The sequence below is a fragment of the Lithobates pipiens genome, unplaced genomic scaffold (genome assembly GCF_037356315.1).
Source record: "Lithobates pipiens isolate NorthernLeopardFrog02 unplaced genomic scaffold, aLitPip1_a1.2 Scaffold_30, whole genome shotgun sequence".
In the NCBI taxonomy this organism is placed as follows: domain Eukaryota; kingdom Metazoa; phylum Chordata; class Amphibia; order Anura; family Ranidae; genus Lithobates; species Lithobates pipiens.
The window spans coordinates 38,118,651-38,376,129 of NW_027507791.1; the positions used below are offsets into that span (position 1 = coordinate 38,118,651).

General features: G+C 46.5%; 5 protein-coding genes across 5 annotated transcripts; all 5 read left to right on the forward strand.

Annotated features, from left to right (window-relative positions):
- The first annotated feature begins 4,349 nt into the window (after positions 1-4,349).
- Positions 4,350-21,133, forward strand: LOC143942161 (high affinity immunoglobulin gamma Fc receptor I-like). Its single transcript, XM_077463420.1, has 7 exons — positions 4,350-4,485; positions 8,193-8,324; positions 11,445-11,465; positions 13,382-13,660; positions 13,737-14,006; positions 17,881-18,162; positions 19,732-21,133. The coding sequence occupies exons 1-7, from the start codon at positions 4,350-4,352 to the stop codon at positions 19,821-19,823; spliced, it is 1,212 nt and encodes a 403-aa protein (XP_077319546.1). The 3' UTR covers positions 19,824-21,133.
- Positions 19,967-198,779, forward strand: LOC143942162 (Fc receptor-like protein 3). Its single transcript, XM_077463421.1, has 15 exons — positions 19,967-20,166; positions 20,317-20,464; positions 20,582-20,645; positions 26,688-26,822; positions 34,128-34,148; positions 38,799-39,062; positions 41,251-41,520; positions 49,996-50,277; positions 91,162-91,425; positions 93,372-93,641; positions 104,631-104,912; positions 178,395-178,538; positions 193,144-193,212; positions 196,123-196,139; positions 198,140-198,779. The coding sequence occupies exons 1-15, from the start codon at positions 19,967-19,969 to the stop codon at positions 198,185-198,187; spliced, it is 2,478 nt and encodes an 825-aa protein (XP_077319547.1). The 3' UTR covers positions 198,188-198,779.
- Positions 114,418-129,215, forward strand: LOC143943388 (high affinity immunoglobulin gamma Fc receptor I-like). Its single transcript, XM_077465122.1, has 8 exons — positions 114,418-114,617; positions 114,774-114,880; positions 119,941-120,066; positions 121,138-121,158; positions 122,860-123,123; positions 124,690-124,959; positions 127,232-127,513; positions 128,649-129,215. The coding sequence occupies exons 1-8, from the start codon at positions 114,418-114,420 to the stop codon at positions 128,738-128,740; spliced, it is 1,362 nt and encodes a 453-aa protein (XP_077321248.1). The 3' UTR covers positions 128,741-129,215.
- On the forward strand, positions 135,197-151,201 carry LOC143943390 (high affinity immunoglobulin gamma Fc receptor I-like). The gene is made up of 6 exons (XM_077465123.1): positions 135,197-135,227; positions 136,341-136,361; positions 138,651-138,914; positions 140,273-140,542; positions 148,385-148,666; positions 149,781-151,201. The coding sequence occupies exons 1-6, from the start codon at positions 135,197-135,199 to the stop codon at positions 149,870-149,872; spliced, it is 960 nt and encodes a 319-aa protein (XP_077321249.1). The 3' UTR covers positions 149,873-151,201.
- A 4,271-nt stretch (positions 198,780-203,050) lies between the features above and the next one.
- LOC143942163 (low affinity immunoglobulin gamma Fc region receptor III-B-like) lies at positions 203,051-233,424 on the forward strand. Its single transcript, XM_077463422.1, has 7 exons — positions 203,051-203,081; positions 206,022-206,042; positions 207,770-208,033; positions 208,117-208,386; positions 212,648-212,712; positions 212,839-212,929; positions 233,333-233,424. The coding sequence occupies exons 1-7, from the start codon at positions 203,051-203,053 to the stop codon at positions 233,422-233,424; spliced, it is 834 nt and encodes a 277-aa protein (XP_077319548.1).
- Positions 233,425-257,479: the final 24,055 nt, after the last annotated feature.

Here is a 257,479-nt window from a genome sequence, read left to right on the forward strand (position 1 = left end):
ACTGAACCCCGACACTCTGTGCCACTTACTACTGAACTCCTACACTCGGTGCCACTTACTACTAAACCCCGGCACTCTGTGTCCCTTACTACTGAACCCCGGCACTCTGTGTCCCTTACTACTGAACCCCGACACTCTGTGCCACTTACTACTGAACTCCTACACTCGGTGCCACTTACTACTAAACCCCGACACTCTGTGTCCCTTACTACTGAACCCCGGCACTCTGTGTCACTTACTACTGAACCCCGACACTCTGTGTTCCTTACTACTAAACCCAGACACTCTGTGTCCCTTACTACTGAACCCCCGGCACTCTGTGTCCCTTACTACTGAACCCTGGCACTCTGTGTCCCTTACTACTGAACCCTGGCACTCTGCGTCACTTACTACTGAACCCCAGATCTCATTGTCCCTTACTACTGAACCCTGACACTCTGTGTCCCTTACTACTGAACCCTGGCACTCTGTGTCCCTTACTACTGAACCCTGGAATTCAGTGTCCCTTACTACTGAACCCCTGGCACTCTGCGTCCCTTACTACTGAACCCTGACACTCTGTGTCACTTACTACTGAACCCCAGCACTCTGTGTCACTTACTACTGAACCCCAGCACTCTGCGCCCCTTACTACTGAACCCCCGACACTCCGTGTCCCTTACTACTGAACCCCAACACTCTGTGTCCCTTACTACTGAACCCCGACACTCTGTGTCACATACTACTGAACCCCAGCACTCTGTGCCCCTTACTACTGAACCCCTGTACTCTGTGTCCCTTACTACTGAACCCCAACACTCTGTGGCGGCACAGTGGTGTAGTGGTTAGCACTCTCACCTAGCAGTAAGAAGGGTAACTGGTTCGAATCCCAACCACTACACTACCTGCCTGGAGTTTGCATGTTCTCCCTGTGCCTGCGTGGGTTTCCTCCGGGTACTCCGGTTTCCTCCCACAAACCAAAGACATGCAGGTAGGTTAATTGGCTTCTGTTCAAAAAATTGGCCCTAGTATATGAATGGGGATCTTGGATTGTGGGCCCCTTGAGGGTAGGGACCAATGTGAGTGTGCAATGTACAGGGATAGGGACAATTGTAGACACTTACTCAGGTTGAACTGGATGGACTGGTGTCTTTATTCAACCTTACTAACTATGAAACGGTGTCCCTTACTACTGAACCCCGACACTCTGCGTCACATACTAATGAATCCCGGTACTCTGTGTCACTTACTACTGAACCCCGGTACTCTGTGTCACTTACTATTGAGAGGAATGATTAAAGTGGAGGGATCTGGAGGTGTAATCAGAGTGGAGGGATCTAGGGTGTGTGATAACAGTGGAGGGACCTGGAGGTGTGATCAGAGTGGAGGGATCTGGAGGTGTGATCAGAGGAGGGATCTGGAGGTGATCAGAGTGGGGGGATCTGGAGGTGTGGAGGGATCTGGAGGTGTGATCAAAGTGAAGGGATGTGGAGGTGTGATCAGAGGAGAGATCTGGAGGTGTGATCAGAGTGGAGGGACCTGGAGGTGTGATCAGAGTGGAGGGACCTGGAGGTGTGATCAGAGGAGGGATCTGGAGGTGATCAGAGTGGGGGGATCTGGAGGTGTTTAGAGTGGAGGGATCTGGAGGTGTGATCAAAGTGAAGGGATGTGGAGGTGTGATCAGAGTGGAGGGACCTGGAGGTGTGATCAGAGTGGGGGGATCTGGAGGTGTGATCAGAGTGGAGGGATCTGGAGGTGGGATCAGAGTGGAGGGATCTGGTGGTGTTTAAAGTGGAGGGACCTGGAGGTGTCATCAGAGTGAAAGGATCTGGAGGTGTAATCAGTGGAGGGATCTGGGAGGGATCTGGGGGGTATCTGGGGGGGTGTGATCAGAGTGGAGGGATGGGGGGTGTGATCAGAGTGGAGGGATCGGGGGGGTATCTGGGGGGGTGTGATCAGAGTGGAGGGATCGGGGGGTATCTGGGGGGGGGGTGTGATCAGAGTGGAGGGATCGGGGGGTATCTGGGGGGGTGTGATCAGAGTGGAGGGATCGGGGGTATCTGGGGGGTGTGATCAGAGTGGAGGGATCGGGGGTATCTGGGGGGTGTGATCAGAGTGGAGGGATGGGGGGTGTGATCAGAGTGGAGGCATCGGGGGGTATCTGGGGGTTGTGATCAGAGTGGAGGGATCGGGGGGTATCTGGGGGGGTGTGATCAGAGTGGAGGGATGGGGGGGTATCTGGGGGGTGTGATCAGAGTGGAGGGATCGGGGGTATCTGGGGGTGGGATCAGAGTGGAGGGATGGGGGTTGTGATCAGAGTGGAGGGATGGGGTGGTATCTGGGGGGTGTGATCAGAGTGGAGGGATCGGGGGGTATATGGGGGGTGTGATCAGAGTGGAGGGATCAGGGGGTATATGGGGGGGTGTGATCAGAGTGGAGGGATGGGGGGGTATCTGAGGGGTGTGATCAGAGTGGAGGGATCGGGGGGTATCTGGGGGGTGTGATCAGAGTGGAGGGATCGGGGGGTATCTGGGGGTGTGATCAGAGTGGAGGGATGGGGGGGTATCTGGGGGGTGTGATCAGAGTGGAGGGATGGGGGGGTATCTGAGGGGTGTGATCAGAGTGGAGGGATCGGGGGGTATCTGAGGGGTGTGATCAGAGTGGAGGGATCGGGGGGTATCTGGGGGGTGTGATCAGAGTGGAGGGATGGGGGGGTATCTGGGGGGTGTGATCAGAGTGGAGGGATGGGGGGGTATCTGGGGGGTGTGATCAGAGTGGAGGGATCGGGGGGTATCTGAGGGGTGCGATCAGAGTGGAGGGATCGGGGGGTATCTGGGGGGTGCGATCAGAGTGGAGGGATCGGGGGTATATGGGGGGTGCGATCAGAGTGGAGGGATCGGGGGTATATGGGGGGTATATGGGGGGTGTGATCAGAGTGGAGGGATCGGGGGTATATGGGGGGTGTGATCAGAGTGGAGGGATCGGGGGGTATCTGGGGGGGTGATCAGAGTGGAGGGATCGGGGGGTATCTGGGGGGTGTGATCAGAGTGGAGGGATCGGGGGTATATGGGGGGGTGATCAGAGTGGAGGGATCGGGGGTATATGGGGGGGTGATCAGAGTGGAGGGATCGGGGGGTATCTGGGGGGTGTGATCAGAGTGGAGGGATCGGGGGGTATCTGAGGGGTGTGATCAGAGTGGAGGGATCGGGGGTATCTGGGGGGTGTGATCAGAGTGGGGGTATCTTGCGAAGTCCCTTTAATGAAAGCTGCAAAAAAAGATTGAAATAAACCTTGGAAATGATATGAGGATGGTAAAGCTTGTATGATTGAGGCTACATCCACTCGTGTGCCGCCACATTAAAGCCTTCACCGCGATGAGTGTGTCGGAATCCCACAATACACATTCGGCTTGTTCGATGACATAATACAAAGTGAGCCGTAACCTCGGATATCACCTCAGAACGGGTCTGTCTGTGGAGAGAATGTGTCTGATTGTTTCCGGAGATTACCATCTCAGTCATTCATTGGTTTCGGCGTTGTGCAATGTTCTGCTAATAGACCTCAATAAGTCACCACTTCCCTCTCACTATCGGAAACCATCGATTTCCTGCCTGAAACCACAACAATCATATTATCTTCACATCACCATGTAGGACAAAATATCTCAGCTCTATATTATTCAATGAGTTGAGAGTCTTTTATGGGGTAAAGTTATGCAGATAACATGACATATGACTTAAAGTGGCACTTCACATGACTTCTCGCCCCAACCCCCCCACCCTCCTCTCTCAAAACCAAACATTTTAATTAAATGATGTCACAGCAGCCTCCTGGTATACCCTCCGCCAGTGCTGGGACAAGGTCACCCAGCGCCCGGGGCAAAGATGCCAAACTGCGCCCCTCTTTCCCTTAGGGTTACGGTCAGAGTGCCCCCTACCCCTCCAATAAACCATTGCGCCAGGGGCAGCCGTCCCTCCTGCCCACCCCTTCTCCCTGGCCTCGGCAGTATTTCCCAACCGTTTTTTGGTCAAGGCACGCTTTACAAATGATGGACCATCTCAAGGCACCCCATTCTAAAATATAAAAAAAAACAATTCTCATAGGTTCACATAATGCAGCAACATCCATAAATCCACGTAGGACACCCAACGTTGGAAGTGAATTATCCTTCCAAAGCAAATATACTTTTGAAAAACTGGTACCGACTAGTATTCCAATGTTTCTCTTCTCCCTCAGTTTTCTCCAACACTCAACTAATGTGACCCCCCCCCCCCCCCAAAAGTGATAGAGAGGGGCAGGGGAGGGACAAACAAGGATGCTAGAAGGTTGTAATGGTGGACATTGAAAACCTGTGACTTAGTGTGACTAAAATGGTAGGCTTCATTCACACGCCGGCTTGTACACAATTTTTCAGCAATTTTAATGGCATTTTGCCAAGGCGCCCCCTGGAAGAACCTCAAGGCACCCCATATGAGCCATGGTGGGTTCATCGGTTGTCTTTCCCTGGTGCCTGCAGCTGGCTCCCTGATGGCCGTGGCTACACAGCTGGGCGCGCACACCGTGTACACGCGAGCCGCTCTGCACGTTGCGATTGGCCGGGCAATCTTCCGGGACCTGTGACGTGTCCGGGCAATCTTCCGGGACCTGTGACGCGTCCGGGCAATCTTCCGGGACCTGTGACGTGTTCGGGCAATCTTCCGGGACCTGTGACGTGTCCGGGCAATCTTCCGGGACCTGTGACACATCCGGGCAATCTTCCGGGACCTGTGACGCGTCCGGGCAATCTTCCGGGACCTGTGACGTGTCCGGGCAATCTTCCGGGACCTGTGACGTGTCCGGGCAATCTTCCGGGACCTGTGACGTGTCCGGGCAATCTTCCGGGACCTGTGACGTGTCCGGGCAATCTTCCGGGACCTGTGACGCGTCCGGGCAATCTTCCGGGACCTGTGACGTGGGCAATCTTCCGGGACCTGTGACGTGTCTCAGAAGATTGCAGGGGGGGGGGGGTTGGAGAGGTGAACTTCCTTCCAGCGTTGCAGGGCCCCCGGGAAGAAGTGGGAGCTGGGTGCCTCTAAAAAGAGGGTATCCGCTCCCCCCCAAAAAAAAGTGACATGCCAAATGTGGCATGTCAGGGGGTCACCGTCACTTAAAGCAGAAGTTCCATTGTTGAGTGAATAATCTCAGTTACATGCTATCTTAGTGTCCTCCAGCAGGGTGTGCTAGAGATAACATTCTGTGTTAAAGATGCTTATTTTGATTATAAAACTTTGTTTTTCTTTTTTTTTTTAACTAACAAACATATTATATTTACCTCCTCTGGGCAAGGGTTTTGCACAGATCGGCCCCCGATCCTGGGGTCTCTCCATGGCGCTCCTGGCTCCTCCTCTTCATCGGGGTGCCCCCACAGAGAGTTGCTATCCCTGGGGAACTTAAATGGGGACTCTGATTTAACTTTTTTTGGGGGGGAGGTCAGGGGTCTTTAAAATATGGTTTGTGTGCCAAATAAGGTCTGCTAAAAAGTTTTACCTGTCCCTCTAATGGAAGAGAGAACCCTGATGCATTGGGGTGACCCTGATATAAGGGGAGGGCTCTGATTGGGACCCTGATATAAGGGGAGGGCTCTGATGGGGACCCTGATATAAGGGGAGAGTGCTGATGGGGATCCTGATGTAGGAGGGGCTCTGATGGGGACCCTGATGTAAGGGGGGAGCTCTGATGGGGACCCTGATGTAAGGGGGGCTCTGATGGGACACTCATGTAAGGAGGGCTCTGATGGGGACCCTGATGTAAGGGGGGCTCTGATGGGGACGTTGATATAAGGGGAGGGCTCTGATGGGGACCCTGATGTAAGGAGGGCTCTGATGGGGACCCTGATGTAAGGAGGGCTCTGATGCGGACCCTGATGTAAAGGGAGGCTCTGATGGGGACCCTGATGAAGGGGAAGGCTCTGATTGGGACCCTGATGTAAGGAGGGCTCTGATGGGAATCTGATGTGGACCCTGATGTAAGGGGGACTCTGATGGGGTCCCTGATGTAAGGGGGCTCTGATGGGGACCCTGATATAAAGGGAGGGCTCTGATAGGGACCCTGATGTAAGGGGGCTCTGTTGGGGACCCTGATAAAGGGGAAAGGCTCTGATTGGGACCCTGATGTAAGGGGAGCTCTGATGGGGACCCTGATATATGGGGAGGGTTCTGATGGGGACCCTGATGTAAGGGGGGGCTCTGATGGGACACTCATGTAAGGAGGGCTCTGATGGGGACCCTGAAGTAAAGGGGGCTCTGATGGGGACCCTGATGAAGGGGAAGGCTCTGATTGGGACCCTGATGTAAGGAGGGCTCTGATGGGAATCTGATGTGGACCCTGATGTAAGGGGGACTCTGATGGGGTCCCTGATGTAAGGGGGGCTCTGATGGGGTCCCTGATATAAGGGGAGGGCTCTGATGGGGACCCTGATTTAAGGGGGGCTCTGATGGGGACCCTGATAAAGGGGAAGGCTCTGATTGGGACCCTGATGTAAGGGGAGCTCTGATGGAGACCCTGATATAAGGGGAGAGTGCTGATGGGGATCCTGATGTAAGAGGGGCTCTGATGGGGATCCTGATGTAAGGGGGGGTCTGGTGGGGGCCCTGATGTAAGGGGGGCTCTGATGGGGACCCTGATATAAGGGGAGGGCTCTGATGGGGACCTTAATGTAAGGGAGTACTCTGATGGGGACCCTGATGTAAAGGGAGGCTTTGATGGGGACCCTGATGTAAGGGGAGCTCTGATGGGGACCCTTATATATGCGGAGGGTTCTGATGGGGACCCTGATGTAAGGGAGGCTCTGATGGGACACTCATGTAAGGAGGGCTCTGATGGGGACCCTGATGTAAAGGGGGCTCTGATGGGGACCCTAATATAAGGGAAGCACTCTGATGGGGACCCTGATATAAGGGGGGCTCTGATGGGGACCTTGATATAAAGGGAGGGCTCTGATGGGGACCCTGATGTAAGGGGGGCTCTGATGGGGACCCTAATGTAAAGGGAGGGCTCTGATGGGGACCCTGATGAAGGGGAAGGCTCCGATTGGGACCCTGATGTAAGGAGGGCTCTGATGGGGATCTGATGGGGACCCTGATGTAAGGGGGGCTCGGATGGGGTCCCTGATGTAAGGGGGGCTCTGATGGGGACCCTGATATAAGGGGAGGGCTCTGATTGGGACCCTGATGTAAGGGGAGCTCTGATGGGGACCCTGATATATGGGGAGGGTTCTGATGGGGACCCTGATGTAAGGGGGGCTCTGATGTGACACTCATGTAAGGAGGGCTCTGATGGGGACCCTGATGTAAAGGGGGCTCTGATGGGGACCCTGATATAAGGGAAGGACTCTGATGGGGACCCTGATGTAAGGGGGCTCTGATGGGGACCCTGATATAAGGGGGGCTCTGATGGGGACCTTGATATAAGGGGAGGGCTCTGATAGGGACCCTGATGTAAGTGGGGCTCTGATGGGGACCCTGATGTAAATGGAGGCTCTGATGGGGACCCTGATGTAAGGGAGGCTATGAATGGGACCCTGATGTAAGGGGGCTCTGATGGGGACCCTGATGGAGGGGAAGGCTCTGATTGGGACCCTGATGTTCACTAACACACAGCCCAGCCCCCCACAGTTAGTAACACGCCCCTAGGACACACTTAACCCCTACACTGCCGCCCCTGGTTAACCCCTTCACTGCCAGTGTAATTTACACAGGAATCAGTGCATTTGTATAGCACTGATTGCTGTATAAATGACAATGGTCCCAAAAATGTGTCAAAAATGTCCGATGTGTCCGCCATAATGTCGCAGTCACAATAAAAATTGCTGATCGCTGGCCATTACTAGTAAAAAAAAAAAAGATATTAATAAAAGTGCCATAAAAATATCCCCTATTTGGTAAACGCTATAAATTTTGCACAACCCAATCAATAATCGCTAATTGTGATTTTTTTTTTACCAAAACTATGTAGAATAATACGTATAGGCCTAAATTGAGGGGAAAATTTTTTTATTTTTTTTCTAAATTCTATTTTTGTTTATAGCGCAATAAATAAAAACCGCAGGGGTGATCAAATACCACCAAAAGAAAGCTCTATTTGTGGGGAAAAAAAAGGAAATGTATAATTTCTACTGATGTGATAGTCAGTTCTGATTGGTTTCTCTTGAATACCGTCTTCTTCTTTATTTTTAGCACTTGTGACATTTCCTACGTATAAAAAAACTCAGGAAATTACAAAACTCATAACTTCTGCTTTGCAAACAGATGCTCGCATCTCGCTGGACGCCGCCACCATGTCTACTGCCATCATCATCATATTCCTGGGTAAGTACAAAGACATTTCTTCTATATTTTATCCGCTTTTCATCTGACAGCTTTTTGTGTCTCCGACAAAGAGACAGAGGAATTATAACACACATAAAACACATAAGACACGTAATACACATACATACAACATAAAACATACACAGAATCAACACAAATTGCAAAACACCCAACATAACACACAGCAAACTGAACATATAACACAGGACATAACACACAGAACACACCCAACCAACACACCCAACCAACACACTCAACCAACACAAAACCTATAGCAATCAGTAAGTAAAAACATAAATAAATTAGAATAATTTCAATTCGTTAGATTGTTGCTTCACCTCACTTTTCTGTTTTCCAACTCTGCTTATTTATAAAACTAACACTGCTGATATATGACAGAAGGGAGGGGGACTACTGAGATAAGAGGGGACTGCTGAGATATAAGAGGGGCTCTAGACAGGTAGGAGGGGGCTGCTGAGATATAGGAGGGGCTCTAGACAGATAGGAGGGGACTGCTGAGATTTGAGGGGACTGCTGAGATATAGGAGGGGCTTTAGGTAGGTAGGAGGGGACTGCTGCAATATAAGAGGGGCTCTAGGCAGGCAGGATGGGACTGCTGAGATATAGGAGGGGCTCTAGACAGGCAGGATAGGACTGCTGAGATAAAGGAGGAGCTCTAGACAGATAGGAGGGGACTGCTGAGATATAGGAGGGGCTTTTGGTAGGTAGGAGGAGACTGCTGAGATATAGGAGGGGCTCTAGACAGGCAGGAGGGGACTGCTGAGATATAGGAGGGGCTTTAGGTAAGTAGGAGGAGACTGCTGAGATATAGGAGGGGCTCTACACAGGTAGGAAGGGACTGCTGAGATAAAGGAGGGGATCTAGACAGGTAGGAGGGGACTGCTGAGATATAGGAGGGGCTCTAGACAGATAGGAGGGGACTGCTGAGATTTGAGGGGACTGCTGAGATATAGGAGGGGCTTTAGGTGGGTAGGAGGGGACTGCTGAGATATAGGAGGGGATCTAGACAGGCAGAAGGGGACTGCTGAGATATAGGAGGGGCTCTAGACAGATAGGAGGTGACTGCTGAGATATAAGAGGGGCTATAGACAGGTAGGAGGGGGCTGCTGAGATATAGGAGGGGCTCTAGACAGATAGGAGGGGACTGCTGAGATTTGAGGGGACTGCTGAGATATAGGAGGGGCTTTAGGTGGGTAGGAGGGGACTGCTGAGATATAGGAGGGGATCTAGACAGGCAGAAGGGGACTGCTGAGATATAGGAGGGGCTCTAGACAGATAGGAGGTGACTGCTGAGGTAGGAGGGGACTGCTAAGATATAGGAGGGGATTTAGGTAGGTAGGAAGGGAGGGGGACTACTGAGATAAGAGGGGACTGCTGAGATATAAGAGGGGCTCTAGACAGGTAGGAGGGGGCTGCTGAGATATAGGAGGGGCTCTAGACAGATAGGAGGGGACTGCTGAGATTTGAGGGGACTGCTGAGATATAGGAGGGGCTTTAGGTGGGTAGGAGGGGACTGCTGAGATATAGGAGGGGATCTAGACAGGCAGAAGGGGACTGCTGAGATATAGGAGGGGCTCTAGACAGATAGGAGGTGACTGCTGAGGTAGGAGGGGACTGCTAAGATATAGGAGGGGATTTAGGTAGGTAGGAGGGGACTGCTGAGATATAGGAGGGGCTCTAGACAGGCAGGAGGGGACTACTGAGATATAGGAGGGGCTCTAGACAGACAGGAGGGGACTGCTGAGGTAGGAGGGGACTGCTGAGATATAGGAGGGGCTCTAGACAGGTAGGAGGGGAATGCTGAGATATAGGAGGGGCTCTAGACAGGTAGGAGGGGACTGCTGTGATATAGGAGGGGCTCTAGACAGGCAGAAGGGGACTGCTGAGATATAGGAGGGGCTCTAGACATACCGGAGATGACCAATGAGATATAGGAGGGGCTCTAGACATACCGGAGGTGACCAATGAAATATAGGAAGGGCTCAAGACGGGCAGGAGGGGACTGCTGAGATATAGGAGGGGCTCCAGACAGGTAGGAGGGGACTGCTGAGATATAGGAGGGGCTCTAGACATAATGGAGGTAACCGATGAGATATAGGAGTGGCTCTATACAGGAAGCAGGATACTGCTGACATATAGGAGGGGCTCTAGACATATTGGAGGTGACCGATGAGATATAGGAGTGGCTCTATACAGGAAGCAGGATACTGCTGACATATAGGAGGGGCTCTAGACAGGCAGTCCCCTATCTCAGCAGTCTCCTCCCTTCTGTCATATGTCAGCAGTGTTAGTTTTATAAATAAGCAAAGTTGGAAAACAGAAAAGTGAGGTGAAGCAACAATCTAACAAATTGAAATTATTTTAATTTATTTATGTTTTTACTTACTGATTGCTCTAGGTTTTGTGTTGGTTGGGTGTGTTCTGTGTGTTATGTCCTGTGTTATATGTTCAGTTTGCTGTGTGTTATGTTGGGTGTTTTGGAATTTGTATTGTGTATGTTTTATATTGTATGTATGTGTATTAAGTGTTTTATGTGTGTTATGTGTTTTATGTGTGTTGGACGGGAGGGAAGGAGGGGCCAGCGGGCCAACAGCATGCTGTGAGAGGTCCTATTGTAGCCGCTTCCAGTGGTAGTGTTGCATAGCCTGTCATGGGGCCCCACAGTGCCGATAGGCCAGTCCACCCCTGCAGCACAGCAGGGCTCAAAGTAATGGCTGCGTGGGCCATGTAGCCATTACTTTGACAGGCTGTCATTCAAACCGGCCCACTGAGCCATCGGTCCACCGGGAAACTCCCGGCAGTCCCAATGGCCAGTATGTGCCTGGAGGACGTGAACCCGGAAGGAAGACTGGGTGAGGATGAAAGCCCTGTCAGTGGCGACAGCGTGCCGCTGGATCGCTTCCTTCTAAGGTAAGCAATTCATAATGTGCTAGTATGCGATGCATACTAGCACATTATGCCTTTACCTTGCAGGTTAAAAATAATAACAGGCTGTGGTTTACTCACCGCCTGAAAAGTTGGCTCACAAAAAGTTGTTAAGAATTTTATTTTCTTAACTGTATAGATTTTTTTCTCATGTTTTGTGTTTTCTTTTCACAGCGCTGACTATGGGAACATCAGGTAGGTGCAAATCCGGATTGGACATACACCGTAAAAATGCATAACAGCTGAGGGTGGAGAAGCAGCAGGACACTGATCATCCCAGTGAATGGCTGTGCAGCGAAGGGGCGGATCCAGAGTCTAGTCTTGGGAGGGGCACTGCCAGAAAATACGTTTATGGGAAATGGCTGGTGTTGGCGCTTCAATCATCCCGGCACCATGGTTGTTATGGTGTCAGGATGATTGAAGCGCATTATTTCTATTATTACACTGTAATATAAAATGAAATAATTCAACTCACCATAATGCAGAATCAGTGGGAGCCCTGAGCGTGTCACTAGCCACGTCACCTGCCACACATTTTGCGCATTGTCACGTCACATGCCACAAGTTGCGGATTGTCACTTGCCACATCACCTGCCACACCTTGCGCATTGTCACTTGTCACGTCACCTGCCACAAGATGTGGATTGTCACTTGTCATGTCTCCTGCCACACCTTGCGCATTGTCACTTGCCACGTCACCTGTCACAAGTTGCGGATTGTCACTTGGCAGGTCACCTGCCACACGTTGCGCATTGTCACTTGCCACGTCACCTGCCACCAGATGCAGATTGTCACTTGCCACGTCACCTGCCACACGTTGTGCATTGTCACTTGCCATGTCACCTGCCACATGTTGCGCATTGTCACTTGCCAAGTCACCTGCCACATGTTGTGGATTGTCGCTTGCCACGTCACCTGCCACACGTTGCGCATTGTCACTTGCCATGTCACCTGCCACACGTTGCGCATTGTCACTTGCCATGTCACCTGCCACACGTTGTGCATTGTCACTTGCCGGGTCACCTGCCACACGTTGCGCATTGTCACTTGCCACGTCACCTGTCACAGATGCAGATTGTCACTTGCCACGTCACCTGTCACCAGATGCAGATTGTCACTTGCCACGTCACCTGTCACAAGTTGCGGATGGTCACTTGCCACGTCACCTGTCACAAGTTGCAGATTGTCACTTGCCACACATTGTGGACTGTCACTTGCCTGCTACAATTGTCCCTTGCTGTGGCCCTTTTACTGCTAAAGTGGGGATTGTCTCTTGCTGTGTCCCAGAGTCCGTGGCTGCCTGCACAGTGAGGGCGGCACTGCAGGGATTAGCCAGCCATCCTCTTACCTACCGAGCCGCCCAACTGCCCGCCCACTCTCTCACCCACCCGCCGAGCTGCCTGCCCGCTCACCCACCCAGCTGCCCGGCAGCTCGGCCCACCTGCTCTCTCACCCGCCCATGGAACTACCCGCTCTATTACCCATGCGTGGAGCCGCCCAATCTCTCACCCGCCCAATCTCTCACCCGTCCACTCACTCGCAACAAATTTCTTAGGGGGGGCGATTGCCCACCTGGGTCCACCCTTGGTGCAGTGTGGGGGGGGGCATGTCAGGGCAAGTCTGATCATTGGAGGAGAGCACACTGAGTTCCCAGCACAGCTAGAGAACTGACCACGGTGTGTTCTCCTGGTTAGTGTGGTCAGTTTCTAATAGGAAAGCAGAGGGACTGGTAGGATCACCAAGGATTTCACATAAAGGAAACAATATAAAGAGAACAGGAGACTTCCTCATACAAGTATATGGTCCAGCAGACACATATCAGGAATAGGAAATGTTGGGATAACAAATACTTTAGTGTATTTTTTGCTAAATTTGGCATTTCATAAACCTTTACGGTAACGCCGTGCGACATATAAAATTGTAACTATCACTATTTTATTATCTTCTTTCAGAAAATATATAATGTTTTGGGGGATTTACGTAATCTTCAAGTCTAAAATGTTTTTTTTAAAATCATGTATGCAAAGAAAACCCCCCAACAAAAACAGCTCTGACAGTAAAAGATTTAATTGTTGAACGTTGTGCTATATATGTGAGGTCTTCTTCTGTAGGAGGTGCCATCAGACCGGTGGTGACCCTCATACCCAACTGGGGCAATGTACTGCATGGTGATGAAGTGACTCTAAGATGTGATATGCCGTCTACTGTACCAGAAGAGTCCCGTGCCTCCCGGACCTATCATTGGTACAAAGATAAGAGTCCAATATTCCGAGATCAACATCAGCAGACCCTTCGCAGAGCACCTTCAACACTCTTGGACAGTGGACAGTACCAGTGCCGGGTCGGTGCCAGTGATATCAGCGATGCGGTCACTCTAAATGTCACAATCAGTGAGTTATCTCCTCATCTCCATTATTCCATTATATGATGTCTGTAAAGATAATATTATTATTTTTTTTCTCTCAGGTTCCGTCATCCTGCAGAGACCTCCATCTGCCATCTATGAAGGAGACCCCCTGACTCTGAAATGTCATCATTTAAAAGAGTATTCTAGCGTTCCACCAAGATTCTTCAAGAATAATCAAGAGATAAAATCACAGTTCCCGGACTCTGAGTTCCGTATTCAGAAGGTGGATCTAAACACATCTGGACTTTATAAATGTTCTAAACAAATAGAATTTCCTGGTAGATCTGGTTACCGAGAGTTCTCAGATGAATTCTTGCTCTCCGTGAAAGGTGAGTCCCTATAACACGGCACATCCTGGAGATAGTACGGGAATCTGAGGATGGAGTTCTGTAGTGGGGTAGAGGTCGGTATGGGGATCTATGTGATTATTGGATGGATGTTTAACCTCTTAACAACTAATGCTCTGTACACACGGTCGGACATTCTGGCCAAAATTTGGCCAAAATTCAGACGGATTTTGGCCAAAACTTGTGTTGCATACACATGGTCGGACAAAGTTGTGACGTATGTAAGGTGACGTACATTGCGTATGATGGGACTACGTAGAGGCCAGTAGCCAATAGCTTTGGTCTTGTAATTTAATCAGAACACGCGTGGCACTTTGTCCGTCGGAATTCTCTACAAACGATCCGAAAAAGTCCGATTGGATTTTGTTGTCGGAGAATTTTAGATCCAGCTCTCAAACTTTTTCCGACGGAATTTCAGGCAGAAAAAGTCCGATAGAGCCCACACACGATCAGATTTTCTGGCAACATAATCCGATCGGACCTTTTCCGTTGGAATTTCCGACCGTGTGTACAGGGCATAAGGGTAAAAATTAAATATTAATGCCTAAGCACAATTTTGCAACTTTGGCATGTGTTGGTAAAAATGGACATATCATCACAACTACTTTGTGGATCCAGGTGGGTTATACCGTGTCAGGACAAATTGGGCTTTCTTTTGGTGGTTAATAGTAATAGATATCTCCTGATTTTTATTTTTATCAAAGGAAAACTCGCTAAAAGTAATAAAAATAAAAAATAAAGTAGCTGTATATTTCTTGCTATTACCATAATTTACACCCAAAGATCAACCCAAAATAAATTTTCCTGCTCCTGACAAGTGATACCACATATGTATTTTTTTATTTTATTGTTTTTATTCTAACTAAAACACACTGACAATGGAAATGTGCAGATGTGAATAGACACATGCAATTTGTTTCCTTTCAAATTAGTTATTTAACAAATTTCGACAAAATTCAGAAATATCTGAATCAACGAAAACCTGTTCAACAAAATTTGTCTGAATATTCGTAAATTTGAATGTTCGAAAATTTGTAAATTGCTAAATTCGAAAATTCTAAAAGAATGAAATCCTATATTTTTGGGTCATTGGCATACATTCACATCTAGACATGTGCACATTGTTTTTGTTTCATTTTTTTTTTGTAGTTGTTCGGGTAATTCGTTATGATTGCAATTCATAAATTCGAAAATTCGTAATTTCATAAATTTGAAAATTGGTAAATTCATAAATTGGAAAATCTAAAATAAGAAATAAAATCCAAAAATTCTATAGAACAAAATCCTATATTTTTGGGTCATTTGTTATGATCGCAATTCATAAATTTGAAAATTGGTAAATTCATAAAATTTGAAGATTCATAAATTCCTAAAATTCATACATTCGAAAATTTGTAAATGTGAGAATTCGTAAATTCAAACTTTCATAACCATAAATTCGAAATTGTAAAATCGAAAAAATTTGAAAATCAGAAATAATAACTATTACATTTGGCTGCTAGTGAACGTAATGAATATTAGACTTGTGCACAACAGAAAATTTTGTTTAGTTTCGGGTTCGTTGTCATTCGTAAAATACATCATTTCGTTCTGTTATATTCGTTATGTTACGTTAATACGTTTTCGGATAATTCGTTATTATTCGTAGAGTGTAGAATTAATTCGTTCGTATTCGTAGAAATTCGCTATTTATGTATTTATAGACATTCGTGATAATGATTCGTAGTTTGGAAAGTCGTTTGTTTATTGAATCTTTTAACACACACAATGACAACGTCTCTTCTCCTCGGCTCAAATACAATATAACACCCTTCTAACTCAGTTCTCAGGAATGCACTTTGCCAGTAATCCAACCTCCGGCACAAAATGAATTAGCTGATTGGACTATAAGATTTACTTTGAGCTGACCTTTTGTTTCATTAGATCTTTAAAGAATTACCAAATTCATTCGAATTCATTTGAATTCATTTGAATTCATTCGTTATATTTCTTTCGTATTCGTTGTTATTCGTTATTTTTTTATTCGGACATTCAGATGCATCCGAATGTCCGAAAGATGCAAAATTCGGCCGAAACGAATTGCACAAGCCTAATGAATATGAATTTATCCGAAGTTACCAATTATCAGAAATAATTAAATGCCATATCTAAATGAATGGAACATAACGCATTAATAATAATAAATAACAATAATAATAATTAAACATTTTTTTATTATTATTATTTATTATTAATTCATTACGTTCCATTTGTTTAGATACGGCATTCATTATTTTGGATAATTCGTAACTTCGGATAAAATTTGTATTCATTACGTTTACTAGCAGCCAAATTTGAAAGGAAATTCCAATACCTATAATTTAATACCATAGTTAGTTATTATTAGTTAGTTACTTATTATTTAGAATTTTCAGACTTCGTTTTTTCGAATTTTCCGATTTTGTTTTTTATTTTTGGATTTTTGGATTTTCAAATTTATAAATTTATGAATTTATGAATTTTAAAATTTACAAATTTAGGAATTTTAAAATTTACAAATTGCGATCCTAACGAATGACCCAAAAATATAGGATTTTGTTCTTTTGAATTTTCGGATTTTATTTCTTATTTTCAGATTTTCGAATTTATGAATTTACCAATTTCCAAATATACGAAATTACGAATTTTCAAATTTATGAATTGCGATCATAACGAATTACCCAAAAAAAGAAAAAAAAACACTAACAAATTAAATGAAAACCATGTGCACATGTCTAGATGTGAATGAATGGCAATGGCCCAAAATATAGGATTTCTTTCTTTTTTGAATTTTTGGATTTTCTTTCTTTTTTTCAGATTTTAAAATTTACAATTTTACAAATTTAAGAATTTACGAATTTTTGAATTTACGAATTAAAACATTTACGAATTTATGAATTTACGAATTTACCAATTGTGATCATAACAAATGACCCAAAAATATAGGCTTTCGTTCTTTTGAATTTTCGGATTTTATTTCTTATTTTCAGATTTTCGAATTTATGAATTTACCAATTTCCAAATATAAGAAATTACGAATTTTCGCATTTATGAATTGCGATCATAACGAATTACCCGAAAAAAGAAAAAAAAAACACTAACAAATGAAATGAAAACAATGTGTACATGTCTAGATGTGAATGAACGGCAATGGGCCAAAAGATAGGATTTCTTTCTTTTTTGAACTTTTGGATTTTCTTTCTTATTTTCAGATTTTCAAATTTACGATTTTACAAACTTAAGAATTTACGAATTTTTGAATTTATGAATTAAAACATTTACGAATTTATGAATTTACGAATTTATGAATTTGCGAATTTACCAATTGTGATCATAACAAATGACCCAAAAATATAGACTTTCGTTCTTTAGAATTTTTGGATTTTCTTCCTTATTTTCCAATTTATGAAGTTACCAATTTTAAAATTTACCAAGTTTCGAATTTACGAATTTATGAATTGCGAACATAACGAATGACCAGAAAAACAAAAAAAAACCTCCAAAACAAATCAAACAAAAATGATGTGCACAGGTCTAGATGTAAAGGAATGGCAAAAATATAGGATTTCTTTCTTTTGAATTTTAGGATTTTCTTTCTTGTTTTCGGATTTTCTAATTCACGAACTTCCGAATTTTTTTAATTTTTATGAATTAAATGAATTTACCAATTTTCAAATTTACAAATTGCGATCATAGCAAATGTCCCGAAAAACAAGAAAAAAAATCCAAAAAAGCTAATGAAGCAAAAACAAACACATTTTTCAGCAGTGCACATGTCTAGATGTCAAGATGCAATCCGAATCTATCATATTGTCATTGTCATCCTTTCCTCTTCCAGAGCTCTTCTCTCCTCCAGAAATAAAAGTGACCCCGTCCAGGATAATAGCAGGAGATAACATGACGGTGAGATGTGACACCAGACGGGATCCGCTCAGAGGCGGCACAGAGCTGCACTTTGCGTTCTACAGAGATGGACGGACTGTGCGGGGATACAATGTCTCCGATACATACAGAGTGCCGTCATCTCAGCTGGAGGATTTTGGGATTTATACCTGTGATGTGAGGACGGCGTCTGGTGCAGTGAGGAAGATGAGTGATGGGTTCCATAACCAGATGTATGGTGAGCACATAACATTGGACAATCACACATTGCCTCTATACTGTCATATACGCTATATTACCAAAAGTAGTGAACTTTAATGGCATCCCAGTCTTAGTCCGTAGGGTTCAATATTGAGGTGGCCCACCCTTTGCGGCTATAACAGCTTTAACTCCTCTGGGAAGAATGTCCACAAGGTTTAGGAGTGTGTCTATGGGAATGTTTGACCATTCTTCCAGAAGCACATTCGAGGTCAGGCTCTGATGTCAGACGAGAAGGCCTGGCTCGCAGTTTCCACTCTAATTCATCCCAAAGGTGTTCTATCGGGTTGAGGTCAGGCCATTCAAGTTCCTCCACCCCAAACTCGCTCATCTGTGTCTTTATGGACCTTGCTTTGTGCACTGGTGGGCAGTCATGTTGGAACAGGAAGGGGCCATTACCAAACTGTTCTCACAAAGTTGGGAGCATGAACTGGTCCAAAATGTCTTGGTATGCCGACGCCTTAAGGCTCCATGCACACTGACTTAAAAAATGCTGCTTCTAAGGGAGTTTTGTTTTCTGCCTGTAGAAGCTACTCCATGTTCTCCTATGTGTCCATACATATTGGGATGATTACAGACATATTTTGAGCTCAACGGAAGAGACAGGAAAAAAAATCCTCCTGGTTTCTGATTGGAGCTTACTGGCAGAAATACGAACCAGGAGGGTAATACTCTTCTAAACTCGCGTTGTTTATTCCCACTGACATGGCTGACCTCTTCTGCCACCAATGTCCACAGTCCAGCCCCCCCCCCCTTAAGCATGAAGGATAGTAAACTGGCCCTTTGTTTAGAAAGTTAGAAGACCCTTAATAATGTAATGTTTCCAGCTCCTAGGGCAGGAGCTCAAGAGCAGGCCCAGGATAGTTTAAAGGAGCCATTTCACCAAAAACTGGATAAAAAAATCTTCTATTGTCTTCCCTATTGAGGAGGAAAGTCTATCATTGGGTGTCCATCTCACTGACTGGGTGATATAGAAACTTCCTTTTGGGTTGTCTCAGGAACCAGAAAAATTCAGTGGTGGGATGGTGGGGGTAACCATTCGGAGGGGGGCTCAGACTGCAGCTCTGGATCCACTGATTGTCACTCCAGGAATTAGCGTTGGTGAAGGCCATGTGAATGGCAGAGTTGGTGAGTATGGAAAAATCTTCGTAAGGCATTATTAAAAAAAAAAAATAAGAGCTGAAAGAGGGTGGCTTATGATGGATGTCTTTCTTGAAGATGGTAGGTAAGCACATCTTCATCATATTAGCTAATCTAAACAAATGGCCGATTAGGGAGGTCTTTCTTGAAGATGGTAGGTAAGCACACCTTCACCTTATTAGCTAATCTAAGCAAATGGCCGATTAGGGATGTCTTTCTTGAAGATGGTAGGTAAGCACACCTTCACCTTATTAGCTAATCGAAGCGAATATTACTTTTCAAAGTGAAGATCGACTCTACCAGGTCATCAGCCTCTTCTCCATTAGTAAATCAACGTCACAAAATGGAGGTCATTTCTATACAGGAATCACTTTTTTTTTGACTATGTGTCATCTAATTATCTCCTCAGATTACACGGTGCAGAATATAATACGACTGGTGATCTCAGGATTTGTATTGGCTGCCTCTCTGTGCCTCATCTACTTCCACAACAAGTGGTAGAGAAGAGGAAGAACTTCAGAGAAGCTGCCGACATCGGTTAAATTAAATATGAAGATGAAAAAATTGTCTTGGATGAATGAAAGAAGAATTTTTATATTTTCTGTTTTTCATGATATGCTACAGATATTCTCTCACAATATAATATGGTAAAAAGGCAGAGAGATCTCTATGGAGCTCACACAGCTCAACATTTTCTGAGTTATGGAGAATACAGAAGTGGTCACTCCGATCTCTCACCATCAGGAGAGTTTATGAAGAAGGAAATTCGGAGATGTAAAAATGAAGATGGAATCACACAGATATTTTCACACTTTGTCACTTATGACCTTGTATTAGAGACTTTGTATGTTTTTTTTAAATATCTATATTGGTAATGTCCTCATGTATGCATGGACAGTATAATATAATGGAGTTATGCATGCTACATATAAGTCTGTTCTTAGATTGCCCATGGATAATAAAGAAGTTGGGCTGAGTGTTTTTTCCTCAGCAGGTTCTCCATGGTTAATGTTCATGTAACCGTCTGTATAGATCAGCCATTGGGGGTCCTCTATGAAAACTTGGCCAATGCTATTTATACAATGGAGCATGATGGGAAAGGGAGGAGCTTCAGACGGACATTTTGCTCTTTTAAAGACCCGGTAAGCCCTAACAAATACCAGCCCATCAGCTAGAAATACTCTCAGTTCTTTCTTTCCTGTTGTGGGCTGACATCACAGTGCATTTTTATGACCAGAAATTGTGTCAACCCTGCCTAGTTGACTTTTGCTGAACTGTCTTTCTTTCTTCATGTCCTCAACATAGGGCAGAATTTGTGTACAAGTACAAGATAACAATTGAATTCTTGAATGCACGCATTACAATGTAAGGCTCTAATGCAGTGATTCTCAACCAGGGTTCCGTGGGACCCTAGGGTTCCTCCAGAGGTTGCTAGGGGTTCCTTCAGCATTGGGCCATTTCTGCCTCTCTGATAAGTTCTTACCGACACCATTGATCTTTTTAGCTATCTGTAAGGAGGTAATTCTTCCCAATGACCACAAGTGTAAGGACCATTCTTCCCACTGACCATCACACTAATGTATCATGAGTTGTAGAGTTATAATTTTTAGCATGGGGTTCCTCGAGATCGGAGAACTATTTCAAGGGTTCCTCTGTGTTGAAAAGGTTGAGAAAGGCTGATCTAACAGGATCAACGTCATTTTTTGACCTGATCCAACAGATATAACAAATCAGTTTCATTGATATATTAAACAGAACAAAAAGGAGTACATAAAAGAAGCTCATTGATTTGGGTTTACATACTCTTTAAACAGCTCTTGGCTTTTTTTGCACTCTTTTACTTTTGTTTTGTTTTTTTACGTAAGAAAAAATAGGTACAAAAAAATTAACATGAACGCTGCCTGGGCATGTATCCAAGACTTGTGGAAGTCTACGTTTACACCTTCTTTGAAACCTTCTTTGAAACATTGGTTTCTCTAGGATGGATGAAATTAGGACAATGGAATCTATGGCAGCGTCTCTCTACGGTAGAGAGGAGGAGTGTAGGGACACCTGGCGGCCATGGACGTCCTTTTCGTGTATATCCCAGTATGATGATTGTATCTCCGTCTAGGTTAGGAATGAGGATTTATAATGGCAGGTCGGTTTTTGAGGGGGTGGAAATTCGGGAAGGGGGTGTGGTAGGGTGTTGGAAGCTCTGAAGGTTTTGAGCTTGAGCTAGTTGGTTGGGGTCTTTTTTTTTCTCTCTCTTTTTTTTTTTTTGGTAGATTTTATCTCCGGACCCCCATTGTTGGGGTCAACAGAAAGGTTTCTTCTATCCTAAAGTAGATAAGTCAAGGTATATGTATTATAGGTTAACATTTGATGTAATTTTCACATATCAGATATACTTTGGAGGTTACTATTTGATTTGATAATGAATTCTCAGTAGGGTGGTGTATTATTATTATTGTATTATTATTATTATTATTATAATACAGGATTTATATAGTGCCAACAGTTTGCGCAGTGCTTTACAACATGGGGGCAGACAGTACAGTTACAATACTAATCAATACAGGAGGAATCAGAGGGCCCTACTCGTTAGAGCTTACAATCTAGAAGGGAGGGTATTAATTCATAATCCTTTTTTTAGCTAAATGTAGGAGGAGGGATCGGGATTTTTAAGGTGCAAATTGATTGGAAGATAGTAACAACTATGATATATAAGAAAAAAAATTATTTTATGAATTTAATATGTGCTATTGCTGGTTTATTTGTTATATTTGCTTAGTGATGTTGGTATTGACTTTTTTTTACTCTAAAATAGGCTTATTTCCTTTTGTGTTATTATGTATATGCTTGGTTATAATTGGAAAAAAAAAATATTTTGAATAAAGAATTATACTAACAAAAAAAAAAATAACATGAAATATAGTTACATAGTTAGTCAGGTTGAAAAAAGCCAGTCCTCTTCTTTGAATCCTTTTCATGGCTGTTTGGAGTGGACCTGTCAGTGGAGAGGATTTGGTTTGCCAGAGAGTTAACCACTTCCCGACCAGCACACGCCGATGTACGTCGGCAGAATGGCACGGGCAGGCAAATGGGCGTACATGTACGTCCCTTTAAATTTGCCGCCCTGCCATCGGGAGCGCGCCGCCGGCGGCGCGCTCCCACGCTGGTCAGGACCCCGTGAGTGCGCTCGCGGGACCCGCGGACTCGATCGCTGCGGGCATACCCGCGATCGTCTCACAGAGCGGCCGAATGAACAAATGCCGTTGTAAACAGCATTTCTCCATTCTGCCTAGCAACTAGTGACGCTGATCTCTGCTCCATGTGATTGGAGCAGAGATCAGTGTTCACTAAATGAAAGCCCAACCCCCCCACAGTTAGTAACACACCCCTAGGAACACTTAACCCCTACACTGCCACCCACCGGTTAACCCTTTCACTGCCAGTGTCATTTACACAGGAATCACTGCATTTATATAGCACTGATTACTGTATAAATGACAATGGTCCCAAAAATGTGTCAAAAATGTCCGATGTGTGCCGCCACAATGTCGCAGTCACAATAAAAATCGCTGATCGCCGCCATTACTAGTAAAAAAAAAATAATAAAAAATTATTAATAAAAATGCCATAAAACTATCACTATTTTGTAAACGCTATAACTTTTGCGCAAAGCAATCAATAATCGCTTATTGTGATTTGTTTTACCAAAAATATGTAGAAGAATACGTATCGACCTAAACTGAGGGGAAAATTTTTTTTTTATATATTTTTGGGGGATATTTATTATAACAAAAAGTAAAAAATAATGTGTTTTTTTCAAAATTGTCGCTCTATTTTTGTTTATAGCGCAAAAAATAAAAACCGCAGAGGTGATCAAATACCACCAAAAGAAAGCTCTATTTGTGGGAAAAAAAGGACGTCAATTTTGTTTGGGAGCCACGTCGCACGACCGCGCAATTGTCAGTTAAAGCGACGCAGTGCCGAATCGCAAAAAGTGGTCTGGTCTTCGACCAGCAAAATGGTCCGGTCTGTAAGTGGTTAAAGTAGTATATTCACAGTCAGGCACACAGTCTCAGACACTTTTCTGGCTCGATAAATAGTCTAGGGGTATCCTTTATTATAACTTGAACTTGGATGGGGTGCTGGGTAACCGTGGGATACTCCAGTAACGTTAAGTAGTAACAGACGAAAAACAAGCCCTGGACTGCCACACTCTTCAGAAGACCACTTTCTTTTATTGGAAAATCACATCACAGCTCAACAAACACAGCGAACAAGGAAAAATTGCTAATGTTTCGCACTAGCTGTAGTGCTTATTCATACACTACAGCTAGTGCGAAACGTCAGCAATTTTTCCTTGTTCGCTGTGTTTGTTGAGCTGTGATGTGATTTTCCAATAAAAGAAAGTGGTCTTCTGAAGAGTGCGGCAGTCCAGAGCTTGTTTTTCGTCTGTTGCTAGTGGTAATAGCCAGCACCTGTGGCTTCCCATTAGAAGAGACAGTTTACAGCCTGCCTGTGTGCTCCTGGAGCGGTGAGATCCCTTCTCCTTCATATAACATAAGTAGTAACTTGAGGACCCTTGTCACATACTCAAAGCTTCCTAGCTCAATCCTTGCAGCAGCAAATAATGGACTGAGCCTCACAGGGACACCATAGGAAATGTCCACTGTTCAGCACAGGCTGACACTGATCCCAGAGGCATAGTAGCAGCACACAGTCACTGGGATCTCACATACTGGTCTCTACTGACTAATGCCCTTGGACATGAGCGTAGCATAAGGAACTGCAGAGGGTCACAATCGCAACCCCACCCCTAGCTCCAGGGGGCCCCTGCAGCCTCCCTGTCATGTTATCATATCCTCCACAAAATCCAGCTCCGATCTGCCCTAGGGCCCCACAGCCACGTTCCAGCACTGGGCTTCTACTTTTCCTTCCACAGTCCACACCCCTCTGTTCTCATTGGCTGGGGAGAAGCTGTGAGCCATTTCCTGAATGGAGAGGAGCACGAGGTGAGAACAGCCCAGGATGGGGAAGTGTCTGTGCTGGCAACATGGAATGGTAACCGAGCTCAGCGAGGCAAGAGAAGGAGAGTAGCCACGATGGGACCGATGTCACTGGTGAGGTATGACACTGCTCAGTGTCTCCTAGTCACTAGCTGAGATTCACTGTACCCCCCCCACCCGGGGATGTCTACTTACCCCACTTCCCTGACAACTGGGGGAGGTGTCCTTCCCAACACTGACAGAGAAACCTTCAGAAATTGAAAATCCCATAAAACCTCCTCAGGGGGCCCCTGAAGTGCTGCAGGCTCCAGATTGTGTCACATGGCTTTGCCCTCCCAGATCTAAGTTGCCCCCCCAAAGCCCCCTGACCACCCCCTCCACCCTGCATGCTATGCTGGCTGCTGAGCTCCTTTCCCATTACAGCACTCTATACTGTTCCTCCTCCGCAGGGCTGAAATCACATTCCTTTACAACACAGCCAGTTAACCATGATCTGCACAGGGTATATCTGCCTACTGCAACTACACCGCCGTTCTGACCAGAGAATTTCACGGGTCAGAAGGGCAACATAAAAGCCAGATACACCCTGTGAAGACTGAGAGACTGTGTGTAAAGGAATGTGTTCTTAGCCCTGTGTAGTGTGTGTGTATGTGGGGGGGGGGGGAGGGGGGAGCTGTATACAGTGCTGAGATGGGAAAGGAGCTCTGCCAAGTGACCTGCCAGGGGTCCCTGTCCTCTGCTTCTCCAGCTGTAATCCCGGTCTTCTGCTTCTCCAGCAGTCCTCTGATGTAAAGAGGAACTCTGGGAACTCAAAACTCTTAAGCTACTTTGAGTATTTTGGCGTTTGGTGGATGTATATGCACGCACGTTGGATGTAGTGGGGGGGGGGCAGGTCAACTTTTGCATCGAGGCCCACGAGCTTCAAGCTATGCCTCTGCCCCTGGACATTTGGGTGCCTCCTTCCAGCATCAGCCAGACATGTCTTCTGTGGGCTCAGGGGCAGGGATTAGGGGGGTGGCGCCCACAATACACAAGCCGCCCCGGTAAAAATAGGCATGCTACATATAGATAGAGGATTTTTTCTTCAATGGGTTCTCCATAGTCAATGTTCATACAACCATCTGTATGGATCAGTCATTGGGATCCTCCATGAAAACCCAGCCAATGTTATGTATACAGTGGAGCATGATGGGAAAGGGAGGAGCTTCAGACAGAGAGTGAGTTATATAGACCCCAGCCAATGGTGAAATTCTGAATACTGCGAAAAGATAGAAGGGTTTAGTTCTGTCTTAAGGTGTTTTTAACCACTTCAGGTCCGGAGACTTTCACCCCCTTCCAGTCCAGACCAATTTTCAGCTTTCAGCGCTGTCACATTTTGAATGACAATTTTAAAACTACTATCAGCTGTAATGAATTGTTGGGTCCCGGCAATACAGAGAAAAGTCATTGCAGAAAATGGCATAGGATCCCCCCCCCAGCTCATTACCAGGCCCTCACACAGAGCAATGCACTCCGAGCCCACCCTTTTTTGAAGCCTCTGGCTCTAATCATTGGAATCCATGGTCCGGGGTCCCTGTATGTAGATCAGGGGGCTGGACGCATGGATAGGGAGGGCTGCGCCCATTTGCCCTCTATGGGCGGGCCGCCACTGACTCGGAATCTGGTGCCGCTGTGCATGGTAGCCAATCAGCTTCCAACTTCAGCTTGTTCAGTAAAGCTTTGACAACAAAAACCTGGAAGCTGATTGGTTTCTATGCAGAGCTTGCCCCGTATTTTGCACCCTTCAGTTTTAGTAAATCTCCCTCAATATATTGCAGTGCACCAGTCTTGTCAGACAATGAATGTGGACACCGCATTAAAAGACTTGTGAACTGATATCTATCACATGTGTTTTCCTTGGTTTATTACATTTTAAAATGGGCTTTAAATTGTATCCCTAGGCAAAATAAAAAAATACAAAAATGGTAATTTCTGCAACGCCTATATAATTATCTGGGGAGACGACACCCAAATGTATTTCTCTACATCTCAGCTCACTCCTTCCATCTCCTCTCGTATCTCTCTAATTTACTATCAGATATATCAGTCTGGACGTCACACCACTTCCTCAAACTCAATCTCTCCGAAACTGAGCTCACGATATTTCCTCCCCCAAATGCCCCTTCCGACTTCTCTGTCAAAATCCATGGCACAACTAGAAGTCCACCCCGTATGCCAGGGTGCTAGATGTGATCCTGAACTCTAAACTGTCCTTTAAGCCCCACATCCAAAGCTCACCACCGCAACCTCCACAACATCTCCAAAATACACCACCCAAACCCCCCCACCCCTCCCCTGGGTTACTCTTGAATTTTGTTCTCTGCCTTAGTGTTACAAGTTGTGACATTTCCTATCTATAAACCTCAGGAAGTTAGAAGAGTCATAACTTCTGCTTTACTGACAGAAGCTCAGAGCTTGCTGGACGCCGCCACCATGTCTGTCTTCATCATCATCGTATTCCTTTGTAAGTACAAAGACATTTCTTCTATATCTTATCTGTGTTTTAGAACATAAAACACAATACAAAACACACAGCAAACAGAACATAAAACACAATACATAACACAGAGCAAACAGAACATAAAACACAATACAAAACACACAGCAAACAGAACATAAAACACAATACAAAACACACAACAAACAGAACATACAACATAATACATAACAAAGAGCAAACAGAACATACAACACAATACATAACAAAGAGCAAACAGAATATATAAGACAATACATAACACACAGCAAACAGAACATACAGCACAATACACAAAACAGAGCAAACAGAACATACAACACAATACATATTCCAGAGCAAGCAGAATACATAACCTAATAGATAACACACAGCAAACAGAACATAAAACACAATACATAACACAGAGCAAACAGAACATAAAATACAATATATAACACACAGCAAACAGAATATATAACACAATACATAACACACAGCAAGCAGAACATAAAACACAATACATAAAATAGAGCAAACAGAACATCCATCAAAATACATAACATGCTGCAAACAGAACACACAACACAATACATAAGACAGAGCAAACAGAATATATAACACAATTGATAACACACAACAAACAGAACATAAAACACAATACATAACACAGAGCAAACAGAACATAAAATACAATATATAACATACAGCAAACAGAACATACAACACAATACATAACACAGAGCAAACAGAACATAAAATACAATACATAACACAGAGCAAACAGAACATACATCACAATACATAACACACAGCAAACAGAACATACAACACAATACATAAGACAGAGCAAACAGAATGTATAACACAATAGATAACACAGCAAACAGAACATAAAACACAATACATAACACAGAGCAAACAAAACATAAAATACAATATATAACACACAGCAAACAGAACATACAACACAATACATAACACACAGCAAACAGAATATATAACACAATACATAACACAGAGCAAACAGAATATAAAATAAAATATATGACACACAGCAAACAGAACATACAACACAATACATAACACACAGAATACTCTCACAGCAAACACAACCTTGTATCAATCAGTAGTGATGGCCGAACGGTTCGCCCGGCGGTCGTTTCGCGGCGAATTTCCGACTTTCGCCGTCCGCGGGTTCGAACGCCTTTTTCCGTCGTTCGCCCCGGCGGACTTACGTGTTTAATGTATACAAGAACTTTAACCTTTCGTGACACGTTTATCATGTGTTACAGGACAACCAATTGAGACATGACAGCTCATGGACACTTGGACATTCCCCCTAACCTATAAATACACCCGATCCGGTGGCCATTTTACATTCTTTCTTCTGTCACTGTAGGGAAAGGATCCTGTGTGGAGTAGGGACAGAGAAAACGCTAGCTATTTGGTACACAAAAGTTCTTTTCAGGACTGGTATAGGTGTTAGGTCAGCAGCCTGAGTTTCTTTTGTCAGTTTAGATAAAGGGACAGAGCGCTGTATGCTGCTATTTTAGGGACAGCTCAGCCAGATTAGTCTTTCTTCATCATCATCATCATCATCATCATTAGCTGTTACTATCAGGTCCACAAAAGAGCTGTTCCAGCTAATCGTTCCAGCCTACTCTTTTTTGCCAATTTGTATAGGGACAGGCAGGAAGCAGTGTGTCAGGCAGTGAGGATAATTTTAAAGACTTGCTGTTACTATTAGTTCCACAAAGGTTCTTTTCAGGACTGGTATCAGTGGTACGGTAATAGGCTTGTACACGTATAATATTCTTTCTTCCAAATATAGAAAGAATATTATACTTGACTGCTGCCCTTCTGCTGCAGTCTGCTAATCATTCACAACTCACTTGTTCCACAAAGCTCTTTATCAGGACTGGTAACTTGGTCTGTCTAGGGTGCTACGGTACATAGGCTTGGGTGCGGTACAGTCTGCTGTTCTGTAAGGACCGCTATCGGTCCACAATAGATAGGGTTGCCGTGCACTACTGCTGACCGCTGCCCTATACTGCAGCAGTCCTTCAGCGGTATAGGGACTGACGCACAGTCTGCTAAACACTAATACACAACCTGCTTGGTCCACAAAAGTTCTTATAAGGACTGGTAACTTGGTATAGGGTGCTACGGTACATAGGCCTGAGTGCGTTACAGTCTGCTGTTCTGTAAGGACCGCTATCGGTCCACAATACATAGGGTTGACGTGCACTACTGCTGACCGCTGCCCTATACTGCAGCAGTCCTTCAGCGGTATAGGGACTGACGCACAGTCTGCTAAACACTAACACACAACCTGCTTGGTCCACAAAAGTTCTTATAAGGACTGGTAACTTGGTATAGGGTGCTACGGTACATAGGCCTGAGTGCAGTACAGTCTGCTGTTCTGTAAGGACTGCTATCGGTCCACAATACATAGGGTTGCCGTGCACTACTGCTGACCGCTGCCCTATACTGCAGCAGTCCTTCAGCGGTATAGGGACTGACGCACAGTCTGCTAAACACTAATACACAACCTGCTTGGTCCACAAAAGTTCTTATAAGGACTGGTAACTTGGTATAGGGTGCTACGGTACATAGGCCTGAGTGCGTTACAGTCTGCTGTTCTGTAAGGACCGCTATCGGTCCACAATACATAGGGTTGCCGTGCACTACTGCTGACCGCTGCCCTATACTGCAGCAGTCCTTCATTGGTATAGGGACTGACGTACAGTCTGCTAATCACTAACACACAACCTGCTTGGTCCACAAAAGTTCTTATAAGGACTGGTAACTTGGTATAGGGTGCTACGGTACATAGGCCTGAGTGCGTTACAGTCTGCTGTTCTGTAAGGACCGCTATCGGTCCACAATACATAGGGTTGCCGTGCACTACTGCTGACCGCTGCCCTATACTGCAGCAGTCCTTCATTGGTATAGGGACTGACGTACAGTCTGCTAATCACTAACACACAACCTGCTTGGTCCACAAAAGTTCTTATAAGGACTGGTAACTTGGTATAGGGTGCTACGGTACATAGGCCTGAGTGCGTTACAGTCTGCTGTTCTGTAAGGACCGCTATCGGTCCACAATACATAGGGTTGCCGTGCACTACTGCTGACCGCTGCCCTATACTGCAGCAGTCCTTCAGCGGTATAGGGACTGACGCACAGTCTGCTAAACACTAACACACAACCTGCTTGGTCCACAAAAGTTCTTATAAGGACTGGTAACTTGGTATAGGGTGCTACGGTACATAGGCCTGAGTGCAGTACAGTCTGCTGTTCTGTAAGGACCGCTATCGGTCCACAATACATAGGGTTGCCGTGCACTACTGCTGACCGCTGCCCTATACTGCAGCAGTCCTTCATTGGTATAGGGACTGACGTACAGTCTGCTAATCACTAACACACAACCTGCTTGGTCCACAAAAGTTCTTATAAGGACTGGTAACTTGGTATAGGGTGCTACGGTACATAGGCCTGAGTGCAGTACAGTCTGCTGTTCTGTAAGGACCGCTATCGGTCCACAATACATAGGGTTGCCGTGCACTACTGCTGACCGCTGCCCTATACTGCAGCAGTCCTTCATTGGTATAGGGACTGACGTACAGTCTGCTAATCACTAACACACAACCTGCTTGGTCCACAAAAGTTCTTATAAGGACTGGTAACTTGGTATAGGGTGCTACGGTACATAGGCCTGAGTGCGTTACAGTCTGCTGTTCTGTAAGGACCGCTATCGGTCCACAATACATAGGGTTGCCGTGCACTACTGCTGACCGCTGCCCTATACTGCAGCAGTCCTTCAGCGGTATAGGGACTGACGCACAGTCTGCTAAACACTAATACACAACCTGCTTGGTCCACAAAAGTTCTTATAAGGACTGGTAACTTGGTATAGGGTGCTACGGTACATAGGCCTGAGTGCGTTACAGTCTGCTGTTCTGTAAGGACCGCTATCGGTCCACAATACATAGGGTTGACGTGCACTACTGCTGACCGCTGCCCTATACTGCAGCAGTCCTTCAGCGGTATAGGGACTGACGCACAGTCTGCTAAACACTAACACACAACCTGCTTGGTCCACAAAAGTTCTTATAAGGACTGGTAACTTGGTATAGGGTGCTACGGTACATAGGCCTGAGTGCAGTACAGTCTGCTGTTCTGTAAGGACCGCTATCGGTCCACAATACATAGGGTTGCCGTGCACTACTGCTGACCGCTGCCCTATACTGCAGCAGTCCTTCATTGGTATAGGGACTGACGTACAGTCTGCTAATCACTAACACACAACCTGCTTGGTCCACAAAAGTTCTTATAAGGACTGGTAACTTGGTATAGGGTGCTACGGTACATAGGCCTGAGTGCAGTACAGTCTGCTGTTCTGTAAGGACCGCTATCGGTCCACAATACATAGGGTTGACGTGCACTACTGCTGACCGCTGCCCTATACTGCAGCAGTCCTTCAGCGGTATAGGGACTAAGAGTTTTGTCACAGGGTGATTTAAAAAATGACAGGCAGAGGAAGAGGCAGGCCCTTCCGCAGGGGTGGTAGGGGTAGGGCAGGAGCAACAGCCTTGAGCCAAAGTGGGAAGTTGCAGAAGGTGCGTTCAATTACTTTAAAGGACGCACCAGACTTGGTTGAGTGGCTCACTCAGCCTTATTCTTCTGCACCCTCCTCATCCTCTCGATCTGCACCCTCTTCTTCACTCTCTGCTATGTGCACCCCCAAAGACACTACCACCAACAACACCACCACCACCACATACCTTCCGCTTGAGTGCAAATGGGGGCCTTCATGCTCCAGTGTTTTAATAGGGACCCCCGTATAAAAAGCATGAGGGTCAAGGACCAGTACTGGGTGGCAACGTACTTAGATCCCCGGTACAAACACAAAATGGCGGAAATGTTACCGCCGTCGCAGAGGGCTGTCAGAATGCAGCACTTCCAGGCCTTGCTTCGAGAAATGCTGCATTCTGCTTTTGCGTGCGCTGGCAGAGGAGCAATTCCCACTCCCAGAGAAGGATTTGCGGGTACCAATCCAACAGCGCCTGCAAGAAGAGGCCGGTTTGAAGATGTGTTGGTGACTTCGGATATGAGGTCATTCTTTCAGCCGACCCATCGACAGGTGTCATCCGGATCCAGCATCAGGGAACGCCTAGACCGTCAGGTGTCCGACTACATTGGGTTAACGGCCGATGTGGACGCTCTGAGGAGTGATGAACCCCTAGACTACTGGGTGGGCAGGCTTGACCTCTGGCCAGAGCTTGCCCAATTTGCAATCGAACTGTTGGCTTGCCCCTCATCCAGTGTCCTGTCCGAAAGGACGTTCAGCGCAGCAGGGGGGATTGTGACCGATAAGCGTACTCGCCTAGCTCACGACAGTGTTAACTACCTCACATTTCTAAAAATGAATGAGGCATGGATCTCGGAGGAATTCAACACATGTGATCAGTAGACCATGTATATGTCTATAAACAATTTTTGGAATCAAGCACACAGACCTTCTTAATTCATTTGGCTCACTTCCCTGACCCAAAAAAGCACACCGTACTATATGCCCCTACCCTCCTCTTTGAAGAGGTTGAGCGGTGTCATATTTCTACTGGGGCTGCTTATTATGAGGGGTTCCCACCATCCCTGTGCTGTGCTGACTTCCTCCTGGGTGTTCTTATTATGAGGGGCTCCCACCATCCCTGTGCTGTGCTGACTTCCTCCTGGGGGTTCTTATTATGAGGGGCTCCCACCATCCCTGTGCTGTGCTGACTTCCTCCTGGGGGTTCTTATTATGAGGGGATCACACCATCCCTGTGCTGTGCTGACTTCCTCCTGGGGCTGCTTACGGTGCTGCTGTCAGCGCTGTATGTCACGGAGCTGCTGTCAGCGCTGTATGTCACGGAGCTGCTGTCAGCGCTGTATGTCACGGAGCTGCTGTCAGCGCTGTATGTCACGGAGCTGCTGTCAGCGCTGTATGTCACGGAGCTGCTGTCAGCGCTGTATGTCACGGAGCTGCTGTCAGCGCTGTATGTCACGGAGCTGCTGTCAGCGCTGTATGTCACGGAGCTGCTGTCAGCGCTGTATGTCACGGTGCTGCTGTCAGCGCTGTATGTCACGGAGCTGCTGTCAGCGCTGTATGTCACGGAGCTGCTGTCAGTGCTGTATGTCACGGAGCTGCTGTCAGCGCTGTATGTCACGGAGCTGCTGTCAGCGCTGTATGTCACGGAGCTGCTGTCAGCGCTGTATGTCACGGTGCTGCTGTCAGCGCTGTATGTCACGGAGCTGCTGTCAGCGCTGTATGTCACGGAGCTGCTGTCAGTGCTGTATGTCACGGAGCTGCTGTCAGCGCTGTATGTCACGGAGCTGCTGTCAAGCTGCTGTCAGCGCTGTATGTCACGGAGCTGCTGTCAGCGCTGTATGTCACGGTGCTGCTGTCAGCGCTGTATGTCACGGAGCTGCTGTCAGCGCTGTATGTCACGGAGCTGCTGTCAGCGCTGTATGTCACGGAGCTGCTGTCAGCGCTGTATGTCACGGAGCTGCTGTCAGCGCTGTATGTCACGGAGCTGCTGTCAGCGCTGTATGTCACGGTGCTGATGTCAGTGCTCTGTATTACGGTGCTGCTGTCAGTGCTCTGTATCTCCTGCACCCTCTTGTTTGCCTACCCTGGTCCCTGACCTTCCCTCTCCTCCATTGCCTTCATTAGCTCCATAGTCCTGAATTGTCAGAACAATTTCCCAAATAAAAAAAAAATGCTTGTAGTTATCGATCCCAAATTCACCTCATACATGTATTATGCTATTGTCCAGGTGGTGGGACTACGTGCTACCCCCTAATAATTACCCCGTGGCCGCAAATTCGACCTAAAGGTTTGCGAAATTCGCCTCCCATTGAAGTCAATGGAGCCCGCGGCGAACGGTCGTTTTCGCGAACGTTTGTGCCCGTTCGCGTTTCGCGTTCGCGAAACGTCCCGTCGGAAGTTCGTCCATCACTATCAATCAGTAATAAAATATTAATATTTGGTGCAATTTATAAGAGTTTAAATCAGATTGTTACTTCACCTCACTATTTTCCAGTTCAGTTTATTTAGAAAATATATATACAGCTGACATATGACAGAGGATTCCAGACAGGAGGGAGGGGGATACTAAAACATTGCAGGGGCTCTAGGCAGACAAGATGGGTTTGGTCTCAGCACTCTACATAGGTAAGAGGGGACCACTGAGATATACTGTAGGTGATATTATAGAAGATCGATTAGATATAGGAAATTTTACATTTTGTATTTTCTCTTTTCAGCCCTCATGATGGGAAAATCTGGTAAGTGCAAAACTGGGATTGGGAATACAGAATAAAAAATTGTTGGTAATATTATTATTAATATGTGTAATTGATGTGTAGATAAATTGTTTAATTTGGTTACTTAAATTTGTTTTAACTTTGCAATTAATTAACAAAGTTCCAAAAAACAAATTAAAATTAAATAAAGTTCTCTGCACAGGAAGAGGTGTAATACTTGAAGTACATTTTGACTTTTACACCCAAAGTGAGATAATAACGCCCACTATATCTCTACTCAGAAAGCAAAGATATCACAAAACCTACTTTGCTTCTGTCCGTGGGAAACGCCTGGGGCAGCATCTCAAAGTATATCTTAGCCTGGTTGAGAAACCCTCTGCATTGGACTGAATCGCCCCCAAATCGCTGGGGAAGCGGATCGGAACTAGACACACCTCTTATAGAGGTAATACTCGAGGCGGGTGCCTGCACAGAACATCAGCAGGGACGGCCTGCAACACAGGTTGTACCGGGGTGGCCCCAGTGGGAGATTCCAGGTTGAGCCGTGCTGCTCGGGAGCGTTTGTAAAGCCATGGCAAACTGATCCATACGGTGATCCAGTTTATCCAATCTGGAAAAAATATTACAACAAGTGGATTGACTGTATCTTCTGAATTCATGGCCTTTGCCTACTGTCAGAAACCATGAAATCAGACCGAGACAGAAGTACAGTTAAATCACACATATTTAATAATAAAAGTAAAAAGAACAAACATAGTCAAAACATAGCCAAAGTTCAGGAACTGGAACGGACAGTCAGCCAAGCCAGGAGTCAGGGATCAATGTAGTGGCTTTACGCATTAGACCTTAATTATAACATGCATATTTCGAATGTATTTCATGTCTCCTTATTAAAACCGTCTGCAACCGCTTTACCACCTTGGTGCCACGTCCTCACCCTGTACAGGTTGAGAACCATGAAGAGTATGAAGTACAGTCCATTGTTGACTCCAGTAGGTTCCGTGGGCGCATACAGTACCTTGTGCATTAAAAAGGGTACGGTCCAGAGGAACGCTCTTGGGTCTAATCATTGGACGTACATGCCCCTGTCCTCCTCTGTGATTTTCATAGATGTTTTCCCCTCAAGCCTGGTGATCCTCTGAGGGGGGGAGGGGGGATTGTTGAGCAGTGGGTACTGTCAGGGCTGGATTCAGCCCTTCCTTCTCAGAGCTGGCCCTCAGTTGTCGGCTAATTGCCAGCTCCTATCTCTCCACAGTTACTCAGCTGTTGATGGTATCCTGCTCGTCAGTCCTGCCTACTTAAGCCTTCCTGCCCAGAGGATCTTTGCCTTCACCTTGGTCAACATCACAGAGACTATCTCCTGCATTGCTGTTTAAAGACTTGCTTTGCTGACATCCCTTCTGAGGCCGCGTACACACGCGGGGACTGTTCGCTCAACTTTGTCCGCTGAACAGTGTTTCAGCGGACAGTCCGCTCGTGTGTGGGCTTTCAGCGGACAGTTTCAGCGGACAGTTTGACGAACAAAGTTTTTCGGAAATCCCGAAAAACTGTCCGCTGAAACTTGGTTTGAGCGGACAGTCCGCCCGTGTGTGGGCCAGTCCGCTGTACTTTCGAAATGAGCAGACTGTTCCCGCCCGGAGAAAAGTCTGCTCATTTCGAGCGCGTCTCCAGGTAGGCGGGGCCCGCGACGGAGACGTCGCGGGCTCCGCCGCCTGGAATGAACTTAAAGGGGAACCCAACGCCGAAAAAAATCGGCGTGGGGGTCCCCCCAAAGTCCACAACAGACCCTTGTCCGAGCACGCTACCCGGCTGGCCAGGAAAGGGGGGCGAGCGAGCGCGCCCCCCCTCCTGAGCCGTACCAGGCCGCGTACCCTCAACATGGGGGGTGCCTTGGGGAAGGGGGGGGCCGCGCGGCCCCCCCACCCCAAAGCACCTTGTCCCCATGTTGATGAGGACAAGGGCCTCTTCCCGACAACCCTGGCCGTTGGTTGTCGGGGTCTGCGGGCGGGGGGCTTATCGGAATCCAGGAGCCCCCTTTAATAAGGGGGCCCCCGGATACCGGCCCCCCACCCTATGTGAATGAGTATGGGGTACAATGTACCCCTACCCATTCACCTGTAAAATAAAAGTACCCAAAAAAAAACACAACACACGAGATAAAATATTTTATTGCACAGCTCCGGGGGTCTTCCGTCTTCGGGGGTCTTCTCGCCGGACTCCTCCGCTATCTTCTTGTAGCTCTTTTGCTAGCGGAGGAGTCCGGCTTTCTTCCTCCCCGCCGCCGGCCTCTTCTCCCGACTTCGGGGGTCTTGTACCCCTCTTCGGTTCTTCTGCCGGGCCACCGCGCCTTCTTATAGCTCTTTTGCAGGCGGTGGCCCGGTCTTCTGTCGCCGCTGTCGCCGCCTTCCGTTCTTCTTCTTCTTCTTCTCCAGGAGATGTTGACACGTCGCTCTCTCCGGCCGGAATGCCAGAGCCGCGCTGCGCGGCCACTTATATAGTGACAATGGGGCGGTGTCACATGGTATATGTCACATGGGTTGGTCACATGGTGACCCCGCCCCCTTACGATGTCATAGTCCCCATGTGACATCAACCCATGTGACCAACCCATGTGACATATACCATGTGACACCGCCCCATTGTCACTATATAAGTGGCCGCGCAGCGTGGCTCTGGCATTCCGGCCGGAGAGAGCGACGTGTCAACATCTCCTGGAGAAGAAGAAGAAGAAGAAGAAGAACGGAAGGCGGCGGCGACAGCGGCGACAGAAGACCGGGCCACCGCCTGCAAAAGAGCTATAAGAAGGCGTGGTGGCCCGGCAGAAGAACCGAAGAGGGGGACAAGACCCCCGAAGTCGGGAGAAGAGGCCGGCGGCGGGGAGGAAGAAAGCCGGACTCCTCCGCTAGCAAAAGAGCTACAAGAAGATAGCGGAGGAGTCCGGCGAGAAGACCCCCGAAGACGGAAGACCCCCGGAGCTGTGCAATAAAATATTTTATCTCGTGTGTTGTGTTTTTTTTTGGGTACTTTTATTTTACAGGTGAATGGGTAGGGGTACATTGTACCCCATACTCATTCACATAGGGTGGGGGGCCGGTATCCGGGGGCCCCCTTATTAAAGGGCTCCTGGATTCCTATAAGCCCCCCGCCCGCAGACCCCGACAACCAACGGCCAGGGTTGTCAGGAAGAGGCCCTTGTCCTCATCAACATGGGGACAAGGTGCTTTGGGGTGGGGGGGCCGCGCGGCCCCCCCTTCCCCAAGGCACCCCCCATGTTGAGGGCACGCGGCCTGGTACGGCTCAGGAGGGGGGGCGCGCTCGCTCGCCCCCCTTTCCTGGCCGGCCGGGTAGCGTGCTCGGACAAGGGTCTGTTGTGGACTTTGGGGGAACCCCCACGCCGATTTTTTTCGGCGTTGGGGTTCCCCTTTAAGTCCATTCCAGGCGGCGGAGCCCGCGACGTCTCCGTCGCGGGCCCCACCTACCTTGACACGCGCTTGAAATGAGCAGACTGTTGCCTCGTGTGTGGGCGAGTCCGTTCATTTCAAAAGTTGCGCGGACTTAGTACGACGAACTTAGTTTGCCGTATTTGTCCGCTCAAAAAGTGCCGTGTGTGGGCGTGTTCGTTCATTCAAAAGTTTGAGCGGACTGTTTGACGAACTTAGTTTCGGCAGACAGTCCCCGCGTGTGTACGCGGCCTGACTCCAGATCCTGCTTGCTGTTCCACTACATTGATCCCTGACTTCTGGCTTGGCTGACTATCCGTTCTGGTTCCTGAACTCTGGCTATGTTTTGACTACGTTTGTTCTATTTATTTTTGTGACTTAACTGCACTTCTATCTCGGTCTGATTTCATGGTTTCTGACAAATACATTGATCAGCTGGCAGCATTGATGGAGTAGGGAAAGTCCAACAGCCTAGTTGTACAGAAGCTGATCAGTGGATCAATTTCCATCCTCCAGGCCCTACGTCACTACTGAATTCTTGTTATTTTTTTAAGAACGTTAATTACTTTCTTTGTCTTTTTGGATTGTAAAGTGAAAAGCTTAGATCTTGTTAACTTAAATTCTCTGTAGGATGCATTGTTAAATATTGTGCTATGCAGGGACTTTTTTCAGCGGGAACATGGGGGAAAGCACTTCCAGCACCTCCAGAGCTGAATATACAGTATGAAATGGCAGGGGGTTCTGGAAGGTATTGATGCTGGCTGTTGAGGGATCTATTATGGATGGGGGGTCCATTGTTGCTGACTGTTGAGAATCTATTATTGCTGGGTTGGATCTATTGTTGCTTGGTGGGGGGTCTATTGTTGCTGACCTTTGGGAGGTCTATTGTTGCTGACCTTTGGGAGGTCTATTGTTGCTGTAGTGGATATATTGTTGCTGGAGGCTCTATTGTGACTAAGGGAAAGCTATTTTAACTGCTTTTCCTGTTTTTATTAACAAATTCCATATAAATGAGTTAGCACCACAAAATGATATGTGGTTCTGTATTCTCTAAAAGGGGTGGTACTGGGAGGAGGATTGGGGGCGGAACCAAGCGATGTTGATTGGAGGTGGGTAGGGGGTGGGGACAGGAGGTAACTTGGAAGGGGGGGGTTTCCAGCACCTATATTCTGAGAAATAAAGCCCTGGTACAATCGATGTGGTTATGTGTGATCTCCTCTCTCTTCTATAGGAGGGGCCATCAGACCGGAGGTGACCTTCACACCCAACTGGAGGAATATACTAGAAGGTGACAATGTGACTCTAACATGTGATGTGACGTCTACTGTACCAGAGGAGCCCCGGACCTATCACTGGTACAAAGATGGGAGGACAATACACAGAGATGAAACGACCCTTCAGATCGAATCTTCAGCAGAGCGGGACAGTGGAGATTATCAGTGCCGGATCAATACCGGTGATATCAGTGATCCCGTCACTCTAAATGTTACAAACCGTGAGTGATCTCCTCATCTCCATAATTCCATTATATGATGTCTGTATGATCTTGGAGGAATTCCTCAATCGTTCTTGATTGTGTGGATGGAGGAATCTATTAAGCTGGGTATTGACTGTGAGGGACATTGTAGGGACATTATAGGGACATTGTAGGGACATTATAGGGACATTGTAGGGACATTGTAGGGACATTGTAGGGACATTATAGGGACATTGTAGGGACATTATAGGGACATTGTAGGGACATTGTAGGGACATTATAGGGACATTGTAGGGACATTGTAGGGACATTGTAGGGACATTATAGGGACATTGTATTCTTACAGCTTTTGTTGAACAAGAAGGGCCACATGCAGATTGAAACTTGGATGGTTCCTGTTGAAACAGCTGAATTTTGATCGCTCTATGCCCAGCTTTGTTTTATTTAGTGCAGCCTGCTGGTCGAATAAAAAATAAATAAAAGAACTAGTATATAGCCAGCAGTAGAACTAAACTTCATCTGAGCACCACAAACCACAAACACTATTTAATTCATTTTTACTATTCAAAGTAATCTTCCCCCCATCCACCCATGTCTCTGTGCTTTATTTTGTTGATAAATCACTTCTACCCCCTGGAAAATCCCCCCTATCCTTTCTGGCCGTGGCCATCTTGAATAAGGACAGATGATTCATTTACTTCCTGGAATCCATCGGCCCTTAGCTCAGGCATGCAGGCAGGAGGGTGTTCTTAGTTGAGGAAGCTCCTCCCCTGCTGAAGACTCCTGGGATCATTTGCCCCGGCCAGAAAACCAGGAAGACGCCGAAGAAATGTAAAACCAAAATGTTTAAAACAGGCAGGTATGATATACTGAACCTTCCTATCTGTTTACTAATGCAGGCAGCATAAGGAATAAATAAGAAAAGTCAATGTTGATAATAGGGAGAGTGAAGTTCCACTTTAAAGTGGTACCAAAGCCTTATCCACCGCTCCCGACTTTCCGACATGGGAATGAGGGACACCTATGAGCAAACATATGTATGCATAGGACACACCCCCTGCCACACCTCCTTAAAGGAGAAGTATATAGTCAGACTGACACACCGATCCACCGAGCGCCGCGATGCACACCCCCATGAGCGCGTGGTGATGGTTATCTTGAAGGACGTCATATGACGCCCAGTCAGGATAACTGAACCACAGCCCTGCCGTCATTTTGCTATAAGACCCCTTTCACACTGGGGCGTTTTTCGGGCGTTTTTCAGGCACTTTAGCATTAACAAAAGCGCCTGTAAAGCGCTTGGAAGAAGCTGCAACTGCAATCCCAATGTAAAAGCCCAAGTACGTTCACACTGAGATCCCGTTCACACTGGGGAGTTTTTCAGGCGATTTAGCTTTAAAAAAAGCGCCTGAAAGAAGCCGCAACTGCAATCCCCATGTAAAAGCCCGAGTGCTTTCACACTGAGGCGCTGCGCTGGCAGGGAGTCAAAGAAGTCCTGCAAGCGGCTTCTTTGCAACGCTTTTGGAACGGTGCCTAATGCGCCCCTTCCCATTGAAATCAATGGGAAGCGATTGTAAAACGCCTGAAAAGCGCTATTGGCAGCAGCACTTTGTGGGCGCTTTTAACCCTTTATTTGGCCACTAGCAGGGTTTAAAAGCACCCCAATAAAGCTCGAAAAACGCTGGTAAAGCGCTGCTAGTTTAAGCGGCTCTTTACGAGTGTTTTTCGGGCGCTGACATTGTGAAAAGGGCTCTTAAAGCACTCGGGCTTTCACATTGGGACTGCAGGTGAGGCTTCTTTCAAGCGCTTTACAGGCGCTTTTTTTAACGCTAAAGCGCCTGAAAAACACCTGAAAAACGCCCCAGTGTGAAAGGGGTCTAAATGTACATAATATATCTGGGTAATGACCCTGGGAATCTCCCTTCTCTGGCTGTCACTGAAGGACGGAGTGCAGACGCAGTGAAAGTGCCGCGGCTGTGCAGGTAGGTAAGTCCAGGACACTCTCATGTTAGGGCCAGTCCTGGACTCGGGGCTATGGGCCCCAGATTCTGGGCTCTGACCTGATTAGCCACCCCCTAGTGACGCCACTGCCTATAGTGTATACTAAAAAAAAAATACTGTGCGCCGCTAAAGTGTTCGGGTTTAGGGTTTATATATTGCACTGCGTACTTTACTTTTGTTTTTTGTTTTTTTACATTTTTTCCAGGTTTTGTCCTCCTGCAGAGACCTCCATCTGCCATCTATGAAGGAGACCCCCTGACTTTGAGATGTCATCTTATAGTAGGTTTTATTAGCTACCTTACAAAATTCTTCAAGAATAATGAAGAGATAAAATCACAATTCCCGGACTCTGAGCTCCATATTGAGGAAGTGGATCTAAACACAGCCGGACATTATAAATGTACTAAACGAATAGTACCTCCTGGTAGATCTGGTTTCCATGAGTTCTCAGATGAATTCTCGCTCTCGGTGAGAGGTGAGTCCCTATAACACGGCACATCCTGGGGACAGTACAGGGATCTGGGGATGGGTGAAGGGCTCAGTACGGGGATCTGGGGATGAAGGACTCAGTACGGGGATCTGGGGATGGATGAAGGGCTCAGTATGGGGATCTGGGGATGGGTGAAGGGCTCAGTACGGGGATCTGGGGATGGGTGAAGGGCTCAGTACAGGGATCTGGGGATGGATGAAGGGCTCAGTATGGGGATCTGGGGATGGGTGAAGGGCTCAGTACAGGGATCTGGGGATGGATGAAGGGCTCAGTATGGGAATCTCGGGATGGGTGAAGGGCTCAGTATGGGGATCTGGGGATGGGTGAAGGGCTCAGTATGGGGATCTGGGGATTGGTGAAGGGCTCAGTACGGGGATCTGGGGATGGGTGAAGGGCTCAGTACGGGGATCTGGGGATGGGTGAAGGGCTCAGTATGGGGATCTGGGGATGAAGGGCTCAGTATGGGGATCTGGGGATTGGTGAAGGGCTCAGTACGGGGATCTGGGGATGAAGGGCTCAGTACGGGGATCTGGGGATGGGTGAAGGGCTCAGTATGGGGATCTGGGGATGGATGAAGGGCTCAGTATGGGGATCTGGGGATGAAGGGCTCAGTACGGGGATCTGGGGATGGGTGAAGGGCTCAGTACGGGGATCTGGGGATGGGTGAAGGGCTCAGTATGGGGATTTGGGGATTGGTGAAGGGCTCAGTACGGGGATCTGGGGATGGATGAAGGGCTCAGTACGGGGATCTGGGGATGGATGAAGGGCTCAGTACGGGGATCTGGGGATGGATGAAGGGCTCAGTACGGGGATCTGGGGAAGGGTGAAGGGCTCAGTACGGGGATCTGGGGATGGGTGAAGGGCTCAGTATGGGGATCTGGGGATGAAGGGCTCAGTACGGGGATCTGGGGATGGGTGAAGGGCTCAGTACGGGGATCTGGGGATGGGTGAAGGGCTCAGTATGGGGATCGATGTTATTATTGGATGGATGGGGGGGAGGACACAACATTTTCTGCTGTCAGCAAGAAACAAACATCTGTTTGGCTGCATTTCATCTACAGATAAAGACACAGAGGTAAGTAGCTGAGGATGGCGACTTGGTGAGAAATTTATATATAAATACATTTTGTGGGTTTCGTTTAAAGGGCTTTTAATGTATAACGAGCACTTCCACTCGGATTTAATGCTTCGCTTTAGACCAGAGTATAACTTTAAGCCACAAACTCTTTTTTTAACTGGATGTAAACCCTTCCATATCCCCAGTGAAGTGACTGGCCTCCTGTGATACACAGAGATTGTACTGGTTTATCTGCCGTCTTCTCTTCTCTACATCTGTTCAAAGTGCAGATTTTTTTAAAGCTTGTCTAAGCGTTCAAAAAAACGTGTGTGGAGAGCGGATTTTACACTCTGCAGAGCTCAGTGAGGGGAGCTCTGAGAGCTGATTGGAGAGAAGGGACATCCCCCCCCCCCCCTCCACACAGCACACAGGAACAGAGCTGAGGCTGTCAGTCCCCTGACATCTTTTTCTCTTGGTGTCAGGAAAACTTGTCAGAAGTGACTTATGCTGATAGTAGAGGAAGAAGACAGCAGACAGGAATGACACTTGGCGCTCTGGACTAATGCCGCGTACACACGATCGGAAATTCAGCCAGCAAAAGACAGATGAGAGATTTTGGTCGGAAAACGTGATTGCGTGTAGGCTCCGTCTGACTTTTGCTGGCGGAATTTTGGCCAGCAAAAGACTGAGAGCAGGTTCTCAATTTTTCAGTCGGAAATTCCAATCGTCTGTACAAATTCTGACGTGCAAAATTCCTACGCATGCTTGGAAACAATTTGACGCATGCTCAGAAGCATTGAACTTAATTTTCTCGGCTTGTTGTAGTGTTGTATGTCACTGCGTTCTTGACGGTCGAAAGCCCAGAGACCTTTTGTGTGACCCGTGTGTAGGCAAGCCAAGCATGAGCGGAATCCCGTCGGAATTCCATCGGAAAAACCATCAGAGCTTTTTCCGACCAAAAATTCAGATCGTGTGTACACGGCATTAGACAAGTACACACTATAGAGGGATATGCTTTGTTCACATTTCATGTCTGAGGTTTAGCAACAATGCCCATCACAAAATATATGTTTATTATGTTATAAATGACATAGGTGTATGGCATATAACCAGCATAACCAAGTAAGGGAATTCTGGTTGCTCAGACCCTGATCTGATTGTATAATTCAAGATATGCCGTATATTCTATATAGATCTTGCAGTACAATATCAAGGTGGAGCCAGGTGGGCTGACAAACCCGTGATAGGCTTATCATTGGTATATATGTTTCATTATGTTTTTTTTTGTTTTTTTGCTTTGCATGTATTCATGTTGTGTTGTTAGTTCTTATTGTCTCGGTGGGTTTTCCCTGACACGGTTTTGGCTACTTTACTGTCTGAGCTTCATATCACACTCATCCCTAATATCCCTTATATCTGCATATTAGTCCTTTGTTTGGCAAGGGGGAGCACTGGTGTTTGTTTTTTGGTTTGCCTGGTGGGCTGAGCCTAGTTTCTTGGATGCTCCAACAGTGAGATATTTTCTGCCATACTTTCCAGGTCTGTTTCTGCCCACCTGGGAGTTCTGGGTGTTCCATTAGTGTGTTCCTACTTCACCAGTTATATTCTCCATGGTTTTATGTAACTCTATTGTTAACACTGTTAGCTATTTTCTTCTAACTAGAGACTGAGCCTCTTCTAAGAGGCGGCTATAATGGGACTTCACTGTACAAATCGGTAGAACCTCAACCCTGTTGGGCCTTGATGGTTACATTTCGGGGAATGGGTTCAGGTGGAATACTCGAAAAGTAAGCACATAATTCTCTGGGTGATAGTCCACGGATGAATGCTCAGGCTTCCTCTCGCTGGTTCACCCTCATATCATACTAAAGTATCTTTGACAAAGCAGAGGTTCTGGTGTTGTCTCTGTATCAAATAGACAACTGAATGAATCAGACCAGTGGACGGCCTAGCGTGGCTTCAATGCCATCCCCAGCTCTGTCTTTCTCATTAGAAACAGCATGGGTTAGGTCCTCAACAAAATTGAGTTCTTACTCTCAGTCCTAGAGGCGTGAGCCATCGTGGCCTGGACTCACACTCAGGATCTTCAACTAAGACCACAACCTGCACTCAAAACACCCTTCCAGAACTTGCTCTGTATATTTGTTAATTTTGGCTCCATTCTCTAGAAGATCATCTCTCCAGGGATTGACCAACCAACAAATATGCAGAGGTAAACAATGTTCCAAATCTAACACAGCACGAAAAGTGGAACACCCTTTCCAAGGTAGTTGTATCAGATAGGAGCATTAATAAATTAAAAAACAAAAATGTCCTCAGTGAGTACAATAGAAAAACGTGTATTTTCCTAGGCTCGAAAAGGGGAACCGACATATACACAAATACTGTAGGTTAGAATAAATGAACAAATGCCTTTATCCAGGCTAATCTACTATGTAGCTATTTGTAGCACTACATCATAAGGGGCGCTTGAAGAAGTTTGTCCCCAGTGATTGCTCAGACCTTGAAAGTCTCCCGACCCCTCTGACACCCTGGGTTCAGACATTGGTTGGTGCCACAACCTAGGATAAGCACAACTGTTTAGCAATGTTTCGTCAGAATATTTGTAAACTATAATACACTGGTCTCTAAAAGAAAGAGTTCCTTGAAGGTATGGCCAATGTAGTACCCAATAGCAGGTGGTGGGTTGGGGGGGGGGGCTTGTGAAGGAAGAGAAGCCATTTTGTTGCAGGTATTATGTAACTCAGCACTAGGGATGAGCTTTGAGTTCAAATCGAACTCATATTTGACTTGAACATTGCTTGTTCGCTGAACAGTGAACAATTTGGGGTGTTTGCGGCAAATTCAAAAAGACGCGGAACACCCTGTACAAGTCTATGGGAGAAATCTAAAGTGCTAATTTTAAAGGCTTATATGCAAGTTATTGTCATAAAAAGTGTTTGGGGACCCGGGTCTTTAAAAAGTTTTAAAAACTGCAGTTTTTTCGGGAGCAGTGATTTTAATAATGCTTAAAGTGAAACAATAAAAGTGTAATATTCCTTTAAATGTCGTACCTGGGGGGTGTCTATAGTATGCCTGTGAAGGGGCGCAAGTTTCCCATGTTTAGAACAGTCCCTACACAAATTGTCATTTCTGCAGGAAAAAAAGTCATTTAAAAGCACTCGTGGCTATAATGAATTGTCGGCTCCCCGTAATACAGAGAACAGTCATTGAAAATCATTGATTAAAAAATAAATAAATGCATGGGGTCTCCCCAAATTCAATTATGCAGCTTTCCGTTACATCATGGGGGTGAGGTCACCCACACATCACTGGGGAAGCCCAGGATTCCCCTTGCGTCAAAGGGGACGGGGTCACGTGACAGGTGGCCCTGTCCTCAGCTAAGAGACCTGTAAGGCCGCGTACACACGGGCAGATTGTCTGGCCAACTAAGTTCGTCAGACAATCCGACAGACAGTCCGTTCAACTTTTGAATGAACGGACTTGCCCACACACGGCACTTTTTGAGCGGACTAATAGGGCGGACTAAGTCCGCCATACTATCCGCTCTACTTTTGAAATGAACGGACTCGCCCACACACGCGGAGGAAAGTCCGCTGACCCCGTCGCCTGGTATGGACTTAAAGGGGAACCCCAACGCCGAAAAAAATTGGCGTAGGGCCCCCCCCATGTCCACAACAGACCCTTGTCCGAGCACGTCACATGGGTTGGTGTCACATGGTGACCCCGCCCCCTTACAATGTCATAGTCCCCATGTGACATCAACCCATGTGACCAACCCATGTGACATATACCATGTGACACCGCCCCATTGTCACTACATAAGTGGCCGTGCAGCGCGGCTCTGGCATTCTGGCCGGAGAGATCGTCGAGGCAACATCTCCTGGAGAAGAAGAAGAAGAATGGAAGGCGGCGGCGACAGCGACAGCGGCGACAGAAGTCCGGGCCACCGCCTCTAAAAGAGCTATAAGAAGGCGCGGTGGCCCGGCAGAAGAACCGAAGAGGGGGACAAGACCCCCGAAGTCGGGAGAAGAGGCCGGCGGCGGGGAGGAAGAAAGCCGGACTCCTCCGCTAGCAAAAGAGCTACAAGAAGATAGCGGAGGAGTCCGGCGAGAAGACCCCCGAAGACGGAAGACCCCTGGAGCTGTGCAATAAAATATTTTATCTCGTGTGTTGTGGTTTTTTTGGTGCTTTTATTTTACAGGTGAATGGGTAGGGGTACATTGTACCCCATACTCATTCACATAGGGTGGGGGGGCCGGTATCCGGGGTCCCCCTTATTAAAGGGGGCTCCCGGATTCCGATAAGCCCCCCGCCCGCAGACCCCGACAACCAACGGCCAGGGTTGTCGGGAAGAGACCCTTGTCCTCATCAACATGGGGACAAGGTGCTTTGGGGTGGGGGGGCCGCGCGGCCCCCCCTTCCCCAAGGCACCCCCCCATGTTGAGGGCACACGGCCTGGTACGGCTCAGGAGGGGGGGCGCTCGCCCCCTTTCCTGGCCGGCCGGGTAGCGTGCTCGGACAAGGGTCTGTTGTGGACTTGGGGGGAACCCCCACGCCGATTTTTTCGGCGTTGGGGTTCCCCTTTAAGTCCATACCAGGCGGCGGGGCACGCAACGTCTCCGTCGCGGGCCCCGCCTACCTGGATACCCGCTCGAAATGAGCGGACTTTTCTCCGGGCGGGAAAAGTCCGCTCATTTCAAAAGTTGGGCGGACTGGCACACACACGGGCGGATTGTCCGCGGATTGTCCGCCCAAATGCGAGTTCAGCGGACAGTCTTTCCAACATTCCAAAAAGACTCAGGCCGCGTACATACGGGCGGACTGTTCGCCCAACCTTGTTCGTCAAACAGTTTGGCCGCGTACACACGGGCGGACTGTTCGCCCAACTTTGTCCGCTGAACAGTGTTTCAGCGGACAGTCCGCTCGTGTGTGGGCTTCAGCGGACAGTTTCAGCAGACAGTCTGACGAACAAAGTTTTTCGGAATTTCCGTAAGACTGTCCGCTGAAACTTGGTTTGAGCGGACAGTCCGCTCATGTGTAGGCTTGTTCGTCAAACTAAGTTCCGCGCATGCTCAGAAAGGATTTACACGCCGAAGGTTGCATTGCAGTGTATAGGACTTCGAATCTCTCGTCCCGTCGTACGTGCCGTTCACGTCATCGCGCAAGTTTTCAGCGGACTGTTCGTTCGTCGTGTGTGGCCAAGTCCGCTCATGCTAATTTTGAGCGGACTGTTTGTCAAACTGTTTGACGAACAAAGTTGGGCGAACAGTCCGCCCGTGTGTACGCGGCCTTTGACAAACAGTCCGCTCAAAATTAGCATGAACGGACTTGACTACACACGATGAATGAACAGTCCGCTGAAACCGTGCACGATGACGTAAACGGCACGTACGTCGGGACTAGAAAAACGACGTCCTATACACTGCAATGCAACCTTCGGCGTGTAAATTCTTTCTGAGCATGCGCGAGACTTAGTTTGACGAACAAGCCTACACACGAGCGGACTGTCCGCTCAAACCAAGTTTCAGCGGACAGTTTTACGGGATTTCCGAAAAACTTTGTTTGTCAGACTGTCCGCTGAAACTGTCCGCTGAAGCCCACACACGAGCGGACTGTCCGCTGAAACACTGTTCAGCGGACAAAGTTGGGCGAACAGTCCGCCCGTGTGTTCGCGGCCTTAGTTGGCCAGACTGTCCGCTGAAAAAGTCCGCTGAAGCCCACACACGAGCGGACTGTCCGCTCAAATGTGTTTCAGCGGACTAAGTTGGACAGACAATCCGCCCGTGTGTACGCGGCCTTAGGCTGCCGGTGTTCTGGCAGATAGTGTCCTGCCATCATATAGTGTCCATCCCGTAGTGCGCATGCGCAGTACGGGGCAGAAGAAGCTTCAGAAAATCTCCGAAGATGAACGGGGCTTGCGCCTTGAGTGGAGGTTGTAGCTTCGCTCGGCACGTTTCGGGCTCGGCCTCGCTGCGCTCGGCTCTTTTATATACCTGCTCTATGTCCACTTGGATGGTGGGGATAGAACCTGGACTCACGGCGCAGGCGCTGTTCATTCTCTGCTATTTTCGGGAATCTGTGTGTGCTGTGTACTGCGCATGCGCAGTACACAGCGGACACTATCCGATGGGGGACCATATATGATAGGACACCGGGATTTCCGCTGTGTCTCTGGTGGAGACAGGATGCGCTGCGCTGGACATCATCATTGGACCCTGGACCTTGAGAGGAGAGATCATCCATCGCTGGACCCCGGAGAGATGATCACCCATCGCAGGATACCACCGCTGGAATCTTTTTTTTAATTTTTTTATTTTTAATAAAGGACTTATCCCAACAGTGTCTGTGTGTTTTTTAACAATTTTTTACACTTTCTTTGTGAAATGGTAGAGGTACAATGTACCCGTTACCATTTCAAACAGGGAGGGGGCTACCCCAAAGCACCCTCCCAATGTTAAGGGCATGTGGCCTGCTACGGTTCGGGGGCGGGGGGGCGCTGTCTCATCCCTCCTCTTTTCCTGCGGCCTGCCAGGTTGCGTGCTCGGATAAAGGGTCTGGTATGGATTTTTGGGGGGAACTCCATGCCATTTTTTTTAAATTTGGCGTTGAGTTCCCCTTAAAATCCATACCAGATCCTTGGGGGGGGAACCCCACGTAATTTTTTTTTTATTTGACGCAATGTTCCCCTTAATATCCATACCAGACCTGAAGGGCCTGGTAATTGAATTTGGGGGGACCCCCACACATTTTTTTTTTTATCAATGACTTTCAATGACTGTTCTCTGTATTACGGGGAGCCGACAATTCATTATAGCCACGAGTGATTTTAAATGACTTTTTTTCCTTCAGAAATGACATTTTGTGCATTTAACGGTGTTCGGATGTTCAAACGAATTTATTGCCTGTTCGCATATTCTGATGCGAACCGAACTGGGGGGTGTTTGGCTCATCCCTACTCAGCACAGAGATGGTGGGACCCGCTCATGAAGTTGGTTAGTGGGCAGATATCCCTTCATGCTCTGGATTTGCATTCTATCTTGGTGAAGCTTAGCTTCTTCAGACACACCCTTGTTCGACACCATGAGTAAATGGGTGACATTTCTGGTTTGCAGCACTGGAGTTCCAAACCGAATTCCCACCAGAAACACCTCCTCCATTGAACTTGCCTATCTTTTACTTGTTTATGTGGGTTCTCCAGTTTCCTTCCATGATCCATACAAGTAGCTGGGTTCTGGCCAACTCTGTGGACATGGTGGCTATACAGAATCTCCTTTTGGGGACTAATGTCACAGATTATATTGACTTCTATTTAATTGATAATGTAAGTGCAGGATGTGAATCAAACCGTTTATAAAAACTTTTCATCAAGGGAAAATTGTCACAAATTTTTTTTCTTCCAGAGCTCTTCTCACTTCCGAAAATAAAAATAGCTTCAGAATGGGTAATAGAAGGAGATGAGATGACGGTGAGATGTGACACCAGACTGGATCCGCACAGAGGCGGCACAGAGCTGTACTTTACCTTCTACAGAGATGAAGAGAATGTTCTGGACTTTGATGTATCTGGTACATACAGAGTGCCATCATCTCAGCCGGAGGATTCTGGGAAATATACCTGTGAAGTGAGGACGACGTCCAACACTGTGAGGAAGAGGAGTGATGAAATCAATATTAGAGTATACAGTAAGTACTGAATACTGGTCCTGTCTTCATAGTGCTTTAAAAAAAAAAAAAAACAGTACTCCCCTCAAAAAAACATCACATTTTAATTTTGGCACATCTGAGGTCACAGACAAGTCTACTTGCAATGGCCGTTTATAAGTGGTCTCGTTCTTTTGTTTTATATAATGGACAACAGAGGAAGACCTGTGACCAACCAAGGAAGCATTGGCTGATCGTAGGAAGGTCTCTCATAAAAATGTACAAACTTTTGTGCAGATTGATCCTTTAAATCAAAACTTTAGCCCTTCATTAAAACTTTTCTAGGACCGGAGACCAACGAAGACCAACAAAGACCCCCAACCCAAGTCTGTATGATAACACCAAAAACAGTGCTGGTGTCAGTGCTCTCTATCATGGTGCTGGTGGGGTGTCAGTGCTCTCTATCTCGGTGCAGGTGTGGTGTCACTGCTCTCTATCTCGGTGCTGGTGTCAGTGCTCTCTATCTCGGTGCTGATGTCAGTGCTCTCTATCTCGGTGCTGGTGTCAGTGCTCTCTATCACGTGCTGGTGTCAGTGCTCTCTATCACAGTGCTGGTGTCAGTGCTCTCTATCTCGGTGCTGGTGTGGTGTCAGTGCTCTCTATCATGGTGCTGGTGTCAGTGCTCTCTATCTCGGTGCTGGTGTCAGTGCTCTCTATCTCAGTGCTGGTGTCAGTGCTTTCTATCTCGGTGCTGGCCTCAGTGCTCTCTATCTCATTGCTGGTGTCAGTGGTTTCTATCACGGGGCTGGTATCAGTGCTCTCTATCTCGGTGCTGGTGTCAGTGCATTCTATCACGGTGCTGGTGTCAGTGCTCTCTATCATGGTGCTGGTGTCAGTGCTCTCTATCTCGGTGCTGATGTCAGTGCTCTATATCACGGTTCTGGTGTCAGTGCTCTCTATCACGGTGCTGGTGTCAGTGCTCAGTCTCTATCGCGGTGCTGGTGTCAGTGTTCTATCTCAGTGCTGGTGTCAGTGAGGGAGATAGCAGCGGAGAATCCAATCAGCAGGCAGTGCCAGCAACATGGCTGAGGATCAGCACTGGACTGGCACCTCCAGAACACCACAGTGGAACCCTGCATAGGTGGGGGTAAGGGCCGGGGCAGAGGGAGGGGCTCAAGCACAGATTGGCACACTGGCACAGGACTGCGCTGCCCTGACTGTGGCACTGATCATCTCTTGCACCCCCCTCATAGCCTGGCCTGACCTTTCCTCTCCTCCATGGCCTTCATGCGCTCCTTGTTGTGTCCATGTTGTGGGACTATGTGTGCCTTGCGGATCGTGAACATTTGGGCACCTTGGGTTCGCGAAACGTCCCGTCGGAAGTTCGTCCATCACTATTGATTGGAGGTGGGTAGGGGGTGGGGACAGGAGGTAACTTGGAAGGGGGGGGGGGTTGTTCCAGCACCTATATACTGAAAAATGAAGCCCTGGTACAATCAATGTGGTTATGTGTGATCTCCTCTCTCTTCTATAAGCGGGGCCATCAGACCGGAGATGACCTTCACACCCAACTGGAGGAATGTACTACAAGGTGATGAAGTGACTCTAACATGTAATGTGCCGTCTACTGTACCAGAGGAGCCCCGGACCTATCACTGGTACAAAGATGGGAGAACAATACACAGAGATGAACAGACCCTTCAGATCAAATCTTCAGCAGAGCAGGACAGTGGAGATTATCAGTGCCAGGCCAATACCAGTGATATCAGTGATCCCGTCACTCTAAATGTTACGATCCGTGAGTGATCTCCTCATCTCCATAATTCCATTATATGATGTCTGTATGATCTTGGAGGAATTCCTCAATCGTTCTTGATTGTGTGGATGGAGGAATCTATTAATCTGGGCATTGACTGTAAGTCAAACAACAGATTCCTCCACCCCCTGTAGGGATATTGTAAGGACATTATAGGGACATTGTATTCTTACAGCTTTTGTTGAACGAGAAGGGCCACACGTAGATTGAAACTTGGCTGGTTCCTGTTGAAACAGCTGAATTTCGATCGCTCTATGCCCAGCTTTGTTTTATTTAGTGCAGCCTGCTGGCCGAATAATAAAAAAAAAAAACAAAAAAAAAACTAGTATATAGACAGCAGTAGAACTACACTTCATCTGAGCACCACAAACCACAAACACTATTTAATTCGTTTTTACTATTTAAAGCAATCTCCCCCCATCCACCCATGTCTCTGTGCTTTATTTTGTTGATAAATCTCTTCTACCCCCTGGAAAATCCCCCCTATCCTTTCTGGCCTTGGCCATCTTGAATAAGGACAGATGATTCATTTACACCAGTCCATCCAGTTCAACCTGACTGAGTGTCTACAATTGTCCCTATCCCTGTATATTGTACACTCACATCAGTCCCTACCCTCAAGCAGCCCACAATCCAAGGTCCCCATTCATATACTAGGGCCAATTTTGGACAGAAGCCAATTAACCTACCTGCATGTCTTTGGATTGTGGGAGGAAACCGGAGTACCCGGAGGAAACCCACACAGGCACAGGGAGAACATGCAAACTCCAGGCAGGTAGTGTCATGGTTGGGATTTGAACCAGTGACCCTTCTTACTGCTAGGTGAGAGTGCTAACCACTACACCACTGTGCTGCCCATTTACTTCCTGGAATCCATCGGCCCTTAGCTCAGGCATGCAGGCAGGAGGGTGTTCTTAGTTGAGAAAGCTCCTCCCCTTCTGAAGGCTCCTGGGATGTATGACATCTTTTGCCCCGGCCAGAAACCCAGGAAGACACCAAAGAAAAGTAAAACCAAAAAGTTTAAAACAGGCAAATATGATATACTGTACCTTCCTATCTATTTACTAATGCAGGCAGCATAAGCCCTTGTACACACAGTCGGAGATTCTGACGGAATGTGTCCGATTTTGTTGGATATTCCGACTGTGTGTTTGGCTCCACCGGACTGTTTCCGTCGGAGTATCCGACGGACCAAGTTTTCCAACTTGTTGGAAAAATTTTCCGACAAAATGCTCCGATCGGACATACTCCGATCATGTGTAGATCATGTGTAGATCATGTGTAGAGAATTTCCGATTGGACAAAGTGCCACGCATGCTCAAATTAAATTCCTACACCAAAGCTATTGGCTACTAGCGTGAACGTAGTCCCGTCGTAATGAAATAACGTCATCACGACGGATTTTCCGACAACTTTGTCCGACCGTGTGTATACAACAGTTTCGGACAAAATCCGTCGGACAAAATCGGATTTGGTTGTCGGAATCTCCAACCGTGTGTACAAGGGCTTAGGGTTAGAAAAGTCAATGTTGATAATAGGGAGAGTGAAGTTCCACTTTAAAGTGGTTCCAAAGCCTTATCCACCGCTCCCGACTTTCTGAGATGGGAATGAGGGACACCTATGAGCAAACATATGTATGCATAGGACACACCCCCTGCCACACCTCCTTAAAGGAGAAGTATATAGTCAGACTGACACAACGATCCACCGATCGCCGTGATGCACACCCCCACGGGCGCGCGGCGGTTGTTATCCTGAAGGAGGTCATATGACGCCCAGTCAGGATAACTGAACCACAGCCCTGCCATCATTTTGCTATAAGTCGGGCGGGAAGTGGTTAAAAAAGGCCTGGATTCTTTCCTAAATGTACATAATATATCTGGGTAATGACCCTGGGAATCTCCCTTCTCTGGCTGTCACTGTAGGACGGAGTGCAGACTCAGTGGGAGTGCCGCGGCTGTGCAGGAAGGTAAGTCCAGGACACTCTCCTGTTAGGGCCAGCCCTGGACTCGGGGCTATGGGCCCCAGATTCTGGGCTCTGACCTCAATAGCCACCCCCTAGTGATGCCACTGCCTATAGTGTATACTAAAAAAAATGACTGTGCGCCGCTAAAGTGTTCGGGTTTAGCTTGTAGTAAAAGTGGCAACCCTAAATTCAATCCCCGGCCTCCCACTTATATATGGCAGGGAAAACAATATTACAACTGGTGAAAAGAAAAGGTCAAAGGTTCCCAACTTCCCACAGCATAATGAAGTAGAAGTCTCATGCATTAATCATGTTGTATATAGACAGAAGTGACTACTTATATACCAACATAAAACTATTACTAACTTTCTTGTAAATCAATAACTAAAATGAATTCTGAATATAGACCCGTACTACAATATGTAGGAATCCTATCTTTCCTTTTCATACTTAATGTGATTGTAGCCGTATTAGTGCAATTGTGACAGAGAAAATTGAGTACTGTCCGTGATACTTTTTTTATTTGCACTAACATACAATTTTTCAGGACAAGCTTTCGGGGTATCCCGAAAAGCTTGTCCTGAAAAATTGTATGTTAGTGCAAATAAAAAAAGTATCACAGACAGTACTCAATTTCCTTTTCATAGAATGCTGAGAATACTCGCACGTCCTGTTTGCCCCATTGTGAGAAGGACTAGTAGTGCCAGTGTGACTACCAGGACCATTAACCCTTTTCTTAGTCTATAGGAGGAAGCTCCAGCTGGTATATTTTTTGTATTTTTTATCATAATTGGGATAGCGGGAGGATTTATCTATATCGGTCAGGATGCGATTTTCCTTATATATTGCACTGCGCACTTTACTTTCATTTTTTTTTCCAGATTTTGTCATCCTGCAGAGACCTCCATCTGCCATCTATGAAGGAGACCCCCTGACTCTGAGATGTCATCATATAGAAGGTTTTATTGGCTCCCAAACAAGATTCTTCAAGAATAATGAAGAGATAAAATCACAATTCCCGGGCTCTGAGTTCCATATTGAGAAAGTGGATCTAAACACATCCGGACTTTATAAATGTACTAAACGAATAGTATCTCCTGGTAGATCTGGTTACCTTGAGCACTCAGATGAATTCTCGCTCTCGGTGAGAGGTGAGTCCCTATAACACGGCACATCCTGGGGACAGTACGGGGATCTGGGGATGAAGGGCTCAGTACGGGGATCTGGGGATGGGTGAAGGGCTCAGTATGGGGATCTGGGGATGGGTGAAGGGCTCAGAATGGGGATCTGGGGATGAAGGGCTCAGTACGGGGATCTGGGGATGAAGGGCTCAGTACAGGGATCTGGGGATGAAGGGCTCAGTATGGGGATCTGGGGATGAAGGGCTCAGTATGGGGATCTGGGGATGAAGGGCTCAGTACGGGGATCTGGGGATGAAGGGCTCAGTATGGGGATCTGGGGATGAAGGGCTCAGTATGGGGATCTGGGGATGAAGGGCTCAGTACGGGGATCTGGGGATGAAGGGCTCAGTACAGGGATCTGGGGATGAAGGGCTCAGTATGGGGATCTGGGGATGAAGGGCTCAGTATGGGGATCTGGGGATGGGTGAAGGGCTCAGTATGGGGATCTGGGGATGAAGGGCTCAGTACAGGGATCTGGGGATAAAGGGCTCAGTATGGGGATCTGGGGATGAAGGGCTCAGTATGGGGATCTGGGGATGTGTGAAGGGCTCAGTACGGGGATCTGGGGATGGGTGAAGGGCTCAGTATGGGGATATGGGGATGAAGGGCTCAGTATGGGGATCTGGGGATGTGTGAAGGGCTCAGTACGGGGATCTGGGGATGGGTGAAGGGCTAGTATGGGGATGGGTGAAGGGCTCAGTACGGGGATCTGGGGATGAAGGGCTCAGTATGGGGATCTGGGGATGAAGGGCTCAGTATGGGGATCTGGGGATGGGTGAAGGGCTCACTACGGGGATCTGGGGATGGGTGAAGGGCTTAGTATGGGGATCTGGGGATGGGTGAAGGGCTCAGTACGGGGATCTGGGGATGAAGGGCTCAGTATTGGGATCTGGGGATGAAGGGCTCAGTATGGGGATCTGGGGATGAAGGGCTCAGTATGGGGATCTGGGGATGAAGGGCTCAGTATGGGGATCTGGGGATGAAGGGCTCAGTATGGGGATCTGGGGATGAAGGGCTCAGTATAGGGGTTCTGGGGATGAAGGGCTCAGTACAGGGATCTGGGGATGAAGGGCTCAGTACGGGGATCTGGGGATGGGTGAAGGGCTCAGTACGGGGATCTGGGGATGGGTGAAGGGCTCAGTACGGGGATCTGGGGATGGGTGAAGGGCTCAGTACGGGGATCTGGGGATGGGTGAAGGGCTCAGTACAGGGATCTGGGGATGGGTGAAGGGCTCAGTATGGGGATCTGGGGATGAAGGGCTCAGTACGGGGATCTGGGGATGAAGGGCTCAGTACAGGGATCTGGGGATGAAGGGCTCAGTATGGGGATCTGGGGATGGGTGAAGGGCTCAGTATGGGGATCTGGGGATGGGTGAAGGGCTCAGTACGGGGATCTGGGGATGGGTGAAGGGCTCAGTACGGGGATCTGGGGATGGGTGAAGGGCTCAGTATGGGGATCTGGGGATGGGTGAAGGGCTCAGTATGGGGATCTGGGGATGGGTGAAGGGCTCAGTACGGGGATCTGGGGATGGGTGAAGGGCTCAGTATGGGGATCTGGGGATGAAGGGCTCAGTATGGGGATCTGGGGATGGGTGAAGGGCTTAGTATGGGGATCTGCGGATGGGTGAAGGGCTCAGTACGGGGATATGGGGATGAAGGGCTCTGTATGGGGATCTGGGGATGAAGGGCTCAGTATTGGGATCTGGGGATGAAGGGCTCAGTATGGGGATCTGGGGATGAAGGGCTCAGTATGGGGATCTGGGGATGAAGGGCTCAGTACAGGGATCTGGGGATGAAGGGCTCAGTACGGGGATCTGGGGATGGGTGAAGGGCTCAGTATGGGGATCTGGGGATGGGTGAAGGGCTCAGTACGGGGATCTGGGGATGAAGGGCTCAGTACGGGGATCTGGGGATGAAGGGCTCAGTATGGGGATCTGGGGATGAAGGGCTCAGTACAGAAATCTGGGGATGAAGGGCTCAGTACGGGGATCTGGGGATGGGTGAAGGGCTCAGTATGGGGATCTGGGGATGGGTGAAGGGCTCAGTACGGGGATCTGGGGATGAAGGGCTCAGTACGGGGATCTGGGGATGGGTGAAGGGCTCAGTATGGAGATCTGGGGATGGGTGAAGGGCTCAGTACGGGGATCTGGGGATGAAGGGCTCAGTACGGGGATCTGGGGATGGGTGAAGGGCTCAGTACGGGGATCTGGGGATGGGTGAAGGGCTCAGTACGGGGATCTGGGGATGGGTGAAGGGCTCAGTATGGGGATCTGGGGATGGGTGAAGGGCTCAGTACGGGGATCTGGGGATGGGTGAAGGGCTCAGTATGGGGATCTGGGGATGGGTGAAGGGCTCAGTATGGGGATCTGGGGATGGGTGAAGGGCTCAGTACGGGGATCTGGGGATGGGTGAAGGGCTCAGTACGGGGATCTGGGGATGGGTGAAGGGCTCAGTACGGGGATCTGGGGATGGGTGAAGGGCTCAGTACGGGGATCTGGGGATGGGTGAAGGGCTCAGTACGGGGATCTGGGGATGAAGGGCTCAGTACGGGGATCTGGGGATGAAGGGCTCAGTACAGGGATCTGGGGATGAAGGGCTCAGTATGGGGATCTGGGTGAAGGGCTCAGTATGGGGATCTGGGGATGGGTGAAGGGCTCAGTACGGGGATCTGGGGATGGGTGAAGGGCTCAGTACGGGGATCTGGGGATGAAGGGCTCAGTATGGGGATCTGGGGATGGGTGAAGGGCTCAGTACGGGGATCTGGGGATGGGTGAAGGGCTCAGTATGGGGATCTGGGGATGGGTGAAGGGCTCAGTACAGGGATCTGGGGATGGGTGAAGGGCTCATTATGGGGATCTGGGGATGGGTGAAGGGCTCAGTATGGGGATCTGGGGATGGGTGAAGGGCTCAGTACGGGGATCTGGGGATGGGTGAAGGGCTCAGTATGGGGATCAGGGGATGAAGGGCTCAGTATGGGGATCTGGGGATGGGTGAAGGGCTTAGTATGGGGATCTGCGGATGGATGAAGGGCTCTGTATGGGGATCTGGGGATGAAGGGCTCAGTATTGGGATCTGGGGATGAAGGGCTCAGTATGGGGATCTGGGGATGAAGGGCTCAGTATGGGGATCTGGGGATGAAGGGCTCAGTACGGGGATCTGGGGATGAAGGGCTTAGTATGGGGATCTGGGGATGAAGGGCTCAGTACAGGGATCTGGGGATGAAGGGCTCAGTACGGGGATCTGGGGATGGGTGAAGGGCTCAGTATGGGGATCTGGGGATGGGTGAAGGGCTCAGTACGGGGATCTGGGGATGAAGAGCTCAGTACGGGGATCTAGGGATGAAGGGCTCAGTATGGGGATCTGGGGATGAAGGGCTCAGTACAGGGATCTGGGGATGAAGGGCTCAGTACGGGGATCTGGGGATGGGTGAAGGGCTCAGTATGGGGATCTGGGGATGGGTGAAGGGCTCAGTACGGGGATCTGGGGATGGGTGAAGGGCTCAGTACGGGGATCTTGGGATGGGTGAAGGGCTCAGTATGGGGATCTGGGGATGGGTGAAGGGCTCAGTACGGGGATCTGGGAATGGGTGAAGGGCTCAGTACGGGGATCTGGGGATGGGTGAAGGGCTCAGTACGGGGATCTGGGGATTGGTGAAGGGCTCAGTATGGGGATCTGGGGATGGGTGAAGGGCTCAGTACGGGGATCTGGGGATGGGTGAAGGGCTCAGTACGGGGATCTGGGGATGGGTGAAGGGCTCAGTACGGGGATCTGGGGATGGGTGAAGGGCTCAGTATGGGGATCTGGGGATGGGTGAAGGGCTCAGTACGGGGATCTGGGGATGGGTGAAGGGCTCAGTACGGGGATCTGGGAATGGGTGAAGGGCTCAGTACGGGGATCTGGGGATTGGTGAAGGGCTCAGTATGGGGATCTGGGGATGGGTGAAGGGCTCAGTACGGGGATCTGGGGATGGGTGAAGGGCTCAGTATGGGGATCTGCGGATGGGTGAAGGGCTCAGTACGGGGATCTGGGGATGGGTGAAGGGCTCAGTACGGGGATCTGGGGATGGGTGAAGGGCTCAGTACGGGGATCTGGGGATTGGTGAAGGGCTCAGAATGGGGATCTGGGGATGGGTGAAGGGCTCAGTACGGGGATCTGGGGATGGGTGAAGGGCTCAGTACGGGGATCTGGGGATTGGTGAAGGGCTCAGTATGGGGATCTGGGGATGGGTGAAGGGCTCAGAACGGGGATCTGGGGATGAAGGGCTCAGTACGGGGATCTGGGGATGGGTGAAGGGCTCAGTATGGGGATCTGGGGATGGGTGAAGGGCTCAGTACGGGGAACTGGGGATGAAGGGCTCAGTACGTGGATCTGGGGATGGGTGAAGGGCTCAGTATGGGGATCTGGGGATGGGTGAAGGGCTCAGTACGGGGATCTGGGGATGGGTGAAGGGCTCAGTATGGGGATCTGGGGATGGGTGAAGGGCTCAGTATGGGGATCTGGGGATGGGTGAAGGGCTCAGTACGGGGATCTGGGGATGGGTGAAGGGCTCAGTACGGGGATCTGGGGATGGGTGAAGGGCTCAGTACGGGGATCTGGGGATTGGTGAAGGGCTCAGTATGGGGATCTGGGGATGGGTGAAGGGCTCAGTACGGGGATCTGGGGATTGGTGAAGGGCTCAGTATGGGGATCTGGGGATGGGTGAAGGGCTCAGTACGGGGATCTGGGGATGGGTGAAGGGCTCAGTATGGGGATCTGGGGATGGGTGAAGGGCTCAGTACGGGGATCTGGGGATTGGTGAAGGGCTCAGTATGGGGATCTGGGGATGGGTGAAGGGCTCAGTACGGGGATCTGGGGATTGGTGAAGGGCTCAGTACGGGGATCTGGGGATGAAGGGCTCAGTACGGGGATCTGGGGATGTGTGAAGGGCTCAGTACGGGGATCTGGGGATGAAGGGCTCAGTACGGGGATCTGGGGATGGATGAAGGGCTCAGTACGGGGATCTGGGGATGGGTGAAGGGCTCAGTACGGGGACCTGGGGATGGGTGAAGGGCTCAGTATGGGGATCTGGGGATGGGTGAAGGGCTCAGTACGGGGATCTGGGGATGGGTGAAGGGCTCAGTATGGGGATCTGGGGATGGGTGAAGGGCTCAGTACGGGGATCTGGGGATGGGTGAAGGGCTCAGTACGGGGATCTGGGGATGGGTGAAGGGCTCAGTACGGGGATCTGGGGATGGGTGAAGGGCTCAGTACGGGGATCTGGGGATGGGTGAAGGGCTCAGTACGGGGATCTGGGGATGAAGGGCTCAGTACAGGGATCTGGGGATGAAGGGCTCAGTATGGGGATCTGGGGATGAAGGGCTCAGTACAGGGATCTGGGGATGAAGGGCTCAGTATGGGGATCTGGGTGAAGGGCTCAGTATGGGGATCTGGGGATGGGTGAAGGGCTCAGTATGGGGATCTGGGGATGGGTGAAGGGCTCAGTATGGGGATCTGGGGATGGGTGAAGGGCTCAGTACGGGGATCTGGGGATGGGTGAAGGGCTCAGTACGGGGATCTGGGGATGAAGGGCTCAGTATGGGGATCTGGGGATGGGTGAAGGGCTCAGTACGGGGATCTGGGGATGGGTGAAGGGCTCAGTATGGGGATCTGGGGATGGGTGAAGGGCTCAGTACAGGGATCTGGGGATGGGTGAAGGGCTCAGTATGGGGATCTGGGGATGGGTGAAGGGCTCAGTATGGGGATCTGGGGATGGGTGAAGGGCTCAGTACGGGGATCTGGGGATGGGTGAAGGGCTCAGTATGGGGATCTGGGGATGAAGGGCTCAGTATGGGGATCTGGGGATGGGTGAAGGGCTTAGTATGGGGATCTGCGGATGGATGAAGGGCTCTGTATGGGGATCTGGGGATGAAGGGCTCAGTATTGGGATCTGGGGATGAAGGGCTCAGTATGGGGATCTGGGGATGAAGGGCTCAGTATGGGGATCTGGGGATGAAGGGCTCAGTACGGGGATCTGGGGATGAAGGGCTTAGTATGGGGATCTGGGGATGAAGGGCTCAGTACAGGGATCTGGGGATGAAGGGCTCAGTACGGGGATCTGGGGATGGGTGAAGGGCTCAGTATGGGGATCTGGGGATGGGTGAAGGGCTCAGTACGGGGATCTGGGGATGAAGGGCTCAGTACGGGGATCTGGGGATGAAGGGCTCAGTATGGGGATCTGGGGATGAAGGGCTCAGTACAGGGATCTGGGGATGAAGGGCTCAGTACGGGGATCTGGGGATGGGTGAAGGGCTCAGTATGGGGATCTGGGGATGGGTGAAGGGCTCAGTACGGGGATCTGGGGATGGGTGAAGGGCTCAGTACGAGGATCTTGGGATGGGTGAAGGGCTCAGTATGGGGATCTGGGGATGGGTGAAGGGCTCAGTACAGGGATCTGGGGATGGGTGAAGGGCTCAGTACGGGGATCTGGGGATGGGTGAAGGGCTCAGTACGGGGATCTGGGGATTGGTGAAGGGCTCAGTATGGGGATCTGGGGATGGGTGAAGGGCTCAGTACGGGGATCTGGGGATGGGTGAAGGGCTCAGTACGGGGATCTGGGGATGGGTGAAGGGCTCAGTACGGGGATCTGGGGATGGGTGAAGGGCTCAGTATGGGGATCTGGGGATGGGTGAAGGGCTCAGTACGGGGATCTGGGGATGGGTGAAGGGCTCAGTACGGGGATCTGGGGATGGGTGAAGGGCTCAGTACGGGGATCTGGGGATTGGTGAAGGGCTCAGTATGGGGATCTGGGGATGGGTGAAGGGCTCAGTACGGGGATCTGGGGATGGGTGAAGGGCTCAGTACGGGGATCTGGGGATTGGTGAAGGGCTCAGTATGGGGATCTGGGGATGGGTGAAGGGCTCAGTACGGGGATCTGGGGATGGGTGAAGGGCTCAGTATGGGGATCTGGGGATGGGTGAAGGGCTCAGTACGGGGATCTGGGGATGGGTGAAGGGCTCAGTACGGGGATCTGGGGATGGGTGAAGGGCTCAGTACGGGGATCTGGGGATGGGTGAAGGGCTCAGTATGGGGATCTGGGGATGGGTGAAGGGCTCAGTACGGGGATCTGGGGATGGGTGAAGGGCTCAGTACGGGGATCTGGGGATTGGTGAAGGGCTCAGTATGGGGATCTGGGGATGGGTGAAGGGCTCAGAACGGGGATCTGGGGATGAAGGGCTCAGTACGGGGATCTGGGGATGGGTGAAGGGCTCAGTATGGGGATCTGGGGATGGGTGAAGGGTTCAATACGGGGATCTGGGGATGAAGGGCTCAGTACGGGGATCTGGGGATGGGTGAAGGGCTCAGTATGGGGATCTGGGGATGGGTGAAGGGCTCAGTACGGGGATCTGGGGATGGGTGAAGGGCTCAGTATGGGGATCTGGGGATGGGTGAAGGGCTCAGTACGGGGATCTGGGGATGGGTGAAGGGCTCAGTACGGGGATCTGGGGATTGGTGAAGGGCTCAGTATGGGGATCTGGGGATGGGTGAAGGGCTCAGTACGGGGATCTGGGGATGGGTGAAGGGCTCAGTATGGGGATCTGGGGATGGGTGAAGGGCTCAGTACGGGGATCTGGGGATGGGTGAAGGGCTCAGTACGGGGATCTGGGGATGGGTGAAGGGCTCAGTATGGGGATCTGGGGATTGGTGAAGGGCTCAGTATGGGGATCTGGGGATGGGTGAAGGGCTCAGTACGGGGATCTGGGGATGGGTGATGGGCTCAGTACGGGGATCTGGGGATTGGTGAAGGGCTCAGTATGGGGATCTGGGGATGGGTGAAGGGCTCAGAACGGGGATCTGGGGATGAAGGGCTCAGTACGGGGATCTGGGGATGGGTGGAGGGCTCAGTATGGGGATCTGGGGATGGGTGAAGGGTTCAGTACGGGGATCTGGGGATGAAGGGCTCAGTACGGGGATCTGGGGATGGGTGAAGGGCTCAGTATGGGGATCTGGGGATGGGTGAAGGGCTCAGTACGGGGATCTGGGGATGGGTGAAGTGCTCAGTATGGGGATCTGGGGATGGGTGAAGGGCTCAGTACGGGGATCTGGGGACGGGTGATGGGCTCAGTATGGGGATCTGGGGATGGGTGAAGGGCTCAGTACGGGGATCTGGGGATGGGTGAAGGGCTCAGTACGGGGATCTGGGGATGGGTGAAGGGCTCAGTACGGGGATCTGGGGATTGGTGAAGGGCTCAGTATGGGGATCTGGGGATGGGTGAAGGGCTCAGTACGGGGATCTGGGGATTGGTGAAGGGCTCAGTATGGGGATCTGGGGATGGGTGAAGGGCTCAGTACGGGGATCTGGGGATGGGTGAAGGGCTCAGTATGGGGATCTGGGGATGGGTGAAGGGCTCAGTACGGGGATCTGGGGATTGGTGAAGGGCTCAGTATGGGGATCTGGGGATGGGTGAAGGGCTCAGTACGGGGATCTGGGGATTGGTGAAGGGCTCAGTAAGGGGATCTGGGGATGAAGGGCTCAGTACGGGGATCTGGGGATGGATGAAGGGCTCAGTATGGGGATCTGGGGATGGGTGAAGGGCTCAGTACGGGGATCTGGGGATGGGTGAAGGGCTCAGTACGGGGATCTGGGGATGAAGGGCTCAGTACGGGGATCTGGGGATGGATGAAGGGCTCAGTACGTGGATCTGGGGATGGATGAAGGGCTCAGTATGGGGATCTGGGGATGGATGAAGGGCTCAGTATGGGGATCTGGGGATGGGTGAAGGGCTCAGTACGGGGATCTGGGGATGAAGGGCTCAGTACGGGGATCTGGGGATGGATGAAGGGCTCAGTACGGGGATCTGGGGATGGATGAAGGGCTCAGTATGGGGATCTGGGGATGGGTGAAGGGCTCAGTACGGGGATCTGGGGATGGGTGAAGGGCTCAGTATGGGGATCTGGGGATGGGTGAAGGGCTCAGTACGGGGATCTGGGGATGGGTGAAGGGCTCAGTACGGGGATCTGGGGATGAAGGGCTCAGAACGGGGATCTGGGGATGGATGAAGGGCTCAGTATGGGGATCTGGGGATGGGTGAAGGGCTCAGTACGGGGATCTGGGGATGGGTGAAAGGCTCAGTACGGGGATCTGGGGATTGGTGAAGGGCTCAGTATGGGGATCTGGGGATGAGTGAAGGGCTCAGTACGGGGATCTGGGGATTGGTGAAGGGCTCAGTACGGGGATCTGGGGATGAAGGGCTCAGTACGGGGATCTGGGGATGGATGAAGGGCTCAGTATGGGGATCTGGGGATGGGTGAAGGGCTCAGTACGGGGATCTGGGGATGGGTGAAGGGCTCAGTACGGGGATCTGGGGATGAAGGGCTCAGTACGGGGATCTGGGGATGGATGAAGGGCTCAGTACGTGGATCTGGGGATGGATGAAGGGCTCAGTATGGGGATCTGGGGATGGATGAAGGGCTCAGTATGGGGATCTGGGGATGGGTGAAGGGCTCAGTACGGGGATCTGGGGATGGGTGAAGGGCTCAGTACGGGGATCTGGGGATGAAGGGCTCAGTACGGGGATCTGGGGATGGATGAAGGGCTCAGTACGGGGATCTGGGGATGGATGAAGGGCTCAGTATGGGGATCTGGGGATGGGTGAAGGGCTCAGTACGGGGATCTGGGGATGGGTGAAGGGCTCAGTATGGGGATCTGGGGATGGGTGAAGGGCTCAGTACGGGGATCTGGGGATGGGTGAAGGGCTCAGTACGGGGATCTGGGGATGAAGGGCTCAGTACGGGGATCTGGGGATGGATGAAGGGCTCAGTATGGGGATCTGGGGATGGGTGAAGGGCTCAGTACGGGGATCTGGGGATGGGTGAAGGGCTCAGTATGGGGATCTGGGGATGGGTGAAGGGCTCAGTATGGGGATCTGGGGATGGGTGAAGGGCTCAGTACGGGGATCTGGGGATGGATGAAGGGCTCAGTACGGGGATCTGGGGATGGATGAAGGGCTCAGTATGGGGATCTGGGGATGGGTGAAGGGCTCAGTACGGGGATCTGGGGATGGGTGAAGGGCTCAGTATGGGGATCTGGGGATGGGTGAAGGGCTCAGTACGGGGATCTGGGGATGGGTGAAGGGCTCAGTACGGGGATCTGGGGATGAAGGGCTCAGTACGGGGATCTGGGGATGGATGAAGGGCTCAGTATGGGGATCTGGGGATGGGTGAAGGGCTCAGTACGGGGATCTGGGGATGGGTGAAGGGCTCAGTATGGGGATCTGGGGATGGGTGAAGGGCTCAGTATGGGGATCTGGGGATGGGTGAAGGGCTCAGTACGGGGATCTGGGGATGGATGAAGGGCTCAGTATGGGGATCTGGGGATGGATGAAGGGCTCAGTATGGGGATCTGGGGATGGGTGAAGGGCTCAGTACGGGGATCTGGGGATGGATGAAGGGCTCAGTATGGGGATCTGGGGATGGATGAAGGGCTCAGTACGGGGATCTGGGGATGGGTGAAGGGCTCAGTACGGGGATCTGGGGATGGGTGAAGGGTTTAGTATGGGGATCGATGTTATTATTGGATGGATGGGGGGAGGAGACAACATTTTCTGCTGCCAGCAAGAAACAAACATCTGTTTGGCTGCATTTCATCTACAGATAAAGACACGGAGGTAAGTAGCTGAGGATGGCGACTTGGCGAGACATTTATATATAAATACATTTTGTGGGTTTCGTTTAAAGGGCTTTTAATGTATAACGAGCACTTCCACTCGGATTTAATGCTTCGCCCTAGAACAGAGTATAGATTTAAGCGACAAACTCTTTTTTTAAATGGACGTAAACCCTTCATATCCCCAGTGAAGGGACTGGTCTCCTGTGATACACAGAGATTGTACCGGTTTATCTGCCGTCTTCTCTTTTGTACTTCTGTTCAAAGTGCAGAATTTTTTAAAGCTTGTCTAAGCGTTCAGAAAAACGGGTGTGGAGAGCTGATGTTACACTCTGCAGAGCTCAGTGAGGGGAGCTCTGAGAGCTGATTGGAAGGAAGGCCCCCCCCCCCACACAGCACACAGGAACAGAGCTGAGGCTGTCAATCAGCTGGAGCTCCTCCCCTGTCACCTTTTTCTCTTGGTGTCAGGAAAACTTGTTAGAAGTGACTTATGCTGATGGCAGAGGAGACAGCAGACAGGAATGACACTTATGCCGCGTACACACGGGCGGACTGTATGGTGTACTTAGTCCGTCGAAACACATTTCAGTGGACAGTCCGCTCGTGTGTGGGCTTCAGCAGACTTTTTCAGCGTGCAGTCCGGCGTACTAAGAATTTCGGTTTTTTCGAAATTCTGTCCGTCGTACTTTGGTTTCAGCGGACAATACGGTCGTCAGTATGCTAGTTCGACGGACTAAGAATGGCGCATGCTCAGAAAGGATTTACACGGCGAAAGGGTGCTTTGCTGTGTATTGGACTTCCTATTTCTAGTCTCGTCGTACGTGCTGTACACGTCATCGCGCAAGTTTTCGACGGACTGTTTGTGCATCCGTGTGTGGTCAAGTCCGTTCAGTGGAAAGTACAACGGATTGTCCGTCGGATTGTATGACGAACTAAGTACGCCATACAGTCCGCTCGTGTGTACGCGGCATTAGTGCTCTGGACTGAGACAAGTACACACTATAGAGGGATATGCTTTGTTCACATTTCATGTCTGAGGTTTAGCAACACTGCCCCTCACAGAATATATGTTTATTATGTTATAAATTACATAAATGTAGGAGATATAACCCAGCATAACCAAGTAAGGGAATTCTGGTTGCTCAGACTCTGATCTGATTGTATAATTCAATATATGCCGTATACTGTATGTAGATCTTGCAGTAGAATATCAAGGTGGAGCCAGGTGGGCTGACAAACCCGTGATAGGCTTATCATTGGTATATATGTTTCATTATGTTTTGTTTTTTTGTTTTGCTTTGCATGTATTCATTTTGTGTTGTTAGTTCTTATTGTCTCGGTGGGTTTTCCCTGACACAGTTTTGGCTACTTTACTGTCTGAGCTTCATAGCACACTCATCCCTAATATCCCTTATATCTGCATATTAGTCCTTTGTTTGGCAAGGTGGAGCACTGGTGTTTGTCTTTTGGTTTGTCTGGTGGCCGCTCAGATGTCGGCTAATTGCCAGCTCCTACCTCTCCACAGTGACTCACCTATTGATGATATCCCGCTCGTCAGTCCTGCCTACTTAAGTCGTCCAGTCCAGGTGATCTCTGCCTTCAGCTTGGTCACATCTCTAGAGACGCTCTCCGGCGTCTCCTTGGCTGACATTCCTTCTGGCTCCAGATCCTGCTTGCTGTTCTACTACGCTCCTCTCCGGATCCCTGACGTTTTGGCTTGTCTGACTATCCGCTTCCCGGTTCCTGAACTCTGGTTATGTTTTGACCACGTTTACTCTGTTTACCTTTTTTTAATTATTATTAAACAAGTGTGATATAACTGTACTTCTGTCTCAGTCTGATTCATGGTTTCTAGCAGTTTCACTGCCGGGTTCCTTTAAGAGAAATGGCGGCGGCTGCACCCGACAGCCGATCCGACGATCGGCTGGGATGCCAAAATTGCATGCTCCATGGACAGGTTAGGGTATTTATATTAAGGGCACTTTCACACTGTGGCGGTGAGGGCATCGGCGGAAAAGTGCAGGTATTTTTAGGGCCGATTTACCGTCAATTTAGCAGTCGCTAGCGGGGCATTTTTAACCCTTGCTAGCGGTCGAAGAAGGTGTTAATAGCACCCTCAAAGCACCGCTGCCGAATGGAGCTTTACAGGCGATTCCACAGCACTGCCCATGCATTCCAATAGGCAGGGGTGGAGGAGGATAGGTTTATACACCGTTGCTTCTCCACCCCAAAGATGCAGCTTGCAGGACTTTTTATAACGTCCTGACAGCGCACCGCCCCAGTGTGGAAGCTCTTGGGCTTTCACACTGGAGTGACAGGAGAGGCGCTTTGCTGGTGGGGGGGGGGGGGGGTTCGCTGTCAGCGCGATAAGAATGTGTAACTCTCATCTCACAATGGGTGGTGGCAGCAGGGAGGATGGATATTTTTAAAAGACTCTTGGATGAGCATCTTGATGAACACAACTAAACAGGGATATGGGAAATAATTCTAGACACTGACCCATGTAAACCTACACAGGTGGAACTGGATGGACTATTGTCTTTATTCAACCTCACCTACTATAAAACTATGTAACGATGAATGCAGCCTAATTGTTAATGATCCCCCAAATGCGGTTAGCGCACCATTATGGCGACCAAAGTGCAATGCACCTTTGCAGAGCGTTCTCAAAACACGCAGCAAAGCATGCTTTGTTGGTTGGTTGTTGGAGTTGGTTACTTCATGTTCGGAAACGAGAAGATGTGAATGAATGGCAACACAAGTGAGATGTGCAGTTGCGGTGCAATGACCGCGGAATTGTCAGTTTAAGTAGTGCAGTGTGGAATATCAAAAAATGGTCTCGTCATGAAGGGGGTAAAATCTTCCGGAGTGCAAGTGGTTAAAGATCAGTCTACCTGAAAGTGATATTTGAGTCATAGATGGAATATGGTGGGGCGAGCCAACTCCTGGATACTCCAACAATGAGAAATGAAATCCATCAATTTATCATTGTCATCCTTTCCTCTTCCAGAGCTCTTCTCTCGACCGGAAATAAAAGTGACCCCATCCAGGGTAATAGGAGGAGATGAGATGACGGTGAGATGTGACACCAGACTGGATCCGCTCAGAGGCGGCACAGAGCTGCACTTTACCTTCTACAGAGATGGACGGACTGTGCGGGGATACAATGTATCTGATACATACAGAGTGCCGTCATTTCAGCTGGAGGATTCTGGGAATTATACCTGCGAAGTGAGGACGAGATCCGACACTGTGAGGAAGATGAGTGATGGGCTCTATATCCAGATATATGGTAAGCAAATAATATTGAACAATCACACATTACCTCTATACAGTCATATACACTATATAATTAAATTTTCTTGTCCATTGTTGGGGTTAGAGTTCTTCAGTTTCTCAGATTCTAATCCAGTGGTCTTCAAACTGTGGCTTGGGGGCCAGATGTGACCTTTATCCAGCCTTTAGAGCACTATTTTCACCCACTGATACCAACAATGAATGGGGCATAATTCCCCCCAGTTTCACCAATGAAGGGACAGAATTCCTCCCAAAGACATTAACTATGGGGCAAAATTCATCTCAATGACACCAAAAATGGGGCACAATTCCTCCCAATGACCCCAACAATGGGGCCCAATGGCACCAAGGATAGGGCACAATTACTTCCAATGACACCAATGATGGGGCACAATTCCTCCCTTTGACACCAAAGATGGGGCATTGTTTAGTCGCACTAACATCGGGACCTCTACTACTACTCATGGCCACAGTCTGGCCCCCCTTATATCTGAAGAACAGTAAACTGGCCATTTGCTTAAAAAATGTGGAGAACCCTGATCTAATGTAATGTTTCCAGTTCCTAGAGGGGGAAATTATTTAGCCACAAGGACAGGTCCAGAATAGTTGAAAGGAGCCATTTCACCAAAAAGTGGATAAAAAGTAAATCTGTAGAGGAAGAAGGTCCATTTCAGGTGTCCATGTCACTGACTGGGTGACATAGACACTTCCTATTGGGTTCTCTGAGGATCCAGAAGACTTCAGTGGTGGGGTGATGAGGTGACCATTTGGCGTGGGCTCAGACTGCAGATCTGGATCCGCCAGGAAGTGGCCTTGGTGAAGACCATGTGAATGGCAGAGTTGGTGAGTATGAAAAACCTTCGGAAGACATTAAGAGTTGAATGGTTGATAATGGGTAGAAGGAAGAGGTGGGGGTCTTTCTTAAAGATTATAAGTAAGCACACCTTCACCTTATTCCCTAAACTAAACAAACATTAACTTTCAAATTGAACATTGACTCTGCAAGGTCAACAACCTCTTCTAATTTATCAACGTCAAAAATTGAAGATAATTTCTCTACAGCATTTATGTTTTATTTTGACTATGTGTCATCTAATTATCTCCTCAGATTACACGGTGCAGAATATAATACGACTGGTGATCTCAGGATTTGTATTGGCTGCCTCTCTGTGCTTCATCTACTTCCACAACAAGTGGTAGAGAAGAGGAAGAACTTCCGAGAAGCTGCTGACATCGGGGAAATTGAATATGAAGATGAAAAAATGGTCTTGGTCGAATGAAAGAACGATTTTTATATTTTCTGTTTTTCATAATATGCTACAGATATTCTCTCACAATATAATATGGTAAAAAGGCAGAGAGATCTCTATGGAGATCACACAGCTCAACATTTTCTGAGTTATGGGGAATACAGAAGTGGTCACTCCGATCTCTCACCATCAGGAGAGTTTATGAAGAAGGAAATTCGGAGATGTAAAAATGAAGATGGAATCACACAGATATTTTCACACTTTGTCACTTATGACCTTGTATTAGAGACTTTGTATGTCTTTTTTTTTTAAATAGCTATACTGGTAATGTCCTCATGTATGCATGGACAGTATAATATAATGGAGTTATGCACGCTACATATAAGTCTGCTCTTAGATTGCCCATGGATAATAAAGAAGTTGGGCTGAGTGCTTTTTCCTCAGCAGGTTCTCCATGGTCAATGTTCATGTAACCATCTGTATAGATCAGCCATTGGGGGTCCTCTATGAAAACTTGGCCAATGCTATTTATACAATGGAGCATGATGGGAAAGGGAGGAGCTTCAGAAGGACATTTTGCTCTTTTAAAGACCCCGTAAGCCCTAACAAATACCAGCCCATCAGCTAGAAATACTCTCAGTTCTTTCTTTCCTGTTGTGGGCTGACACCGCAGTGCAGTTTTATGACCAGAATTTGTGTCAACCCTGCCTAGTTGACTTTTGCTGAACTGTCTTTCTTTCTTCATGTCCTCAACATAGGGCAGAATTGGTGTACAAGAACAAGATAACAATTGAATTCTTGAATGCACGCATTACAATGTAAGGCTCTAATGCAGTGATTCTCAACCAGGGTTCCTCTAGAGGTTGCTAGGGGTTCCTTCAGCATTGGGCCATTTCTGCCTCTCTGATAAGTTCTTACCGACACCATTGATCTTTTTAGCTATCTGTAAGGAGGTAATTCTTCCCAATGACCACAAGTGTAAGGACCGTTCTTCCCACTGACCATCACACTAATGTATCCTGAGTTGTAGAGTTATAATTTTTAGCAGGGGTTCCTTGAGATCGGAGAACTATTTCAAGGGTTCCTCTGTGTTGAAAAGGTTGAGAAAGGCTGATCTAACAGGATCAACGTCATTTTTTGACCTGATCCAACAGACATAACAAATCACTTTCAATGATATATTAAACAGAACAAAAAGGAGTACATAAAAGAAGCTCATTGATTTGGGTTTACATACTCTTTAAATAGCTCTTGGCTTTTTTTGCACTCTTTTACTTTTCTCGTGTTGTTTGTTTACGGTAGTATTGGGCGCGAATCGAGACCGGCCGGCTCAGATTTGCTTAACGATCGTTTTAACCTTAATTTCTGTAAGTGCGCATTTGTCTCTTACGTTCGATTAAAAAATTCTATTTGGGTTTTACACTATTGTGAGTCTTATTACTTTTTATGTAAACCTGTGAGCGGGAGTGTATTGAGAGGCGAACGGGTTCCTGAGTTCCTTCGCATCCATTCGTGGAAACCCCGGACTGGGGGAATAAGTCATCTGCTTTGCTTGGTTCTCTGTAATAAGGAACCATGCCTTTTTGGTAAGCGGCAGTAATATCTTTGGTGGAGGTTGTGCACGAGTCACGTTCGTTTTGGATATCTATGCTGTCACTATTTCACCGTGGAATACTTTGCAAATAGAGACTTTATATGGACTTTATGAACACTCCAATATTCTATGTTATGATTATAATTATTTGCCTTATCTAACGCTGTTCCGTTAACGGTTTAAGGCAACTGGTTATTGGTGGTTATACTGTTTTTTTACAGGTTCACATCACATTATTATAATTCATATTATTTAAGGTGTTTTCATTGATAATATTGGTATTATTTGCTATTGATACCTAATATAATTCCATCTTTAGGTATAGTTGGTATCAACTTAATTGTAGTATGGCCCACTTCTTTCTTCTTTTTTCTTTATTATTCACATTTATTTGAGCATTCACTACCATTCATAGTGTTTTTGTGAACAATATCAAGGTATATTTGCTGTCTTCACTTATTTAGTACTTTCTATCTTTATATGATAGTTTAAATTTCTTTGCACTTCAAACTTTTCCGCATAGGATAGACAAATTATTTAGTCGAAATTTTTGGAGCTTTTTTCACGCAGGTGTAGTTTTTTTTTTTGTTTAGTATAATTTTTTTAGCGCAACCCACCCTTTTTTCCTTCCTACTCTTTTACTTTTGTTTTGTTTTCTTACGTAAGAAAAAATAGGTACAAAAAAATGAACATGAACGCTGCCCGGGCATGTATCCAAGACTTGTGGAAGTCTACGATTACACCTTCTTTGAAACCTTCTTTGAAACATTGGTTCTCTAGGATGTATGAAATTAGGACAATGGAATCTATGACAGCGTCTCTCTACGGTAGAGAGGAGGAGTGTAGGGACACCTGGCGACCATGGACATCCTTTTCGTGTACATCCCAGTATGATGATTGTATCTCCGTTTAGGTTAGGAATGAGGATTTATAATGGCAGGTCGGTTTTTGAGGGGTGGAAATTCGGGAAGGGGGGCTTGGTAGGGTGTTGGAAGCTCTGAAGGTTTTGAGCTTGAGCTAGTTGGTTGGGGTCTTTTTTTTCTCTCTCTCTCTTTTTTTTTTTGGTAGATTTTGTCTCCGGACCCCCATTGTTGGGGTCAGCAGAAAGGTTTCTTCTATCCTAAAGTAGATAAGTCAAGGTATATGTATTATAGGTTAACAATTGATGTCATTTCCACATATCAGATATACTTTGTAGGTTACTATTTGATTTGATAATGAATTCTCAGTAGGGTGGTGTATTATTATTATTATTATTATACAGGATTTATATAGTGCCAACAGTTTGCGCAGTGCTTTACAACATGGGGGCAGACAGTACAGTTACAATACAAATCAATACAGGAGGAATCAGAGGGCCCTACTCGTTAGAGCTTACAATCTAGAAGGGAGGATATTAATTCGTAATCCTTTTTTTAGCTAAATATAGAAGGAGGGATTGGGATTTTTAAGGTGCAAATTGATTGGAAAATAGTAACAACTATGATATATAAGAATTTTTTTATTTTATGAGTTTAATATGTGCTATTGCTGGTTTATTTGTTATATTTGCTTAGTGATGTTGGTATTGACTTTTTTTTACTCTAAAATAGGCTTATTTTCTTTTTTTTTTTTTTTTTTTTTTTTTTCCATAAAGTATTTATTGAATTTCAAAGAAACAAAAAGTGTAACAGGCAATACTTAATGTACCACACAAATGAAGTACAAGTCCATATTACAGACAATAACAAAGTAAGTATTCGTATAGGTGAACAGGTGTAAAGCGCTTAGTTGCAACGTGGAACTCAGAGATGAGACCCTCCCCACATCCCCTGTTCAGATTTCACACAGTGCTACAACCCCTACATCTCAATTCCTTTTCATTTCCTCTTTAAGGGTGCAATCCCAATGAGCTTCAGGGGGTAGCTAAACATGGGCAAATTAATCGGTTCGAGGATGTTCAGTCGTCCTGTGCAATAGGGCTATCGGGCCATTTCCCGGAGTATGAAAGAGGGGAATGGTGGGTGGGTGAGAAAGCATTGGCCAAAAGAGAGGCGTAGGGGACTGGGAAGGGGTTCACTCCGCCAATCAGAGGTTGGTAACCGTCCGTGCGTGTGGAAGTCTGTGTCATTGTCAAAGGCCGAACCCCTATGCGAGGGGTGGAGAACTCAAAAAGAAAGAAGGAAGAACAAGGGTAGGGGAACAACAAAAGAGTGGAGGAAGGGTAGAAGGTGGGTGTATGGGTTAGGAAGGGGGGGGGTTTTCTCTCCGGGCTCCCCCAATTGTCCATGTGCAGAATGGAGGTTGGGATCCATAAAGCAACCTAGCAGCCTACCTGAGATAGGAACCTGAGGCCGAGCGGGCAGTGTGAGTTGGGGCTGGGGGTTCTTCTAAATCCTACAGGTGACTACCCAGTACGTACAGGACAAGACATGTTGGCCCCAAAGTTCAAGGGGTTACTGCTTAGAAAGGTCGTCCATCTATCCCAAATCTGTGCGAATTTATGAGGGGCATCCTTAGCAATATAAATGAGTTCCTCCATCTCAGCTATCTTTGCTACCTTTTGTAACCATTCAGTGGTGGAAGGGACAGTGGAAGATCCCCAATGGATAGGGACGCAAAGTTTGGCGGCGTTGAGTAGATGCAAGCCTAGTGAGTGCGTATATGAGCGGTTTGGGATTGAAGTATGGTGTAGGAGCATGCGGGCCGCTGTGAATTCGATAGGGAGATCAGTAATAGAGCTAGCTATGTCATGCACCCGGGTCCAGAATTCCTGGATCCGGGGACACGACCACCATATGTGTAGTAGGGATCCATCAGCACCAAGGCACCTCCAACATTTGTTAGGGATTTCTGGGTTAAATTTGGTTATCAGAGCCGGCGTTCGATACCACCGTGAAATAAGTTTAAAATTATTCTCTTGGGTATGCACGTTCAGGGAGCCTTTATGTGTGATGACAAAGATCTTTTCCCATTCCTCTTCCGAGATCTCCATTTGCAGATCTCTTTCCCACGCTATACATGCTTTCCAATTTTTCGGTGATTTGGACTGGGAGAGGAATGAGTGAGTCACCGAAATAAGGTGGCGTTGAGGAGAGGCCTGGGAGCAGAGGGTTTCAAAAGGTGTCAGCCGCCTAGATAACTCAGCTTCTCTATGTACCTGTTTAAGAAAATGGCGTATTTGAAAGTAGGACCATTTAGGTATGGGGGGGAGATCCCCTTCTGTCGGGAGTGCAGAGTAGTCCAAGATTTCCCCATTGTTATAGAACTGGTGTGCAAACATTTCTTTATGTGGCCAGCTATTTTGGAGAAAGGTCGCGGACATGCCTGGAGGGAACGCGGGATTCAGCCGAATAGGCATGAGGGGCCCAGGGTTGGAAGAGACATTGAACTTTTTGCACGCTTCTCTAAAGTTTGTCAGGGTGGCGTATATTAGGGGGTGTTCTTTTAGGGCCTTAGGAACAGAGGGAGGGGGAATCCAGGGTGTGTGGTTGACGGGTAGGTTTGAGAAAGCGTTTTCTATAGTGACCCAATCTTTATCTGACCCATGGGCTGACCAGTCAAAAATTCTGACCATTTGGCAAGCAAGTGAATATAGTTTGAGATCTGTAAGACCTATGCCCCCTACGGTTTTAGGGCTCGTGAGTTGGCTATAGCTGATTCTAGGACGCTTATGTTTCCATAAAAACTTCGTGAACGCACGCTTAAGGTGCACAAAAAAGGATGCAGGGATTTGGATGGGAATTGTCTGAAGAAGATACAGGACTCTAGGGAGCACATTCATCTTGAGAATAGCTGCCCTGCCAAACCAAGAGAAGTGGGGTTTGTCCCATCTCCGTAGGTCTTCGGTGATAGAGCGTGACAGCGGGAGGAAGTTTTTGGAGTATAAAGTGGATAAATGCTTGGGGAGTTGGATTCCTAAGTATGTTATAGCCTCTTGTTTCCAGGAGAAGGGGAATGCGGTTTGACATTGAGAAACTAATTCGTTAGGTAAAGTAATGTTTAGCGCATCAGACTTTGAAAAATTGATTTTCAGGTTGGAGAGCTTGCCAAAGGTTTCAAAGTCCTTAAGCACATTCGGGATAGATATTAACGGCTCACTGAGAAACAGAAGGATGTCGTCCGCGAAAGCCGCTAACTTATGAGTGTGCCCCGCCACCTGGATTCCCCTAATGTCGTCGTTGGATTGTAAGCGTCGGAGGAGGGGCTCAAGCGTCAAGATAAACAGAATAGGGGACAGAGGGCATCCCTGTCTCGTTCCATTGCGGATGGGGAAGGCATTTGACAGGTGGCCATTAACTCTGATACTCGCAGTGGGGGTAGTATAAAGGGACATAATAAAGGTCATCAATCTATTGGGTAGGCCCAAGTGTTGGAGTACAGCAGCTAGGTAGTCCCAGGCCAACCTGTCAAATGCCTTCTCCGCATCCAGGGACAGAAAAAATCCCTTTTCATTGCGGGATGTGAGCCAATGATGTAGGTTAATGGCCTTGGTAGTGTTGTCCCTGGCTTCCCTGCCAGGGACAAAGCCCACCTGATATTTGCCTATAAGAGAGGGGAGGAGTGGTAGCAAGCGGTTGGCCAGTATTTTGGCAAAGAGCTTGATGTCTGAATTAAGAAGGGAAATGGGTCTATAACTGGAGACTGAGGAAGCGTCCTTCCCAGGTTTGGGGATGACCGTGATGTGGGCTTCTAAAAGCCGGTGGAATGGAGTTTCTGAATTGCTAAGGGAGTTAAAGGCCCGCAAAAAGGGCGTAGTGAGGATCTCTGTAAAAGCCTTGTAGTACGGGGCAGAAAGACCGTCCGGTCCTGGGCTTTTGCCTGGCTTTAGTTGCTTAATGGCCTGCCTGAGCTCCAAATCTGAAATCGGATTATCCAGTTCAGAGGCCAAGTCATCAGAAATTTTTCCGGGACTATATTTTTCCAAGAAATCAGTAAGGAGCGTATCTCTATGTCTTTGGGTCGAATGAGTAGAAGATGGGTTGTGTAAGTTGTATAGGTTTTTGTAATATGTTTCGAATTGAGACGCTATATCTGCCGAGGATGTGTGTGCAGTGCCCCCTGGGTCCTTTATGGTGTGGACAGTAGTGGAGATGCGCTTGGTGCGGATGGCCTGGGCCAGAAGTCTACCATTTTTATTTCCCTGTTCATAGAACAGTTTCTGATTAAGAATAAATTTACGGTGGGTTTTACGATTCAGCGTTTCCTGTAAGAGCTTTCTCGTCTCAGTCAGGTCTTGAAGTGTGGCCTGCGCTAAGGAGCGTTTGTGGGCTCGTTCCAGTTGTTGAATTTTATGGACTAAATCGGAGATACGGGCTTGGTTCGCTTTTTTACGCAATGCGGCTAATTCTAGAAACTTCCCTCTAATGGTACATTTGTGTGCTTCCCAGACCGTAATAGGGGAGATCCCGGGGACCGTATTTTCCTGGAAATAGTGATTTAGGCTGGATGAAATAGCATTGATGTCTGTCTCGGAGGAAAGGAGGGATGCGTCTAGGCGCCAAATTTTTGTGGTATTATGTTGGATCGGGAGGGTAAGGAGCATTGAGATCGGGTGGTGGTCTGCCACAAGAAGTGGTTCTATCTTAGCCGATTGGAGCAGAGGCAAATCTCTTTGGGAGAGGAACAGATAATCTAACCTAGAATATCTGTTGTGTGGTGTGGAAAAAAAAGTGTAATCTTTCGTGGAGGGATATAGGGTGCGCCAAGCGTCGTGTAATGCGAGAGCTTGCAATAAGGTTCTGACCTGCCGCAAAGAGCTGTAAGGAAGAGAGGACGTCCCCGACGAGGAGTCCAGGAGGGGTTGCAGCACAACATTAAAGTCCCCGCCCAATACTGTCAAACCCGCCTGAAAGTTCGTGAGAAGGTCCGCGATCTTTCGGAAAAAGCTTACCTGAGCCGTGTTAGGGCTGTATATGGATGCTAGAGTAACTGGTTTGTTATAGATGGTACCCTTCAAGAAGACATATCTTCCATCTGGGTCAATAATAGATTCTTCTAGCTGCCATGGGATGTGTCTAGCAATGAGAATTGAGACCCCCTTGGTTTTTGCAAGAGGGTTTGTAGAATGGTAAGCTGTAGGATATTTTCGGCTTATAAAATTAGGGATCTGTCCCGTGCGGAAGTGTGTTTCCTGTAGGAATGCCACATCCACTTTCTGTTTGGAGATAAGGTTTAAGACTTGGCTACGTTTTTCGGGGATGTTCAAGCCTTTCACATTCTGCGACCAGATTTTGAGAGTGGAGGGGCCCGGGGTAGGGGTTGAGTTGGGCATAATTGTGTGGGGAGAAGCAGGCAAGATTGCGTGCAGTAGTGCGTTCAGGCCTTGCGCTTGGCAATGTGGGCTCCCCAAATCGAAATCGAGTGGGGGGCTGTGCAAGCAAGGAAGTGTGGGTCTAGCGCCAGGAAGGAGATCCTCCCCTCGTAGGAGGATGTGCGGTTTAGGGGAGGCCGGAGAGAAACACCCGGGTACAAGGGGGCAAAGGGTGGGTAAGAGAGGAAATGGGGAGGAGGGACAAGGGAAGAAATAGAGAAAGGGAATGTATACTAGAAAAGGGAGGAAAAGGGAACAAGGAAGAGAAAAGAAAAAGCCGGAGGGTGGCGTAGCACAGCTACCTTACCCTAACCTAATGCGGTGAGTCCGGAATGGGTCAACAGTCGGAGAGTCCATCCGTTGTGGGAGTGCGTGGAAGGGTGTCCGGGTCTTAGTCCTTACGGGGTCAGTCCAGCGGGAGTCCTTGGGAGATGATTGCAAGTATAGTAGGAGCCTGCTATCGTGAAAAAACGGGGGAAAGATGGTGAATTATAACAGCACAACTGTATATCTTGAGATAAACATATTAGTAAAACGGCAGCATAAAGAAAACCGAACAAAGGAAGTTCAATACTAGTACCAAGCCATGGAACAGTGCTACATATGAAAAAATGGAACCAAGAGAAATATGTAACACGTATGAAGCCAACATATGCCCAACCATCCCCCTTGTTTCCAATAACAGAATGGTCCGTCTCATGCACATCCTGACATAAACCTATCGATCCCCCCCGCCTCCCCTCCCCCCAACCCCCCCATTACCCCCCCCCCCCCACAGAATCAGCTAAGCATTTCAAAGAGATCCCATTGCCTATAGCAGTCACAAAACAGTGTCATATGATAACAAATCACAGGCCGAACCATGGGAGAGGGCCTCTTTGAGGCGGCCGGACGTAGCAACCTGATCTGTGGAAGGATCCTGCTATGAGAGTGAGAGAGAGAGGGATCCCATAACACAAAAAAAAAAAAAAATTAATTAAAAAATAAATAAATAAATAAATGAATAAATAAAAGGGGGGGGGGAGATGAGGAGGAGAGAGGGGGGCTGCATCAGAGTGGGGGGCCGCTCCCTCCCCCCAGCAGTATCAAAGATAGAACCAACCAATCAGCCTGAGAACTTTTCTCTATAACCGCCATCTGATCATGGCTGCCGATCAGGTCTGGAGATCACAAAAAAGGTAGCTGACGGCAAGAGGGACCCGTGAGTCCTAAGGAGGGGGGGAGAGAGGGGCACCCCGCTAATCAAGGCAAAAATAGGGACAAAAAAAAAAAAAAAAAAAAAATGAAGGAAAAAACAAAACAGGAACAAGAAAACAAAAAAAAAACGGGGGTGTACGGTATAGTGTACAATATAGTCAATCAGTTCCAGTGTACCCCCAGTCTTCCAGATTGGGAGGGAGGGAGGGGGGATCCGTCAAGAAGCATCAGGACCTAGTCAAAAACCTGAGTAAAGTAGACAAAGGTGCAGGAACTTGCAAACTGGAGAGGTGAAAAGTAGCGGTGAGTTACTGGACATCAGGTCGAGCTCGCCTGTGGGCTGGTGAGGCAGTGGGGCTATCGTAGGCCCTGTCGCCGCGTGCTCTTTGCTGATGCGGGCTTGGCGAAGATGATCTGCGCCGTCTGATATGAAAATCATCTCTTTCAGGGATGGTGTCCATTGAATCAGATCTGCGAAGATGGTCGGTACGGAAGGCTTTGTACCAGTCAGGTAAAGCAACCGGAGGTAACTGAAGCGCATCGCAGAATCTCCCCAGTTCTTCAGGTACTCTCAAGATGGCGGTGCGCCCCGCAACAGTCGCTGAGAGACCAAAAGGGAATCTCCACTTGTAGGGAATGCCTTTACGGCGCAGGACCTCCAGGAGGGGACGAAGGTCTCTCCTGTTTTGTAGAGTTACTGGCGATAGATCTTGGAAAATCTTTACTTCTGTGCCCTGGAACAGCAGCTGCCGTCTGTCTCTGGCTTTCCTCAGAATGTCCTCTTTAGTTTTAAAGTTCACTAGGCAGCAGACAACATCCCGAGGGGGGTCTGTATCCCTGCCCCTGGGTTTCAAGGCTCTATGCAAACGTTCAAATTCCAGGGGGGTGTCTGGGGGTCTGCCTAGGACATCATTAAAGACCTGTGTAGTGGCCTGGGTTAAGTGAGCGGGGTCAATATTCTCGGGGATGCCTCTTACCCTCAAGTTATGACGGCGTCCCCTGTTGTCGAGGTCTTCCATATATCTGTTGACATCCCTCAGCTGCGCGTTGTATGATGAAGAGGTGTGCTGCAGCTGCCTGATGGCCGAGTCATGGCGGGCCATTCCCTCCTCCACCTCAGTGACCCTGGTATGCATGGCCTGTATGTCCCTGCGGAGCTCTCCTATAGCCGCAGAGAGGGAGTTCTTGATATCTGCGGCTACATCTCGGAGGTCTGCGACAGTGAGGGTTTGTCTGCCGTGTGGGCTCAGCGTGCCATCCGATCGTGGGGGGGTGTCCACCGGCGGTGTGCTCCTGGGTGAGGATGCGGCCTCCGGGTAGGCCGGAGGTGAAGCCTCGGCCTCGCGTGATCGGGGACGGAACAACTCCGGGATACCTCGGCCCGTCGGGGCTTCGGAGCTCCTCGGGGAGCGCGAACGAGACTGCGAGCGCTGTCCCCGTGATTTCCCCATCGGAATGCTGTGGTGGCTCCGCGAAACAAGGCGCAAGAGGACTCCCGTGGACGGAGCTATGCTAGCATGCGGCCATCTCGTCCCGGCTCCAAGCCACGCCCCCCGGCTTATTTTCTTTTGTGTTATTATGTATATGCTTGGTTATAATTGAAAAAAAATATTTTGAATAACGAATTATACTAACAAAAATAAAAATAAAATAAAAATAACATGAAATATAGTTACATAGTTAGTCAGGTTGAAAAAAGACACAAGTCCTCTTCTTTGAATCCTTTTCATGGCTGTTTGGAGTGGACCTGTCAGTGGAGAGGATTTGGTTTGCCAGAGAGTTAAAGTAGTATATTCACAGTCAGGCACACAGTCTCAGACACTTTTCTGGCTCGGTAAATAGTCTAGGGGTATCCTTTATTATAACTTGAACTTGGATGGGGTGCTGGGTAACCGTGGGATACTCCAGTAACGTTAAGTAGTAACAGACGAAAAACAAGCCCTGGACTGCCGCACTCTTCAGAAGACCACTTTCTTTTATTGGAAAATCACATCACAGCTCAACAAACACAGCGAACAAGGAAAAAATTGCTGACGTTTCACACTAACTGTAGTGCTTATTCATACACCACAGCTAGTGCGAAACATCAGCAATTTTTCCTTGTTCGCTGTGTTTGTTGAGCTGTGATGTGATTTTCCAATAAAAGAAAGTGGTCTTCTGAAGAGTGCGGCAGTCCAGGGCTTGTTTTTTTCTGTTGCTAGTAGTAATAACCAGCACCTGTGGCTTCCCAGCTGAAGAGACAGTTTACAGCCTGCATGTGTGCTCCTGGAGCGGTGAGATCCCTTCTCCTTCATATAACGTTAAGTAGTAACTTGAGGACACTTGTCACATACTCAAAGCTTCCTAGCGCAATCCTTGCAGCAGCAAATAATGGACTGAGCCTCACAGGGACACCATAGGAGATGTCCACTGTTCAGCACAGGCTGACACTGATCCCAGAGGCATAGTAGCAGCACACAGTCACTGGGATCTCACATACTGGTCTCTACTAACTAATGCCCTTGGATATGGATGTAGCATAAGAAACTGCAGAGGGTCACAATCGCAACCCCACCCTAAGCTCCAGGGGGCCCCTGCAACCTCCCTGTTATATTATCATATCCTCCACAAAATCCAGCTCCGATCTGCCCTAGGGCCCCACAGCCACGTTCCAGTACTGGGCTTCTACTTTTCCTTCCACAGTCCACACCCCTCTGTTCTCATTGGCTGGGGAGAAGCTGTGAGCCATTTCCTGAATGGAGAGGAGCACGAGGTGAGAATAGCCCAGGATGGGGAAGTGTCTGTGCTGGCAACACGGAATGGTAACCGAGCTCAGCGAGGCAAGAAAAGGAGAGTGCCGTCCTGTAGCCACGATGGGACCGATGTCACTGGTGAGGTATGACACTGCTCAGTGTCTCCTAGTCACTAGCTGAGATTCACTGCACCCCCTCCCCACACCCAGGGATGTCTACTTACCCCACTTCCCTGACTTAGGGGAGGTGTTCTTCTCAACACTGACAGAAACCTTCAGAAATTGCTAAAACAAATCCTAAAATAAAACCTCCTCAGGGGGCCCCTGAAGTGCTGCAGGCTCCGGATTGTGTCACATGGCTTTGTCCTCCCAGATCTAAGTTGCCCCCCCAAAGCCCCCTGACCACCCCCTCCACCCTGCATGCTATGCCCGGCTGCTGAGCTCCTTTCCCATTACAGCACTCTATACTGTTCCTCCTCCGCAGGGCTGAAATCATATTCCTTTACAACACAGCCAGTTAACCATGATCTGCACAGGGTATATCTGCCTACTGCAACTACACCGCCGTTCTAAACAGAGAATTTCACGGGTTAGAAGGGCAACATAAAAGCCAGATACACCCTGTGAAGACTGAGAGACTGTGTGTAAAGGAATGTGTTCTCAGCCCTGTGTAGTGTGTGTGTATGTAGGGGGAAGGGGGAGCTGTATACAGTGCTGGGATGGGAAAGGAGCTCTGCCAAGTGACCTGCCAGGGGTCCCTGTCCTCTGCTTGTCCAGCTGTAATCCCAGTCTTCTGCTTCTCCAGCAGTCCTCTGATGTAAAGAGGAACTCTGGGAACTCAAAACTCTTAAGCCACTTTGAGTATCTTGGCGTTTGGTGGATGTATATGCACGCACGTTGGATGTAGTGGGGGGGGGGGGCCAGGTCAACTTTTGCATCAAGGCCCACGAGCTTCAAGCTACGCCTCTGCCCCTGGACATTTAGGTGCCTCCTTCCAGCATCAGCCAGACATGTCTCCTGTGGGCTCAGGGGCAGGGATTAGGAGGGCGGTGCCTGTGCGCCCACAATACACAGGCCGCCCCGATAAAAATAGGCATGCTACATATACAGTGGTGTGAAAAAGGGTTTGCCCCCTTCCTCATTTCCTGTTCCTTTGCATGTTTGTCAGACTTAAGTGTTTCGGAACATCAAACCAATTTAAACAATAGTCAAGGACAACACAAGTAAACACAAAATGCAATTTGTAAATGAAGGTGTTTATTATTAAAGGTGAAAAAAAATCCAAACCATTATGGCCCTGTGCGAAAAAGTGATTGCCCCCCTTGTTAAAACATACTATAACTGTGGTTGTCCACACCTGAGTTCAATTTCTCTAGCCACACCCAGGCCTGATTATTGCCACACCTGTTCACAATCAAGGCATCACTTAAAGAGGAGCTGCTTGACACAGTAAGGTCCACCAGAAGATCCTTAAAAGCTACACATCATGCCGAGACCCAAAGAAATTCAGGAACAATTGAGAAAGAAAGTAATTGAGATCTATCAGTCTGGAAAGGGTTATAAAGCCATTTCCAAAGCTTTGGGAATCCAGTGAACCACAGTGAGAGCCATTATCCACAAATGGCGAAGACATGGAACAGTGGTGAACCATCCCAGGAGCCGCCCAAAATTACCCCAAGAGCGCAGCGACGACTCATCCAAGAGGTCACAAAAGACCCCACAACAACGTCCAAGGAACTGCAGGCCTCACTTGCCTCAGTTAAGGTCAGCGTTCATGCCTCCACCATCAGGAAAAGACTGGGCAAAAATGGCCTGCATGGCAGAGTTCCAAGGAGAAAACCACTGCTGAGCAAAAAGAACATCAAAGCTCGTCTCAATTTCTCCACAACACATCTTGATGATCCCCAAGACTTTTGGGACAACATTCTGTGGACCGATGAGACAAAAGTGGAACTCTTTGGAAGGTGTGTGTCCAAGTATATCTGGCGTAGAAGGAACACTGCATTTCATAAAAAGAACATTATACCAACAGTAAAATATGGTGGTGGTAGTGTGATGGTCTGGGGCTGTTTTGCTGCTTCAGGACCTGGAAGACTTGCCGTGATAAAAGGAACTATGAATTCTGCTGTCTACCAAGAGATCCTGAAGGAGAATGTCCGACCATCTGTTCGTGTACTCAAGCTGAAACGAACTTGGATTCTGCAGCAGGACAATGATCCTAAACACACCAGCAAGTCCACCACCGAATGGCTGAAGAAAAACAAAATGAAGACTTTGGAGTGGCCTAGCCAAAGTCCTGACCTGAATCCTATTGAGATGTTGTGGTATGACCTTAAAAAGGCCGTTCATGCTCGAAAACCCTCTAATGTAACTGAATTAGGACAATACTGCAAAGATGAGTGGGCCAAAATTCCTCCAGGACGCTGTAAAAGCCTCATTGCACGTTATCGCAAATGCTTGGTTGCAGTTGTTGCTGTAATAATAAACACCTTCATTTACAAATTGCATTTTGTGTTTACTTGTGTTGTCCTTGACTATTGTTTAAATTGGTTTGATGTTCCGAAACACTTAAGTGTGACAAACATGCAAAGGAACAGGAAATGAGGAAGGGGGCAAACACTTTTTCACACCACTGTAGATAGAGGATATTTTCTTCAATTGGTTCTCCATAGTCAATGTTCATACAACCATCTGTATGGATCAGTCATTGGAATCCTCCATGAAAACCCAGCCAATGTTATGTATACAGTGGAGCATGATGGGAAAGGGAGGAGCTTCAGACGGACAGTGAGTTATATAGACCCCAGCCAATGGTGAAATTCTGAATACTGCAAAAGGATAGAAGGGTTTAGTTCTGTCTTAAGGTGTTTTTAACCACTTCAGGTCCGGAGACTTTCACCCCCTTCATGTCCAGACCAATTTTCAGCTTTCAGCGCTGTCACATTTTGAATGACAATTTTAAAACTACTATCGGCTATAATGAATTGTCGGGTCCCGGCAATACAAAGAAAAGTCATTGCAGAAAGCGGCATGGGACCCCCCCCAGCTCATTACCAGGCCCTCACACAGAGCAATGCACTCCGAGCCCACCCTTTTTTTGAAGCCCCTGGCTCTAATCATTGGAATCCATGGTCCGGGGTCCCTGTATGTAGATCAGGGGGCCAGACGCATGGATAGGGAGGGGACGGTGCCCATGCACCCTCTATGGACGGGCCACCACTGACCCAGAATCTGGTGCCACTGTGGATGGTAGTCAATCAGCTTCCAACTTCAGCTTGTTCAGTAAAGCTTTGACAACAAAAGCCTGGAAGCTGATTGGTTTCTATGCAGAGCTGCACCAGATTTTGCACCCTTCAGCTTTAGTAAATCTCCCCCAATATATTGCAGTGTACCAGTCTTGTCAGACAATTAATGTGGACACCGCATTAAAAGACTTGTGAACTGATATCTATCACATGTGTGTTCCTTGGTTTATTACATTTTAAAATGGGCTTTAAATCGTATCCCTAGGCAAAATAAAAAAATAAAAAATGGTAATCTCTGCAACGCCTATATAATTCTCTGGGGGAGACGACACCGACGTCACCCAAATGTATTTCTCTACATCTCAGCTCACTCCTTCCATCTCCTCTCGTATCTCTAATTCACTATCAGATATATCAGTCTGGACGTCACACCACTTCCTCAAACTCAATCTCTCCGAAACTGAGCTCACGATATTTCCTCCCCCAAATGCCCCTTCCGACTTCTCTGTCAAAATCCATGGCACAACTAGAAGCCCACCCCGTATGTCAGGGTGCTAGATGTGATCCTGAACTCTAAACTCTCCTTTAAGCCCCACGACCAATCACTGTCCAAAGCTCGCCACCGCAAACTCCGCAACATCTCCAAAATACGCCACCCAACCCCCCCCCGGGTTACTCTTGAATTTTGTTCTCTGCCTCAGTGTTACAAGTTGTGACATTTCCTATCTATAAACCTCAAGAAGTTAGAAGAGTCATAACTTCTGCTTTACTGACAGAAACTCAGAGCTTGCTGGACGCCGTCACCATGTCTGTCTTCATCATCATCGTATTCCTGTGTAAGTACAAAGACATTTCTTCTATATCTTATCTGTGTTTTAGAACATAAAACACAATACAAAACACACAGCAAACATAACATACAACACAATACATAACACAGAGCAAACAGAACATACAACACAATACATAACAAAGAGCAAACAGAATATATAAGACAATACATAGCACACAGCAAACAGAACATACAACACAATACACAACACAGAGCAAACAGAACATACAACACAATACATATTCCAGAGCAAGCAGAATACATAACACAATAGATAACACACAGCAAACAGAACATAAAACACAATACATAACACAGAGCAAACAGAACATAAAATACAATATATAACACACAGCAAACAGAATATATAACACAATACATAACACACAGCAAGCAGAACATAAAACACAATACATAAAATAGAGCAAACAGAACATCCATCAAAATACATAACATGCTGCAAACAGAACACACAACACAATACATAAGACAGAGCAAACAGAATATATAAGACAATTGATAACACACAACAAAGAGAACATAAAACACAATACATAACACAGAGCAAACAGAACATAAAATACAATATATAACATACAGCAAACAGAACATACAACACAATACATAACACACAGCAAACAGAACATAAAATACAATACATAACACAGAGCAAACAGAACATACATCACAATACATAAGACAGAGCAAACAGAATGTATAACACAATAGATAACACAGCAAACAGAACATAAAACACAATACATAACACAGAGCAAACAAAACATAAAATACAATATATAACACACAGCAAACAGAACATACAACACAATATATAACATACAGCAAACAGAACATACAACACAATACATAACACACAGCAAACAGAATATATAACACAATACATAACACAGAGCAAACAGAATATATAAGACAATATATGACACACAGCAAACAGAACATACAACACAATACATAACAGCAAACACAACCTTGTATCAATCAGTAATAAAATACAAATATTTGGTCCAATTTATAAGAGTTTAAATCAGATTGTTACTTCACCTCACTATTTTCCAGTTCAGTTTATTTAGAAAATATATATACAGCTGACATATGACAGAGGATTCCAGACAGGGGGGAGGGGGACACTAAAACATTGCAGGGGCTCTAGGCAGGCAAGAGGGGTTTGGTCTCAGCACTCTACATAGGTAAGAGGGGATCACTGAGATATACTGTAGGTGATATTATAGAAGATCGATTAGATATAGGAAATTTTACATTTTGTATTTTCTCTTTTCAGCCCTCATGATGGGAAAATCTGGTAAGTGCAAAACTGGGATTGGGAATACACAATGAAAAAATTGTTGGTAATATTATTATTAATATGTGTAATTGATGTGTAGATAAATTGTTTAATTTGGTTACTTAAATTTGTTTTAACTTTGCAATTAATTAACAAAGTTCCAAAAAACAAATTAAAATTAAATAAATCTCCCTGCACAGGAAGAGGTGTAATACTTGAAGTACATTTTCACTTTTGTAGCCAAAGTGAGATAATAACGCCCACTATATCTCTACTCAGACAGCAAAAATATCACAAAACCTACTTTGCTTCTGTCCATGGGAAACGCCTGGGGCAGCATCTCAAAGTATATCTCAGCCTGGTTGATAAACCCCCCGCATTGGACTGGATTGCCCCCAAATGGCTGGGGAAGCGGATCGGAACTAGACACACCTCTTATAGAGGTAATACTCGAGGCGGGTGCCTGCACAGAACATCAGCAGGGACGGCCTGCAACACAGGTTGTACCGGGGTGGCCCCAGTGGGAGATTCCAGGAGAGTCATTTGACTCAGGGGCGTTTGTAAAGCCAATTCAAACTGATCCATACGGTGATCCAGTTTATCCAATCTGGAAAAAATATTACAAGTGGATTGACTGTATCTTCTGAATTCATGGCCTTCGCCTACTGTCAGAAACCATAAAATCAGACCGAGACAGAAGTACAGCTAAATCACACATATTTAATAATAAAAGTAAAAAGAACAAACATAGTCAAAACATAGCCAAAGTTCAGGAACTGGAACGGACAGTCAGCCAAGCCAGGAGTCAGGGATTAATGTAGTGGCTTTACGCATTAGACCTTCCTTCTAACATGCGTATTTCGAATGTATTTCATGTCTCATTATTAAAACCTTTGGTCTGCAACCGCTTTACCACCTCGGTTCCACGTCCTCACCCTGTACAGGTTGAGAACCATGAGGAGTATGAAGTACAGTCCATTGTTTACTCCCATAGGTTCCGTGGGCGCATACAGTACCTTTTGCATTAGAAAGGGTACGGTCCGGAGGAATGCTCTTGGGTCTCATCCTTGGACGTACATGCCCCTGTCCTCCTCCGTGATTTCCATAGACGTTTTCCCCTCAAGCCTGGTGGTCCTCTGAGGGGGAGGGATTGTTGAGCAGGGGGTACTATCAGGGCTGGACTCAGCCCTTCCTTTTCAGAGCTGGCCCTCAGTTGTTGGCTAATTGCCAGCTCTTATCTTTCCACAGTTACTCAGCTGTTGATGATATCAAGTCCTGCCTACTTAAGCCTTCCTGCCCAGAGGATCTTTGCCTTCACCTTGGTCAACATCACAGAGACTATCTCCTGCAATGCTGTTTAAAGACTGGCTTTGCTGACATCCCTTCTAACTCCAGATCCTGCTTGCTGTTCCACTACATTGATCCCTGACTTCTGGCTTGACTGATTGACTGTTTTGACTACGTTTGTTCTATTTACTTTTGTGATTTAACTGTACTTCTATCTCGGTCTGATTTCATGGTTTCTGACAAATACATTGATCAGCTGGCAGCATTGGTGGAGCAGGAAAACTCCAACAGCCTAGTTGTACAGAAGCTGATCAGTGGATCAATTTCTGTACAGAGTGTCTGCCCATACAGGGGTATAAATTTGGCCAGTCTCTGCTGAACCTGCCAAATTTTGATCCATGCACGGCCGGCTTTAGTCAATGAGATGAAACAATGTAAAAATTCACTTTGCAACTAATACCCAATCATGTGCAAGAAGAATGTAAAAAGCATGCTCACGTATGATTAGATGTCAGCACAACGTCCCTTCATTTACTAAACTAAGTGAAAATTCATTTTGAAAGTGAACATGTTCTGATAATTTAGTAAATCAATCTCGCTGCCGGGTGTGTTGGATACCGGGTCCTCCAATGTGTGTGGTGGTTCCATCCTCCAGGCCCTGCGTCACTACTGTGTTCTTGTTATATTTTTTAGAATGTTAATTACTTTCTTTGTCTTTTTGGATTGTAAAGTGAAAGTCTTAGATTTTTTAACATAAATTCTCTGTAGGATGCATTGTTAAACATTTTTCTATGCAGGGACTTTTTTCCGCGGGTATGTGGGGGAAAGCACTTCCAGCACCTTCGGTACTGAATATACAGTATGAAATGGCAGGGGGTTCTGGAGGGTAATGATGCTGGCTGTTGAGGGATCTATTATGGCTGGGGGGGGTCCATTGTTGCTTGGTGGGGGTCTATTCTTGCTGGCTGTTTAGAATCTATTATTGCCGGGTTGGATCTATTGTTGCTGGGGGGTCTATTGTTGCTTGGTGGGGGGGTCTATTGTTGCTTGGTGGAGGGGTCTATTGTTCCTTGGTGGGGGGGGGTTCTATTGTTGCTTGGTGGTGGGGTCTGTTGTTGCTGACCATTGGGAGTCTATTGTTGCTGGGTTTGATCTATTGTTCCTTGGTGGAGGGGTCTATTGTTCCTTGGTGGAGGGGTCTATTGTTCCTTGGTGGGGGGGTCTGTTGTTGCTGACCATTGGGAGTCTATTGTTGCTGGGTTTGATCTATTGTTGCTGGGGGGGGATCTATTGTTGCTTGGTGAGGGTGGTTTATAGTTGCTTGATGGTGGGGGGTCTATTATTGCTTGGTGAGGGTGGTTTATAGTTGCTTGGTGGTGGGGGGGTCTATTGTTGCTCAACGTTGGGAGGTCTTTTGTTGCTGGGGTGAATCTATTGTTGATGGAGGGTCTATTGTTGCTTGGTGGGGGGTCTATTGTTGCTTGGTGGGGGGGTCTATTGTTGCTTGGTGGTGGGGTCTGTTGTTGCTGACCATTGGGAGTCTATTGTTGCTGGGTTTGATCTATTGTTGCTTGGTGGAGGGGTCTATTGTTCCTTGGTGGAGGGGTCTATTGTTCCTTGTTGGGGGGGGTCTGTTGTTGCTGACCATTGGGAGTCTATTGTTGCTTGGTGAGGGTGGTATATAGTTGCTTGATGGTGGGGGGTCTATTGTTGCTTGGTGGAGGGGTCTATTGTTCCTTGGTGGGGGGGGGGTCTGTTGTTGCTGACCATTGGGAGTCTATTGTTGCTTGGTGAGGGTGGTTTATAGTTGCTTGATGGTGGGGGGTCTATTGTTGCTTGGTGGGGGGGTCTATTGTTGCTCACCATTGGGAGGTCTTTTGTTGCTGGGGTGAATCTATTGTTGCTGGAGGGTCTATTGTTGCTTGGCGGGGGGGTCTATTGTTGCTTGGTGGTGGGGGGGTCTATTGTTGCTCACCGTTGGGAGGTCTATTGTTGCTGGGGTGGATCTATTGTTGCTGGAGGCTCTATTGTGACGGAAATCTATTTTACTGATTTTCCTGTTTTTATGAACAAATTCCATATAAATGAGTTAGCACCACAAAATGATATGTATTTCTGTATTCTCTAAAAGGGGTGGTACTGGGAGGTGGATTGGGGGCGGAACCAAGGGATGTTGATTGGAGGTGGGTAGAGGGTGGGACAGGAGGTAACTTGGAAGGGGGGGGTATATTCTGAGAAATAAAGCCCTAGTACAATCGATGTGGTTATGTGTGATCTCCTCTCTCTTCTATAGGAGGGGCCATCAGACCGGAGGTGACCTTCACACCCAACTGGGGGAATATACTAGAAGGTGATGAAGTGACTCTAACATGTGATGTGCCGTCTACTATACCAGAGGAGCCCCGGACCTATCACTGGTACAAAGATGGGAGGACAATACACAGAGATGAAAAGACCCTTCAGATCAAATCTTCAGCAGAGCGGGACAGTGGAGATTATCAGTGCCGGATCAATACCGGTGATATCAGTGATCCCGTCACTCTAAATGTTACAAACCGTGAGTGATCTCCTCATCTTCATAATTCCATTATATGATGTCTGTATGATCTTGGAGGAATTCCTCAATCGTTCTTGATTGTGTGGATGGAGGAATCTGTTAATTTGGGTATTGACTGTAAGGGACATTGTAGGGACATTATAGGGACATTGTAGGGACATTATAGGGACATTGTAGGGACATTATAGGGACATTGTAGGGACATTATAGGGACATTGTATTCTTACAGCCTTTGTTGAACGAGAAGGGCCACATGTAGATTGAAACTTGGCTGGTTCCTGTTGAAATTTCGATCGCTCTATGCCCAGCTTTGTTTTATTAAGTGCAGCCTGCTGGCTGAATAAAAAAAAAAAAAATAACTAGTATATAGCCAGCAGTAGAACTACAATTCATCTGAGCACCACAAACCACAAACGCTATTTAATTTGTTTTTACTATTCAAAGCAAACTCCCCCCCATCCACCCATGTCTCTGTGCTTTATTTTGTTGATAAATCTCTTCTACCCCCTGGAAAATCCCCCCCTATCCTTTCTGGCCGTGGCCATCTTGAATAAGGACAGATGATTCATTTACTTCCTGGAATCCATCGACCCTTAGCTCAGGCATGCAGGCAGGAGGTTGTTCTTAGTTGAGAAAGCTCCCCCCCTCTTGAAGACTCCTGGGATGTATGAAATCATTTTCCCCGGCCAGAAAACCAGGAAGACACTGAAGAAAATTAAAACCAAAATGTTTAAAACAGGCAAATATGATATACTGAACCTTCCTATCTATTTACTAATGCCGGCAGCATAAGGGTTAGAAAAGTCAATGTTGATAATAGGGAGAGTGAAGTTCCACTTTAAAGTGGTTCCAAAGCCTTATCCACCGCTCCCGACTTTCCGAGATGGGAATGAGGGACAACTATGAGCAAACATATGAACGCATAGGACACACCCCCTGCCACACCTCCTTAAAGGAGAAGTATATAGTCAGACTGACACACCGATCCACCGATCGCCATGATGCACACCCCCACGGGCGCGCGGCGGTTGTTATCCTGAAGGATGTCATATGACGCCCAGTCAGGATAACTGAACCACAGCCCTGCCGTCATTTTGCTATAAGTCGGGAGGGAAGTGGTTAAAAAAGGCCTGGATTCTTTCCTAAATGTACATAATATATCTGGGTAATGACCCTGGGAATCTCCCTTCTCTGGCTGTCACTGAAGGACGGATGGCAGACTCAGTGAGAGTGCCGCGGCTGTGCAGGAAGGTAAGTCCAGGACACTCTCATGTTAGGGCCAGCCCTGGACTCGGGGCTATGGGCCCCAGATTCTGGGCTCTGACCTCAATAGCCACCCCCTAGTGATGCCACTGCCTATAGTGTATACTAAAAAAAATTACTGTGCGCCGCTAAACTATTCGGGTTTAGTTTGTAGAAAAAGTGGCAACCCTAAATTCAATCCCCGGCCTCCCACTTATATATGGCAGGGAAAACAATTCTACAACTGGTGAAAAGAAAAGGTCAAAGGTTCCCAACTTCCCCCAGCATAATGAAGCAGAAGTCTCATGCATTAAGCATGTTGTATATAGACAGAAGTGACTACTTATATACCAACATAAAACTATTACTAACTTTCTTGTGAATCAATAACTAAAACGAATTCTGAATATAGACCCGTACTACAATATGTAGGAATCCTATCTTTCCTTTTCATAGAATGCTGAGAATACTCGCGCGGTCCTGTTTGCCCCATTGTGAGAAGGACTAGTAGTGCCAGCGTGACAACCAGGACCATTACCCCTTTTCTTAGGAGGAAGCTCCAGCTGGTCAATTATTCGTATTTTTGTCATAATTGGGATAGCGGGAGGATTTATCTATATCGGTCAGGCTGCGATTTTCCTTATATTTTGCATATATATTTTTACTATATTTTTAATTTCCTCGCGTTTTCTTTTTTTTCCCAGGTCATGTCCTCCTCCAGAGACCTCCATCTGCCATCTATGAAGGAGACCCCCTGACTCTGAGATGTCATCATATAGAAGGTTTTATTGGCTCCCAAAGAAGATTCTTCAAGAATAATGAAGAGATAGAATTACAATTCTCAGACTTTGAGTTCCGTATTGAGGAAGTGGATCTAAACACAGCCGGACTTTATAAATGTTCGAAACAAATAGTATCTCCTGGTAGTTCTAATTACTTTGAGTACTCAGATGAATTCTCGCTCTCTGTGAGAGGTGAGTCCCTATAACACGGCACATCCTGGGGACAGTACGGGGATCTGGGGATGGGTGAAGGGCTCAGTACGGGGATCTGGGGATGGGTGAAGGGCTCAGTACGGGGATCTGGGGATGAAGGGCTCAGTATGGGGATCTGGGGATGGGTGAAGGGCTCAGTACGGGGATCTGGGGGTGAAGGGCTCAGTACGGGGATCTGGGGATGAAGGGCTCAGTATGGGGATCTGGGGATGAAGGGCTCAGTACGGGGATCTGGGGATGGGTGAAGGGCTCAGTACGGGGGTCTGGGGATGGGTGAAGGGCTCAGTACGAGGATCTGGGGATGGGTGAAGGGCTCAGTACGGGGATCTGGGGATGGGTGAAGGGCTCAGTACGGGGATCTGGGGATGGGTGAAGGGCTCAGTATGGGGATCTGGGGATGGGTGAAGGGCTCAGTACGGGGATCTGGGGATGAAGGGCTCAGTATGGGGATGTGGGGATGGGTGAAGGGCTCAGTACGGGGATCTGGGGATGAAGGGCTCAGTACGGGGATCTGGGGATGGGTGAAGGGCTCAGTACGGGGATCTGGGGATGAAGGGCTCAGTATGGGGATCTGGGGATGGGTGAAGGGCTCAGTACGGGGATCTGGGGATGGGTGAAGGGCTCAGTATGGGGATCTGGGGATGGGTGAAGGGCTCAGTACGGGGATCTGGGGATGGGTGAAGGGCTCAGTACGGGGATCTGGGGATGGGTGAAGGGCTCAGTACAGGGATCTGGGGATGGGTGAAGGGCTCAGTATGGGGATCGATGTTATTATTGGATGGATGGGGGGAGGAGACAACATTTTCTGCTTTCAGCAAGAAACAAACATCTGTTGGCTGCATTTCAGCTACAGATAAAGACACAGAGGTAAGTAGCTGAGGATGGCGACTTGGCGAGACATTTATATAAGAAGGCCAGTATGGTGGCCTGAATTTATGAGAGGAGCCTGGAGGGGTATTTAATCAGCCCGTTCAGCTGTGTTCCTTGTCGGTTCCTGTGCGCGATATCTGTTACGTTAGAGATCTAGGGCCGACTATTCGAGATTATACGTTGTGAGTTCAGTGTTCGTGAGTTCCCGTGTTCTTTAATCCCGTCTCCGTGAGTCTGTGTTACGAGTCTGTCTTCGTGTCCGTGAGTTGAGTGTTCGCGTGTTGCCGTTATCCGAGTTTTGCAATACTCGAATCGCCGTTGTCATACAACGCATCTGGTCCGGCTGTCGCAGATAGGGCTTCGGCTCCCATTTCTCATTTCATGCATTTTTACTATGTCACTAAACTGCGATATCCTGAACTCACGAACCACTCACAAACATTTCTCAAGAAACATGTTCCGATTTGTTACCAAAACATCGGTTGCTCCTTAGCTTCACGAATGATTCGTTGTCACTCGTTCGTGACGCATCGGTCAATGCCACATCAGGCATTCATTTCGCAAAACATATCATTATTCGAACAATCCCTAGTCATTTCTAAACATTTCGTATTGTTCAAATCATTTCTAAAGTCACACGTCGTTGCTTATCATGTCAGAACGTTCTAATCAGTCCGGATCATTTCAGATAAATTCCGAAAGCTCGCAAATCATTTCTAATCATTTCATTCATTTCTGTCACTTACCGCGCTCCGATTCGAATCCAGTTGCATCTCCGATGCACCGATTCGCTCCGGTGTGCCCCAGTTTTCGGCCTCATTTCAGTACATGCTCCAGAGACAGAGTCACTCGCAGGTTCAGGTTCAATCTCTGATTCTTGTCTTTGCCATGGCATATTATTCCTTGTCACGTATTACGCTCCGATACGAATCCAGTCGCATTGCAGGAATGCACCGTTTCGCTCCGGTGTGCCCAGTTGTTTGGCCTCATTTCTGTACATGCTCCAGAGACAGGATTCATTTGTCAATCATGAGCTTATTCTCTGATTCTTGTCTTTGTCATGGCTATCATTTCGTTGCCACCTATCATGCTCCGATATGAATATAGTCACACCTATGCACTAAATTCGTCCCAGCGTGCCCCAGGACAAGCCACATTGTAATACATGCTCCAGAGTCCGTTTCATGCTCAGTCGCAAGTTACGGCATGGCGATTCAGGCCTCTGTCATGGCAGAATCATTCATTTCACTGTCACCTACTGCTCCCCGGTTTGAATCCAGTTGTTTTTCAATGTTCCGATTCATTCCGGGGGCTTTGCTCATTGGCCTCATTTCACTAATTGCCTCATTTCAGTACATGCTCCAGAGTCCGGGTCGTTGTCAACTGCGTCTGCAACACGACCGAGTCGCGTCTCTGTCATGGCAGATGTTTCATTTAAGGCAACATTTCATTCTTTGTTTGTCTCATTTCATTTTCATTTAATTTCATTTCAAACTCACCACCCCCATTAAAGTCACCATTTAGCCAGTTGTCTGTGACAGGTATGGAACTCTCAACAAATTTTGCCTTCATATTCGTAGGTCAGTCGAGTTTTAGTAGGTCCACCCTGCACCTGTTTGGATGGTGCCTCCTTAGGTAAGAAAAAAAAGAAAAGAAAAAGGCACGTAGGCAGGAGTGCCCACTACCTTAGGTATGTATACCATTAGGGATCACTAGTGAGTCTTGTAATCCATGTCACCCTGATTAGGTTCTGCTCAGCGAAACTCCAAACCCGAGGACAAGTTGGCACACCCAGGCTTAGACTACGCTACCATGTCTCAAGCTTGCAGTGAGGGTCTCACGGCCCCATTGTCCCCCTCTCCAGTCTCAGAGAGTGGCAGCGTGCAGTCCCTTAGAGGATGGACCATTCCAAAGTTGACCTCGAAGTTGAGGCGTAGAGGTGTGGTCTTTCCTGCGACAGCCAGGAAAGCCGAGCTCTTCAAGCTCCTCTTCCCTCCTCCAGCCATGGCAGGATCCAGCACCCAGCAGGCTTCCCTGGACTCTATTTCCTCGGCTATCACGCAGCTCCATACCCTGGTGTCACCTCTGGCCACCTCAGTTTCCAAGGTCCAGAGTAGGGTGGCCCTCTTGGAGACCCGCCCACCCGTTTCTCCTCCCGACCCCGTGGTAGCCCAGGCAGTGGCTACTCCTCCCGCAGGTACCACTGGGTGGAGTACCATGGTGTACCCTTCCCATTTGGTCCCAGCTAATGTCAGGAAGGATATCCTAGAGGGCAAGGACGTCAACCTCGCCTCCCTGCTCATCTCCGTCCACGACCTGGCGGAGAACAAGGCTTACACGTGGGGGGACGTGTCGGTGGTCCTCAAGGCCAAAGATCCCAGGTTGGACAGGAAACTAACGGTGACAGAATTCACCTTGGCCTTCGGCATGTTGAGGGATGTCATCTGCTCAGCCTCCCCCAGCAGGAGAGAGGAGCTGGATCAGTATCTCCATACTGTCATAGAATTGGGCTACAAATACGGGGGTTTTGGCTTCTACGACTATCACCGCTCCTTGCCCGCTAAAGCGGCCGCCAGGCTCCTGCAATTCCAGATGCCTACTGACTGGAGTGTCATGGATACTGAGCTGTTTTGTCGCCACTTTGCCGGCCTACGTTCACCCCTCTGCGCAATTTGCCAGTCGGCCACCCACACAGCCACTTGGTGCGCCAACTTGACAGCAGCTCGCCCCTCAGAAAACCCTTCTACCTCTGGTGCAGTTCAGGACCAGCAGGCCCCTGCACGCCTGCCTCAGTTAGACAAGTTTGGGCGCCCGGTCAGGACCGTAGGAGGAGCAGCAATCTGCAACAATTACAATTACGGCTCCTGCAACTTCAGCCAATTCCGGCTCCTGCATATCTGCACCCTGTGCCAAAGGGCTCACCCCAGGCTCCTGTGTGAGGTCAAGCAGCTGAAGAAAGCGTGACTAAGCCGGGTCAACATCACATGGCGCGGCTTCTACCTTTCCTCACACCCCACTCCCTTGCTGGCCACCTACCTCGTTCAAGGGTTCACGGAAGGCTTCCACACGGGTCTCATCTCTCTGCCTCATGTGACATATGAATGCCGGAACCTACGGTCGGCGGCCACCGACAAACAGGCCATAGACCAGCTCCTGCAAGTGGAGTTAGATCGGGACTTCATGATAGGCCCGTTCACCCAACCCCCCTTCAACACCTGGAGAGTCAGCCCTATTGGGCTTGTCAAGGGCAAGTTCTCCAATAAATTGCGATTGGTGTACGATTTGTCAGCGCCTCATTCATCTACCATCCCCAATCTGAATTCTCTTATCCCCTCCGAAGAGTTTTCTCTCAAATATGCCTCTGTAGACAAGGCCATCCAGGCCATACTCAAGACAGGCACGGGCACCTGGCTCTCCAAGGCCGATATCTCGGATGCCTTTAAGCTCCTTCCCATCCACCCATCTCTTTGGTGCTGGCATGGCATCAAATAGAGGGAGCTATACTACTTCACCACCAAGTTGACCTTTGGGTCTAAAAGCAGCCCCTGGCTTTTCGACACGTTCGCGCTGTCGCTTACGTGGATCCTCCTACACGAAGCCCAGTGTCGAGAGGTCATCCATTACCTGGATGACTTCCTGTTGATTGAACCACCCCCCCGGGGACCTGGATAAGTTAAGGGTCGTGTTCAGGAATCTCAATGTCCCTATTGCAGAACACAAGGTCGATGGTCCAACGCAGTCCATCACCTTCCTCAGGGTTAACCTGGACACCTGTGCCATGTAGGCCAGCCTCCCCCCAGATAAACTGGCCCGCATCAGGGCGGTCCTGTGGGACTTCACCCACTCCAGAGGGTGCACCAAGAAGCAATTGCAGTCCCATCCCCCAGGGTCGCTCCTTAGTTTCCCGCCTACTGGTGTTCCTGTCCCACACGCAGGATCCCGAGCAGGTCCTCAGCCTCGACTCCGCAGCAATAGCGGACCTCTCTATGTGGGAGGAATTCCTGTCATCCTGGAACGGCATATCCCTGTTCATTTCCTCTGTGTCTTCCCTTTCACCCCAGGTAGTGACTGACGCAGCTGCCTCCACAGGCTTCACAGCAATTTTTGGCAACCTCTGGTTTGCAGCTCCCTGTCAACCTCAGATATTGGCAATACCCGGCTTCTCTGACACGTCCTCCCTGTTTGAATTATACCCTATCGTAGCAGCAGCACACCTCTGGGGCCGCAGCTGGTCGGGCCAAGCCGTGGCCTTTACTACAGACAACCATGCCACTGCAGAGATTATTAACAAAGGCAGGTCCAGGTCCCTTGCAGTGATGTGCTTCCTGCGTAGGCTGGTCCAGCTCTCATTACAATTCCAGTTTAATGTCTACTGTTCCTTTATCCCTGGCAAGTGCAATCTTGCAGCAGATGCCCTCTCCCGCTTTAATTTCGTCTCGTTTTTTGAACAGATGCCCGGAGCCGAACCAATGTCAGCAGCTATCCCGGCCTGGTCTCAGTTGACCCTGGACTAGCCTCACACCTTCAAGCAGCAACTCAACTCATCAACTCTTCCCTCTCATGCAACACCCTCAAGGCCTATCAGATGGCCTGGAGGGCCTTCAACAAATTTCTGGCACATCACGGTAGAGAGACATCCCGTATCAAACAAGTGCTGGCCTTTGTCTACTACTGCCACTTGGAGCTTGTGCTGTCCCACAATACCATCCGGCTGTATGTAGCCGGCGTCCAACATTTCTCGTCCCTTCAGAACCCTACGGAACCCTCATTGTTTTCATTCCATGCCGTACGGGCCATCTTACGTGACGTCCAGAAGCGCCAGCCAGTGGTCAGCACCAAACGCCTGCCGGTCACAGGAGATATCTTCAGGGGCATGTCAGATATCCTGGCCACGTCACCCTTTGGTCTTCTCCCTAGCGTGGTCTTACAAGTAGCCATGCATCTGGCCTTCTACGGGTTCTTACGGCCAGGAGAGTTCACCTGTAACAACCCCGCAGAACGCATGTTTCGCAAAGGCCACCTGGTCCATTACGAAGGCCATTTCATCTTACATTTAGCAGTCTCCAAAACACAACAGGTTGGCTCCGGTACGGATATCCATTATTATAAGACCGACAACAGCTGGTGTCTAGTCACCACTCTCACTTGGCTGTTGTCACTACTGGCCGATCAACCAGATCTAGTCCACTCCTACCGTTCCATACCAAGCCCAATGAACGCCGCTCGGTTCATGGAACACATCAGGATACTTCTACGTATCCTTCAGCTCAACCCTACTCAGTACTCCGGACACTCGTTCCGTATCGGGGCAGCCTCAACAGCCTCCCGCCAAGGGGTCCCGGAATGTAATCAAGAAGCTAGGCAGATGGAAGTCCGCCTGCTTTGCCCGCTATATTCCCAATCTACGAGTGGAGATGGCCCAGGCCTTTGTCAAACTCACACAGTGACTACGTTTAAGTCAATAAAAAAACAATCCCTACCTGAATGTTTTTGCCCCCTTATTTTGGTATACCGTACGTTAGACCAAGGCACACTTTCAGGTCCATTTCAAGTGGTAAGTTTATGTTAACCCTGTATGTCATCCTTATCCGTATCGGCCATAGGGCTCTAAACCATAAATATAAATACATTTTGAGGGTTTCGTTTAAAGGGCTTTTAATGTATAACAAGCACTTCAACTCACATTTAATGCTTCGCCTTAGACCAGGGTATAGCTTTAAGCCACAAACTTTTTTTTTTAACTGGATGTAAACCCTTCCATATCCCCAGTGAAGTGACTGGCCTCCGGTGATACAAAGAGATTGTAGCAGTTTATCTGCCGTCTTCTCTTCTCTATATCTGAGACAGGTGTGGAGAGCGGATTTTACACTCTGCAGAGCTCAGTGAGGGGAGCTCTGAGAGCTGATTGGAGAGAAGGGACACCCCCCCCCCCCCACCTCCACACAGCACACAGGAACAGAGCTGAGGCTGTCAGTCCCCTGTCACCTTTTTCTCTTGGTGTCAGGAAAACTTGTCAGAGGTGACTTATGCTGATAGTAGAGGAAGAAGACAGCAGACAGGAATGGCACTTAGCGCTCTGGACTAATGCTGTGTACACACGATCGGAAATTCGGCCAGCAAAAGACAGATGAGAGATTTTTCTGGCTTTTGCTGGTGGAATTTCGGCCAGCAAAAGACTGAGAGCAGGTTCTCAATTTTTCTGTCGGAAATTCCAATCGTCTGTACAAATTCTGATGCGCAAAATTCCTACGAATGCTCGGAAACAATTCGAAGCATGCTCAGAAGCATTGAACTTAATTTTCTCGGCTCTTCGTAGTGTTGTACGTCACCGCGTTCTTGACGGTCGAAAGTTCAGAGAGCTTTTGTGTGACCCGTGTGTATGCAAGCGAAGCTTGAGCGGAATCCCATCGGAATTTTGTCAGAAAAACCATCAGAGCTTTTCCGACCAAAAATTCAGATCGTGTGTACACGGCATTAGACAAGTACACACTATAGAGGGATATGCTTTGTTCACATTTCATGTCTGAGATTTAGCAACAATGCCCGTCAAAAAATATATGTTTATTATGTTATAAATGACATAGGTGTATGGCATATAACCCAGCATAACCAAATAAGGGAATTCTGGTTGCTCAGACCCTGATCTGATTGTACAATTCAAGATATGCCATATACTGTATGTAGATCTTGCAGTAGAATATCAAGGGGGAGCCAAGTGGGCTGACAAACCCGTGATAGGCTTATCATTGGCATATATGTTTCATTATGTTTTGTTTTTTTGTTTTGCTTTGCATGTATTCATTTTGGCGGCTATAACGGGACTTCACGGTACAAACCGGGAGAACCTCGCCCAACAGGGTTGAGGTTCTCCCGGTTTGTACAGTGAAGTCCCGTTATATGTTAATTTTGGGTCCTTTCTCTAGAAGATCATCTCTCCAGGGATTGACCAACCAACAAATATGCAGAGGTAAACAATGTTCCAACTCTACCACAGGACGAAAAAGTGGAACTCCCTTTCCCAGGTAGTTGCATCAGATGGGAGCATTAATAAATAAAAAAAATAAAAAACCCAACTGGATGTCCTCAGTGAGTACAATAGAAAAACATGTTTATTTTCCTAGGCTCGAAAACGTGAACCGACATACGCACAAATACTGTAGGTTGGAATAGATGAACATATGCCTTTATCCAGGCGAATCTACTATGTAGCTATTTGTAGCACTACATCATAAGGGCCGCTTGAAGAAGTTTGTCCCCAGTGGTTGCTCTGACCTTGAAAGTCTCCCGACCCCTCTGACACTCTGGGTTCAGACATTGGTTGGTGCCACAACCTAGGATAAACACAACTGTTTAGTAATGTTTCGCAGAATATTTGTAAACTATAATACACTGGTCTCTAAAAGAAAGAGTTCTTTGAAGGTATGGCCAATGTAGTACCCAATAGCAGGTGGGGGGTTGGGGGGGTTGTGAAGCAAGAGAAGCCATTTTGTTGCAGGTATTATGTAACTCAGCACTAAGGATGAGCTTTGAGTTCAAGTCAAACTCATGTTTGACTTGAACATTGCTTATTCGCTCGTTCACTGAACAGTGAACAATTTGGGGTGTTCGTGGCAAGATCGAAAAGCCACGGAACACCCTGTACAAGTCTATGGGAGAAATCTAAAGTGCTCATTTTAAAGGCTAATATGCAAGTTATTGTCATAAAAAGTGTTTGGGGACCCGGGTCCTGCCCCAGGGGACATGAATCAATGCAAAAAAAAGTTTTAAAAATAGAAATTTTTTCAGGAGCAGTGATTTTAATAATGATTAAAGTGAAACAATAAAAGTCTAATATTCCTTTAAATTTCATACCTGGGGGGTGTGTATAGTATGCCTGTTGCATGTTTCCCGTGCTTAGAACTGTCCCTGCACAAAGTGTAATTTCTGCAGGAAAAAAAGTAATTTAAAAGCGCTCGCGGCTATAAGGAATTGTCGGCTCCCCGTAATACAGAGAACAGTCATTGAAAGTCATTGATAAAAAAGAAAGAAAAATGTGTGGGGGTCCCCCCAAATTCAATTATGCAGCTTTCCGTTACATCAGGGGGGTGAGGTCACCCACCCATCACTGGGGAAGCCAAGTTTCCCCCTGCGTCAGAGGGGGGCGGGGCCACGTGACAGGTGGTCCCGTCCTCCTCAGCTAAGAGACCTGTCAGGCTGTCGGGATTTCCGCGGTATCTCCGGTGGAGACAGGATGCGCTGCGCTGGACATCATCATTGGACCCTGGACCTTGAGAGGAGAGATCATCCATCGCTGGACCCCAGAGAGATGATCATCCATCGCAGGATACCAAGAGTGGAATACCACCGCTGGAATCTCTTTTTTATTTTTTTTATTTTTAATAAAAGACTTATCCCAACGGTGTCTGTGTGTGTTTTTTTATTTTTTACACTTTTTTTGTGAAATGGTAGGAGTACAATGTACCCGTTACCATTTCAAACATTGTGGGGGCTACCCCAAAGCACCCTCCCAATGTTGAGGGCATGTGGCCTGGTACAGTTCAGGAGGGGCGCTCTCTTGTTCCCCCTCTTTTCCTGCGGCCTGCCAGGTTGCGTGCTCGGATAAAGGGTCTGGTATGGATTTTTGGGGGGAACTCCACGCCATTTTTTTAAAATTTGGCGTGGAGTTCCCCTTAAAATCCATACCAGACCCTTGGGGGGAACCCCAAGTCATTTTTTTTTTATTTGACACAATGTTCCCCTTAATATCCATACCAGACCTGAAGGGCCTGGTAATTGAATTTGGGGGGACCCCCACGCATTTTTAAAAATTTTTTTATCAATGACTTTCAATGGCTGTTCTCTGTATTACGGGAGCCGACAATTCATTATAGCCACGAGTGATTTTAAATTACTTTTTTTCCTGCAGAAATGACACTTTGTGCAGGGACAGTTCTAAGCACAGGAAACATGCGCCCCTTTACAGGCATACTATAGACACCCCCCAGGTACGAAATTTAAAGGAATATTACACTTTAAGCAGTATTAAAATCACTGCTCCGAAAAAACAGCTGTTTTTAAAACGTTGTTTTTCATTGATACATCCCCTGCGACAGGACCCGGGTCCCCAAACACTTTTTATGACAATAACTTGCATATAAGCCTTTAAAATTAGCACTTTATTTTTCATGTTCGAGTCCCATAGACTTTAACGGTGTTCGGATGTTCAAACGAATTTATTGCCTGTTCACATGTTCTGATGCAAACCGAACTGGGGGGTGTTCGGGTCATCCCTACTCAGCACAGAGATGGTGGGATCAGGGGTGGACTGACAACTCATGTGGCCCCCGGGCAATAGGAGATTATGGGGCCCCCAGGCAATCAGATATTATGGGGCCACATAGTATACACAAACACACACACACATAGTATACAATCACACAGTACACACAGACATGTTTCTATTGGCTGAGAAGGTACTGGAGAGGTGGGGCAGCTATAATCTCAGGATTTTTAGACCAAAAGGATGTCGGTAAGGGACATTTCAGAGACAGATGTAAAAAAAACACACATTTTTTACATACTGTCCCTGGTTTTACTGAGGCTGGCAACCCTGATGGGGCCCCCTAGTGGCATGGGGCCCTCGGGCAGTGCCCGAGTAGCCCAATGGTCAGTCCGCCTCTGGGTGGGATCCGCTCATAAAGTTGGTTAGTGGGCAGATATCCCTTCATGCTCTGGATTTGCATTCTATCTTGGTGAAGCTTAGCTTCTTCAGACACACCCTTGTTCGACACCATGAGTAAATGGGTGACATTCTTGGTTTGCAGCATTGGAGTTCCAAACCGAATTCCCTCCAGAAACACCTCCTCCATTGAACTTGCCTATCTTTTACTTGTTTATAAGGGTTCTCCAGGTTCCTTCCATGATCCATACAAGTAGCTGGGTTCTGGCCAACTCTATGGACCTGGTGGCTATACAGAATCTCCTTTTGGGGACTAATGTCACAGATTCTATTTGCTTCTATTTATTTGATAATGTAAGTGCAGGATGTGAATAAAACTGTTTATAAAAACTTTTCATCAAGGGAAAAGAGAAAATTGTCACAATTTTTTTTTCTTCTAGAGCTCTTCTCTCCTCCGAAAATAAAAATAGCTTCTGACTTGGTAATAGAAGGAGATGAGATGACGGTGAGATGTGACACCAGACGGGATCCGCACAGAGGCGGCACAGAGCTGTACTTTATCTTCTACAGAGATGAAGATAATGTTCAGGACTTCGATGTATCTGGTACATACAGAGTGCCGTCATCTCAGCTGGAGGATTCTGGGAATTATACCTGTGAAGTGAGGACGACGTCCAACACTGTGAGGAAGATGAGTGATGAGATCAATATTAGAGTATACAGTAAGTACTGAATACTGGTCCTGTCTTCATAGTGCTTTAAAAAAACAAAAAAAAAACAGTACCCACCTCAAAAAAAAAATCACATTTTAATTTTGGCACATCTGAGGTCACAGACAAGTCTACTTGCAATGGCCGTTCATAAGTGGTCTCGTTCTTTTGTTTTATATAATGGAAAACAGAGGAAGACCTGAGACCAACCAAGGAAGCATTGGCTGATCGTAGGAAGGTCTCTCATAAAAATGTACAAACTTTTGTGCGGATTGATCCTTTAAATCAGAACTTTAGCCCTTCACTAAAACTTTTCTAGGACCGGAGACCAACGAAGACCAACGAAGACCAACGAAGACCAATGAAGACCCCCAACCCAAGTCTGTATGATAACTAGTGATGGCCGACCGGTTCGCCCAGCGGTCGTTTCACGGCGAATTTCGGCCGTTCGCGGTCCGCTCGTTCGCTCGCCTATTGCCGTCGTTCGCCCCGGCGGACTTACGTGTTTAATGTGTAAAAGAACTTTGACCTATGATGACACGTCCATCATGGGGTACAGGACAGCCAATTGAGACATGACAGCACATGGACACTTGGACATTCCCCCTAACTTATAAATACACCCGATCCGGCGGCCATTTTACATTCTTTCTTCTGTCACTATAGGGAGAGGTTGCTGTGTGGAGTAGGGAGAGATAAATCGCTAGCTATTTGGTACACAAAAGTTCTTTTCAGGACTGGTATAGGTGTTAGGTGTATATAGGTTTGCTGTGCTACTGATTGTTGCAGCAGCCTGAGTGTCTTTTGTCAGTTTAGAGAAAGGGAAAGGACGGTGTGTGCTACAGGGACAGCCAGATTAGTCTTTCATCATCATCATCATCATCATCATTAGCTGTTACTATCAGGTCCACAAAAGAGCTATTCCAGTAACCAGTAATTGTTCCAGTCTCCTCTTTTTTGCCACTTTGTATAGGGACAGGAAGGAAGCAGTGTGTCAGGCAGTGAGGGTCAGTTTAAAGAGTTGCTGTTACTATTAGTTCCACAAAGGTTCTTTTCAGGACTGGTATCAGTGGTATGGTAATAGGCTTGTACACGTATAATATTCTTTCTTCCAAATATAGAAAGAATATTATACTTGACTGCTGCCCTTCTGCTGCAGTCTGCTAATCATTCACAGCTCACTTGTTCCACAAAGCTCTTTATCAGGACTGGTAACTTGGTCTGTGTAGGGTGCTACAGTACATAGGGTTGAGTGCGGTACAGTCTGCTGTTCTGTAAGGACCGCTATCGGTCCACAATAGATAGGGTTGAGGTGCACTACTGCTGACCGCTGCCCTATACTGCAGCAGTCCTTCATTGGTATAGGGACTGACGTACAGTCTGCTAATCACTAAGGCCGCGTACACACGCGCGGACTGTTCGCCCAACCTTGTTCGGCAAACAGTTTCGGCAAACAGTCCGCTCAAAATTTGCATGAGCGGACTTGCCCACACACGAGCGGACTGTCCGCCCAAACACTGTTCAGCGGACAAGGTTGGGCGAACAGTCCGCCCGTGTGTACGCGGCCTAACACACAACCTGCTTGGTCCACAAAAGTTCTTATAAGGACTGGTAACTTGGTCTAGGGTGCTACTCCTGGGGCTGCTTACGGTGCTGCTGTCAGTGCTGTATATCACGGTGCTGGTGTGAGTGCTTAATGTCACGCTGCTGCTGTCAGTGCTGTATATCATGGTGCTGATGTCAGTGCTTAATGTCACGCTTCTGATGTCAGTACTCTCTATCACGGTGCTGCTGTCAGTGCTGTATATCACGGTGCTGATGTCAGTGCTGTATGTCACGCTGATGATGTCAGTGCTCTCTATCACGGTGCTGCTGTCAGTGCTGTATATCACGGTGCTGATGTCAGTGCTGTATGTCATGCTTCTGATGTCAGTGCCCTCTATCACGGTGCTGTCAGTGCTGTATATCACGGTGCTGATGTCAGTGCTTAATGTCACGCTTCTGATGTCAGTACTCTCTATCACGGTGCTGCTGTCAGTGCTGTATATCACTGTGCTGGTGTCAGTGCTGTATATCACGGTGCTGATGTCAGTGCTGTATGTCATGCTTCTGATGTCAGTGCCCTCTATCACGGTGCTGTCAGTGCTGTATATCACGGTGCTGATGTCAGTGCTTAATGTCACGCTTCTGATGTCAGTACTCTCTATCACGGTGCTGCTGTCAGTGCTGTATATCACTGTGCTGCTGTCAGTGCTGTATATCACGGTGCTGATGTCAGTGCTCTCTATCACGGAGCTGTTGTCAGATGACTCTATCACGGTGCAGGTGTCATTGCTGTATGTCACGCTGCTGGTGATCATCTCCTGCACCCTCTTCTTTGCCTACCCTGGTCCCTGACCTTCCCTCTCCTCCATTGCCTTCATGTGCTCCACAGTCCTGAATTGTCAGAACAATTTCCCATATAAAAAAAGAATGCTTGTAGTTATCGATCCCAAATTCCCCTCATACATGTGTTATGTCATTGGCCATGTGGTGGGACTATGTTTGCCCAGCTAATAATTATCTTGTGGCTGCAAATTTGAGCTAAAGGTTGGCGAAGTTCGCCTCCCATTGAAGTCAATGGGGCCCGCGGCAAACGTTCGGTTTCGTGAACGGTCGGCCTCGTTCACGGTCCGCGTTCGCGAAACGTCCCGTCGGAAGTTCGTCCATCACTAATGATAACACCAAGAACAGTGGGAAGAGTAGAGTTTAGTAACCACCAGCTCTCATGGCTTTGAAATGCCTTGATGGTCAAGTGGTAAATGTGTTTGAGATTGAAGTTCCTTTATGCCGAGCCAGGGATGAAGTTATGCTTTATGGGGACCCATACTGCATAGTTAACAAAATCATTAATGGCCCCCATCTCTCTAATCTGCATCTCAAATGCAGTTCCTCTAGTAATACAAACACAACATGCATTCAGAGCAAAATACATTCCCATACCACAAATAACATTAGTTTCACCCAAACTTGTTTGTCCAATGCAACCACTACCTGCATAAATTAGATATGCTTCTGGACCCCCTGTGGCCTGTGTCTAATAGTCTGCTCTGGCTTAAAGCGGGATTCCGCTCTTTTTTTTCTTACCTGTGTTACAGGTGGGCGACTGCTACCTTCGCTTAGCATCCACGTCCGGCATTTTTTTGACCCCCGGCGTGACGATTCTTTTCCTCGGGATGACTTTTAAAAAAGTGCTCTGGCATTTTCCATTTTAAATGTGGGCGTCTGAAGCCCACAGGCATTTACTTCCTGTGTATCGATGACGCTCGGCTCCCAGCATGCTCCGCTCCATCTCGCGCATGCTCAGTGTGCAATAGTGGTAATGGCAGATACAGCTGCCTGCCCAGTTTAAAAATGGCAAATTCGGACACGCCCTCATCACGTGACCGGCGTCCTAACGAAATCTCGCGAGATTTCGCAATTTCATTGTCCCCCCATGGATTCCTGGGAAATAGCTTAGAAATTTCCCAGGGACCATTGCGAGGACGATAACCACGCCTACTCCCACGGGAGGACAACCCGGAAGTCAGCAGAAACATCTGAAATAAAAGGTAAGTAAAGAATAATTTTTTTTTTCAGGGTTCATTTAGGTAAGTATTCAATCTGGTGATTTTAAGTCCCATACATACTATCAGATTTTTTTCGCTGTCAGCGCGATAAGAATGTGTAACTCAATGGGTGGTGGCAGCGGGGAGGATGGATATTTTTAAAAAGGCTCTTGGATGTGCATCTTGATGAACACAACATACAGGGATGTGGGGAATAATTCTAGACACTGACCCATGTAAACCTACACAGGTGGAACTGGATGGACTATTGTCTTTATTCAACTTTACTTACCTACTATGAAACTATGTAACGATGAATGCAGCCTAATTGTTAATGATCCCCCAAATGCGGTTAGCACACCATTATGGCCACCAAAGTGCGATGGACGTTTGCAGAGCGTTCCCAAAACACGCAGCAAAGCATGCTTTTTCTGTGCAGGTTACTACATGTTCGGAAACTAGTAGATGTGAATGAATGGCAACGCAAGTGAGAGGTGCAATATCAGTTCAATGACCGCGGAATTGTCAGTTTAAGTAGCGCAGTGTGGAATATCAAAAAATGGTCTGGTCATGAAGGGGGTAAAATCTTCCCGAGCGCAAGTGGTTAAAGATAAGTCTACCTGAAAGTGATATTTGAGTCATAGATGGAATATGGTGGGGCGAGCCAACTCCTGGATACTCCAACAATGAGAAATGAAATCCATCAATTTATCATTCTCATCCTTTCCTCTTCCAGAGCTCTTCTCTCCTCCGGAAATAAAAGTGACCCCGTCCAGGGTAATAGAAGGAGATGAGATGACGGTGAGATGTGACACCAGGCTGGATCCGCTCAGAGACGGCACAGAGCTGCACTTTGCCTTCTACAGAGATGGACGGACTGTGCAGGAATTTAATGTATCTGATACATACAGAGTGCCGTCATTTCAGCTGGAGGATTCTGGGAATTATACCTGTGAAGTGAGGACGGCGTCTAACATTGTGAGGAAGATGAGTGATGGGCTCTATATCCAGATATATGGTGAGCAAATAACATTGGACAATCACACATTACCTCCATACAGTCATATACACTATATAACCAAAAGTATTTGGACACCTTACGGGCGGCACAGTGGTGAAGTGGGTAGCACTCTTACCTAGCAGTAAAAGGGTCTCTGGTTTTAATACCAACCATGACACCACCTGCCTGGAGTTTGCATGTTCTCCCTGTGTAGGTTTCCTCTGGGTACCCTGGTTTCCTCCCACGCTCCAAAGGCATGCTGGTAGGTTAATTGGCTTCTGTCCAAAATTGGCCCAGGTATATGGGTGTGAGTTGGGGCCCTTGGATTGTGGGCTCCTTGAGTGTAGGGACCGATGTGAATGTGCGATGTATGTGTGGAGCGCTATGTAAATTGACGGCGCTATATGGGTACCTTAAAATAAATAATAATAATGGATGAGCATCTTAATGAGACACAATGTACAGGGATAGGGATAATTGTAGACATGCACCCAACACTCACTCAGGATGGACTGGTGTCTTCATTCAACCTTAGCAACTATATAACTATATACTAGGTAACCTGCCTTTACACACACATAAACGTTAATGGCATCCCAGTCTTAGTCCGTAGGGTTCAATATTGAGTTGGCCCACCCTTTGCAGCTACAACAGCTTCAACTCTTCTGGGAAGGCCGTCCACAAGGTTTAGGAGTGTGTCTATGGGAATGTGTGACCATTCTTCCAGAAGAGCATTTGTGAGGCCAGGCACTGATGTTGAACGAGAAGGCCTGGCTCACAATTCATCACAAAGGTGTTCTATCAGGTTGAGGTCAGAACTCCGTGCAGGCCAGTCAAGTTCCTCCACCCCAAACTCGCTCATCCATGTCTTTATGGACCTTGCTTTGTGGTCTGGTGGGCAGTCATGTTGGAACAGAAAGGGGCCATCCCAAAACTATTCCCACAAAGTTGGGAGCATGAAATTGTCCAAAATGTCTTGGTATGCTGACGCCTTAAGAGTTCCCTTCACTGGAGCTAAGGGGCCAAGCCCAACCCCTGAAATACAACCCTACACCATAATCCCCCCTCCTCCAATAATAATAATAATTGTGCACTGGTCCAATAATTTGGACCAGTGCACAAAGCACAACGTATTGATTAGCGAGTCCTTTTAACTGTTTGTATAAGTTGCTAATTGTGTTTCACTCCAATAAATATGTTTTATATTACACTTAGATCGCGCCCTCTCCTCTCGCTATCAGGGCTTCAAACCAGACAGTGTAAGCCCTTGTACACACGGTCGGACATTCTGACGGAAAATGTCCGATCGGACCGTGTTGTCAGATAATCCGACCGTGTGTGGGCTCCATCAGACTGTTTCCCGTCGGAATATCCGACCAACAAAGTTTTAGAGCTGGGCTATAAAATTTCCCGACAACATGATCCGATCTGACTTTGTCCGATCGTTTGTAGAGAATTCCGATCGGACAAAGTGCCACGCATGCTCAGATCAAATTCCTAGACCAAAGCTATTGGCTACTAACCTGAACGTAGTCCCGTCATAACGAAATAAGGTCACCACGTTAAGAACTATCAGATTTTCCGACAACTTTGTCCGACCGTGTGTATGCAACAGTTTTGGACAAAATCCAACGGATTTGGTTGTCAGAATGTCCGACCGTGTGTACAAGGGCTAAGGCTTTTAAATAGGAATAGGAATAGGAAATCCTGGACACTTTGCAAGCAAGGGCAGAACTCTCACCTGTCATAGTGAATAAGGTGAATTTGTGTTTGCTTTGATATCCAATCATGTGCTGGAATTGGTGATTTAGCTGAGATTGCTTTTTCCATCAAGTGTCTGAAATGTAATCGTTATCAGCCATGAGTTGAAATTAACCAACATTTTGTCAAAAAATGCTTTTAAACAAAGCCATGTCACGTACAGCTGTTTCTTTTTAGTTGCATTAGATGTCCTCTTAGAAAGAAATACCTTTCTTAGAGCAGACAGCACCCAAATAATGCAATATAATAATAATAATAATAATACAGTGCATCCGGAAAGTATTCACAACTCTTCACTTTTCCCACATTCTGTTATGTCACAGCCTTATTCCAAAATGGATTAAATTCATTATTTTTCTCAAAATTCTACAAACAATACCCCATAATGACAACGTGAAAGAAGTTTGTTTGAAATCTTGGCAAATTTAAAAAAAAATAAAAAAAATAAAAATCCCATGTACTGTAAGTATTCACAGCCTTTGCTCAATACTTTGGTGAAGCTCCTTTGGCACCAATTAATCCTCAAGTCTTTTTGAGTATGATGCTACAAGCTTGGCACACCTATTTTTGGGCAGTTTCTCCCATTCTCCTTGCAGGACCTCTCAAGCTCCATCAGGTTGGATGGGGAGCGTCGGTGAACAGCCATTTATAGATCTCTCCAGAGATGTTCAATCGGGTTCAAGATTGGGGTCTGGCTGGGCCACTCAAGGACATTCACACAGTTGTCCCATAGCCACTCCTTTATTATCTTGGCTGCGTGCTTAGGGTCATTGTCCTGTTGGAAGATGAACCTTCGCCCCAGTCTGAGGCCCTGAAGCACTCTGGAGAAGGCTTATATCAAGGATGTCCCTGTACAATGCTGAATTCATCTTTCCCTCTGTCCCGACTGTCTCCCAGTTTCTGCCACTGAAATACATCCACACAGCATGATGCTGCCACCACCATGCTTCACTGTAGGGATGGTATTGGCCAGGTGATGAGCGGTGTCTGGTTTCCTCCACACATGACGCTTGCCATTCAGGCCAAAGAGTTCAATCTTTGTTTCATCAGACCAGAGAATTTTCCTTCAGGTGCCTTTTGGAAAACTCCAGGTGGGATGTCTGCAGAGATGGTTGTTCTTCTGGAAGGTTCTCCTCTCTCCACAGAGAAAAGCTGGAGCTCTGTCAGCGTGACCATTGGGTTCTTGGTCACTTCCCTGACTAAGACCCTTCTCTCCCGATTGCTCAGTTTGGCTGGGCGGACTGCTCTAGGAAGAGCCCTGGTGGTTCCAAACTTCTTCCATTTAGGGATGATGTAGGCCACTGTTCTCATTGGGACCTTCAATGCTGCTGAAACGTTTCTGTACCCTTCCCCAGATCTGTGCCTCCATACAATCCTGTCTCTGAGGTCTATAGACAATTCCTTGGACTTCATAGCTTGGTTTGTGCCCTACAAGCATTAACTGTGGGACCTTATATAGACGGATGTGTGCCTTTCCAAATATCGTCCAATCTACAGAATTTACCACAGGTGGTACCTCAGAAGGTTGTAGAAACAGCTCAAGGATGATCAAGGATCAAGGATGATCAGTGGAAACAGGATAAGTTGAGCGTCATGGCAAAGGTTTTGAATACTTATGTACATGGGAGTTTGTTGTTTTTTTATTTTTTTATAAATTTGCAAAGATTTCAAACAAACTTCTTTTACATTTTCATCATGAGGTATTGTTTGTAGAATTTTGAGGAAAATAATTAATTTAATCTATTTTAGAATAAAGCTGTAACAAAATGTGGAAAAAGTGAAGCGTTATGAATAATTTCTGGATACACTGTACATCTTAAAAATATTCCAAAAAATCAAACTAATTGCAATTTTGTGTATCATTCTCTTGTCCATTTGTATGAAAGGTTGGGGTTAGAGTTCCTCAGTTTCTCAGACTCTAATTCAATGGTCTTCAAACTGTAGCCTGGGGGCCAGATGCGACCCTTTGCTTGGTTTTATCTAGCCCTTGGCAGCCTATTTTCACCCACCGGTACCAACAATGGGGCATAATTCCTCCCAGTGACACCAATGAAGGGGCAGAATTCCTCACAAAGACATTAACTATGGGGCAGAATTCATCCCAATGACACCAAAAATGGGGCACAATTCCTCCTAATGACACTAACAATGGGGCCTAATGGCACCAATGATAGGGCACAATACTTCCAATGACACCTACGATGGGGCACAATTCCTCCCATTAACACCAAAGATGGGGCATTGTTTATTTATACTGACCTGTACTACTACTGATGGCTACAGTCCAGCCTCCCTTAAATTTGAAGGACAGTAAACTGGCCATTTGTTTAAAAAATTTGCAGACCCCTGATCTAATGTAATATTTCCAGCTCCTAGATGGGGAAATTATTTAGCCACGAGGACAGGTCCAGAATAACTGAAAGGAGCCATTTCACCAAAAACTGGATAAAAAGTAAATCTGTAGAGGAAGAAGGTCCATCTTCAGGTGTCCATGTCACTGACTGGGTGACATAGACACTTCCTATTGGGTTCTCTGAGGATCCAGAAGACTTCGGTGGTGGGATGATGAGGTGATCATTTGGCGCGGGCTCAGACTGCAGATCTGGATCCACCAGGAAGTGGCCTTGGTGAAGACCATGTGAATAGCAGAGTTGGGGAGTATGAAAAACCTTCATAAGGCCTTCATTTCTTTTTAAATAAGAGCTGAATGGTTGATAATGGGTAGAAGGAAGAGGTGGGGTTCTTTCTTAAAGATTATAAGTAAGCACACCTTCACCTTATTCCCTAAACTAAACAAACATTAACTTTCAAATTGAACATTGACTCTGCAAGGTCAACAGCCTCTTCTCCTTTATCAACGTCAAAAAATGAAGATAATTTCTCTACAGCAATTATGTTTTATTTTGACTATGTGTCATCTAATTATCTCCTCAGATTACACGGTGCAGAATATAATACGACTGGTGATCTCAGGATTTGTATTGGCTGCCTCTCTGTGCTTCATCTACTTCCACAACAAGTGGTAGAGAAGAGGAAGAACTTCCGAGAAGCTGCCGACATCGGGGAAATTGAATATGAAGATGAAAAAATGGTCTTGGTCGAATGAAAGAACGATTTTTATATTTTCAGTTTTTTATAATATGCTAAAGATATTCTCTCACAATATAATATGGTAAAAAGGCAGAGAGATCTCTATGGAGATCACACAGCTCAACATTTTCTGAGTTATGGGGGATACAGAAGTGGTCACTCCAATCTCTCACCATCAGGAGAGTTTATGAAGAAGGAAATTCGGAGATGTAAAAATGAAGATGGAATCACACAGATATTTTCACACTTTGTCACTTATGACCTTGTATTAGAGACTTTGTATGATATATTTTTTAAATATATATATACTGGTAACGTCCTCATTGTATGCATGGACAGTATAATATAATGGAGTTATGCATGCTACATATAAGTCTGTTCTTAGATTTCCCATGGATAATAAAGAAGTTGGGCTGAGTGTTTTTTCCTCAGCAGGTTCTCCATGGTCAATGTTCATGTAACCGTCTGTATAGATCAGCCATTGGGGGTCCTCTATGAAAACTTGGCCAATGCTATTTATACAATGGAGTATGATGGGAAAGGTAGGAGCTTCGGACGGACATTTTGCTCTTTTAAAGACCATGCAAGCCCTAAAAAATACCAGCCGATCAGCTAGAAATACTCTCAGTTCTTTCTTTACTGTTATGGGCTGACACCACAGTGCATTTTTATGACCAGAAATTGTGTCAACCCTGCCTAGTTGACTTTTGCTGAACTGTAGAACACCTCCCTCTTTCTTCATGTCCTCAACATAGGGCAGAATTGGTGTACAAGTACAAAATAACACTTGAATTCTTGAATGCATGCATTACAATGTAAGGCTCTAACACAGTGATTCTCAACCAGGGTTCCGTGGGACCCTAGGGTTCCTCCAGAGGTTGCTAGAGGTTCCTTCAGCATTGGGCCATTTCTGCCTCTCTGATAAGTTCTCACCGACACCATTGATCTTTTTAGCTATCTGTAAGGAGGTAATTCTTCCCAATGACCACAAGTGTAAGGACCGTTCTTCCCACTGACCATCACACTAATGTATCATGAGTTGTAGAGTTATAATTTTTAGCAGGGGTTCCCCGAGATTGGAGAACTATTTCAAGGGTTCCTCTGTGTTGAAAAGGTTGAGAAAGGCTGATCTAACAGGATCAACGTCATTTTTTGACCTGATCCAACAGATATAACAAATCAGTTTCATTGATATATTAAACAGAACAAAAAGGAGTACATAAAAGAAGCTCATTGATTTGGGTTTACATACTCTTTAAACAGCTCTTGGCTTTTTTTGCACTCTTTTACTTTTGTTTTGTTTTTTTACGTAAGAAAAAATAGGTACAAAAAAATTAACATGAACGCTGCCTGGGCATGTATCCAAGACTTATGGAAGTCTATGATTACACCTTCTTTGAAACCTTCTTTGAAACATTGGTTCTCTAGGATGGATGAAATTAGGACAATGGAATCTATGACAGCGTCTCTCTACGGTAGAGAGGAGGAGTGTAGGGACACCTGGCAGCCATGGACGTCCTTTTCGTGTACATCCCAGTATGATGATTGCATCTCCGTCTAGGTTAGGAATGAGGATTTATAATGGCAGGTCGGTTTTTGAGGGGTGGAAATTCGGGAAGGGGGCGTGGTAGGGTGTTGGAAGCTCTGAAGGTTTTGAGCTTGAACTAGTTGGTTGGGGTCTTTTTTTTTTTCTCTCTCTCTGTTTTTTTTTGGTAGATTTTGTCTCCGGACCCGCATTGTTGGGGTCAGCAGAAAGGTTTCTTCTATCCTAAAGTAGATAAGTCAAGGTATATGTATTATAGGTTAACAATTGATGTCATTTTCACATTTCAGATATACGTTGGAGGTTACTATATGATTTGATAATGAATTCTCAGTAGGGTGGTGTATTATTATTATTATTATTATTATACAGGATTTGTATAGTGCCAACAGTTTGCGCAGTGTTTTACAACATGGGGGCAGACAGTACAGTTACAATACAAATCAATACAGGAGGAATCAGAGGGCCCTACTCGTTAGAGTTTACAATCTAGAAGGGAGGGTATTAATCCATAATCCTTTTTTTTAGCTAAATGTAGAAGGAGGGATTGGGACTTTTAAGGTACAAATTGATTGGAAAATAGTAACAAATATGATATATAAGAATTTTTTTTATTTTATGAATTTACTATGTGCTATTGCTGGTTTATTTGGTATATTTGCTTAGTGATGTTGGTATTGACTTTTTTTACTCTAAAATAGGCTTATTTCCTTTTGTGTTATTATGTATATGCTTGGTTATAATTGAAAATAATATATATTTTTAATAAAGAATTAATTATACTAACAAAAATAAAAATAAAATAAAAATAACATGAAATATAGTTACATAGTTAGTCAGGTTGAAAAAAAGACACAAGTCCTCTTCTTTGAATCCTTTTCATGGCTGTTTGGAGTGGACCTGTCAGTGGAGAGGATTTGGTCTGCCAGAGAGTTAAAGTAGTATATTCACAGTCAGGCACACAGTCTCAGACACTTTTCTGGCTCGGTAAATAGTCTAGGGGTATCCTTTATTATAACTTAAACTTGGATGGGGGGCTGGGTAACCGTGGGATACTCCAGTAACGTTAAGTAGTAACAGACGAAAAACAAGCTCTGGACTGCCGCACTCTTCAGAAGACCACTTTCTTTTATTGGAAAATCACATCACAGCTCAACAAACACAGCGAACAAGGAAAAATTGCTGACGTTTCTCACTAGCTGTAGTACTTATTCATACACTACAGCTAGTGCGAAACGTCAGCAATTTTTCCTTGTTCGCTGTGTTTGTGGAGCTGTGATGTGATTTTCCAATAAAAGAAAGTGGTCTTCTGAAGAGTGCGGCAGTCCAGGGCTTGTTTTTCGTCTGTTGCTAGTGGTAATAACCAGCACCTGTGGCTTCCCATCGGAAGAGACAGTTTACAGCCTGCCTGTGTGCTCCTGGAGCGGTGAGATCCCTTCTCCTTCATATAACGTTAAGTAGTAACTTGAGGACAATTGTCACATACTCAAAGCTTCCTGGCGCAATCCTTGCAGCAGCAAATAATGGACTGAGCCTCACAGGGACACCATAGGAAATGTCCACTGTTCAGCACAGGCTGACAATGATCCCAGAGGCATAGTAGCAGCACACAGTCACTGGGATCTCACATACTGGTCTCTACTGACTAATGCCCTTGGACATGGGTGTAGCATAAGGAACTGCAAAGGGTCACAATCGCAACCCCACCCCTTGCTCCAGGGGGCCCCTGCAGCCTCCCTGTCATGTTATCATATCCTCCACAAAATCCAGCACCGATCTGCCCCAGGGCCCCACAGCCACGCTCCAGTACTGGGCTTGTACTTTTCCTTCCACAGTCCACACCCCTCTGTTCTCATTGGCTGGGGAGAAGCTGTAAACCATTTCCTGAATGGAGAGGAGCACGAGGTGAGAACAGCCCAGGATGGGGAAGTGTCTGTGCTGGCAACACGGAATGGTAACCGAGCTCAGCGAGGCAAGAGAAGGAGAGTGCCGTCCTGTAGCCACGATGGGACCGATGTCACTGGTGAGGTATGACACTGCTCAGTGTCTCCTAATCACTAGCTGAGATTCACTGTACCCCCCCACCCGGGGATGTCTACTTACCCCACTTCCCTGACAACTAGGGGAAGTGTTCTTCCCAACACTGACAGAGAAACCTTCAGAAATTGAAAATCCCATAAAACCTCCTCAGGGGGCCCCTGAAGTGCTGCAGGCTCCAGATTGTGTCACATGGCTTTGCCCTCCCAGATCTAAGTTCCCCCCCAAGCCCCCTGACCCCCCCTCCACCCTGCATGCTATGCCCGGCTGCTGAGCTCCTTTACCATTACAGCACTCTATACCGTTCCTCCTCCGCAGGGCTGAAATCACATTCCTTTACAACACAGCCAGTTAACCATGATCTGCACAGGGTATATCTGCCTACTGCAACTACACCGCCGTTCTGACCAGAGAATTTCACGGGTCAGAAGGGCAACATAAAAGCCAGATACAAAGGAGCTCTGCCTAGTGACCTGCCAGGGGTCCCTGTCTTCTGCTTGTTCAGCTGTAATCCTGGTCTTCTGCTTCTCCAGCAGTCCTCTGATGTAAAGAGGAACTCTGGGAACTCAAAACTCTTAAGCCACTTTGAGTATTTTGGCGTTTGGTGGATGTATATGCACGCACGTTGGATGTAGTGTGGGGGGGGCCCAGGTCAACTTTTGCATCGGGGCCCACGAGCTTCAAGCTACGCCTCTGCCCCTGGACATTTGGGTGCCTCCTTCCAGCATCAGCCAGACATGTCTCCTGTGGGCTCAGGGGCAGGGAGTAGGAGGGAGGCGCCTGTGCGCCCACAATACACAAGCCGCCCCGGTAAAAATAGGCATGCTACATATAGATAGAGGATTTTTTCTTCAATGGGTTTTCCATAGTCAATGTTCATACAACCATCTGTATGGATCAGTCATTGGGATCCTCCATGAAAACCCAGCCAATGTTATGTATACAGTGGAGCATGATGGGAAAGGGAGGAGCTTCAGACGGACAGTGAGTTATATAGACCCCAGCCAATGGTGAAATTCTGAATACTGCAAAAGGATAGAAAGGTTTAGTTCTGTCTTAAGGTGTTTTTAACCACTTCAGGTCCGGACACTTTCATCCCCTTCCAGTCCAGACCAATTTTCAGCTTTCAGCGCTGTCACATTTTGAATGACAATTTTAAAACTACTATCGGCTATAATGAATTGTCGGGTCCCGGCAATACAGAGAAAAGTCATTGCAGAAAATGGCATTGGACCCCCCCCCCCCCCAGCTCATTACCAGGCCCTCACACAGAGCAATGCACTCCGAGCCCATCCTTTTTTGAAGCCTCTGGCTCTAATCATTGGAATCCATGGTCCGGGTCCGCTTTGACAACAAAAGCCTGGAAGCTGATTGGTTTCTATGCAGAGCTGCAGCAGATTTTGCACCCTTCAGTTTTAGTAAATCTCCCCCAATATATTGCAGTGTACCAGTCTTGTCAGACAATGAATGTGGACACCGCATTAAAAGACTTGTGAACTGATATCTATCACATGTGTGTTCCTTGGTTTATTACATTTTAAAATGGGCTTTAAATTGTATCCCTAGGCAAAATAAAAAAATAAAAAAATGGTAATCTCTGCAACGCCTGCGCAATTCTCTGGGGGAGACGACGCCGACGTCACCCAAATGTATTTCTCTACATCTCAGCTCACTCCCTCCATCTCCTCTCGTATCTCTCTAATTTACTATCAGATATATCAGTCTGGACGTCACACCACTTCCTCAAACTCAATCTCTCCGAAACTGAGCTCACGATATTTCCTCCCCCAAATGCCCCTTCCGACTTCTCTGTCAAAATCCATGGCACAACTAGAAGCCCACCCCCGTAAGCCAGGGTGCTAAACGTGATCCTGAACTATAAACTCTCCTTTAGCCCCACGTCCAATCACTGTCCAAAGCTCGCCACCGCAACCTCCGCAACATCTCCAAAATACAACACCCAATCCCCCCCCCCCCCCCCGGGTTACTCTTGAATTTTGTTCTCTGCCTCAGTGTAACAAGTTGTGACATTTCCTATCTATAATCCTCAAGAAGTTAGAAGAGTCATAACTTCTGCTTTACTGACAGAAACTCAGAGCTTGCTGGACGTCGCCACCATGTCTGTCTTCATCATCATCGTATTCCTGTGTAAGTACAAAGACATTTCTTCTATATCTTATCTGTGTTTTAGAACATAAAACACAATACAAAACACACAGCAAACATAACATACAACACAATACATAACACAGAGCAAACAGAACATACAACACAATACATAACAAAGAGCAAACAGAATATATAAGACAATACATAACAAACAGCAAACATAACATACAACACAACACATAACACAGAGCAAACAGAACATAGAACACAATACATAACACGCAGCAAACAGAACATACAACACAATACATAACAAAGAGCAAACAGAACATACAACACAATACATAACACAGAGCAAACAGAATATATAAGACAATACACAACACAGAGCAAACAGAACATAGAACACAATACATAACACACAGCAAACAGAACATACAACACAATACACGACACAGAGCAAACCGAACATACAACACAATACATAACAAAGAGCAAACAGAACATACAACACAATACATAAGACAGAGCAAGCAAAATATATAACACAATAGATAACACAGAGCAAACAGAACATAAAACACAATACATAACACAGAGCAAACAGAACATAAAATACAATATATAACACACAGCAAACAGAACATAAAACACAATACATAAGACAGAGCAAACAGAATATATAACACAATACATAACACACAGCAAACAGAACATACAACACAATACATAACACACAGCAAACAGAACATAAAACACAATACATAACACACAGAATACTCTCACAGCAAACACAACTTTGTATCAATCAGTAATAAAATATAAATATTTGGTCCAATTTATAAGAGTTTAAATCAGATTGGTACTTCACCTCACTTTTTTCCAGGTTCGGTTTATTTAGAAAATAGATATACAGCTGACATATGACAGAGGATTCCAGACAGGAGGGAGGGGGACACTAAAACATTGCAGGGGCTCTAGGCAGACAAGATGGGTTTGGTCTCAGCACTCTACATAGGTAAGAGGGGACCACTGAGATATACTGTAGGTGATATTATAGAAGATCGATTAGATATAGGAAATTTAACATTTTGTATTTTCTCTTTTTAGCTCTCATGAAGGGAAAATCTGGTAAGTGCAAAACTGGGATTGGGAACACACAATAAAAAATTGTTGGTAATATTATTATTAATATGTGTAATTGATGTGTAGATAAATTGTTTCATTTGATTACTTGAATTTGTTTTAACTTTGCAATTAATTAACAATGTTCCAAAAAAGGAATGAAATAAATCTCCCTGCACAGGAAGAGGTGTAATACTTGAAATATATTTTCACTTTTACAGCCAAAGTGAGATAATAACGCCCACTATATCTCTACTCAGACAGCAAAGATATCACAAAACCTACTTTGCTTCTGTCCATGGGAATGTCTCCTTATTAAAACCTTTGGTCAGCAACCGCTTTACTACCTTGATGCCACGTCCTCACCCTGTACAGGCTGAGAACCATGAGGAGTATGAAGTACAGTCCATTAGGTTCTGTGGGCACATACAGTACCTTGTGCATTAGAAAGGGTACGGTCCAGAGGAACGCTCTTGGGTCTCATCCTTGGACGTACATGCCCCTGTCCTCCTCCGAGATTTCCATAAACTTTTTCCCCTCAAGCCTGGTGGTCCTCTGAGGGGGAGGGATTGTTGAGGAGGGGGTACTGTCAGGGCTGGACTCAGTCCTTCCTTCTCTGAGCTGGCCCTCAGTTGTCGGCTAATTGCCAGCTCCTATCTCTCCAAAGTTACTCAGCTGTTGATGATATCCTGCTCGTCAGTCCTGCCTATTTAAGCCTTCCTGCCCAGAGGATCTTTGCCTTCACCTTGGTAAACATCACAGAGACTATCTCCTGCATTGCTGTTTAAAGACTGGCTTTGCTGACATCCCTTCGGACTCCAGATCCTGCTTGCTGTTCCACTACATTGATCCCTGACTTCTGGCATGGCTGACTATCCATTCCGGTTCCCGAACTCTGGCTATGTTTTGAGTATGTTTGTTCTATATACATTTGTGATTTATCTGTACTTCTATCTCGTTCTGATCTCATGGTTTCTGACAAATACATTGATCAGTTGGCAGCGTTGATGGAGTAGGGAAAGTCCAACAGCCTAGTTGTACAGAAGCTGATCAGTGGATCAATTTCCATCCTCCAGGCCCTATGTCACTACTGAGTTCTTGTTATTTTTTTAAGAACGTTAATTACTTTCTTCGTCTTTTTGGATTGTAAAGTGAATGTCTTAGATTTTGTTAACTTAAATTCTCTGTAGGATGCATTGTTAAATATTGTGTTATGCAGGGACTTTTTTCAGCGGGAACATGGGGAACATGGGGGAAAGCACTTCCAGCACCTCCAGAGCTTAATATACAGTATGAAATGGCAGGGGGTTCTGGAAGGTATTGATGCTGGGGTCTATTGTTGCTTGGTGGGGGGGGGGGTCTATTGTTGCTGACCTTTGGGAGGTCTATTGTTGCTGGGGTGGATATATTGTTGCTGGAGGCTCTATTGTGACTAAGGGAAAGCTATTTTCACTGCTTTTCCTGTTTTCATTAACAAATTCCATATAAATGAGTTAGCACCACAAAATGATATGTGGTTCTGTATTCTCTAAAAGGGGTGGTACTGGGAGGTGGATTGGGGGCGTAACCAAGGGATGTTGATTGGAGGTGGGTAGGGGGTGCGGACAGGAGGTAACTTGGAAGGGGGGGGTTTCAAGCACCTATATTCTGACAAATAAAGCCCTGGTACAATCGATGTGGTTATGTGTGATCTCTTTTCTTCTATAGGAGGGGCCATCAAACCTGTGGTGACCTTCACACCCAACTGGGGGAATATACTAGAAGGTGACAATGTGACTCTAACATGTAATGTGACGTCTACTGCACCAGAGGAGCCCCGGACCTATCACTGGTACAAAGATGGGAGCACAATACACAGAGATGAAAAGACCCTTCAGATCAAATTTTCAGCAGAGCAGGAAAGTGGAGATTATCAGTGCCGGATCAATACCGGTGATATCAGTGATCCCGTCACTCTAAATGTTACGATCCGTGAGTGATCTCCTCATCTCCATAATTCCATTATATGATGTCTGTATGATCTTGTAGGAATTCCTCAATCGTTCTTGATTGTGTGGATGGGGGAATCTATTAATCTGGGTATTGACTGTAAGTCAAACAACAGATTCCTCCATCCCCTGTAGGGACATTGTAGGGACATTATAGGGACATTGTAGGGACATTATAGGGACATTGTATTCTTATAGCTTTTGTTGAACGAGAAGGGCCACACGCAGATTAACTCTTGGCTGGTTCCTGCTGAAACAGCTGAATTTTGATTGCTCTATGCCCAGCTTTGTTTTATTTAGTGCAGCCTGCTGGCCGAATAAAAAAATCTGAGCACCACAAACCACAAACGCTATTTAATTCGTTTTACTATTCAAGGGTTAGAAAAGTCAATGTTGATCATAGGGAGAGTGAAGTTCCCCTTTAAAGTGGTTCCAAAGCCTTATCCACCGCTCCCGACTTTCCGAGATGGGAATGAGGGACACCTATGAGCAAACATATGTATGCATAGGACACACCCCCTGTCACACCTCCTTAAAGGAGAAGTATATAGTCAGACTGACACACAACGATCCACCGATCGGCGTGATGCACACCCCCACGGGCGCGTGGCGGTTGTTATCCTGAAGGACATCATATGACGCCCAGTCAGGATAACTGAACCACAGCCCTGCCGTCATTTTGCTATAAGTCGGGAGGGAAGTGGTTAAAAAAGTCCTGGATTCTTTCCTAAATGTACATAATATATCTGGGTAATGACCCTGGGAATCTCCCTTCTCTGGCTGTCACTGAAGGACGGAGTGCCGACTCAGTGAGAGTGCCGCAGCTATGCAGGAAGGTAAGTCCAGGACACTCTCATGTTAGGGCCAGCCCTGGACTCGGGGCTATGGGCCCCAGATTCTGGGCTCTGACCTCAATAGCCACCCCCTAGTGATGCCACTGCCTATAGTGTATACTAAAAAAAAAATTACTGTGCGCTGCTAAAGTGTTTGGGTTGGGTGTAGTAAAAGTGGCAACCCTAAATTCAATCCCCGGCCTCCCCCTTACTGTATATATGGCAGGGAAAACAAAACTACAACTGGTGAAAAGAAAAGGTCAAAGGTTCCCTACTTCCCAAAGCATAATGAAGCAGAAGTCTCATGCATTAATCATGTTGTATATAGACAGAAGTGACTACTTATATACCAACATAAAACTATTACTAACTTTCTTGTAAATCAATAACTAAAATGAATTCTGAATATAGACCCGCACTACAATATGTTACAAAGGAATCCTATTTTTCCTTTTCATAGAATGCTGAGAATACTCATGCGGCCCTGTTTGCCCCATTGTGAGAAGGACTATTAGTGCCAGTGTGACTACCAGGACCATTAACCCTTTTCTTAGTCTATAGGAGGAAGCTCCAGCTGGTCAATTATTTGTATTTTTTTTATCATAATTGGGATAGCGGGAGGATTTATCTATATCGGTCAGGATGCGATTTTCCTTATATATTGCACTGCGTGCTTTACTTTCATTTTTATTTTTTTATTTTTACATTTTTTCCAGGTCATGTCCTCCTCCAGAGACCGCCATCTGCCATCTATGAAGGAGACCCCCTGACTCTGAGATGTCATCATATAGAAGGTTTTATTGGCTCCCAAACAAGATTCTTCAAGAATAATGAAGAGATAAAATCACAATTCCCGGGCTCTGAGTTCCGTATTCAGAAAGCGGATCTAAACACAGCCGGACTTTATAAATGTACTAAACAAATAGCATCTAGTGGTAGATCTAGTTTGTTTGAGCTATCAGATGAATTCTCGCTCTCGGTGAGAGGTGAGTCCCTATAACACAACACATCCTGGGGACAGTACGGGGATCTGGGGATGGGTGAAGGGCTCAGTATGGGGATCTGGGGATGGGTGAAGGGCTCAGTACGGGGATCTGGGGATGGGTGAAGGGCTCAGTACGGGGATCTGGGGATGGGTGAAGGGCTCAGTACGGGGATCTGGGGATGGGTGAAGGGCTCAGTACGGGGATCTGGGGATGGGTGAAGGGCTCAGTACGGGGATCTGGGGATGGGTGAAGGGCTCAGTATGGGGATCTGGGGATGAAGGGCTCAGTACGGGGATCTGGGGATGGGTGAAGGGCTCAGTACAGGGATCCAGGGATGGGTGAAGGGCTCAGGATGGGGATCGATGTTATTATTGGATGGATGGGGGGAGGAGACAACATTTTCTGCTGCCAGCAAGAAACAAACATCTGTTGGCTGCATTTCATCTACAGATAAAGACACGGAGGTAAGTAGCTGAGAATGGCGAATTGGTGAGACATTTATATACAAATACATTTTGTGGGTTTCGTTTAAAGGGCTTTTAATGTATAATGAGCACTTCAACTCGGATTTAATGCTTCGCCTTAGACCAGGGTATAGATTAAAGCCAAAAACTCTTTTTTTAAATGGATGTAAACCCTTCCATATCCCCAGTGAAGTGACTGGCCTCCGGTGCATATTAGTCTTTTGTTTGGCAAGGTGGAGCACTGGTGTTTGTCTTTTGGTTTGTCTGGTGGCCGCTCAGATGTCGGCTAATTGCCAGCTCCTACCTCTCCACAGTGACTCACCTGTTGATGATATCCCGCCCGTCAGTCCTGCCTACTTAAGTCGTCCAGTCCAGGGGATCTCTGCTTTCAGCTTGGTCACATCTCTAGAGACGCTCTCCTGCGTCTCCTTGGCTGACATTCCTTCTGGCTCCAGATCCTGCTTGCTGTTCTACTACGCTCCTCTCCGGATCCCTGACGTTTTGGCTTGTCTGACTATCCGCTTCCCGGCTCCGGAACTCTGGTTATGTTTTGGCCACATTTACTCTGTTTACCTTTTTTTTATTATTATTAAACAAGTGTGATTTAACTGTACTTCTGTCTCAGTCTGATTCATGGTTTCTGTCAGTTTCACTGCCGGGTTCCTTTAAGAGAAATGGTGGCGACTGCACCCGACAGCCGATCCGACGATCGGCTGGGATGCCAAAATTGCATGCTCCCTGGACAGGTAGGTGTATTTATATTAAGGCCACTTTCACACTGAGGCGGTGAGGGCATCGGGGGTAAAGTGCAGGTATTTTTAGGGCCGATTTACCATAAATTTAGCAGCACTAATCAGCCGCTAGCGGGGCATTTTTAATCCTTGCTAGCGGTAGAAGAAGGTGTTAATAGCACCCTCAAAGCACCGCTGCCGAAGAGCTTTACAGGCGATTCCACAGCGCTGCCCATGCATTCCAATAGGCAGGGGTGGTGGAGGAGAGGTGTATACACCGCTGCTTCTCCACCCCAAAGATGCAGCTTGCAGGACTTTTTATAACGTCCTGACAGCGCACCGCCCCAGTGTGGAAGCACTTGGGCTTTCACACTGGAGTGACAGGAGAGGCGCTTTGCTGGGGGGGGGGGGGGTTTCGCTGTCAGCGCGATAAGAATGTGTAACTCTCATCTCACAATGGGTGGTGGCAGCGGGGAGGACGGATATTTTTAAAAGACTCTTGGATGAGCATCTTGATGAACACAACTAAACAGGGATATGGGAAATAATTCTAGACACTGACCCATGTAAACCTACACCGGTGGAACTGGATGGACTATTGTCTTTATTCAACCTTACTTACTTACTATGAAACTATGTAACGATGAATGCAGCCTAATTGTTAATGATCCCCCAAATGCGGTTAGCGCACCATTATGGCGACCAAAGTGCAATGCACCTTTGCAGAGCGTTCCCAAAACACGCAGCAAAGCATGCTTTGTTGGTTGGTTGTTGGAGTTGGTTACTACATGATCGGAAACGAGAATATGTGAATGAATGGCAACACAAGTGAGAGGTGCAGTTGCGGTGCAATGACCGCGGAATTGTCAGTTTAAGTAGTGCAGTGGGGAATATCAAAAAATGGTCTGGTCATGAAGGGGGTAAAATCTTCCGGAGCGCAAGTGGTTAAAGATCAGTCTACCTGAAAGTGATATTTGAGTCATAGATGGAATATGGTGGAGCGAGCCAACTCCTGGATACTCCAACAATGAGAAATGAAATCCATCAATTTATCATTGTCATCCTTTCCTCTTCCAGAGCTCTTCTCTCGACCGGAAATAAAAGTGACCCCATCCAGGGTAATAGAAGGAGGTGAGATGACGGTGAGATGTGACACCAGACTGGATCCGCTCAGAGGCGGCACAGAGCTGAACTTTGCCTTCTACAGAGATGGTCGGACTGTGCGGGGATACGATGTATCTGATACATACAGAGTGCCGTCATCTCAGCTGGAGGATTCTGGGAAATATACCTGTGAAGTGAAGATGACAAATGACACTGTGAGGAAGATGAGTGATGGGCTCTATATCCAGATGTATGGTGAGCAAATAACATTGAACAATCACACATTACCTCTATACAGTCATATACACTATATAGTTAAATCTTCTTGTCAATTTGTATGAAAGGTTGGGGTTATGGTTCCTCAGTTTCTCAGATTCTAATCCAGTGGTCTTCAAACTGTGGCTTGGGGGCCAGATGTGACCTTTATCCAGCCTTTAGAGCACTATTTTCACCCACTGATACCAACAATGGGGCATAATTCCCCCCAGTTTCACCAATGAAGGGGCAGAATTCCTCCCAAAGACATTAACTATGGGGCAAAATTCATCTCAATGACACCAAAAATGGGGCACAATTCCTCCCAATGACCCCAACAATGGGGCCCAATGGCACCAAGGATAGGGCACAATTACTTCCAATGACACCAATGATGGGGCACAATTCCTCCTTTTGACACCAAAGATGGGGCATTGTTTATTCGCACTGACATCGGGACCTCTACTACTACTCATGGCCACAGTCTGGCCCCCCTTATATCTGAAGAACAGTAAACTGGCCATTTGCTTAAAAAATTTGGCGAACCCTGATCTAATGTAATATTTCCAGTTCCTAGAGGGGAAAATTATTTAGCCACAAGGACAGGTCCAGAATAGTTGAAGGGAGCCATTTCACCAAAAAGTGGATAAAAAGTAAATCTGTAGAGGAAGAAGGTCCATCTTCAGGTGTCCATGTCACTGACTGGGTGACATAGGCACTTCCTATTGGGGTCTCTGAGGATCCAGAAGACTTCAGTGGTGGGATGATGAGGTGACCATTTGGCGTGGGCTCAGACTGCAGATCTGGATCCACCAGGAAGTGGCCTTGGTGAAGACCATGTGAATAGCAGAGTTGGTGAGTATGAAAAACCTTCGGAAGACATTCATTTTTTTTAAATAAGAGCTGAATGGTTTATAATGGGTAGAAGGAAGAGGTGGGGGTCTTTCTTAAAGATTATAAGTAAGCACACCTTCACCTTATTCCCTAAACTAAACAAACATTAACTTTAAAAATTGAACATTGACTCTGCAAGGTCAACAGCCTCTTCTAATTTATCATCGTCAAAAATTGAAGATAATTTCTCTACAGCATTTATGTTTTATTTTGACTATGTGTCATCTAATTATCTCCTCAGATTACACGGTGCAGAATATAATACGACTGGTGATCTCAGGATTTGTATTGGCTGCCGCTCTGTGCTTCATCTACTTCCACAACAAGTGGTAGAGAAGAGGAAGAACTTCCGAGAAGCTGCCGACATCGGGGGAAATTGAATATGAAGATGAAACAATTGTCTTGGTCGAATGAAGGAACGATTTTTATATTTTCAGTTTTTTAAATCTCTCACCATCAGGAGAGTTTATGAAGAAGGAAATTCGGAGATGTAAAAATGAAGATGGAATCACACAGATATTTTCACACTTTGTTACTTATGACCTTGTATTAGAGACTTTGTATGTTTCTTTTTAAAAATATATCTATACTGGTAATGTCCTCATGTATGCATGGACAGTGGAATATAATGGAGTTATGCATGCTACATATAAGTCTGTTCTTAGATTGCCCATGGATAATAAAGAAGTTGGGCTGAGTGTTTTTTCCTCAGCAGGTTCTCCATGGTCAATGTTCATGTAACCGTCTGTATAGATCAACCATTGGGGGTCCTCTATGAAAACTTGGCCAATGCTATTTATACAATGGAGCATGATGGGAAAGGGAGGAGCTTCAGACGGACATTTTGCTCTTTTAAAGACCCCGTAAGCCCTAACAAATACCAGCCGATCAGCTAGAAATACTCTCAGTTCTTTCTTTCCTGTTGTAGGCTGACACCACAGTGCATTTTTATGACTAGAAATTGTGTCAACCCTGCCTAGTTGACTTTTGCTGAACTATCTTTCTTTCTTTATGTCCTCAACATAGGGCAGAATTGGTGTACAAGTACAAGATAACAATTGAATTCTTGAATGCACGCATTACAATGTAAGGCTCTAACGCAGTGATTCTCAACCAGGGTTCCGTGGGACTGCTAGGGGTTCCTTCAGCATTGGGCCATTTCTGCCTCTCTGATAAGTTCCCACCAACACCATTGATCTTTTTAGCTATCTGTAAGGAGGTAATTCTTCCCAATGACCACAAGTGTAAGGACCATTCTTCCCACCGACCATCACACTAATGTATCATGAGTTGTAGAGTTATAATTTTTAGCATGGGGTTCCTTGAGATCGGAGAACTATTTCAAGGGTTCCTCTGTGTTGAAAAGGTTGAGAAAGGCTGATCTAACAGGATCAACGTCATTTTTTGACCTGATCCAACAGATATAACAAATCAGTTTCATTGATATATTAAACAGAACAAAAAGGAGTACATAAAAGAAGCTCATTGATTTGGGTTTACATACTCTTTAACCCTTTCCCGCCGAGCGTACGCACATCTGCGTACTCGGCTTCCGAGGGTTATACCGGGATGATGCCCGCACCTGCAGGCATCATCCCGGTACCGTTTTTTACAGCAGGCGATTGGCTATCCAGGCATAACAACCGATGCGGGTAAAAGCCGCTCGGCTGTTATGCCGGAGGAGCGGGAGGGGACGTCCCCCCCTCCCGCCGCCTCTCGCCGCTGTTACCGGTGCTCCCGCTCGATCGGGAGCACCAATTTGCGATCCGTCGGCTCTGGCTGCTGGGGAGGAACTGGAACGAAGCCGTAATCGGCTTCGTTCCAGTCTCCTCATCGTAAACACGGAAGCGACGTCATGACGTCACTTCCCGTTTACTCGGCTGCCAATGGCGCCGGTTTTAAAAAAATATCCGGTATTCAGAATCGCCGTTTTCGGCGATCTGAATACATTGAAGTGTAAAGGAGGGGTGGGGGGTCTTTTAGACCCCCGATCCCTCCACAAAGAGTACCTGTCACCACCTATTACTGTCACAAGGGATGTTTACATTCCTTGTGACAGCAATAAAAGTGATCAAAATTTTTTTATTTTTTTTTTAAACAATTTAGTCATTTAAAAATAAATTAAAAAAAAAAAAAAAAAAAAAAAAAAATTTCAAAGCGCCCGCCGTCCCCGCGAGCTCGCGAAGCAAAGAAAACGCATACGGAAGTCGCGCCCGCGTATGTAAACGGTGTTCAAATCACACATGTGAGGTATCGCCGCGATCGTCAGAGCGAGAGCAATAATTCTAGCAGTAGACCTCCTCTGTAACGCTAACCTGGTAACCGTAAAAAATTTTTAAAGCGTCGCCTATTGAGATTTTTAGGTACCGTACTTTGTCGTCAATCTACAAGTGCGCGCAATTATAAAGTGTGACATGTTTGGTATCTATTTACTCGGCGTAACATTATCTTTCACATTTCGCAAAAAAATTGGGCTAATTTTACTGTTTTGTTTTTTTTTTATTCATGAAAGTGTCCCTTTTCCCAAAAAGTTGCGTTTAAAACACCACTGCGCAAATACCATGTGACATAAAATATTGCAACAATCGCCGTTTTATTCTCTAGAGCCTCTGCTAAAAAAATATATATAATGTTTGGGGGTTCCAAGTAATTTTCTAGCAAAAAATATGGATTTTAACTTGTAAACACCAAATTCCAAAAATAGGCTTAGTCATGAAAGGGTTAAATAGCTCTTGGCTTTTTTTGTACTCTTTTACTTTTGTTTTGTTTTTTTTACGTAAGAAAAAATAGGTAGAAAAAATTAACATGAACGCTGCCCGGGCATGTATCCAAGACTTGTGGAAGTCTATGATTAGACCTTCTTTGAAACCTTCTTTGAAACATTGGTTCTCTAGGATGGATGAAATTAGGACAATGGAATCTATGACAGCGTCTCTCTCTACGGTAGAGAGGAGGAGTGTAGGGACACCTGGCGGCCATGGACGTCCTTATCGTGTACATCCCAGTATGATGATTGTATCTCCGTCTAGGTTAGGAATGAGGATTTATAATGGCAGGTCGGTTTTTGAGGGGTGGAAATTCGGGAGGGGGGTGTGGTAGGGTGTTGGAAGCTCTGAAGGTTTTGAGCTTGAGCTAGTTGGTTAGGGTCTTTTTTTTTCTCTCTCTTTTTTTTTTTGGTAGATTTTGTCTCCGGACCCCCATTGTTGGGGTCAGTAGAAAGGTTTCTTCTATCCTAAAGTAGGTAAGTCAAGATATATGTATTATAGGTTAACAATCAGAAGGGCAACATAAAAGCCAGATACACCCTGTGAAGACTGAGAGACTGTGTGTTAAGGAATGTGTTCTTAGCCCTGTGTAGTGTGTGGGTATGTGGGGGGGGGGAGCTGTATACAGCGCTGGGATGGGAAAGGAGCTCTGCCAAGTGACCTGCCAGGGGTCCCTGTCCTCTGCTTCTCCAGCTGTAATCCCGGTCTTCTTCTTCTCCAGCAGTTCTCTGATGTAAAGAGGAACTCTGGGAACTCAAAACTCTTAAGCCACTTTGAGTATCTTGGCATTTGGTGGATGTATATGCACGCACGTTGGATGTAGTGGGGGGGGGGGGGCCCAGGTCAACTTTTGCATCGAGGCCCATGAGCTTCAAGCTACGCCTCTGCCCCTGGACATTTGGGTGCCTCCTTCCAGCATCAGCCAAACATGTCTCCTGTGGGCTCAGGGGCAGGGATTAGGAGGGCGGCGCCTGTGCGCCCACAATACACAGGCCGCCCCGGTAAAAATAGGCACGCTACATATAGATAGAGGATTCTCCATAGTCAATGTTCATACAACCATCTGTATGGATCAGTCATTGGGATCCTCCATGAAAACCCAGCCAATGTTATGTATACAGTGGAGCATGATGGGAAAGGGAGGAGCTTCAGACGGACAGGAGTGATATAGACCCCAGCCAATGGTGAAATTCTGAATACTGCAAAAGGATAGAAGGGTTTAGTTCTGTCTTAAGGTGTTTTTAACCACTTCAGGTCTGGACACTTTCACCCCCTGTCCCCACCCCCTATCCACCTCCAATCGGGGTCCCGGCAATACAGAGAAAAGTCATTGCAAAAAACGGCATGGGATCCCCCCAGTCCATTACCAGGGCCTCACACAGAGCAATGTGCTCCGAGCCCACTCTTTTTTGAAGCCTCTGGCTCGAATCATGTGCTTAAAAAAAATAACACCTCCCCATTGGAATCCATGGTCCGGTGTCCCTGTATGTAGATCAGGGGGCTGGACGCATGGATAGGGAGGGGACTGTGCCCATGCAACCTCTATGGAAGGGCCGCCACTGACCCAGAATCTGGTGCCGCTGTGGATGGTAGCCAATCAGCTTCCAACTTCAGCTTGTTCAGTAAAGCTTTGACAACAAAAACCTGGAAGCTGATTGGTTTCTATGCAGAGCTTGCCCCGTATTTTGCACCCTTGAGTTTTAGTAAATCTCCTCCAATATATTGCAGTGAACCAGTCTTGTCAGACAATGAATGTGGACTTAAAAGACTTGTGAACTGATATCTATCATATGTGTGTTCCTTGCTTTATTACATTTTAAAATGGGCTTTAAATTGTGTGCCTAGGCAAAATTAAAAAAACAAAACAAAAAAAAGGTAATCTCTGCAACGCCTGCGCAATTCTCTTGGGGAGACGACGCCGACATCACCCAAATCCATTTCTATACTTCTCAGCTCACTCCCTCCATCTCCTCTCGTATCTCTCTAATTTACTATCAGATACAGTGCCTTGCGAAAGTATTCGGCCCCCTTGAACTTTTCAACCTTTTGCCACATTTCAGGCTTCAAATTTTAATTTTTTGTGAAGAATCACCAACAAGTGGGACACAATTGTGAAGTGGAATGAAATCTATTGGATATTTTAAACTTTTTTAGCAAATAAAAAACTGAAAAGTGGTGCGTGCGAAATTATTCGGCCCCTTTACTTTCAGTGCAGCAAACTCACTCCAAAAGTTCAGCGAGGATCTCTGAATGATCCAATGTTGTCCTAAATGACTGATGGTGATAAATAGAATCCACCTGTGTGTAATCAAGTCTCTGTATAAATGCACCTGCTCTGTGATAGTCTCAGGGTTCTGTTGAAAGCGCAGAGAGCATCATGAAGACCAAGGAACACACCAGGCAGGTCCGTAATACTGTTGTGGAGAAGTTTAAAGCCGGATTTGGATACAAAAAGATTTCCCAAGCTTTAAACATCCCAAGGAGCACTGTGCAAGCGATCATTTTGAAATGGAAGGAGTATCAGACCACTGCAAATCTACCAAGACCTGGCCGTCCCTCTAAACTTTCAGCTCAGACAAGGAGAAGACTGATCAGAGATGCAGCCAAGAGGCCCATGATCACTCTGGATGAACTGCAGAGAACTACAGCTGAGGTGGGAGAGTCTGTCCATAGGACAACAATCAGTCGTACACTGCACAAATCTGGCCTTTATGGAAGAGTGGCAAGAAGAAAGACATTTCTCAAAGATATCCATAAAAAGTCTCGTCTAAAGTTTGCCACAAGCCACCTGGGAGACACACCAAACCTGTGGAAGAAGGTGCTCTGATCAGATGAAACCAAAATCCAACTTTTTGCCCACAATGCAAAACGATATGTTTGGCATAAAAGCAACACAGCTCATCACCCTCAACACACCATCCCCACTGTCAAACATGGTGGTGGCAGCATCATGGTTTGGGCCTGCTTTTCTTCAGCAGGGACAGGGAAGATGGTTATAATTGAGGGGAAGATGGATGCAGCCAAATACAGGACCATTCTGGATGAAAACCTGTTGGAGTCTGCAAAAGACCTGAAACTGGGACGGAGATTTATCTTCCAACAAGACAATGATCCCAAACATACAGCAAAATCTACAAGGGAATGGTTCACAAATAAACATATCCAGGTGTTAGAATGGCCAAGTCAAAGTCCAGACCTGAATCCAATCGAGAATCTGTGGAAAGAGCTAAAAACTGCTGTTCACAAACGCTCTCCATCCTACCTCACTGAGCTCGAGCTGTTTTGCAAGGAAGAATGGGCAAGAATTTCAGTCTCTCAATGTGCAAAACTGATAGAGACATGCCCCAAGCGACTTGCAACTGTAATCGCAGCAAAAGGTGGCTCTACAAAGTATTAACGCAAGGGGGCTGAATAATTTTGCACGCCCCACTTTTCATTTTTTTATTAGTTAAAAAAGTTTCAAAAATCCAATAGATTTCGTTCCACTTCACAATTGTGTCCCACTTGTTGGTGATTCTTCACAAAAAATAAAAATGTTATATCTTTATGTTTGAAGCCTGAAATGTGGCAAAAGGTTGAAAAGTTCAAGGGGGCCGAATACTTTCGCAAGGCACTGTATATCAGTCTGGACGTCACACCACTTCCTCAAACTCAATCTCTCCGAAACTGAGCTCACAATATTTCCTCCCCCAAATGCCCCTTCCGACTTCTCTGTCAAAATCCATGGCACAACTAGAAGCCCACCCCCGTAAGCCAGGGTGCTAGACGTGATCCTGAACTCTAAACTCTCCTTTAAGCCCCACCTCCAATCAATGTCCAAAGCTCGCCACCGCAACCTCCGCAACATCTCCAAAATACAACACCCAACCCCCCCCCCCCCCCTCCCCAGGTTACTCTAGAATTTTGTTCTCTACCTCAGTGTTACAAGTTGTGACATTTCCTATCTATAATCCTCAAGAAGTTGGAAGAGTCATAACTTCTGCTTTACTGACAAGAGGCTCAGAGCTTGCTGGATGTCGCCACCATGTCTGTCTTCATCATCATCGTATTCCTGTGTAAGTACAAAGACATTTCTTATCTGTGTTTTAGAACATAAAACACAATACAAAACACAGAGCAAACAGAACATACAACACAATACATAACACAGAGCAAACAGAACATACAACACAATACATAACAAAGAGCAAACAGAATATATAAGACAATACATAACACACAGCAAACAGAACATACAACACAATACACAACACAGAGCAAACAGAACATACAATACATAACAAAGAGTAAACAGAATATGTAAGACAATACATAACACACAGCAAACAGAACACAAAACACAATAAATAACACAGAGCAAACAGAACATAAATACAATATATAACACACAGCAAACAGAATAAATAACACAATACATAACACACAGCAAGCAAAACATAAAACACAATACATAAAATAGATCAAACAGAATATCCATCAAAATACATAACACGCTGCAAACAGAACACACAACACAATACATAACAAAGAGCAAACAGAACATACAACACAAAACATAAGACAGAGCAAACAGAATATATAACACAATAGATAACACACAGCAAACAGAACATAAAACACAATACATAACACAGAGCAAACAGAACATAAAATACAATATATAACACACAGCAAACAGAACATACAACACAATACATAACACACAGCAAACAGAACATACAACACAATACATAAGACACAGCAAACAGAATATATAACACAATGCATAACACAGAGCAAACAGAACATAAAATACAATATATGACACAGCAAACAGAACATACAACACAACACATAACACAGACAGCAAACACAACCTTGTATCAATCAGTAATAAAATATAAATATTTGGTCCAATTTATAAAAGTTTAAATCAGATTGTTACTTCACCTCACTTTTTTCCAGATTCGGTTTATTTAGAAAATATATATACAGCTGACATATGACAGAGGATTCCAGACAGGGGGGAGGGGGACACTAAAACATTGCAGGGGCTCTAGGCAGACAAGAGGGGTTTGGTCTCAGCACTCTACATAGGTAAGAGGGGACCACTGAGATATACTGTAGGTGATATTATAGAAGATCGATTAGATATAGGAAATTTTACATTTTGTATTTTCTCTTTTCAGATCTCATGATGGGAAAATCTGGTAAGTGCAATACTGGGACTGGGAATACACAATAAAAAATTGTTGGTAATATTATTATTAATATGTGTAATTGATGTGTAGATAAATTGTTTAATTTGATTACTTGAATTTGTTTTAACTTTGCAATTAATTAACAAAGTTCCAAAAAAAGGAATGAAATAAATCTCCCTACACAGGAAGAGGTGTAATACTTGAAATATATTTTCACTTTTACAGCCAAAGTGAGATAATAACGCCCACTATATCTCTACTCAGACAGCAAAGATATCACAAAACCTACTTTGCTTCTGTCCATGGGAATGTCTCCTTATTAAAACCTTTGGTCAGCAACCGCTTTACCACCTTGGTGCCACGTCCTCACCCTGTACAGGTTGAGAACTATGAGGAGTATGAAGTACAGTCCATTAGGTTCCGTGGGCGCATACAGTACCTTGTGCATTAGAAAGGGTACGGTCCAGAGGAACGCTCTTGGGTCTCATCCTTGGATGTACATGCCCCTATCCTCCTTCGTGATTTCCATAAACGTTTTCCCCTCAAGCCTGGTGGTCCTCTGAGGGGGAGGGATTGTTGAGCAGGGGGTACTGTCAGGGCTGGACTCAGCCCTTCCTTCTCAGAGCTGGCCCTCAGTTGTCGGCTAATTGCCAGCTCCTATCTCTCCAAAGTTACTCAGCTGTTGATGATATCCTGCTCGACAGTCCTGCCGACTTAAGCCTTCCTGCCCAGAGGATCTTTGCCTTCACCTAGGTCAACCTCACAGAGACTATCTCCTGCATTGCTGTTTAAAGACTGGCTTTGCTGACATCCCTTCTGACTCCAGATCCTGCTTGCTGTTCCACTACATTGATCCCTGACTTCTGGCATGGCTGACTATCCATTCCGGTTCCCGAACTCTGGCTATGTTTTGAGTATGTTTGTTCTGTTTACTTTTGTGATTTATCTGTACTTCTATCTCGATCTGATTTCATGGTTTCTGACAAATACATTGATCAGCTGGCAGCATTGAAGGAGTAGGGAAAGTCCAACTGCCTAGTTGTACAGAAGCTGATCAGTGGATCAATTTCTGTACTGAGTGCCTGCCCATACAGGGGTATAAATTCGGCCAGTCTCTGCTGAACCTGCCAAATTTTGATCCATGCACGGCCGGCTTTAGTCAATGAGATGAAACAACATAAAAATTCACTTTGCAAGGGATACCCAATCATGTGCAAGAAGAATGTTAAAATCATTCTCACGCATGATTAGATGATTGAAGTCAGCACAACCTCCCTTCATTTACTAAAATAAGTGAAAATTCATTTTGCACGGAAAAAATCCACTTTGAATGTAATTAGTAAATCAATCTCGCTGCCGGGTGTGTTGGATACCGGGTCCTCCAATGTGTGCGGTGGTTCCATCCTCCAGGCCCCACGTCACTACTGAGTTCTTGTTATATTTTTTAGAATGTTAATTACTTTCTTTGTCTTTTTAGATTGTAAAGTGAAAGTCTTAGATTTTTTTAACATAAATTCTCTGTAGGATGCATTGTTAAATATTGTGCTATGCAGGGACTTTTTTCAGTGGGAACGCGGGGAACGTACTTCCAGCACCATCGGCACTGAATATACAGTATGAAATGGCAGGGGGTTCTGGAGGGTAATGATGCTGGCTGTTGTGGGATCTATTATGGTTGGGGGGGGGGGTCCATTGTTGCTTGGTGGGGGTCTATTCTTGCTGGCTGTTCAGAATCTATTATTGCCGGGTTGGATCTATTCTTGCTGGGGGGTCTATTGTTGCTTGGGGGAGGGGTCTATTGTTTCTTGGTGGAGGGGTCTATTGTTCCTTGGTGGGGGGGGGTCTATTGTTGCTTAGTGGTGGGGTCTGTTGTTGCTGACCGTTGGGAGTCTATTATTGCTGGGTTGGATCTATTGTTGCTGAAGGGTCTATTGTTGCTTGGTGGGGGGGTCTATTGTTGCTGACCGTTGGGAGGTCTATTGTTGCTGTGGTGGATATATTGTTGCTGGAGGCTCTATTGTGACTAAGGGAAATCCATTTTACTGCTTTTCCTGCTTTCCTTAACAAATTCCATATAAATGAGTTAGCACCACAAAATTATATGTGGTTCTGTATTCTCTAAAAGGGGTGGTACTGGGAGGTGGATTGGGGGCGGAACTAAGGGATGTTGATTGGAGGTGGGTAGGGGGTGGGGACAGGAGGTAACTTGAAAGGGGGGGTTTCAAGCACCTATATTCTGAAAAATAAAGCCCTGGTACAATAGATGTGGTTATGTGTGATCTCCTCTCTCTTCTATAGGAGGGGCCATCAAACCGGAGATGACCTTCACACCCAACTGGGGGAATATATTATACTATGACGATGTGACTCTAACATGTGATGTGCCGTCTACTGTACCAGAGGAGCCCCGGACCTATCACTGGTACAAAGATGGGAGGACAATACACAGAGATGAACAGACCCTTCAGATCAAATCTTCAGCAGAGCGGGACAGTGGAGATTATCAGTGCCGGATCAATACCGGTGATATCAGTGATCCCGTCACTCTAAATGTTACGATCCGTGAGTGATCTCCTCATCTCCATAATTCCATTATATGATGTCTGTATGATCTTGGAGGAATTCCTCAATCGTTCTTGATTGTGTGGATGGAGGAATCTATTAATCTGGGTATTGACTGTAAGGGACATTGTAGAGACATTATAGGCACATTGTAGGGACATTGTAGGGACATTATAGGGACATTGTAGGGATATTTTAGGGACATTATAGGGACATTGTATTCTTACAGCTTTTGTTGAACGAGAAGGGCCACACGCAGATTAAAACTTGGCCGATTCCTGTTGAAACAGCTGAATTTTGATCACTCTATGCCCAGCTTTGTTTTATTTAGTGCAGCCTGCTGGCCGAATAAAAAAATAAAATAATAATATATCTGGGTAATGACCCTGGGAATCTCCCTTCTCTGGCTGTCACTGAAGGACGGAGTGCAGACTCAGTGGGAGTGCCGTGGCTGTGCAGGAAGGTAAGTCCAGGACACTCTCATGTTAGGGCCAGCCCTGGACTCGGGGCTATGATCCCCAGATTCTGGGCTCTGACCTCAATAGCCACCCCCTAGTGACGCCACTGCCTGTAGTTTATACTAAAAAAAATTACTGTGCGCCGCTAAACTGTTCTGGTTTAGCTTGTAGAAAAAGTGGCAACCCTAAATTCAATCCCCGGCCTCCCACTTATATATGGCAGGGAAAACAATACTACATACAACTGGTGAAAAGAAAAGGTCAAAGGTTCCCAACTTCCCATAGCATAATGAAAGAGAAGTCTCATGCATTACGCATGTTGTATATAGACAGAAGTGACTACTTATATACCAACATAAAACTATTACTAACTTTCTTGTAAATCAATAACTAAAATGAATTCTGAATATAGACCCGCACTACAATATGTTACAAAGGAATCCTATTTTTCCTTTTCATAGAATGCTGGGAATACTCGCACGGTCCTGTTTGCCCCATTATGAGAAGGACTAGTACATCTCCCAACTGTCCCTGATTTAGAGCAATGTCCCGCTGTCCCTCTTTCCTCCTCATTTGTCCCTCATTTTGCTCTGATCTTTATAGTTGTATATAAAATGCATTTTTCATCTTACAAAAAAGGGTTTTCCCCATTGCCAAACCTTTCATCCATTTTTTTAATTGCTGCATTTGTAAATTTCTATAGCCATTATAAAGGAATAGTAGTGATAAAAGAACACTTGTGGGTTTAACTAATCAGTTTATCTGTATAATTCTCCTTTAAGGAGGCGTGGCAGGGGGCGTGTCCTATACCTACATGCTTTTGCTAATAGGTGTCCCTCGTTCCCATCTATTTTGCACTGCGTACTTTACTCCCATTTTTTCTTTTTACATTTTTTCCAGATTATGTCATCCTGCAGAGACCTCCATCTGCCATCTATGAAGGAGACCCCCTGACTCTGAGATGTCATCATGTAAAAGAGTATTCTAGCTTTCCACCAAGATTCTTCAAGAATAATGAAGAGATGAAATCACAATTCCCGGGCTCTGAGTTCCGTATTCAGAAAGTGGATTTAAACACAGCCGGACTTTATAAATGTTCTAAACAAATAGGATTTCCTGGTAGATCTGGTTTGTTTGAGCACTCAGATGAATTCTCGCTCTCTGTGAAAGGTGAGTCCCTATAACACGGCACATCCTGGGGACAGTACGGGGATCTGGGGATGGGTGAAGGGCTCAGTACGGGGATCTGGGGATGGGTGAAGGGCTCAGTACGGGGATCTGGGGATGGGTGAAGGGCTCAGTACGGGGATCTGGGGATGGGTGAAGGGCTCAGTACGGGGATCTGGGGATGGGTGAAGGGCTCAGTACGGGGATCTGGGGATGGGTGAAGGGCTCAGTACGGGGATCTGGGGATCGGTGAAGGGCTCAGTACGGGGATCTGGGGATGGGTGAAGGGCTCAGTATGGGGATCTGGGGATGAAGGTCTCAGTACGGGGATCTGGGGATGGGTGAAGGGCTCAGTATGGGGATCTGGGGATGAAGGTCTCAGTACGGGGATCTGGGGATGGGTGAAGGGCTCAGTACGGGGATCTGGGGATGGGTGAAGGGCTCAGTACGGGGATCTGGGGATGGGTGAAGGGCTCAGTACGGGGATCTGGGGATCGGTGAAGGGCTCAGTACGGGGATCTGGGGATGGGTGAAGGGCTCAGTATGGGGATCTGGGGATGAAGGTCTCAGTACGGGGATCTGGGGATGGGTGAAGGGCTCAGTATGGGGATCTGGGGATGAAGGTCTCAGTACGGGGATCTGGGGATGGGTGAAGGGCTCAGTACGGGGATCTGGGGATGGGTGAAGGGCTCAGTACGGGGATCTGGGGATGGGTGAAGGGCTCAGTATGGGGATCTGGGGATGGGTGAAGGGCTCAGTACGGGGATCTGGGGATGGGTGAAGGGCTCAGTACGGGGATCTGGGGATGAAGGGCTCAGTACGGGGATCTGGGGATGGGCGAAGGGCTCAGTACGGGGATCTGGGGATGGGTGAAGGGCTCAGTACGGGGATATGGGGATGGGTGAAGGGCTCAGTATGGGGATCTGGGGATGAAGGTCTCAGTACGGGGATCTGGGGATGGGTGAAGGGCTCAGTATGGGGATCTGGGGATGAAGGTCTCAGTACGGGGATCTGGGGATGGGTGAAGGGCTCAGTACGGGGATCTGGGGATGGGTGAAGGGCTCAGTAGGGGGATCTGGGGATGGGTGAAGGGCTCAGTACGGGGATCTGGGGATCGGTGAAGGGCTCAGTACGGGGATCTGGGGATGGGTGAAGGGCTCAGTATGGGGATCTGGGGATGAAGGTCTCAGTACGGGGATCTGGGGATGGGTGAAGGGCTCAGTATGGGGATCTGGGGATGAAGGTCTCAGTACGGGGATCTGGGGATGGGTGAAGGGCTCAGTACGGGGATCTGGGGATGGGTGAAGGGCTCAGTACGGGGATCTGGGGATGGGCGAAGGGCTCAGTATGGGGATCTGGGGATGGGTGAAGGGCTCAGTACGGGGATATGGGGATGGGTGAAGGGCTCAGTATGGGGATCTGGGGATGGGTGAAGGGCTCAGTACGGGGATCTGGGGATGGGTGAAGGGCTCAGTATGGGGATGAAGGGCTCAGTACGGGGATCTGGGGATGGGCGAAGGGCTCAGTACGGGGATCTGGGGATGGGTGAAGGGCTCAGTACGGGGATCTGGGGATGGGTGAAGGACTCAGTACGGGGATCTGGGGATGGGTGAAGGGCTCAGTATGGGGATCTGGGGATGAAGGGCTCAGTACGGGGATCTGGGGATGAAGGGCTCAGTACGGGGATCTGGGGATGGGTGAAGGGCTCAGTACGGGGATCTGGGGAGGAAGGGCTCAGTATGGGGATCTGGGGATGGGTGAAGGGCTCAGTACGGGGATCTGGGGATGGGTGAAGGGCTCAGTACGGGGATCTGGGGATGGGTGAAGGGCTCAGTACGGGGATCTGGGGATGGGTGAAGGGCTCAGTATGGGGATCTGGGGATGGGTGAAGGGCTCAGTACGGGGATCTGGGGATGAAGGGCTCAGTATGGGGATCTGGGGATGGGTGAAGGTCTCAGTATGGGGATCTGGGGATGGGTGACGGGCTCAGTACAGGGATCTGGGGATGGGTGAAGGGCTCAGTATGGGGATCTGGGGATGGGTGAAGGGCTCAGTATGGGGATCTGGGGATGGGTGAAGGGCTCAGTATGGGGATCTGGGGATGGGTGAAGGGCTCAGTACGGGGATCTGGGGATGGGTGAAGGGCTCAGTATGGGGATCTGGGGATGAAGGGCTCAGTACGGGGATCTGGGGATGAAGGGCTCAGTACGGGGATCTGGGGATGAAGGGCTCAGTACAGGGATCTGGGGATGGGTGAAGGGCTCAGTACGGGGATCTGGGGATGGGTGAAGGGCTCAGTACGGGGATCTGGGGATGAAGGGCTCAGTACGGGGATCTGGGGATGGGTGAAGGGCTCAGTACGGGGATCTGGGGATGGGTGAAGGGCTCAGTACGGGGATCTGGGGATGGGTGAAGGGCTCAGTATGGGGATCTGGGGATGGGTGAAGGGCTCAGTACGGGGATCTGGGGATGGGTGAAGGGCTCAGTACGGGGATCTGGGGATGAAGGGCTCAGTACGGGGATCTGGGGATGGGCGAAGGGCTCAGTACGGGGATCTGGGGATGGGTGAAGGGCTCAGTACGGGGATCTGGGGATGGGTGAAGGGCTCAGTATGGGGATGAAGGGCTCAGTACGGGGATCTGGGGATGGGCGAAGGGCTCAGTACGGGGATCTGGGGATGGGTGAAGGGCTCAGTACGGGGATCTGGGGATGGGTGAAGGACTCAGTACGGGGATCTGGGGATGGGTGAAGGGCTCAGTATGGGGATCTGGGGATGAAGGGCTCAGTACGGGGATCTGGGGATGAAGGGCTCAGTACGGGGATCTGGGGATGGGTGAAGGGCTCAGTACGGGGATCTGGGGAGGAAGGGCTCAGTATGGGGATCTGGGGATGGGTGAAGGGCTCAGTACGGGGATCTGGGGATGGGTGAAGGGCTCAGTACGGGGATCTGGGGATGGGTGAAGGGCTCAGTACGGGGATCTGGGGATGGGTGAAGGGCTCAGTATGGGGATCTGGGGATGGGTGAAGGGCTCAGTACGGGGATCTGGGGATGAAGGGCTCAGTATGGGGATCTGGGGATGGGTGAAGGTCTCAGTATGGGGATCTGGGGATGGGTGACGGGCTCAGTACAGGGATCTGGGGATGGGTGAAGGGCTCAGTATGGGGATCTGGGGATGGGTGAAGGGCTCAGTATGGGGATCTGGGGATGGGTGAAGGGCTCAGTATGGGGATCTGGGGATGGGTGAAGGGCTCAGTACGGGGATCTGGGGATGGGTGAAGGGCTCAGTATGGGGATCTGGGGATGAAGGGCTCAGTACGGGGATCTGGGGATGAAGGGCTCAGTACGGGGATCTGGGGATGAAGGGCTCAGTACAGGGATCTGGGGATGGGTGAAGGGCTCAGTACGGGGATCTGGGGATGGGTGAAGGGCTCAGTACGGGGATCTGGGGATGAAAGGCTCAGTACAAGGATCTGGGGATGGGTGAAGGGCTCAGTATGGGGATCTGGGGATGGGTGAAGGGCTCAGTATGGGGATCTGGGGATGGGTGAAGGGCTCAGTATGGGGATCTGGGGATGGGTGAAGGGCTCAGTACGGGGATCTGGGGATGGGTGAAGGGCTCAGTATGGGGATCTGGGGATGGGTGAAGGGCTCAGTATGGGGATCTGGGGATGGGTGAAGGGCTCAGTATGGGGATCTGGGGATGGGTGAAGGGCTCAGTATGGGGATCTGGGGATGGGTGAAGGGCTCAGTATGGGGATCTGGGGATGAAGGGCTCAGTACGGGGATCTGGGGATGAAGGGCTCAGTACGGGGATCTGGGGATGAAGGGCTCAGTACAGGGATCTGGGGATGGGTGAAGGGCTCAGTACGGGGATCTGGGGATGGGTGAAGGGCTCAGTACGGGGATCTGGGGATGAAGGGCTCAGTACGGGGATCTGGGGATGGGTGATGGGCTCAGTACGGGGATATGGGGATGAAGGGCTCAGTACGGGGATCTGGGGATGGGTGGAGGGCTCAGTACGGGGATCTGGGGATGGGTGAAGGGCTCAGTACGGGGATCTGGGGATGGGTGAAGGGCTCAGTACGGGGATCTGGGGATGAAGGGCTCAGTACGGGGATCTGGGGATGGGTGATGGGCTCAGTACGGGGATATGGGGATGAAGGGCTCAGTACGGGGATCTGGGGATGGGTGGAGGGCTCAGTACGGGGATCTGGGGATGGGTGAAGGGCTCAGTACAGGGATCTGGGGATGGGTGGAGGGCTCAGTACGGGGATATGGGGATGAAGGGCTCAGTACGGGGATCTGGGGATGGGTGGAGGGCTCAGTACGGGGATCTGGGGATGGGTGAAGGGCTCAGTATGGGGATCTGGGGATGGGTGAAGGGCTCAGTACGGGGATCTGGGGATGGGTGGAGGGCTCAGTATGATGATCTGGGGATGGGTGAAGGGCTCAGTACGGGGATCTGGGGATGAAGGGCTCAGTATGGGGATTTGGGGATGGGTGAAGGGCTCAGTACAGGGATCTGGGGATGGGTGGAGGGCTCAGTACGGGGATCTGGGGATGAAGGGCTCAGTACGGGGATCTGGGGATGAAGGGCTCAGTATGGGGATCTGGGGTTGGGTGAAGGGCTCAGTACGGGGATCTGGGGATGGGTGAAGGGCTCAGTATGGGGATCTGGGGATGGGTGAAGGGCTCAGTACGGGTATCTGGGAATGGGTGAAGGGCTCAGTACGGGGATCTGGGGATGAAGGGCTCAGTACGGGGATCTGGGGATGAAGGGCTCAGTATGGGGATCTGGGGATGAAGGTCTCAGTACAGGGATCTGGGGATGGGTGAAGGGCTCAGTATGGGGATCTGGGGATGAAGGTCTCAGTACAGGGATCTGGGGATGGGTGAAGGGCTCAGTACAGGGATCTGGGGATGGATGAAGGGCTCAGTACGGGGATCTGGGGATGAAGGTCTCAGTACAGGGATCTGGGGATGGGTGAAGGGCTCAGTACGGGGATCTGGGGATGAAGGGCTCAGTATGGGGATCTGGGGATGGGTGAAGGGCTCAGTATGGGGATCTGGGGATGGGTGAAGGGCTCAGTATGGGGATCTGGGGATGGGTGAAGGGCTCAGTACGGGGATCTGGGGATGGGTGAAGGGCTCAGGATGGGGATCGATGTTATTATTGGATGGATGGGGGGGAGGACACAACATTTTCTGCTGTCAGCAAGAAACAAACATCTGTTTGGCTGCATTTCATCTACAGATAAAGACACGGAGGTAAGTAGCTGAGGATGGCGACTTGGCGAGACATTTATATATAATACATTTTGTGGGTTTCGTTTAAAGGGCTTTTAATGCATAACAAGCACTTCCACTCAGATTTAATGCTTCGCCTTAGACCAGGATATAGATTTAAGCGACAAACTCTTTTTTTAAATGGATGTAAACCCTTCTATATCCCCAGTGAAGTGACTGGCCTCTGGTGATACACAGAGATTGTACCGGTTTAAATGCTGTCTTCTCTTTTGTACATCTGTTCAAAGTGCAGAATTTTTTAAAGCTTGTCTAAGCGTTCAAAAAAAAGGGTGTGGAGAGCGGATTTTACACTCTGCAGAGCTCAGTGAGGGGAGCTCTGAGAGCTGATTGGAGGGAAGGGGCACCGCCCCCCTCCTCCACACAGGACACAGGAACAGAGCTGAGGCTGTCAATCAGCTGGAGCTCCTCCCCGTCACCTTTTTCTCTTGGTGTCAGAAAAACTTGTTAGAAGTGACTTATGCTGATAGCAGAGGAGACAGCAGACAGGAATGACACTTAGTGCTCTGGACTGAGACAAGTACACACTATAGAGGGATATGCTTTGTTCACATTTCATGTCTGAGGTTTAGCAACACTGCCCCTCACAAAATATATGTTTATTATGTTATAAATTACATAAATGCATGACATATAACCCAGCATAACCAAGTAAGGGAATTCTGGTTGCTCAGACCCTGATCTGATTGTATAATTCAATATATGCCGTATACTGTATGTAGATCTTGCAGTAGAATATCAAGGTGGAGCCAGGTGGGCTGACAAACCCGTGATAGGCTTATCATTGGTATATATGTTTCATTATGGCTTGTTTTTTTGTTTTGCTTTGCATGTATTCATTTTGTGTTGTTAGTTCTTATTGTCTTGGTGGGTTTTCTCTGACACGGTTTTGGCTACTTCACTGTCTGAGCTTCATATCACACTCATCCCTAATATCCCTTATATCTGCATATTAGTCCTTTGTTTGGCAAGGTGGAGCACTGGTGTTTGTCTTTTGGTTTGTCTGGTGGCCGCTCAGATGTCGGCTAATTGCCAGCTCCTACCTCTCCACAGTGACTCACCTGTTGATGATATCCCGCTCGTCAGTCCTGCCTACTTAAGTCGTCCAGTCCAGGTGATCTCTGCTTTCAGCTTGGTCCCATCTCTAGAGACGCTCTCCTGTGTCTCCTTGGCTGACATTCCTTCTGGCTCCAGATCCTGCTTGTTGTTCTACTACGCTCCTCTCCGGATCCCTGACGTTTTGGCTTGTCTGACCACCTGTTCCGGTTCCTGAACTCTGGTTATGTTTTGACTACGTTTACTCTGTTTACCTTTTTTTTATTATTATTAAACAAGTGTGATTTATCTGTAATTCTGTCTCAGTCTGATTCATGGTTTCTGGCAGTTTCACTGCCGGGTTCCTTTAAGAGAAATGGTGGGGGCTTCACCCAACAGCAGATCCGACGATTGGCAGGGATGCCAAAATTGCATGCTCCCTCGACAGGTTAGTGTATTTATATTAAGGCCACTTTCACACTGAGGCGGTGAGGGCATCGGCGGTAAAGTGCAGGTATTTTTAGGGCTGATTTACCGTCAATTTAGCAGTCGCTAGCGGGGCATTTTTAACCCTTGCTAGCGGTTGAAGAAGGTGTTAATAGCACCCTCAAAGCACCGCTGCCAAATGGAGCTTTACAGGCGATTCCACAGTGCTGCCCATGCATTCCAATAGGCAGGGGTGGTGGAGGAGAGGTGTATACACCGCTGCTTCTCCACCCCAAAGATGCAGCTTGCAGGACTTTTTATAACGTCCTGACAGCGCACCGCCCCAGTGTGGAAGCTCTCGGGCTTTCACACTGGAGTGACAGGAGAGGCGCTTTGCTGGTGGGGGGGGGGGGGGGGGGGTTCGCTGTCAGCGCGATAAGAATGTGTAACTCTCATCTCACAATGGGTGGTGGCAGCGGGGAGGATGGATATTTTTAAAAGACTCTTGGATGAGCATCTTGATGAACACAACTAAACAGGGATATGGGAAATAATTCTAGACACTGACCCATGTAAACCTACACAGGTGGAACTGGATGCACTATTGTCTTTATTCAACCTCACCTACTATAAAACTATGTAACGATGAATGCAGCCTAATTGTTAATGATCCCCCAAATGCGGTTAGCGCACCATTATGGCGACCAAAGTGCAATGCACCTTTGCAGAGCGTTCTCAAAACACGCAGCAAAGCATGCTTTGTTGGTTGGTTGTTGGAGTTGGTTACTTCATGTTCGGAAACGAGAAGATGTGAATGAATGGCAACGCAAGTGAGATGTGCAGTTGCGGTGCAATGACCGCGGTATTGTCAGTTTAAGTAGTGCAGTGTGGAATATCAAAAAATGGTCTGGTCATGAAGGGGGTAAAATCTTCCGGAGCGCAAGTGGTTAAAGATCAGTCTACCTGAAAGTGATATTTGAGTCATAGATGGAATATGGTGGGGCAAGCCAACTCCTGGATACTCCAACAATGAGAAATGAAATCCATCAATTTATCATTGTCATCCTTTCCTCTTCCAGAGCTCTTCTCTCCTCCGGAAATAAAAGTGACCCCATCCAGGGTAATGGAAGGAGATGAGATGACGGTGAGATGTTACACCAGACGGGATCCGTTCAGAGGCGGCACAGAGCTGCACTTTGCCTTCTACAGAGATGGACGGACTGTGCGGGGATACAATGTATCTGATACATACAGAGTGCCGTCATTTCAGCTGGAGGATTCTGGGAAATATACCTGTGAAGTGAGGACGGCGTCCGGCACTGTGAGGAAGATGAGTGATGGGCTCTATATTCAGATATATGGTGAGCAAATAATATTGAACAATCACACATTACCTCTATACAGTCATATACACTATATAATTAAATTTTCTTGTCCATTGTTTGGGTTAGAGTTCTTCAGTTTCTCAGATTCTAATCCAGTGGTCTTCAAACTGTGGCTTGGGGGCCAGATGCGACCTTTATCCAGCCTTTAGAGCACTATTTTCACCCACTGATACCAACAATGAATGGGGCATTATTCCCCCCAGTTTCACCAATGAAGGGGCAGAATTCCTCCCAAAGACATTAACTATGGGGCAAAATTCATCTCAATGACACCAAAAATGGGGCACAATTCCTCCTAATGACACCAACAATGGGGCCCAATGACACCAAGGATAGGGCACAATTACTTCCAATGACACCAATGATGGGGCACAATTCCTCCCTTTGACACCAAAGATGGGGCATTGTTTATTCGTACTAACATTGGGACCTCTACTACTACTCATGGCCACAGTCTGGCCCCCCTTATATCTGAAGAACAGTAAACTGGCCATTTGTTTAGAAAATTTGGAGACCCCTGATCTAATGTAATGTTTCCAGTTCCTAGAGGGGGAAATTATTTAGCCACAAGGACAGGTCCAGAATAGTTGAAAGGAGCAATTTCACCAAAAAGTGTATAAAAAGTAAATCTGTAGAGGAAGAAGGTCCATCTTCAGGTGTCCATGTCACTGACTGGGTGACATAGACACTTCCTATTGGGGTCTCTGAGGATCCAGAAGACTTCAGTGGCGGGATGATGAGGTGACCATTTGGCGCGGGCTCAGACTGCAGATCTGGATCCACCAGGAAGTGGCCTTGGTGAAGACCATGTGAATGGCAGAGTTGGTGAGTATGAAAAACCTTCGGAAGACATTAAGAGTTGAATGGTTGATAATGGGTAGAAGGAAGAGGTGGGGTTCTTTCTTAAAGATTATAAGTAAGCACACCTTCACCTTATTCCCTAAACTAAACAAACATTAACTTTCAAATTGAACATTGACTCTGCAAGGTCAACAGCCTCTTCTCCTTTATCAACGTCAAAAATTGAAGATAATTTCTCTACAGCAATTATGTTTTATTTTGACTATATGTCATCTAATTATCTCCTCAGATTACACGGTGCAGAATATAATACGACTGGTGATCTCAGGATTTGTATTGGCTGCCGCTCTGTGCTTCATCTACTTCCACAACAAGTGGTAGAGAAGAGGAAGAACTTCCGAGAAGCTGCCGACATCGGGGGAAATTGAATATGAAGATGAAACAATTGTCTTGGTCGAATGAAAGAACGATTTTTATATTTTCAGTTTTTTATAATATGCTACAGATATTCTCTCACAATATAATACGGTAAAAAGGCAGAGAGATCTCTATGGAGCTCACACAGCTCAACATTTTCTGAGTTATGGGGAATACAGAAGTGGTCACTCCGATCTCTCACCATCAGGAGAGTTTATGAAGAAGGAAACTCGGAGATGTAAAAATGAAGATGGAATCACACAGATATTTTCACACTTTGTCACTTATGACCTTGTATTAGAGACTTTGTATGTCTTTTTTTCTTTTTTATATATCTATATTGGTAACGTCCTCATTGTATGCATGGACAGTATAATATAATGGAGTTATGCACGCTACATATAAGTCTGCTCTTAGATTGCCCATGGATAATAAAGAAGTTGGGCTGAGTGTTTTTTCCTCCGCAGGTTCTCCATGGTCAATGTTCATGTAACCGTCTGTATAGATCAGCCATTGGGGGTCCTCTATGAAAACTTGGCCAATGCTATTTATACAATGGAGTATGATGGGAAAGGGAGGAGCTTCAGACGGACATTTTGCTCTTTTAAAGACCCCGTAAGCTCTAACAAATACCAGCCGATCAGCTAGAAATACTCTCAGTTCTTTCTTTCCTGTTGTGGGCTGACATCACAGTGCATTTTTATGACCAGAAATTGTGTCAACCCTGCCTAGTTGACTTTTGCTGAACTGTAGAACACCTCCCTCTTTCTTCATGTCCTCAACATAGGACGGAATTGGTGTACAAGTACAAGATAACAATTGAATTCTTGAATGTACGCATGACAATGCAAGGCTCTAACGCAGTGATTCTCAACCAGGGTTCCTTGGGACCCTAGGGTTCCTCCAGAGGTTGCTAGGGGTTCCTTCAGCATTGGGCCATTTCTGCCTCTCTGATAAGTTCTCACCGACACCATTGATCTTTTTTGCTATCTGTATGGAGGTAATTCTTCCCAATGACCACAAGTGTAAGGACCATTCTTCCCACCAACCATCACACTAATGTATCATGAGTTGTAGAGTTATAATTTTTAGCATGGGGTTCCTCGAGATCGGAGAACTATTTCAAGGGTTCCCCTGTGTTGAAAAGGTTGAGAAAGGCTGATCTAACAGGATCAACGTCATTTTTTGACCTGATCCAACAGATATAACAAATCAGTTTCAATGATATATTAAACAGAACAAAAAGGAGTACATAAAAGAAGCTCATTGATTTGGGTTTACATACTCTTTAAATAGCTCTTGGCTTTTTTTGTACTCTTTTACTTTTGTTTTGTTTTTTTACGGAAGAAAAAATAGGTACAAAAAAATTAACATGAACGCTACCCGGGCATGTATCCAAGACTTGTGGAAGTCTACGATTACACCTTCTTTGAAACCTTCTTTGAAACATTGGTTCTCTAGGATGGATGAAATTAGGACAATGGAATCTATGACAGCGTCTCTCTACGGTAGAGAGGAGGAGTGTAGGGACACCTGGCGGCCATGGACGTCCTTTTCGTGTACATCCCAGTATGATGATTGTATCTCCGTCTAGGTTAGGAATGAGGATTTATAATGGCAGGTCGGTTTTTGAGGGGGTGGAAATTCGGGAAGGGGGCGTGGTAGGGTGTTGGAAGCTCTGAAGGTTTTGAGCTTGAGCTAGTTGGTTGGGGTCTTTTTTTTTTTTCTCTCTCTTTTTTTTTTTTGGTAGATTTTATCTCCGGACCCCCATTGTTGGGGTCAGCAGAAAGGTTTCTTCTATCCTAAAGTAGATAAGTCAAGGTATATGTATTATAGGTTAACAATTGATGTCATTTTCACATATCAGATATATGTTGGAGGTTACTATATGATTTGATAATGAATTCTCGGTAGGGTAGTGTATTATTATTATTATTATTATTATACAGGATTTGTATAGTGCCAACAGTTTGCGCAGTGTTTTACAACATGGGGGCAGAAAGTACAGTTACAATACAAATCAATACAGGAGGAATCAGAGGGCCCTACTCGTTAGAGTTTACAATCTAGAAGGGAGGGTATTAATCCATAATCCTTTTTTTTAGCTAAATGTAGAAGGAGGGATTGGGACTTTTAAGGTACAAATTGATTGGAAAATAGTAACAAATATGATATATAAGAATTTTTTTTCATTTTATGAATTTAATATGTGCTATTGCTGGTTTATTTGGTATATTTGCTTAGTGATGTTGGTATTGACTTTTTTTACTCTAAAATAGGCTTATTTCCTTTTGTGTTATTATGTATATGCTTGGTTATAATTGAAAATAATATATATTTTTAATAAAGAATTAATTATACTAACAAAAATAAAAATAAAATAAAAATAACATGAAATATAGTTACATAGTTAGTCAGGTTGAAAAAAAGACACAAGTCCTCTTCTTTGAATCCTTTTCATGGCTGTTTGGAGTGGACCTGTCAGTGGAGAGGATTTGGTCTGCCAGAGAGTTAAAGTAGTATATTCACAGTCAGGCACACAGTCTCAGACACTTTTCTGGCTCGGTAAATAGTCTAGGGGTATCCTTTATTATAACTTAAACTTGGATGGGGTGCTGGGTAACCGTGGGATACTCCAGTAACGTTAAGTAGTAACAGACGAAAAACAAGCCCTGGACTGCCGCACTCTTCAGAAGACCACTTTCTTTTATTGGAAAATCACATCACAGCTCAACAAACACAGCGAACAAGGAAAAATTGCTGACGTTTCGCACTAGCTGTAGTACTTATTCATACACTACAGCTAGTGCGAAACGTCAGCAATTTTTCCTTGTTCGCTGTGTTTGTGGAGCTGTGATGTGATTTTCCAATAAAAGAAAGTGGTCTTCTGAAGAGTGCGGCAGTCCAGGGCTTGTTTTTCGTCTGTTGCTAGTGGTAATAACCAGCACCTGTGGCTTCCCATCGGAAGAGACAGTTTACAGCCTGCATGTGCGCTCCTGGAGCGGTGAGATCCCTTCTCCTTCATATAACGTTAAGTAGTAACTTGAGGACAATTGTCACATACTCAAAGCTTCCTGGCGCAATCCTTGCAGCAGCAAATAATGGACTGAGCCTCACAGGGACACCATAGGAAATGTCCACTGTTCAGCACAGGCTGACAATGATCCCAGAGGCATAGTAGCAGCACACAGTCACTGGGATCTCACATACTGGTCTCTACTAACTAATGCCCTTGGACATGGGTGTAGCATAAGGAACTGCAAAGGGTCACAATCGCAACCCCACCCCTTGCTCCAGGGGGCCCCTGCAGCCTCCCTGTCATGTTATCATATCCTCCACAAAATCCAGCACCGATCTGCCCTAGGGCCCCACAGCCACGCTCCAGTACTGGGCTTGTACTTTTCCTTCCACAGTCCACACCCCTCTGTTCTCATTGGCTGGGGAGAAGCTGTAAACCATTTCCTGAATGGAGAGGAGCACGAGGTGAGAACAGCCCAGGATGGGGAAGTGTCTGTGCTGGCAACATGGAATGGTAACCGAGCTCAGCGAGGCAAGAGAAGGAGAGTGCCGTCCTGTAGCCACGATGGGACCGATGTCACTGGTGAGGTATGACACTGCTCAGTGTCTCCTAGTCACTAGCTGAGATTCACTGTACCCCCCCCCCCCCACCCCGGGATGTCTACTTACCCCACTTCCCTGACAACTAGGGGAGGTGTTCTTCCCAACACTGACAGAGAAACCTTCAGAAATTGAAAATCCCATAAAACCTCCTCAGGGGGCCCCTGAAGTGCTGCAGGCTCCAGATTGTGTCACATGGCTTTGCCCTCCCAGATCTAAGTTGCCCCCCCAAAGCCCCCTGACCACCCCCTCCACCCTGCATGCTATGTCCGGCGGTTGAGCTCCTTTCCCATTACAGCACTCTATACTGTTCTTCCTCCGCAGGGCTGAAATCACATTCCTTTACAACACAGCCAGTTAACCATGATCTGCACAGGGTATATCTGCCTACTGCAACTACATTGCCGTTCTGACCAGAGAATTTCACGGGTCAGAAGGGCAACATAAAAGCCAGATACACTCTGTGAAGACTGAGAGACTGTGCGTAAAGGAATGTGTTCTTAGCCCTGTGTAGTGTGTGTGTATGTGGGGGGGAGGGGGGAGCTGCATACAGTGCTGGGATGGGAAAGGAGCTCTGCCAAGTGACCTGCCAGGGGTCCCTGTCTTCTGCTTCTCCAGCTGTAATCCTGGTCTTCTGCTTCTCCAGCAGTCCTCTGATGTAAAGAGGAACTCTGGGAACTCAAAACTCTTAAGCCACTTTGAGTATCTTGGCGTTTGGTGGATGTATATGCACGCACGTTGGATGTAGTGGGGGGGGGGCCAGGTCAACTTTTGCATCGAGGCCCACGAGCTTCAAGCTACGCCTCTGCCCCTGGACATTTAGGTGCCTCCTTCCAGCATCAGCCAGACATGTCTCCTTTGGGCTCAGGGGCAGGGATTAGGAGGGCGGCGCCTGTGCGCCCACAATACACAGGCCGCCCCGGTAAAAATAGGCACACTACATATAGATAGAGGACTTTTTCTTCAATGGGCTCTCCATAGTCAATGTTCATACAACCATCTGTATGGATCAGTCATTGGGATCCTCCATGAAAACCCAGCCAATGTTATGTATACAGTGGAGCATGATGGGAAAAGGAGGAGCTTCAGACGGACAGTGAGTTATATAGACCCCAGCCAATGGTGAAATTCTGAATACTGCAAAAGGATAGAAGGGTTTAGTTCTGTCTTAAGGTGTTTTTAACCACTTCAGGTCCGGAGACTTTCACCCCCTTCCAGTCCAGACCAATTTTCAGCTTTCAGCGCTGTCACATTTTGAATGACAATTTTAAAACTACTATCGGCTATAATGAATTGTTGGGTCCCGGCAATACAGAGAAAAGTCATTGCAGAAAACGGCATGGGATCCCCCCCAGCTCATTACCAGGCCCTCACACAGAGCAATGCACTCCGAGCCCACCCTTTTTTTGAAGCCTCTGGCTCTAATCATTGGAATCCATGGTCCGGGGTCCCTGTATGTAGATCAGAGGGCCAGACGCATGGATAGGGAGGGCGGTGCCCATTCGCCCTCTGTGGAAGGGCCGCCACTGACCCAGAATCTGGTGCCGCTGTGCATGGTAGCCAATCAGCTTCCAACTTCAGCTTGTTCAGTAAAGCGTTGACAACAAAAACCTGGAAGCTGATTGGTTTCTATGCAGAGCTTGCCCCGTATTTTGCACCCTTCAGTTTTAGTAAATCTCCCCCAATATATTGCAGTGAACCAGTCTTGTCAGACAATGAATGTGGACACCACATTAAAAGACTTGTGAACTGATATCTATCATATGTGTGTTCCTTGGTTTATTACATTTTTTTTTAAATGGGCTTTAAATCGTATCCCTAGGCAAAATAAAAAAATAAAAAAACGGTAATCTCTGCAACGCCTATATAATTATCTGGGGGAGACGACACCGACATCACCCAAATTCATTTCTCTACATCTCAGCTCACTCCTTCCATCTCCTCTCGTATCTCTCTAATTTATTATCAGATATATCAGTCTGGACGTCACACCACTTCCTCAAACTCAATCTCTCCGAAACTGAGCTGACGATATTCCCTCCCCCAAATGCCCCTTCCGACTTCTCTGTCAAAATCCATGACACAACTAGAAGTCCACCCCCGTATGCCAGGGTGCTAGATGTGATCCTGAACTCTAAACTCTCCTTTAAGCCCCACGTCCAAAGCTCACCACCGCAACCTCCGCAACATCTCCAAAATACAACACCCAAACCCCCCCTCCCCCCCCTCCCTGGGTTACTCTAGAATTTTGTTCTCTGCCTCAGTGTTACAAGTTGTGACATTTCCTATCTATAAACCTCAAGAAGTTAGAAGAGTCATAACTTCTGCTTTACTGACAGAAGCTCAGAGCTTGCTGGACGTCGCCACCATGTCTGTCTTCATCATCATCGTATTCCTGTGTAAGTACAAAGACATTTCTTCTATATCTTATCTGTGTTTTAGAACATAAAACACAATATAAAACACACAGCAAACATAACATACAACACAATACATAACACAGAGCAAACAGAACATACAACACAATACATAACAAAGAGCAAAGAGAACATACAACACAATAAATAACACACCGCAAGCAGAACATACAACACAATACATAAGACAGAGCAAGCAGAATATATAACACAATAGATAACACACAGCAAACAAAAAATAAAACACAATACATAACACGCAGCAAACAGAACATAGAACACAATACATAACACGCAGCAAACAGAACATACAACACAATACATAACACAGAGCAGGCAGAACATAAAACACAATATATAACACACAGAATACTCTCACAGCAAACACAACCTTTGTATCAATCAGTAATAAAATATAAATATTTGGTCCAATTTATAAGAGTTTAAATCAGATTGTTACTTCACCTCACTTTTTTCCAGGTTCGGTTTATTTAGAAAATATATATACAGCTGACATATGACAGAGGATTCCAGACAGGAGGGAAGGGGGACACTAAAACATTGCAGGGGCTCTAGGCAGACAGGATGGGTTTGGTCTCAGCACTCTACATAGGTAAGAGGGGACAACTGAGATATACTGTAGGTGATATTATAGAACATCGATTAGATATAGGAAATTTTACATTTTGTATTTTCTCTTTTCAGCCCTCATGATGGGAAAATCTGGTAAGTGCAAAACTGGGATTGGGAACACACAATAAAAAATAATAGTAAAAATGTATGATTTGGTAATATTATTATTAATATGTGTAATTGATGTGTAGATAAATTGTTTAATTTGATTACTTGAATTTGTTTTAACTTTGCAATTAATTAACAAAGTTCCAAAAAAGGAATGAAATAAATCTCCCTGCACAGGAAGAGGTGTAATACTTGAAGGACATTTTCACTTTTGCAGCCAAAGTGAGATAATAACGCCCAGTATATCTCTACTCAGAAAGCAAAAATATCACAAAACCTACTTTGCTTCTGTCCGTGGGAAACGCCTGGGGCAGCATCTCAAATTATATATCAACCTGGTTGAAAAACCCCCTGCATTGGACTGGATCGCCCCCAAATTGCTGGGGAAGCGGATCGGAACCAGAACACCTCTTATAGAGGTAATACTCGAGGCGGGTGCCTGCACAGAACATCAGCAGGGATGGCTTGCAACACAGGTTGTACCGGGGTGGCCACAGTGGGAGATTCCAGGTGAGCCGTGCGACTCAGGAGCGTTTGTAAAGCCATGGCAAACTGATCCATACGGTGATCTTGCTCATCTGCAAAAAATATTACAAGTGGATTGACTGTATCTTCTGAATTCATGGCCTTCGCCTACTGTCAGAAACCATGAATCAGACTGAGACAGAAGTACAGTTAAATCACACTTATTTAACCACTTAATAACCGCCCTATAGCTGAATGACGGCTTTAGGGCGGTTTCTTAACTGTGGGAGGCCGTCATATGACGTCCTCCCAGAATTCCGCTCTCGGGCGCCCCCTGGGGCGCGCACTCGAGAGCATCCGTGACCGCCGGGTCCACAGGACCCGGCGCATCACAGATCACGGTAAACGGCCGCTCGTTGCGGCCGTTTACCACGTGATCGCTCCGTCAAATGACGGAGTGATCACTTGTAAACAAACCGGCGTCATGTTATGACGCCGGTTCCTCCCTCCCCCTCTCTGTACCGATCGGAACAGCGGAGGGGGAGGAGATCGGTGTCAGCAGCGATGTGGGCTGCATCTGCAGTGCCCACATCGCTGCTCACCGAAAATTAACCCCTCAATTCCCTGCAAAAACTCTGCAATACCCTGCCATTACTCTGCATTACTCTGCAATACCCTGCCATACCCTGCATTACTCTGCATTACCCTGCATTACTCTGCATTACTCTGCATTACTCTGCATTACCCTGCATTACTCTGCAATACTCTGCAATAGTCTGCATTACACTGCAATACTCTGCAATACCCTGCCATTACTCTGCAATACCCTGCAATACCCTGCAACACTCTGCAATGCTCTGCAACACTCTGCAATGCTCTGCAACACTCTGCAATACCCTGCAACACTCTGCAATACCCTGCAACACTCTGCAATGCTCTGCAACACTGCAATGCTCTGCAACACCCACCAATACCCTGCAACACTCTGCAATGCTCTGCAACACCCGCCAATATCGTGCAACACTCTGCAATGCTCTGCAACACCCTCCAATATCCTGCAACACTCTGCAATGCTCTGCAACACCCGCCAATACCCTGAAACACTCTGCAATGCTCTGCAACACTCTGCAATGCTCTGCAACACCCACCAATACCCTGCAACACTCTGCAATGCTCTGCAACACCCGCCAATACCGTGCAACACTCTGCAATGCTCTGCAACACCCTCCAATATCCTGCAATGCTCTGCAACGCAATACTCTGCAACGCCATACTCTGAGATACCCAGCCATACTCTGATATACCCAGCCATACCCAGCCATAGTCGGTGATACCCTGCAATACCCAGCCATAGACACCCCCCCCTCCCGCCGCCCTCCGGTGCTTCTACCGACTCGCCAATACTATCAAATCCAGAATCTTTTTTTTTTTTCAGGCTTCCCAGCTTAGAGGTGAGATGCGGGGTCTTATTGACCCCACATCTCACTGTAAAGAGGACCTGTCATCCCATATTCCTATTACAAGGGATGTTTACATTCCTTGTAATAGGAATAAAAGTGATCAAAAAATTTATTTTTGGGGAAAAAAATGTCAAACTAAAATAAATAAAGTAAAATGAACAATAAAATTTTTTATTATTTTTTTAAAGCGCCCCTGTCCCCATGTGCTCGCATGCAGAAGCGAACGCATACATAAGTCCCGCCCACATATGAAAACGGTGTTCAAACCACACATGTGAGGTATCGCTGCGTACGTTGGAGCGAGAGCAATAATTCTAGCCCTAGACCTCCTCTGTAACTCAAAACATATAACCAGTAAAAAAAAAAATTAAATCGTCGCCTATGGGGATTTTTAAGTAGCGACGTTTGGCGCCATTCCACGAGCCTGTGCAATTTTGAAGAGTGACATGTTAGGTATCGATTTACTCGGTGTAACTTCATCTTTCACATTATGCAAAAATTGGGCTAACTTTACTGTGTTTTTTTTTTTTTAAGCACAAAACTGTTTTTTTTCCAAAAAAAAGCATTCGAAAAATTGCTGCGCAAATACCGTGCGAGATAAAAAGTTGCAACGACCACCATTGTATTCTCCAGGGTGTTTGCTAAAAAAACATATATAATGTTTTGGGATTCGATGTAATTTTCTAGCAAATAAATGATGATTTTTACATGTAGGAGAGAAATGTCAGAATTGTCCTGGGTGCTCCAGAACACCTGATGGTGCTCCCTGCATGTTGGGCCTCTGTATGTGGCCACACTGTGTAAAAGTCTCACACATGTGGTATCGCCGTACACGGGAGTAATAGCAGAATGTGTTTTGGGGTGTAATTTGTGGTATGCATATGCTGTGTGAGAAATAAACTGATAATATGACAATTTTGTTAAAAAAAAAAAAAAAAGTAAAAAAAATCTTGATTTTGCAAAGAATTGTGGGAAAAAATGACAACTTCGAAAAACTCATCATGCCTCTTACTAAATACATTGGAATGTCTTCTTTCCAAAAAGGGGTCATTTGGGGGGTATTTATACTTTTCTGGCATGTTAGGGTCTCAAGAATTGAAATAGGCGTCAGTACTTCAGGTGTGATCAATTTTCAGATATTGGCACCATAGCTTGTGGACTCTATAACTTTCACAAAGACCAAATAATATCCACCAATTTGTACTTATTTTTACCAAAGATATATAGTGGTATAAATTTTGGCCAAAATTTATGAAGAAAAAATTACTAATCTGCTAAATTTTATAACAGAAATTAAGAAAAATTCATTTTTTTACAGAATTTTCTGTATTTTTTCTTTTATAGCACAAAAAATAAAAAACCCAGCGGTGATTAAATACCACCAAAAGAAAGCTCCATTTGTGTGAAAAAAAGGACAAAAATTTCATATAGGTCCAGTGTTGCATGACTGAGTAATTGTCATTCAAAATGTGAGAGCACCGAAAGCTGAAAATTGGTCTGGTTATTAAGGGTGTTTAAGTGCCCAGTGGTCAAGTGGTTAATAATAAATGTAAAAAGAACAAACGTAGTCAAAACATAGCCAAAGTTCAGGAACCGGAACGGACAGTCGGCCAAGCCAGGAGTCAGGGATCAATGTAGTGGCTTTACGCATTAGACCTTCCTTCTAACATGGATATTTCAAATGTATTTCTCCTTCTTAAAACCTTTGGTCTGCAACCTCTTTACTACCTCGGTGCCACGTCCTCACCCTGTACAGGTTGAGAACCATGAGGAGTATGAAGTACAGTCCATTGTTGACTCCCGTAGGTTCCGTGGGCGCATACAGTACCTTGTGCATTGGAAAGGTTACGGTCCAAAGGAACGCTATTGGGTCTCATCCTCAGACATACATGCCCCTGTCCTCCTCCGTGAACTCCATAGACATTTTCACCTCAAGCCTGGTGGTCCTCTGAGGGGGAGGGATTGTTGAGGAGGGGGTACTGTCAGGGCTGGACTCAGCCCTTCCTTCTCAGAGCTGGCCCTCAGTTGTCGGCTAATTGCCAGCTCCTATCTCGCCACAGTTACTCAGCTGTTGATGATATCCTGCTCGTCAGTCCTGGCTACTTAAGTCCTCCAGCCCAGAGGATCTTTGCCTTCACCTTGGTCAACATCACAGAGACTATCTCCTGCATTGCTGTTTAAAGACTGGCTTTGCTGTCATCCTTTCTGGCTCCAGATCCTGCTTGCTGTTCCACTACATTGATACCTGACTTCTGGCTTGGCTGACTATCCGTTCCGGTTCCTGAACTCTGGCTATGTTTTGACTACGTTTGTTCTATTTACTTTTATTATTAAACAAGTGTGATTTAACTCTACTTCTGTCTTGGTCTGATTTCATGGTTTCTGACAAATACATTGATCAGCTGGCAGCGTTGATGGAGTAGGGAAAGTCCAACAGCCTAGTTGTACAGAAGCTAATCAGTGGATCAATTTCTGTACAGAGTGCCTGCCCATACAGGGGTTTAAATTTGGGGCAGTCTCTGCTGAACCTGCCAGATTTTGATCCAAGGTTTAGTCGATGAGATGAAACAATGTAAAAATTCACTTTGCAAGGGATACCCAATCATGTGCAAGAAGAATGTAAAAAGGGTAATGATGCTGGCTGTTGAGGGATCTATTATGGCTGGGGTGGTCCATTGTTGCTTGGTGGGGGTCTATTCTTGCTGACTTTTGGGGGTTTATTGTTGCTGGGGTGGATCTATTGTTGTTGGGGGGGGGACTATTGTTGCTTGGTGGGGAGGTCTATAGGGAATCTATTGTTGCTGGGGTGGATCTATTGTTGCTGGGTTGGATCCATTGTTGCTTGGTGGGGGGGTCTATTGTTGCTGACTACAGGAAATCTCCTTTACTGCTTTTCCTGTTTTCATTAACAAATTCCATATAAATTAGTTAGCACCACAAAATGATATGTGGTTCTGTAGTCTCTAAAAGGGTTGGTACTGGGAGGTGGGTTAAGGGCAGAACCAAGGGATGTTGCTTTGAGGCGGGTAGGGGGCGGGGACAGGGGTATTCTGAGAAATAAAGACCTGGTACAATATATGTGTTCTGTGTGATCTCTTTTCTTCTATAGGAGGTGCCATCAGACCGGAGGTGACCTTCACACCCAACTGGGGGAATGTACTACAAGGTGATGAAGTGACTCTAAGGTGTAATGTGCCGTCTACTGTATCAGAGGAGCCCCGGACCTATCACTGGTACAAAGATAACAGATCAATAGACAGAGATGAACAGACCCTTCAGATCGAACGTTCAGGAGAGCCGGACAGTGGAGATTATCAGTGCCAGATCAATACCGGTGATATCAGTGATGCCGTCACTCTAAATGTTACAAACCGTGAGTGATCTCCTCATCTTCATAATTCCATTATATGATGTCTGTATGATCTTGGAGGAATTCCTCAATCGTGATTGTGTGGATGGAGCTTTTGTTGAATGAGAAGGGCCACACACATTGAAACTTGGCCGGTTCCTGCTGAAACAGCTGAATTTCGATCCCTCTATGCCCAGCTTTATTTTATTTAGTGTAGCCTGCTGGTCGAATAAAATAAATAAATAAATAGTATATAGCCAGCAGTAGAACTACACTTCATCTGAGCACCACAAGCCACAAATGCTATTTGATTCATTTTTTAATATTCAAAGCAATCTGCCCCATCCACCCATGTCTCCATGCTTTATTTTGTTGAAAAATCACTTCTACCCACTGGAAAATACCCTCTATCCTTTCTGACCGTGGCCATCTTGAGTAAGGACAGGTGATTCATTTACTTTACATAATCCATCTGCCCTTAGCTCAGGCATGCAGGGAGGAGGGTGTTCTTAGTTGAGAAAGCCCCTCTACTCCTGCATAGTTGCCAATAGTCCCGAATTTCCTGGGACATTCCCGGGATTTAGACCTTTTTCCCAATTTTAGTGTTTCCCGGGAAATGTCCTGGGAAATCCCTTTTGTCCAGATTTTTCGCCACCGCCGCCGCTAGAGGTTTGCGGCCGGCAGGCATAATGTCTCCATCTGCCGCCATTTTCCAGAAGACTAGATGACTTAGAAACAAGGAGCAGAGCCTGCTGAGTGGCTACAATAGGAATAGAGCTATGGCAACGCCCACACACCCCCGTTCTGCCTGTCATCTGTGACCTGTTGTGAAAAGGGGTGGGCTGTGCCGCAGCTCAATTTATATTGTAGCCGGCCCTGCATGCCTCTATTACAAATAGACGGCGGCAAAGTGGTTTCATAATCCTGACCGGACGTCATATGACGTCCTCAGGATTATGAGCCGCTGCGCGCCCCCGGTGGCGCGCATCGCGGCGATCGTTGTTGCGGGGTGTCAGTCTGACACCCGGCAACTACGATCTCGGTAAAGAGTCTCCGACGGAGACTCTTTACCACGTGATCAGCCGTGTCCAATCACGGCTGATCACAGTGTAAATGGGAAGAACCGGTGATCGGCTTTTCCTCACTTTCGTCTGTCAGACGCGAGTAGAGGAGAGCCGATCGGCTGCTCCTCTGACAGGGGGGGTCTGTGCTGATCGATTATCAGCACACCCCCCCCGAGGATGCCCACACTGGACCACCAGGGACGCCACCAGACCACCAGGGAACAGGTAATCCTCCCTAGACCACCAGGGATGCCAATGGTCAGCACAATGGATGCCAATCAGTGCCCATAATGGATGCCAATCAGTGCCCACAATGGGCATCACTGATTGGCATGCATTATTGTTTGGCACTGATTGGCATCCATTAGTACAGTATAACACCAATGCCGCCTATGAGTGCCCACCTGTGCCGCCTATGAGTGCCCACCTGTTGAGTGCCCACCTGTGCCGCCTATCAGTGCCCACCCATGCCCATCTTTGCCGCCTATCCATGCCCATCTGTGCCGCCTATCCATGCCCATCTGTGCCGCCTATCCATGCCCATCTCTGCCGCCCATCCATGCCAATCCGTGCCAGCTATCAGTGCCAATTTGTGCCACCTATCAGTGTCCATCCGTGTCGCCCATCCGTGCCGCCCATCCGTGTCGCCCATCCGTGCCGCCTATCAGTGCCGCCTATCAGTGTCCATCAATGCCACCTCATCAGTGCCACTTCATTGGTGCCCATCAGTGTCGCCTTATCAGTGCCCATCAGTGTAGCCCCATCAGTGCCCATCAGTGAAGGAGAAAACGTACTTATTTACAAAGTTTTGAAACTGAAACAAAAAAAAAAAAACATTTTTTTTTTTTAATTTTCGGTATTTTTTTATTTGTAGGGAAAAAAATAAAAACCGTAGAGGTGATCAAATACCACCAAAAGAAAGCTCTATTTGTGGGGAAAAAATGATAAAAATTTCATTTGGGTACAGTGTAGCATGACCGCGCAATAGTCATTCAAAGTGCGACAGCGCTGAAAGCTCAAAATTGGTCTGGGCAGGAAGGTGTTTAAGTGCCCTGTATTGAAGTGGTTAAAGTGAAACAATAAAAGTGTAATATTCCTTTAAATTTCGTAGCTGGGGGGTATCTATAGTATGCCTGTGAAGGGGCGCATGTTTCTGGTGCTTAGAACTGTCCCTGCACAAAGTGTCATTTGTGCAGGAAAAAAAGTCTTTTAAAATCACTTGCGGCTAAATTGTCGGCTCCCCGTAATACAGAGAACAGTCAATGAGTGTTCTCTGTATTAGCCGACAATTCATTCATTCATTGATAAAAAAAAAGCGTGGGGGTTCCCCTAAATTCAATTACCAGGCCCTTCAGGTCTGACATGGATATTAAGGGGAACTCCGTGTCAAATTTAAAAAAAAATTGACGTGGGGGTCCCCCTAAATATCCATACCAGACCCTTAAGGTCTGATATGGATATTAAGGGGAACCCTGCATCAAATTAAAAAAAAAAATTGATGTGGGGGTCCCCCTAAAAATCCATACCAGACCCTTTATCCGAGCACGCAACCTGGCAGGCCGCAGGAAAAGAGGGGGGGACAAGAGAGCGGCCCCCTCCCTCCTGAACCGTACCAGGCCACATACCCTCAACATTGGGAGGATGCTTTGGGGGTCTGTGACCCCTCAAAGCACCTTGTCCCCATGTTGATGAGGACAAGGGCCTCATCCTCACAACCCTGGCCGGTGGTTGTGAGGGTCTGTGGGCGGGGGGCTTATCAGAATCTGGAAGCCCCCTTTAACAAGGGGACCCCCAGATCCCGCCCCCCCCCTGTTTGAAATGGTAAGGGGGTACAAAAGTACCCCTACCATTTCACAAAGAAAGTGTCAAAATGGTTAAATAAGACAAACACACTTTTGAAAAATTCCTTTATTAAAAATAAAAAAAATAAAAAAAAGATTCCAGCGGTGCTAATCCACTCTTGCTATCCAGCGACGGATCTCCGGGGTCCAGCGATGGATGATCATATCCAGCGACGGGGGATCTCTCAGTCCAGCGCTGTCCATGTCCTCATCAACATGGGGACAAGGTGCTTTGAGGGGTCACAGACCCCCAAAGCATCCTCCTAATGTTGAGGGTATGTGGCCTGGTACGGTTCAGGAGGGAGGGTGGGCGCTCTCTCGTCCCCCCCTCTTTTCCTGCGGCCTAACAGGTTGCGTGCTCGGATAAAGGGTCTGGTATGGATTTTTAGGGGGACCCCACTGCAATTTTTTTTTTAATTTGATGCGGGGTTCCCCTTAATATCCATATCAGACCTGAAGGGTCTGGTATGGATATTTAGGGGGACCCCCACTTCAATTTTTTTTTTTTTAATTTGACACGGGGTTCCCCTTAATATCCATGTCAGACCTGAAGGGCCTGGTAATTGAATTTAGGGGAACCCCCATGCTTTTTTTTTTTTATTTTTTATCAATGAATGAATGAATTGTCGGCTAATACAGAGAACACTCATTGAGTGTTCTCTGTATTACGGGACCCGACAATAGCCGCAAGTGATTTTAAAAGACTTTTTTTCCTGCACAAATGAAACTTTGTGCGGGGACAGTTCTAAGCACCAGAAACATGCGCCCCTTCACAGGCATACTATTGATACCCCCCAGCTACGAAATTTAAAGGAATATTACACTTTTATTGTTTCACTTTAATCATTATTAAAATCACTGCTCCTGAAAAAACTGCCGTTTTTAAAACTTTTTTTTGCATTGATCCATATCCCCTGGGGCAGGACCCGGGTCCCCAAACACTTTTTAGGACAGTAACTTGCATATTCCCCTTTAAAATTAGCACTTTAGATTTCTCCCATAGACTTGTATAGGGTGTTCCGGCTTTTCGAATTTGCTGCGAACAGCCCAAATTGTTCACTGTTCGCTGAACAGGCGAACAGGCAATGTTCGAGTCGAACATGAGTTCGACTCGAACTCGAAGCTCATCCCTAGTTGTGAACTCCCTCCAGAGGTGGTTCTGACCAGCTCAGTAGATTGCTTTAAAAAAGGCCTGGATTCTTTCCTAAATGTACATAATATATCTGGGTAATGACCCTGGGAATCTCCCTTCTCTGGCTGTCACTGAAGGACGGAGTGCAGACTCAGTGAGAGTGCCGCAGCTGTGCAGGAAGGTAAGTCCAGGACACTCTCATGGTAGGGCCAGCCTTGAACTCGGGGCTATGGGCCCCAGATTCTGGGCTCTGACCTCAATAGCCACCCCCTAGTGACGCCACTGCCTATAGTGTATACTAAAAAAAAAATTACTGTGCGCCGCTGAAGTGTTCGGGTTTAGCTTGTAGAAAAAGTGGCAACCCTAAATTCAATCCCCGGCCTCCCACTTATATATGGCAGGGAAAACAATACTACAACTGGTGAAAAGAAAAGGTCAAAGGTTCCCAACTTCCCATAGCATAATGAAGCAGAAGTCTCATGCATTAAGCATGTTGTATATAGACAGAAGTGACTACTTATATACCAACATAAAACTATTACTAACTTTCTTGTAAATCAATAACTAAAATGAATTCTGAATATAGACCCGCACTACAATATGTTACAAAGGAATCCTATTTTTCCTTTTCATAGAATGCTGGGAATACTCGCACGGTCCTGTTTGCCCCATTGTGAGAAGGACTAGTACATCTCCCAACTGTCCCTGATTTGGAGCAATGTCCCGCTGTCCCTCTTTCCTCCTCATTTGTCCCTCATTTTGCTCTGATCTTTATAGTTGTATATAAAATGCATTTTTCATCTTTCAAAAAAGGGTTTTCCCCATTGCCAAACCTTTCATCCATTTTTTTAATTGCTGCATTTGTAAATTTCTATAGCCATTATAAAGGAATAGTAGTGATAAAAGAACACTTGTGGGTTTAACTAATCAGTTTATCTGTATAATTCTCCTTTAAGGAGGCGTGGCAGGGGGCGTGTCCTATGCCTACATGCTTTTGCTAATAGGTGTCCCTCGTTCCCATCTCAGAAAGTTGGGAGGTGTGCTAGTAGTGCCAGCGTGACTACCAGGACCGTTACCCCTTTTCTTAGTCTATAGGAGGAAGCTCCAGCTGGTCTATTATTTGTATTTTTGTCATAATTGGGATAGCGGGAGGATTTATCTATATCAGTCAGGATGCTGTTATTCGGATACTGCGATTTTCCTTATATTTTGCACTGCGTACTTTACTCCCATTTTTTCTTTTTACATTTTTTCCAGATTTTGTCATCCTGCAGAGACCTCCATCTATCATCTATGAAGGAGACCCCCTGACTCTGAGATGTCATCATGTAAAAGAGTATTTTAGCGCTTCACCAAGATTTTACAAGAATAATGAAGAGATGAAATCACAATTCCCGGGCTCTGAGTTCCGTATTCAGAAAGTGGATCTAAACACAGCCGGACTTTATAAATGTTCTAAAGAAATAGCATTTCCTGATAGATCTAGTTTGTTTGAGTACTCAGATGAATTCTCGCTCTCGGTGAGAGGTGAGTCCCTATAACACTGCACATCCTGGGGACAGTACGGGGATCTAGGGATGGGTGAATGGCTCAGTACGGGGATCTGGGGATGGGTGAAGGGCTCAGTATGGGGATCTGGGGATGGATGAAGGGCTCAGTACGGGGATCTGGGGATAAGGGGCTCAGTACGGGGATCTGGGGATGGGTGAAGGGCTCAGTACGGGGATCTGGGGATGGATGAAGGGCTCAGTATGGGGATCTGGGGATGGGTGAAGGGCTTAGTATGGGGATCTGGGGGTGGGTGAAGGGCTCAGTATTGGGATCTGGGGATGGGTGAAGGGCTCAGTATGGGGATCTGGGGGTGGGTGAAGGGCTCAGTACGGGGATCTGGGGATGGGTGAAGGGCTCAGTACGGGGATCTGGGGATGGGTGAAGGGCTCAGTACGGGGATCTGGGGATGAAGGGCTCAGTACGGGGATCTGGGGAGGGGTGAAGGGCTCAGTATGGGGATCTGGGGGTGGGTGAAGGGCTCAGAATGGGGATCGGGGGATGGGTGAAGGGCTTAGTATGGGGATCTGGGGGTGGGTGAAGGGCTCAGTACGGGGATCTGGGGGTGGGTGAAGGGCTCAGTACGGGGATCTGGGGATGGGTGAAGGGCTCAGTACGGGGATCTGGGGATGGGTGAAGGGCTCAGTATGGGGATTTGGGGATGGGTAAAGGGCTCAGTACGGGGATCTGGGGATGGGTGAAGGGCTCAGTATGGGGATCTGGGGATGGGTGGAGGGCTCAGTATGGGGATCTGGGGATGGGTGGAGGGCTCAGTATGGGGATCTGGGGATGGGTGGAGGGCTCAGTACAGGGATCTGGGGATGGGTGAAGGGCTCAGTACAGGGATCTGGGGATGGGTGGAGGGCTCAGTATGGGGATCTGGGGATGGGTGGAGGGCTCAGTACAGGGATCTGGGGATGGGTGAAGGGCTCAGTACGGGGATCTGGGGATGGGTGAAGGGCTCAGTATGGGGATCTGGGGATGGGTGGAGGGCTCAGTATGAGGATCAATATTATTATTGGATGGATGGGGGAAGAGACATTTTCTGCTGTCAGCAAGAAACAAACACAAGTACACACTATAGAGGGATATGCTTTGTTCACATTTCATGTCTGAGGTTTAGCAACAATCCCCCTCACATAATATATGTTTATTATGTTATAAATGACATAGGTGTATGGCATATAACCAGCATAACCAAGTAAGGGAATTCTGGTTGCTCAGACTCTGATCTGATTGTATAATTCAAGATATGCCCTATACTGTATGTAGATCTTGCAGTAGAATATCAAGGTGGAGCCAGGTGGGCTGACAAACCTGTGATAGGCTTATCATTGGTATATATGTTTCATTATGTTTTGTTTTTTTGTTTTGCTTTGCATGTATTCATTTTGTGTTGTTAGTTCTTATTGTCTCGGTGGGTTTTCCCTGACACGGTTTTGGCTACTTTACTGTCTGAGCTTCATAGCACACTCACCCCTAATATCCCTTATATCTGCATATTAGTCCTTTGTTTGGCAAGGTGGAGCACTGGTGTTTGTTTTTTGGTTTGCCTGGTGGGCTGAGCCTAGTTTCTTGGATGCTCCAACAGTGAGATATTTTCTGCCAAACTTTCCAGGTCCGTTTCTGCCCACCTGGGAGTTCTGGGTGTTCCATTAGTGTGTTCCTACTTCACCAGTTATATTCTCCATGGTTTTATGTAACTCTATTGTTAACACTGTTAGCTATTTTCTTCTAATATTTCTTGCATATGTATATAACTAGAGACGGAGCCTCTTCTAATGCCCCGTACACACGAGCGGACTTTTCGACATCCAAACTCCGACGGACTGAGTCCGGCGGACTATCCGATCGTGTGTGGGCTGCAACGGACTTTAGCGAAGCTAAAGTCTGACGGACTTTAGAAATGAAGCATGCTTTAAATTTTCCCGACGGAACTCCGCCGGACCCGGTCCCCTTTGAAAAATCCGCTCGTGTGTGTGCTACTCCGACGGACTAAAACCGACGCTAGGGCAGCTATTGGCTACTGTCTAGGAACTTCCTACGTCGAATCCAGTCGTACGTCATCACGTTCGACTCCGTCGGAGTTTGGTGTGATGGTGTGTGGTCAAGTCCGTTCGGTCGAAAAGTCCGCCAGAACTCCGTCGGAACTCCGGCGGAACTCCGGCGGAACTCCTTTGGAGGTCTGTCAGACTTAATCCCTCTCGTGTGTACGGGGCATAAGAGGGGGCTATAATGGGACTTCACTGTACAAACCGGCAGAACTTCAACCCTGTTGGGCCTTGATTGTTACATTTTGGGGAATGGGTTCAGGTGGAATACTCGAAAAGTAAGCACATAATTCTCTGGGTGGTAGTCCCCGGATGAATGCTCAGGCTTCCTCTCGCTGGTTCACCCTCATATCATACTAAAGTATCTTTGACAAAGCAGAGGTTCTGGTGTTGTCTCTGTATCAAATAGACAACTGAATGAATCAGACCAGTGAACGGCCTAGCGTGGCTTCAATGCCATCCCCAGCTCTATCTTTCTCATTAGAAACAGCATGGGTTAGGTCCTCAACAAAATTGAGTTCTTACTCTCAGTCCTAGAGGGGTGAGCCATCGTGGCCTGGACTCACACTCAGGATCTTCAACTAAGACCACAACCTGCACTCAAAACACCCTTCCAGAACTTGCTCTGTATATTTGTTAATTTTGGCTCCATTCTCTAGAAGATCATCTCTCCAGGCATTGACCAACCAACAAATATGCAGAGGTAAACAATGTTCTAACTCTACCACAGCACGAAAAAATGGAACTCCCTTTCCAAGGTAGTTGTATCAGATGGGAACATTAATAAATTAAAAAACAAAAAACCCATCTGGATGTCCTCAGTGAGTACAATAGAAAAACGTGTATTTTCCTAGACTCGAAAACGGGAACCGACATATACACAAATACTGTAGGTTCGAATAGATGAACATATGCCTTTATCCAGGCTAATATACTATGTAGCTATTTGTAGCACTACATCATAAGGGCCGCTTGAAGAAGTTTGTCCCCAGTGGTTGCTCTAACCTTAAATGTCTCCCGACCCCTCTGACACCCTGGGTTCAGACATTGGTTGGTGCCACAACCTAGGATAAGCACAACTGTTTAGCAATGTTTCGTAGAATATTTGTAAACTATAATACACTGGTCTTTAAAAGAAAGAGTTCCTTGAAGGTATGGCCAATGTAGTACCCAATAGCAGGTGGGGGGTTGAGGGGGGGGGGTTTGTGAAGCAAGAGAAGCCATTTTGTTGCAGGTATTATGTAACTCAGCACTAGGGATGAGCTTTGAGTTCAAATCGAACTCATGTTTGACTTGAACATTGCTTGTTCGCTCGTTCGCTGAACAGTGAACAATTTGGGGTATTTGCGGCAAATTCAAAAAGACGTGGAACACCCTGTAAAAGTCTATGGGAGAAATCTAAAGTGCTAATTTTAAAGGCTTATATGCAAGTTATTGTTATAAAAAGTGTTTGGGGACCCGGGTCTTTAAAAAGTTTTAAAAACTGCAGTTTTTTTGGGAGCAGTGATTTTAATAATGCTTAAAGTGAAACAATAAAAGTGTAATATTCCTTTAAATTTCATACCTGGGGGGTGTCTATAGTATGCCTGTGAAGGGGCGCAAGTTTCCCATGGTTAGAACAGTCCCTACACAAATTGTCATTTCTGCAGGAAAAAAAGTCATTTAAAAGCACTCGCGGCTATAATGAATTGTCGGCTCCCCATAATACAGAGAACACTCATTGAAACTCATTGATTAAAAAAAAAAAAATGCGTGGGGTCTCCCGAAATTCAATTATGCAGCTTTCCGTTACATCGGGGGGGGGGGGGGGGGGGGGTGAGGTCACCCACACATCACTGGGGAAGCCCAGGATTCCCCTTGCGTCAGAGGGGACGGGGTCACGTGACAGGTGGCCCCGTCCTCCTCAGCTAAGAGACCTGTTAGGCTGCCGGTGTTCTGGCAGATAGTGTCTTGTCATCATATAGTCTCCGTCCCGTACTGCGCATGCGCAGTACGGGGCAGAAGAAGCTTCAGAAAATCTCCGAAGATGAACGGCACTTGCGCCGTGAGTGGAGGTGGTAGCCCCACCATCCAAGCGGACATAGGGTTGTGAAAATTAGAGGGCCCCTCGTGGGCGAGCTTCGTTCGGCACGTTTCGGGCTCGGCCTCGCTGCGCTCGGCTCTTTTATATACCTACTCTATGTCCACTTGGATGGTGGGGATAGAACCTGGACTCACGGCGCAGGCGCCGTTCATTCTCTGCTATTTTCGGAATCTGTGTGTGCTGTGTACTGCGCATGCGCAGTACACAGCGGACACTATCCGATGGGGGACCATATATGATAGGACAACGGGATTTCCGCTGTGTCTCTGGTGGAGACAGGATGCGCTGCGCTGGACATTATCATTGGACCCTGGACCTTGAGAGGAGAGATCATCCATCGCTGGACCCCGGAGAGATGATCACCCATCGCAGGATACCAAGAGTGGAATAGCACCGCTGGAATCTTTTTTTTAATTTTTTAATTTTTAATAAAGGACTTATCCCAATGGTGTCTGTGTGTTTTTTAACAATTTTTTACACTTTCTTTGTGAAATGGTAGATAATGGGTACAATGTACCCATTATCATTTCAAACAGGGAGGGGGCTACCCCAAAGCACCCTCCCAATGTTGAGGGCATCTGGCCTGCTACGGTTCAGGAGGGGGGGGGGGGCGTTGTCTCATTCCTCCTCTTTTCCTGTGGACTGCCAGGTTGCGTGCTCGAATAAAGGGTCTGGTATGGATTTTTGGGGGGAGCTCCACGCCATTTGTTTTTAAATTTGCTGTGGCGTTCCCCTTAAAATCCATACCAGACCCTTGGGGGGAACCCCGCGTCATTTTTTTTAAATTTGACGCAATGTTCCCCTTAATATCCATACCAGACCTGAAGGGCCTGGTAATTGAATTTGGGGGGACCCCCACGCATTTTTTTTATTTTTTTATCAATGACTTTCAATGACTGTTCTCTGTATTACGGGGAGCCGACAATTCATTATAGCCATGAGTGATTTTAAATGACTTTTTTTCCTTCAGAAATGACACTTTGTGCAGGGTCAGTTCTAAGCACGGGAAACATGCGCCCCTTTACAGGCATACTATAGACACCCCCCAGGTACGAAATTTTAAGGAATATTACACTTTAAGCATTATTAAAATCACTGCTCCGAAAAAACAGCTGTTTTTAAAACTTTTTTTTTCATTGATCCATGTCCCCTGGGGCAGGACCCAGGTCCCCAAACACTTTTTATGACAATAACTTGCATATAAGCCTTTAAAATTAGCACTTTATATTTTTCATGTTCGAGTCCCATAGACTTTAACGGTGTTCGGATGTTCAAACGAACTTATTGCCTGTTCACATGTTCTGATGCAAACCGAACTGGGGGGTGTTCGGCTCATCCCTACTCAGCACAGAGATGGTGGGACCCGCTCATAAAGTTGGTTAGTGGGCAGATATCCCTTCATGCTCTGGATTTGCATTCTATCTTGGTGAAGCTTAGCTTCTTCAGACACACCCTTGTTCGACACCATGAGTAAATGGGTGACATTCCTGGTTTGCAGCATTGGAGTTCCAAACCGAATTACCACCAGAAACACCTCCTCCATTGAACTTGCCTATCTTTTACTTGTTTATGTGGGTTCTCCAGGTTCCTTCCATGATCCATACAAGTAGCTGGGTTCTGGCCAACTCTGTGGACATGGTGGCTATACAGAATCTCCTTTTGGGGACTAATGTCACAGATTATATTTACTTCTATTTATTTGATAATGTAAGTGCAGGATGTGAATCAAACCGTTTATAAAAACTTTTCATCAAGGGAAAAGGGAAAATTGTCACAATTTTTTTTTCTTCCAGAGCTCTTCTCTCCTCCGAAAATAAAAATAGCTTCTGACTTGGTAATAGAAGGAGATGAGATGACGGTGAGATGTGACACCGGACTGGATCCGCTCAGAGGCGGCACAGAGCTGCACTTTACCTTCTACAGAGATGGAGAGAATGTTCTGGACTTTGATGTATCTGCTACATACAGAGTGCCGTCATCTCAGCTGGAGGATTCTGGGAAATATACCTGTGAAGTGAGGACGAGGTCCAACGCTGTGAGGAAGATGAGTGATGAGATCAATATTAGAGTATACAGTAAGTACTGAATACTGGTCCTGTCTTCATAGTGCTTTAAAAAAAAAAAAAAAACAGTACCCCCCTCAAAAAAACATCACATTTTAATTTTGCCACATCTGAGGTCACAGACAAGTCTACTTGCAATGGCTGTTTATAAGTGGTCTCGTTCTTTTGTTTTATATAATGGACAACAGAGCAAGACCTGCGACCAACCAAGGAAGCATTGGCTGATCGTAGGAAGGTCTCTCATAAACATGTACAAACTTTTGTGCGGATTGATCCTTTAAATCAAAACTTTAGCCCTTCATTAAAACTTTTCTAGGACCGGAGACCAACCAAGGCCAACAAAGACCTCCAACCCAAGTCTGTATGATAACACCATGAACGGTGGGAAGAGTAGCGTTTAGTAACCAGCAGCTCTCATGGCTTTGAAATGCCTTGATGGTCAAGTGGTAAATGTGTTTGAGATCGAAGTTCCTTTATGCCGAGCCAGGGATGAAGTTATGCTTTATGTGGCCTGTGTCTATTATTCGGCTCTGGCTTAAGCCCCATACACACTATCAGATTTTCTGTTGATTTTTCTCTTCGGATTTACCAAAACCATGTAGTACAAGGGCCTGCCTGATTGCATCCAAATTGAAACCCCTAAGGTTTGACCTCATATTATGCTGTTTTGGTAAATCTGAAGGAAAAAAAAAATCAGCAGAAAATCTGATAGTGTGTATGGGGCTTTACTTACACTCTTTTGCTGAGCAGATCACACAACCTCAGCAAATGCCATGGATGCTCAGTTACACTCATTAAATTATATTCTTAACTCAGAAAAAAGTCCTTACTATTGCTCTCAGCCTCCGTCAAATCTTCCCTGACTTCCTGTTAGAGGGTGACTGTTAGGTTTGCCACCTGTCCAGGATTCACCCAGATAGTCCGGGTTTTGAATCATGTGTCCAGGTTTCAGATCACCTGAAACCCATACACATTATTCAGATCAGACTGTGGCTCCCGAAGTAACTGAGTACCACAACCGTCAGCATAGGCAAGCAAAAGGCCAAGGCTAGAGCAGTATAGGGGAAGGATAGGGTAGTATATAGATAGGCTAGGGTAGTATATTGACAGGCTAGGGCAGTATATGGACAGGGTAGGGCAGTATAGGGGAAGGCTAGGGTGGTATAGGGACCGGCTAGGGTAGTATATGGACAGTCTAGGGCAGTATATGGAATGGCTAGGGCACTATAGGGGAAAGCTAGGGTAGTATATAGACAGGCTAGGGTAGTATATAGACAGGCTAGGGCAGGCTAGGGCAGTATATGGACAGGCTAGGGCAGTATAGGGGAAGGCTAGGGTAGTATATGGACAGGCTAGGGCAGTATATGGGAAGACTAGGGTAGTATATAGACAGGCTAGGGCAGTATAGGGGAAGGCTAGGGTAGTATATAGACAGGCTAGAGTAGTATATAGACAGGCTAGGGCAGTAAATGGACAGGCTTGGACAGTATAGGGGAAGGCTAGGGTAGTATAGGGACAGGCTAGGGTAGTATATAGACAGGCTAGGGCAGTATATGGCCAGGCTAGGGCAGTATAGGGGAAGGCTAGGGTAGTATATAGATAGGCTACATTAGTATATGGACATGCTAGGGAAGTATATAGAAAGGCAGGGGCAGTATATGGACAGGCTAGGGCAGTATGTGGACAGGCTAGGGTAGTATATAGACAGGCTAGGGTAGTATAGGGGAAGGCTAGGGTAGTATAGGGGAAGGCTAGGGTAGTATAGGGACAGGCTAGGGTAATATATAGACAGGCTAGGGCAGTATATAGACAGGCTAGGGCAGGCTAGGGCAGTATATGGACAGGCTAGGGCAGTATAGGGGAAGGCTAGGGTAGTATATGGACAGGCTAGGGCAGTATATGGGAAGACTAGGGTAGTATATAGACAGGCTAGGGCAGTATAGGGGAAGGCTAGGGTAGTATATAGACAGGCTAGAGTAGTATATAGACAGGCTAGGGCAGTAAATGGACAGGCTTGGACAGTATAGGGGAAGGCTAGGGTAGTATAGGGACAGGCTAGGGTAGTATATAGACAGGCTAGGGCAGTATATGGCCAGGCTAGGGCAGTATAGGGGAAGGCTAGGGTAGTATATAGATAGGCTACATTAGTATATGGACATGCTAGGGAAGTATATAGAAAGGCAGGGGCAGTATATGGACAGGCTAGGGCAGTATGTGGACAGGCTAGGGTAGTATATAGACAGGCTAGGGTAGTATAGGGGAAGGCTAGGGTAGTATAGGGGAAGGCTAGGGTAGTATAGGGACAGGCTAGGGTAATATATAGACAGGCTAGGGCAGTATATGGACAGTCTAGGGCAGTATAGGGGAATGCTAGGGTAGTATATAAGTGAAAAAAGTGAGCTGCGCTAAAAGAACTAAACAAAAAAATTTTAAACAGAAAAAATAAATCTAATCACAAAAATTCATCAATAATCGTGAAAAAAGGTTATGTGACCAAAAAAATGCAAATAATTGAATTATATAAATGAATAATAACTTTTCATCATATGAGTGAAAAAATTGTTTTGAATCTGAACCAATAATAGCATAAATTATATACCCCTTATATATAAATCGTATACATTAGAAAAAATGAACCGACACACCAGTAAATTAATTATAGTGAATAAACAGAAAGGACTGGCAAAAAATTATATATTAAATAATAAAATGGAAAAACAAAATGTCCAAAGAGTTGGGCGTAAAACGCGAAGACGTCAGAACGCCTACCTCCCTACGCGCGTTTCGTCACGAACGGACGTGTCCACGGGATGCGAGGTAGGCGTTCTGACGTCTCCGCGTTTTACGCCCAACTAGGAAGTGCGGGCGGCATACGAGTTCCGGCCGGCTCGTTTTTCTTATTATTCGATCGTTTTCTTCTATGCACATGTGAGTGTAATATTTTACATTTTAATTCTATTAAACTAAGTGGTTTTACGCTATGCGAGTGCCTTTTGATTTCTTATATGATCCACTATACCCTCGTTCCTTGTCTGGAGGCTTCGTATCAGAGATAAAGGTTGTGTGGCGCCTGTGACGGTTCATCCAGAACTTCTGTGCTGTTGCCCTGTTGATCTCACTGACACTGAGATCTATAATTCTGGTAAGCGGCCCCTCTTCTCACTGGTGGAGGATTGTTTGGATTTTCTTTAACACAGAAATTTGTGGGTGTCCACTTCATATTTTCACCTTGGAAGAATCATCACTACTCTTTGGACATTTTGTTTTTCCATTTTATTATTTAATATATAATTTTTTGCCAGTCCTTTCTGTTTATTCACTATAATTAATTTACTGGTGTGTCGGTTCATTTTCTCTAATGTATGCGATTTATATATAAGGGGTATATAATTTATGCTATTATTGGTTCAGATTCAAAACAATTTTTTCACTCATATGATGAAAAGTTATTATTCACTTATATAATTCAATTATTTGCATTTTTTTGGTCACATAACCTTTTTTTCACGATTATTGATGAATTTTTGTGATTAGATTTATTTTTTCTGTTTAAAATTTTTTTGTTTAGTTCTTTTAGCGCAGCTCACTTTTTTCACTTATCTAGTTTGGTATCGGAGTATTACGATTAGGGTTGCTGCTTGTAGGGAATTTATTTATTTGTTTATATTTTATTTTTTATAGTCTTTATCTTGTTTGAATAGCGCGGTTTACTCTTTATACCGTGCTAGGGTAGTATATAGATAGGCTAGATTAGTATATGGACATGCTAGGCCAGTATATAGACAGACTAGAGCAGTATAGGGGGGAGGATAGGGTAGTATATAGACAGGCTAAGGTAGTATATGGACAGGTTAGGGCAGTATATGGACAGGCTAGGGCAGTATACAGAAAGGCTAGGGCAGTATATGGACAGGCTAGGGCAGTATATGGGCAGGCTATGGTAGTATATAGGCAGGCTAGGGTAGTATATAGACAGGCTAGGACAGTATATGGACAGGCTAGGGCAATATAGGGGAAGGCTAGGGTAGTATATAGACAGGCTAGGGTAGTATATAGAAAGGCTGGGGCAGTATATGGACAGGCTAGGGCAGTATATGGACAGGTTAGGGCAGTATATGGACAGGCTAGGGCTGTATACAGAAAGGCTATGGCAGTATATGGACAGGCTAGGGCAGTATATGGGCAGGCTAGGGTAGTATATAGACAGGCTAGGGTAGTATATAGACAGGCTAGGGCAGTATATGGACAGGCTAGGGCAATATAGGGGAAGGCTAGGGTAGTATATAGACAGGCTAGGGCAGTATATGGACAGGCTAGGGCAATATATGGAGACAGGTTAGGGCAGTATAGGGGAAGGCTATGGTAGTATATAGACAGGCTAGGGTAGTATATGGGCAGGCTAGGGCAGTATAGGAGCAGGCTAGAGTAGTATAGGGGCAGGCAGAGTGGCCCATGGGGCAGTTGTCCTCATAACACACAAAACTGGTGGAAAAATATCTTGATCGAGTAAATAGAAGAGAAAGAGAGGTGGTCGCGGTTCAATTTGCCGCCCCTCTCAAAGTGCTGCCTGGGTCCAATGGACCCACTGGGACCCAAGGTAGGGCCGGCCCTGTCCACAACGATATTTATGGTCTTTTTATTTTTTTCCCCACAGGCAGAAAAGTCTTTGTGACAGTCCTTGCTGTGTCGATAGTCGGGGTTCTTCTGATCATTGTCCTTTCTGCTGTTCTCATCTGGAGATGTAGACATAGAAAAGAATCTTCAACTCAAGGATCACCTCAAGAGGCGGCCAGAACGGGTGAAAATGTTATCACACATGTGCTGGGATGTCTAAACCCACAACAAAATATTATTATATGGCAGCTTTTTGTTCCGTAGATGTGGCGTGTGCATTTGTTTTCATTGCTCAGGCTAAAAACATTTTCAGCTGTTACAGAAAATATAGTTGATTTTGCCCACAAATACAATGTTCTTGATATTTCCTGCGAGCTGCACTGAAATCACAAGTGAGGTTATCAACGTTTCAAACTATATTTCGCAAATACAAATCCCCCCCCCCCCATATCCATGTGATGGAGATGAAGAGATGGAGGCGTGATTGTAGTCCAAATCAGCAGATCAGCTTAGTCCCCTCTATTTATGCATCTGGAGCCCTAATCTACATGTCGGGCGCCGGACACATGGATTCCAATTTTTTTTGTGGAGACGTGGGGAGGAGACGTATGGTGCATGGAGGAGAGGAGGGAGGAGACGCACGGTGCATGGAGGAGAGGAGGGAGGAGATGCACAGTGCATGGAGGAGAGGAGGGAGGAGACACACGGTGCATGGAGCAGAGGAGGGAGGAGATGTATGGTGCATGGTGGAGAGGAGGGTGGAGACGCATGGTGCATGAAGGAGAGGGGGGAGAAGACGCATGGTGCATGGAGGAGAAGAGGGAGGAGACACACGGTGAATGGAGGAGAGGAGGGAGGAGACACACAGTGAATGGAGGAGAGGAGGGAGGAGACGCACGGTGCATGGAGGAGAGGACAGAGGATTCGCATAATGCATGGAGTAGAGGAGGGAGGAGATGCACGGTGCATGGAGGAGAGGAGGGAGGAGATGCACAGTGCATGGAAGAGAGGAGGGAGGAGACGCACGGTGCATGGAGCAGAGGAGGGAGGAGATGTATGGTGCATGGTGGAGAGGAGGGTGGAGACGCATGGTGCATGAAGGAGAGGGGGGAGGAGACGCATGGTGCATGGAGGAGAGGATGGAGGAGACACACGGTGAATGGAGCAGAGGAGGGAGGAGACACACGGTGAATGGAGTAGAGGAGGGAGGAGATGCACGGTGCATGGAGGAGAGGAGGGAGGATACGTACAGTGCATGGAGTAGAGGAGGGAGGAGAAGCATGGTGCATGGAGGAGAGGAGGGAGGAGATGCACGGTGCATGGAGGAGAGGAGGGAGTAGACGCACTGTGCATGGAGGAGAGGACGGAGGATGCGCACAGTACATGGAGTAGAGGAGGAAGGAGATGCACGGTGCATGGAGGAGAGGAAGGAGGATGCGCATAATGCATGGAGGAGAGGAGGGAGGAGACGCACAGTGCATGGAGGAGAGGAGGGAGGAGACGCACAGTGCATGGAGGAGAGGAGGGAGGAGACGCACAGTGCATGGAGGAGAGGAGGGAGGAGACGCACGGTGCATGGAGGAGAGGAGGGAGGAGACGCACAGTGCATGGAGGAGAGGAGAGAGGAGACATAAGGTGCATGGAGGAGAGGAGGGAGGAGATGCAAGGTGCATGGAGGAGAGGAGGGAGGAGACGCACGGTGCATGGAGGAGAGGAGGGAGGAGACGCACGGTGCATGGAGGAGAGGAGGGAGGAGACGCACAGTGCATGGAGGAGAGGAGAGAGGAGACGTAAGGTGCATGGAGGAAAGGAGGGAGGAGATGCATGGTGCATGGAGGAGAGGAGGGAGGAGACGCACGGTGCATGGAGGAGAGGAGGGAGGAGACGCACAGTGCATGGAGGAGAGGAGAGAGGAGACGTAAGGTGCATGGAGGAGAGGAGGGAGGAGATGCATGGTGCATGGAGTAGAGGAGGGAGGAGACGCACGGTGCATGGAGGAGAGGAGGGAGGAGACGCACAATGCATGGAGGAGAGGAGGGAGGAGATGCACGTTGCATGGAGGAGAGGAGGGAGGAGATGCACGGTGCATAAAGGAGAGGAGGGAGGAGACGCACAGTGCATGGAGTAGAGGAGGGAGGAGATGCACGGTGCATAGAGTAGAGGAGGGAGGAGACGCACGTGGCATGGAGTAGAGGAGGGAGGAGACGCACGGTGCATGGAGTAGAGGAGGGAGGAGACGCACAGTGCATGGAGTAGAGGAGGGAGGAGATGCACGGTGCATGGAGTAGAGGAGGGAGGAGACGCACGTGGCATGGAGTAGAGGAGGGAGGAGACACACGGTGCATGGAGTAGAGGAGGGAGGAGACACACGGTGCATGGAGTAGAGGAGGGAGGAGATGCACGGTGCATGGAGTAGAGGAGGGAGGAGACGCACGGTGCATGGAGGAGAGGAGGGAGGAGACGCACGGTGCATGGAGGAGAGGAGGGAGGAGACGCACGTGGCATGGAGTAGAGGAGGGAGGAGACGCAACGTGCATGGAGTAGAGGAGGGAGGAGATGCATGGTGCATGGAGTAGAGGAGGGAGGAGATGCACAGTACATGGAGGAGAGGAGGGAGGAGACGCACGGTGCATGGAGGAGAGGAGGGAGGAGACGCACGGTGCATGGAGGAGAGGAGGGAGGAGACGCACGTGGCATGGAGTAGAGGAGGGAGGAGACGCAACGTGCATGGAGTAGAGGAGGGAGGAGATGCATGGTGCATGGAGTAGAGGAGGGAGGAGATGCACAGTACATGGAAGAGAGGAGGGAGGAGACGCATGGTGCATGGAGGAGAGGAGGGAGGAGACGCACGGTGCATGGAGTAGAGGAGGGAGGAGATGCATGGTGCATGGAGTAGAGGAGGGAGGAGATGCATGGTGCATGGAGTAGAGGAGGGAGGAGACGCACGGTGCATGGAGGAGAGGACGGAGGATGCGCATAATGCATGGAGGAGAGGAGGGAGGAGACGCACAGTGCATGGAGGAGAGGAGGGAGGAGACGCACAGTGCATGGAGGAGAGGAGGGAGGAGACGCACAGTGCATGGAGGAGAGGAGGGAGGAGACGCACGGTGCATGGAGGAGAGGAGGGAGGAGACGCACAGTGCATGGAGGAGAGGAGAGAGGAGACATAAGGTGCATGGAGGAGAGGAGGGAGGAGATGCAAGGTGCATGGATGAGAGGAGGGAGGAGACGCACGGTGCATGGAGGAGAGGAGGGAGGAGACGCACGGTGCATGGAGGAGAGGAGGGAGGAGACGCACAGTGCATGGAGGAGAGGAGAGAGGAGACGTAAGGTGCATGGAGGAAAGGAGGGAGGAGATGCATGGTGCATGGAGGAGAGGAGGGAGGAGACGCACGGTGCATGGAGGAGAGGAGGGAGGAGACGCACAGTGCATGGAGGAGAGGAGAGAGGAGACGTAAGGTGCATGGAGGAGAGGAGGGAGGAGATGCATGGTGCATGGAGTAGAGGAGGGAGGAGACGCACGGTGCATGGAGGAGAGTAGGGAGGAGACGCACAATGCATGGAGGAGAGGAGGGAGGAGATGCACGTTGCATGGAGGAGAGGAGGGAGGAGATGCACGGTGCATAAAGGAGAGGAGGGAGGAGACGCACAGTGCATGGAGTAGAGGAGGGAGGAGATGCACGGTGCATAGAGTAGAGGAGGGAGGAGACGCACGTGGCATGGAGTAGAGGAGGGAGGAGACGCACGGTGCATGGAGTAGAGGAGGGAGGAGACGCACAGTGCATGGAGTAGAGGAGGGAGGAGATGCACGGTGCATGGAGTAGAGGAGGGAGGAGACGCACGTGGCATGGAGTAGAGGAGGGAGGAGACACACGGTGCATGGAGTAGAGGAGGGAGGAGATGCACGGTGCATGGAGTAGAGGAGGGAGGAGACGCACGGTGCATGGAGGAGAGGAGGGAGGAGACGCACGGTGCATGGAGGAGAGGAGGGAGGAGACGCACGTGGCATGGAGGAGAGGAGGGAGGAGACGCACGTGGCATGGAGTAGAGGAGGGAGGAGACGCAACGTGCATGGAGTAGAGGAGGGAGGAGATGCATGGTGCATGGAGGAGAGGAGGGAGGAGACGCACGTGGCATGGAGTAGAGGAGGGAGGAGACGCAACGTGCATGGAGTAGAGGAGGGAGGAGATGCATGGTGCATGGAGTAGAGGAGGGAGGAGATGCACAGTACATGGAGGAGAGGAGGGAGGAGACGCACGGTGCATGGAGGAGAGGAGGGAGGAGACGCACGGTGCATGGAGGAGAGGAGGGAGGAGACGCACGTGGCATGGAGTAGAGGAGGGAGGAGACGCAACGTGCATGGAGTAGAGGAGGGAGGAGATGCATGGTGCATGGAGTAGAGGAGGGAGGAGATGCACAGTACATGGAAGAGAGGAGGGAGGAGACGCACGGTGCATGGAGGAGAGGAGGGAGGAGACGCACGGTGCATGGAGTAGAGGAGGGAGGAGATGCATGGTGCATGGAGTAGAGGAGGGAGGAGATGCATGGTGCATGGAGTAGAGGAGGGAGGAGACGCACGGTGCATGGAGGAGAGGAGGGAGGAGACGCACAATGCATGGAGGAGAGGAGGGAGGAGATGCACGTTGCATGGAGGAGAGGAGGGAGGAGATGCACGGTGCATGAAGGAGAGGAGGGAGGAGACGCACAGTGCATGGAGTAGAGGAGGGAGGAGATGCACGGTGCATAGAGTAGAGGAGGGAGGAGACGCACGTGGCATGGAGTAGAGGAGGGAGGAGACGCACGGTGCATGGAGTAGAGGAGGGAGGAGATGCACGGTGCATGGAGTAGAGGAGGGAGGAGACGCACGTGGCATGGAGTAGAGGAGGGAGGAGACACACGGTGCATGGAGTAGAGGAGGGAGGAGACACACGGTGCATGGAGTAGAGGAGGGAGGAGATGCACGGTGCATGGAGTAGAGGAGGGAGGAGACGCACGGTGCATGGAGGAGAGGAGGGAGGAGACGCACGGTGCATGGAGGAGAGGAGGGAGGAGACGCACGTGGCATGGAGTAGAGGAGGGAGGAGACGCAACGTGCATGGAGTAGAGGAGGGAGGAGATGCATGGTGCATGGAGTAGAGGAGGGAGGAGATGCACAGTACATGGAGGAGAGGAGGGAGGAGACGCACGGTGCATGGAGGAGAGGAGGGAGGAGACGCACGGTGCATGGAGGAGAGGAGGGAGGAGACGCTCGTGGCATGGAGTAGAGGAGGGAGGAGACGCAACGTGCATGGAGTAGAGGAGGGAGGAGATGCATGGTGCATGGAGTAGAGGAGGGAGGAGATGCACAGTACATGGAGGAGAGGAGGGAGGAGACGCACGGTGCATGGAGGAGAGGAGGGAGGAGACGCACGGTGCATGGAGGAGAGGAGAGAGGAGACGTAAGGTGCATGGAGGAGAGGAGGGAGGAGATGCATGGTGCATGGAGTAGAGGAGGGAGGAGACGCACGGTGCATGGAGGAGAGGAGGGAGGAGACGCACAATGCATGGAGGAGAGGAGGGAGGAGATGCACGTTGCATGGAGGAGAGGAGGGAGGAGATGCACGGTGCATGAAGGAGAGGAGGGAGGAGACGCACAGTGCATGGAGTAGAGGAGGGAGGAGATGCACGGTGCATAGAGTAGAGGAGGGAGGAGACGCACGTGGCATGGAGTAGAGGAGGGAGGAGACGCACGGTGCATGGAGTAGAGGAGGGAGGAGACGCACAGTGCATGGAGTAGAGGAGGGAGGAGATGCACGGTGCATGGAGTAGAGGAGGGAGGAGACGCATGTGGCATGGAGTAGAGGAGGGAGGAGACACACGGTGCATGGAGTAGAGGAGGGAGGAGACACACGGTGCATGGAGTAGAGGAGGGAGGAGATGCACGGTGCATGGAGTAGAGGAGGGAGGAGACGCACGGTGCACGTAGGAGAGGAGGGAGGAGACGCACGGTGCATGGAGGAGAGGAGGGAGGAGACGCACGTGGCATGGAGTAGAGGAGGGAGGAGACGCAACGTGCATGGAGTAGAGGAGGGAGGAGATGCATGGTGCATGGAGTAGAGGAGGGAGGAGATGCATGGTGCATGGAGTAGAGGAGGGAGGAGATGCACAGTACATGGAGGAGAGGAGGGAGGAGACGCACGGTGCATGGAGGAGAGGAGGGGGGAGACGCACGGTGCATGGAGGAGAGGAGAGAGGAGACGTAAGGTGCATGGAGGAGAGGAGGGAGGAGACGCACGGTGCATGGAGGAGAGGAGAGAGGAGACGTAAGGTGCATGGAGGAGAGGAGGGAGGAGATGCATGGTGCATGGAGTAGAGGAGGGAGGAGACGCACGGTGCATGGAGGAGAGGAGGGAGGAGACGCACAATGCATGGAGGAGAGGAGGGAGGAGATGCACGTTGCATGGAGGAGAGGAGGGAGGAGATGCACGGTGCATGAAGGAGAGGAGGGAGGAGACGCACAGTGCATGGAGTAGAGGAGGGAGGAGATGCACGGTGCATAGAGTAGAGGAGGGAGGAGACGCACGTGGCATGGAGTAGAGGAGGGAGGAGACGCACAGTGCATGGAGTAGAGGAGGGAGGAGACGCACAGTGCATGGAGTAGAGGAGGGAGGAGATGCACGGTGCATGGAGTAGAGGAGGGAGGAGACACACGTGGCATGGAGTAGAGGAGGGAGCAGACACACGGTGCATGGAGTAGAGGAGGGAGGAGACACACGGTGCATGGAGTAGAGGAGGGAGGAGATGCACGGTTCATGGAGTAGAGGAGGGAGGAGACGCACGGTGCATGGAGGAGAGGAGGGAGGAGACGCACGGTGCATGGAGGAGAGGAGGGAGGAGACGCACGTGGCATGGAGTAGAGGAGGGAGGAGACGCAACGTGCATGGAGTAGAGGAGGGAGGAGATTGAGTGCATTGAGTAGAGGAGGGAGGAGATGCACAGTACATGGAGGAGAGGAGGGAGGAGACGCACGGTGCATGGAGGAGAGGAGGGAGGAGACGCACGGTGCATGGAGGAGAGGAGGGAGGAGACGCACGTGGCATGGAGGAGAGGAGGGAGGAGACGCACGTGGCATGGAGTAGAGGAGGGAGGAGACGCAACGTGCATGGAGTAGAGGAGGGAGGAGATGCATGGTGCATGGAGGAGAGGAGGGAGGAGACGCACGTGGCATGGAGTAGAGGAGGGAGGAGACGCAACGTGCATGGAGTAGAGGAGGGAGGAGATGCATGGTGCATGGAGTAGAGGAGGGAGGAGATGCACAGTACATGGAGGAGAGGAGGGAGGAGACGCACGGTGCATGGAGGAGAGGTGGGAGGAGACGCACGTGGCATGGAGTAGAGGAGGGAGGAGACGCAACGTGCATGGAGTAGAGGAGGGAGGAGATGCATGGTGCATGGAGTAGAGGAGGGAGGAGATGCATGGTGCATGGAGTAGAGGAGGGAGGAGACGCACGGTGCATGGAGGAGAGGAGGGAGGAGACGCACAATGCATGGAGGAGAGGAGGGAGGAGATGCACGTTGCATGGAGGAGAGGAGGGAGGAGATGCACGGTGCATGAAGGAGAGGAGGGAGGAGACGCACAGTGCATGGAGTAGAGGAGGGAGGAGATGCACGGTGCATAGAGTAGAGGAGGGAGGAGACGCACGTGGCATGGAGTAGAGGAGGGAGGAGACGCACGGTGCATGGAGTAGAGGAGGGAGGAGATGCACGGTGCATGGAGTAGAGGAGGGAGGAGACGCACGTGGCATGGAGTAGAGGAGGGAGGAGACACACGGTGCATGGAGTAGAGGAGGGAGCAGACACACGGTGCATGGAGTAGAGGAGGGAGGAGATGCACGGTGCATGGAGTAGAGGAGGGAGGAGACGCACGGTGCATGGAGGAGAGGAGGGAGGAGACGCACGGTGCATGGAGGAGAGGAGGGAGGAGACGCACGTGGCATGGAGTAGAGGAGGGAGGAGACGCAACGTGCATGAAGTAGAGGAGGGAGGAGATGCATGGTGCATGGAGTAGAGGAGGGAGGAGATGCACAGTACATGGAGGAGAGGAGGGAGGAGACGCACGGTGCATGGAGGAGAGGAGGGAGGAGACGCACGGTGCATGGAGGAGAGGAGGGAGGAGACGCACGTGGCATGGAGTAGAGGAGGGAGGAGACGCAACGTGCATGGAGTAGAGGAGGGAGGAGATGCATGGTGCATGGAGTAGAGGAGGGAGGAGATGCACAGTACATGGAGGAGAGGAGGGAGGAGACGCACGGTGCATGGAGGAGAGGAGGGAGGAGACGCACGGTGCATGGAGGAGAGGAGAGAGGAGACGTAAGGTGCATGGAGGAGAGGAGGGAGGAGATGCATGGTGCATGGAGTAGAGGAGGGAGGAGACGCACGGTGCATGGAGGAGAGGAGGGAGGAGACGCACAATGCATGGAGGAGAGGAGGGAGGAGATGCACGTTGCATGGAGGAGAGGAGGGAGGAGATGCACGGTGCATGAAGGAGAGGAGGGAGGAGACGCACAGTGCATGGAGTAGAGGAGGGAGGAGATGCACGGTGCATAGAGTAGAGGAGGGAGGAGACGCACGTGGCATGGAGTAGAGGAGGGAGGAGACGCACGGTGCATGGAGTAGAGGAGGGAGGAGACGCACAGTGCATGGAGTAGAGGAGGGAGGAGATGCACGGTGCATGGAGTAGAGGAGGGAGGAGACGCATGTGGCATGGAGTAGAGGAGGGAGGAGACACACGGTGCATGGAGTAGAGGAGGGAGGAGACACACGGTGCATGGAGTAGAGGAGGGAGGAGATGCACGGTACATGGAGTAGAGGAGGGAGGAGACGCACGGTGCACGTAGGAGAGGAGGGAGGAGACGCACGGTGCATGGAGGAGAGGAGGGAGGAGACGCACGTGGCATGGAGTAGAGGAGGGAGGAGACGCAACGTGCATGGAGTAGAGGAGGGAGGAGATGCATGGTGCATGGAGTAGAGGAGGGAGGAGATGCATGGTGCATGGAGTAGAGGAGGGAGGAGATGCACAGTACATGGAGGAGAGGAGGGAGGAGACGCACGGTGCATGGAGGAGAGGAGGGAGGAGACGCACGGTGCATGGAGGAGAGGAGAGAGGAGACGTAAGGTGCATGGAGGAGAGGAGGGAGGAGACGCACGGTGCATGGAGGAGAGGAGAGAGGAGACGTAAGGTGCATGGAGGAGAGGAGGGAGGAGATGCATGGTGCATGGAGTAGAGGAGGGAGGAGACGCACGGTGCATGGAGGAGAGGAGGGAGGAGACGCACAATGCATGGAGGAGAGGAGGGAGGAGATGCACGTTGCATGGAGGAGAGGAGGGAGGAGATGCACGGTGCATGAAGGAGAGGAGGGAGGAGACGCACAGTGCATGGAGTAGAGGAGGGAGGAGATGCACGGTGCATAGAGTAGAGGAGGGAGGAGACGCACGTGGCATGGAGTAGAGGAGGGAGGAGACGCACAGTGCATGGAGTAGAGGAGGGAGAAGACGCACAGTGCATGGAGTAGAGGAGGGAGGAGATGCACGGTGCATGGAGTAGAGGAGGGAGGAGACACACGTGGCATGGAGTAGAGGAGGGAGGAGACACACGGTGCATGGAGTAGAGGAGGGAGGAGACACACGGTGCATGGAGTAGAGGAGGGAGGAGATGCACGGTTCATGGAGTAGAGGAGGGAGGAGACGCACGGTGCATGGAGGAGAGGAGGGAGGAGACGCACGGTGCATGGAGGAGAGGAGGGAGGAGACGCACGTGGCATGGAGTAGAGGAGGGAGGAGACGCAACGTGCATGGAGTAGAGGAGGGAGGAGATGCATGGTGCATTGAGTAGAGGAGGGAGGAGACGCACGGTGCATGGAGGAGAGGAGGGAGGAGACGCACGGTGCATGGAGTAGAGGAGGGAGGAGATGCATGGTGCATGGAGTAGAGGAGGGAGGAGATGCATGGTGCATGGAGTAGAGGAGGGAGGAGACGCACGGTGCATGGAGGAGAGGAGGGAGGAGACGCACAATGCATGGAGGAGAGGAGGGAGGAGATGCACGTTGCATGGAGGAGAGGAGGGAGGAGATGCACGGTGCATGAAGGAGAGGAGGGAGGAGACGCACAGTGCATGGAGTAGAGGAGGGAGGAGATGCACGGTGCATAGAGTAGAGGAGGGAGGAGACGCACGTGGCATGGAGTAGAGGAGGGAGGAGACGCACGGTGCATGGAGTAGAGGAGGGAGGAGATGCACGGTGCATGGAGTAGAGGAGGGAGGAGACGCACGTGGCATGGAGTAGAGGAGGGAGGAGACACACGGTGCATGGAGTAGAGGAGGGAGGAGACACACGGTGCATGGAGTAGAGGAGGGAGGAGATGCACGGTGCATGGAGTAGAGGAGGGAGGAGACGCACGGTGCATGGAGGAGAGGAGGGAGGAGACGCACGGTGCATGGAGGAGAGGAGGGAGGAGACGCACGTGGCATGGAGTAGAGGAGGGAGGAGACGCAACGTGCATGGAGTAGAGGAGGGAGGAGATGCATGGTGCATGGAGTAGAGGAGGGAGGAGATGCACAGTACATGGAGGAGAGGAGGGAGGAGACGCACGGTGCATGGAGGAGAGGAGGGAGGAGACGCACGGTGCATGGAGGAGAGGAGGGAGGAGACGCACGTGGCATGGAGTAGAGGAGGGAGGAGACGCAACGTGCATGGAGTAGAGGAGGGAGGAGATGCATGGTGCATGGAGTAGAGGAGGGAGGAGATGCACAGTACATGGAGGAGAGGAGGGAGGAGACGCACGGTGCATGGAGGAGAGGAGGGAGGAGACGCACGGTGCATGGAGGAGAGGAGAGAGGAGACGTAAGGTGCATGGAGGAGAGGAGGGAGGAGATGCATGGTGCATGGAGTAGAGGAGGGAGGAGACGCACGGTGCATGGAGGAGAGGAGGGAGGAGACGCACAATGCATGGAGGAGAGGAGGGAGGAGATGCACGTTGCATGGAGGAGAGGAGGGAGGAGATGCACGGTGCATGAAGGAGAGGAGGGAGGAGACGCACAGTGCATGGAGTAGAGGAGGGAGGAGATGCACGGTGCATAGAGTAGAGGAGGGAGGAGACGCACGTGGCATGGAGTAGAGGAGGGAGGAGACGCACGGTGCATGGAGTAGAGGAGGGAGGAGACGCACAGTGCATGGAGTAGAGGAGGGAGGAGATGCACGGTGCATGGAGTAGAGGAGGGAGGAGACGCATGTGGCATGGAGTAGAGGAGGGAGGAGACACACGGTGCATGGAGTAGAGGAGGGAGGAGACACACGGTGCATGGAGTAGAGGAGGGAGGAGATGCACGGTACATGGAGTAGAGGAGGGAGGAGACGCACGGTGCACGTAGGAGAGGAGGGAGGAGACGCACGGTGCATGGAGGAGAGGAGGGAGGAGACGCACGTGGCATGGAGTAGAGGAGGGAGGAGACGCAACGTGCATGGAGTAGAGGAGGGAGGAGATGCATGGTGCATGGAGTAGAGGAGGGAGGAGATGCATGGTGCATGGAGTAGAGGAGGGAGGAGATGCACAGTACATGGAGGAGAGGAGGGAGGAGACGCACGGTGCATGGAGGAGAGGAGGGAGGAGACGCACGGTGCATGGAGGAGAGGAGAGAGGAGACGTAAGGTGCATGGAGGAGAGGAGGGAGGAGACGCACGGTGCATGGAGGAGAGGAGAGAGGAGACGTAAGGTGCATGGAGGAGAGGAGGGAGGAGATGCATGGTGCATGGAGTAGAGGAGGGAGGAGACGCACGGTGCATGGAGGAGAGGAGGGAGGAGACGCACAATGCATGGAGGAGAGGAGGGAGGAGATGCACGTTGCATGGAGGAGAGGAGGGAGGAGATGCACGGTGCATGAAGGAGAGGAGGGAGGAGACGCACAGTGCATGGAGTAGAGGAGGGAGGAGATGCACGGTGCATAGAGTAGAGGAGGGAGGAGACGCACGTGGCATGGAGTAGAGGAGGGAGGAGACGCACAGTGCATGGAGTAGAGGAGGGAGGAGACGCACAGTGCATGGAGTAGAGGAGGGAGGAGATGCACGGTGCATGGAGTAGAGGAGGGAGGAGACACACGTGGCATGGAGTAGAGGAGGGAGGAGACACACGGTGCATGGAGTAGAGGAGGGAGGAGACACACGGTGCATGGAGTAGAGGAGGGAGGAGATGCACGGTTCATGGAGTAGAGGAGGGAGGAGACGCACGGTGCATGGAGGAGAGGAGGGAGGAGACGCACAGTGCATGGAGTAGAGGAGGGAGGAGATGCACGGTGCATAGAGTAGAGGAGGGAGGAGACGCACGTGGCATGGAGTAGAGGAGGGAGGAGACGCACGGTGCATGGAGTAGAGGAGGGAGGAGACGCACAGTGCATGGAGTAGAGGAGGGAGGAGATGCACGGTGCATGGAGTAGAGGAGGGAGGAGACGCATGTGGCATGGAGTAGAGGAGGGAGGAGACACACGGTGCATGGAGTAGAGGAGGGAGGAGACACACGGTGCATGGAGTAGAGGAGGGAGGAGATGCACGGTACATGGAGTAGAGGAGGGAGGAGACGCACGGTGCACGTAGGAGAGGAGGGAGGAGACGCACGGTGCATGGAGGAGAGGAGGGAGGAGACGCACGTGGCATGGAGTAGAGGAGGGAGGAGACGCAACGTGCATGGAGTAGAGGAGGGAGGAGATGCATGGTGCATGGAGTAGAGGAGGGAGGAGATGCATGGTGCATGGAGTAGAGGAGGGAGGAGATGCACAGTACATGGAGGAGAGGAGGGAGGAGACGCACGGTGCATGGAGGAGAGGAGGGAGGAGACGCACGGTGCATGGAGGAGAGGAGAGAGGAGACGTAAGGTGCATGGAGGAGAGGAGGGAGGAGACGCACGGTGCATGGAGGAGAGGAGAGAGGAGACGTAAGGTGCATGGAGGAGAGGAGGGAGGAGATGCATGGTGCATGGAGTAGAGGAGGGAGGAGACGCACGGTGCATGGAGGAGAGGAGGGAGGAGACGCACAATGCATGGAGGAGAGGAGGGAGGAGATGCACGTTGCATGGAGGAGAGGAGGGAGGAGATGCACGGTGCATGAAGGAGAGGAGGGAGGAGACGCACAGTGCATGGAGTAGAGGAGGGAGGAGATGCACGGTGCATAGAGTAGAGGAGGGAGGAGACGCACGTGGCATGGAGTAGAGGAGGGAGGAGACGCACAGTGCATGGAGTAGAGGAGGGAGGAGACGCACAGTGCATGGAGTAGAGGAGGGAGGAGATGCACGGTGCATGGAGTAGAGGAGGGAGGAGACACACGTGGCATGGAGTAGAGGAGGGAGGAGACACACGGTGCATGGAGTAGAGGAGGGAGGAGACACACGGTGCATGGAGTAGAGGAGGGAGGAGATGCACGGTTCATGGAGTAGAGGAGGGAGGAGACGCACGGTGCATGGAGGAGAGGAGGGAGGAGACGCACGGTGCATGGAGGAGAGGAGGGAGGAGACGCACGTGGCATGGAGTAGAGGAGGGAGGAGACGCAACGTGCATGGAGTAGAGGAGGGAGGAGATGCATGGTGCATTGAGTAGAGGAGGGAGGAGATGCACGGTACATGGAGGAGAGGAGGGAGGAGACGCACGGTGCATGGAGGAGAGGAGGGAGGAGACGCACGGTGCATGGAGGAGAGGAGAGAGGAGACGTAAGGTGCATGGAGGAGAGGAGGGAGGAGAAGCATGGTGCATGTAGTAGAGGAGGGAGGAGACGCACGGTGTATGGAGGAGAGGAGGGAGGAGACGCACAATGCATGGAGGAGAGGAGGGAGGAGATGCACGTTGCATGGAGGAGAGGAGGGAGGAGATGCACGGTGCATGAAGGAGAGGAGGGAGGAGACGCACAGTGCATGGAGTAGAGGAGGGAGGAGATGCACGGTGCATAGAGTAGAGGAGGGAGGAGACGCACGTGGCATGGAGTAGAGGAGGGAGGAGACGCACAGTGCATGGAGTAGAGGAGGGAGGAGACGCACGGTGCATGGAGGAGAGGAGGGAGGAGACGCACAATGCATGGAGGAGAGGAGGGAGGAGATGCACGTTGCATGGAGTAGAGGAGGGAGGAGATGCACGGTGCATAGAGTAGAGGAGGGAGGAGACGCACAGTGCATGGAGTAGAGGAGGGAGGAGATGCACGGTGCATGGAGTAGAGGAGGGAGGAGACGCACGTGGCATGGAGTAGAGGAGGGAGGAGACACACGGTGCATGGAGTAGAGGAGGGAGGAGACACACGGTGCATGGAGTAGAGGAGGGAGGAGATGCACGGTGCATGGAGTAGAGGAGGGAGGAGACGCACGGTGCATGGAGGAGAGGAGGGAGGAGACGCACGGTGCATGGAGGAAAGGAGGGAGGAGACGCACGTGGCATGGAGTAGAGGAGGGAGGAGACGCAACGTGCATGGAGTAGAGGAGGGAGGAGATGCATGGTGCATTGAGTAGAGGAGGGAGGAGATGCACAGTACATGGAGGAGAGGAGGGAGGAGACGCACGGTGCATGGAGGAGAGGAGGGAGGAGACGCACGGTGCATGGAGGAGAGGAGAGAGGAGACGTAAGGTGCATGGAGTAGAGGAGGGAGGAGACGTCAGGGGCTGCCTATCTAAGGCTAAGATGTCCCTTTTGGGTGGACTGACCCCTTCAGGAGGGCTATAATCTGAGAACTTTGTGTTTTTTTTATACAATTACTGATTGAAATATTTTGTTTGTCCTTCTCCCCCCAGTAACTGATGAAAACCCAGATCCACAAGATGTGTGCTACACCTACCTAGAATTAAGTCACCTGCCTAAAGGTAAGTTTATTATTTTGTGGCAGTCGTGTTTTTGCCAAGAATAACCCCAAATGACCTAGTGCGGCTGTTAAAGTTCTGTCGTATTTGACCACTTGCCGACCGCCGCACACACATACACGTCGGCAGAATGGCTCATACAGGCAAATGGGCGTACACGTACGTCCCTTTGAATTTGCCGCCTTGCGCGCCCACACGCCACCGATGGCGCACACATGCCGCGGGAGTGTGCCCGTGAACTCAACGTTCGCCGCGTCTTGCGATCTTGGGACAGAGAGGCAGAACGGGGAAACAAGGACTTGATCGGGAGCAGTGATCGCTGTCATATCAGTGGTAGCCCATCCCCCCACAGTTAGAGTCACTCCCTAGGACACACTTAACCCCTTGATCGCCCCCTAGCATTTAACCCCTTATCTGCCAGTGTCATTTATACAGTAATCAGTGGCTATTTATAGCACTGATCGCTGTATAAATGCCAATGGTCCCAAAATAGTATCAAAAGTATCCAACGTGTCCGCCATAATGTCACAGTCATGATAAAAATCGCCGCCATTACTAGTAAAAAAATATTAATAATAAAAATGCCATAAATCTATCCCCTATTTTGTAGACGCTATAACTTTTGCGCAAACCAATCAATAATCGCTTATTACAATTTTTTTTTACCAAAAATATGTAGAAGAATGCGTATCGGCCTAAACTGAGGAAAAAAACGTTTTTTAGATATTTTTGGGGGATATTTATTATAGCAAAAAGTAAAAAATATTTATTTTTTTTTCAAAATTGTCGCTCTTTTTTCGTTTATAGCGCAAAAAATTAAAACCGCAGGGGCGATCAAATACCACCAAAAGAAAGCTCTATTTGTGGGGAAAAAAGGGGGTCAGTTTTATTTGGGAGCCACGTCGCACGACTGCGCAATTGTCAGTTAAAGCGGCGCAGTGCCGAATCGCAAAAGATGCCCTGGTCAGGAAGGGGGCAAATCCTTCCGGGGCTGAAGTGGTTAACCCCCTCCTGTCCTCAATCTGTGTATTAATATTCCCCAGTGCACTGCCCCCTGCTGCCCATATATTAATAAACGTCCTCTGCTTGAGATCCATCAGCTGACAGCGGGTGACTTTCAATCCCTGATGCCACTGACAGTTTCAGTCCCCACTGAGGGTCAGGAACCAATCAGATTAGTTTCCAGCTATGTAAGCTCCATATCAGACATCATGAGAGTGATCATATGAGGACTGGAGGCTTTGCTGACAAAATTAGCTTTCCACCTTCAGATGCTGGCTGTGACCGCAGACATCTTTTTAGTACTATAATTGTCAAATACAATTAGAACATTAAAAAAATACTACAACATGTATTTTAAAAAATAGGAAAAAAAAACCTTTGTTTTTATATATTTACACATTTGGTTGGGAAGTAAACCAAGGACCCAAGTGTTACAAGGCAGAAGTGCTAACCACTAAGCCACATTCATCTTTATAGCAGCTGATACATGATGACCAGTGTTCATTTTGACGTCACTTTTCGATTTAGTTTTAGCTATAGTCTGTTAACTAAATTGCCGTTGTAGTTTCAGTTGTATTTTAGTCATCTCAACTGTTTTAGTTGTATTTTAGTCATCTCAAATGTTTTTTGTCGTATTTTAGTCATCTCAGTTGTTTTAGTTTTTGTCGTAATTTAGTCATCTCAATTGTTTTAGTTTCAGTCGGATTTTGGTCATCTCAATTGATTTTCTTTAGTCGTATTTTAGTCATCTCAGTTGTTTTTGTCATATTTTGGTCATCTCAATTGTTTTAGTCGTATTTTAGTGATCTCAAATGTTTTTTTTCGTAATTTAGTCATCTCAATTGTTTTTGTTGTATTTTAGCCATCTCAATTGTTTTTTGCTTTAGTCGTATTTTAGTCATCTCAATTGTTTTTGTTTTAGTCGTATTTTAGTCATCTCAATTGTTTTAGTTTTAGTCATATTTTAGTCCTTTCAATTGTTTTAGTTGTATTTTAGTCATCTCAATTGTTTTAGTTTTAGTCATATTTTAGTCATATCAGTTGTTTTTGTTTTAGTCGTATTTTAGTCATCTCAATTGTTTTAGTTTTAGTAGTATTTTAGTCCTCTCAATTGTTTTAGTTGTATTTTAGTCATCCCAATTGTTTTAGTTTTAGTCATATTTTAGTCCTCTCAATTGTTTTAGTTGTATTTTAGTCATCTCAATTGTTTTAGTTTTAGTCATATTTTAGTCCTCTCAATTGTTTTAGTTGTATTTTAGTCATCTCAATTGTTTTAGTTTTAGTCATATTTTAGTCATATCAGTTGTTTTAGTCATATATTAGTCATCTCAATTGTTTTAGTTTTAGTCATATTTTAGTTGACGAAGTTAACACTGATGATGACGTGGCTAAATTTGTCCTTTTTATCTAGACATATGTTTAATAAAACTGGAGCACTCCAAATCTGGTGCAGCTGCACAGGGGAGCCAATCAGCTTCCAACTTCAGCTTCTTCAATTAAGTTTTGACAATAAAAACTGGAAGCTGATTGGTTTCTATACAGAGCTGCACCACATTTTGCACTCTCCAATTTTAATAAACCAACCGCCGATGTGTTCTCCGCAACTATTTATTTAATAAAGAATTAAAGGTTCCCTCGCCTGCATGTGAAAAGAGGATCACTCAACATCAATCATAAGCGGCACTGCAATGTGTAGATATGCAGAATCAACGATCTACTAGATCCACGATCCGCCCAAACTTTTCTGTCAATCGATTAAAATTTTTTAATTATTCTTCAGTAATTGTAACTGTTAGATTGTAAAATTGCAACTGTTAAATATTAGTAGACACACGTTGGCCTTCTTGCAATGTGATGTAGTTACTATTATACTATTTATTTTACATTTTTTTTGTTTTCCATCCCCTGTAGGACATAAAATCAGAAATGTAAGTATGAAAATACTTTTCACACTATATTAAATATTTTATTTGTAGTTCCCATTCACATCTCTGACTGGCTCCGCTCTGCTAGTCCCAAGCAAGAGGCAGTAGTGAGGCCAGTGTTAGCCCTTGTACACACGGTCAGAGATTCCGACAACCAAATCCGTCGGATTTTGTCCGAAACTGTTGCATACACACGGTCGGACGAAGTTGTCGGAAAATCCGATCGTTCAGAACGTGATGACATTATTTCGTTACGACGGGACTACTTTCAGGCTAGTAGCCAATAGCTTTGGTCTAGGAATTTGATCTGAGCATGCGTGGCACTTTGTCCGATCGGAATTCTCCGAATTACACATGATCGGAGTATGTCCGATCGGAGCATTTTGTCTGATAATATTTCCGGCAAGTTGAAAAATTTGGTCCGACGGATATTCCGACGGAAACAGTCCAGTGGAGACCACACACAGTTGGAATATCCGACAAAACGATCCGATCGGAACACATTCCCGTCGGAATCTCCGATCGTGTGTACAAGGGCTAAGTCTGATTGGCAGTGCTCCTAATGCCGTGTACACACGGCCCTACTTTTCGGCAGACGTGGTCCGTCGGACAATCCGATCGTGTGTGGGCTAATCCGATCCTTTAAAAAAAAATAAAAAAATCAGACGGACCTAGAAATAGAACATGTTTCCAATCTATCCGACGGACTCAATTCCGACGGACTAAAATCAGGGAAAACTGTTCGTCTGTGTGCTGGTCCGACGGACCAAATACGATGCGAGGGAAGCTATTGGCTACTGGCTATTGAACTTCCTTTTTTAGTCCCGTTTACGTCATCACGTTCAAAATGGACGGATTTTTGAACGGACTTAGCTCTTGTACATACGATCGGAGATTCCGACAACCAAATCCATCGGATTTTGTCCAAAACTGTTGCATACACACGGTCGGACGAAGTTGTCGGAAAATCTGATCGTTCAGAACGTGATGACGTTATTTCGTTACGACGGGACTACGTTCGTAGCATTTTGTCGGAAAATATTTCCGGCAAGTTGGAAAATTTGGTCCGACGGATATTCCGACGCAAACAGTCCGATGCAGACCACACACAGTTGGAATATCCGACAAAACGCTCCGATCGGACACATTCCGTCGGAATCTCCGATCGTGTGTACAAGGGCTTAGTGTGGGCAAGTCCGTTCGTTCGGAAAGTCCAGTCGGAACTCCGCCGAAAGTCCATTGGAACCTAGTTTGCCGGAAAGTCCGGTCGTGTGTACGCAGAATAAGCCAAAAGTTGAGCCACCAACTAAGTTGGCTGTCACCGAAGGGTTGCAAAGGAATGCAGCATGTCCACCTAATTCACTGGCCGTTCTTGATGTTCCAGTAACAGCCGGTGAGTTAGGTGGACATGCTGCATTCCCTCACGATCCTGTGACAGCTGTGGGGGAGATGCCTGAACTCTACACTCGACAGGACTCGTCCTACTTCCAAGCTAAACCTGACCCCCCAACCCGCTAATCCAATTGGCCCTAGGCCCAATATGTGAGGCATAGCTGTTCCTCCCTATCAGCGGCCTTAAAAACATCCCTATAGCCTTATAAATAGTGGTGTAAAGTTCCCAGAGTATCGCTGTGGAACACCTGAGATGATATGAAGCCACCTAATGTCTCGGATTCACCAACCAAGTGATTCTCAACCAGGGTTCCGTGGAACCCTAGGGTTCCTCCAAAGGTTGCTAAGGGTTCCTTTAGCATTGGGCAATTTCTGCCTCTCAGATAAGTTCCCACCGACACCATTGATCTTTTTAGTTAATTCTTCCCAATGACCACAAGTGTAAGGACCATTCTTCCCACTGACCATCACACTCTTGTATCATGAGTTGTAGAGTTCTAATTTTTAGCAGGGGTTCCCCCGAGACCTGAGAACTGTTCCAAGGGTTCCTCTGTGTTGAAAAGGTTGTGAAAGGCTGAACTAACCTGTCAGTGGTCATAATTCTTTCCTAGGATGACTTGACTGTCACCTACGCTACTGTGAAGGATCCAGCTATCTGAGCGTTTATACGAGACCCAAACCAAATGGAGCATCTTTGATGTCCAGGATGTTTAAAAATTGTTCTCATGTGGTCATATCCCGAAGATCGAACACAAAGCTATTACAACCTCCAGCCACAATAATTGGATTCAATGAAGTGAAGACAAATTCAATATTTTTGGATGTTCTCTGTGTCCCAGTTGGGGAAATGTCACCAGCCTGATGAAGGGCTCCTCTGTGGCCCGGAAATGTCTCTATTTTACTGTGACAAGATCAATAAAGCTTTGGACCCTTTTTGGAGATCCTTTTGGACATATCCTTCATCCCCAGTTGGGGAAATTTCCCCTCACTTGCTCTTCTTGTTGACACCCATCAGAGGACACCAGAGGTTCTAATCGTTCAAGAAAAACTTTTTTTTTTTTCCCCGGAGTTGACTGTTTTATCAGTAAATGCAGCATTTACCTTACTCAAGCAATCTGTGAATTAAGACATTTATAACTGTTACAAGTTTTATTTTGGCTGTAAATAAGTGATTTAATTTTATAAAGCACACTTAGAACTTATATTGACCCCCTTTACGAATAAAGGTTCAAGAAGAATTTTATGTTAAAAGCTTTTCTTAATGGCAAATAAAAGTTACATTGTATGGTCTTTTCCATGGCGTCAAAGTGTGGTTGTTGGAATGGTTTGGGAAAGCCAATCAGAAGAGAGCACAGTGATTCCCTGAGACGACGTCTGTTTGTGACAAAACGCATGTAGGGAGGTTGACATGCTGACGTCATCGCGCTGTACTCAGTGGACGGGTGTTCGCAAGCCAGTCGGCTGTTTTTTCTCTTGATCGTTACAACATCACTTCTGTAAGTGCCATTTTAAAAGTTTTAATAAACCTTTGGTACATTTCACACTATGGAGAGTCTTCTTGCTCTTCTGGGTAACGCCTGACCTATCCCCCTAGTGGTTTGTTGTTCGTGTCTCCCTGGTCTTTTGGTGTATAGTTCAAGTTGTAATTCCTCTGAACATTCAACATCCCACCAGATAGAGGCCCTGGCTGGGTATTTTAGCCGCCAGAGTAGAATGGCTAAAGTACGGTTTCACTGAAGAGTTAAAGCAGGCCTACAGAATTTAGGACCCTACAGCCACCTGCCCCCCCTTGAAGCCCCCCCCCAAGTGTTTTTCATTAAAAAATGGAACCCTACACATACCTTTTTCTTGCAGTCTTCTAGCTGGTGATGACACCAGTACTTATTATTCTTTCGGTGGTAGCAAGGAGGGGTGAGCATTCTTCCAGGACTGAACAGCACTCAAGCTATGACAAGTGAGTACCGCTCAGTCCTGGAATACTCTGAAACCCATTCTGTTTGATGACCCACTCCTGAGGTGCCATGGAGGTGCAATGTAAACCACAGACCAAGCTCACAGGATATAGGAAGAATGATGTGAGTGTCATAGTGCCCAAAGAGGAACACTGGCTCTGGACCATGGTGGAAGTCAGGGCTGGGGCAGGGAGAGTTTAACCACTTGCCCTACAGAAGGCTACCCCCCTTCATGACCAGGCCATTTTTTGGGATACAGCACTGTGTTACTTTAACTGACAACTGCACGGTGGTGTGACGCTGTACCCAAACAAAATGTATGCTTTATCTCTGGAGTTGACCCCTTTTTAATGCATATTCTGTTTGCTTTGTTAGCAGCAGCTTGGCATTGCATGCCATTGCTGAGCCTATCATCTACTAGGACCACCAGGTTCTTTTCCATGCTAGATCCCCCCAGAGGTTCTCTCCTTGGTTGTATAGATTGCATTCATATTTTTGCCACCCAAATGCATTATTTTACATTTTTCTACATGGAACCTCATTTGTCATGTAGTTGCCCATTAATTTGTTCAGATCTTCTTGCAAGGTTTCCACATCCTGTGGAGAAGTTATTGCCCTACTTAGTTTAGCATCGTCCGCAAATCCAGAGATTGAACTGTTTACCCCATCCCCATCCTCCAGGTCATTTATGAACAAATTAAATAGGATTGGAAGGTTAATAGATTAGAAGGTTAATAGATTGGTTTGGCAAGAACAATTCTTCATGAATCCATGCTGATTACTGCTGATGATACCGTTCTCATTACTAAAATCTTGTATATATATATATCCCTTATCACCCCCTACAAGAGTTTACATACTATTAATGTTAGGATTACTGGTCTGCAACTCCCAGGGATGCATTTTGGGCCCTTTTTAAATATTGGTGCTACATTGGCTTTTCTCCAATCAGCTGGTACCATTCCAGTCAGTAGACTGTCAGTAAAAATTAGGAACAATGGTTGATGACGCTCATAAATGTACAAGGGTTAGGACTGCAAGTGATACAGGGTGCCGCAAAGGGGCCTTGCAGCTTACGCATTCGTTTGCCAATGTGTGTTCCCATAGACTTCAATGGGGTTTGCCATTCGGGTTAGAACTTTTCTCCTGTCTCTGGAGTTCTGCTGCGAACCGAACACAGGGGTGTTGGGCCCATCTCTAGTTATCGGTGTGAGGATTCTTCTTCTAGGACTGGTTCCTTAGACCAGTAGGTGATGAGGTTTGCAACAGTGGATAATTGGAGCGGTGACTCTTGTATGACTCACTTAAATTTGGTGTGTATCTGCCACAGGGTGGTCCTGGGGATACACTACAGAAAAATCCACATGCCACGCCCCGATAATAGACTTTTTTTAAAAAAACAAAAAAAGAAAAACACAAAAACATCAACAAAAATTCTTGACCTTACTGGACTTTTTAGGCATAGATATTGATATCTATGTCTATATCGACATATTGTATGACTCACTGACATATTAAATGTTTATTTGCAAGACCAGTAATGTATACTAGTAGTAAATATACTGTATATATTTGTTTTGTGTATTGTCTGCATGTTTGGTTGCTTGTTTGCGTATAAAAAAAATGTTTTGCTTGTACTTTTGATGTTGATTGCGTGTTCACTTGTCCTTGTAGCCTATTTTTTGATGGATATATGGAAGATCTATTGATTGTGCCAGTGCCCTGATGAATCCGTTCCGAGGAAAACACGTTGATACGAGGGCACAATATTGACAAAATATTTGTTGGTTTTTATAAATCATTAGTGGTGTTCTTTATCCCATTTTTACTATTTTTTTTATATGATTACATTTTTTCATTTTTATATTTACTTATATTGGTTTTCTAGATTTCTCTACATGCGATAGTGCCGCCACAGTTTCACATTTGTAGTATCATTTAAATACTAAATTTTTATGTAGTATGGAGTATTTTAAATTTTGACTTGCAACGCTTTTCCTTTCTATAAGTTATGTTTTATTAACTTACAATGTGTCTTTAAACTTGCTAGACAAATTTGACTGTTCCAGGGAGATCAATTTGGTAGCATAGCATTGTACCCGTGAAGAAGGAGCAATGGTGATGTGTGGTTCTTGTTTATGTTATTTTTATCAGTGCATTTACACCAAAGGCGTGCCCATATGGTGTTGCCAGAGTTTACTATTCAGTGACATTGCAATGGAAGCCATACCTTGCCAAAGTGACAATAACACTAAGCCACTGTACACACGGTCGGACATTTTGACAACCAAATCCGTTGGATTTTGTCTGACGGATTTTGTCCGAAACTGTTGCATACACACGGTCGGACAAAGTTGTCAGAAAATCCGATTGTACATAACGTGATGACGTTATTTCGTTATGACGGGACTACGTTCAGGCTAGTAGCCAATAGCTTTGGTCTAGGAATTTGATCTGAGCCTGTGTGGCACCTTGTCCGTCGGAGTAGGCTACACATGATCGGAGTATGTCCGATCTGAGCATTTTGTCGGACAAGTTGGAAAACTTGGTCCGTCAGATACTCCGACGGAAACAGTCCGATGCAGACCACACACAGTCGGATTATCCGAAAAAACGGTCCGATAGGACACATTCCGTCGGAATCTCCGACCGTGTGTACAAGGGCTAACACTGGACACCAAGCAAGGTCCTCAGCAATCTCAGGTACAAGTAGAGTTGCCACCTCATCCCTTTAAAACCAAACACATATTGATTACACGGGTTCTGTGGCTGATTAAAGAGGAAGTAAACCCTGATGAGTTTACTTCCTCTTTCATTCCCTGCAAAGGTAAAGCATAATGGACTACTATGCATCGCATAGTAGCCCATTATGTGTCACTTACCTGACACAGGAGCCAGCGATGTCACCGCTGTCCACTGTAGTCCAGCGCATCCATCTTCTCGGTGGGTCTCGCTGCTCCGCCTCTGTCATTCGGTGAAGCCGCGATGACGTCACTCCCGCGCATATGCACAGGAGCCGCCACGCGCGGCATATTCGGCGTTGACGTTGCTGCGCTCAGTGCACCTGCACGCCGCTGTCTACGGCGCATGTGCCGTAGATAGCGGCGCCTGTCTTTCGGCAAATATCTCCTAAACCGTATAGGTTTAGGAGATATTTCTTGGACCTACAGGTAAGCCTTAATCTAGGCTTACCTGTAGGTCAAAGTGTGTTGTAAGGGTTTACAACCACTTTAAGGTGGTAATTAAACTCACTTGTGCCCTTATCTGCATTAAATCAGCCTCAGAACCCGTGTAATTCATATGTGTTCGGGTTTAAAAGGATGAGGTGGCAACCCTAGGTACAAGGGCAGCAGCGTTCCACCTTAAAATGTAATATGAGGTTTGTCTAGACTATCATATCAGACAGAGCACTCATAGCAGAACTAATTACACCAAACTGAGATATTATTGGATATCACAGATTGGTATTAATGCTGGTAAAATGTGTATAAATAATACCCAGGAAATGAGAAGATGATCATAACTTCTGCTTCTCCGAGAGACACTCATAACTTGCAGGTCTCGGCTACCATGTCTGTCTTCCTCACCGTCATGATCCTCTGTAAGTAGAACGGTTTTAATTTTTTATATTATTTGAGTATCAGTTGAGTGTCTTTCCGTCTAGATCGTGTCACACACAGAAAAAAAACAAAAACTAATTACTATGAGCTTGTTGTAGGCTCTATGAAAAATACGCTCATTATATTTGCATCTGATGTGGACAAAGTATGGTGGTGTCTCTTTTTCATCTACTTACATCATATTTACCATCCAACGGGCACTCTATGAGCTGTCTTGTTCCATCAGAAATACATTATTTTACATTTTTTTTTTAATTCCTTTACTGAACAGCAAATTACATCATACAAAAGGCAACAAAAACAAAATGAACTGAGATAAAGACAGAGTAGTTTTGGACGGTAAACGGTGATGATGACGGTAGATCAAGCAGTTTGAGCGCTTCATCTTGTGATAGTACAGTCAGATAATATAGCATTTCGAAAGGAGGCTTAATAAAGCCCCATACACACTATCAGATTTTCTGCTGATTTTTTTCCTTCAGATTTACCAAAACCATGTAGCGAAGGGCCTGCCTGATTGCATACAAATTGAAACTCCTAAGGTTTGACCTCATATTATATGGTTTTGGTAAATCTGAAGGAAAAAATCAGCAGAAAATCTGATAGTGTGTATAGGGCTTTAGACACCTTCAGTAATGTGTAATGAAGTCCAAATAAACAAGGCATATAAACTTAGTTCTGGATAGGGGAACACACAATAAAAAAATCATGATACTGCTGATAAAGGTAGATACATGGGAGAACATACCGGTGTACATATCCAGCAAATGGTCACATGGCCAAGATGGGTTACGAAGGGAGAAAAAGAGGGGAAGGGAAGGGAGGACAAAGAGAAAGCGGGGAGGTAGGAGAAGGAAGAAGAAATGAAAGTGAGAGAAGGGGGGAGAAGGGAGGGAAGAGAGAAGAAGTCATAGAAAAGCCAAGTTGTAATCCAGAGGAGAAAGGTAGAACTCTCCCGTAGAGAAACATAGGTAGACCAAAACGTGTCACACGGGTTTGTGTAAACTCATTGAGATAGGCTTCCTTCGGTATATGCAAAATGCTGCCATGGTCCCCAGGTTTCACATTCTGTTACAATTGTTTAGTATAACTCACTCTCAGTGGATTACGTGTCACAGAAAGAAGCTACAGAAGGTATCTGGGAGGAACCTTTCTTGTCTATTGAAGTATTGATTGTAAGCTCTGTTTGTGGTCTTGTCACACAGATTAGAAGATTCCCCATTTATCTAAATAAATCAGAAGGGCAAATGTAATTTTCAGAAGAGTTTTGTTTTAATTGCCAATAATAAAGGCAGCTGAGTGTTATCTGTAAGGGTGAAAAATGTAGTTAAAGGTCAGGGCAATGCTATGGTTGGGTACTAGGGTATATGTACAGAGTCTACTGCTGAGTGTTATCTGTAGGGTGAAAAATGTAGTTAAAGGTCAGGGCGATGCTATGGTTGGGTACCAGGGTATATGTACGGAGTCTACCGCTGAGTGCCCCTTGTCTCATGTCATTGTTTTAAGTTATATTCTTTTTTCAAGTCCATCCTAGAATTATACTTCTACCCCTTGGCTTATACAGGGGTGGGGATCTGATCACTCCATAAGGGAGCTGAATGAGGGTCTTTTGTCCATGAAATTGGATTTTATGTGGGTAACTTTCATGAACTGCACTTACCTTTAATTGATCATTTATATTTGAATTAATTAAATTTTTTGAAATTAATAAAATATTATTGCTTTTTTATCATTAAAAAGATTTTGAACAATTTATTGTTGCCAATGGTAACCTCTTTACATGACGGGTCTGCCGGCATGTACACCTTCTTTTTTTCATATGCTAATTGGTTACGGCAACAACGCCCTAAAGCCCCGTACACACGAGAGGACTTATGTCCGACAGACTTCCAAAGGAGTTCCGCCGGAGTTCTGCCGGAGTTCCGACGGAGTTCTGACAGACTTTTCGGCCGAACGGACTTGGCCACACACGATCACACTAAACTCCGACGGATTCGAACGTGATGACGTAAGACCCGACTCGAATAAGGAAGTTCATAGCCAGTAGCCAATAGCTGCCCTAGCGTCGGTTTTAGTCCGTCGGAGTAGCATACACACGAGCGGATTTTTCGAAGGGGACCGGGTCCGGCGGAGTTCCGTCGGGAAAATTTGAAGCATGCTTCATTTCTAAAGTCCGTCAGACTTTTGCGAAGCTAAAGTCCGTTGCAGCCCACACACGATCGAATAGTCTGACGGACTCAGTCCGTCGGACTTTGGATGTTGAAAAGTCCGCTCGTGTGTACGCGGCATTAGGGGTGAATGTTTCAATTATGAATTATTATTTTTGGATTATTACTAGTGGTTAATCTTGCGTTCCCATCCCCCCCCCTTTTTTTTTTCTTAATTTTTGGAATGAGCTGAATGAGGGTGCCTGGCTTAGTAAAGTTGAAAATGTGGTTTCATAGTTCAAGTCTGATGACTGATTGACTGGAATTTCATAAGAAGGAATGGGAAGGGTCTAGCTGCTGAATCAAACAAGATTCCTAAAAATGATGATGGTGGTGGGTTGGCTGGTAAGAGGCTTAGTAAGGGGGTTATGATGAATGCATGGAAGGATCAGATGATTAAATGGACATGTCCAGTCACTAAGGGGGATTACGGTGTGACTATAAAGGCAGTTGATGCTGAATGGCAATATAAGGTCTGGTCGCTTAACCCAACCTTTCTAAACCACAGGCTTAGTTTTTGCGATGTCTACTTGTCACATAGGAGAGAGTGTCAGTCTTCTTCTGGTGACCTGAGAAAATTGGGATCCTAGCAACATCCTCGTTACAAAGAAAATGTATAATTTGTAACTGTTAATGAAAGATTGAAAAATGATTGAGATGATGTATGTTTTAATGACATGTACTGTACATACTATTTTCTATTATTATTTTCAGCTTTAAACCTGGGAAGATCTGGTGAGTACAGACCTGATCTATCACATGCCTGATGAAGGGGTCCTGCGTGACTCCGAAACATTGAGCTTTTCTAGTGTTGTGATCATGCAATAAACCCCCCCCCCCCCCCCCATTTGGACGCCACTTTGTGCTGATCCTTGGTGTGCTGGCAAATATTTATGTTCAGACCTGATACTGGACACATCTATCATTATAATATGCCATCCATAAATACAATAATACTATACATTTTTTTTTTTGATCATAAAATTTATGAGAAAGGAGTTTGGGGCATTATAATTTTGTTAATAGCTTTACAGTAATGCAGTAATAAAAGACTATTCAAAAACAGTGCGACCCCTTTCACACCACACCGGCCATTGCGTCGGCGGTAAACGGTGCTATTTTTAGCGGCATTTTACTGCCGGATTTGCGGCGCCTTTCGGGCGCTTTTACCCCCCGCTAGCGGCCGCAAAAAGGTTAAAACCGCCGCCCCAACGCTGCCCCATTGATTTCAATGGGGAGCAGCGGTGGAGGAGCGGTAAACACACCGCTCCTTCACCGCTCCAAAGAAGCTGCTGGCAGGACTTTTTTCTGACGTCCTGCCAGTGCACCGCTGTAGTGTGAAAGCCCTTGGGCTTTCACACTACATACAATGGTGCAGCTTCTTTAAGGCGGATTGCAGGCGCTATTTCTAACGCTATAGCGCCTGCCAAATGCCCTGGTGTGAAAGGGGTCTGCAGGTTAGCCAAAATTTGCACACAATTGAAATAAACGTTTATTTGAATGTAGTCAAAGATAAAGCCAAAGATCAGCTCCAAACTAGTTAAGAATAATATGTTTTTTACAGTAGGGTAGAACATGAGATGCTTTGAAGGCCTGGATTGAAGGATGTTATGCCATTCTTCTTTGAAATTCCGCTCTAGCTCAGTCAGGTTGGAGTGGTACTGTTGGTGGACAGCATTTGATTGCACAGTGGCGGCAATTGATGGGCACAGTGGCGGCAATTGATGGGCACAGTGGCTGTGTTTGATGGTACAGTAAGGCTGCAATTACATAGTTACATAGTTAGTAAGGTTGAATAAAGACACCAGTCCATCCAGTTCAACCTGAGTAAGTGTCTACAATTGTCCCTATCCTTGAAGAATCTTTCAGTTTGTATGTGCCCCCCCCCCCCCAAACAAAAATTTGGAGCACCAGTCACCACTGCTCACGAGTGTCCAAAACCAAGTGCCCTCTTCTGACCCAGAAGAGAGGTAGGACCAGAAAAGCTTTGTGCCATACTTCTTTTTTAAAGTTGGACATGAGCAAAGAGTAAAGTGATGGAAAGCAATCAGTACTCTGCCCTATTCCCCCTAAATGACCCTGTAGTAAGTGCCGGGAAAGGAGCCACTGATAAGCTTGTAAGACATTATTTTTTGTATAGAGTACGGGGCCCTTTCAAGCAGTTCAGCCTCTGGCCATGGAGTGGTGCAAACCCCCACGAGAATCAATATGCAATCTTCCGCATGGAGTTCCCCCATACTGCCTACATCTAAAATGTCTACTTTTGCTTATTCGCAAACTCGCACTTTACTTTATGAACTTGACAGTTTTTTTTTTTTTTTTTAAATCGTCAATCGGGAAAAAAATGTTAAACATCCGACTTGAGAACTTTTTTATTTTATAAAAAAAATGTGTTCACCTCTCTGTGTTTTGCTGCACACTGTGCTCTCTATGTGTTCTGTGTGATCTCTTTTCTTCTATAGGAGGGGCCATCAAACCTGTGGTGACCTTCACACCCAACTGGAGGAATATAATATTCTATGATGATGTGACTCTAACATGTGATGTGCCGTCTACTGTACCAGAGGAGCCCCGGACTTATCACTGGTACAAAGATAAGAGATCAATACCTGGAGATCACCAGAGACTTCATATAACATCTTCAAGAGTGGAGGACAGTGGAGATTACCAGTGCCAGACCATCGGTGGTGATATCAGTGATCCCGTCTTCCTAAATGTTACAGAACGTGAGTCGTCCATCTCATCTCCATCATTACAGATTGTTGGGTGTGAATAGAACAACCTAAAGTATAATTTTATTACATTTCAGATCATGTCATCCTGCAGAGACCTCCATCTGCCATCTATGAAGGAGACCCCCTGACTCTGAGATGTCATCATGTCAAAGATTTTAATGCAATAAACACAAAATTCTACAAGGATGATCAGGAGATAAAATCATCAGAATCCGACTCCACATTCCATATTCCTAATATAACGAGGAGTCAGTCTGGACGGTACAAATGTACTAAACAAATACACCGCTATGATATTTCAATTGTGCAAGAGCACTCAGATGTATCCTTTATCTCTGTGAAAGGTAAATTAAAGCCAAAATCATGACAACTTTATATTGGTCAATGTTGCTCCAGCCATAGTTAAGACCTCCTCTCTGTCCCCACAGTGATTATATTCCGCAACTGTGTAATTGTAATATGGAGGGGTGCTAAATAAAACAATAATGACAAACTATAGCAGCAGAAGAAACTATATCGTAAAATACAGTGAAAAAATATCAAACATAAAATAATATGTCATGGAAAATATCCACAATGAATGGTGTTGCGAAAGTCGCGTGCAAACAAGTGAATAAACACAATAATTAAAGTTCCTTGGTGAATTGGATAATAGTGCTTCCCAAAAAATGATCCAGGTGAAATAGGAGCAATCATATATTCCCATGCTCAATCCAAGACAAACTCTACCGTCATGTGCATTGGACGCTCACCTTCAATCAAAACGTAGCATGCATCAACCGCAAACTCGATCTCCGTATAATAGACGTTATTTTATAGTTGGTAGCAATCGACCAGCTCACACATGTAATAAGAATGATAATCCTCATAGTGTAGTATATAACAATACATTTATTAAGAAACAAAGGTAGACTTAGCCCTTGTACACACGGTCGGAGATTCCGACAACCAAATCCGTCTGAGTAATTCCTGAAGAGGTCCGGAAGTGATGTTGCATACACACGGTTGGACAAAGTTGTCGGAAAATCCGAGTGTACATAACATGATGACGTTATTTGGTTACGACGGGACTACGTTCAGGCTAGTAGCCAATAGCTTTGGTCTAGGAATTTGATCTGAGCATGCGTGGCGCTTTGTCCGTCGGAGTAGGCTACACATGATCGGAGTGTGTCCGATCGGAGCATTTTGTCGGAAAATTTTACCGGCAAGTTGGAAAAGTTCGGAATATCCGTCAAAACAGGCCGATCGGACACATTCCGTCGGAATCTCAGACCATGTGTACTAGGGCTAACAGTTAAAATAACTGCTATGAGTATAGCAGCTGGGTCACACACAAACAGATCGCTGGAAACTCCAAAACTCCAGAAATGTTGCGCCACTGACGTAACTGATGCTGGAATAAATAGCATATCGTTAACCATAGAAACTGAATATCGTAGCAAGGCAAGCATTTCTTTTCAAGCGGTGTTTCGCCCCCCCCCCAAAAAAAAATTAAAGCCAGCAGCTACACATTCTGCAGCTGCTGATTTTTAACAATAGGACACTTACCTGTCTTGGAGTCCTGCGATGTCAGCACCGCAGCTTCCATCAGCTGTCGGGTGCTGCCACCGCCATTGCAAGTAAGGGAACCCGCCAGTGTAGCCTTACGGCTTCACACCGGGAACCCTACTGTGCGTGTGCGAGGCCCTGCTCCTCTTTCCTACTGGCCCAGCGACCGAGAGAGGAGGAGGGAGGAGGAGGGAGCCCCATGGTGATGTCACGGGCCATGGACCGGACTCCCAGAAGTGGGAACAGGATACCTGTCAAAGACAGGTGTCCTGTCCCCCCTCCCCCACGAAAGTTGCCAATTCTGGCCCCGGAGGGGGAGAGAAGACAAATGAGCGGAAGTTCCACTTTTGGGTGGAACTCCGATTAGTCTACAGTCAGTATGAAGACATGATAGAAACATGATGCCATGTATCCAAAATACTTCTATACATACAGGAGGTGGAAAAATCATCAGATGGCATACTACTAGTTAAGGTATAGGAAATATTAAGGAAACTTGTCCGGTTGTCAAGTTTACCAAACGGCATGGCAGCAACGTAGTATAAACTACAAAATAATATAAAAACATGTGTACTAATGTGATAATATTACATAATCTAAGCTAAAACATAAGTAGTATAAAACTGTCAATACCAATACAGGACGTAATAGTAAGTAATAAATCCAAAACATATGTTGTCCAAACCTGGTGACGCGCCAGTAAGAAGAGCGGTAGGGAAAAACACCAACGCACATAGCACTTTGAGAAATAAATCTCCATTTAATCCTCCACAAGGGAATGACGGCCGTGTGGAAGTGTTTAAAAAGATGGCGTTACAAAATTTGAACTAATTACAGATAAAAAAAGTATGGGACCCAGGAGGGAGAGTCCTGGACAGCCGAGGCACTCGTGAACATTGCTGGATAGAGATGGGACTTTACCACCACTTTAAGCCTGAAAGGTTGAGGACACCCTGTGGGTATAGGGCAGTGATGGCGAATCTTGGCACCCCAGATGTTTTGGAACTACATTTCCCATGATGTTCATGTTCATGATGTTCATGTACTCTGCAGTGTAGTTGAGCATCATGGGAAATGTAGTTCCAAAACATCTGGGGTGCCAAGGTTCACCATCACTGGAATAGGGTGTCATGACCCCCCCCCCCCCTTCCTCCCAGGGAGTGTTATGCTGTGTACACACGAGCAGAATTTCCGACAGAAAAAGTCAGACGGAGCTTTTCATCGTACATTCCGATCATGTGTATGCCCCATCTGACTTTTTACGTCGAAAAATTCTGACGGACCTAGAAAGAGAACATGTTCTAAGAACATGTTCTAGGGACCAATTTCTCTCGGGAAAACTGCCTGTCTTCTAGACAATTGAACTTTGGTGTGACCGTGTGTAGGCAAGACCGATTGAGCGGAATTCCGTCGGAGAAACCTTCAGAGTTTATTCCAATGGCAAAACTGCTCGTGTGCACGCAGCATTAGCCCTATGCCCTGCACTCACAGTGTATTGAGGCAAAGACCAGCATCAGCACCCCTCTCTGCATCATTGGGAACAACCCAACGCTAGAGGAGACTGGCCTGAAGACATTCAAGAAAGGTAAGTATTAAAAAAATGTAATACACAAAGAACTAAAAAAAAAAAAAAAAAAAAAAAAAACATTTTTTTTTTTCAAGCCAGTTCTTTGAATTGTTGGTTTCCTACAGAGCAAAGCAGTAGGAAAAATCATCACATCCAAGTCCCCAACCATCCAATCAACTGTCACCTATGCCACTACAGTACCTGACTACAGCAAAAAAACTATCTTTAAAAATATATAAATTTGGTACTGACCATAAAAAACACACGGTCGGACTTTCCGACGGCAAATGTGCGATCGGAGCTTGTTGTCGGAAAAATTTCGACCATGTGCAGGCTCCATCGGACAAAATTTGAGATCTTGTTCTCAAATTTTCCGACAACAAAATCAGTTTGCGTAAATTCCGATCGTGTGTAGACAATTCCGACGCACAAAGTGCCACACATGCTCCGAATTTAAGCAGAAGAGCAGCACTGGCTATCGAACTTAATTTTTCTCGGCTCGTTGTACGTGTTGTACGTCATCGCGTTCTTGGCGTTCGGAATTTCCAACCAGCTTTGTGTGACCGCGTGTATGCAAGACAAGTTTGAGCCAACATCGGTCTGAAAAAATCCCATTGGTTTTGTTGTCGGAACGTGCGATCGTGTGTACACGACATTACTGTGCAACAAAAAAACTATAAATTTCTATCATTTCCTCAGTCTATTCTCATTATCGAGGTCCTCACAGCTCCTTTTGATTTCTTTGGACTCTTCCCAGTTCCAGGGAGATCCTTAATTTGGACTGGTACTCAAAACTAAATGCTACAATCCAGACAAAGTCTAATGCCGGACTTTTTGACAGCAAACAATTCAATCGTGTGTGGGCTCCATTGGACCTTTGCTGTCCAAAAATCTGACAGGATTTAGAAATAGAACGTTTCAAATTTTTCTGCCGGAACTCCGCGGGAACCCAGTTCCTATGGAGAAATCCGCTCGTCTGTATGCTAGTCCGACGGACGAAAACCGACGCTAGGGCAGCTATTGGCTACTGGCTATGAACTTCCTTAGTCTAGTCCGGTCATACGTCATCACGTTCCAATCCGTCTGACTTTGGTGTGATTGTGTGTGGCCAAGACTGTTCATTCGGAAAGTCAGTCGGAAACTCCGCCAAAAGTCAGTCGGGAAGACCATCAGACCTAGTCTGCCGGAAAGTTCGGTCGTGTGTACGCGGCATTAGAGGAACCTGTCACCATATCTTGTGAAGTGATGTGTAGTGCATATGTGTGCCACAACGTCCATTCAGCTCTGGAGGCCGCCATTGTCTGACCTTACTAGGTTCTCTATTACTGTGAAATACTATAGTGGATACAACAGGTCCACTTAACCAAAGACATAAATATATATATATATGATATAAATTGTTTTATATCCCTGCAAAGCATTGTGCAATTGTCAACAGAATAATTAATATACTCCCATCATTTGTCATGTCTATCAATTTTCTCTTCCAGAGCTCTTCTCTCCTCCAGAAATAAAAGTGACCCCGTCCAGGATAAAAGCAGGAGATAACATGACGGTGAGATGTGACACCAGACGGGATCCGCTCAGAGGCGGCACAGAGCTGCACTTTGCCTTCTACAGAGATGGACGGACTGTGCGGGGATACGATGTATCTGATATATACAGAGTGCCGTCATCTCAGCTGGAGGATTCTGGGAAATATACCTGTGAAGTGAGGACAAGGTCTGACACTGTGAGGAAGATGAGCGATGGGCTCTATATCCAGATACATGGTGAGCATATGAAATTAGGCCATCATTAGTTGCGTATATGTCAGGGAAGGCGCACACAAATGTGCAGGTGTGGCCCTGTGGGTGCCCATCTTGCAGTGCACAGGTGTGCACATATGCAAATGTGCAAGCGTGCGTTCATTTGCAAATGATACTGGTGCCAAGTGGCCTATATAAGTTCAGCAGCTGTACTAGTTGGTTTCTGTCTGATCTGCAGCTTTTACCCATGTTCCTGTGTCTGCTTGAGTGCTGTGATTGAGCCGGCATGACCTGACCTCGCTTGAACGTGACCTGCCCTGACCTTGGCTTGCCTCTGGACTCCGCTTACCTCCTGCTCATCTGCCTGATCTTGTGTTGCTGTCCTCTGCCTGGATTCCAAACATTCTCTGCTTACGTCTATGCCTATATCTGACCGTCTGTTGCTGACCTAGCTTGTCTGACCTTCCATCCAGTGATGTCCTGCTCTGCATACTGCCTGGTTCCAGCTGGCTCTCCACCTGCCACGTTCTACCAGTCTTCCTGCACCTGAAATCAGATGCTGTCTGTGAGGATGGTGAATAACACAATGAGGAAGATGAGCGATGGGTTCTATATCAAGTATATATCGGATTCCAGATTCCGATAAGCCCCCCGCCCACAGACCCCCACAACCACCCGGCAAGGGTTGTGAGAATGAGGCCCTTGTTCCCATCAACATGGGGACAAGGTGCTTTTGGGGGCTGCCCCAAAGCACCCTCCCCATGTTGAGAGCATATGGCCTGGTACGGTTCAGGAAGGGGGGCGCTCTCTCGTCCCCCCTCTTTTCCTGTGGCCTGTCAGGTTGCGTGCTTGGATAAGGGTCTGGTTTGGATTTTTGGGGGGACCCCCACGGCCTTTTTTTTACATTTTGGAGTGGGGTTCCCCTTAAAATCCATACAGGTCTGGTATGGATTTTGAGGAGGACCCCTACGTCATTTAAAAAAAAAAATTGGCAAAGGGTTCCCATTAATATCCATACCAGACCTGGTATGGATATTAATGGCAATTGTTTTTTTACATTTTGGTTCAGGGTTCCCCTTAATATTCATACCAGATCCAAAGGGCCTGGTAATGGACTGGAGGGGAGGGATCCCATACCGTTTTTTTTCAACAACTTTTATCTGTATTGAATCACAAACTTTTGGCAAAAACGTTTTTGCAGGTTTACCCCCAAAAATAAGGGACAACAAAAGCCAATTATTTGAAGGAATGGATTAACCAGTCCCATTCTATAAAAAGGGGATCACAACAGCAGCCACAATGTCCATGTGGGTTGGCGCATTTAGGGAGAGCTGACAATTCTATGTATACTTTTTAAATTAGTTATTATTAAATATCTTTTTTTGCCATTGGTACATGTCAGTGCCCCATGGCGGTGCCCAGCTTCCCATGTCTTTTGTTTGACAAGAGCTTGCTAATTAGCCCTTAAAATGTACAGAACAGCAAGATTTGCCCCCTCCCTAGATTAAAAAAGCATTTACTGAAAAGTTTGTGAACTTTAAGAAAAGATTTATAAACTAGCAGAAAAAAAATGTCTGCTTCTGTTGTACCCCAGCCATTATTTATATCAACCTCAAAAAGGCCCTTTATGTGTCTGACTTTACTGAAGGACAGACACGTGATTATATAAAAAAAATTACAATGAGTTTTATTACAAAGCCTAAAAATATATATAAAAACAAATAAAGGGGGAAAAAATGCACTTAATTTAATAGTAATGAAATATATTACTAAAAAAAATATAAAAAAATATAATAATTATAATTATATAATATAATAAATTATATGAGCATGAGATATACACAGAATAGAACATAAATTGGAGAAGCTGCGCTAATTTTAAGGTTTAAATTGCTGTCAATTGCTTGTTAGAAGAAAAACATAGTCTCAGATTGTGATGAAATATCAGTCCAGTTCTATTCCAAAACAGACACCAAAGTGAAATTAATCAACAGAATGTGCCACCACCTTAAGAAAAACCAACTTACCAGATGGTAAGCAAAGCCAGGCAGATGGCTATAGCCCAGCCAGGGCCTTTGCTTGTGTAGGAACTCGTAGGTAAGCTTTAAATTGATAGCTGCATAACTTCTCCAAACTCTACTGGCGCCGTACGATCCAGGACCATAAGTTCGACAGTAAACTGAGCAGCACCCAAGGAGAGAAAACCAACTATACTGTAATATTGTTTCAATCTGTGTTTATTGTATAAAAAATATATTGCACTTACATTTAGAAAGTTAAAATCGTGCAGAAAAACAGCAGAGCCGGCCGGCTGCAAACATAACCCGTCCTCCTAGTGAGACAGCGTGGTGACGTCAGCACGTATCCTCTACAGACACATTTTTGTCATATGTGATGTTGTTAATGGGGAACCAAAATTAGCGCAGCTTCACCAATTTATATATAAAAACAACACAAGATTGAAATCCCTAGAAAACAATGTACCGTATATACTCGAGTATAAGCCGAGATTTTCAGCCTCTTTTTTGAGGCTGAAAGTGCCCCCCTCGGCTTATACTCGAGTCATCGCCGTCTGCCTGCCCGATCAGCGTGTCGAGCAGACAGACGGCGGACATTCTACTATTCAAAAGCCGCGCCTCCATCTGTGATAGGCGGAACACTCAATTTCCCAGCAGTCAGTGGTCCGCCTATCACGGACATCCGCTCATCCTCATACTACGGACGAGGATGAGAGGATGTCCGTGATAGGCGGAACACAGACTGCTGGGAAATTGAGTGTTCCGCCTATCACAGACGGAGGCGCGGCTTTTGAATAGAGGAATGGCCGCCGAGGCGCCGACGAAGAGCGGCGATCCTGGCATGGCAGAAGGACGGAGGCTAGGCACGGGACGGAGGCACGGGACGACGGAGGCACGGGACGACGGAGGCACGGGATGGAGGCTCGGGACGGAGGCTCGGGACACAGGTAGGCTGGACACACAAGGCTGCACGGACACACACACAGGGATGGATGGACACACACACAGGGATGGATGGACACACACACAGGGATGGATGGACACACACACAGGGATGGATGGATGGATGGACACACACACAGGGATGGATGGATGGACACACACACAGGGATGGATGGATGGACACACACACAGGGATGGATGGATGGACACACACACAGGGATGGACGGACACACACACAGGGATGGACGGACACACACACAGGGATGGATGGACACACACACAGGGATGGATGGACGGACACACACACAGGGATGGACGGACACACAGGGATGGACGGACACACAGGGATGGACAGGCATGTCTCACCCTCGGCTTATACACGAGTCAATAAGTTTCCCAGTTTTTTTGGGGTAAATTGGGGGCCTCGGCTTATATTCGGGTCGGCCTATACTCGAGTATATACGGTAGACCATATCTAGTATCAATTACAATTATCTTTGCTGGATTATCCCAAGAGGTCAAGGCGTTTCACATCAATTAGCTTCTTACGGACCTTTAAATCTTGGTGGCAAAGAAATGTGGCCAGAACTTAAAAAACATATGAAATAAAAATATTTCTACTAACATAACAATCTTCTCAACGTCATAAATTACTGTCTGCGCCACTTACACAACACTTTCACAAAACAACAACGTAGATGGTGCTAGCTCGGTGGACATCAGCATTTATATGGTCAACAGGGCATCCTTAATAAAGGTGCTGCAAGAACTTAACAATAGTGGATATCTATTATCAGGGGTCAAGTCCTGGGAAAAAAAGTGTGGGAACTCCCACCCAAGATCCATTCCCCCACCAAAAAAAAAAAAAAAAAAAAAAAAGGTACGCTCATATGCATATATACTTCACAGAAAATACAGTACAACATTTATTGTAAAGTGCCAGTTTACAAAAACAAAATAACGTGTCAAACAAAACAATCAACACAATGGGTGATGATCTTTCCCTCGCAGGGAATTTCTACCACAAATACACCCTGTTCCAAATTCTGTTACACAGCCCATTAGAAAATATCCCACAAACAGGAATAAGTATTGGCAGAGTATTGAAGAGTATTGGCAGGGTATTGCAGAGTATTGGCAGGGTATGTATTGAAGAGTATTGGCAGGGTATTGCAGAGTATTGGCAGGGTATTGCAGAGTATTGGCAGGGTATGTATTGAAGAGTATTGGCAGAGTATTGCAGAGCATCGGCAGGGTATGTATTGGCAGGGTATTGCAGAGTATTGATAGGGTATTGCAGAGTATTGGCAGGGTATTGCAGAGTATTGATAGGGTATGTATTGTAGAGTATTGATAGGGTATTGCAGAGTATTGGCAGGGTATTGCAGAGTATTGGCAGGGTATGTATTGGCAGGGTATTGCAGAGTATTGATAGGGTATTGCAGAGTATTGGCAGGGTATTGCAGAGTATTGGCACAGTATTGCAGAGTATTGATAGGTTATTGCAGAGTATTGGCAGGTTATTGCAGAGTATTGGCAGGGTATGTATTGTAGAGTATTGGCAGAGTATTGTAGAGTATTGGCAGGGTATATATTGGCAGGGTATTGCAGAGTATTGGCAGGGTATGTATTGATAGGGTGTGTATTGTAGAGTATTGATAGGGTATTGCAGAGTATTGGCAGGGTATTGCAGACTATTGGCAGGGTATTGCAGAGTATTGGCAGGGTATTGCAGAGTATTGATAGGGTATTTATTGCAGAGTATTGGCAGGGTATTGCAGAGTATTGATAGGGTATTGCAGAGTATTGGCAGGGTATGTATTGAAGAGTATTGGCAGGGTATTGCAGAGTATTGATAGGGTATTGCAGAGTATTGGCAGGGTATGTATTGAAGAGTATTGGCAGGGTATTGCAGAGTATTGGCAGGGTATTGCAGAGTATTGGCAGGGTATGTATTGAAGAGTATTGGCAGAGTATTGCAGAGCATCGGCAGGGTATGTATTGGCAGGGTATTGCAGAGTATTGATAGGGTATTGCAGAGTATTGGCAGGGTATTGCAGAGTATTGATAGGGTATGTATTGTAGAGTATTGATAGGGTATTGCAGAGTATTGGCAGGGTATTGCAGAGTATTGGCAGGGTATGTATTGGCAGGGTATTGCAGAGTATTGATAGGGTATTGCAGAGTATTGGCAGGGTATGTATTGAAGAGTATTGGCAGAGTATTGCAGAGCATCGGCAGGGTATGTATTGGCAGGGTATTGCAGAGTATTGATAGGGTATTGCAGAGTATTGGCAGGGTATTGCAGAGTATTGATAGGGTATGTATTGTAGAGTATTGATAGGGTATTGCAGAGTATTGGCAGGGTATTGCAGAGTATTGGCAGGGTATGTATTGGCAGGGTATTGCAGAGTATTGATAGGGTATTGCAGAGTATTGGCAGGGTATTGCAGAGTATTGGCACAGTATTGCAGAGTATTGATAGGTTATTGCAGAGTATTGGCAGGTTATTGCAGAGTATTGGCAGGGTATGTATTGTAGAGTATTGGCAGAGTATTGTAGAGTATTGGCAGGGTATGTATTGGCAGGGTATTGCAGAGTATTGGCAGGGTATTGCAGAGTATTGGCAGGGTATGTATTGATAGGGTGTGTATTGTAGAGTATTGATAGGGTATTGCAGAGTATTGGCAGGGTATTGCAGACTATTGGCAGGGTATTGCAGAGTATTGGCAGGGTATTGCAGAGTATTGGCAGGGTATGTATTGCAGAGTATTGGCAGGGTATTGCAGAGTATTGATAGGGTATTTATTGCAGAGTATTGGCAGGGTATTGCAGAGTATTGATAGGGTATGTATTGCAGAGTATTGGCAGGGTATTGCAGAGTATTGATAGGGTATTGCAGAGTATTGGCAGGGTATGTATTGAAGAGTATTGGCAGGGTATTGCAGAGTATTGATAGGGTATTGCAGAGTATTGGCAGGGTATGTATTGAAGAGTATTGGCAGGGTATTGCAGAGTATTGGCAGGGTATTGCAGAGTATTGGCAGGGTATGTATTGAAGAGTATTGGCAGAGTATTGCAGAGCATCGGCAGGGTATGTATTGGCAGGGTATTGCAGAGTATTGATAGGGTATTGCAGAGTATTGGCAGGGTATTGCAGAGTATTGATAGGGCATGTATTGTAGAGTATTGATAGGGTATTGCAGAGTATTGGCAGGGTATTGCAGAGTATTGGCAGGGTATGTATTGGCAGGGTATTGCAGAGTATTGATAGGGTATTGCAGAGTATTGGCAGGGTATGTATTGAAGAGTATTGGCAGAGTATTGCAGAGCATCGGCAGGGTATGTATTGGCAGGGTATTGCAGAGTATTGATAGGGTATTGCAGAGTATTGGCAGGGTATTGCAGAGTATTGATAGGGTATGTATTGTAGAGTATTGATAGGGTATTGCAGAGTATTGGCAGGGTATTGCAGAGTATTGGCAGGGTATGTATTGGCAGGGTATGTATTGGCAGGGTATTGCAGAGTATTGATAGGGTATTGCAGAGTATTGGCAGGGTATTGCAGAGTATTGGCACAGTATTGCAGAGTATTGATAGGTTATTGCAGAGTATTGGCAGGTTATTGCAGAGTATTGGCAGGGTATGTATTGTAGAGTATTGGCAGAGTATTGTAGAGTATTGGCAGGGTATGTATTGGCAGGGTATTGCAGAGTATTGGCAGGGTATGTTTTGATAGGGTGTGTATTGTAGAGTATTGATAGGGTATTGCAGAGTATTGGCAGGGTATTGCAGACTATTGGCAGGGTATTGCAGAGTATTGGCAGGGTATTGCAGAGTATTGGCAGGGTATGTATTGCAGAGTATTGGCAGGGTATTGCAGAGTATTGATAGGGTATTTATTGCAGAGTATTGGCAGGGTATTGCAGAGTATTGATAGGGTATGTATTGCAGAGTATTGGCAGGGTATTGCAGAGTATTGATAGGGTATTGCAGAGTATTGGCAGGGTATGTATTGAAGAGTATTGGCAGGGTATTGCAGAGTATTGGCAGGGTATTGCAGAGTATTGGCAGGGTATGTATTGAAGAGTATTGGCAGAGTATTGCAGAGCATCGGCAGGGTATGTATTGGCAGGGTATTGCAGAGTATTGATAGGGTATTGCAGAGTATTGGCAGGGTATTGCAGAGTATTGAAAGGGTATGTATTGTAGAGTATTGATAGGGTATTGCAGAGTATTGGCAGGGTATTGCAGAGTATTGGCAGGGTATGTATTGGCAGGGTATTGCAGAGTATTGATAGGGTATTGCAGAGTATTGGCAGGGTATTGCAGAGTATTGGCACAGTATTGCAGAGTATTGATAGGTTATTGCAGAGTATTGGCAGGTTATTGCAGAGTATTGGCAGGGTATGTATTGTAGAGTATTGGCAGAGTATTGTAGAGTATTGGCAGGGTATGTATTGGCAGGGTATTGCAGAGTATTGGCAGGGTATGTATTGCAGAGTATTGATAGGGTGTGTATTGTAGAGTATTGATAGGGTATTGCAGAGTATTGGCAGGGTATTGCAGACTATTGGCAGGGTATTGCAGAGTATTGGCAGGGTATTGCAGAGTATTGGCAGGGTATGTATTGCAGAGTATTGGCAGGGTATTGCAGAGTATTGATAGGGTATTTATTGCAGAGTATTGGCAGGGTATTGCAGAGTATTGATAGGGTATGTATTGCAGAGTATTGGCAGGGTATTGCAGAGTATTGATAGGGTATGTATTGCAGAGTATTGGCAGGGTATTGCAGAGTATTGATAGGGTATGTATTGCAGAGTATTGGCAGGGTATTGCAGAGTATTGATAGGGTATGTATTGCAGAGTATTGGCAGGGTATTGCAGAGTATTGGCGGGGTATGTATTGCAGAGTATTGCAGAGTATTGGCAGGATATTGAAGAGTATTGGAAGAATATTGAAGAGTATTGATAGGGTATTGCAGGGTGTGTATTGGCAGAGTATTGGCAGGGTATTGCAGAGTATTGGCAGGGTATGTATTGCAGAGTATTGGCAGAGTATTGCAGAGTATTGACAGGGTATTGCAGAGTATTGGTAGGGTATTTATTGGCAGAGTATTGGCAGGGTATTGCAGAGTATTGATAGGGTATTGCAGGGTGTGTATTGGCAGAGTATTGGCAGGGTATTGCAGAGTATTGGCACAGTATTGCAGAGTATTGATGGGGTATTGCAGAGTATTGGCAGGGTATTGCAGAGTATTGATAGGGTATTGCAGAGTATTGGCAGGGTATTGCAGAGTATTGATAGGGTATGTATTGTAGAGTATTGATAGGGTATTGCAGAGTATTGGCAGGGTATGTATTGGCAGGGTATTGCAGAGTATTGATAGGGTATGTATTGTAGAGTATTGATAGGGTATTGCAGAGTATTGGCAGGGTATGTATTGGCAGGGTATTGCAGAGTATTGATAGGGTATTGCAGAGTATTGGCAGGGTATTGCAGAGTGTTGGCACAGTATTGCAGAGTATTGATAGGTTATTGCAGAGTATTGGCAGGTTATTGCAGAGTATTGGCAGGGTATGTATTGTAGAGTATTGGCAGAGTATTGTAGAGTATTGGCAGGGTATGTATTGGCAGGGTATTGCAGAGTATTGGCAGGGTATGTATTGCAGAGTATTGATAGGGTGTGTATTGTAGAGTATTGATAGGGTATTGCAGAGTATTGGCAGGGTATTGCAGACTATTGGCAGGGTATTGCACATTATTGGCAGGGTATTGCAGAGTATTGGCAGGGTATGTATTGCAGAGTATTGGCAGGGTATTGCAGAGTATTGATAGGGTATTTATTGCAGAGTATTGGCAGGGTATTGCAGAGTATTGATAGGGTATGTATTGCAGAGTATTGGCAGGGTATTGCAGAGTATTGATAGGGTATGTATTGCAATGTATTGGCAGGGTATTGCAGAGTATTGATAGGGTATGTATTGCAGAGTATTGGCAGGGTATTGCAGAGTATTGATAGGGTATGTATTGCAGAGTATTGGCAGGGTATTGCAGAGTATTGGCGGGGTATGTATTGCAGAGTATTGCAGAGTATTGGCAGGATATTGAAGAGTATTGGAAGACTATTGAAGAGTATTGATAGGGTATTGCAGGATGTGTATTGGCAGAGTATTGGCAGGGTATTGCAGAGTATTGGCAGGGTATGTATTGCAGAGTATTGGCAGAGTATTGCAGAGTATTGACAGGGTATTGCAGAGTAATGGTAGGGTATTTATTGGCAGAGTATTGGCAGGGTATTGCAGAGTATTGATAGGGTATTGCAGGGTGTGTATTGGCAGAGTATTGGCAGGGTATTGCAGAGTATTGGCACAGTATTGCAGAGTATTGATGGGGTATTGCAGAGTATTGGCAGGGTATTGCTGAGTATTGGCAGGGTATTGAAGAGTATTGGCAGAGTATTGGCAGAGTATTGAAGAGTATTGGCAGGGTATTGCAGAGTATTGGCAGGGTATGTATTGCAGAGTATTGGCAGAGTATTGGCAGAGTATTGCAGAGTATTGACAGGGTATTGCAGAGTATTGGCAGGGTATTTATTGGCAGAGTATTGGCAGGGTATTGCAGAGTATTGCAGAGTATTGATAGGGTATTGCAGAGTATTGGCAGGGTGTTGCAGAGTATTGGCAGGGTATGTATTGCAGAGTATTGGCAGGATATTGAAGAGTATTGGCAGAGTATTGAAGAGTATTGGCAGGATATTGGCAGAGTATTGAAGAGTATTGGCAGGGTATTGCAGAGTATTGGCAGGGTATGTATTGGCAGGGTATTGCAGAGTATTGGCAGGGTATTGCAGAGTATTGGCAGGGTATGTATTGCAGAGTATTGGCGGGGTATTGCAGAGTATTGCAGAGTATTGGCGGGGTATTGCAGAGTATTGATAGGGTAGTGCAGAGTATTGATAGGGTAGTGCAGAGTATTGATAGGGTATTGCAGAGTATTGGCAGGGTATTGCAGAGTATTGATACTGATAGGGTATTGCAGAGTATTGATAGGGTATTGCAGAGTATTGACAGAGTATTGCAGAGTATTGATAGGGTACTGCAGAGTATTGGCAGGGTATTGCAGAGTATTGGCAGGGTATGTATTGCAGAGTATTGGCGGGGTATTGCAGAGTATTGGCGGGGTATTGCAGAGTATTGATAGGGCAGTGCAGAGTATTGATAGGGTAGTGCAGAGTATTGATAGGGTATTGCAGAGTATTGGCAGGGTATTGCAGAGTATTGATACTGATAGGGTATTGCAGAGTATTGATAGGGTATTGTAGAGTATTGGCAGAGTATTGTAGAGTATTGGCAGGGTATATATTGGCAGGGTATTGCAGAGTATTGGCAGGGTATGTATTGATAGGGTGTGTATTGTAGAGTATTGATAGGGTATTGCAGAGTATTGGCAGGGTATTGCAGACTATTGGCAGGGTATTGCAGAGTATTGGCAGGGTATTGCAGAGTATTGATAGGGTATTTATTGCAGAGTATTGGCAGGGTATTGCAGAGTATTGATAGGGTATTGCAGAGTATTGGCAGGGTATGTATTGAAGAGTATTGGCAGGGTATTGCAGAGTATTGATAGGGTATTGCAGAGTATTGGCAGGGTATGTATTGAAGAGTATTGGCAGGGTATTGCAGAGTATTGGCAGGATATTGCAGAGTATTGGCAGGGTATGTATTGAAGAGTATTGGCAGAGTATTGCAGAGCATCGGCAGGGTATGTATTGGCAGGGTATTGCAGAGTATTGATAGGGTATTGCAGAGTATTGGCAGGGTATTGCAGAGTATTGATAGGGTATGTATTGTAGAGTATTGATAGGGTATTGCAGAGTATTGGCAGGGTATTGCAGAGTATTGGCAGGGTATGTATTGGCAGGGTATTGCAGAGTATTGATAGGGTATTGCAGAGTATTGGCAGGGTATTGCAGAGTATTGGCACAGTATTGCAGAGTATTGATAGGTTATTGCAGAGTATTGGCAGGTTATTGCAGAGTATTGGCAGGGTATGTATTGTAGAGTATTGGCACAATATTGTAGAGTATTGGCAGGGTATGTATTGGCAGGGTATTGCAGAGTATTGGCAGGGTATGTATTGATAGGGTGTGTATTGTAGAGTATTGATAGGGTATTGCAGAGTATTGGCAGGGTATTGCAGACTATTGGCAGGGTATTGCAGAGTATTGGCAGGGTATTGCAGAGTATTGGCAGGGTATGTATTGCAGAGTATTGGCAGGGTATTGCAGAGTATTGATAGGGTATTTATTGCAGAGTATTGGCAGGGTATTGCAGCGTATTGATAGGGTATGTATTGCAGAGTATTGGCAGGGTATTGCAGAGTATTGATAGGGTATTGCAGAGTATTGGCAGGGTATGTATTGAAGAGTATTGGCAGGGTATTGCAGAGTATTGATAGGGTATTGCAGAGTATTGGCAGGGTATGTATTGAAGAGTATTGGCAGGGTATTGCAGAGTATTGGCAGGGTATTGCAGAGTATTGGCAGGGTATGTATTGAAGAGTATTGGCAGAGTATTGCAGAGCATCGGCAGGGTATGTATTGGCAGGGTATTGCAGAGTATTGATAGGGTATTGCAGAGTATTGGCAGGGTATTGCAGAGTATTGATAGGGTATGTATTGTAGAGTATTGATAGGGTATTGCAGAGTATTGGCAGGGTATTGCAGAGTATTGGCAGGGTATGTATTGGCAGGGTATTGCAGAGTATTGATAGGGTATTGCAGAGTATTGGCAGGGTATGTATTGAAGAGTATTGGCAGAGTATTGCAGAGCATCGGCAGGGTATGTATTGGCAGGGTATTGCAGAGTATTGATAGGGTATTGCAGAGTATTGGCAGGGTATTGCAGAGTATTGATAGGTTATGTATTGTAGAGTATTGATAGGGTATTGCAGAGTATTGGCAGGGTATTGCAGAGTATTGGCAGGGTATGTATTGGCAGGGTATGTATTGGCAGGGTATTGCAGAGTATTGATAGGGTATTGCAGAGTATTGGCAGGGTATTGCAGAGTATTGGCACAGTATTGCAGAGTATTGATAGGTTATTGCAGAGTATTGGCAGGTTATTGCAGAGTATTGGCAGGGTATGTATTGTAGAGTATTGGCAGAGTATTGTAGAGTATTGGCTGGGTATGTATTGGCAGGGTATTGCAGAGTATTGGCAGGGTATGTTTTGATAGGGTGTGTATTGTAGAGTATTGATAGGGTATTGCAGAGTATTGGCAGGGTATTGCAGACTATTGGCAGGGTATTGCAGAGTATTGGCAGGGTATTGCAGAGTATTGGCAGGGTATGTATTGCAGAGTATTGGCAGGGTATGTATTGCAGAGTATTGGCAGGGTATTGCAGAATATTGATAGGGTATTTATTGCAGAGTATTGGCAGGGTATTGCAGAGTATTGATAGGGTATGTATTGCAGAGTATTGGCAGGGTATTGCAGAGTATTGATAGGGTATTGCAGAGTATTGGCAGGGTATGTATTGAAGAGTATTGGCAGGGAATTGCAGAGTATTGATAGGGTATTGCAGAGTATTGGCAGGGTATGTATTGAAGAGTATTGGCAGGGTATTGCAGAGTATTGGCAGGGTATTGCAGAGTATTGGCAGGGTATGTATTGAAGAGTATTGGCAGAGTATTGCAGAGCATCGGCAGGGTATGTATTGGCAGGGTATTGCAGAGTATTGATAGGGTATTGCAGAGTATTGGCAGGGTATTGCAGAGTATTGAAAGGGTATGTATTGTAGAGTATTGATAGGGTATTGCAGAGTATTGGCAGGGTATTGCAGAGTATTGGCAGGGTATGTATTGGCAGGGTATTGCAGAGTATTGATAGGGTATTGCAGAGTATTGGCAGGGTATTGCAGAGTATTGGCACAGTATTGCAGAGTATTGATAGGTTATTGCAGAGTATTGGCAGGTTATTGCAGAGTATTGGCAGGGTATGTATTGTAGAGTATTGGCAGAGTATTGTAGAGTATTGGCAGGGTATGTATTGGCAGGGTATTGCAGAGTATTGGCAGGGTATGTATTGCAGAGTATTGATAGGGTGTGTATTGTAGAGTATTGATAGGGTATTGCAGAGTATTGGCAGGGTATTGCAGACTATTGGCAGGGTATTGCAGAGTATTGGCAGGGTATTGCAGAGTATTGGCAGGGTATGTATTGCAGAGTATTGGCAGGGTATTGCAGAGTATTGATAGGGTATTTATTGCAGAGTATTGGCAGGGTATTGCAGAGTATTGATAGGGTATGTATTGCAGAGTATTGGCAGGGTATTGCAGAGTATTGATAGGGTATGTATTGCAGAGTATTGGCAGGGTATTGCAGAGTATTGATAGGGTATGTATTGCAGAGTATTGGCAGGGTATTGCAGAGTATTGATAGGGTATGTATTGCAGAGTATTGGCAGGGTATTGCAGAGTATTGGCGGGGTATGTATTGCAGAGTATTGCAGAGTATTGGCAGGATATTGAAGAGTATTGGAAGAATATTGAAGAGTATTGATAGGGTATTGCAGGGTGTGTATTGGCAGAGTATTGGCAGGGTATTGCAGAGTATTGGCAGGGTATGTATTGCAGAGTATTGGCAGAGTATTGCTGAGTATTGACAGGGTATTGCAGAGTATTGGTAGGGTATTTATTGGCAGAGTATTGGCAGGGTATTGCAGAGTATTGATAGGGTATTGCAGGGTGTGTATTGGCAGAGTATTGGCAGGGTATTGCAGAGTATTGGCACAGTATTGCAGAGTATTGATGGGGTATTGCAGAGTATTGGCAGGGTATTGCAGAGTATTGATAGGGTATTGCAGAGTATTGGCAGGGTATTGCAGAGTATTGATAGGGTATGTATTGTAGAGTATTGATAGGGTATTGCAGAGTATTGGCAGGGTATTGCAGAGTATTGGCAGGGTATGTATTGGCAGGGTATTGCAGAGTATTGATAGGGTATTGCAGAGTATTGGCAGGGTATGTATTGAAGAGTATTGGCAGAGTATTGCAGAGCATCGGCAGGGTATGTATTGGCAGGGTATTGCAGAGTATTGATAGGGTATTGCAGAGTATTGGCAGGGTATTGCAGAGTATTGATAGGTTATGTATTGTAGAGTATTGATAGGGTATTGCAGAGTATTGGCAGGGTATTGCAGAGTATTGGCAGGGTATGTATTGGCAGGGTATGTATTGGCAGGGTATTGCAGAGTATTGATAGGGTATTGCAGAGTATTGGCAGGGTATTGCAGAGTATTGGCACAGTATTGCAGAGTATTGATAGGTTATTGCAGAGTATTGGCAGGTTATTGCAGAGTATTGGCAGGGTATGTATTGTAGAGTATTGGCAGAGTATTGTAGAGTATTGGCAGGGTATGTATTGGCAGGGTATTGCAGAGTATTGGCAGGGTATGTTTTGATAGGGTGTGTATTGTAGAGTATTGATAGGGTATTGCAGAGTATTGGCAGGGTATTGCAGACTATTGGCAGGGTATTGCAGAGTATTGGCAGGGTATTGCAGAGTATTGGCAGGGTATGTATTGCAGAGTATTGGCAGGGTATGTATTGCAGAGTATTGGCAGGGTATTGCAGAATATTGATAGGGTATTTATTGCAGAGTATTGGCAGGGTATTGCAGAGTATTGATAGGGTATGTATTGCAGAGTATTGGCAGGGTATTGCAGAGTATTGATAGGGTATTGCAGAGTATTGGCAGGGTATGTATTGAAGAGTATTGGCAGGGAATTGCAGAGTATTGATAGGGTATTGCAGAGTATTGGCAGGGTATGTATTGAAGAGTATTGGCAGGGTATTGCAGAGTATTGGCAGGGTATTGCAGAGTATTGGCAGGGTATGTATTGAAGAGTATTGGCAGAGTATTGCAGAGCATCGGCAGGGTATGTATTGGCAGGGTATTGCAGAGTATTGATAGGGTATTGCAGAGTATTGGCAGGGTATTGCAGAGTATTGAAAGGGTATGTATTGTAGAGTATTGATAGGGTATTGCAGAGTATTGGCAGGGTATTGCAGAGTATTGGCAGGGTATGTATTGGCAGGGTATTGCAGAGTATTGATAGGGTATTGCAGAGTATTGGCAGGGTATTGCAGAGTATTGGCACAGTATTGCAGAGTATTGATAGGTTATTGCAGAGTATTGGCAGGTTATTGCAGAGTATTGGCAGGGTATGTATTGTAGAGTATTGGCAGAGTATTGTAGAGTATTGGCAGGGTATGTATTGGCAGGGTATTGCAGAGTATTGGCAGGGTATGTATTGCAGAGTATTGATAGGGTGTGTATTGTAGAGTATTGATAGGGTATTGCAGAGTATTGGCAGGGTATTGCAGACTATTGGCAGGGTATTGCAGAGTATTGGCAGGGTATTGCAGAGTATTGGCAGGGTATGTATTGCAGAGTATTGGCAGGGTATTGCAGAGTATTGATAGGGTATTTATTGCAGAGTATTGGCAGGGTATTGCAGAGTATTGATAGGGTATGTATTGCAGAGTATTGGCAGGGTATTGCAGAGTATTGATAGGGTATGTATTGCAGAGTATTGGCAGGGTATTGCAGAGTATTGATAGGGTATGTATTGCAGAGTATTGGCAGGGTATTGCAGAGTATTGATAGGGTATGTATTGCAGAGTATTGGCAGGGTATTGCAGAGTATTGGCGGGGTATGTATTGCAGAGTATTGCAGAGTATTGGCAGGATATTGAAGAGTATTGGAAGAATATTGAAGAGTATTGATAGGGTATTGCAGGGTGTGTATTGGCAGAGTATTGGCAGGGTATTGCAGAGTATTGGCAGGGTATGTATTGCAGAGTATTGGCAGAGTATTGCAGAGTATTGACAGGGTATTGCAGAGTATTGGTAGGGTATTTATTGGCAGAGTATTGGCAGGGTATTGCAGAGTATTGATAGGGTATTGCAGGGTGTGTATTGGCAGAGTATTGGCAGGGTATTGCAGAGTATTGGCACAGTATTGCAGAGTATTGATGGGGTATTGCAGAGTATTGGCAGGGTATTGCAGAGTATTGATAGGGTATTGCAGAGTATTGGCAGGGTATTGCAGAGTATTGATAGGGTATGTATTGTAGAGTATTGATAGGGTATTGCAGAGTATTGGCAGGGTATTGCAGAGTATTGGCAGGGTATGTATTGGCAGGGTATTGCAGAGTATTGATAGGGTATTGCAGAGTATTGGCAGGGTATTGCAGAGTGTTGGCACAGTATTGCAGAGTATTGATAGGTTATTGCAGAGTATTGGCAGGTTATTGCAGAGTATTGGCAGGGTATGTATTGTAGAGTATTGGCAGAGTATTGTAGAGTATTGGCAGGGTATGTATTGGCAGGGTATTGCAGAGTATTGGCAGGGTATGTATTGCAGAGTATTGATAGGGTGTGTATTGTAGAGTATTGATAGGGTATTGCAGAGTATTGGCAGGGTATTGCAGACTATTGGCAGGGTATTGCAGAGTATTGGCAGGGTATTGCAGAGTATTGGCAGGGTATGTATTGCAGAGTATTGGCAGGGTATTGCAGAGTATTGATAGGGTATTTATTGCAGAGTATTGGCAGGGTATTGCAGAGTATTGATAGGGTATGTATTGCAGAGTATTGGCAGGGTATTGCAGAGTATTGATAGGGTATGTATTGCAGAGTATTGGCAGGGTATTGCAGAGTATTGATAGGGTATGTATTGCAGAGTATTGGCAGGGTATTGCAGAGTATTGATAGGGTATGTATTGCAGAGTATTGGCAGGGTATTGCAGAGTATTGGCGGGGTATGTATTGCAGAGTATTGCAGAGTATTGGCAGGATATTGAAGAGTATTGGAAGAATATTGAAGAGTATTGATAGGGTATTGCAGGATGTGTATTGGCAGAGTATTGGCAGGGTATTGCAGAGTATTGGCAGGGTATGTATTGCAGAGTATTGGCAGAGTATTGCAGAGTATTGACAGGGTATTGCAGAGTATTGGTAGGGTATTTATTGGCAGAGTATTGGCAGGGTATTGCAGAGTATTGATAGGGTATTGCAGGGTGTGTATTGGCAGAGTATTGGCAGGGTATTGCAGAGTATTGGCACAGTATTGCAGAGTATTGATGGGGTATTGCAGAGTATTGGCAGGGTATTGCTGAGTATTGGCAGGGTATTGAAGAGTATTGGCAGAGTATTGGCAGAGTATTGGCAGAGTATTGAAGAGTATTGGCAGGGTATTGCAGAGTATTGGCAGGGTATGTATTGCAGAGTATTGGCAGAGTATTGGCAGAGTATTGCAGAGTATTGACAGGGTATTGCAGAGTATTGGCAGGGTATTTATTGGCAGAGTATTGGCAGGGTATTGCAGAGTATTGCAGAGTATTGATAGGGTATTGCAGAGTATTGGCAGGGTGTTGCAGAGTATTGGCAGGGTATGTATTGCAGAGTATTGGCAGGATATTGAAGAGTATTGGCAGAGTATTGAAGAGTATTGGCAGGGTATTGGCAGAGTATTGAAGAGTATTGGCAGGGTATTGCAGAGTATTGGCAGGGTATGTATTGGCAGGGTATTGCAGAGTATTGGCAGGGTATTGCAGAGTATTGACAGAGTATTGCAGAGTATTGATAGGGTACTGCAGAGTATTGGCAGGGTATTGCAGAGTATTGGCAGGGTATGTATTGCAGAGTATTGGCGGGGTATTGCAGAGTATTGCAGAGTATTGGCGGGGTATTGCAGAGTATTGATAGGGTAGTGCAGAGTATTGATAGGGTAGTGCAGAGTATTGATAGGGTATTGCAGAGTATTGGCAGGGTATTGCAGAGTATTGATACTGATAGGGTATTGCAGAGTATTGATAGGGTATTGCAGAGTATTGAAAGAGTATTGCAGAGTATTGATCCAATACTGCAGAGTATTGGCAGGGTATTGCAGAGTATTGGCAGGGTATGTATTGCAGAGTATTGGCGGGGTATTGCAGAGTATTGCAGAGTATTGGCGGGGTATTGCAGAGTATTGATAGGGCAGTGCAGAGTATTGATAGGGTAGTGCAGAGTATTGATTGGGTATTGCAGAGTATTGGCAGGGTATTGCAGAGTATTGATACTGATAGGGTATTGCAGAGTATTGATAGGGTATTGCAGAGTATTGGCAGGGTATTGCAGAGTATTGATAGGGTACTGCAGAGTATTGGCAGGGTATTGCAGAGTATTGGCAGGGTATGTATTGCAGAGTATTGGCGGGGTATTGCAGAGTATTGGCGGGGTATTGCAGAGTATTGGCGGGGTATTACAGAGTATTGGCGGGGTATTGCAGAGTATTGATAGGGTAGTGCAGAGTATTGATAGGGTAGTGCAGAGTATTGGCAGGGTATTGCAGAGTATTGATACTGATAGGGTATTGCAGAGTATTGATAGGGTATTGCAGAGTATTGGCAGGGTATTTCAGAGTATTGATAGGGTATTGCAGAGTATTGGCAGGGTATTGCAGAGTATTGATACTGATAGGGTATTGCAGAGTATTGATGAGTATTGGCAGGGTATTATAGAGTATTGATGAGTATTGGCAGGGTATTGCAGAGTATTGATGAGTATTGGCAGGGTATTGCAGAGTATGGATGAGTATTGGCAGGGTATTGCAGAGTATTGATGAGTATTGGCAATTTGGCAGGGTATTGCAGAATGCAACTTACTTACACACTAGTGACTGACCTCCTGGTATTTATTCTCTTCCCTTCTGTTCTGGGGGGAGAAGAAGTAAACTTGAAAAGTGCAGCGGCTGTGGCAACAGGAGGCACTGGGTAGAGGGGAGCGGGAGGACAGTCCGGCGCGCAGCGTGTGTCACACTGACTGACGGTCTCGTGCCAGTGCGTGCCCACGTGCACGGCCGAAGTCATGTGACCGGTTGCTAGATGCGGAGCGGCCCCTGCCTATCAACCAGTCACTCGGCGGCTGAGGAGCGGCGCGGACTACGCGCTGCATAGCCTCAGCCCGGCTCAGACAGCTAATGGGAACGGCGTTCCCGCTGTGGAAATAGTACGGGAACGCCGTTCCCATGCGTTCCCGCAGCACTCGAGCCCTGTCTATTATACTGTAAAGTATGCTGTAAAGGGAGATATAGAGGATGTATAAGAACAAAAATATATATAGGTGGGCCAGGAAGAAACCAAAACCCAACCTAGCTTCACTTACTTCAGTAGGGTTTTTGTTTCTTCCTGACCCACATGACATTTAAGGCTTCCTTCTTCCTTTTCTTCTTGTCCTTCATTCAGATGGACCTACAGCAGCCAAACAAGACCCCGATGTTTGGGCTTTGAATCGTACATTGTTACATAGTAGGTGAGGTTGAAAAAAGACACAAGTCCATCAAGTCCAACCTATCTTCTCTCTTCTCTAACCAACAACTATATTCAACCAATGACCCCTTCTTCTAAGTCAGGGAATCAGCAGCAGGGATGGCCAAATCTGTGTAGCTGCACTAGAAAACTAGAGACCAGGCTATATATGATTTAAGAAAGTTTATTAGCATTGAAATAAAAGACATCCAAACACCAGCAAACAGGAAAAAAAAAAATGAAAATATACAAGTGAACTGTCAACTAAGTGGCAAAAAATTCTAACAAGAGAACCTAAGTAACAGAAATTCTAACTAGAAAACGAACTATATCCAATATGTACAAAATGAGAAACACGGATAAATAAGGTAAGACCAGTGATGCAAGGAAGAGGGGAACCAGGACTGGGATCAGGGATTAGGGAAGCAGGTACAAGGTAGCAAGGTAGAGGATACAGTGCAAAAGCAAGATTAAGGGCAGGGTCAGGAAAAATAGGAAGGAGTATCTGGCAAGCAGAGCAAAACACTAAAGTGAGAGGTACTGATAGAGGAGGGACTAAATACCTTCCCAGCAGCCAGCATCAGGTGGAGACTGATTACTGGGATCTGCTGGCTGCTGGGAGACACCTGCTGGTGAACACTGGAACTATAACCTTCCGCTCTGGGAGTCACAGTGCCACCAGCAGGTGATCCAGGTTCTGACAGTAACATTTTAAGCGCTAAAAAAAAAAAATGTATACCTCCATAATGTGAGGACACTGGGGAGAAAAGTTATAGAAAAAGCTCTTCTAAGTGAATACAAAAATTAAATACGCAGTTGAAATAAATATTTTTAATGGTTTGCCTGCCAATGGATTTGTAATTTTGGTCAGCCAGTCTTGTGACTTGCGCACCTCTGGAGCAGGTGACGTACTTTTCTCCCAGTTAAGTGACCTCTCCTCTTATTAATGGAATATATTAGAACATACTGTATTATTGGAACATGAAACAATATTATTTCTTGTGGCCAATGAGACGGAAGCTTATCTAGGCCCTTCATATACACTTTTTGTAATATTTCAAAATTGTAAAAATCAAATAACTTCCATCTCTGGTTCTCTCCTCAGATTACACGGTGCAGAATATAATACGACTGGTGATCTCTGGATTTGTATTGTCTGCTGCCGTATGTTTCATCTACTTCCACAACAAGTGGTAGAGAAGAAGATCATCTAGGAATCTGAGGACCTCAATGAAATCTAAGTGACATCCAAGTGAATAAGGAAATAGTCTTGGTTGAATTTCAAGGAGCCTCAACATTTTTACAATTAAATTAATATTCACAAAAAAATTGGTATTAACCACTTGATCTCCGGATGGTTTTACCCCCATCATGATCGGGGCATTTTTTGATATTCAGAACTGTGCTACTTTAACTGGCTATTGCGTGGACATGAAACACTGTGCCCACATTTCATTTTATAACTGTTTTTATACATATAGAGCTTTCTTATGTTGCTATTTGATCACCACTGGATTTTTTATTTTCTGCTATAAAACATATCCAATCAAGAAATTCAAAAAATCCTATTTTTTTTATTAATTTAGGCAAAAATGTATTCTGCTACATGTCTTTGGTACAAAAAAATTCCCATAAGTGTATATTATTCTGTGAAAGTTATAGTATCTGGTCAGCGACTTGTGAGTGGCACTGTGATAGTGTGGCGGGCAATCTGACACTGGCTGGGGGGGGGGTACACTAACTGACACTGACATCAATAGTGACACTAATACAGTAGTCAGTGCTAATACTATGAGACACTTAAAAAGAACAAGAAGGCCTGACCGGAACTGTAGCTGCAGTGGAGAATGGAATTCACTGGGCTTAAGTTGGACTTGAGAAAGCGCATGCACGTGAAATGTGTTGTCATAGCAACATGGAGTCATGGCTTCTGGCTCACATCAAGAGCCGCAGATGGAGATACAGAATGTGGCGTCCCTGCGCATGGGATAGGGTCGCGGTGCCCAAGAATGATGTCATAACAGGCCGGCCAAATGCCGACCAAAGCTGAGGAGCAGTTGCACACCATGGAGAGCAGGTGGAACACAAACAATGGTGAGGGGTTTTACTATGACAAGCCTAGAGGCGATTCAGTTCGCATTGTGCGCTATACAAGTATTTCATTTATTCATTCATTCATATGACAACGTGTTTCGCACTCATGCGCTTTCTCAAGTCCAACTTCAACCCAGTGAATTCAATCCTCCACTGCAGCTACACTGGGGGCCTGGTCAGTTTGTTCCCATTTCCACCGGCTGAGGATGTCTTTCTACCATCTCCGCTCAGCATGCAGCAGATGTAAGCACTACCACTATGTGTAATGGCAATAACTCAGGGGCTTGCTGATATACTCAATGACCCTTCTGCCTACAGTTACTGATATTGATACTGACAACGTGTTTCACACTCATGCGCTTTCTCAAGTCCATCTTCAACCCAGTGAATTCAATCCTCCACTGCAGCTACACTGGGGGCCTGGTCAGTTTGTTCCCATTTCCACCGGATGAGGATGTCTCTCTACCATCTCCGCTCAGCATGCAGCAGATGTAAGCACTACCACTATGTGTAATGGCAATATCTCAGGGGCTTGCTGATGTACTCAATGACCCTTCTGCCTACAGTTACTGATATTGATACTGTCAGTCTAAGGTGAATTAAGGTCAATCTGTAGATCTGAAGAAGTCACGTGGTGACGTAACGCGTAGGGAGTGGCCGTAGGAATACCGGAACAAGCGTAAGACTGGCTGTACACGCCAGATCTCTTTCTGTTTGATATTTTCTTTTTAAATGTGAGAGTCCATTTGCTTTCTCTTAAATACATTTATTCAGTTTTGGAAACCACTACACTATTGGAGTCCCCTTTCTCTCTCCCTTCCCCCTTCCCCTCTGTGTTTTCTTTAAGTTTCATACCACGAGGATACATATGCTGCAGTATTTCTCATAAGAGGTTGAATCGGCCCTCTAGTGGTAGAAGTTTATACCGTTTGGTGATTGTGCACAGAGAAGTGAAGGAGAAGTCCATTGGAATCATTTTCTTTTGCCTTATTATTCCATCTTTGAGGTGAGAGTTCTGGGAGCCTGACTTTTTTGGAACATTTGGTCCTGTTCTTTCTCCAGTGTTTTCACTACACACTTACACTATTGGTGTGTTTATTTTGAAATATTCTCATTGACTTTTGTTTTTTTCACATTCATATACATTATTCATTTTTTTTGTGGTATTATTTGCGCAGGACTCTTTTTATTTATTTCAGTGATAGTTTGTGTTTACTATTTCGTCCCGCTGCAATTTTTGTTTGATTTAGTAGCACTTGCACTTTTGTCATTCCACAGGTTGTTTCATTATATCTCGTTATATATTCTATTTTGTTGCACATAGATTTATTTCATGTTTAGCACTTAGTGGCGCGAGGGTCCATTTTACACATATTTTATCAATCTGTAGATTGCATAATTTAATTCATTGTTTTCTTGTTATGGCATTCAATACATTTTTGGTGTTCCTCCAAAATTGTTAGTGCTAATACTATACACTGTCACTGTTCTAATGACACTGGCTGGGAAGTGGTTAACATCTAGGGGTGATCAAAGGGGTTCAATGTGTGCCTAACAATGTGTAATGTGTGCGTTACTGTATGCGCTGCTTTTACTAAGCGATCTTGCTGTTTTTTTTTCCCTTGCTTTGCTGGGAATAAAAAATTGAAAACGTCAGAGTTCGGAGCTCTGTGTTGTTTACAGCACAGGGCTCCCTTCCCTGAATGATGGAGCCGATCAGCAAGTTCCGCCAATCAATCATTGACCAGCACCTGCTGATCGGCTTGTGCTGTAACAAATCACAGCAGTGCCAGGGTGGCAGGCCTGTGGCGTGCCCCCTTACCCGGAAGCGCTGGTCACACATCAGGTAAGTGATCCAGAACAGAACGGTCACTCTGCAGCAGTATATCTGTGTGTGTGTGGGGGGGTGGGGGGTGGCCCGGAAATGGTTAATCTAAAAACAATATGAAAAATGAAACTACTGAGCTTATACTCCGAATATAGTAAGTTGTGGAGAAAGCAGACGTGGTCACTGAGGTCACACATTGAGGAGAGTCTACAAGGAAGGAAATAAAGTGGTTTTCTTGGAAAAGAACTGAGATAAGATCCAAAACACAAATATAGCAAAATATTAGGGGGCACATACACTGTAGATATAACCAAAACACTGTATACAATATAAAACTACATTTTTTATTTATACATCAATAAAAGAATGTTGCAAAATCCACAATAGGAATAAAGTATAACTGTGTTGAAGGTTCACATAAATATATACACTCACCGGCCACTTTATTAGGTCCACCTTGCTAGTAGCGGGTTGGAGTGGGTTGGACCTCCTTTTGCCTTCATTCTTGGTGGCATAGATACCACAAGGTACTGGAAACGTTCCTCAGAGATTTTGGTCCATAGTGCCATGATGGCATCACGCCGTTGCTGCAGATTTGTCGGCTGCCCATCCATGTGGCCAATCTCCCCTTCCACCACATCCCAAAGGTGATCTATTGGATGAGATGTGGTGAGTGTGGAGGACATTGGAGGACAGGGACCTCGTTGTCCAGTGGTGAGATGATTGGAGCTTTGTGACATGGTGCATTATCCTGCTGGAAGGAGCCATCAGAAGATGGGGACACCATGATGCCAATCTTCCACCACATCCCAAAGGTGCTCTATTGGATGAGATGTGGTGAGTGTGGAGGCCAATGGAGGACAGTGACCTCATTGTCCAGTGGTGAGATGATTGGAGCTTTGTGACATGGGGCATTATCCTGCTGGAAGGAGCCATCAGAAGATGGGGACACTGTAGTAGTAAAGGCATGGACATGGTCAGCAACAATACTCAGGCCGTGGTGTTTAATTGATGCTCAATTGGTACGAAGGGGCCCAAAATGTGTCAAGAAAATATCCTCCCACACCATTACACCACCACCAGCCTGGACCGGTGATACATGGCAGGATAGATCCATCATTCATGTTGGTTATGTACAATTCTGACCCCACCATCTGAATGCTGCAGACTCATCAGAACAGGCGACATTTTTCTATTGTCCAATTTTGGTGATCCTGTGCGAATTGTAGCCTCAGTTTCCTGTTCTTAGCTGACAGAACTGGCACCCGGTGTGGTCTTCTATTGCTGTAGCCCATCTGCTTCAAGGTTCGATGTGTTGCATGTTCAGAGATGGTATTCTGCATACCTTGGATGTAACGAGTAGTTATTTGAGTTATTGTTGCCTTTCTATCATCTGGAACCAGTCTGCCTATTCTCCTCTGACCTCTGACATCAACAAGGCATTTTTCTCCACACGGCTGCCGCTCACTGGATATTTTCTTTTTCAGACCATTCTCTGTAAACCCAAGAGATGGTTGTGCGTGAAAATCCCAGTAGATCAGCCGTTTTTTTTAAATACTCCAACAACCATGCCACTGTTGGGGAATCCCTGTGATACGTCTGGCATATAGATATGCGAATGCGCAGGATAGCTCCCAAAGAACGGCTAACAGACGTGCGCATGCGTGTAGTAATTCACGATCGCGGACGCCATGTGCACACGCTTAGGCACAATCCCCCTTGGCACCAGACAGGCTATTTAAAGGGAACTTATTCTCATATCCTTTGCTGACTAATCTTCAGCTGTATCCTGATTGATCCTGGATGTTCTTGCCGTTGCTGACCTCACATGTTCTTGACCTGACCTTCTGTCTTGCTGTTTGCCCTTGACCCGCAATAAGCGTATATAGATTGCTTTGCACAAAAGTTATAGCGTCTACAAAAAAGGGATAGATTTATGGCATTTTTATTATTATTTATTTTGTTTTTACTAGTAATGGCGGAGATCTGCGATTTTTATCAGGACTGCAACATTGCGGCAGATACATCGGACATCTTTGACACTATTTTGGGACTGGTGACGTTTATACAGCGATTGGGGCTTTAAATAGCCACTGATTACTGTATAAATGTCACTGGCAGGGAAGGGGTTAACAGTAGGGGTCGATCAAGGGGTTAACTGTGTTCCCTGTGTGTGTGTTCTAACTGTAGGGGGGGTGGGACTTACTAGGGAAGAAGACTGATTGGTGTTCCTATATACTAGGAACACACGGTCTGTCTTCTCTCCCCTGACAGGACGTGGATGTGTGTGTTTACACACACGCACACCCCCGTTAGTGCTCAGTCAGGAGGGATCGTGAGTGCGCCAACGGACATCATGGCCGCCGGCAACGCGCACAGGTTCCTCAGTGATGCAGTGTGCATGCGCTCCCTAATCCCCTTAAATTGGCCGCCATATAGCTACAGCGATTCGCACAGGGGAGCCATTCTTCCACCGGCGGTCTGGAAGCAGTTGAACTGGCCACTCTGTATGCAGCTTCTGACAGACTGCGCAAGGAGCCCCATTCCTCCCGAACCATAGGCCCTAGGAACCCCAAATTTTGACCAGTCGTGGGGTAGGTCTTCAGCTACCATCCCCTCAAATTTGGGATCACCACGAATCTCGAAATTTGTTTGTTTTTTTGGCAAATGGGCCTATCTTAACCACTTGCTTACTGGGCACTTAAACCCCCCTTCCTGCCCAGACCAATTTTCAGCTTTCTGCGCTGATGCACTTTGAATGACAATTGCGCGGGCATACAACACTGTACCCAAATTATATTTTTATCATTTTTTTCCCACAAATAGAGCTTTCTTTTGGTGGTATTTAATTACAGCTGTGAGTTTTATTTTTTGCTAAACAAACAAAAAAAGATGCAAAATAAAAAAAAATAAAAAATCATGTTTAATAGTTTGTTATAAAATTTTGCAAACAGGTCATTTTTCTCCTTCATTGAAATGCGCTGATGAGGTGGCACTGGTGGACACTGATAGGCTGCACTGGTGGGCACTGATAGGCTGCACTGGTGGGCACTGATAGGCACGGTTAAGGTGGCACCGATAGGCACAGATAAGGCGGTACTGATAGGCACAGATAAGGCAGTACTGATAGGCACAGATAAGGCAGCACTGATGGGCAAAGATGGGAACAGATAAGATGGCACGGATGGGTGGCACAGATGGGTGACACGGATGGGTGGCACAGATAGGTACCACTGATAGATGGGACTGATGGGCACTGATAGGTGGCACTGATAGGTGGCTCTGATAGGTGGCACTGATGGGCGGCACTGCTGGGCACTGATGGGCACTGGTAGATGAAACTGATGGGCACGGATATGTGGCATATGAGGTGCAGCACTGTTGTTGAGGCAGATTGTGGGCACTGATAGGTGGCACTGTGGGCACTGATGGGTGGCACTATGGGCACTGATGGGTGGCACTATGGGCACTAAGGGGTGGTACTGATGGGTTTACTATATGTATGTTGCACTGACAGGGGGCAGGTGGGCACTGATGACTTGGCCGTGATCGGGACTGAAGTCCCTCTCACGGCCGCCGGTGATCGGCTTTTTTTTTCTCCTCGCTCTGTTGTGATCACATGATCAGCTGTCATTGGCTGACAGCCGATCATGTGGTAAGGGATCGGGATCGACCCCTTGCTTCGATCCGTGATCAGGCGAGTCTCATAGACTCGCTGATCACAGAGCGCGCCGCGCTCGCCCCTCCGGGGGTGCGCAGGCCGCTCGCGCACGGGACGACGCCAATAGACGTCATCCCGGCAAAGCAGGTCCGCGTTGTAGCCGTCATTCGGCTAGAGCGCGGATCCCTAGTGGTTAAGGTAAGGGGCCTGGAGCTGCAGCTCCAATAGCCCCAATGTTATCCAGCCCTGATTCCAGCTGACTTAATCATTTTGTTTTCAAAGATTACTGTGGGCTTCATTGTATTGATTTTATTCACATGTACTCTTAAAGAAGATCATTTGAAACGGGTGGAGTGTACATGTTGATTACAGTGAATCTACAGTGGTGTGAAAAAGTGTTTGCCCCCTTCCTCATTTCCTGTTCCTTTGCATGTTTGTCACACTTAAGTGTTTCGGAACATCAAACCAATTTAAACAATAGTCAAGGACAACACAAGTAAACACAAAATGCAATTTGTAAATGAAGGTGTTTATTATTAAAGGTGAAAAAAAATCCAAATCATCATGGCCCTGTGTGAAAAAGTGATTGCCCCCCTTGTTAAAACATACTATAACTGTGGTTGTCCACACCTGAGTTCAATTTCTCTAGCCACACCCAGGCCTGATCATTGCCACACCTGTTCACAATCAAGGCATCACTTAAATAGGAGCTGCTTGACACAGTAAGGTCCACCAGAAGATCCTTAAAAGCTACACATCATGCCGAGACCCAAAGAAATTCAGGAACAATTGAGAAAGAAAGTAATTGAGATCTATCAGTCTGGAAAGGGTTATAAAGCCATTTCCAAAGCTTTGGGAATCCAGCGAACCACAGTGAGAGCCATTATCCACAAATGGCGAAGACATGGAACAGTGGTGAACCTTCCCAGGAGTGGCCAGCCGCCCAAAATTACCCCAAGAGCGCAGCGACGACTCATCCAAGAGGTCACAAAAGACCCCACAACAACGTCCAAGGAACTGCAGGCCTCACTTGCCTCAGTTAAGGTCAGCGTTCATGCCTCCACCATCAGGAAAAGACTGGGCAAAAATGGCCTGCATGGCAGAGTTCCAAGGAGAAAACCACTGCTGAGCAAAAAGAACATAAAAGCTCGTCTCAATTTCTCCACAACACATCTTGATGATCCCCAAGACTTTTGGGACAACATTCTGTGGACCGATGAGACAAAAGTGGAACTCTTTGGAAGGTGTGTGTCCAAGTATATCTGGCGTAGAAGGAACACTGCATTTCATAAAAAGAACATTATACCAACAGTAAAATATGGTGGTGGTAGTGTGATGGTCTGGGGCTGTTTTGCTGCTTCAGGACCTGGAAGACTTGCCGTGATAAAAGGAACTATGAATTCTGCTGTCTACCAAGAGATCCTGAAGGAGAATGTCCGACCATCTGTTCGTGTACTCAAGCTGAAACGAACTTGGGTTCTGCAGCAGGACAATGATCCTAAACACACCAGCAAGTCCAGCACCGAATGGCTGAAGAAAAACAAAATGAAGACTTTGGAGTGGCCTAGCCAAAGTCCTGACCTGAATCCTATTGAGATGTTGTGGTATGACCTTAAAAAGGCCGTTCATGCTCGAAAACCCCTTTAATGTAACTGAATTAGGACAATTCTGCAAAGATGAGTGGGCCAAAATTCCTCCAGGACGCTGTAAAAGCCTCATTGCACGTTATCGCAAATGCTTGGTTGCAGTTGTTGCTGCTAAGGGTGGCCCAACCAGTTATTAGGTTTAGGGGGCAATCACTTTTTCACACAGGGCCATGATGGTTTGGATTTTTTTTCACCTTTAATAATAAACACCTTCATTTACAAATTGCATTTTGTGTTTACTTGTGTTGTCCTTGACTATTGTTTAAATTGGTTTGATGTTCCGAAACACTTAAGTGTGACAAACATGCAAAGGAACAGGAAATAAGGAAGGGGGCAAACACTTTTTCACACCACTGTATATACTGTATTTATTTGAACTTTCAACACAGACCTCCTTTATTATTTTTTGTGGATTTTGTCCCATTCTTTTATTGATGTATAAATAAAATTTGTATTTTTATATATATATACATTGTTATATATACAGTGCTCCACAAAAAATGTCCATGGCTATATGGGGTTTATACGTAAACTTAAGGCCTAGGATGATTTTTTTTAAATGTGTACAAATAATTTTCAAAAAACAGCTCTGGCAGCGAAAGGGTTAACCCACGTATACGCCCTCACTGCTTCCCTCCTCAAATTGCATAGAAGAATATAATACGACTGGTGATTTCTGTATGTCTATTGGCTGCCTCTGTGTGTTTCATCAACTTCCACAACAAGCGGTAGAAAAAGAGGAAGAACTTCTATTAAACCGATGACCTCAATAAAACTCGGAGAAAACATATTTTCGACGTCAAAATTAAAAAGGAACTATCATCTAGAAGCCAGACATCAGAAGAAAAAAAAAGAAGAAAAATTGAACCAATTACAGTGCCTTGCAAAAGTATTCACCCCCCCCCCCCCCCCCTTGGCTTTTTACCTCATTTGTTACATTACAGCCTTTAGTTCAATGTTTTTTTTTAATCTGAATTATATGTGATGGATCAGAACACAATAGTCTAAGTTGGTGAAGTAAAATTATAAAAATATATACATAAAACTATTTTTCATAAATAAAAAACTGATAATTGGCATGTGCGTATGTATTCACCCCCCTTTGTTACTAAGCTCATAAAAAGCTCTGGTGCAACCAATTACCTTCAGAAGTCACATAATTGGTGAAATGATGTACTCCTGTGTGCAATCTAAGTGATACATGACCTGTCATTACATAGACACATCTTTCTGAAAGGCCCCAGAGGCGGCAACACCTAAGCAAGAGGCACCACTAACCAAACACTGCCATGAAGACCAAGGAACTCTCCAAACAAGTAAGGGACAATGTTGTTGAGAAGTACAAGTCAGGATTAGGTTAAAAAAAATCTAAATCTTGATGTTTCCTTAGGAGCTCCTTCAAGCCTATCATCACCAAATGGAAAGAACATGGCACAACAGTAAACCTGCCAAGAGACGGCCGCACTCCAAAAAAAACGGGCAAGGAGGGCATTCATCAGAGAGGCAGCACAGAGACCTAAGCTAACCCTGGAGGAGCTGCAGAGTTCCACAGCAGAGACTGGAGTATCTGTACATAGGAGGACAATAAGCCGTACGGTCCATAGAGTTGGGCTTTATGGCAGAGTGACCAGAAGAAAGACATTACTTTCAGCAAAAAGCAAAATGGCGTGTTTTGATTTTGTGAAAAGGCATGTGGGAGACTCCCAAAATGTATGGAGGAAGGTGATCTGGTCTGATGTATGGAGGAAGGTGCTCTGGTCTGATGTATGGAGGAAGGTGATCTGGTCTGATGTATGGAGGAAGGTGATCTGGTCTGATGTATGGAGGAAGGTGCTCTGCTCTGATGTATGGAGGAAGGTGATCTGGTCTGATGTATGGAGGAAGGTGCTCTGGTCTGATGTATGGAGGAAGGTGCTCTGGTCTGATGTATGGAGGAAGGTGATCTGGTCTGATGTATGGAGGAAGGTGATCTGGTCTGATGTATGGAGGAAGGTGATCTGGTCTGATGTATGGAGGAAGGTGCTCTGGTGTGATGTATGGAGGAAGGTGATCTGGTCTGATGTACGGAGGAAGGTGATCTGGTCTGATGTACGGAGGAAGGTGATCTGGTCTGATGTATGGAGGAAGGTGATCTGGTCTGATGTATGGAGGAAGGTGATCTGGTCTGATGTATGGAGGAAGGTGATCTGGTCTGATGTATGGAGGAAGGTGATCTGGTCTGTTGTATGGAGGAAGGTGATCTGGTCTGATGTATGGAGGAAGGTGATCTGGTCTGATGTATGGAGGCAGGTGATCTGGTCTGATTTATGGAGGAAGGTGATCTGGTCTGATGTATGGAGGAAGGTGATCTGCTCTGATGTATGGAGGAAGGTGATCTGGTGTGATGTATGGAGGAAGGTGATCGGGTCTGATGTATGGAGGAAGGTGATCTGGTCTGATGTATGGAGGAAGGTGATCTGGTCTGATGTATGGAGGAAGGTGATCTGGTCTGATGTATGGAGGAAGGTGCTCTGGTCTGATGTATGGAGGAAGGTGATCTGGTCTGATGTATGGAGGAAGGTGATCTGGTCTGATGTATGGAGGAAGGTGCTCTGGTCTGATGTATGGAGGAAGGTGATCTGGTCTGATGTATGGAGGAAGGTGATCTGGTCTGATGTATGGAGGAAGGTGATCTGGTCTGATGTATGGAGGAAGGTGCTCTGGTCTGATGTATGGAGGAAGGTGATCTGGTCTGATGTATGGAGGAAGGTGATCTGGTCTGATGTATGGAGGAAGGTGCTCTGGTCTGATGTATGGAGGAAGGTGATCTGGTCTGATGTATGGAGGAAGGTGATCTGGTCTGATGTATGGAGGAAGGTGATCTGCTCTTATGTATGGAGGAAGGTGATCTGCTCTGATGTATGGAGGAAGGTGATTTGGTCTGATGTATGGAGGAAGGTGATCTGCTCTGATGTATGGAGGAAGGTGCTCTGGTCTGATGTATGGAGGAAGGTGATTTGGTCTGATGTATGGAGGAAGGTGCTCTGCTCTGATGAGACTAAAATTGATTTTTTGGCCATCAAAGAAAACGCTATGTCTGGGAATAACCCAACACATCACATAAACCAAAGAACTCAATCCCCACTATAAAACATGGTGGTGGCAGTATCATGCTGTTGATGTTTTTCAGCAGTCAGGATTGGGAAACTGGTCAGGGTTGAGGGAAAGATGGATGGTGCTAAATACAGGGATATTCCTGAGCAAAACCTGTACCCCTCTGTGTGTGATTTGAGGGTAGGACGGAGGTTCACCTTCCAGCAGGACAATGACCCCAAACACACTGCTAAAGCAACACTTGAGTGGTTTAAGGGGAAACATGTAAATGTGTTGGAATGGCCTAGTCATAGCCCAGACCTCAATCCCATAGAAAATCTGTGGTTAGACTTAAAGATTGATGTTCACAAGCGCAAACCATCCAACTTGAAGGATCTGGAGCAGTTTTGCAAGGAGGAGGAATGGGCACCAATCCCAGTGGTGAGATGTGGCAAGACTCATAGAGACTTATCCAAAGAGACTTGGAGCTGTGAAAGCCGCAAAACTTGGCTCTACAAAGGATTCACTTTAAGGGGGTGAATAGTTATGCACATTGACTTTTTTTGTTTTGTTTTTTTTGTCCTATTTGTTGTTTGCTCCACAATAAAAAAAAGAGAGTCTTCAAAGTTGTGGCCATGTTCTGTAAATTAAATGATGCAAATCCTCAAACAATCCATGTAAATTCCTGCCTGTGAGGCATCAAAACACGAAAAATGCCAAGGGGGGGTGAAAACTTTTGCAAGGCGCTGTAAATCATGCACCAAACGCAATGAGCTGTGGACAAAGCAGAAGTGGTCACTGAGCTCACATGTTTAGGATTGTTTAACAGGAAGGAAATAAAGTGATGTGCATAAGAAACTCTAAGATGGGTTTTGCGTGTTTCCTAATATTTGCTTATGCAAATGACAGTAAAAAAACGAGCAGTGTAAATCTCAATCCTGGATGGACAGAAATACAAATCATTTGGCATGTACAGTATTCTCATCCGTGTATTCAGATGAGATCAGATGAGATTATATTTATAACACAACTGTAAGGTCAAATGTCCATATGAGGCATTACTTCTTCTCCTTCTCTCCTTGCTGCTGTTTATTATGACGATGTTTTATGTCTGTATTCCACTTGTCTTTGCCCACGTTGGGCGTTAATAAAAATTATATTTAAAAATAAAAATAAAAAAATCAACAAACAAGTTTAAATTTGTACTTTCAGTATATTTCCTTTCTATAAATTAACCTGATATTACAATTTGGTACATTTACCCAATAGATTGCCCATATGGTACATTTATCCAATAGATTGCCCATATGGGACATTTACCCAATAGATTGCCCATATGGTACTAGTGATGGACGAACTTCCGACGGAACGTTTCGCGAACGCGGACCGCGAACGCGGCCGATAGTTTGCGAACCGGAACGTTCGCGGCGGGCCCCATTGACTTCAATGGGAGGGGAACTTTGCAAACCTATAGGTCAAATTTGCAGCCACAAAATAATTAATAGCTGTGCAAACATAGTCCCACCACATGGCCAATGACATAACACATGTATGAGGTGAATCTGGGATCGACAACTACAAGCATTCTTTTTTTATATGGGAAATTGTTGTGACAATTCAGGACTGTGGAGCGCATGAAGGTAGGGACCAGGGTAGGCAAAGAAGAGGGTGCAGGAGATGATCACCAGCAGCGTGACATACAGCAATGACACCTGCACCGTGATAGAGTCATCTGACAACAGCACCGTGGTAGAGAGCACTGACATCAGCAGCGTGACATAAAGCACTCACACCAGCACCGTGACATACAGCATTGACAGCAACACCGTGATAGAGAGCACTCACATCAGCAGCGTGACATAAAGCACTCACACCAGCACCGTGATATACAGCACTGACAGCAACACCGTGATAGAGAGCACTGACATCAGCAGAGTGACATAAAGCACTCACACCAGCACCGTGATATACAGCACTGACAGCAGCACCCTGATAGAGAGCACTGACATCAGCAGCATGACATAAAGCACTCACACCAGCACCATGATATACAGCACTGACAGCAGCACCGTGATAGAGAGCACTGACATCAGCAGCGTGACATAAAGCACTCACACCAGCACCGTGATATACAGCACTGAAAGCAGCACCATGATAGAGAGTACTGACATCAGCAGCGTGACATAGAGCAATGACACCTGCACCGTGATAGAGTGATCTGACAACAGCACCATAATATACAGCACTGATACCTGCACCGTAAGCAGCTCCAGGAGGAAGTCAGCATAGCACAGGGATGGTGGGAGCCCCTCATAATGAGCATAGCAGAGGGATGGTGGGAGCACCTCATAATGAGCATAGCACAGGGATGGTGGGAGCACCTCATAATGAGCAGCCCCAGGAGGATGTCAGCATAGCACAGGGATGGTGGGAGCCCCTCATAATAAGCAGCCCCAGGAGGATGTCAGCATAGCTCAGGGATGGTGGGAGCCCCTCATAATAAGCAGCCCCAGGAGTAAGTCAGCACAGCACAGGGATGGTGGGAGCCCCTCATAATGAGCATAGCACAGGGATGGTGGGAGCACCTCAAAATATGAGTAGGCAGCAACACCAGGGACCAACCTCCTCCTTGGGCTGATCTGGGTACTGTCGTCAGACTGCTGAGTGGCGGTTGTTGCTACCTCCTCTTCCTGATCCAATACCAAGAGTGGCTGCGCATCAGAAATGTCTTGGTATGGATCGGAAAATAATTCCTGTGACTCAAGCGGAAGGTATGTGGTGGTTGTGGTGGTGTTGTTGGTGGTAGTGTCTTTGGGGGTGCACATAGCAGAGAGTGAAGAAGAGGGTGCAGATCGAGAGGATTAGGAGGGTGCAGAAGAGTAAGGCTGAGCGAGCCACTCAACCAAGTCTGATGCGTCCTTTAAAGTAAATGAACGCACGGTCTGCAACTTCCCACTTTGGCTCAAGCCTGTTGCTCCTGCCCTACCCCTACCCCCCCTGCGGAAGGGCCTGCCTCTTCCTCTGCCTGTCCTTTTTTAAATGACCCTGTGACAAAACTCTCAGTCCCTATACCGATGAAGGACTGCTGCAGTATAGGGCAGCAGTTAGTCAGCAGCTGGCACCTCAACCCTATGTATTGTGGACTGATACCAGTCCTTACAGAATAGCAGACTGTACCTCACTCAACCCTATGTACTGTAGCACCCTAGACAGACCAAGTTACCAGTCCTTATAAGGACTTTTGTGGACCAAGTAGGTTGTGTGTGAGTGATTAGCAGACTGTACGTCAGTCGCTATACCAATGAAGGACTGCTGCAGTATAGGGCAGCGGTCAGCAGTAGTGCACCTCAACCCTATGTATTGTGGACCGATACCAGTCCTTATAGAATAGCAGACTGTACCTCACTCAACCCTATGTACTGTAGCACCCTAGACCAAGTTACCAGTCCTTATAAGGACTTTTGTGGACCAAGTAGGTTGTGTGTGAGTGATTAGCAGACTGTACATCAGTCCCTATACCGATGAAGGACTGCTGCAGTATAGGGCAGCGGTCAGCAGTAGTGCACCTCAACCCTATGTATTGTGGACCGATACCAGTCCTTATAGAATAGCAGACTGTACGTCACTCAACCCTATGTACTGTAGCACCCTATACCTTACCAGTCCTTATAAGGAGCTTTGTGGACCAAGTAGGTTGTGTGTGAGTGATTAGCAGACTGTACGTCAGTCCCTATACCGATGAAGGACTGCTGCAGTATAGGGCAGCGGTCAGCAGTAGTGCACCTCAACCCTATGTATTGTGGACCGATACCAGTCCTTACAGAACGGCAGACTGTACCGCACTCAACCCTATGTACTGTAGCACCCTAGACCAAGTTACCAGTCCTTATAAGGACCTTTGTGGAACAAGTGGGTTGTGAATGATTAGCAGACTACAGCAGAAGGGCAGCAGTCAAGTATAATATTCTTTCTATATTTGGAAGAAAGAATATTATACGTGTACAAGCCTATTACCATACCACTGATACCAGTCCTGAAAAGAACCTTTGTGGAACTAATAGTAACAGCTACTGAATAAACTGACCCTCACTGCCTCACACACTGCTTTTTGCCTGTCCCTATATAAACTGACAAAACAGAGGCTACTGGAACAATAACTGAAATAGCACTTTTGTGGACCTGATAGTAACAGCTAATGATGAGGACTAAACTGGCTGTCCCTACAACAGCAGCACACAGCGCTCTGTCCCTTTCTCTAAACTGACAAAAGACACTCAGACTGCTGCAACAATCAGTAGCACAGCAGTGCCTGAAACCTAACCTATATCCTGAACTACACCTAACACCTATACCAGTCCTGAAAAGAACTTTTGTGTACCAAATAGCTAGCGATTTGGGTCACTGTAATCTCTCCCTGCTCCACACAGCAACCTCTCCCTATAGTGACAGAAGAAAGAATGTAAAATGGCCGCCGGATCGGGTGTATTTATAAGTTAGGGGGAATGTCCAAATGTCCATGTGCTGTAATGTCTCAATTGGCTGTCCTGTACCCCATGATGGATGTGCCATCCTAGGTCAAAGTTCTTTTACACAGTAAACGCGGAAGTCCGCCGGGCGAACGGCGCCAATAGTCCGCCGAACGGGTGGATCAAGAACAGCCAAAATTCGTTGCGAAACGACCGCCGGGCGAACCGTTCGGCCATCCCTATATGGTACATTTACCCAATAGATTTTCCATATGGTACATTTACCCAATAGATTTTCCATATGGTACATTTACCCAATAGATTGCCCATAGATTGCCCTATGAGCTAAATGTACCATATGGGCAATCTATTGGGTAAATGTCCCATATGGGCAATCTATTGGGTAAATGTACCATATGGGCAATCTATTGGGTAAATGTACCATATGGGCAATCTATTGGGTAAATGTACCATATGGGAAATCGATTGGGTAAATGTCCCATATGAGCAATCTATTGGGTAAATGTACCATATGGGCAATCTGTTGGGTAAATGTACCATATGGGAAATCTATTGGGTAAATGTACCATATGGGAAATCTATTGGGTAAATGTACCATATGGGCAATCTATTGGGTAAATGTACCATATGGGCAATCTATTGGGTAAATGTACTATATGGGAAATCTATTGGGTAAATGTCCCATATGGGCAATCTATTGGGTAAATGTACCATATGGGAAATCTATTGGGTAAATGTACCATATGGGAAATCTATTGGGTAAATGTACCATATGGGAAATCTATTGGGTAAATGTACCATATGGGCAATCTATTGGGTAAATGTACCATATGGGCAATCTATTGGGTAAATGTCCCATATACGCAATCTATTGGGTAAATGTACCATATGGGCAATCTATTGGGTAAATGTCCCATATAAGCAATCTATTGGGTAAATGTACCATATGGGCAATCTATTGTGTAAATGTGCCATATGGGCAATCTATTGGGTAAATGTACCATATGGGAAATCTATTGGGTAAATGTACCATATGGAAAATCTATTGGGTAAATGTCCAATATGGGCAGTCTATTGGGTAAATGTACCATATGGAAACTCTATTGGGTAAATGTACCATATGGGCAAGGACGATAGACATGGCAGCCGAGACCTGGAAGTTGTGACTGTCTTTCTGAGAAGCAGAAGTTACGAGTGTCTTCACATTTCCTGAGCTTTTATACATGGACATTTCATAAGAGTTAAAACCAATGGTGTAAAAAAAAAAAATGTAGAAAGAGGAATAATCTGTGAGAATCAAATCTCAAACAAAATTTATATTAACATTTGAGGGTGGACATTGCTGGTCTGCACCCAGGATTGCTGGTCTAGCTGGATCATACAATAGTGAGGACCATGTTTGTAGTCCAATGCTGTCACTTTGGCAAGGTATGGCTTCCATTGCGCTACCTCACTGCATAGTACACTCAGGTGATACCATATGGGCAATCTATTGGGTAAATGTACCATATGGGCAATCTATTGGGTAAATGTACCATATGGGCAATCTATTGGGTAAATGTACTATATGGGCAATCTATTGGGTAAATGTACCATATGGAAAATCTATTGGGTAAATGTACCATATGGGCAATCTTTAGGGTAAATGTACCATATGGAAAATCTATTCAGTAAATGTACCATATGGGAAATCTATTGGGTAAATGTACCATATGGGCAATCTATTGGGTAAATGTACCATATGGGAAAACTATTGGGTAAATGTACCATATGGAAAATCTATTGGGTAAATGTACCATATGGGCAATCTTTAGGGTAAATGTACTATATGGGAAATCCATTGGGCAAATGCACCATATGGGCAATCTATTGGGTAAATGTACCATATGGGCAATCTATTGGGTAAATGTAGCATATGGAAAATCTATTGGGTAAATGTACCATATGGGGAATATATTGGGTAAATGTACCATATGGAAAATCTATTGGGTAAATGTACCATATGGGAAATCTATTGGGTAAATGTACCATATGGGCAATCTATTGGGTAAATGTACCATATGGGCAATCTATTGGGTAAATGTACCATATGGGAAATCTATTGGGTAAATGTACCATATGGGAAATCTATTGGGTAAATGTACCATATGGGCAATCTATTGGGTAAATGTACCATATGGGCAATCTATTGGGTAAATGTACCATATGGGAAATCTATTGGGCAAATGCACCATATGGGCAATCTATTGGGTAAATGTACCATATGGGCAATCTATTGGGTAAATGTAGCATATGGAAAATCTATTGGGCAAATGCACCATATGGGCAATCTATTGGGTAAATGTACCATATGGGCAATCTATTGGGTAAATGTACCATATGGGGAATATATTGGGTAAATGTACCATATGGAAAATCTATTGGGTAAATGTACCATATGGGAAATCTATTGGGTAAATGTACCATATGGGAAATCTATTGGGTAAATGTACCATATGGGAAATCTATTAGGTAAATGTACCATATGGGAAATCTATTGGGTAAATGTACCATATGGGCAATCTATTGGGTAAATGCACCATATGGGCAATCTATTGGGTAAATGTACCATATGGAAAATCTATTGGGTAAATGTACCATATGGGCAATCTATTGGGTAACTGTACCATATGGAAAATCTATTGGGTAAATGTACCATATGGGAAATCTATTGGGTAAATGTACCATATGGGAAATCTATTGGGTAAATTTACCATATGGGAAATCTATTGGGTAAATGTACCATATGGGCAATCTATTGGGTAAATGTACCAAATTGTAATATCAGGTTAATTAATAGAAAGGAAATATACTGAAAGTACAAATTTAAACTTGTTTGTTGATTTTTTTTTTTTTTTTTAAATATAATTTTTATTAACGCCCAACGTGGGCAAAGACAAGTGGAATACAGACATAAAACATCGTCATAATAAACAGCAGCATGGAGAGAAGGAGAAGAAGTAATGCCTCATATGGACATTTGACCTTACAGTTGTGTTATAAATATAATCTCATCTGAATCTCATCTGAATACACGGATGAGAATATTGTACATGCCAAATGATTTGTATTTCTGTCCATCCTGGATTGAGATTTACACTGCTCGTTTTTTTACTGTCATTTGCATAAGCAAATATTAGGAAACACGCAAAACCCATCTTAGAGATTTCTTATGCACATCACTTTATTTGCTTCCTGTTAAACAATCCTAAACATGTGAGCTCAGTGACCACTTCTGCTTTGTCCACGGCTCATTGCGTTTGGTGCATGATTTACAGCGCCTTGCAACAGTTTTCACCCCCTTTTTTATGCCTCACAGCCGGGAATTTACATGGATTGTTTGAGGTTTTGCATCATTTAATTTACAGAACATGCCCACAACTTTGAAGACTCTCTTTTTTTTATTGTGGAGAAAACAACAAATAGGACAAAAAAAAACAAAAAAAAAAGTCAATGTGCATAACTATTCACCCCCTTAAAGAGAATCCTTTGTAGAGCCACGGCTATCACAGCTCCAAGTCTCTTTGGATAAGTCTCTATGAGTCTTGCCACATCTCACCACTGGGATTGGTGCCCATTCCTCCTCCTTGCAAAACTGCTCCAGCTCCTTCAGGTTGGATGGTTTGCGCTTGTGAACAGCAATTTTTAAGTCTGACCACAGATTTTCTATGGGATTGAGGTCTGGGCTATGACTAGACCATTCCAACACTTTTACATGTTTCCCCTTAAACCACTCAAGTTTTGCTTTAGCAGTGTGTTTGGGGTCATTGTCCTGCTGGAAGGTGAACCTCCGTCCTACCCTCAAATCACACACAGAGGGGTACAGGTTTTGCTCAAGAATATCCCTGTATTTAGCACCATCCATCTTTCCCTCAACCCTGACCAGTTTCCCAATCCTGACTGCTGAAAAACATCCCACAGCATGATGCTGCCACCACCATGTTTCATGGTGGGGATTGAGTTCTTTGGTTTATGTAATGTGTTGGGTTATTGCCAGACATAGCGTTTTCTTTGATGGCCAAAAGATCAATTTTAGTCTCATCAGAGCAGATCCCCTTTCTCCATACATCAGACCAGATCACCTTCCTCCATACATCAGACCAGATCACCTTCCTCCATAAATCAGAGCAGATCACCTTCCTCCATACATCAGACCAGTTCACCTTCCTCCATACATCATACCAGAGCACCTTCCTCCATACATCAGAGCAGATCACCTTCCTCCATACATCAGACCAGATCACCTTCCTCCATACATCAGACCAGATCACCTTCCTCCATATATCAGACCAGAGCACCTTCCTCCATACATCAGACCAGATCACCTTCCTCCATACATCAGACCAGATCACCTTCCTCCATACATCAGACCAGAGCACCTTCCTCCATACATCAGACCAGAGCACTTTCCTCCATACATCAGACCAGATCACCTTCCTCCATACATCAGACCAGAGCACCTTCCTCCATACATCAGAGCAGATCACCTTCCTCCATACATCAGACCAGATCACCTTCCTCCATACATCAGACCAGAGCACCTTCCTCCATACATCAGACCAGAGCACCTTCCTCCATACATCAGAGCAGATCACCTTCCTCCATACATCAGACCAGATCACCTTCCTCCATACATCAGACCAGAGCACCTTCCTCCATACATCAGAGCAGAACACCTTCCTCCATACATCAGACCAGATCACCTTCCTCCATACATCAGACCAGAGCACCTTCCTCCATACATCAGACCAGATCACCTTCCTCCATACATCAGAGCAGATCACCTTCCTCCATACATCAGACCAGATCACCTTCCTCCATACATCAGAGCAGATCACCTTCCTCCATACATTTCGGGAGTCTCCCACATGCCTTTTCGCAAAATCAAAACATGCCATTTTGTTTTTTGCTGAAAGTAATGTCTTTCTTCTGGCCACTCTGCCATAAAGCCCAACTCTATGGAGTGTACGGCTTATTGTCCTCCTATGTACAGATACTCCAGTCTCTGCTGTGGAACTCTGCAGCTCCTCCAGGGTTACCTTAGGTCTCTGTGTTTCCTCTCTGATTAATGCCCTCCTTGCCCCTTTTTTTTGGAGTGCGGCCGTCTCTTGGCAGGTTTGCTGTTGTGCCATGCTCTTTCCATTTGGTTATGATAGATTTGATGACACTCCTAGGGATCATCAAAGATTTGGATATTTTTTTATAACCTGAGCCTGACTTGTACTTCTCAACAACATTGTCCTTTACTTGTGTGGAGAGTTCTTTGTTCTTCATGGTAGTGTTTGGTTAGTGGTGCCTCTTTCTTAGGTGTTCCCGCCTCTGGGGCCTTTCAGAAAGATGTGTCTATGTAATGACAGATCATGTGACAATTAGATTTCACACAGGAGGACATCACTTCACTAGGTATGTGACTTCTGAAGGTAATTGGTGGCACCGGGGCTTTTTATGGGCTTCATAACAAAGGGGGGTGAATACATACGCACATGCCAATTATCAGTTTTTTATTTATGAAAAATAGTTTTATGTATATATTTTTATAATTTTACTTCACCAACTTAGACTATTGTGTTCTGATCCATCACATATAATTCAGATTAAAAAAAACATTGAACTAAAGGCTGTAATGTAACAAAAGAGGTAAAAAGCCAAGGGGGGTGAATACTTTTGCAAGGCACTGTAATTGGTTCAATTTTTCTTCTTTTTTTTTTTCTTCTGATGTCTGGCTTCTAGATGATAGTTCCTTTTTAATTTTTTACGTAGAAAATATGTTTTCTCCGAGTTTTATTGAGGTCATCAGTTTAATAGAAGTTTTTAATAGAAGTTCTTCCTCTTTTTCTACCGCTTGTTGTGGAAGTTGATGAAACACACAGAGGCAGCCAATAGACATACAGAAATCACCAGTCCTATTATATTCTTCTCTGCAATTTGAGGAGGGAAGCAGTGAGGGCGTATGCATGGGTTAACCCTTTCGCTGCCAGAGCTGTTTTTTTTTTATTATTTGCACACATTTAAAAAAAATCATCCTAGGCCTTAAGTTTACGTATAAACCCCATATAGCCATGGACCTTTTTTGTGGAGCACTGTATATATAACAATATATATATATAAAAATATTAAGTTTATTTATACATCAATAAAAGAAAGGGACAAAATCCACAAAAAAGAATAAAGGAGGTCTGTGTTGAAAGTTCACATAAATACAGTATATAGATCCACTGTAATCAACATGTACACTCCACCCGTTTCAAATGATCTTCTTTAAGAGTACATGTGAATAAAATCAATACAATGAAGCCCACAGTAATCTTTGAAAACAAAATGATTAAGTCAGCTGGAATCAGGGCCGGATAACTTTGGGGCTATTGGAGTTGCAGCTCCAGGCCCCTTACCTTAAGATAGGCCCATTTGCCAAAAAAAATGACTTTTGAGATTCATGGTGATCCCAAATTTAAGGGGTGGGTAGCTGAAGACCTACCCCACGACTGGTCAAAATTTGGGGTTCCTAGGACCTATGGTTCGGGAGGAATGGGGCTCCTTGCGCAGTCTGTCAAAAGCTGCATACAGAGCGGCAAGTTCAACTGCTTCCAGACCGCCGGAGGAAGAATGGCTTCCCTGTGTGAATCGCTGTAGCTATATGGCGGCCAATTTAAGAGGATTAGGGAGCGCATGCACACCGCATCACTGAGGAACCTGTGCACGTTGTCGGCGGCCATGATATCCGTTGGCGCGCTCGCGATCCCTCCTGACTGAGCATTAATGGGGATGTGTGTGTAAACACACACATCCACATCCTGTCAGGGGAGAGAAGACAGACCGTGTGTTCCTAGTATATAGGAACACCGATCAGTCTTCTTCCCTAGTAAGTCCCACCCCCCCTACAGTTAGAACACACACAGGGAACACAGTTAACCCTTTGATCGACCCCTACTGTTAACCCCTTCCCTGCCAGTGACATTTATACAGTAATCAGTGGCTATTTAAAGCACCAATCGCTGTATAAACGTCACCAGAATAGTGTCAAAGGTGTCCGATGTATGCGCCGCAATGTTGCAGTCTTGATAAAAATCGCATATTTCCGCCTTTACCAGTAAAAACAAAAAAAAAATGATAATAAAAATGCCATAAATCTATCCCTTTTTTTGTAGACGCTATAACTTTTGTGCAAAGCAATCTATATACGCTTATTGCGGGTCAAGGGCAAACAGCAAGGCAGAAGGTCAGGTCAAGAACATGTGAGGTCAGCAACGGCAAGAACCTCCAGGATCAATCAGGATACAGCTGAAGATTAGTCAGCAAAAGATATGAGAATAAGTTTAAACAGGTAAATAGCCTGTCTGGTGCCAAGGGGGATTGTGCCTAAGCGTGTGCACATGGCGTCCGCGATCGTGAATTACCAAGCGCATGCACACACCTGTTAGCCGTTCTTTGGGAGCTATCCTGCGCATTCGCATATCTATACGCCAGACGTATCACAGGGATTCCCTGACAGTGGCATGGTTGTTGGAGTATTTAAAAAAAACGGCTGATCTACTGGGATTTTCACACACAACCATCTCTTGGGTTTACAGAGAATGGTCTGAAAAAGAAAATATCCAGTGTGCGGCAGCCGTGTGGAGGAAAATGCCTTGTTGATGTCAGAGGTCAGAGGAGAATGGGCAGACTGGTTCCAGATGATAGAAAGGCAACAATAACTCAAATAACCATTCGTTACATCCAAGGTATGCAGAATACCATCTCTGAACATGCAACACATCGAACCTTGAAGCAGATGGGCTACAGCAATAGAAGACCACACCGGGTGCCACTCCTGTCAGCTAAGAACAGGAAACTGAGGCTACAATTCGCACAGGCTCACCAAAATTGGACAATAGAAGATTGGAAAAATGTTGTCTGGTCTTATGAGTCTGCAGCATTCAGATGGCGGGGTCAGAATTGTACATAACCAACATGAATGATGGCTCTATCCTGCCATGTATCACCGGTCCAGGCTGGTGGTGGTGGTGTAATGGTGTGGGCAGGGCAGGACTTAGGTTGGTGGGGGCCCCTGGGCTTGAGTCACTTTCGGGCCCTACCTTCTATACATTACAGTGTTTATCGGCGTATAACACGCACCCCAAGTTTAGGAGGGAATTTTAAGGAACAAAAATTACATTTAAATGCCCATCAATGCAGCCTTGTCAGTGTCATTTGCAGACTTGTCAGTGTAGCCTTGTTATTTGCAGCCTTGCCCCAGTGTCATTGGCAGCCTTGTCATTGCAGTCTTGAAGTTTAAAAATGGTGCCACCAAGATACAGTGTCCTGTGTATCTCGGCGGCTCTCAGGTCCTCGCGGCGGCTCTCGGGTCCTCTTGTAGTCCCGAGCAGAGCCGAGAGTAGCCAAATGTACTCAGCTCGGCTCACAGTCACGCCCAGTCCTTGTGTTATGT

Excerpts from the sequence above, each read along its gene's own strand:
- LOC143942161 (XM_077463420.1), top strand. The coding sequence starts at position 4,350 with ATGGTAGGCTTCATTCACACGCCGGCTTGTACACAATTTTTCAGCAAT. Across the intron at positions 13,661-13,736 it reads CACTCTAAATGTCACAATCA|GTTCCGTCATCCTGCAGAGA; the intron begins GTGAGTTATCTC and ends TTTTTCTCTCAG. Across the intron at positions 18,163-19,731 it reads GTTCCATAACCAGATGTATG|ATTACACGGTGCAGAATATA; the intron begins GTGAGCACATAA and ends TTATCTCCTCAG.
- LOC143942162 (XM_077463421.1), top strand. The coding sequence starts at position 19,967 with ATGGTAAAAAGGCAGAGAGATCTCTATGGAGCTCACACAGCTCAACAT. Across the intron at positions 26,823-34,127 it reads CATCATCATCGTATTCCTTT|CCCTCATGATGGGAAAATCT; the intron begins GTAAGTACAAAG and ends TTCTCTTTTCAG. Across the intron at positions 178,539-193,143 it reads TCAAGAGGCGGCCAGAACGG|TAACTGATGAAAACCCAGAT; the intron begins GTGAAAATGTTA and ends TTCTCCCCCCAG.
- LOC143943388 (XM_077465122.1), top strand. The coding sequence starts at position 114,418 with ATGGTAAAAAGGCAGAGAGATCTCTATGGAGATCACACAGCTCAACAT. Across the intron at positions 114,618-114,773 it reads GACCTTGTATTAGAGACTTT|GTTCTCCATGGTCAATGTTC; the intron begins GTATGATATATT and ends TTTCCTCAGCAG. Across the intron at positions 123,124-124,689 it reads CACTCTAAATGTTACGATCC|GTCATGTCCTCCTCCAGAGA; the intron begins GTGAGTGATCTC and ends CATTTTTTCCAG.
- LOC143943390 (XM_077465123.1), top strand. The coding sequence starts at position 135,197 with ATGTCTGTCTTCATCATCATCGTATTCCTGT. Across the intron at positions 135,228-136,340 it reads CATCATCATCGTATTCCTGT|ATCTCATGATGGGAAAATCT; the intron begins GTAAGTACAAAG and ends TTCTCTTTTCAG. Across the intron at positions 136,362-138,650 it reads TCTCATGATGGGAAAATCTG|GAGGGGCCATCAAACCGGAG; the intron begins GTAAGTGCAATA and ends TCTCTTCTATAG.
- LOC143942163 (XM_077463422.1), top strand. The coding sequence starts at position 203,051 with ATGTCTGTCTTCCTCACCGTCATGATCCTCT. Across the intron at positions 208,034-208,116 it reads CTTCCTAAATGTTACAGAAC|ATCATGTCATCCTGCAGAGA; the intron begins GTGAGTCGTCCA and ends ATTACATTTCAG. Across the intron at positions 212,713-212,838 it reads AAGCAGGAGATAACATGACG|CTGGAGGATTCTGGGAAATA; the intron begins GTGAGATGTGAC and ends CCGTCATCTCAG.